General features: G+C 44.4%; 30 protein-coding genes and 1 long non-coding RNA gene across 66 annotated transcripts; 20 read left to right on the forward strand and 11 right to left on the reverse strand.

Moving 5' to 3' along the window:
• The first annotated feature begins 4,190 nt into the window (after positions 1–4,190).
• Positions 4,191–6,310, forward strand: LOC143375968 (uncharacterized). Its single transcript, XR_013087007.1, has 3 exons — positions 4,191–4,305; positions 4,423–5,939; positions 6,177–6,310. It is a non-coding gene; the product is annotated as an uncharacterized LOC143375968 (long non-coding RNA).
• Positions 6,311–7,580: 1,270 nt separating this feature from the next.
• Positions 7,581–15,669, reverse strand: LOC143375942 (osmotic avoidance abnormal protein 3). Its single transcript, XM_076825632.1, has 6 exons — positions 15,557–15,669; positions 13,076–13,147; positions 9,762–10,537; positions 8,995–9,684; positions 8,055–8,554; positions 7,581–7,927 (listed from the first exon to the last, which is right to left on the reverse strand). The coding sequence occupies exons 2-6, from the start codon at positions 13,145–13,147 to the stop codon at positions 7,581–7,583; spliced, it is 2,385 nt and encodes a 794-aa protein (XP_076681747.1). The 5' UTR covers positions 15,557–15,669.
• Positions 15,670–15,822: 153 nt separating this feature from the next.
• On the forward strand, positions 15,823–16,925 carry Coa7 (Cytochrome c oxidase assembly factor 7). Its single transcript, XM_076825683.1, has 3 exons — positions 15,823–15,997; positions 16,061–16,195; positions 16,395–16,925. Exons 1-3 carry the CDS (start codon positions 15,895–15,897, stop codon positions 16,856–16,858), a joined length of 702 nt encoding a protein of 233 aa, XP_076681798.1. The 5' UTR covers positions 15,823–15,894; the 3' UTR covers positions 16,859–16,925.
• A 570-nt stretch (positions 16,926–17,495) lies between these two features.
• Positions 17,496–18,515, forward strand: Thoc7 (THO complex subunit 7). Its single transcript, XM_076825692.1, has 3 exons — positions 17,496–17,637; positions 17,769–18,193; positions 18,269–18,515. The coding sequence occupies exons 1-3, from the start codon at positions 17,628–17,630 to the stop codon at positions 18,443–18,445; spliced, it is 612 nt and encodes a 203-aa protein (XP_076681807.1). The 5' UTR covers positions 17,496–17,627; the 3' UTR covers positions 18,446–18,515.
• Positions 18,461–19,927, reverse strand: LOC143375963 (putative RNA/DNA demethylase ALKBH6). Its single transcript, XM_076825689.1, has 5 exons — positions 19,776–19,927; positions 19,523–19,699; positions 19,320–19,427; positions 19,161–19,259; positions 18,461–18,843 (listed from the first exon to the last, which is right to left on the reverse strand). The coding sequence occupies exons 1-5, from the start codon at positions 19,818–19,820 to the stop codon at positions 18,586–18,588; spliced, it is 687 nt and encodes a 228-aa protein (XP_076681804.1). The 5' UTR covers positions 19,821–19,927; the 3' UTR covers positions 18,461–18,585.
• Positions 19,928–21,041: 1,114 nt separating this feature from the next.
• Positions 21,042–30,483, forward strand: LOC143375938 (lisH domain-containing protein ARMC9). Of its 6 annotated transcripts, none has more exons than XM_076825607.1 (17): positions 21,042–21,335; positions 21,420–21,593; positions 21,664–21,793; positions 21,865–21,932; positions 22,319–22,552; positions 22,646–22,872; positions 23,468–23,978; positions 24,041–24,289; positions 24,349–24,660; positions 24,731–24,943; positions 25,520–25,782; positions 25,844–26,089; positions 26,174–26,241; positions 26,603–26,633; positions 26,753–28,575; positions 28,938–30,009; positions 30,050–30,483. In XM_076825607.1, the coding sequence occupies exons 1-15, from the start codon at positions 21,258–21,260 to the stop codon at positions 26,862–26,864; spliced, it is 2,916 nt and encodes a 971-aa protein (XP_076681722.1). In that variant the 5' UTR covers positions 21,042–21,257; the 3' UTR covers positions 26,865–28,575; positions 28,938–30,009; positions 30,050–30,483. The 6 variants fall into 6 exon arrangements, with proteins under 6 accessions (XP_076681722.1, XP_076681725.1, XP_076681726.1 ...); XM_076825610.1 differs by having other exon boundaries at positions 28,938–29,239; positions 29,838–30,483; XM_076825611.1 differs by having other exon boundaries at positions 28,938–29,239; positions 30,217–30,483.
• On the reverse strand, positions 27,326–29,236 carry LOC143375948 (uncharacterized). Its single transcript, XM_076825651.1, has 3 exons — positions 29,099–29,236; positions 28,808–28,862; positions 27,326–28,569 (listed from the first exon to the last, which is right to left on the reverse strand). The coding sequence occupies exons 1-3, from the start codon at positions 29,117–29,119 to the stop codon at positions 27,326–27,328; spliced, it is 1,320 nt and encodes a 439-aa protein (XP_076681766.1). The 5' UTR covers positions 29,120–29,236.
• A 1,695-nt stretch (positions 30,484–32,178) lies between the features above and the next one.
• On the forward strand, positions 32,179–34,479 carry LOC143375958 (C3 and PZP-like alpha-2-macroglobulin domain-containing protein 8). Its single transcript, XM_076825680.1, has 5 exons — positions 32,179–32,337; positions 32,630–32,769; positions 32,848–32,972; positions 33,574–33,713; positions 33,778–34,479. Exons 1-5 carry the CDS (start codon positions 32,328–32,330, stop codon positions 34,266–34,268), a joined length of 906 nt encoding a protein of 301 aa, XP_076681795.1. The 5' UTR covers positions 32,179–32,327; the 3' UTR covers positions 34,269–34,479.
• Positions 34,480–35,574: 1,095 nt separating this feature from the next.
• On the forward strand, positions 35,575–37,847 carry Tub (interleukin 1 receptor associated kinase 4 tube). 2 transcript variants are annotated; one of them, XM_076825670.1, is made up of 4 exons: positions 35,575–35,920; positions 36,035–36,354; positions 36,419–36,588; positions 36,677–37,847. In XM_076825670.1, exons 2-4 carry the CDS (start codon positions 36,185–36,187, stop codon positions 37,465–37,467), a joined length of 1,131 nt encoding a protein of 376 aa, XP_076681785.1. In that variant the 5' UTR covers positions 35,575–35,920; positions 36,035–36,184; the 3' UTR covers positions 37,468–37,847. The 2 variants fall into 2 exon arrangements, with proteins under 2 accessions (XP_076681785.1, XP_076681786.1); XM_076825671.1 differs by lacking the exon at positions 35,575–35,920 and having other exon boundaries at positions 36,025–36,354.
• Positions 37,830–41,057, reverse strand: Rbsn-5 (Rabenosyn-5). Its single transcript, XM_076825645.1, has 7 exons — positions 40,794–41,057; positions 40,553–40,675; positions 40,346–40,486; positions 39,448–39,609; positions 39,034–39,385; positions 38,581–38,968; positions 37,830–38,162 (listed from the first exon to the last, which is right to left on the reverse strand). The coding sequence occupies exons 1-7, from the start codon at positions 40,927–40,929 to the stop codon at positions 37,935–37,937; spliced, it is 1,530 nt and encodes a 509-aa protein (XP_076681760.1). The 5' UTR covers positions 40,930–41,057; the 3' UTR covers positions 37,830–37,934.
• A 63-nt stretch (positions 41,058–41,120) lies between these two features.
• LOC143375956 (ADP-ribosylhydrolase ARH3) lies at positions 41,121–43,587 on the reverse strand. 4 transcript variants are annotated; one of them, XM_076825675.1, is made up of 6 exons: positions 43,454–43,587; positions 42,886–43,094; positions 42,426–42,802; positions 42,225–42,337; positions 41,925–42,153; positions 41,121–41,831 (listed from the first exon to the last, which is right to left on the reverse strand). In XM_076825675.1, the coding sequence occupies exons 2-6, from the start codon at positions 43,055–43,057 to the stop codon at positions 41,664–41,666; spliced, it is 1,059 nt and encodes a 352-aa protein (XP_076681790.1). In that variant the 5' UTR covers positions 43,058–43,094; positions 43,454–43,587; the 3' UTR covers positions 41,121–41,663. The 4 variants fall into 4 exon arrangements, with proteins under 4 accessions (XP_076681790.1, XP_076681789.1, XP_076681788.1 ...); XM_076825674.1 differs by having other exon boundaries at positions 43,430–43,560; XM_076825673.1 differs by lacking the exon at positions 43,454–43,587 and having other exon boundaries at positions 42,886–43,206.
• On the forward strand, positions 43,532–67,566 carry LOC143375957 (A-type potassium channel modulatory protein KCNIP1). 3 transcript variants are annotated; one of them, XM_076825678.1, is made up of 7 exons: positions 43,532–43,660; positions 51,130–51,492; positions 61,273–61,342; positions 61,417–61,487; positions 61,567–61,845; positions 61,946–62,254; positions 62,689–67,566. In XM_076825678.1, the coding sequence occupies exons 2-7, from the start codon at positions 51,328–51,330 to the stop codon at positions 62,734–62,736; spliced, it is 942 nt and encodes a 313-aa protein (XP_076681793.1). In that variant the 5' UTR covers positions 43,532–43,660; positions 51,130–51,327; the 3' UTR covers positions 62,737–67,566. The 3 variants fall into 3 exon arrangements, with proteins under 3 accessions (XP_076681793.1, XP_076681792.1, XP_076681794.1); XM_076825677.1 differs by lacking the exon at positions 43,532–43,660 and adding an exon at positions 46,190–46,428; XM_076825679.1 differs by lacking the exons at positions 43,532–43,660; positions 62,689–67,566 and adding an exon at positions 46,208–46,428 and having other exon boundaries at positions 61,962–62,149.
• LOC143375947 (dynein regulatory complex subunit 5) lies at positions 57,029–91,897 on the reverse strand. 5 transcript variants are annotated; one of them, XM_076825647.1, is made up of 10 exons: positions 74,110–74,738; positions 60,721–60,936; positions 60,180–60,452; positions 59,644–59,835; positions 59,411–59,578; positions 59,205–59,343; positions 58,409–58,646; positions 58,133–58,288; positions 57,824–57,938; positions 57,029–57,762 (listed from the first exon to the last, which is right to left on the reverse strand). In XM_076825647.1, the coding sequence occupies exons 2-10, from the start codon at positions 60,765–60,767 to the stop codon at positions 57,678–57,680; spliced, it is 1,413 nt and encodes a 470-aa protein (XP_076681762.1). In that variant the 5' UTR covers positions 60,768–60,936; positions 74,110–74,738; the 3' UTR covers positions 57,029–57,677. The 5 variants fall into 5 exon arrangements, with proteins under 5 accessions (XP_076681762.1, XP_076681761.1, XP_076681764.1 ...); XM_076825646.1 differs by lacking the exon at positions 74,110–74,738 and having other exon boundaries at positions 60,721–61,328; XM_076825649.1 differs by lacking the exons at positions 58,409–58,646; positions 59,205–59,343; positions 59,411–59,578; ... (2 more) ...; positions 60,721–60,936; positions 74,110–74,738 and adding exons at positions 90,427–90,727; positions 91,633–91,897 and having other exon boundaries at positions 57,495–57,762.
• Positions 70,518–84,075, forward strand: LOC143375961 (odorant receptor Or2-like). 4 transcript variants are annotated; one of them, XM_076825685.1, is made up of 7 exons: positions 70,518–70,639; positions 70,847–71,870; positions 72,559–72,675; positions 72,746–72,836; positions 78,287–78,432; positions 83,274–83,406; positions 83,474–84,075. In XM_076825685.1, exons 2-7 carry the CDS (start codon positions 71,707–71,709, stop codon positions 83,522–83,524), a joined length of 702 nt encoding a protein of 233 aa, XP_076681800.1. In that variant the 5' UTR covers positions 70,518–70,639; positions 70,847–71,706; the 3' UTR covers positions 83,525–84,075. The 4 variants fall into 4 exon arrangements, with proteins under 4 accessions (XP_076681800.1, XP_076681802.1, XP_076681801.1 ...); XM_076825687.1 differs by lacking the exons at positions 78,287–78,432; positions 83,274–83,406; positions 83,474–84,075 and adding exons at positions 73,324–73,469; positions 78,638–78,770; positions 78,843–79,127; XM_076825686.1 differs by lacking the exons at positions 78,287–78,432; positions 83,274–83,406; positions 83,474–84,075 and adding exons at positions 73,324–73,469; positions 73,681–73,813; positions 73,881–74,076.
• LOC143375967 (uncharacterized) lies at positions 79,518–82,428 on the forward strand. Its single transcript, XM_076825694.1, has 5 exons — positions 79,518–80,014; positions 80,168–80,324; positions 81,084–81,201; positions 81,576–81,834; positions 82,404–82,428. The coding sequence occupies exons 2-5, from the start codon at positions 80,265–80,267 to the stop codon at positions 82,426–82,428; spliced, it is 462 nt and encodes a 153-aa protein (XP_076681809.1). The 5' UTR covers positions 79,518–80,014; positions 80,168–80,264.
• LOC143375959 (odorant receptor Or2-like) lies at positions 86,354–88,730 on the forward strand. The gene is made up of 6 exons (XM_076825681.1): positions 86,354–86,563; positions 87,137–87,253; positions 87,327–87,417; positions 87,579–87,724; positions 88,385–88,517; positions 88,585–88,730. Exons 1-6 carry the CDS (start codon positions 86,391–86,393, stop codon positions 88,633–88,635), a joined length of 711 nt encoding a protein of 236 aa, XP_076681796.1. The 5' UTR covers positions 86,354–86,390; the 3' UTR covers positions 88,636–88,730.
• A 313-nt stretch (positions 91,898–92,210) lies between the features above and the next one.
• On the forward strand, positions 92,211–92,948 carry LOC143376117 (mitotic-spindle organizing protein 1). Its single transcript, XM_076826035.1, has 2 exons — positions 92,211–92,386; positions 92,484–92,948. The coding sequence occupies exon 2, from the start codon at positions 92,506–92,508 to the stop codon at positions 92,758–92,760; it is 255 nt and encodes an 84-aa protein (XP_076682150.1). The 5' UTR covers positions 92,211–92,386; positions 92,484–92,505; the 3' UTR covers positions 92,761–92,948.
• Positions 92,949–93,275: 327 nt separating this feature from the next.
• Boca (LDLR chaperone boca) lies at positions 93,276–94,608 on the reverse strand. The gene is made up of 5 exons (XM_076825935.1): positions 94,292–94,608; positions 94,142–94,216; positions 93,912–94,072; positions 93,706–93,850; positions 93,276–93,639 (listed from the first exon to the last, which is right to left on the reverse strand). Exons 1-5 carry the CDS (start codon positions 94,439–94,441, stop codon positions 93,559–93,561), a joined length of 612 nt encoding a protein of 203 aa, XP_076682050.1. The 5' UTR covers positions 94,442–94,608; the 3' UTR covers positions 93,276–93,558.
• An 11,953-nt stretch (positions 94,609–106,561) lies between these two features.
• LOC143375635 (serine/threonine-protein kinase 11-interacting protein) lies at positions 106,562–115,152 on the forward strand. Of its 7 annotated transcripts, none has more exons than XR_013086944.1 (19): positions 106,562–106,710; positions 107,128–107,659; positions 107,724–108,020; positions 108,087–108,280; positions 108,479–108,806; positions 108,883–109,281; positions 109,343–109,421; positions 109,493–109,667; positions 109,733–109,865; positions 109,936–110,118; positions 110,395–110,472; positions 111,019–111,157; positions 111,310–111,434; positions 111,520–111,660; positions 111,732–111,922; positions 111,990–112,087; positions 112,158–112,363; positions 112,528–112,728; positions 112,790–112,930. XR_013086944.1 is itself a non-coding variant. In XM_076824953.1 (19 exons), exons 2-19 carry the CDS (start codon positions 107,206–107,208, stop codon positions 112,982–112,984), a joined length of 3,714 nt encoding a protein of 1,237 aa, XP_076681068.1. In that variant the 5' UTR covers positions 106,562–106,710; positions 107,128–107,205; the 3' UTR covers positions 112,985–115,152. The 7 variants fall into 7 exon arrangements, 6 of the variants coding, with proteins under 6 accessions (XP_076681068.1, XP_076681069.1, XP_076681072.1 ...); XM_076824953.1 differs by having other exon boundaries at positions 112,430–112,728; positions 112,790–115,152; XM_076824954.1 differs by having other exon boundaries at positions 111,022–111,157; positions 112,430–112,728; positions 112,790–115,152.
• A 154-nt stretch (positions 115,153–115,306) lies between these two features.
• Positions 115,307–117,077, forward strand: LOC143375637 (carbonic anhydrase 2). Its single transcript, XM_076824959.1, has 7 exons — positions 115,307–115,561; positions 115,633–115,671; positions 115,738–115,905; positions 115,965–116,121; positions 116,194–116,299; positions 116,364–116,591; positions 116,669–117,077. Exons 1-7 carry the CDS (start codon positions 115,522–115,524, stop codon positions 116,840–116,842), a joined length of 912 nt encoding a protein of 303 aa, XP_076681074.1. The 5' UTR covers positions 115,307–115,521; the 3' UTR covers positions 116,843–117,077.
• A 1,302-nt stretch (positions 117,078–118,379) lies between these two features.
• On the forward strand, positions 118,380–132,186 carry Galene (potassium two pore domain channel subfamily K member galene). Of its 4 annotated transcripts, XM_076825877.1 has the most exons (12): positions 118,380–119,139; positions 119,673–119,792; positions 119,880–120,006; positions 126,509–126,635; positions 127,129–127,230; positions 127,301–127,423; positions 127,645–127,790; positions 127,863–128,018; positions 128,122–128,355; positions 128,432–128,710; positions 129,234–131,128; positions 132,050–132,186. In XM_076825877.1, exons 1-11 carry the CDS (start codon positions 118,942–118,944, stop codon positions 129,551–129,553), a joined length of 1,932 nt encoding a protein of 643 aa, XP_076681992.1. In that variant the 5' UTR covers positions 118,380–118,941; the 3' UTR covers positions 129,554–131,128; positions 132,050–132,186. The 4 variants fall into 4 exon arrangements, with proteins under 4 accessions (XP_076681992.1, XP_076681990.1, XP_076681988.1 ...); XM_076825875.1 differs by lacking the exons at positions 118,380–119,139; positions 119,673–119,792 and having other exon boundaries at positions 119,884–120,006; positions 129,234–131,015; positions 131,084–131,128; XM_076825873.1 differs by lacking the exons at positions 118,380–119,139; positions 119,673–119,792 and having other exon boundaries at positions 119,884–120,006; positions 129,234–130,612; positions 130,961–131,128.
• LOC143376056 (uncharacterized protein CG13380) lies at positions 120,262–169,670 on the reverse strand. Of its 4 annotated transcripts, none has more exons than XM_076825881.1 (6): positions 169,373–169,434; positions 122,378–122,485; positions 121,474–121,653; positions 121,167–121,311; positions 120,827–120,928; positions 120,262–120,700 (listed from the first exon to the last, which is right to left on the reverse strand). In XM_076825881.1, exons 2-6 carry the CDS (start codon positions 122,479–122,481, stop codon positions 120,443–120,445), a joined length of 789 nt encoding a protein of 262 aa, XP_076681996.1. In that variant the 5' UTR covers positions 122,482–122,485; positions 169,373–169,434; the 3' UTR covers positions 120,262–120,442. The 4 variants fall into 4 exon arrangements, with proteins under 4 accessions (XP_076681996.1, XP_076681997.1, XP_076681999.1 ...); XM_076825882.1 differs by having other exon boundaries at positions 122,378–122,578; positions 169,373–169,431; XM_076825884.1 differs by lacking the exons at positions 120,262–120,700; positions 120,827–120,928; positions 121,167–121,311; positions 121,474–121,653; positions 122,378–122,485 and adding exons at positions 168,408–168,618; positions 168,726–168,926 and having other exon boundaries at positions 169,373–169,670.
• LOC143376009 (TWiK family of potassium channels protein 7) lies at positions 132,183–143,258 on the forward strand. Its single transcript, XM_076825790.1, has 5 exons — positions 132,183–132,485; positions 133,866–134,037; positions 142,394–142,550; positions 142,641–142,719; positions 143,079–143,258. The coding sequence occupies exons 1-5, from the start codon at positions 132,183–132,185 to the stop codon at positions 143,256–143,258; spliced, it is 891 nt and encodes a 296-aa protein (XP_076681905.1).
• LOC143376053 (potassium channel subfamily K member 18) lies at positions 143,115–163,635 on the forward strand. 2 transcript variants are annotated; one of them, XM_076825871.1, is made up of 7 exons: positions 143,115–143,254; positions 143,420–143,604; positions 145,552–145,702; positions 160,964–161,324; positions 161,586–161,977; positions 162,262–162,709; positions 163,500–163,635. In XM_076825871.1, the coding sequence occupies exons 2-7, from the start codon at positions 143,453–143,455 to the stop codon at positions 163,610–163,612; spliced, it is 1,617 nt and encodes a 538-aa protein (XP_076681986.1). In that variant the 5' UTR covers positions 143,115–143,254; positions 143,420–143,452; the 3' UTR covers positions 163,613–163,635. The 2 variants fall into 2 exon arrangements, with proteins under 2 accessions (XP_076681986.1, XP_076681987.1); XM_076825872.1 differs by lacking the exons at positions 143,115–143,254; positions 143,420–143,604 and adding an exon at positions 160,153–160,592 and having other exon boundaries at positions 145,659–147,618.
• LOC143376010 (uncharacterized) lies at positions 163,613–165,608 on the forward strand (the record flags this gene model as incomplete). The annotated part of the gene is made up of 1 exon (XM_076825791.1): positions 163,613–165,608. A coding segment is annotated over one exon (534 nt), but the record flags the coding sequence as incomplete, so codon positions are not given.
• Positions 165,470–167,483, reverse strand: LOC143376059 (uncharacterized). The gene is made up of 2 exons (XM_076825886.1): positions 166,653–167,483; positions 165,470–166,299 (listed from the first exon to the last, which is right to left on the reverse strand). The coding sequence occupies exons 1-2, from the start codon at positions 166,885–166,887 to the stop codon at positions 166,178–166,180; spliced, it is 357 nt and encodes a 118-aa protein (XP_076682001.1). The 5' UTR covers positions 166,888–167,483; the 3' UTR covers positions 165,470–166,177.
• Positions 167,627–168,429, forward strand: Mrpl23 (mitochondrial ribosomal protein L23). Its single transcript, XM_076825885.1, has 3 exons — positions 167,627–167,763; positions 167,881–168,160; positions 168,230–168,429. Exons 1-3 carry the CDS (start codon positions 167,750–167,752, stop codon positions 168,377–168,379), a joined length of 444 nt encoding a protein of 147 aa, XP_076682000.1. The 5' UTR covers positions 167,627–167,749; the 3' UTR covers positions 168,380–168,429.
• On the forward strand, positions 169,658–175,715 carry Ttll1b (Tubulin tyrosine ligase-like 1B). Of its 3 annotated transcripts, none has more exons than XM_076825878.1 (9): positions 169,658–169,900; positions 171,396–171,527; positions 171,590–171,655; positions 171,857–172,032; positions 173,234–173,420; positions 173,484–173,685; positions 174,562–174,792; positions 175,385–175,494; positions 175,576–175,715. In XM_076825878.1, exons 1-9 carry the CDS (start codon positions 169,860–169,862, stop codon positions 175,706–175,708), a joined length of 1,278 nt encoding a protein of 425 aa, XP_076681993.1. In that variant the 5' UTR covers positions 169,658–169,859; the 3' UTR covers positions 175,709–175,715. The 3 variants fall into 3 exon arrangements, with proteins under 3 accessions (XP_076681993.1, XP_076681994.1, XP_076681995.1); XM_076825879.1 differs by having other exon boundaries at positions 175,385–175,498; positions 175,576–175,676; XM_076825880.1 differs by lacking the exons at positions 171,396–171,527; positions 171,590–171,655.
• A 508-nt stretch (positions 175,716–176,223) lies between these two features.
• LOC143376011 (atrial natriuretic peptide receptor 1) lies at positions 176,224–187,446 on the forward strand. Its single transcript, XM_076825792.1, is given in 19 exon segments — positions 176,224–176,323; positions 176,729–176,897; positions 180,230–180,395; positions 180,969–181,043; positions 181,299–181,578; positions 182,540–182,649; positions 182,725–182,913; positions 182,973–183,193; positions 183,610–183,849; positions 183,910–184,030; positions 184,112–184,320; positions 184,390–184,540; positions 184,679–184,838; positions 185,328–185,524; positions 185,604–185,770; positions 185,889–186,035; positions 186,096–186,288; positions 186,597–186,870; positions 187,083–187,446. Coding segments are annotated over 19 exon segments (3,456 nt in total). The 3' UTR covers positions 187,370–187,446.
• An 11-nt stretch (positions 187,447–187,457) lies between these two features.
• On the reverse strand, positions 187,458–192,289 carry LOC143375695 (zinc finger TRAF-type-containing protein 1 homolog). Of its 2 annotated transcripts, none has more exons than XR_013086954.1 (6): positions 191,887–192,289; positions 189,173–189,411; positions 188,883–189,094; positions 188,454–188,614; positions 188,167–188,311; positions 187,458–188,083 (listed from the first exon to the last, which is right to left on the reverse strand). XR_013086954.1 is itself a non-coding variant. In XM_076825071.1 (6 exons), the coding sequence occupies exons 1-6, from the start codon at positions 192,118–192,120 to the stop codon at positions 188,056–188,058; spliced, it is 1,077 nt and encodes a 358-aa protein (XP_076681186.1). In that variant the 5' UTR covers positions 192,121–192,286; the 3' UTR covers positions 187,458–188,055. The 2 variants fall into 2 exon arrangements, 1 of the variants encoding a protein (XP_076681186.1); XM_076825071.1 differs by having other exon boundaries at positions 188,167–188,369; positions 191,887–192,286.
• Positions 192,290–193,479: 1,190 nt separating this feature from the next.
• Positions 193,480–204,196, reverse strand: LOC143375691 (EF-hand calcium-binding domain-containing protein 14). 2 transcript variants are annotated; one of them, XM_076825065.1, is made up of 8 exons: positions 203,803–204,196; positions 203,545–203,732; positions 196,581–196,717; positions 196,285–196,506; positions 196,022–196,204; positions 195,831–195,947; positions 195,552–195,753; positions 193,480–195,029 (listed from the first exon to the last, which is right to left on the reverse strand). In XM_076825065.1, exons 1-8 carry the CDS (start codon positions 203,910–203,912, stop codon positions 194,962–194,964), a joined length of 1,227 nt encoding a protein of 408 aa, XP_076681180.1. In that variant the 5' UTR covers positions 203,913–204,196; the 3' UTR covers positions 193,480–194,961. The 2 variants fall into 2 exon arrangements, with proteins under 2 accessions (XP_076681180.1, XP_076681179.1); XM_076825064.1 differs by lacking the exons at positions 203,545–203,732; positions 203,803–204,196 and adding exons at positions 197,362–197,584; positions 197,944–198,079.
• Between the last annotated feature and the right edge of the window lie 1,647 nt (positions 204,197–205,843).

The following is a 205,843-nucleotide window of genomic DNA, read 5'->3' on the forward strand; positions in this document are numbered from 1 at the left end:
CATCTGAGTCACTGGGAGCGCGGTGCTCAGGCTTTCATTGGGTTAACAAGCAATGGCAGAAGAGAATATTAGAAGATCGCGGAGGTGCCCTATCTTAGGCGCACTTCCATATCTTCGATTCCAAGAAAATCAGATGTAAACACGTGCCAGCTTCGGAATTCAATGAAAAAACATTGGGCTACACCACGATATTACTAATCAAGGCGCCCATCTGACTCACCGTCATAAATTTAACGGTTCCCGGTAACGCACCCCCCACTGGCACCGCAGAGGAAGGGTTAAAGTCCCCACGTTTAAATTCCTCAGTTGACCGCTGAGCTTCGGGCCGACTGATAGCCGCTATCGGTGTCGCGATCGGCAAGCCCGCTTAAGACTTGACCACGTGGTACATTTGTGGATCAAAGTGCCGCTACTTAACTGTATCCGCGACCTTCCTTGTCTCTCTACGGAGATAAGATTACACATGCATGGAGATCGGCCGTATCGTCACGTGCCCCTCGGACTTGCACATGCAACGCCACGATTCAACACAACTCCGTCCCTTCTTTCTCATCTCCAGGCAACTCCACTACTCGGAGCTTTTCCCTACCCGCGACGTGACTCATTGCATTCGGCTAATTCTTATTTTAGGCCGCGTTGCGCGGGTCTAGGCCCCTTCCACACTGGTTGCCCCGAGTAAGGGGCGCCCCTTGTCGCGGCTACACGTGGGTCTAGCGCGCTTAAAGGGGCGCGTAGTGTGTAGTAAGCGGCTCGTAACGGTAACCGCCGGTCGTTTATCGTGCCTCGCGTAGAAAATAAGTCCTGCACCTCGCCAGAGATCCTGGGAGGAATGCTTTCCCTCCTGGTGTACATGGACGCTCGATGACTCTAGCGGACAGTGACCCCAGAGTTACATGGAGCGTCTTTGTCTCTCGAGGAGCTAGTCTTGCGACACTGATCAGAATCTACTGGTTATGCAGTGAGACCTTTAATACATCTTCGTAGATATTAGCCAATGTATGTCTACTTAGAAAAATCGGGATACATCAGAACCTCCGCGTTTGCAATTACCATTTCAATTTTCTTCGTGGTCACTTTCTCGTCCCAATCTTCTTCGTAGTCGGTGGAGCCAGAAGATTGTGCTAATTGTAAGCTGGATGAGTTGCCAGCTGGTTCAGTTTCACATACCACCACCCTGACACCCCCAAAGCAGGGGCTTTAGAAAAATAAAGGAAAACTGGATTTTATTCTTTAAAGAAACTTTTACGCAAAATCAGAGACCTAGATTTTGCAATTAGTGTCGATAATTGCCACGTCAATCTCTGCTGGAAAGAAAGTGTCTAAAACTACACGAAGAGCTGCCTACTTCGCCTCGTGCAGCCTCCGACATTGAGAGGCACCGGCACACGTTCTCGACTATACCGATATTTTTAGTTGCCACGGCGAAATAACGCGGAGCCGCCGCAGCTGACGGAAAAAATGGCTCTTTGTGACCGCTCCGGTGGCAGTGATTTCAATTTTAAACGGCTTTCCCTCGGGGGAAATGTGCCGTAGCAACCGTCCTGCGGAGCACGAAGAGCGGCAAGGTCAGTGCTCCGCTCTGATTCGCGTTACGTGGCGCGATGCTCTTCCTGCTCTCGGAGCCGTAGTTTTCTGTAATCCCGCGTTTTAACTTGCCGGTTAAAGAGCTGCCAAGAGAATCCGTTCGCTCACTCGTTATCGCGAGTTCAAGTTGACACGTATTTAGGGTGACGTAATCCCGACGTGATGTAGATAACCAGCTAACTCTGTGCGCGTTACTTCATTTTATCGTTGCCGATCTGCATTAGTGCAATATGTACCAGGCGCTGTAAAAAAATGTGATTCATCGTTAAATTATAATTTTGTAGAGTTACATACGCGGTCGGTTTTAAACGCGTTGTAGGAATATTTATCGCGCTTCGTATAAACATTGCGGGCTACCAATGTGATCACGTTGAGATGCATGCTTGTGTTTGAATAATCTTGGAGAATTACTTTATCGCTGAAAGTGACCTCGAAATCCTTTACTGCGATAATATAATCGAGGGAAGTGTGGAAACAAAACGGAGATGATACAGCAGCTTCTTATTGAAATAAATATTCCATACAGTAAACAAATTATCGAGCGACATTTACGAAAGGCTCGCAAGAAACGTCGCATCGTAAATTGCTATTGTAATGCCATCGGGGCATAGTTGAATTAATAAACTACGGTGCGGAGATTATTAAGTAGACCCGAGGCTCCGCTGCGTGAGTTTAGGACGAGATAGAGGTCCACGCAATCTCCATGTGAAGGAAACGTTCTAATCGCGCGTTTCACAATCAGCAGTTACCCGTAAAAAAAAAGTAATCATTTATTTCCTCGGGGTACAAAAAACACGCGTTGGGAATACACTTACAGTTGCGACGGTACTTTGGCTGTCCGTTTTGCAATGCTCAGTTGAAGCATCCGAGGCAACTTAAAGGCAACCGAGGTTGGAAAGTGTTCCCATATTCGCTGGAATATTAGAGCTATAATATTTTGATGGCGAAACTTTGGAACCCTAAGCGAACTTAAGGGTACCCCAAATCACCCCAGAAATAGGCAACTAACTTTTATGATTTTATTTTAGAAACAGTAAACGTCACAGGGCCAAAAAATATTTTGGGTGGCATTTGTACATCTTTGAAGATAATTTTTTTTTTTTAATTTTATCTAATATTACTGACTGGTGGTGGCTGTGACGAAACTGCCATAACCTCGAAACTGTTGAAACGTTTTGTTCGATTTTTAATTTCCTTATGTACTTCCCGAAATAATCTTATATAGGACTTAAACATTTTTAGTTTTTTGTTCTAGGCCAAAAATTGAAGGAGAAATCTTTCCGGCCGCGGAACACTGTTTTTCAGAAGAAGCTACTTTTGTTGAGCTGTGGCGCCGCCATTTTGCATTAAAAAAATTTTAAAAAAATTGTGATCATACTCCAAGGTATGTACAAAAAAGGCCTTCAAACAGATTTTGTATTCCATTCACTGTACTCGCATAAAAAAATCTCAAAATCAGGCTGCCTTTCCGGGCTCTGCAATGGCATTACCCCTTAAGAAAACGTGTTTTGAGAAAAGAAAATCACACAAAAATATCGACGAGGAAAATTTTAATGGAAGGGTGTCCTTCATCGCAGTATTATCTTCCTAAAACGCAAATCCAGAATCACAGCCATACAGTTCTGGGAATATTTATTGCATCACTCGAATCAACACGTTATCACTTATACCTCTCTTATTATTTCCACCAGGCAAATATTATTGCAAAAATGTGCACCGCGTGAATTTTGAGAGTGATGCAATAAATATTCCCCAGTAGGCTGTATCTTATCGAAAAGTGCCGTTACTTTAATTTTAGTAGTAATTTTCCCAAGCTGCCTTGAAGTAAAAGCTGAGGAGTCTGGATAAGTTGAGCACCGAGTGTGTGCTTAAGTGACGAAATCGAGAAACAGAAAAAGCGGCGTCGATCGGTTCAGCTTCTAAGAGGCGTATATGTTGATACGAAAGGGAAGACATGTGGCTCTGCTCGGTGGCAGGCGACGTCGAAAGTGTCGGCGTAGCCGTGACCACACGAATGACAAAGGATTTTTGAGAGCGGCGAGATCAGGCCCCAGGACGACGGGGAAAGTGGACCCCTTTCGGCTTTTACCGCCCGGCGAGATGCTGCCTCGCGTTTCGCGCTGAACAGAGAAAGTAAAAGTGAGACATCGGCAGGCCGGTTTCTTCCGTCGTTTTACTTTCATTCTCTCCTCGACGGAGAACTTAAAACGACGGGATGCTTCGCCTACCTTTTGCGCTCTAACATTCGCAACATTTCAAGATCGATTTCTCGATCGAAAGTGAGATGTTACAAATTCTTCGTGGGCACTAGTTCCTTTTCACGAACCTGTGATTGCTTCTATTCGAACTCTTCGAACAAGATTTTGAATTTCAGGGATTTCAAGGGCCCCGAATTTCAGAGTTTAAAAGTCTCTTGACCGTCAGATATTTGTTATTAATATTAATGACACTTAGAAGGCTGTTAAATTATGTACTTAGGAAGTTGTTAGAATGTAGACGTATTCGTGCAATTTTATTTTACTTCGTGATTATAATTTTTTACGATTACTTTTTTTGTGATTGGTTAAATTAATGATAGTACGACTATGAGGAGTGATAAAAAATGTTACTCAGTGATATTTTGAAAGTAATTTATTTCAAATCATTGAGCACTTAATTTTTTCAAGCCCACTATTGAAGCAGCAAGAAATAGCGAATTGGGTTAATTAGACTTTTTTGCAGGTAATTAGTGTTAAACGTTGCCATATTATTTTTAATCTCCTTACACCGATCTGTGCCTTTATATTATACACTTTTTTATTATCTCGACCATTAACGACAAGTTAATCATCACTTCAGAGCAGCTATTCCCCTTTTTCGTGTCAACACTGGTGACGAATAGTGTTGCACAACGTTACCGAGGAACAATTATTCTGCCCACAGGAAGGATGGTAAATTTATTATCAATATACATAGTAGTATATTATAAAAGGCGTATGAAAGGTGTGTATCGGGCCAGGCTTCTTTTTTGTTGCTACTTTATTGCATTCGTATCTTACACCCAGCTGACAACCAATTTACGTTCACTGATTGCATAGCTGTTTGCGTTCACTGCTCGCAAAAAACGGCGCGATATTTTATTGTGCAATTGATGCATAGTCACGCAAGTAAATAAACGAAGGATTGATAAATAAATAAACTCTGTTTTGCAGCTGCTAAGGTTGATACGAAGCCGGATATCGAGTGACTGCAACGAGTCTTCTTTATTTTTTTAAATGAATAACATCGACCTCTTTCTAATTGCATTAATAATTTAATTAACAATAAGTGCTTCACAGGGAACTGAAGGTTTCAGGTTTGCTTTATTAACATCGTCACTATTTTGGTAGCAACTGCCTCCTCAGTTCTCACGTGTCTTCGAGTTCAAAAGTGGTCCAAGAGCACAATTATTTATCAGTTATTACTTTTTAGAAACTGCTCGGACTATTCTGACGCAAAGATATCGCGAATATCGCAAGAAATGATGGCGAGCCTGTGCCTGGTTATAAAGTACCCAATTCTACTGCGCGATAGTACGCGAGCAGGAGGTCCAATTAGGAGTATTGCTTAAAAAGATTACGACAGTTACATAGGTTCCATAATTCCAGGAAGACCTATTCGTCAACTTTTGAAAAAGTCTCTTGCTGCATGAATTATTCAGTCGATTATTCTTCCGTGATTCATCTGTCGTTGCTTATTATAGCTTGTCATTGCCTTTCTTGAAGGCAGACCGAAATCCAATATGGCCGCCAATCAATTACTGGAACTACACCTCAGAAACTTCGATAGGTTTCAATTCAGTAGCGTGGAATTTTCTCATGAATGAGGGTGATAATTATGTACGTTTTTATGGCACGAAAAGGTACAGCCCAGTGGGAAAGGTACACAGAACGAAAGGAAAAGTGATAATAGAAATGGAAAAAGCACGAAGGAAGGGATAAGTAGTCGATGTTTTTCTTTCAGAGATCTTTATTGAGCCTGCTGCGTTTCTCCTTCTGTATAACTGCAGAGCAGGCTATGTAGCTGCTGGAAAATTGACGGATGACTCACCTCCAGCATTGAGCATGAACGCAAAAGTACCATAACCGTGTAGTGTTATTATTATCAGGGCGAATGGTTTTGATTTGCGCAGTTTCTTCTCGGCTCACGGTGTCCCCTGTTTCCGCGGAAATCTGTGGAAAGTCAGCGCGTAATTTTAAGAGAGAGCCTCTCCGCTGTTCCATGAAATCGCGCGTCCAATTTCTCCGAGTACACCTCTGCCCGAGAGTAAATGCTACTTGACCACTTCTGCACCCATATTCGATGAGCTAGATAACTCAAGTATTCCCCAGCATAAGGTATTATTACAAACAATATATTATCTTATTTAGCTTTAAGCTCTCCCCCCACCCTCCGCGTTATTTTATGAAGAAAGCAATTTAAATAATAAATAAACCTATTTTTTAATATTTCACTGAAAAGTCAACGGTATCAGAAATTATCACAAGTACAAAATAAAATAATTCATACTCGCATCGTGAGTATGAATCATTCCTGTTCATCTAAAAATACCGTTCAAATATTAAAAAAAAAAGTTTCAGTCAAACACGACAATATACGACTCGAATAAACACTCGTACGAAGCTTGGCGGAAATAGTGCCCGAGTCTGTTCCCTCCGACGTGCAGCGAGTCGTCGAACGCAATTCACCGTGACGAGACCGTCTTAAATCATCCAACGAATAAAGAACAGTATGTGAAGAACGTATACAGTCCTCGTTAATGGTCAGCCTGCGCTACGTTTCCCCAGGAAAGGAGGAAAACAACGCGCTCCTACCGACGATGGAGGAACTACACCGCTCTGGATCAACCTTCTTTTTATTCCACTGTATGTACACGGTAATCAAACAGCGCTTATGTACAGGAGTTACGTTACAGCTAGTATGTACAGAAACGCTAGCCGCGGACACGACGTTCACGACTACGGTCCTTTCTCTGGCACTTTTTTTGTTTTTCAGCGAAGCACGCGCGGATAGTGGATACCTTAAACCTCCTCGTGCGGGGGTTTCGCAACGACCTTTGATAGATCGGAACGTCGATGCCGATCTAACGCGCCCTGAAATATTCGGGGCAGCGATACGGTTTTTCAACATCCACCAGCTTTCCCAGCCGCGGTTTCTCTTTTGCAAAACCATGCGGATCGCATCACCGCTGTTTTAAGCGATTTAGAAATTTTTCACGGGCCGCCACTGGCTCACTTTTTCCGCTCGCAAATATTCAGGAGTCTCTTTGTTGCTATCGTGGAAATTGGACGCTTCAGTGGTGCTCCAGGTTGGTCGCGTAAGATATGGAATTGGAAATTGTTAGATTGCTTGGGAAATGGAATTCGCTGGGGATTGGAAGGTGGGGAACATCGGTAAATCGTTTTCAAGCGTTCGAGTTGATTCGAAGTGAAATTGTTGATGATTGTAAGATTGGATCACTGTTCAGCGGCGCAAGAAGCTGAAACAGGAATGCCCCATGGTCAGTAGATGTAATCTTCTCGGGCTGAAGAACGTCGCCATGTTGTGGACGTCGTTAACCAAATTGGGGAATGTTGCAGCATCCACCGTACCCTGTAGCTCTTACAGAAGATCTCGTTTCAGGCGCTGCTTGCTGCAAGAACCACGACTAGGATTCATGTCTTGCCGGCATTATAATCGGAGTTGAAGGTCGGGGGAAAAAATTAATTAACATATTACGCTTCAAGCCAGTATCGTAAAAACGTATCACGAGGCAGATCGGAATGAGTATTATGAACTCCAGGTGAAATTTCTGAGAATCTATACAGGTAGGTTGTGTCATAAAAAGCGGTCCTGCGTTAACCCAGCAACGTGATTGGGAAACTATTGTTTAAAGTGCACTCGAAGTTTTAAGATGTACCTTATAGGCATTCCAAAAGTTAACATCTTCCTGCTACAGTCTTCCCAATTCCCATCACTATTTAGTCGCGTCTTCAACGTCAGCACGTGGGCGAACGCGCAGGCTCGACAGGCATTTTGTCGGATATCCTGTTCGCAAACTTGATGCCTCCGTTTGTGCCCTGTGGATAAGAGGGCAGCGCTTCCAGGATTCTAGGAGGGTTCCTTTTCGCTGCATTTAATAAAGAACCCTTGCTGTTCTCCTCTGACAGCCAACTAGGTTGACCAAAGCGTCCTGGCTGCATACGCTGGGTAGGCTTATAGCTGTCCACTTCGCCTATCACTGGCGCGCTGCTCTGCAGATTCAGAGCGTTCAGCTGAAGGTAGTTGCCACCGATGGGGATCAAGTCCTCCGAGCCAACCGACTTGCTCAGCCGATTGCTGGCTTCTGTAACAGAATTATGATATAAGTGCGCCATTTTTGGTGTGCCTGTAAAATAGTTCTTAATGGAATCGAATATCTCAGAATTTTGCAGCGGTGGTCAAAAGGTTTGAAACTTGTGTATAGTGTTTACCAAAAGTTTTCGCCTCTCTGACATGGGCGAGGAGTTTGTCGATCCTCCTGCGCCGGAAGTACGTGTCAGCGATGTCCAGCTTCTTGGTCTCCTCCTGTTCGCTGCTCTCCTCGTTGTCAGCGTCGTTGTCCACCTCGTTCTCGGTGTCTTTCGCGTTGCTATTGTTGTTGAGGTCGGGTTTGGAAGGCACTATGGAGCACTCTGTGATTTCTTTAGGCACCAAGGACGCTGGAGGAAGAGGGATGTGTGTGGACACGTCGGGAAGCCTCCAGCGAGCCAGCTCGTCGCACCAGGTCGCTGCGGACCTGACCGCGGCGACATCGCGTAAAGGGCAGCCTGGTCGAAGGTGAGGGACCATGGCGTCTGATATTTGGGAGGTGAGCAGCTCCCTGCGCAGTAGATCGCGGCGCTCTGCGTCCCAGGATGCTTGGAGGTCGCCTGCCTCCGCCTCCAGCTGCTTCACTCGCTTCAACATCCTCTTCAAAGCGTCTTCCGTGGACCTACGATTTAGAATTAAGATGTGAAGCAATGCCCAGGATCTGTCCAAGTACAACAGTGGCTCCGGAAACGGAACTCCAAGTGCTACACATAATGCAACTTCACCACCCTGATTTATGAAAAAATGAATTTTTATCATTCCGGTTTTTGTCGCAATGAAAGTATCTTTAACGGATCGGCGAAACTTTGCCGATTAAAATGAGTACAAACACGGCATGAATCGGACCATTTTCTGGTTTATTATTTAAATATTAATTATTTTTAAAAAAATTCCAAAGTATGCCGTGTTTGTACTCGTTTTAATTGGAAGAATCTCGGCAATTCATTGACAACATTTACACCGCTGTAAAATAATAATTATATAAATCTCATTCGAGAGTGAAAATCCAAATCCATTCGCGCCTCGAGAGACACTGCTGTACCACGGCGTTTCATGACCAACCTAAGCTGACCGTAGACTTGGAAGACGCTCCCGTTGCCCTCCTGGGCGCTGGATTCCAGCGCCGAGGCCAGGGCTTCCAGTTTCTTGCGCCTTTTCTCTCTGCGCCTCCTCAATTCTGTGTTCCCCTGCTCTTCGCCCCCGATGGTCAGCTTCCCCAGCCGCTTCAGCACTTCCTGCATGGCTGCTTCCCGTTTCTTCTTTCGCCTCTCCTCCCGTTCCAGGTCCTGCTCGTCCATGGGCTGCTGAGCGACTGGTTTGAAGCTCGCGATCACGCCTACTTCGTGACGAGACTTCAGGGCCTCCAGTTCCTCTCGAAGCTTCTGAGCGGACAGGTTCGAGTGCTCACATTCCTTCTTCAGCCTCTCCACTTCGTCCACGAATTCCCTCTGTCTGACGCCATCCTCGTCATCGTCACCCCCTTCATTCACAATCTGTTTCACGATCGACTGATCGCCTGATTCTAACACTTTACGCAGACGCTGCAGTTCCAATTGGTACTGCCTGAGCAAGGCATCCTTCGGGTCCTCGTTGACCACAGGTTTATTCTTGATGCATCGAGCCCTCGCTGCGTAACGCAGCGTGCTCAGGGTCTCGTCAGCGTCAACATCGCTGGGACTTACGCAGGCTATCATCAAAGTTCTTGCGTTGCCACCTAGACTGTCCCTTAAGAGCCTCGTCAGCTTGCTGTCTCTGCAAGAAGATTTAAGAGAAGCTTTTCAGTACATAATCCGCGATCCATCCACTTCAAGACAACCAGTCCAAGCTACCTGTAAGGCACATGTCGCCCATGTCCGGCAGCCAATGCGCTGATCACGTTCCCCAGCGCGGAAAGGCTCAGATTGATGTTAGCCGCCTCCTTCAACCGATCCCCCGTTGCCCCAGTCCTCGTCTGCCTCTCGGAACCAGCCAGGTCCACCAAATGTAGCCTCCCCCTTTTCACAGTGTTCTCTGTTTTACTGTCGTCATTAATCGCCAGCGTTTCCAGGGATATCGTCAGCACAGCATGGCTCCTGGAGCTGGCAGCGTTCATCTTGGTGGCCGCCAGGGCCCTCCTTCTATCCCCCTGTGCCACCAAACGGGTGCACTCGGTGGCGTCCTTGACAGTAACCTCCCTCAACCCTCCAGCCACGTAGGTCCCTCGGTTTGGGTCCTCCTTCAGGGTCAGTTGATCGTTGGTGTCGTCTTGCAGCAGGTCCCGTAACCGTTCGTTGTAAATCTCCAGGTAGCTTAGCAACGCCAGGTACCTCATCTCCGAGCTGGCCGTCGACGTGGCCTCGAAGATGTGGTCCAAGGTGCGCTCGATGAAGGCGCGCATGGTGTACGACTTGCCGCAGCCAGTTTGCCCGTAGGCGAACACGGTGCCGTTGTAACCGTCCAGGACAGCCTCGACGATCACCGAGCCCACGTTCTCGTACACCGACTCTGTGGTGGCCTCGGCGCCGAACGCTGCGTCGAACTGGTACACTTTCCCGTTTCCAGGCCCAGCAGCCGCTGGACACTCCAGGGTGCAGCATTTCGTGAGGCTGTCGATGGTCACCACGTTCTGTGGAGGGTGATGTTATACAGTTGATGTAGTTTCGTGGACTTTCAGGGGTGATTTTTTGGGTGTTGGGGCGGTTTGGAGGAAGGTTAAGATGGATGAGTTGATAAGGGTACGACGCAGGGGTAGTTCTAAGTTGTTTAATACAATATTGCCTTTCAGAAGTTTTGGGAAACTGAAGTTAATCTTATCATGAGTTTGCTGAGGCCAGAAAGAAGTTATACACGGTATTCGGCAGTAGATAGTAGAACATAAAGGAGCTGATTCTACGTAAAGAAATAAGATGAAAATCAAGAATAGTAAAATTGCGGTGGAAGCATCGTTTCATAGTTATAATAATTAGTGTTTGAAAATTCGGGAATGGGGCGCCTGGAGGATGGCAATTCGGCGACCAATGGCGCGCGTGGAGCAATAGCGCTGCGCAGTAGACCCATGCGCACCGTTGACCGCCGAGTTGCCGTGCTTCAGGCGCCCCACACCCGAATCTTTAAACACTAATAATTACGAAACGTAGAAGGACTCATTTCATTTTCTACTATCTCCTGCCAAGCATACTGCATTCTGCAGTTCTATCGTTTGAATATTGAAACAAGAATATGTTTTCATAATTCATCGAGAATTACCGTCCGCAGATAGCATTCTAATTTTAATATCGAAGTACGAGTGGAGATACACGCAAATGTCTCCTATTTCTGGGAACATTAACTTTTCATCCTTCCCTCCGCTCGCATAAATACCGGGGAAACATAAAAGTCACGGTAAATGAAGGGGTGTCGTAGAATAATTCATAGGAACGATAAAAATATGCCTGCTTCTGGCACACTAGTCTACCGGTCTACGAAACTAGCCAATCGATCGGTTTCTGAGAAGCTTGGGCAACATTGCATCAACGCATTAGCGGAACATGCCCATTATCCGTGACAACACCGGTTTAACGATAGTTCTGGCATGTATCGATTCAGTTTCGCGGAAATAGCAACAAATTCGATGAAAATATTGGTTCCTTAAACCAAAAAACTATGTCGAAGTTTGCAGTCGCTGGTGCAAAGCTGTGTTCTGAAAGACGTTAAAGACACCGCTATACACTTGGGGGATTACGAGAGCTAAGATCGTGAGCATAGTGACGAAAATCTGCAATAATGATCGTAGATGATCTTTCTCGAACTGTTTCAGCTTGGAGCACATGGCGGAGGGGCGCGCTGCCATCAAACGTCCGTCAGCGTTTCACGCGGCTACGTATCACGGGGCGTCGTGTGCCGGGTAGTCGTCATTAAATTTACCATTCCATAATATATTCAACGGGCTAGGAGGAACGCTAGACACGCCAGCGAATCAGTGATCGGTGCATGCACCGGTGCATAGATAGCAGCCGCACACATCTACCGTACGTGCACGTGCTTATTGATGCCACGAAATATATGCCAAATCGATAGAAGCACAGTCGCACTGTCACCTTTCCCTACGTTCACGCGTGACGACACACGTGGTTGACACAGTGGCACGCCAGCACACGTGTACAACCCCCCTCACGTAGATTTCACCGTGTCACTATCTAAGAGAGTAATATGTGTACCAGGCAACAGTGAGGTTTGCAGAAGAGGTTAATGGGAGCCGGTCAGAAACAGTAGAGGATCGATATGAGGTGTTCGATAGGTTAGAATTGGAACTGTAGATCGCGGAAAGGAAGATGCTCTCGCATCTTCGGTTTACGCATGCGCACTGCAGATGGCACTACTGCTTGGCGTGCGTGTAGAAGTTTAGAGATTCTTTAGGGAAGTCTGTAGCTTGAAACTAGTGGAAAGTTACAGTCTAAACCCAATGAAAAATTCAGTCCCCCTGACGAGCTCTGATAATGTTGTGATTCGTTGGGATTTCAAGGGGGAACGTGGAAAAGTGAAGCTTCTTTTACCAACCACTTCTGTTCAAGTGCAGTAGGCTATACACTGGAAGTATCAGCCTGGTCTGATAAACTAGTGTTCTATGTCGACACCACCTTAGTAGGTACTCTATTACTCCATGGTAATCCCTTGGTTCATACCCTCTACTATTAACCCAGTAATCCTTTAGTACAGTTTACTATGCCCTAGTAATCCCTTGGTACTCTCAACTACTTCGTAGTAATTTCTTAGTATTCTCTACTATTAACTAGTAATGCTCCAATAATCCCTCAGTACCCTCTCCCATACGCTAGTTATCCCTTAGTACTGTTTACAATTCCCCAGTAACCCCCAATATCCCCTGCACCAGCCAATTCCCCCCACACCAGAAATTCAGCCAGAAAAATGCGGAGGGATTTGTAGGTGCAGAGGGCCCGGTGGAAAATCGTCCGCGGGAAAATTGCAGCGGCCGGTGAATGCAAGCCCGCGTGTTTTGCTATGCCAGTCGCTAGGCTACAACGCGCTCGATATTAACGATGACCAGTTTTCCGCGTACTTAACCGGATAAACAAAACGGGAAAGAAGAGGGGGGCGCGTTTCCCCTCTAATCAGGGTGCACGCGGCGAGCTACCGAGCGCATCACGTTCTTTCCTCCCTGACGTACCCTGCATCCCTGTTGCAGTTCCCTGGCGTTCATCGGCCGGCATCTCACGGCCACCTTCACGGACTCGCTCATCTGAAAGCAAAGGAGGGTGGTTAGACTCCGTGGGCCCCTGCAAGGGAAGGCGGCCGGGTGGTCACCTAGGATTTTTTTTCATTCTTTGAGATGTTGTAGCGTAGGTACGCTACATTTGTAGATAATTTTTGTCGTCAACGTTTAAAGTTTAATTTAATTTAAATGTTTAAATAAAATTAGAATATTACCGAACGGAATTAGAGGATTAAATGAAATACAGAAATAAACTTTCTCTAGTTCTTTAGCAAGAAAAAAAAATATTAAATATATCGGGAATCGAACCCGCGACTTTTTGTGCGGTAAACTTTTTCCTTTTTCCGGCGGTATTAGTTTTCTCCGGTGCGACAAACTTTAAACGAATATTATACACAAACGGCTGAGCGTCGGAGCTTAATTAAAAGTAGTTTACACTGCAAAATCCCAAAATACGAAATTAATTCGAGGGGGTCGCTTGACCGCGTTCCCTTTTAGAATTCAAATGGACGTGCCACCCTACTCCCCAACAGGTGGATCGACCTTGAAAAAGAGAATCGGGTGGGCAGATTTCAAGTGTTTCAAGTACTCCATGAGAAACAATTGAGAAGAATAAAAATGGAAATAGTCAAGACAATTATTGCGCTTGCCCCTTTTACCACTTTCCCCATAAAATTATACGTTACCACGTATTTCTAAAAACTCAACTGAAGCAAGTAAAATAGAGTAGACCGAGGGGAAACGAAGTCAAAACACGTGTCATCTGATTATGATGGTATCGATAAATCAATGGCCGCCGCGGCGCAAAGTTTCCACGATTCCCATCGCGTACTGAGTGAACCGAGTCTTTCGTATCGCCCTTAGTTGGCGAAGCTGCTGATTACCACGCTTTCCAAGAACACGTTCTTCCTTCCCGCCCGTCAAGTATTCCATTCGTGCGACTGGGCAATGCGTGGGACTCCCTCGAAATCTTTTACGGGTTCGTCAAATATGCCTCGACCGCAGAGAACTATAGTCAGCCCCAAAAAAGTTGGGTGCACTAGTAGAAGTGGCACTACAAGTAACGTCGACAATCATTTTTATACCGCTTGTAGGTGCACTAGGAAGACTCCAAGGATTTATTGCAACGTTCTCGTGCAATTTATTTTTTAAATTTACGGATATTAAAGTCTGTATGAATGGAGGGGTCGTTACGCCCGCGTGTGGAAAATTTGTGGAAACCCACGCACGCCGAAATGTCCGGGCAGCCAGTCGCGTCGTGCAGAAATAGGTCAAGTGTAAGTACAAGGTTCGCACGAGTGTAATAATCGTGCAGACGTCGGTAATATCCGCTCGCGACAGAAGTCACGCGTCACAGAGAAGTTAAGAGCAATTTGCATTCCTGTGTAACAAGAATAGCCGCCTCAGGTATAAGCGAAGGGGGTGGAACGGGTGCAGCATTCACCCCTACATTCTTTACATCGCGTTAACGCCTGATAGGCAGACGAATTATGATCACGAAGGGTAGATAAGGAGACGGCACCCTAACCGAGTAAACTCCGCTGTTTGACCTTGTAGATGAAACATTTATGTCGACTGAACTTGTGTTCGTAACTGTCAATCGAGCTCCACTATTAAAAATTTTGAAAATATCGAAAAGAAAAAGGAAAAAGGAGATTAATGTAACCACGACTGAAATAATTCAAGAGCTTTGTAAAAAGAAAAGAAAATTGGATTTTTTTCTTTAAATAAATTTTTAAAATCGCCTAATGAATTTTCTTGAATTTGCAGTAAGAGTATTCTTATCCCTTCAACTCGGCTCCCCCAAGATTAAATCCTGTGTGCGCTACTGATTTAACATGAAGCGCGAATAATACTTTTAAGGATAGAGTTCATTTATTTTTGTATATTTTATTCTGCACTAACTTTATACTTCCGTTAACATAATAATAATAAAATCATTTGAATATTCTCTTTATCTAGATTCAAGGAAGCACTGCAAACTTTTGGCGGGAAATTTACGCGCCCCGTTTTCAAATAATAAGCTTGGCGATGCGACACGTATTCCTTTCCAATCTCCATATATATTCGCCACGATCGTTCAGTTTCCCTGTCGAAGCTTAAAATTGCCACATTGCCGAGCAATATTCAACCAGGCGCTGTGAATAGAACAGCTGTTGGGCAACTCAGGAAACCGTTTGCGATCGTTCAATTTCTCGGGAAAAATCGATTCCTCTCTGCTTCGACAAGGCGAGGGCTCCAGAACAATTTAACGCTGCTTCCAAAATGCAGTTCCTTAAGAGCAGTGAGTCGAAAAAATTGCCAGCGAACTAAATGAATCCAGGGAAAGTTACTTTGCAGAATGAATAAATAAGGGGATTTCAATTGCGTATGATTAATAATTAGGTGATCGAACAGAGCTATTACACGAGCGTAGTTGTCACTTCCGTTACTTACTTCAACGAATTTTCTTTTTCACAGACATACGAGTTGCTCTCGCGATCGCAGGGATACGTATTCGCATGTGTTGCAAGGGAATTATCTTCGGAGTGCACTGAGCTATAAGCACGCTAGTACTGGCATGCAAGCTCCAGGTTTAGCGTGAATTATCGCGCACCTTGACTTGCGCTCGTTCGAAAAATTACAGGCTTGCGCGCGCACGCGCCTCCGCCATTCGATTAGTCGCTTCTGATTTGTGATCGAAAGCACGTGCTCTCGGGCCTGCCCCTCTCGCACCCTCTTGCCCGGATTTGATGCACGAATCGTAATAAATATTTGCCAATTGGCTGCCTGACATGGCGGGGTATGATCTGAAAAGCCCCGAAGAGGTGAAGGAGTACCTGAAAAACCTTCACATCGAATACAAATTCGGCTGTTACAGCGAGAAAAAGCCTGAAGGTGAGCTTGAGCGTCGATGACGATCCTAACCTCTTAGCTGAAGCGTTTCCTGTTTCTCGACAGTCTGCCATCTGCTGGGCGACTATGCGGAGAGCGTGAAGTCAGATTACAAGGAGGCGACAGACATATATAAAAAGAACTGCGATGAAAGGAATTATAATAAAAGCTGCACCAAATATGGAGATTACAGCTTGATCGGTATGTAGGGTTTCTGCGGTTCTTGTCTGAACTAGCGCGAGCCCAGAGGGCGCATACGTCGCGGCGCTAAATTTGAAATGGATTAACCTCACTTTCTGTGTGTCTTTTAATTTCTTTTAGTTTATGCTTTCGGTAGTGGTATAGGTTGGCTTCCGAGAAGCTTCTATGCTTATTTAAAGTGTAATGTATGTTCGTGCAGGAAGGGGATGCGAGAAGAACTTTATGGAGGCATACAAGTACATGAAAAGGGGCTGCGATCTTAATGACGAGAGGGGTTGCCATCACGCAGGTGCGTTCGCAGTGAGCAAAGAGAAACTCGAAGCAGACAGAGCTACCCAGGTCGCAGATGGGATCAGAATGTTGAAGAAGGCTTGCGACGCCAACGTGGAGAAGGCTTGCTTCCATTTATCAGGTGTCTACTTGAGCGGAATAGAGGGACACATGGAGAAGAATTTGAGGGAGGCGTACAAGTTCTCTTTGAAGTGTTGCGAGATGGGAAATCCGTACGCCTGCGCCAATGTGTCTTTGATGCATAAACAGGGCGACGGTGTGCAGAAGAATCCGGAAATAGCGAACGCCTTTAAGAAACGAGCGGACCTATTGCTGCATGAAATCAAGACTCAAAAGAAGCAATTGAAATTTCACGAAGGCATTAGTCCGTGATCGCGTTGACCGCTGAAACTATTGTGTATAGTAAATAAATGTTGTTATCCTTTGTTGCCATTTTAAATTCGTCTCGTCTTCGTTCGGCGGCAAAATGAAATACCGCGTTCAATGTTTATGCAGGAATATGTAAGTTTCTTTATTTATTGTGTTTATTTATAATCCGATGTTCCGGGCTTCTTAAATAGGCTCTGTATTATTTATTAAATTTGTTTAGCTTGTGGAACGAGGATCTGGGCTCGGGGAGGAACGTAAGAAAAAGTAGTCTGTACTGTATAACAGTAAAATATATTCGGAAAAAATGTTGACAATCATTCAGTAACAAAATATTTGCATACTTTTTTTTATATCGTGCTCTATTTTTGAGAAAATTGACTTTCAAATCACGGGCGATTTGGGCGTAAGTGGAATTCGCCCTATTCAATATTTTTTGTAAACCGTACCAAAGAAAAACTAAACCTAACCTAGCCCAATTCAGGCGCCAACCATCAATTTCAATATTTGAGCGCCAGTTGGTTTTGAAAAGTAGCCAAAATGGCGGAATTTCGCCCGATCTGGCAACCCTGCAAGAGCGTAAAACACGAACGCTAGCGTCACATAACGGTTAAAGCGTGAAACTAAATGGATGTTTAAAATTAAAACCAGAGCCGGGCCAGTGTCCATCAGTATCCGTGGTGAACGTCTGTCAGTTATTGATTTTTACTGTAGCAAAATAAAAGATATTACATTACTTGTGTGATTCAACTCAGATTTCATTAGAGGTGGCAAAATGTCTGACGGTATGTAGTTTATACTGCAAAGAGATAACCTGCTGTAGTATTTAAGTTTTTCAAACATACGCACAAAGTTTCTACCAAAATTCAATCAAGTCTCAACACTATATCCTACCTTCCCCTTCATCTGTTTTTAGAAGAAGTAATACGCAGGAGACTGCTCATAGACGGAGATGGAACTGGAGACGATCGCAGGATAACCATACTTCTGAAATCATTTATAAAATGGGTTAATAGCTCAGACGTGGACAACACACTCCACGAGAGAATGCTGTCGCAGCTAGCTCAATGCGAATTCGCCCAGCGAAAGTCCAGACTCGTCTCGAATATGAGCCAAGAGGAATTGAAGAGCTACGAGCAATTGTCCAAGGAGATCGAAATTCAAATAGAAGAGGCAAAGAGAGACATAGAGAAGACAAAGGCAGAGCTGCAGGACGCTAAGCGTGTGAGGAAGAATAGAATCGAGTATGACGTGCTGGCGAAAGTTATAAACGAGCAACCAGATAGAGTAGAAACTAATCTGAAACTCGCTACCTTGCGCGAAGAACTGGGAAGACTAAAGGTACTAGTCCTCTACATGGTTGTACAGCTATTATAGAAAGTAAAAGACTTAATATATAAATATTCTTATGTACAGGAGAAGTCTGAGCAGCTGGAGCACAAATTGGAAATGAGAAGGAAACAGTTCCACGTTCTGATATCTTCCATACATTCTTTACAAGGAATGTTAGACGAGGGAGATGAAGAAATGATGGACGTGAGTTTAGAAAACTATGAAGACACTGCCGCGCCTGTTAAAACCGATGCGTCTTGAATTATCGGTAGTGTGTAAATAAGCATTTGTATATTTTATAATTTAATACAGAATAGAACGATCACCCACATTCATCAAATGTTGCCCTGGAATTACTTACATTACAACAAAGAAGGAATAACATGTATATAAAGAAGGCACTATCCAATTTTGATCTTTAATTTACTAGTTTTGGGAACGTGCCTGATCGTCAAAGACAATCGGACATCCCGCTTTAATATTTCCCCTTCTGAAAACTCTACTCCGCATATAGCTAAGTTTTTTATCGTAGAACTCGAGATTACATCCGTATCTCTCTCCGCAATTGAATGCAAATAATTATGGTACAAGTCTCCCTGGAGAATTAGTAGGCTCCGAGGTTCTAATAGGAAACTAAACTCCAGCTTAAGTTCTTGGGGCTGAAAAAGAAATTTGCGTTAGAAACACTCGGAGGATGTTCAAGCTAGGGCTGGGACTATTTGTCGAATTTTTCGGTATCCGAATATTCGAATACTTCAGTTGCTCAATTATTTGGCGAATATAATTTGAATATCCAAGTATCCAAATACTATTCGAATATTTAAGTACTCGAATACTATTCAAATACTGAAATTACACAATAACATTCGAATATTCAAATATTCAAAGTTTATTCGTAGCATTTGAATACTTGTAAAATATTTGAATAGTCGCAGCCCTAGTTCAAGCTACTTTAACACGGTACAGTTATTCCAACCTGTGATTTATCCAGTCGCTTATAAAAGTCTAGAAGCGTATGCGACCCACAATTAATAGTCGTTACGATAGGGTGGAAAAGAGGGCCGTCTGTGTGTGCCTGGTAAATGTATATATTAAAAGGCGGGATAAGAAAATTGTACATAAATTTGCTGCCTACCATTATCCCCTGGCCAGGTAAATATTCATTAATCAGAACATGATTGGGTAGCTTTCCCTCCTGGAATACATGGAGAGATGATATTTTGTCAACGTACTTCTGGAGCCACTGTAAACTGAGCGTTAGTAAATACTTTAATGGTCCACTGTGTAAATCGCGAAGAATGATTTAAAACAGAAGTAAACGTATTCCGAGATACTTACTCTCGGCATCGCTTCTCCTATCATACCCTTAGGGTGAGGAATACCGCCCCAATTCTGCAATCTACGATAGCTCAATTGCGTCCACTTTGGTAGCGGAGCGTTGTTCACGTGTTTCGTAATCTCCGACTCCTCTTCTTCTGTAATAAAATTTGGTATATAGGTGGCCAAGTGAGGCACCTGCGGCAAATCATTCAGAATCCTCTTTATACCACGGAAATATAACATAACCTTTCGGTTAAAAAAAATTATATACCTCTGGAATCATGTTTTCTATACAAATAGAATTATATTCCTCCATTCTGTGGTGGAAGTAGAAAAGGGCAGTGGAGAAATGTTCTGTTAAGCTTCCATTTATGGAAGAGCAGAGATCTCAATTTTATTTGCAACAATAAACATACATCGGGGTACATACATCCATTATGGTGCTCCGTCCCTACTACGGTGCCTTTATATTTAAAGAATCCGTACAAAACAACTCGCTTAAATAAATAAGGAAAGAAATTTGTTTAATTAAGTTAAACTATTAATGTATGTGTTACAAACGAGAAGGTTGCACTTTTAAACAATTAAAACATAGTAAAAAAAAAATGTATATGATGATTTCGATGGATTTACCTAAATCCTTACCGGAAACGGTAAGGAACACGTACTTTACAGAAGTGAATAAATTGATAATTATCATGATTTGCACTTGTGTCAAGTGTTTATTACGTCATAAACGGTTCAAATTTTATGAAAAAATAGAAAAATAAGCAGTTTTGAAACGTTTTCGTATTTTTAAAGTGAATTCGGTAATAGGGACAAGAATTTAACATTTGTCCCTATTATCGTGCCCCTCGGTGCCCACTGGCTCCCTCTGTAACTGCTAAACCTAACCTTACTTTCGTTTCTTAGAATAAGTGAACAGAAATTTATATTTGCATATTTTGCTTTTGTAATGAAAAGGTCATATTAAAATTACATGGAAACACCTCTCGGAGAGCAAAACAATGTTTTGAACGGTTCAAAGTTGAAAGACATAACGTAACCGCGGGAATAGGGACCCCGCATTTGTCAGGGCACGTAATGGGGACAAAAACATGTATTTTTATTTCGATTAAAAAAATATGAAAAATTAGCATTTTCAACCAGAAAAAAATGCCTTGATAAAGAGAAAAGTTCAAAACACCAATATAAATTTTCACCAGGCAAAATTAAAGTAAGAGAAGTCAGTAATTAATTCCTTCATGAGCAAGTCGGCGTGAAAGCACGGTAATCAGGACATCTACCTCTACAGGGTGTTTCAAAGCTGAAAGCTTTTTGAATAACTTGAATCGACTCGATTGAATCGAGTATCCTGAAGATCTCTCGAATTTTGTAACTTTTTCACACCATCTGTAATGAACGAACAATTTTTACTATATAGTAATGCTGTCAATTCTACTAAAATTTCTCAAAGTCAATATTTATCTAAATCCTTATCATCTTATCTCGTGGTATTTCGAGAACTGACAACTCGATCTTCCGGTTGAATTAACGCGCTTCAATTTAATCTAATTCAACGCGGCTAAATGCGCCCTGGACGCGGTAATGAAGTCGCTAGGAATCAGCAATGCGTTTGCGTAAAATCAATTTTATGGAAGGGGACATCCTTCGCGGCGCGAGACGCAAGTTCTTACGTAGACGATCGTAATATTCGCTGCAATTTGCTATGTTAAATTTATGTAATATTTCATGAATATATTGACAACAACAAATGGGCAAAATGGAGAGGAATTCAAAGCCGACCACGATAGACCAAATGGACAACAAGGACCTGCAATTTGTTCATCAGGTATACCCTGTAGATCTATTCTACAAAAGCAGTTTTAAGTTTTACGAAAACATTGTTCTTCTCGTTCATATAAATCTTTTTCAGTTCCTCGTGGAACACAATTTTGCGAATACTGCTGGAACATTGATAGCAGAGGCTGTGGGAAAGGGCTTCCAGAGTCTTCACAATGATTCGGAAGCAGCTAGCAAAGCATACGCGAGTTCCTACGAGCGCGTGATGTCTAGCTACAAGTCCGGAGATTGGAGGCAATTCTTTACAGTACGGTAAAAGTATCTTATTCGGTTGATCGAACGATATGGTTTTGAAGGAAAGGACTATTTATTTCCAGCTGTGGAATTTATTGCTACCCGACGACGCTAAACAAACAAGAGCCTGTAAGATCCTTACGTTAAATTTACACGTGTATTTTACAATGTTACCCAAGCGGATGTTGCTTTTACACTGGTGCAAAGACGGAGGTGAAAATAATGCGAAATTACTGGTGACTTCGTCCTCTCTATTCTACTAACTCTTCTTTGCAATTGCTTAGATAAAGCGCAGGCAGATTCGGTTAATTCTACAGCGTCTTTAAATCAACAAGACTCCGAGTACGAAGAGGTAATTTCAATCGCTCTTAGCGCAGGGTGTTTTATAGATATGTTACTATGTTATTAAATTTTTTTTGTTAAAGGAACTTCGAGTACGATGATATAAAAAGTTACTTTATGCGAATTCATTTTTTTTATTTCACTTGTTACGTAAATGTATGTATTTCTTTGAGGCTCTAATAGCGAATTGGGTATCTCGCACTGACTCTGAGCTGATGCTAAAAAATGACTTGGATTGCTTGATTCTTATAGAGCTATCTTAGTCTCTATCAGAAACAACTAATCCAACTCATTCTCTGGCATCAGCACAGGGTCAGTGCGAGATACCGAATTCGCTATAAGATTAACGACACGCGAGAGCGATGAACTTTTAATAACTTATTTAACACCGCACAGAGCTTTACGATCGAAGTGGAGAAGAATATGAACGACAGCATGGAACAGCTGCGCGAATTTCTAAACACGACTGGTAAAGAGTTGGAGAATGATCCAGAACTGCGACCGTTCTTCGCGCTACCTTTTATGGAAGATCCGTACGCAGAGCCGTTCCTGTCTAAAGTGTTTGAAAGAAGCTGGATAGACAAGCTGACGGAGAGCTTGCATATGTTTCTTGAGAAATATAAGGAAGAAGTAAGCGAAGTATAAGTTGAAAGGGAGATGATAGTTAATAAGTAAAGCTTCTGCCATTGTAAAATATTTCATAAAGGTTTATCGAATTTTAAGGTATCCTGCAATATGAAGCAGAGCGATGCGGAATCGAATAAGATTTCTGTGAATCAAGGATCTCTATCAGAGGACTCGAAGAGTGATTCTACTGCTAAGAAAAAGGCTAGAAATGATAATGTTCCAATCATACCAAATGAGAGGAACGTTCCGATGCTTTTGGAAGACGACGAAGACGGGGAGCACTTGAGTTTATACGATGACGCGAAATACAGCCAGAGGTCCATGTAAGAAATGCCTTGAATTTCTGTTTAGTACTCGTTAAGGGTATAGTTAAGGGCAGGGATCGAAAATTATCTGGAAATCTTATTTTCAAAAAAATTCTGTTAGAACTTATATGTTGCCCGGGTGAAACTTCGATTATCGCGGGGTGTCAAGAGGGTGAAATAAGGGAGAAGGGATGTCTTCATTATACTAGATTTCATGGTAGCCTATATTTTCCGCAGAGTTCTAGAGAGTATAATTATGCAAAATTTGGCCCAGAGCGGGTAAAAAAATCAGGATAAAAAGTATCCTATATAATATTCCTGGTCCTAGAGTACGTATATACAAAATTTCAGAAAGATCCGTTGCGTAGTTGCGACGTGATTGAGTAACAGACATCCAAACACACTTTCGCATTTATTATTCTAGTAGGATAAGTTCCATTCCAACTAGAACGTTTATTTTCAAGAATTTTTACTTTATCAGTTCTCCCGGGAACTTATAATGTGAGAACAATTTTTAAAAAAAGTTCCACGGTCTATGTTTCAAATAGAACCTATTGAAAAGTTCCAGAACTCTTTCGAACCCTGGTTACGGGCCTGCGTGTTTTTTTTACAGAAATATACAAACCACATTGCCGAATCCCACAGAAGAAACAGATTCATTGCATCTCGCCAGAAGCAGCAAAAGATTAGCGCAGTACACTCAGGAACTAGCAGCAACGAAATCTCATTTGTACAGCGTTCATTCTAATTACGAGAAGTTGAAAGTGAGATTCCACAAATTGCACGCGGACTATCACAAACTAATGAGCATCGCAAGGGTGCTAACCACCGCTTTAGAAAACTCGGTGAAAGGTCAGGCCGTCGATTTCCAAACTATGCTGGAGACCTGCATCAAAATATTTCCGGATTTGTTCAATCAAAACATAAGAGACAGTTCGCATATAAGCAACAGCATTTCGGAGCTGCAATTAGACAAATTCCATTGCGACATGAAAGTCGTTAAACCCTCCGCGCCGTACGTTACTTCTGTCCCTCCGAAGTTACTGGACTTCAAGAAGATCAAGCTGCACTTCATAAATGGAAGCATCAAAATGAAATTGTTCCTCTTGCAAGCGCTGCGAAGGGTAAGATGAAAATTGTCTGTGGATTTAATGCTTCCTGCAACTTAACCACTGTCACGCTTCAGAAAGTAACGTTCGGTCAACCTGGGGAAAGGGACGAAGCAGTGCACGAGTACATAAGCAGAGATCTGCTGGGGCTCCATGGGCAAATCGCTAGTTACAAAGGCAAATCTATCCTGCCGTATTTATTAACTCCGGAGAACATTGTCATGCCACATCCTTTGCAACAGTCAACCGCGAGGTTGCTAAACGCTTTGGCGTCGTTCAGATGTGGGCGAGACTACTTGTCGTTTGATTCCACTGTCGTTGACATGGTACGTGGAACGTATTACGTACATTGTAAGATTATGCAGCTAACGGAAGAAATTTTTAGGTATACAAGTGCCTGAATTGTACCGCTGACAATGATGTAGACACGTTCACTTGCAACATGATGATCGCGATGCTGCAGAAATTATCGCTACGCAAACAGCAGAGGATATACATGATAGAAAATGGTTTAGTGGAGTGGTTGATCCGGCATCTGCACGACCAGTCTCGCATCATGGACTCTTATCGACTGGAATATGCTACTGCCCTTTTAATGAACCTGTCGTTGCATCAAATAGCTCAAAGGAGAGCATCTACGATGGCTACGCTGCTTATTTCGACTCTGATCACTTTGCTTTTGATGGACCATGCATCTGTAAGTGGATAATGCTTGATTGTTTACTGTATAATTCAGTGGAATATAGATTTTACTGTATATTCGCCAGGCATTGCCGTACGTTAATGGGGCACTGAATAATTTCTTGACCAATCCTGCGATCAACGAGGAAGCGAAGAAGATGAAATTCGCGTGCATAGTGGAGCAGTATAGTAAGCATAAATCTGGGGAAATGAGGAAGCACATGGACCATATTCTGCAAATACATCGAGGCGAGATTACGATTAAAACAGAAACCGAGGAAACGGCGGATAATGATGACGTGAGTAATAGGGTTTGTCGGTTTTTAAAATCCAGTATCTTTTATAAATTTGTAAAATTCGAAAAGCGGTTTTTAAATTTGAAACAATTAATATGTAAAAATGAATTAATCATTTAATTAAAAACGTTAACATTTTTACTTGAAATCGCCTCGGACGCAAGCATATTGTCGTCGGTAACAGTTTACTGTAAAACTAATCTTCATGAGTTCATATTTTCGGAAGAAAAATACTAAATGATATAAAGATTTATAATTTATATTTTGTACGGATTTTAGTTATTTTAGTTTTTTTTTTTATTTGGTTTTGTATGCAGTGTATTTTATTGTGTTACATTTTTGTACTTCTATAAATATTAAAAAATTGAAAATTTTTAAAATAAATACATACATTTATTTCCTATTTTAATTATATTTTTTGTGATAATTCGAAAACTGGTTTAACCGTTTTTTGGGGAGGAATAGTGGAATTCGAAAGCCGGTTTTTTTTTCAAAAGTCGCGTTTTGTATAAACCCTAGTGAGTAGTGATTTATTAATTAGTTTATTCGGTACCTCTTAACACCAACTCTTCCCTACAGGAAGAATTCGACGTGCTAGAGCACCAGTTGGAAGAAAACGATCCAGTGAAAAATAGTTACGGAGAATTATGCGGAGAATCGTTACTTGAATCGTGTTACACTATTTTGCCGAAGGCTTCTCGGGAGAAAGAAATGATTTTGGATCACGAGTCATCGTCTAAACAATTTAAAATGGATATGATGGAAGCTGCTGTGTATGATAATCAAGAACAAGCTAAAGATTCGCGTCATGAATCAGTATCGCATTTGAAAATTATACCGAGGTATAGTTCTATTAGCATTAAAGAGTTTTTCAATCGTGTAATGAAATTTCGTTTCGAGAAGACTAGAAAATAAGAGCCGCGCTGTGAAAGATAAAAATAATACCAAGGCACAGCAGGATTCTATGAAAGAAATTAATTCAAACTTCCATTCGAAAACTTCCAAAAATCATTACGAAAATGTAGTACCCAATGCTCAAACAAAATTGCAGCAGCTTAATATAAACTCACTGAACAATAGGAGTAAATATAAGAGATCAGAGGTCTACAACGAAAGTGCTGTGTATTTGTACGAGAATCAACCTTCCAAGTAAGTTGCGATATTAAAAAAGAGCATAAAGCTACACGATTGCGTATTGTGAATTTTATGAAATTAATGAAAACCTTTTCGCAGTAATAGTAGCAAAACCACTGTAACTTCCTCGATGATCCTGGGACTCGGCAGCGAAGCTGAATCAACGCGTGAGTATCTCAATTTTTATTACAAACTTCTCTTTCATAATTATAAAAAATACATAACAATTAATCGCCCGGTTGAAAAAAATTCCAAGCGTCCGGGATTCTCGCCACGTTTGTCGCGTCGCTCGTAAAAGTCGTTTGTAAGATCAGTCGCAAGCAGCGTGCAGTGAAAGCTCTGCAACTTTCTCTGTACATGCACTTGGCCGTGATCTTCGGAGAACTGGAGCACAGAATGAAAGTGACGTTGCCTCGAACGACACATATTTGTGTAATTTTCTTCTCGGCGAGAACGTACTCGCGTCATCACTTTCTTAATTTTTAAATAGTGTCGCTAATAACGCTCTCGAATTTGTTGCTTTTTCAGTAATGGAGAAGCTCAGCAGCATAGCGTCGCTGTGAGTGAAGATTTTAAAATCGGCACATTCGCACCGTGTGATTTGAAAGTTCATGCACGTTGTTGCACCGTTGTTACAGGCTTTAAACTAAATTTCAGAACTAGAGTGTCTTTTTTTAGGGACATCGATAATAAAGCAACAAGTGATAACACTGCGTCGCCGCAAGAGGCAGAGCTTGATCTGGAGGAGGCATTTCTGGCCAGACCGAAGCTTCCGCGAACTCCACCATAATTTCTAATTACTGTAACAATTTACGAGGATTAAATTATGATTAGGTATAGGTATCCAAACACTACATTTTTTTTCGTACTACTACACTTGACCCGTTTTTACTAAATTATCTCTTCATTTTCAAGAAAATTGGGCCCCTGCTTAGAGGACCCCCTAGGGCCCCATTTTTTTTTTAAAGAAATTATGACTTTAACGAAACACTATACTTTTTTGTGTTCTACTACATTTAGCTCGCTTTTAGTAAACTACCTCTTCATTTTGCCTCAAAATGGGCCCCGCAGAACGTTTGCCACCTGGGCCTTTTTTCTTAAATCCGCCACTGCGAAGAGACACGACTTTGACGCGGCTTTCTTAATAATTTCATTTTATACAACACGTAAACGATAACGCCTTTAATTAACATTAAATATTCATACAATAAATATGTACAAAATATAACATGTCCAGTCGCGCAAAGGGTGTTAGTAATAACCGGAATACATACTGCTATGACTAGGAATGTATCCACTACTGCTTCGATACCTTCTAAGCATAGGGCCATCTGCGTAGCTGTTACCGCTGTAACTGTTACCACTGTAACTGCTATGTAAACTGGACATCGGAGGGTAACCCATCGCAGAGCTGCTTGGGTAGCTGACGTAGCTTGGTTTGCTCTTGTGGCTCGCGGACATTTTATTCAGATACGATGGCCCACCGAGGTAAGTTTGGTAAGCTTGGCTACCGTAGCTGCTACTTGGCCTGCTGTCTTTAAGCGCCACAACCTTCCCACCCTTCCCATAGTTGCCCAGCGCATAATCCACATCCTGGTCCTTCGAAACATAATTCAAGCCCCCGTTGGAGGTATAATCGCCCAAATACTTGTTATATTTACTAAATTTCCCAGAAGCGTATGGCCCAGAACCTCCTCGAATGCTGCTAAGGTGGCTGCTGGCGGAGCTTGGCAGATACACGGGAGACGCGTAATCGCGCCCCAAGTTCCCATGGTTCCCTCTCACGTAACGCGTGTCCGGGTGAACCGAATACACGTCAGGCGTGTATTTGTTGCTGCCACCTGCAGCAAAGGCGGCCTCCTTGTGTTTCCTGTATGGGTAGTCGCTGCCAGGGCTGTTGAACAAGCTGGAGGGTTCTCTGCTGAAAGCCTGGTCCCCTTCCATGTAAGCGTCCGACACGTGGCCCTTGAAAATGTCTCCAGAAAATTCTCTGAAAGAGCCTTCAGGAGCTAGGTCGGAGAAGCTCCCTGCGCTGGAGGCTCCTGGCAAATTGTCTGCGTATCTCATGTACCCGGAGCTCTTGGGCTTGCTGTTGGAGAACTGACTGAACTCGGAGCCTGCTTGATCGGCCCCGTGAGCGAATCCCTCGAAACCGGAGTCCCCGTTGCTGTTGCTGCTGGTGAAACCCTCGAAGGAGGACTGCGCAGCATCGTTCATGAAGTATGGACTCGCAGCAAGGCTCTCACGTGTGCTACCGGCGTACGCCTGGAAGCCACCGTTGTGGGAGCTTGGAGAAAATCCACTGTACGAACTGGACCTCAGGCTCTCCTCCAAGTTCCCTTGACTCCTGCCAGAAGCCAAGGAATGCCCGCTATTCCCCGCGGCGTAGAAGTCTGTGCTCTCTCTGTGACCCTCTTTGCCTGCCATGTAGGCCCCGTTGATGACGTTGCTGTTGAACTCGTAGCCATTGTTGTCCCCAGTGATCGAGTACGCTGCTTCAGGTAAAATGAAACTGTTACACCACGGATATACCGAGAAGCTTTTACTTGAAACCTCGTTCATAGAATCTCTGCCGAAAGAGATTTAAAAGCTGGTGCGAAATTTTTGTAAAGCGCGCGCAAAATGTGGCGGCATTTTTGCCGGTGATTTTGAGTCGGGATAAATAATTTCCATGGAATTGAATTTCACTTCGCGAGCAGTTTCAAGTAAAATAGCGGTAATAATAATACGTACTCGTGACAGGTGGATCTCCGCGCGCTAGCGAGATGCAGCCGAGAATAACTGCGCTCTGAAAGTAGAACAGTTTCACCATTAATTAGTAACCGCGTTCCAATAAGCAATGATATCAAATTACTCTTTTCAGGTAGATAAAACAGTTCTCAAGAAATTGCTGCGGAGGGACACTAAGATTGCAATAACAAAAGGGAAGAAAATAAGGGATACTGTTATCTGTTACTTCAGACGAAATCCCAATCTCGTTAATTAAACTTGGAACGGAATTTTGGAAGCGGATGTGCTACTCACCAGCGAAACGATCTTCGCCATGGCGAGGAATGAGATTGCGCACTTGGTCTAGGAACCGTGGATCTCCGTCGTTCCTCCACTAAATTCGAACTACACACATACTGGCATGGAAATCTGCTCCTTACGGTTTTATACTCCTAGGTAATCCCTCCTCGCTGACAAAAAGGTAAAAGCGATCTTGATGCGCACATACTGATAGGACATTGGTTGGTACCCGACCATACAGAGCAGGGAGAAAGAGTCAACCTGATTTAACTCTTCACTTTTACGGGGAAAGCAATGGGTCACTTGCGCGGCTGGCTGCTATTCAGTGAACTACGAGGAGCATGACCTACCTAGCGTAATTAGACTTTTTAATAGACATGGAAAAGTGTCCCTTTCACGGAATTCTACAGGCCGCGGCAGAATCTGACCATGCGACTTATCGTTGCGCTTTATAGTAGCCAGTGGCCCTCCCTACGAGGGCAATCAGCAATTTCGTGCTAACATTTTCGTAACCAGGCACCGTTAATAAAATGGCCCATTTCGTGCGCACTTTCGAATATTCCGTTTTCAATTATCTCGATCGAGAGATCCTAGCGCATCGAGAGCTTTCGTTAAAATGCTGACCCGATTTCTATGCATCACTGTTGCCAGGGTTAACAGATGTTTGTCACGGCGGGTGGGTAACTTTCCTTCGCCGGGAAGGGAGGGCGAATTTAATTACGTTGTAATTGGTGGTAACTCAATTAAATTGTAGATTCTAGGGATGGGTTTCTCGAAGTGGTCGATACCTTGAAACCCGAGAAAGTTTCGAGAGTTCCGAAGCCTTACAAAGTTTCGGGTTCGAATTTTGAGAATTTAAAAATCAGCCACGGACCCACCCTTAGTAAATACAGTATAACTTTAGCAATGCTTTGGTTTATAATACAGTCTTCGGAGTATAAGATGGAGCATTCGAAGAAGAAGAAGAGAATCGAGAAGAGAACTTATATTATATCTTATAACTCCTTAAAATAATTTTCCAACGTGGCTGCATATAAACTGTATTACCAAGATAAATAACAGAAAGCCACGAAGCATGCATAAATTCGTGTAAACTGTTAACTAATCCTCATTACTCAACTCCATTGTTACAGCGACCTTGGAGCGTCTATCATCTCGTCTTTCGCTCGCTAGGAACGCCGCATTTTTAAGGCCAGCCTACATAAAACCCGACGTGCCTCTGGTTCGAAGTGCCCCGATAGAAAATGCTCGAGAAGATCTCTCTTATAGCTCGAAATTCGTGAACACAGGGAAAGAGTACAGTTTGCTCGGTTTACATCCCGCATAAAATGCGCGAGTTTCTTGAATACCAATCGCCTTTCGTCCGAATGAAAGTTTCTTCAGGATTCCCTCAAAAGCGAGGGCAAAAAAAATCGCGGGATTTCGGTGTGACCCGAATCTCGATGTAGCGGGGTCGATCGTCTTCCCGTGTCACGAGGATTCCTGTACAGAAGAAGAAGAAACGGCGGTTAACTACGGAACACTGGAGCCACAATGACGACTGTGCACGTCTGCACGCACCCTTGTCATTATCTTTCGCAATGCTTTCTACTTTCCGCGCACGCACATTCAGTACAGCTGTATTCATTAAAAGGTACATCGACCGTGCCTCGGTTGGCTGAATTTAAATGCGTTAATGACAATGACCTAGGGCACTAGCTGCCCATCCTGATAGCGCGTGTTTATCGAGTCAGCGGGCCGCCCGCTATTTTCCCCTTTCACGTATAGGTATTCAATATTTATAATCGTTCGCGGAGAAGTGACTTTATTACTTAGTCTGTAACATTTTTTGTATTTTTGTATGGTTGCTTATTTTACGATAGGTTTTGGGACCGCTTAACTTGCCTCCGCGTTTGATCTTTCCCCGCGTCTGTGTATTTGTCCGCGAGAGCTCTTTTTTAAAATCGATTTTATGAGATTGGGAAATGTTGCGAGTGTGTAACGACGCGAGGAAAGTAAAATGAAAATGGAAAGTGGACTCTAAACTAATTCCAAACGGACGTTTCTTTGATGTCGCGTCGCTGCATATCAATCATGACGTCTCCTTCGTGCACGGTGGCAGAGATTCGTGCCGTGCATACGATTTCCGCTTTTCAGATACTTTGCCCAGTAACTGGAATGGAATCGCTCGGGTTTACAATGAGCATGGGCCGGCATGGGCCTCAGGAAGTCGAACGGCGAACTCGGGCTTCCGAGGAATCAGAAACTCCTATTCTAGGGCATTCTCTCTGTTTCAATCCCTGTACTTTACTGGACTTCGATTATTGTAGTTTTAACTTGCTGGATGGACAAGTGTTTTCTCTTTATACTTGTCCTGCGGCATTGGCTTGCTAGGATACTCTCAAGACAGGAATGGAAGTTATTTAAGAGGTAAAATTAGTTGCCACAAACTTATATCCTATACCAACAATTGCCCACAATTACATTACTGTAATGTAACAATCCCAGTTCAATTTTGGGATTATCGAATAGGAATTAATCAGGTGGGAACTCTCAAGTAAGAATTAATCAAGTGGAAATTCTCGAATAAAAATTAATTAAGTGGGAATTCTCAAATAAGAATTATTAATTAAATAGGAATTCTCAAATAAGAATTATAAATCAAATAGGAATTTTCAAATAAAAATTAATCAAATTATACGAATTTTCGAATAAGAATTAATCAAATAGGAGTTCTCAAATAAGAAGTACATTACAAATACCGAAACTCAAGCTAGAAACAGAATCTAATAAAGGGATAGTAGGCCGCACTTTCAGACCCCCAGATTTCTACCACAAGAATATAATACCATTCGCGGTTTTCCACGATCCAGCTACTCCTCCAAAACTACCAATAAATATCTCTGAAATCATAATTACTCGCACCGCGAGCTCAATCTCAACAGAAAAGAAGCTCTCAACACAAAGAAAGAGGTTAGGTTTCCCACTTTCCCGCCACCGAGTTTGAACCGACACGCGGAAACCGCATCCACGCCACGGCGAATGCGCGCGATTATTCCGCGAAAGCGCCAATTAAAGGTTCGATTCTGGTCCTAGAACGCGGAATAAGGCGAATCGGCTTTCCGCGATGCGATCGCCACGGTTGACGCAACCGCCGCCCTAAATCGAGAAACCAAACATTCAGCCGAATGTTTTAACCCTGTCGCTCTCAATCACGACCGCTTCGTGATCCCATACACGAAGCTGTCCAGCCGATTGAACGACAATGAACTCCCGTGAGTATATTTATGAACTGACAGCGCGTCAACTTTACACGACCTGTCCTTTAATCACGACAGCTCGGCCCATGGCAGGCCACAGCATCCAGCGTTTTCCTACGGAGCTCTGTCTCCTACAGATTCACCTCGATTAGCCTCTCCAATGCGTACGCTTAATTAAGGCAGTTTTCATGAAGTGGCCTAGTTGTACGGAACAGATTAGCCTTAGAATCTAACAGCGTTGGCATTGCATTCGCATTTTGAACGTTTATGTTGTTCGAGAGGAGGGTAACGGGATCTGCTTTTGTAGTTAGAATCATCACGCGAGGCTGCTTGGAGTATCGCTACTTCCCAACCACAAAGTCACGCCTGAATTTGAGCGTGCAGGCCCCTCACGATGCAAGGATTTCGCTGCGTAGCCACTTGGGAGGAGATTCTAATGTGTACGAGGTACAGCTCGGTTCTTAAGATCTATTAAGGTTCTATAGAGCTCGCCTGGTTTCTGTGTACTGTATCTTGTTTCTGCAGATTATTATCGGAGGCTGGGGAAACACGATGTCGGTGATAAAGAGGAACAACGAGGAGCCTGACGTTGCGGTAGCAGAGACTAGAGACATATTGCACAGGCATCATATGTGCCACCTTTGGATACAGTACGACACCATAGCTTGCAAGGGGAGGTCACCATGTGGTAGACACCGATTTTGACGAGCCTTGGATCTATGTAGAAAATAAGTAAATAGGTGTCCGAGCGTTTCAGCCAATAGGCCTTAATAATAGAGATATTTACATGTAAATTATTAAAAATTTAGGGTTCTAGTGGGTAAAAATCCCACGCTACCCTGGCGCCCGTGGGAGATTCCCTTCCGGAGGCGTCGGGGTGCCTTTTGAAGATGTCTCCACGTTAAAAAAAAAACTATAAATTTTTTTTTGTAAATTATTTTTTTTAACTTGGGGAAATCTTTAAAAGGCACCCCAACTCCTTCAGAGGGGAATCCCACGGGGCGCCAGGGTAGTGTGGGATTTTTACCCATTAAAACCCCACGGCCACTATGAAATTTTTAATAATTTCCGTGTAAATATCTCTATTATTAAGGCCCATTGGCAGAAACGCCCAGACACCAATTTACTTATTTCCGACATAGATCCATCGTGCAAAGGCTCATCAAAATCGGTGCCTACCACATGGTGTCCTCCCCTTGTTAGTTCAGATATCGATTCGCAGGAGAAATTAATTCGCTGCGATGCTTGCAGGTGGTCGTGCGACGGATTGCTGAGCGTCGGCCTCGTGAATGGCGATTGTATAATGTCCTACAAAGACAGAAGCCCGTTCGTTATAAACTACATTGGACTGAGCACGGATCGGGGTGCCATTGGCAAGTTTTCGATACAAGGCAAGTCGCGGAGAAGCAACGTAGGTAGACTGCGACTACAATCGTTGATTTCTGCTGGTTCTAGAATCCCAGTGCACGTCTGCGGTTATTAGACAGCAATTGGTGGACACTTGCCACTTCTGGGTGGACTATAACGAGTCGTTCGGTCTTCCAGAAAATGCCATACTGGCGTCGGACGATGGCTTGTACGTAGGCCGTACGCGTTACAAGAATTCGGTCACGCCTGGGGGTATTAGGAACAATGTGTGCAAGATCGCCTGGGGCGGAGCTTCCCACGATCGAAAAGAATTTCAAGTACTCTGCGGCAAGAGCGTCAGCTGGACGGAGTCGTCGGACGGCAGCGTCCCGCTGAACGCGCTTCCGGCCGGCGAAACGGAAGATGGGTACGCGCTTTTCGTGGGCAGAGTTCTGCGCGAAGGTGTCTATTACATAGGGAAAATACAACCGAATCATCAAGTGTGCTACATACCTGTTAACGGCGAGGAGAAATCTTACATGGACTACGAGGCGTTGGTTATCTGCGACTACCACGTGGCGGACCACGTTGGAAGATAGTATCAGTCTTCTGTGGAAAGATATTTATTTTTATTACGAAATATGATGTATTTTTTTATGATGTACATGTGTATATGAGGCCGAAAGTAATTTAATAGAAACGATGCAAAGTATTGTTATTGTAAGATAACTGTTCCTAATTTTACTTTATTTTTACACTGATTGTTTATTAGGGTCTGTAATTTATTGAATAAAATGAGCGTTTACTAAAGACCGCGATGGATTTGACCTGTTAGCAATTAATTAAATATAACGAAGGTGGGAGGAGGTTTGTGTTTTAAGGTACAACTGCAAAATTATGCAAATTAATTCATTTCCTGCGGTAGTTCGATTCGCTGAAAGAAAGGTTATGTTTTCGAACACGCAAAAGGTTGGTACATTTATTTATTTACGATCTGAGGGCGTGGGCATCTTTTGGGAGCTTTATAGATTATTATGCAATTAATTTGCAAAATAAAATTGTTTATTTATTGCTTGGAAAAGCTGTTTGAAAATTTAACAGTAGGGTAAAACAGAACACCCAATCCGAGAAAATAGCGCTGCGCGCCATCTATCGGAACGTGACCAAAAGTGGCGCCCCCAATTGAAAAAAAATCTAATTTCTTCCCATGTAATAAAAAGCAACTTTGCCAGGCTGTATCTCTGTTCCAAGTGCAGATAGAACAAAATCGTAGAGGAAAATTTTGCACTGTTTAATAAACTCTATCATCCTGCGCAGTTACTTTTTTCGTAGGTGCGGCGGTACACTTGAAAACTGCATTTGAACTCATTTTTTAAATGGAACCATACAATTTTGTTTACATGAATTTATTCCTTGCGTTATTCTGCGTATAAAAAGTATAAGGTAAGATAGTCGAAAACTCAATAGCTTACGAGATATTTAATTTTATTACGAAATATGCCCAAAGTGGCGCCCCCAAACGATGAAACTTCGTACTAATATTTTTTCCTATATAAAATTAAATATCTCGTAAGCTATTGAGTTTTCGACTATCTTACCTTATACTTTTTATACGCAGAATAACGCAAGGAATAAATTCATGTAAACAAAATTGTATGGTTCCATTTAAAAAATGAGTTCAAATGCAGTTTTCAAGTGTACCGCCGCACCTACGAAAAAAGTAACTGCGCAGGATGATAGAGTTTATTAAACAGTGCAAAATTTTCCTCTACGATTTTGTTCTATCTGCACTTGGAACAGAGATACAGCCTGGCAAAGTTGCTTTTTATTTTTTTTCAATTGGGGGCGCCACTTTTGGTCACGTTCCGATAGATGGCGCGCAGCGTCAAATTTCTATGATAGGTATCCTGTTTTACCCCGCTGTCAAATTTTCAAAAAGCTTCTTCGAGCAATAAATAAACAATTTTCTTATCAGTATTGATTGCCAAAAAATTTCTAGTGTTCACAGAAGAATCCTATGGTCTCTGATTGCAAATAAATGAATAAATAAAGGTTTAGCGTGTTCGTGAAAATAACCTCTTTCCCAGCGAATTTAACTTCTAAAGGCCCTTCCACGCAAGAAACAAACACTTTTATTATTGGAAATGATTGCATAATGATCTACAGAACCTCTAGAAGAGACCTGTTCCGTCAGACTGCAAATAAATAAAAAAAAAAAAAAATTTTATACTCCGATTATATGACTGTTCCAGTAAGTTAACCTATTATGTTTATAAAATTATTTTACCTAAATACTTTTAGTGGTGCAATTTAAAGTACGGACACCTGGTTACCTCCTACAAGCACCGCAAAATTTTCTTTTCAGATCGAATTATTATTAACGATTTTTGGAGCCGACAAAAAGAAAATGACAATATTCCGTGATTAACGGAACTATTCATTACCGAATAATGTGAATTCTGTAGACTTCAAGTTATCGTTGCAGTTTGTACATAAACCTTTCTGACAACGCATAATGTCGCAAAGCACCGTTTGCTTGGACACAGAATTACGAAAGTTGAGGCCCGCAGAGTTGTACATGCTGGGGCAAATTCTAAACATATCAGACTCGTGGAAGAAGTTAATGGCAATCGTGCCGAAAGACAGATGCCCCGATCTTCCTAAATTCAACGCCGAGCATTTCAGGTAACAGAACGTTGCATCTAATATCCAACCAACTAACAAACGAATCTTCATAAATTCCGAACAGCATGATCGAGCAAGCTGCCCAACAGCAGAGGCGGAGCGCGGCCGAAATATTTTTAGCCGAATGGGGAACAATGGGCAAACACCGGCCGACGTTACGCACCCTGCTAAACCTTTTAGTGAAAGCAGAATTATTTAGGGCAGCTGATTACGTCGCAGGCGATATATTAAAAGGTCCGACGGACTTGAAATTACGAACCAATTCCTTCTCCCCTTACCTTCTCGTTATTTGCAAATCAATATTTTCGGCTCTCTTTAACAGAGGAACTTCCGAAACGGCCGAAGTGTGGGCCGGCGGCTCCTGTAGATATTTCGGACGAAGTGATACGGCAATTGTTGGAAGAGAACATGGAAGACATCAGCTTCAAGGAGTCTCTGATATTTGGGTTACCTTCCGAGTCGAATGATAATCAGGCAACGAGTCCCACGGAAAGAGGAATCAGGAGTTCTTTGGAGAGGAACATGCAGTCGACGAAGCTGGTGTCCGTTCAGGAAGGAGGCGAGAGGTATTTAGGAAACGTTCAGAATGTTAATATCCAATGGAAGCGCGTGGAAGCGACGAATGCGGTGGTGTCCGATTTGATGAAGTTCAGCAGCGAGCGCAGCGTAGAAGAATGCAGAACGCAGGGTAATCCACGCGGCGCGCGTATACCTAGCTCGATAGGTAATCAGTTACGTGCGTGCGCCTTTGGAAAGCATGAAATGTCATCCAAGGAACTGCCCACAGTTTTACACGAATTTGGGCAGACTGCGGAGCAAAGGAAGCAGGAAGTGCCGTCGGATTATCTGCCAGTATTCTTTCACGATAGCGTGGTCGAGTCGAGTAACGCTAGCATTAAAACTCCTACGAGTGATTCGTTGAACATATCTAATCTGAATATCAATCAGAGCGAAATGACTTCTTTCGAACTACCACTGTGCGTCGCCGAGCTCAATGGGAAATCTGCGACTGATCAGAATAACATTGTTATTACGAGAATCGAAGAGAACGTAATGCAGAATGCATTGTGCTCGCAAGAATTACCAATTACGGTAGCGGAATACAACAAGTAAGATATTTTACAGCTGCGATTAATAATTGTACATTTTGTATCTCCCACGATTAACTTATCCAGACGTGAATCACTGCTTCTGGATAAATAGTTTGATGAAAGCACAGTTATGCTTTCTACGCTCGTCGAAGTAACTTCACGCTTATGTAAATTTACTGAGAATGCTAATTAATGTTATAATTGTATATAAATAAGGATTGTAAAGATTTATTTCGTAATACATACGTGATTTAAATATAAATCTTCTATCAAAATATGATATATTTTCTTTAGCGTCGTAGTGTACAAGAGTAGATATATTTTTATTCGATATAGAGGAACCCTTGAAATGTATCACATTGTGCACTAATAAAGCGGATGTAGTGGATGTGTGAAACTTTAGACACGATTGAAAGATTTATTAAGTCTTATTAAATTTCATAGGAAATACAATTTTACCTAGTAAAAAATGCAACCGCCACTGCGCCTCTAGCCATCGCTGTTGCTGCTCTGTTTCATAGTGAAGTAGAGGCTTTGGAGCTCTTTCAGATTGCTCTCCAAGGTGGCCACTTCGTCGTACCTGCAATCATCTCGAGCTTGTTTAATGTAAGCGCGAAGATTACTCATTTGCTCGATTATGGGATCCATCGATGAAGGCATTTTAGGAGTAACATTGGAAGGTCCCCAGCCGTGCGATTGGTTCAGTATCACCACAGTCTGTACAAAAGATGCTGATTAATTAAGCTGAGGTTCTCCTTAAGGGGTCATGCCTAATTGGCAGGCGAAAAAGAACGTGATTTTCGGGAATTTTTTGTGAAAAATGTGATGTATGTTTCTTACAATTATGTACTTATTTTAGAAGTACACATATTCAGCAACTCTCAGTTACAAAAAATATACATTAGATTTTCCACAAAAAATTCCCGAAAATCACGTTCTTTTTCGCCTGCCCCCTGAAGGGGGGATTCTCGTGTAACAGCCCCCGAAATTTGATTTTTTTTAAAAAGCTATCGTTAATATTGCATTAAACTCTTTTGGGATATAAGGAGGCATCTTTAAACTTGCGGAAAATATTTTTTTTATGTCGATCCTTATTGTTTATTAATTATTGTGGAATCTTATTAACGAGTCTTACCTGATTTTCTTTTACCGCAGATCTAGCCTCAGCGTTCCACGTTTCTCTCTTACGTTGCTCTTTCGATCTGTCCCTCTGCTCTTCCTCCAGCTGCCTCTCGTACGCTATCCTGGCTTCCAATCGTCTCTGACGCTCTGCCTGCAACTCCGCGTATCCCTCCGCGGAAGGCAAAGGCTGAACGCTCAACAGTTCCTCCTTCAGGAATATCATTGCGGATACCCTGACCATGTGGTGCAGTCGAAGCTCTTGCTCTTGCGGAGGGTTCTCTACGCACCTCGTTCCCAATACAGAAATCCTTTTACTAATTAGATCTATATTCTCACCCAACTTCGCGATCTTCACCCTCAACGCCTGCGCATCCTCCAAATTGTACGTGGACTCTCCCTCGCTGAGAAATAGATTACTCGTAACTTGGTAGAAACAAACCCGCAGGCGATACGAACTCGGGCGTACCTTAGAGACTCCCACATTTTGTTATACATCTTCACGTGCTGCGAAGCCTCCTCCATGTACGCTCTCATCTTCTCATAAAACTGACACACGATTGGCTTGTCGAAGTGCTTCGCTTTCTGTTTCTCCCTCGCGTCCAGCAGACTCGCACAGTGCGTACAGATTCGGAAGTGTTGCTCGCTACCTGCTGGGTCGTTAACCAATGCTAGAACACTGTTCAAACTACCGCTAGAAGGTGACCTCGCCAATTTTGTCAGACCGATACCAGCACGTACTATACGTTCTGCAATTGGTCGTTCGGAAGTCGGAGATATCGCTGAGTCATCTTGAACGGACACGGGGCTCGTCATTTTCCCTATAAAGTTAGAGATCGTTATTTCAACGAAAATGCTGTCTCCGACTGCTCTTTATACTTACGAGCTTCTTGTAACGACAGAAACACTGTGCAAGTGTGACACATAACAGCTCCGCAGAGTCTGCAGTGATGTTTCCTCCTCGCGACGTGGAAGCTCTTCGCACAGGTGGGGCACAACTTCACATCCTTCTCGTCTATCCACGGGACAATGGCCCTCTCGTGAACTGTTTCAGCAGGACAAGAATATCAATCCACTGCTCCTTAAGGGCTTGTACCTAGTCAGGAGGCCGAAAAGGGGCGAATTTTTTTTTCAAAAAGCGGAAGCATATATTTCTGCAAAACTTTTTTGCAGTTAAAAGAGCAACATTTAAAGAACATATCGTAATTTTTTGGAGAAAAATATTTACGTTTATAATAAAAATACAACGATATCCAAGAAGCCTTTTTAAAAACCGTGAGCAAGATATCTCGAAAACTACTGCACCAATCTTTCTGAAATTTTGCGGGCTTATTTTTTATATAAAAATCTACTGAATGACGTAGAAGGATTTTTTTTCTCAATGCATAGTTTTGATTGTATCAACGAAAAATGGCTTCATGGATATCACTAATGGCCGTTTTTCGTTGATAAAATCGAAACAATGGAGAAAAAAAAACCCCTCTGTCACGTTCAGTAGATTTTTATATAAAAAATAAGCCCGCAAAATTTCGGAAAAATTGGTGCAGTAGTTTTTGAGATATCTTGCTCACCGTTTTATTTTTATTATAAACGTAAATATTCTTTGCGAAAAAATTACCAAGTGTTCTTTAAATGTTGCTCTTTTAAGTGCAAAAAGTTCTGTAAAAATATATGCTTCCGTTTTATCAGAAAAAATTCACAAACGTTTGCCTCTTTTCGGCCTCCTGACTAGGTACAACCCCTTAAAAACGCCGCTAAAACTTTCTCCAATTTTTCCCTACCTTTTCTATCAACCGGATCCGATGGTAAATTATTCAGTAACTTGTCTAATCTTATGAGCAGTTTATTCGTTTCCGTAGAATACCTTTCCAGCCTTGCGTTTCTTACCTCTTTAAAGTACGCCGTATGCGATTTCATCGCACCTGAAGTAATTCCCGATAACTTAATTCTTAAGGCAAAACTTTCACGGTTACGCTCAATATCGTTACCTATTTCTTGGGGTCCCCAATTGAGCTCCGGACTAGGTTGCTTGGCGCTTGGCAAAGCTCTCGTAAATGCCTCCGAGATTTCATCTTGCTTCAGAATCTTCTTCTTGGCTTTGCCAAAGAGATCTAGAAACGCGAGACGCTTTGGGTTAGTTCGCTCGAATCAGCGCACGCGACTCTAAGGTCGGCGTACAAACGAGATCCTCCGACATCAGGTTTCGATCGTTAAATGCAAAGCTGGCACCTTTAAGAGACCTTAAGATCTCCGGATCGTCGTTATGAAAATCCTCGAAATGCTTAGTTAATTGATTGGGTGCTTTGAACTCTGTCATGCATATCGGACAGATGAAGCCCTCCAACACCTTCTCGCTGTCAGCCATCGTGGAACGAGGTGCACAAGAAAGCTTCCCGGTATTTTATTCTACGATTCCTTTCTACCTCCGGTGCGGCCTCAATCATTTGTAGGCGTCTCTTCGGCGACGGGCAGGCAACGTGTTTTGGCCGGCGGCCATGTTGGATCGCATCAGCTGATAGAAACGTCAAACTTTCCCAAAGATAAGAATATTCGGGATTATGTATAAACATCGTTTATTCGACAAATGTACAAATCCCTGCTAAAAACGTAAAAAACAATGCATTCCTTTCGGGGCGCCTAATAATACGCAAATGCAATTATTCAATTTGCAGTTTTCACTGGAATTACATTTCCATGAAAGTCTGTTACAAGATAAAATTGCGATCGATTATTATTGTTACAGTTGATAGTGTCTTTCCTTCGCGTAATGAGCGAATTTCACTTACGCCTAAATCGCCCGTGAGTTTCATTAAGCTACGTTTTCCTGTACGCGACGGGACGCATCGTCAAGAATTTCAAAGTCGACTTTCTCGAAAATGAAGCGCGATATCAAAAAAAGTTACTCTTTCTTTTCGACTTATAATAAGTAAATGAGCTGAGGAAAAGGAATAAAAAAATTTCGATATTGCGCTTCGTTTTCGAGAAAATCAACTTTGAAATTCTTGACGATGCGTCCCATCGCGTGCAGGAAAACCTAGCTTAATGAAAATTGCGGGCTATTTGGGCGTAAGTGGAATTCGCCCTGAGAGATCGAAGTTCCTATTGTACCGCCACTGCGTCGAACAATTGGTTCGCTAAAGTTGCAAATTCTTCCGAGGCCTCGCAGTGTTGCAGAAGATTCGAATTAATCTTTTCCTCGCCGTAAAATGCGCCCGCGATTGCGCCTGTCATGCTGCCAATAGTATCTGTATCGCCACCTAAGCTAATCTGGAAATAAAGGAACATTTAAAGACCAATATCTATTGGCTTCTATTTTTTCCATTAGCCCAGCTAATTATTACTGCAGTAGACAGAACTCACTGCGTATTGAATTGCCCTTCTAAAGGGATTGTCAGTTTCAATGCCAGTAATTGGCTTCTGAGCCCTCAAGAAACAAAATATTGCAGTAGGTACTGAATACAGAGCTGTGATGCTGTTCCCTAATTCCTGCACAATCTTTTCAGCGTGTGGCCCTTCCCCATCCTCCGAGATCAAACTCTTTATCTTGCTTAACTGTATTTTATAGGGCTGTGGCTCTGAAATACCCAAACTGCAAAAGAGTAAGAGTCGTCACAGAGAAATTAACTATTCCAGCAATTTTAATGTACGCTCCGACCATACCCATCTTCGTCTTTCTCTACTTTGTCCATCTTATCGATTAAATCATCAATAAAATTCGTTACAATCAGCTTCTCTTTGGGATTCAACAGAAGACTCTGATGGACCGCTACTGCCTGGGAACAAGCGCGCGAGAACCCTAGATAAGAAGCACGTTCCCCCTCGAATATTCTAATGTATTAACACCCCCCGAAGTTCCATTACTTGCAAAATAGCCCCGTCCATCCCAACTTTGTGGGTGTGCGTGATTTGAGTCGCCTTGCGAACCGTCTCCAGCAGTTTATCGTAGTTCTGATAGCAAAATAACGCGGCGGGGGCGATCCTCATCGCCCCGCCGTTCCCCAGCGAGCCTTGACCGTTGAACTGCTCCTTCGCGGGGCCTACGACGTCCGCGAACCTGTTGCCGCGCAACTTCTCGAACACGGTCACGACGCCGGGGCCGTAGCCGCGATTGGGCTCCAGGTAGTAACTCTTAACGAATCTCTTCGCCAAGTCGATCACGTCCAAGTCCTTCGCCTTGACCAGCGACTCGGCCAACGAGTAAGTCATAGCGGAGTCATCTGTAAACTGCATGACAGGTGCTATATACAGTTAAAAAAATACTCTGTCAAAACCAGCGAGAGGGAAAGGGTATTGCTCGTACAGCTTCGTGCTCCAGCGGTACCTTTGTACATAGGGCCCTCCAATTTGTCCAGGGACCGTTGCAAGATTATCTTCATGCCAGTTGTCAGCAGTTCCTCGTTCTCGTAGGGACTGCCCAGGCAATCGCCTATTAGAACGCCGAGCATCGAGCCGCGGAATTTGCTTCGGAGCAGTGACAAATCCATCTTCGCCATAACCTTCCCTGGTCCGCGAATTGTCGCTGGGCTTTTACTATATAAATAGATCGAGAAAGTTCGTGATTAGAAGGTTTCTAAATTGGTGTTAACAGTGCATAAACAAGCGGCGCAGCATATGAAGCAGAGGCTAGTGATCCTCTAGGGAGCGATTGGTACAACCGCAGCCATTTTGGAGCGAAACCGGAAATAACATAACCTAAACCATATCTATCTCTTTCTATCAGTACTTCTCTGTCTCTTTCTGTCAGTATTTCTGTCTCTTTTTTTTGTACAGTCTCTTTCTCCGTCTACTTCCGCTTTTGCTCCAAATCGCGGCAGCCAATCAGCGACGATACACGTTGCTCCGATCGCTGCCTAGCAGAGGCGTACAGCTGCGAATGAATATATAAATACCGCGCGAGTCATAAATGCTTGATTATAGCTAGAATTATTTGCCGATTCGTTTAGATGTCTCTGCGGTAAATTCGCAATGAAGATTCGAAAATAAAGCTCGATCAATGCGAGTAGAATGGTTTAACTGGACGAGTCCACCACCTGGCTTATCGATCGCCGATTTTTTTTTGCAGTAATTTCGGCGCAGCTGGAGAAACGAGAGCTTACGTAAGTAGATTTTCGAAGCTGTGTACACGTGACTAGCCTTTTTTAATTGCGACGAAAGTGCTGTAATTCGGGATGCAGAGATTGGTCGTTGTTTTTGCTTGACAGAGCGAACAATATTAGTGGCGCTTTGAGGGATTGGGTAGAATTGTTGTTTTTGAATTAAGCAAACCGGAAGCTATAGATTCCCACGCAATTTCGTAAGAGATATTCATAGCACTGGAGGCGCCATTGGCAACGAATTCGAACTGCTTCCAGTGTAATTCCGTTTTAAGCAATCTTCTGCTATTATCCGAGAGATTATTTTAACAATATAATACTATTTACTACCGCGGAAAGAAAAATTAGAGTTTGATAACGCGTGGCGTTGGAATTCTTCTCTTATTTAATTTGTAATTAATCGATTTGAATTTCCAGTTCCAAAACCGGAAGGGCGACTTTCAAATAGAATTCTACTTTACCGTAGTGGCGAAAGTCGTTGGGTTTCCGGGTTTTTCGCGCTCATTTCGAATTTGTATCTCGACTAGAATTCCCTTGCATGTGAATTTTCCATCTATTTTAATTCGTAATTGGCCAATTTCAGTTCCCATTTCGAAAATCAAAATTCTAACCCTGGAATCGATTTCTATTCGATTGTAGTGGCGAATTTCGATGGGTTGGCGGATTTTTCTCGCGCTTATTTCAAATTTACGTCCACGATAGATGTCGGCAGGAGAAAGTTATCGAGTTTAATGAGCGCGTTATTAATCGGAGGGGTTTAAAAATCGTGCCGCGAGGAATTCCGGTCAAGTTCCAGTATTTAATGGGACGTAGCGGGTGACGGGAAGGGAATCACTTTCCGATATCTGTTTAATTTATTAATCGAGGAGTCGGCCCCACTCGTGCGTGCGCTGCATGCTCCACTTGCATCGAGGTGGAACGTTTTTCGAGGTCGCCCGTAAATAAGCAACGCGACGCTGTGGAAAATTATTAGGTTACTCGCGGGATTTTCAGCATGAAAAATCTTTCTCGCGCCGCTGCTTTATGAGCAAACATTTACTCCAATAAAATAATTACTCTCATAATCGTCATTAATTTCGACGTGGTCCCATTTTGAAATCAAGCGAGCCCATCAGCGTATTTAAAACAACAGCAATAAATTGCCATTGTTTAAATAATGCCGTCGCCCCTTCGTCGCTTTAAATATCGACGAGGACGCGGTGGCTCGGGTTCCTCGAAATGTTTCGAATTTACATTGGTCATTTTGATTGCGTGCCAATCGGAACCCTTGATGTATAGTTACGTACGAGATACGTCATTGTTATTTTTGAAGTAGTCGCTCGGTAGAAAAAAAACCGCAACCGTGTTCACAGAAAATAGGAATAAGCCGGAGCTAAGTTAGATTTGACCGAAGCTCAAGCTTTGCTGTAAATGAAATTAGTGACCCATCTGCGCACGATAAGGGAAATTATCAACAAAACGATATTCCCCCTCGATGGGTGCTTTGAAAATAATTCCTCGGCCCGAGAGGGGAAGCAGAGTTCACCAATTGTTTCTGCTCAAAAATAGAACCTTACGAAACTTTTCTAAGAGGTCTATACTAAAGAGATCTTTACTAAATTCCAACCACATGCCCCTGAAAGTAAGCGAAACCTGTGATCCCACGTATTTCCCCACCCTTACAAGCTTTAACCCTTCAACAACTACCCGAGCCCCTTAAGGGGGTGTTCTGCTCTGACGAGGCGTTTTCGTTACTTCGGAATTTTTTTACAAAGAACCCATGAATTTTATTATTATTCAGTTTATTGCTAAATGCTTATTCATATTTAAACTATCTTCACAAATTTTGTGAATAGAGAAAAATGAAAATCAAGCGCAGTTGACTGGTTTAAAGTAATCGTGACAAAACATGGTAGCGATAAACTGAATAACGATAAAATTAATGGGTTCTTCGTAAAAAAAATCCGAAATAACGCGACGAAAATGGCTCGTCAGACCAGAATAGGGTAAAGGACCCAATTACTCACACCTTAATCTATTTTACTTAAAATAACGAATAAATAAACGCTGTAAAGTGACGCACAAAAATAATTATGCAATTCAACCTATAATCCATACTATAGATTATACACTACAGTTTAATTATTCGTTATTTTAAGTAAACTAGCTTAAGGTGTCAGTAATTGGGTCCTTTACCCTGCCCCCTTAATCAAGCAACAAATACAACCAATTGCTCCCGAAATCAAAGGCATCGTTCCCTCCCAAAGGAACCCCCAAAGCTGCATCACTTTTCCTTCAACCAAGAACGGATTAATTCCACCCTCTACCCCACCCGACCATAGCGTAATTACCAATCTACCCTTCCCCCAAACAAAAACCCTCCCCAGGTCACAAAAATCCCCCCAGAAAAAAGCACCCTCCGATTTGAAAGCGCGAAAGGACCTCCCCGTTCGCGGGCTTCTCGAAGGAAGCCGAGGAGCGGCGGCCCCGGTGCGCCCCCGTTTAAGGGTGGTTTTCGCCGGAAGGATCGAGGAGGCGAAGCGGCGCTAGGGTGGCCGGCGATTGGTCGGCGCCAGAGGATGCGTGCTCCGCTCGACCCGGGCATGTTCCAGTCTGCCGCCGACTGCGTAGTTGCGCGGGTCCGTCCTCTGCCCTTTCGCTTCCGGTAACCGCGGCGACCGATGCCAGGGGAACGTCGCCGTCGCGCGTACGCCACCGACATGACATAAACGCCTCGGTGCTCCCCCGGTCTCGTGAGGAAGCGTCGCCAGGACGGAGAGCCGGATCGCACGGTACGCCAGCCGACAGCTTCACCTCTACCCAGCATCCTCGCTCTTTGATCCCCTGTGTAACGTGGACGGTGCGCGGCCGCCCCTGCCCTCCCCCTAGACCACTGTCACCCGCTCGACAGAGACGCATCCAGGGTCATCCACCCTGCGTCCGAGCCGCTCTTGCCCCTAGAACGCGCAACCGGACGGCGCTCCGTTGCTCTGGATTCCGCACGCAACCTTGTCCTCCGCTATCGAATTTCCACGGCGAGCAGGTTCGAGGGCCTTCCCCCGGAACGTGGGGGACCCTCCTCGGTGGGCTGGCTGGGAGGGATGCTCCGCTCCTTCGCTGGAGAATAATTAATCAACAACCCGGGGTGGTACTCTCGGAGAGGGTGCAACGTGTTGGTGGACAGTGCTGGTGAACGATGTGCTCTGGCAGGATCCGGGGAGCTCCGCTTTCCTTTGCCGGACAAGCTCCCCAGCCTCGCTGCCTCTAGTGCCGACGCTCCTGGAGGTAATAAAGATCGCTAGGCAGGCAGAGAAACAAACAATGTTTCTCTCTAGCTCTCCGCACATGGTCCAGTTACAATCACCCCCGGTGTTGATATTATCTTTAGCAATTAAAGCAGCACCGTCGCTCCGAGCCTCTCGGCAGCGTGGTCCCGTCGACTCGTCCTCGTCTATTTGCCAGGAGCCCCGGCGTTCTTCAACCGAAGCTCGCGCACCCTTTGTTTTTAATCCGCGGGCAGAAATTCGACGGGAAGGGGGACGTTTATCGAGGTTCATCCTAGCGACGAGTGAAGCTCTTTCGTTTCACGTTTCTACTGACAAAGGAAACAAAGCGGGTTTAACGTCTGTTGTGGAATATATTTTTTCCCTCCAAGTCTCGCGGGGCAGGTGCCAGCGCGAGGTGTTACGTAATGCCCCGTCGTGTATCATTTCCCGGCAAATTACCCCCGTTCGTTATCCCCGGCGCCGAGATAATGTCCCATAATCGCTGGGGTTGCTGCTGCTCGAGTAACGAGTAATTAACTTCCGCACGACTTCTCGATATCGCCGTTCAATATCTCAAGAATCGCGGGGCAGAGTAAATAAGTCCATCGGGAAGCGCGAGGGCTAAAAATACGCCGCTCGGAGAATGGGACCACCCCGCGTCATTTCACGCGTCCAAGTATTAATTAGTCTAGGAAATTTTAATTCGAGAAAGGAATTAGACAATTCTCGTTCGCGTGAAATATTCTTGTCAGCGTTAGGGGAAAAAAAAAATAGGGGACGCGCTTCGTTTTGTTGCGAGAATCGTCGGCGTTGAATCATCGCGGGGCGAGCGGTTCGATGGAAGATTTAAGGCGTTGTGCCTAATTCTTGCGCGGGTGGTATTCGGTTTACTCCGCGATCTATTTTCGATGGCACCTAGAGCCGATCCTCGCGTTTACTCCTGACAATGAATGCACGCTCTATCGCGGACCAGTGGGCCGTTACTTCGGCCCGGCGATTAATAAACATCGCCCGGCGGCTTTAATAAAAATTCCTCAGCGTCCACGACTTTCCATCGGCATTTACCCCCTTCATTTATTTATCCTCGGCCAGCCGTCGCAGGCGGCTCGAATGCAATCGATACTGTAGAATCTCTTCGGGGTCCACCCTCAAACATTTACTGGCAACCGGTGGCGGCGACATTTCTTCGAAATCCTCCCCTATTTGCGGAAACTCGGGGCAACGAATCTGTTGCAGCGGCGCTTCTATTATTCCGCCGATCCACCGTCGGCGACGATCGATGCTACGCGTTCCTTCGGACGTGCTTCCTCGGTAAATGCTCCGTTGCCCCCCCCCCCATTGCGAAACAGCGCGGGCCCGTTCTCTTACCTTAATTAATTCGTTTTCACCAGCAGAAAGTACCCGTACACACGTTTACCAGCACTCGGCGTACTCGCGTAACGAGCCGAGTCGTCTGGAAGTAGGTAACGAGAACCGCAATTAGCGATTTGCGTAATTCATATTTATAAGAATCCCCCGAGGGAACGTAACGGACAAAGTTTCGCCTTAAAATTCCATCCCTCTTGCCGCTCCTTCGGCCATGGAGCTCCGCGATTACGGAATAATCGTCTCCGGATGGCAGTGTCCGATTTAAAATTTTCGCGTGAATTTTGAAATAGGGACGTTGCGTATTTTCAAAGGGGTTGTTGGTTTTTTAATTTCGTGATCTTTGCGGACATCTTGTTTACTGGGAATGGAAATTTTATGTAGTTCCAGGGAGACGGTGGCTTCTTTCAGAGTCAAAGGTGAATTGGTTTGGAGGAAAGTTCCTTGGGAATAGGTACTTCGGGGGAATTGTTTTTTATTTTTGAAGTATGAGAGCTTGAAAGAAATCAGCGATGCCCGACGAGTTTATTATTTTTCTTTGTGTGTAGGTGGTGGGTGGCAGTGTATTTGTTTCAATAGGCGTTAACCGAGTGACCCGGATCTTCCCCAACCGATCCTTACGTAATTTCCCACGTGAAAATAATTTGAAGCTCGCTGGCTCGCTAGGTCCTACTTATGCTGGATATTTACTCGCTTATCGCAGCAGTGGTCAATCAATCGAGGTCGAAAGCCACGTAATTCTGAGCTGAGCGCCACGTGGATCTTTGGTCGGCGGCTCGCTCGAAGTTTCTAATTTTCTTTTTTAGAAATTTACGAAGTAGAGTTTTTAGAAGAAATCTGCAATTGGGGATTTTGCAGTGGGAAACTCTGGAATAGAAAATTTGCAGTAGGAAACTGTCGAATAGAAATTTTGCAGTGGGAAACTATGGAATAGAAATTTTGGAATGAGAAACTCTTGAATAGAAATTTTGCAATGAGAAACTCTCGAATAGAAATTTTGCAGTGGGAAGCTTTCGAATAAAAATTTTGCAGTGGGAAACCTTCGAATGGAAATTTTGCAATGGGAAACTCCCGAATAGAAATTTTGCAATGAGGAAACTCCAGAATTGAAATTTTGCAATGAGGAAACTCTCGAATAGAAATTTTGCAATGAGGAAACTCTCGAATAGACATTTTGCAATGGGAAGCTTTCGAATAGAAATTTTGCCATGGGAATCTCTGAAATATAAATTTTGCAATGGAAAACTCTCGAATAGAGTTTTTTTTCGTGGGAAACTTTGAAATGGAAATTTTGCAATGAGAAACTCTCGAATAGAAATTTTGCAATAAGAAACTCTCAAATAGAAATTTTGTAATGGGAAACTCTCGAATAGAAATTTTGCAGTGGGAAGCTTTCGAATAAAAATTTTGCAATGGGAAGCTTTCGAATAGAAATTTTGCCGTGGGAAACTCCCGAATAGAAATGTTGCAATGAGGAAACTCCCGAATAGAAATTTTGCAATGGGAAACTCTCAAATATAAATTTTGCAGTGGGAAACTTTGAAATATAAATTTTGCAATGAGAAACTCTCGAATAGAGTTTTTTTTCGTGGGAAACATTCAAACAGAAATTTTGCAATGAGGAAACTCTCGAATAGAAATTTGGCAGTGGGAAACATTGAAATATAAATTTTCCAGTGTTACATCTTCGAAATAGAAATTTTGTAGTGGGAAACTTTCGAATAGAAACTTTCAAACATAAATGTTGCAATAAGATATGTTCAAATAGAAATTTTCCACTTGCGTGAACCCCAAATGTACCATTATTAAGATGTAGGGGTTGTTCTTTCCCATGTTAGATCAAAAGTGTAGCTGCAACACGTGGTTTTGCGAAAATTCGATTGGTCAAAAGGTCGATCCACCGTGATCTGGCCATGCCCGGGCTTTCGTTGTAGATTCGCTGGAATACACACTCGTAGCACAAATATTTGATCGGCCGCCCGGCACGCCGTTCCATCGCGCTTACGTGTACAAAGCCAGGCACGTACAGGCTTTAAATCCGTCATTTCACGAGCGGTTCGCGCCAGTTTTACTTATCATCGGACCGCGGATGTTTATACAGGCCCACGGTCTAGCCAAATATGCAAAATGCACGCCAAAAATGTGTCTCGTATACTCCAGAACCTATACATATCCACAAAAAAAGAAGAATCACCACAATTTCAACATTATTTTCATAATAATCGTCGTTCCTATAAATTCTAACAAAATTTAAGAAAAATACACATATTTATAAAGCTTGCAATATGGAAGCATGTAAATGCAATATGTGGAATAAATTACGTAGAAAAATCCCTTGTTAAAAACCGAATCGAAAAGTCCTTTACCACTTTTCGATTCGATGGCTCGTTCCCGAGGCAGAAGTGGTTAAAGTTGAGAACAGGTGGGGTGGCTCCCCTCGACATGAAATTATTTATATCTCGAAAACGGGGCGTCGGATTGAAAAACCGATAAGGACCTTCAGGCTCGTTTTTTCACGAGGAATTTACACGCTCTTACTCGTTATTCCTCCACCAGCTTGAGGAACGATAACGTCCACGGCCTCGGCTGACTAGTGACGCACCGTATCTACTTAAAACGACAGCTTCAATCTTATTTCACGCAAGACACTTGGGCAATCCATTTCCATCAAACTCAGAAGACCTAGAAATTCCTCTTTATCACATCTGCAGACCGCAGGCCTGGCCGTAAATCTAATCACCTCCACTTAGTCAGTTTCCCCATCCGCAAAAAAAAAATACTTAAAAAGCTTCGTTGCACCCTCAGTGAATAATAAAAGAATCAGAGAAAAAATTGCTAAACGAATCTCATTTTTCTTTGCAGCCACCAGCCAACCATTGCCTTCCCCCTCTACCCAAGAGAAAGCGGAGGAACGTGGAGGCTTCGAGGGTCAGGTGAGGATGAAACTGAGGGATGAATTAGTCGCGGCGTGGCTGTGAAAGTGTCGCGGAAGAGCGAGGGGAAGGTGGACCTCCGTCGTCCAAAGGGATTGCAGTCCTCTGAGGAAAGGGCAGACCAGGAATGGCGACACCGCCGGACTCGCCGGGACCGGAAGATGCACTTTTCGACTTCGAGAGCACGCGGACCAGGCAACAGACTGCTAGGCCAGTCGCCCTCGAGGAGCTCCTCAGGCAGACCAAGTTCTCCAGGCAGGAAATCCGGGTTATGTACCGCGGCTTCAAACAGGTAAGCGACCCGTGCGATATGCAATTTAAAATCTCCGCGATATTTGAAGCGGTCAGAAAGGGGGTGGTCCCTGCGGAATAGGGGAGCGATACAAAGAAGCTCGGAAAGCAGAGTCTGTAGAGTGTAGACCAAAATGGCTCCCACTGCGCTGAATACAATATAAATATTTGAGAAATAATACTGGGGGGTTGTGGCGACCCTTGGGAAGCTTCTACAAAAAAAGGAAAAGACACATTTGCATAGGGAATAAGCCTCTCCTCTCTTAAGACCCAAGTCTAGGTCCGCCTGGAACTTAACTTAGCCTTCGGCTAACCTCGGCTCGTCACATTGCAGGGAGCTACCTTTCTCTATAACGCGTTGCCACGTTAGCCAGGCTAGGTCTCAGCCTTCGAATTAAACTCTGGAAAGCGTTGAACGCCCGTTGTATTGACCTGGACACCTCCGACCTTTCGCGCGGAACGGGACCCGAGCGTGCATGCAACCTTGAGGCAACCCCCGTTGGTTCGTGGGCGAGCGCAACCACCGCCGCCCTCGAAACGCTTCGTAAATATTTCACGAGTGGCGGGGCAGTTAGCCTACGTAGCTCCACTCGTTCTTCTAGGGCTCTACAATTCATTCGCGTCCGGAAAATGACGCGGGCGGCACCGGAGACCGAGCCGACCCCTCCGCAAGGACAAGTTCGTCGCGGAAATCTTGGCCGTTCCTGATTGCTCCCCTGGGTGCATGCACAGGGTGGCCAGCTCGAAACGGGGCCGAGCACCTTCCCCTGGGTAGACGTCTGCGGTTAGAATGCCAGGAATGTTGCCAAATGCGCGGGGTTTAATGATTTTAAAGTTGGGGTGGGTTTCTGGCCCGAGTTGTTTCCTCTTCGTGAAATCTTCTTGGGCTGGAAAATGAACTTCATGTCGTGATTGGTTGGAAGCCACAGGGGGTTTTGGTGTTCTTCGCTGTTTTTGAAAATAATTTAGGAGAAACCACCTCATTGGGTAAATGTCTCAGTTACTGCCAGTGTCCCTATTACTACCGCTTTATTTATTTTGCCTAATAAAAACGTTATGTATAAAGAATAGTGTACAATAATAATAATAAGAACAGTCTGAATTTAATAATAAATTGTTTGTACATTATTCTTTGTACTTTCCATTTTTATTGAGTAGAATAAATAGGGTGGTAGTATCTACCCTTTTTAGAGTAGGTATTTGTCTCGGATAAAATAGTAGAAGCTCTTAACAGGGCCATTCTGTTTCAAACACTTCATTCAGAGGAAAATAAAAGTTCAATTGATTAGTAACTAAATAATTCAGAGGAGAATTATTTGTTCCTTCGAATAACGTAGCTAATGTCCACTTGAAATTAACTATTAGTTTACTAAGGTAGTATGGGATCAGGGGCCGCATAAAAGGGAGTCCAGAATACAGAGATATCGGGGACCGGTTTTGGCGGAGTTGGTTAGGCGTCTGGCCAGTAGCGCGGAGGACCCTAGGATCGCGGGTTCGAGTCCCGTCACCCCGAGGTTTTTTTTCGCGGCTCCCGAAAAACGTAGGAATTAAAAAACCTATTTCTACAATAAAACATTAGATATCTATTACTTAAATAATAATTCTAAAATAATACCCAAGTGTAAAAGTAAATAAATCCTCTCTTCTTTCCCATTTCCTTCTACAACAAAGAATTCTACTAATCCCTCTTCTCGAAACCCTCCACTTTCCTCCTCCCCCATCAGTCTTCAGCAACAAACTCGAAGAAACCTCCCCCGGAACAGATTCACCGAAACTTATCCCACCCCCAGCCCCAAAAGTCGCAACGTTTCGACAGGCACCGCGAGTTTAATTGACAGCGGACGACAAACAGAAGTCATTGACGGTGCAAAACGACTGGATGGGGGGATGGTTATCGATAAAGATCGCTGACAGAAACGGGACAGTGAAACGCGATGGCCCGTCACCCTGCGCAGTCGATATCAACCGCCCGACATATAGTAGCAGCTTGCGCGAGGACAGTCGCGGCGATAAAGCCACGCGAGGCCCACCCACCCTCTGTTTGCGTCACGGATCGTGCAAAAGCGTTTGTAACGAGATTGTAAATCAATAAGCACGAGCGATCGGACGGCAACCGTTTGTTCACGGCCCGCCGGCGGGTGGACATCAGGATCCTGGATCGCCGCGGCGCAAGCCTTTCCCGCTGTTTTTACGCAGCTAGGCATACCCGTTAGATATCGATCCGCCGTTTATGCTCTCGCCAGCCTAAATCTGTGTCACGCCAATCGCCGTTTTGCAAATCCTCGCCGCAGAAAGCTTGCGAAAGCTTCGCGGGGGTTCGAGGGTTCTCTCCGCGACAGATGCACCGGGGAGACAAAGAGTTTACTCGCTAGGACATCGTCGAATCTCTTTCTTATGCTTCTACTTCGAAGCACCCGGATCACCTTCTTCAGCTTCATTAAGCTCCCGAGTGTAGTTTCTCCGAATAATTCCTTGCGAATATAATTCCACGTTGTTAGAAGCAGTTCTACTGAGCTGTTCCCACAGATTTGGTATAATATTCGAGCCGAAGGTCGCGGCAATTGAAATCTGCTACGTGTCCAATCTCCAAGTAGATTCCGCGTGTCCTTCTGCTTTCCTTTTATTACCTCGTGCCAACTAAAGCGCTTCTACATTAAATGACAGAATTTCCTCTACGCTATTCTGGTCTTCCTCCGACCATTTTACTCGCGCTTGTTGTCCGAGATCGCGGGATAGTCCCATTTACACTCGAGCTACTCGCGCCGGGATCTAAAAGCTGACGCTAGGACGACTCCCAGACATTTTAAAGAGTTCCTCAGGTGTTTTAATTGCGCTGTTTCGCCGGCTCTACACTCGCCCACTCCGTGCCTGGCAATTGTGTCAAGAGCGTGCGTTTATGCTCGTCGGGAATGGACTTACAGCCGCGCGACGCATTTCGCTAGCTGGGTCAGGCGCGACGGAAAAACCATCCCTTAACTGAGAACGTATTGAGAAACATAACGATCCCCGCTGTGTCCTTGTACACGCTATCCATCTCCCTGCTGCTCGCCTGCGTAGATGCTCCTCCTGGATGCAACCAGTTCCACTGAAATGCATGAACGTACTTGCATCTTCATCCACGGTCTTTCTTATTAATAATAATGCAGGCTTTATTGACACACAGAGTGAATTACAATATGTAAAGGATAAAATAAAGGAAAGAAGAATAGAGATCGTGGTACCCCAGTTCACCCTTCGTGGTCACATCGTCTTATAATCAGAAATTGATTACTTTTGAGTTACCATTTTCGTATTTTTGAATTTCTCAACTTCTAAGTGATAATTGTACATTCCTGGTACTCGTATAATCATGGTTCAATAGTCTTCTTCTAGAAATATAAATGTTGATTTTTTCGCAACATAAGTCCCCTTTGGAATTCGTAAAGGCGCGACATTTGAACCCAAAAATTGCTCTTGCGGTGCGATACAGTGCCGCCTTAACCTGGACGCGAAAGAGGCAGCCGCCTCAGGGCCCCGGAGCCCAGGGGCCCCCCGGAAAAATTGGAAAATTTAAAAAAAGGGCTGTAAAAGCTGGAAAGAAATTGGAAATGGGCCCTTCAACTGTGATGGAAAGAAAACGGCGAATACACAAAAATTTAGATTTTAAAATGAGGCCCCTTTTCGCTGAACGGACCCCACGTTTAATCTTATTTATTTAATTGTTTTGATACATATTCCATTCGCGTGTTGGCGAGGTATTTTTGATTTTATTTCATTCAGCATAATTTAGAGGGCCTTATATGGGTCCCCGGAAACGATAAGGTGGCACTGGAGCGATGCACCCCGTGTGACCACGAAGGGTTAACCTCTTATTTTCCCCAAAAAAGAATCCAAGAATAAGCCACTGCATTCGCTCTTCTAACCAAGAGCAAGAAAAAAAAGCGGCTCGGTGTCCTGCATTCTCTTAAAGATGGACTCCACCCCCATTGTCTCCCTTCATCCCTTTCACGCAGTACCTCGGCCGTCCTCCAGCTTCTAAAAGTCTCTTTCCCCTACCGAAAGCGCGGAAAGTTGGACAGGGGTTCGCCCTATCGAACTCGATTCTATTTAAGGGCGCGGGGAGCGTATCCGGCGAAGATCGAAGAAGGCCGGGGACCTTGACGTTTAGGAGCGATCCGGGGAACCCCCTGGCCAGCTCCAGGGTGATTAGTTCGCGGATAGCCGAGCGGAAAGGTCGACGGGGTAAATAAGTCGCGGACTCCGCCCCTGCGAGCCCCCTGTCGCCGCGAGTGGACCTTCGAACTTTCACGCACCGCGGGTTGCCGTTCGTCAGGGGCCTTTATAAGCATAAAGCGTTCCGGGCTATAAGCGGTCCGATTGTTTAGTATCCGGAGCCTCTTCGACGCTTCTGCGAATCATTACGCTCGTCTCGGAGAAATTCAATGAATTCTCTTCGCGTTTAAAGTCAAAATGGCAACTTCGAATCGCAGAATGCGATACATGCAGGACGAATTTTGCGAGCACAACGCGCTCCGGGGTAAATCTCGAGCGGAATCGCTCTCCCGCGACTAAACGATGGGACGCGAACGCGTTCCAGATAGAGAGGATAAAATGTAACATCCCTGGGAGGCGATAAAATTTTACGGTCCTCAGACACCGCGATCGATTGCAGGAAACTCGAAACCAATCCCCCCCCACGGCGCTATTTTACCGAAACATTAAATTTCGTTCGTCGATTATTGGCCGCTTTAAAGCTTCAGCTGTGAACGATAAAGAAAAGTTCGGCAATAATTGTTAACGCTTCCACTTTTCATTGAATAGTACCAGGCCTCTGTTTCCGCAAACTCCGATCTGGCGGAAATAACGCTGTCCAAAAAATTGAACTTTTCTTCTGTTCTGTGGCATTCAATAGCCGTTTCTTATAGATTCCTGTGCGCTGGAAACGAATCCGCAAGCCGCTTGTCGCCGACACCCTCAGGTTTCGAGAAATTCGATTTTTAATGAAAATGTAAATTTTCGAATTTGAACATCTTTTGTGTTGAAACAGTAATAGTTATTCGGTTGCTTGTTCCGTCAAATTATTCTATAAACCCTCGCGAGCACAACGATATCAGATATTATCGAGTTATAAACATTTAAATATGTTTAAACAACGACCAAATGGAAAAGGACACCCGAAATGCACCAATTTTTCCAGATATCTTTCTATATATATCAAAAACTAAGGGTCTAGGAGAAAATCTAACTGCTTCGCGCGATGCAGCAGACATTTCCCCTCCAGAAACCATCAGCAGAGGTAAAACACCTCTAGTTTACAATACAGAAACTAAAGTACTACTCGGAATCGAATCTCTCGAAAACTGAGGGTGATAGGGAAATCCTGCTTACGGATTCGTGTTCAGGGCGGAAAGCTCTACAGGAATCACCCGGCGGATATTGCGGACGAAAAATCGTGTTGGACAGTGTAATTATACCGACTCGGGTGGAGCGATATTTTTAGAAATTTCGATTGTGGGAACGATGGCAGTTGGATGGAATCTTTTTACAACGACCGTAGGAATGATGTGGAGTGGTGCTTCCGAGATTGCGCGAAACCTAACGTTGTTTTTCCTCCGCCTTCGTTCCTCCGTATTAATAATGGAAAAAGTCTTACCTCTGGCCTACTTCCGCCGGCATTTACCGTCCCCTCACGGATCTCGCATAAGTTTCTTCAAGTAGCTGCACCCTAGTTGCGCGGTTCTTTTGTTGCCAGGTCCTTTCATTAGTCCTTCTCCATTACTGATGGCCATTTCCCGCTGCTCCTCCCGCGATCCTCGCGACAGAAACGCCGTCGCCGACGATTACGCGAAAATATTAATCACCCCGCTCGCCTCTGGCGGTATTTAATTAGCCGCTGGCGAGCATTGCTCTTTATTTAACGCCGCTGAGCGGAGTTTAAAGGAGAAGGAGTTTCCGGGCGCGATAAATTATACGAAACGGTCAAATTCGCCTGAACACTATTCGACCTCGATTATTACTAGAGCTTGAAAATGGACCCGGGGCTTCCGTGGGAATGTTTAAAAGGAAGCGGAGACACTTTGGGCTGGATCTGGGTTTCACGCTAGATACAGTTCTCTGTACTCCCGTTAGTATTATTCTTCGCAGTGCTCTCCGCTTACAACCCAAGACGACGCTCCTGCGCCATTAAATTTATAACCAGACGCGTCGTTACGAGATCGCAAACAATTTCTGCATGCTGTATATTCGATCCAGCAGCCTCCCCGCCACCTCCTTCTTCCTTCTCTCTTTGTTCCTGCGAACAACAGGACACGTACATGCGTTATTCCTGGAGGCGGCGCAGCCTCTCCCTTTACCTGAGCGTGCTCTCGTGAATGGAGTATTCCGATTGTCCAGAGAAATTGCACATTCGAGCGTCGAAATCGACGATGAACGGAGCGGACTTCAGCGCGGCCTCGAACGCCTCGCCCACTGAAACAGTATTGTTTATCATTAACAGCTGTCCTACTATTCGTCAGCAATATCGATCGGCCACGTATGTACGGGAGAGGCGATAGGGAATTTTCGAACCGTCTAAATGCTCCCTGGAACATTAATTCTGAAAGGGTTGGGCCCGAGGGTTGCGTGATTTGGTTTAAAGAAAATTAATCGCGATTTAATCTCACCTGCTTCCCCAAAATCGTTATTGGAGACGTCCAGGACCAGGGTCTCGAACTCGACGCAGCCGGACTTTAACACCTCGACGAGCGCTGCACCCCCTTCGGACGTTATGCCGCAACCACTTATGTTAAGTACTTCCAAGCTGTCGGTCCGAACCAAGTCTAGAAGAAATATCGACAGGTTTTTCGATATTAATTTAACGTGGCTGCGTTTCACGGGAGGGGGTTGTGTCTGGTCAGTGGATTTTAGGGCGGCGTTGCGGAAACACTCTGTAGACTTACAAGCGCATACGTGAGCAGCTCCGGCGTCCAGTAAGGGGTTCAATCTTAGATCTAGTCGCTTTAGGATTGATTGCTCCCTTTTTAGCAATCCGTATATTACGCCTGCCACCCCGACGGGGCCGATGTCGTTGTTCGTTAAATGTAAGGTCGTCAAGGCCTTGTGCGCGGAGAGGAACTCGCCGACGGCGTGGGCGCCCTTGTCGCCCAATTTGCAGTGGGAGAAGTCTACCTCCTCCAGCTGGGTTTGCGCACGGCATTTTGGTAGTTAATTTTTTTTATGGAAATGTTTTTAAATAGTAGATAGTCGGGGTGATTGAAAATTGTGAGGTTTGAGTTCGAGGGGGTGGGTATTTTTGGAGACGAGGATTTGTGGTGATTGAAATTTCGGGGGGTTGAAGATTGTGATATTGAAATTTGAGGGGGTGGAAATTTTCAGCGATTGGGATTTGTGGTGATTGAATGTTGTGACGTTTAAATTTGAGAGGGTGAACATTTTTGGAGATTGGGATTTGCGGTGGAAATTTCTGGCGTTGGGAATTTGTGGCAATTGAAGATTGCGATATTGAAATTTGAGGTGTAGAAATTTCTGGCGATGAGGATTCGTATCGATGGAAGATTGTGATATTTAAATTTTCCTCAGAACTCCGGGAATTTCTGACGACGGGACTCGGTGGCGATAGAAATTTAGGGTTGTGGAAATTGTTAGCGATGGGAGTTTCAAGTTTCATGCCCTGTCGTAACAGAAACTTCACATTTTCAATCCCCGAATCCCTCCCGAAACGAATCTACCACCGACACTGTGATTATCCACCATCCCCTGAAGAAGAGCAGCAGCACGTGGTTGGTCGAGATTACTCCTAGACAGCACAAATCTCTTCAGCATCTTGCAACCCTTAATCCCCTTTCCAAGGCCCATGCAATCCTCCACGGAGAACCTTTTTCAAAGCAGACCTCAAGAACAACGAGAGACCACCCTCCCGAACCCCCAGCTACGAAACTCACTCAAAGTCCCGCCACTGGAACCCATCGTCCATATAAATAAGCCCAAAAGTGATACGAATCTCCAGCAAATTGGGAAACTGTGGCAGAATAACTTCCAATGGGATATGATGTACGACGTCGTCCTCGGCGGCGCACGGATCATCCTCCTCCAACGGCTTCTGCTGTTTCCTACAAAATGCCAGAGAACCTTTAAGCTGCCTCGACTAATGCCGCATTCTCAAGCAGTTCCTCACTTGGTGGGCAGAAGGGAACGAAGCCTTATCGCCTGGACGTAATTGCGCACCAGCTCTATCATCGTCTCGCACTCCTCCATCTGAGACTCCATGTAGCTTGGCTCCAAGCTTTCCAAATACTCGGCAATTCGACCCTCGCAGTACCTCTGTCGCCAGGAATCCCCGTGATCGGCTGGATCGTTGTTCGTCCACCTACGTCGCCCATAATTTCCACGAATTTAAAGTTCGAGGCCACCCATCGCGACTAACGACTCAGAGGGGAGGGGAGGGGCTGTTTCATGGAAATTCGATAGCCCGTCCACGCGGGGTATGTTTCTTGAAAGGTGGCCAAGAATGGCTCCCCTTCTACCAAGGAATTAATAAGACACGTGGTAAATAACAGCCGAATAGTTTGAAATGGCTGCTGAGCTATTCAATTGGGAGATTGCAATGTTTATTCCTCAAGGATTCTTGCTCGAGGTTTTGAAACCACCCCTTTGGTCGGTCGGAAGTAATTCTGTTTCAAAATAAATGAATGGCTGGTGTGCTGTATTTGCCTGTCCTTGGAGCAACGCTTCCAGTAATGTTCATCCTCGATGACCTTTATAGTCAGCTCGAAGGGCAGATCGGTGGGTAGGATCTCGATTAATTCGAATCTGTCCTCGCAGGTGGACAGTTCGTCGAGTATAGGGTTGTCCTTCCACGCAGCAGCTATCGCGCGAAGGGCGAGGGTCCTCAGGCTTGGAAGCCTCCCCTCGTCCCAAAAAGCATCCTCCGATCGAATACTCCTGTCGCGCTCGAGCGACAGCCGCGTGGTCTCGTAGGAGCATCTGACCAAGCAAATATAATTTTCAATTATCTCTCGCCTGCTCGGGTGCCTTTTGTGTATTTTTATAAAGAAGCTTCGTTGATATAGGTTATCAGCGATCAATCGCAGCAAATATTTGTTACCAGAGTGAACAAGAAAGCTAAGGGGCTCGTAGTTTCCGCCTCGCGATTATTCCTTTTCAAAAGAACGAGTCCCTTATTTTTCCTGGGACCGTGGCACGCGCCACAGCGCAATCGAAAAGGAGCCGCAGAAGCGTGAAAGGGCATTACCTGTAAGCCTCAAAGACGTTCCTCGGCACGGTGTGCGGAATCCTCATTTTCGGGTATTCCTTTGCTCATCACGTTCGCAAACACGCAAACACGAGCGTTTCTTCTATCTCCTCTCCGCGTTCCTCGAATTTTCTACCATTTTACGACCCACTTCAGGCTGTGCTCTTCCGACGCTGCACGGAAGCCACAAGCTTCTATCTTCAGCGAATTAACGTGCTGTAGGAAATTACGTCCTCGGAATTTTCTGTGCCACTAATTCTTGGCCTACTACTATATTTCAATATTATTATTATTTATATTCAGTAGCGAGTGAAGTCAGCAGCAGGACACATAGCGTGGGTCGAAATTGACCCAGTAGCCTCCACGCGTAGATCACACGAGAATAATTGTTTAAGGGAACTCGGTCGGTAACTCGTCGGTAACCAGTCGTTCGAGTGGCGCGGAGCCTTTTAAATGCCCCCAAAATATTTATTCAATCATCCTCAGTCCCGTTAAACTATTCCAAACGCTTTCCAATCTCTTTCAACCCTCCCGGATGCTCTGTGGTTTCAGGAGTGCCCGGAGGGCGTAGTGCACGAGGACTCGTTCAAGGACATCTACGCGAAATTCTTCCCCCATGGCAGTGAGTTGCACTTAGATAAGAGACCCGCGATTTCCCTCCGTAGATTAGATAACGGCCACCCGTACGAATTCCAGACTCCAGCCTCTACGCCCATTACGTGTTCAAGGCGTTCGACGTCAACTGCAACGGCGCCATCAGCTTCAGGGTAATGGCCTATTTTCTTATCGCGCCGTCAAAGGCGCGCCCGTAAACGTTACGCGTCACGTGATATACGATCGCCGCAGGATCTCCTTGTCACCCTATCGACGTTGCTGCGTGGCAGCATCTACGAGAAGCTACGATGGACGTTCAAGCTCTACGACATCAACGGCGACGGTTGCATCACCAGGGGCGAGCTAGGGGAAGTGGTGACGGCCGTGCACGAGCTGATGGGCAGGCGGCACGGGCACCACGCTGAAGAGGAGAGGAAAGCGAGGGAGCAGCTGGACAGGGTGTTCAAGAAGCTCGACCTGAACCAGGATGGCGTGATAACCATCGAGGAGTTCATCGAGAGCTGTCTAAAGGTAGGACGTATGGTATGCGCAGTAGTCGGAGGAAGTAGAGCGAGGCATGCTTCGTAGAAAAAGGCATGCGTCGACGGATAATTATTAACAAGAATTTAAGAAGATCGATTTTCCAGGACGACGTGATCACACGGTCACTGACGATGTTCGATTGCGCGCTCTGATCTCCGGCGAAGGAGGAGCCCGCGGTAGTGACCACCACGCCGCCTACGCCGCTCTCCACAACGACGACATTCTCGCAGTCCCAGTCGCCGTCGCCGCCGCCGCCGTCCTACTCTCTGCTGCCACCGATTCCACCGCCTTTGCCTTCACAACCGCCTCCGGGGTACACCGTTCAGGACCAGGAGCTCTACATGCTTCTCGCGGCCCACTGGTGGAATCAACCGGAGGCTCCGCTCTTTTGCTAAGGGTACATACAGCTCCACCACTAGATTCCCTCGTAAAAATTGTCTCGGAGGGCCTCGGAATCGAGAAAAATTGATTTTGAGGAGGATGGTATAGCGGTGGTAAATTAGTCGACTTCTTTACCGACAGTAGGTTATTCTCCCTGGGATTTTGGTGTCTGGGTCTCTTCTGACCCACGCCATCAATGGTCCTGTCAATCTCGAGCTCATCAAACTATCTCTAAACTTTGAAATATCAATAGAATCACGATTCTAAGTGATGGAGAGAGGCAGAAAGGTGCGTACGGGTCAAAAGTGACCCAGAGACCGTCTGCTCTGTGACTACTCCGAGTGTTGGTTCTCCAAGTGCCCTTAGTCAAGATAAATCATCCTATTACCTTTAAATTCTTTCAAATTCTTCTGGAATGAGTTAATCAGAAGACCTCTGCCTCTTTTCTAGGATGCCAAGAAACGCGAGCCCCGACGAGCTCCAATGTGGAGCTTCTGAAGAAAGGGGAAACGCAAGCGAGTTCAAGAATTTTGCCACGAATGTGCTCGACGCGTGGAGCTGGAGGCGTTCCCTCCAGAGAACTCTGCTTACGTAGCGCGCGTGAACCAAACTAAGTGTCCAGGACTAACCAAGTGCTCCTGGGGAAGGGTAACGATTTTGTCAATTGAGGGACCGACTGGTTCGCGTCGTTCAGAGACGTTAGGAGCCGACTTATCACAGAGGAAAGACTATAGAAGATAGGGACGTACCAGTAAGAATTAGGAAGAAAGTAAATCGAGTGGAGCTCGGGGAGAGCAACTTTCCTTATCCACGAGTCCCATGGGCCCGTTTCGAGGTTAGGAACGTCGACGATTTAAGGTGTTTGACGCTCTATCGGCGCTCCATGACGTCGCCGAAGAGAACGTCGCGGATTGAGCATGATCCGAGGGGATTCGATGCGAACGAGATACTCGATCTTAGTTGACTTCCGTGCCAAACTCCTGTAAAGATTATGGTACTTGCCTCACGTGAGCGACGATAGGTCGCCAGGAGGAACTTCGTTTAAGAGGATTAAGTATGGGGAACGTCAGAGAGTACTGAGTACTGGGCTGAAGCGATAGATAATAGTACAGGACGTCTCTAAAGACATGGCGCAATCGGGGGTGGTTCTTCTGGGGAAATATGAATTGAATAAAATTTCCTTTTATTGCACAGAAACTCGAGTAACGGAGTCGAAGTTAATTTCCATTCAACTGTTTCGAAACGAATTACCAAGTTTCCGGTTGAGTCACGAATTTAGAGACAACCTGTAGCGAATCAGAAACGGATTGACTTCGTACACTTGATTTCAAGAGAAGGAACGCTTTCTTTTGTCCCATAAAAAAAAACGAGCAGATTCGCTTTACTTTCCGAGACAATCGCGTGTTACCGCCAGTTTCCTTAAATAAGAAGTGTCTTTGTTCATCGACAGAACATTCCACGAGGGTATACGAAAACGAGCGCACCTAGTTTAGCTCCGAGCCTGACGAATCCAAAGATCTTTCGAGTCAGCCGTTTTTTCGAGATCGTTTGTAGAAATATCGTAGAATTTTAAGGGGAACCGCGAATCAATTTTCTAAGAAAAAAATGGGGGGAAAAGACAGCCGATCGTCGAAGGTATCATATAATAAAGTAGACGCTAAGGGAATCGTTCGACCTAGTCGAGAATTAGTCTCGTTTTACCATTAAACGCTCGCCCGGCGACAATGAAACACCAAAACTGCAATAATTAACCTAAACTTAAGCAAAAGAAAAGAGCGCGGGACAGTTTTTCCATTGAATTTTCTAGGTTATGAGACACGATCGACCCTGGACCGCCATAGGCGTAGGCAGCTTGTCGATCATAGGAGCTTTAGGAACTACATAACGGCGTTACAAACGTTCGTACGTGCACTTGAGATCTCGTGACTTAAAAAGATGCCGAATAGAAGGAGTTTTAGAACCAATAGGGTCTCGCGGTCCTTTTGGTACCAAGGAGAATGTCGAGTAAAAGGAATCTTGAAACCCCTAGATGGCGCTTTCGTTGTTTTTCTATTATTTAGTTTGCGGCAGTCGGTTATTAGCATCCCTCTGATTTCAGTTGAGCAAGTACCGAGGTTCCCTGCTTAAACACGAGCGATAGTTACCTTCGGAAATGTTGCAGATTGTTAAACAATCGACGCTTTTCGTGTCTGTCCCCAGGTCCTACGGAAATAGCGAATGAAACGAATTAGGATCGTCGATCTAGGATGATAAGGATTTGTTAACCGTTGTTGTCTCTTTGTAGCACTGTCACTGGTCGATATACCCACCGTGTTTTAATAGGGATCGAAGACGCGGAATAGGTTGCTAGGCGCGTCTCTATAACGACTGGTAGTACATAACCACACTCGCTGAATCACCCATTTAAATTCACTTCTATAATATACAAGACCACAAAAAGGGAAGACTTTCCTTCCATTTCTTTCACACATCAGTGTCTCCTCCTCCATCACTTATTGTCAACACTTTACACAGTGGACGATGGGATTGATACTCGACCCGAGTTTTGATAACGATCAGAATTGAATGACTCATTTTTTATTTATTCAAAGTGATTGGCAATGGGTATTTGAAAATGGAGTAGGTGATTCTACGTGACAAAAGAAGACGAAAATTAAGAGTAAAGAAATTGTGGTGGAGGCTTCGTTTCTTAGTTATTGAAGTTTAAAGATTTGGGTCCGGGGCGCCTGGAGCAGGACAACTCGACGATCAGCCGCGCGCGTTGGACAATAGGGCCCTTGACGGCGGCTACGCGCGGCCCAACGCGCTGCGCTGACCCCCGAGTTGCCGTGTCCAGGCGCCCCGGACCCAAACCTTTAAAGAGTAATAACTAAACAACGAAGCCTCCAACGCAATTTCCTTACTCTTCATTTTCGTCTTATCTTCTCACCCGCTTCCTTTTCCACTACCCGAGAACCTTGTATATTTCACTCCCATCGCCCTTTGCGATCCTAATACCACCGGCAAGATTGAATGTATGCTACAATGGAGAACCGTTGTTCCTAAAACGTGTGAAAGCGTAAATGTAAATGGGCGAGTACATAACGAGTACTGAAACACAACCAATTCCTGCGTTCGGTCAGTGAGTCGGTTGGAACGATGAATCGCACATGGATATAAGAAAACCTGTAAACGGTCACATAAAAAATGATGAATTTCTCGTGTACCTTCTGGCACATTCTGAAAACGGAAGCATCCCCCGTCGTTGAAAGGGAGACCGATCCAGAAGCGTTGAACGCTTTCCGAACACCCTGTATTCGATCTAATGGTAAACGATTTTTATATGTTTTCTAAGAAACGAACAAAAAGCTGACTCTGCGAGGAGAAACAACGAACGTTACTGTTAAAACTTTTCTACGATGATCGAACGAGGACAGCTGGAAGCGAAAAAATAGAGAAACAGATTACCGACTGGAGGAAAGGTGGAGTTCGTTGTAATTTACGGCGTTAATGAAGATTTAGGGTTTCTGCGTAAGAGTTTCGTCGGTGCTTCGACTAGCCCCTTCGATTCGATCGGAGACACTTCGGAAGGGCGAGGACTTATATTTTCGTAGGCAGACCATGCGCGGTTTGTTCCTCGTAATTTAGAATACATATCGTGCTTGTTGGTCGCTCGATGTCGAGGGCGGCCATTGGTGTCCGGAAACTTTTAAGTTTAAGGTGTCCATGTTCCCGGTGTCTGAGAATCAAACGCGCTCGGTTAGGAGGAGCGCGCGGGTTGCATTCTGCGCAGGGGCTACTAGCTGCTCCAAGTTACCAGGCCCCCTTTAAAGAAGCTCCAAGCTTTTGAACAGTCAGTACATTCTGATTCAGAGTTTAATGCAAAACAATGGCGATCGTAGAAGAGGAACCTAGTCAATTGATGAACGTTAGACGTAACATACATGTAGATCGTAATTAACTCGCTGGACGATAGGTCCGAGTCGTTGAGCTCTTGTAAACCAAAAGTCTCTGACTAGGTGCATTTATTTCTTTAACCCTTCGCAGAGGATGAACCTATACATGATACGTATATCGTGCGGAAAACGCCCGAGGAGCGTTCAGTGAGCACGGCGTACGAATGAGACCGGACGATTCCCGCACGCGACAAAGGGTTAAAGGATATTCTTGTCAACTTGTTTTCAACTGATTATGCCTTTTGCTACTTCTTTAAATTTCCATCAGAAGCACGCGATATGTTTGTTGGTGCATTTAGATACTCTTGGTGTAATTAAGTCAACGATGAATTAATTCATAGGCACTTAGTTGGTTCGATTTGCCTCTCTATTCGATGCTGCTTAGCGCAATCTGGTTTAGCTGCGGATATTCGAAGGAACTCCGCCGGAACGCCACAACGCGTCAGGATATCAAAATGATTTAGATTACGTAACACTTAGATCGTAAATGTCTCGTCGAAGAGCACAGGCGGCGAATCAAAATTTGTTACGATAGTTGAGTAGCGATTGGAGGTATTCGGTTAGTACGTAGCTGGTGCGATACAATTGTTAAGCTTAAAGGCACTTTTTTATGACGGAACTAATAACTAGATGTAAAACTCGCCATTGATGCAATCGCTAGAACGTACAATGTGTCGCGAAAGTATTTTTCAACCATTGCAGACAAAACGCTTTTTACGAACGTCAACGACACTCTTCCTTCAGTACTAACAATTAACAAACGGACCCTCGGGGATTTTGCAGATTAATCAGGGTAGTTTAATATTTCAAAGAGTACTAACAATTGCTATTTAAAATTTCAAACTGCCACATTCTAAAATGATTAATTGTGGAAGAAAAATGATTTTGCTCTTTTCCATCAGGATTTTCTTAATTCTCGATATTTTTTATTCATAATTTCTTCACAGATAGTACTGTGTGGTATTTGTCTGCAGAGGTGCGGAGATTTTTCTGACCCATCATGTTTAGCACGTTAAATTCCGTATAGTACGTTAACTAATTCTCGTACTGCCAACTTCTCTGCGAAATCGAGCAGCAATCGGTCCAACGTAGGCATTCTGCACGCGAAAACGTCGATCGGTACAGTATTCTCGCGGGGTTTAAGAAGAACGCGGAACAAGCATCGGTTCGTAGATCACCGAGTCGTCCTTTCTCCAGGCCTTCTCTCTATTACTATTAAATAGTGGCATCCATTACTCGCGACCCTTGCCCTTTAGATCCAAGGGAGGAGCTTGTAACGGCGAGAATTGTAATTTATCTTTAGGTCGGAATTGATCCTCGCCGCACGACTTGTATCTCGCGACAATTGAATTGTAAATTCTCGACGAATAAAGGAGGAACGTCGTTATTGTTATCCGCCGGTTTCATTCATCTTTCCTTGAGCGAGGGGGTTGAACCGTGAGACTCGAGGGAATTATGATGATCCATTACGCATTCGATAACTCGAATACAGTGGTAAAAAAAGTCTAATTTGTAACAAGTATAATTGTAATTACATGACAATGTAAAAAGTATAATCTAAACACTTTTGGAATTTGAAGAAAAAAATGGTAACACAAGTATAAGCGTCGCAAAAAATTTTGTAGAATTCTTATAACGAATTTCTATTTCAAAACCTGTGAAAATATCTTTTTCAAGATACTTTCTTTTTTAAATACTAGTTTCACCTTGAATTACTAAATACACATTAGAATGTAATTAGAATACACTCAGGAGGTCATCATCGAACTCGATCTTTCACCCATCCCATACTGATCCACTTTACCCCTTTGAAGACATCGGCAATTGTTCACAACTCTAATTTCACTCATCCAAAACTAAGCGGACCTCCTTCTCCCACCACCCTTCAACATCCACATCCCCATTTGATGCTTGGTACCCCCTACCTCCATTTATATTCCAGTCAATTCTCCGGAAGCAAAATAATACCAAATAGCGTTTGGGTCTTCGCCAAAATCGCTTAAAGAGCCAGAGGACTAAGTGGTTCGACGTCCAAAGCGACAGTGGGGTGGCTGGGGTCACAGAAATCGATCCGCAGCAACAAGTATCGTTCTCGCAACGTAAAAAAGAGAAAAAAAAGGGGGGAAAATGGGAAAACTAGGGCCGAAAAATTTGATCGATTCCCCCGGAACCAGTAAAATAAAATATGCCTCTAAAACGACACTTTTCCCAACTCTACTGTGGAAACAAAGTGTTCGAAATGCAGGGGATGAAAAATGAAAAATAATACATCCATTAGAAAACATTCATTTGGTCCAACAAATCCCACGTTATTACTCGCTAATATTTCTTCAATTTCGATTCACAAACACCGAAGAATTTTTCAACAGCTCTATCGTTAAATGAAAATCACTGAACTTGTTCAGATAACTACTCATAACGATTAACATCTGCAAGCAGCATTCTTCTGGCCAAGTTAAGTTAACTACTCAGCAACAACACATGATCGAAGCTATAATAATCATAATTATCATTTTACACAGCAACACAATTCCCACTGGTACTTATATTGCAATCGGGCACATGCAAATATTTCACAAGACACACATTACCAATTTTAAACAACATACTCACTCGCAGTTAGAAAATGCGCTACAAATGCGGAGAGAAGTTAAAACACGTCCGTTCACCATGGAAGTCGGCGCAACAATGCAACGTATTCCCAACAATCGATCGGTTGTCGGCTCCTCTACGCGTGCGTAAAATCCCCCTCGGGTAAAATCTCCCATAAAAGCCACGATAATCGAGCACCGTCACGCGTGTCGCGCGAATTTCCGTGACACTCCACCCCCCGCACCGGCAACCCCTACGCGCCGCGTGCCTTCAAACAACAGGTGATGTTCACCCCTTTTTTCCTTTCGGCGAGGAAAATTACCCGCGACGTTGCGAACTGCCTCCGACGTAGAATTTCTCGCCGGCTTGAGTGACAATCGTAAAACGGAAATACAGGGAATGTGGAATAATATGAAAAACCCCGAGGGGAAGTTTGATGGAAATAATTCACCTCCACGCAGTCGTGTCTCGGACGGGGAAAGATGAACTTCGAGGGCGGTCGTCATTGTAAAATCATACGATCGATGGGTGTGCCACTGGGTCTCTGGCCTTATCGGCGCACAATTTTTAGCAAACTTAACGGCGCTGTCGTTGTAGCAATTATCGTTCTTTGCATACTAGCGCAGGTATCAAGCTTTTATTTCTTTCTTTGGCTCGTTCGAGCTGGAATGCTAACAGCTGTACTCCGGCCACCTTACTTGAGATATTGGATTCGAATTAGTGTTGTATAAAGCTCGAGTCTTCAAAGTTTTAAGTCTTAACCTTAAGGGGAGGTTCCGGTCTACAACCCCAAAAATAGGTGATATTTAGGAATTAATTAAAGGAAAACTACTGCATATATTTTAATGGGAGTTTTTGCATTGTATTAAGGGTGTCTTAAATTATAGAAATATATTTTTTGTTTTATAATTAATCATTCCAGACGGCCCTGGGTAGCCGTTAAAGTCAAGGCGTCAAAAAATTGATCCAAATCGGTGGGCGCTGTGTCTCCAAAAGTTATTATCCGATTCGACTGAAACCCTTTTTATTTTGAAGATTATTCTTCTGTCTAGGGGGGGGGGGCTAGAAAACAATTATAAAAAATGACATTTTTTAGAAAATAACGATACTTCAATTTTGAAATCACTTTCCCCTGTATTTTTCGTCCTTTCAACGCCTTTGAAAATTATAAATTTTTAATTTTTTGTAATTGTTTCTAGTCTCCCCCCTAGCCAGAAGTATATTCTTCAAAATAAAAAAGGTTTCAGTCGAATCGGATAGTAATTTTGGGAGATACAGCGCCCACCGTTTTGAGAACACTGTTTCGAGAAAAACGCGTTTAAAGTTTTACGCGAGTGCCGAGTGGCCGGGTGTTACCCATGCATTTGCCGCTACTCAAATGCCTATAACTTCGGGAATTTTACGAATTTCAACAAATCCTTTTAAACACGTATTCCTAAAAGATTGAACGTTCGAAAAATGAAATAAAAAAAAATCGACATTAAAACCAGAACCTCCCCTTAAAGGTTCGAGCCTTTAGAGTTTGAACCGCGACTCGAGCTCTTGAAGCTCGCGGCTCGAAGCTCATTTTAACAACACTAATTCGAATTGAGTCACCATATCATTGAGATTCTGAATTGGGATCCTTGCTTGATGGATCTTACTCTTCACTTATTTATCTTCTTTTTTAAAAAATTCAATTGCTAGCACTCCACTTGCACAGCGATTTATCAGGAACGGTTAAGGGAGCGTTTACTAGCGGGGGGTAATTGCAGCTAGCAGTGTTTATCACGCACGAGTTCAGTATGGATCTGTTTCTTAAGATCATGAACGGTATCGTACCGCTAACGGTGTACATAGTGAAGTATTCCATTTTCACGTGGAAAGTGGCCGAGGTAGGCATTTCTACATTATCTACCGAAATCATTACACGTGGATGCTTAAAAATGAAGGAATACTGGCACGAGGTGTAAATACAAATTCATTTTATTGAATCGTAATCAATATAATTAAGTTACATTTACCCCAGCACAGTGTTTCGTAAGTTTCTCTATTCTTAAGCGAATAGACACAGTTTAATTACTTTACACGCGATTATCCAGTTAAGGTACATCTTCGAGTGGATCCAAAGCGACTATGATTCACTGACTAACGAGAGGGAGCTTCGATTGATAGAAAAGTTTGCCGACCGAGGAGTATCCTTCAGCAAGTTCTTCTTGTGTGAGTACCGAAATTATTTACTGCCTAGCTCATTAAGCGAAAACATCGAGGGCCATTTCTGGCACAGGAACTACGAAATTCAGCATTTTCTTTAAAGATAGAATTTACACGCGGGTGGGTCAGAAAAGACTCGGAGATCGTAGCAGAAGCAACTGTTTTAGACTCTATGCATTGAGAGCAACGCCGGACTAAAGCACATTTTTTTTTAAATTAACTTAGTAGCATTAATGCATTCCAATAGGCTCTACTAATCATATAAAATAGGAAAAAGTAATTTTTTTCAATACAGGTTAGTCCGTTGTTGCTCTCAATGCCTGATATCGTTTGTACATACCTAACTAGAACGAAATAATTGTGTAAAACCAGCGGCCGTAGCCGTGATGGAAACACCGGTTCTCGTTAGATCACCGAAGTTAAACATCACGGGGCGGTGTACTGGGGAAAGATGGGTGACCACCTTTCTCCCGGTGCGCTGCTGCTGCTGGGACCCGAAGGAGAGAGGAGGGAAAAATTAATGACTAATGTTCGTTGGGCAATATAAGCAAAAATGTGTGTAAAAACACAAAAAAAACAAAAATACAAATAAAAATAATTGAGTAAATCTATTAGACACACTTCACTCGTTAAATATATCTCCATTGTTTCAGATGGTTTCCCAATTGCATTGATATTTATCATATTTTCGTTCCTGCCAGAAGTCATCAACATAGGTGTACCATTTAATGATTCCCGTTCGCTGAAAATGCCCATCATGATCGAATACTTCGTTGATCAAGATCGATACTTCTACTGGATTGTATTGCACATCGACTTTACCGTGGTCTTTGGTATTGCCATCCTGATTGTCACAGAGTCTATATTCATATATTTCATCACCCACGCGTGCGCATTATTTGAAATTATCGGGTAATGAATTTTAATCGCAAATTCTCAGAAATCTTACAAACCGCCGATAGTTATATTTTTAAAAGTGATTACTATAGTTATAACGAAACCAAGTGACCAGCAAGATCGCTGGGCTCTATTACTTCTAGTACAGTATGACCCGTTGAAATATGCAGGGCATTCGGCAAGAGATAAAGGAGCTGATTCTACGTGAGAGAATTGGACGAAAATGAAGAGTGACGAATTTGCGGAAGAAGCTTGGCTTTTTAGTTATTAACATTTTAAGTATTCCAGCGAGGTGCCCCTGAAGCAGGGCAACTCGGGGGTCAGGAGTGCGCGACGGGCTACAGTCACCACAAAAGGCTATCCTGCTCTACGCGCACAGCTGACCGCTGAGTTGCCATCTCCAGGCGTCCCAGATCTGAATCTTTAAATATAAATAACAGAAAAATCAGATTTTCGTGTTATTTTGCCACGTAGAATCACTTCTTTCCTCTTTCACTACCTGTTGCCCAACACCCTCTATATATATATATGCATTATTCTAAAAATATAAATTTTGTAATATTTCCTTCAATTTCTCGAGAATTCTCGGGAATTCTCAAGAAGTATGACCCGATTTCTGATTTCTCGAGGAACAAAAAATATCGAGAAATCAGGAACACGATATGTACGCATGTACAGAGGGTAATTAATCGTACATTTATAGAGATCGCGTGGAACGGGTGTTGGAAAGTAGTATTCTAAACGTTCTTCGTGGTAAAACGTATTTGTCGATACATGGTCAATTAGTAGCCATCATTCAACTGCATCAACGAGTACTCAAGTGGGTATAAAATGCTAGAAATTTGAAAACCGTGTTATGGAGCGATTCGATAAAAATCTTATTGTTAAAGGTTCATTGAAAACTTGAATACCTCCATGCTTACACATTATTGCATACTGATTGCTATTGGGGTGGTTTCGTTAAGTATGAACCTCTACATCGTGAGTAATATATTTATGCAAATCATTCTCATGAGCACTAGGTTGTCGAGGAGATTCTCTTGGTTTGATTTCTTCTTCAATGTGAAGTAATATAAAAAGGCGTTCTTGTCATGGGCGTCCGAAGGTTTTTGAAAAAATAGTCGCTTATTTTTAAAAATATGAATGTGAATATTTCTAAATTTTGGATTTAAATTTTGAATTTCATTGGCACTACAAAATGACCGAAAAAATGCAAGCGGGCTACTCGTTTTTCCATTACTATATTTTTTTTCACCGTCACTCCAAAGTCACCCCTCCCGGAAAGAAGTCTATGGACGCCCATGGTTCTCGTTTTCCCTCAACTAGCATTTGCCTTCCGAAAAATGGAACCCCTTCGATATACGTGCCACGGAGAATTCCTACAGCAATCTACCCCGAGCGCACTACGTTTACTTTGTGCAAACAACTGTGTCTGAAGTAACTCTTGTTCGTTATTCACCGTCGCTAGCTGGCCAGAGAATTGTTGCTGATGAAAGTCACTCCCGAAATGTTAACTGTAATAATAGTGACCGTAGCCCATTTCTTCTACATGGGTTGTGGTAATTACGTTAGCCAAATTCTGTTGGACAAGGGCGACGAACTGTTCACGAAAACGTGAGTAGTTATTCATCCCCTTTATCAGTTGGTGGTATTCGATGCGACTATTTGTTATTAAATTCTTGAAAATTGCCTTTCCTTTGGCCGATGAAAATCAGTAATAATGAAAACAGGTGGTCCTTGAAATGTTCATTACTGGAAACGCTTGAAAAACAATAGTCGAAACTGTTTATACCGAAAAATGTACGGAACCGTTTGCAATCTACAGGTACTATACAAGGTGGCACGAAGCACCCTTGCCGGTGCAAAAAATATTCTTTTACATTCGACAAAGATGCATGCAACCTACGGGACTCGTGTTCGGTGGCCTTTACACTGGTTCACTCGAATTCTTATCCAAGGTAAACGTTTCACAAGCAACAGTAGCTTAGGAAAGAGGAAGAACAAGACTCGATCTTTTACTTTCAGCTAGTGAACACATCGATGTCGTATTTCATGGTACTCTACTCTACGGCTTAAAAATTCAATTGGAAAGCAGCGTGGCCTTATTAAGCCACTGTACCGACTGATTCAGATATACAACGCTGACTGACTTCAGCTTTCTAATAACTTATATTTACCATTGTCATTTATTATCTAAGCCACGTTACTCCGCTTCAGCAGTTTACACAGTAACACAATTCCCACTAGTACTTACATTGTAATCGAACACATGTAAATAGTTCACAAGATACACGTTATCAATTTTAACTAACACACTACTCGCGGTTAGACGTTCATTTATAAAGCGCGCAACAAATGCGGAGAGAAGCTACAACACGTCCGTTCACCATGGAAGTCGGCGCAACAGTGCAACGTATTCGCAGTAAACGATCGATTCTAGGCTCCTCTACGCGTGCGTAAAATCCCCCCGGGTAATATTCCCCATAAAAGTCAGAATAATGGAGAGCCTACTCGACCCCTCGCACCTGCGACCCCTACGCACTGTGCACCTTCAAACAACAGGTGATATTCTCCCCTTCTTTCTTTCGGCGAGGGCAATTACCCCCGATGTTGCAAACTTTGCCTCCGCCGTCGAATTTCTCGCCAGCTTGAGTGACAATCGTAAAACGAAAATACAGGGAATGTAGAATAATATGAAAAACCCCCAGGGGAAGTTTGATGGAAATAATGCACCTCCACGCAGTCGTGTCTCGGACGGGGAAAGATGAACTTCGAGGGCGGTCGTCAATGTAAAATCATACGATCCATGGGTGTGCCACTGGGTCTCTGGCCTTATCGGCGCACAATTTTTAGCAAACTTAACGGTGCTGTCGTTGTAACAATTATTTTTCTTTGCATACTCGCGCAGGTACCAAGCTTTCATTTCTTTCTTTGGTTCGTTCGACCTGGAATGCTAACAGCTGTAGGGGAGACCGGGGCTGGTTGATACAGGGGGCAAGTTGATACAGACGAATTATCTCGACACCGTATATATGTAGCTTCATTTCAGCGAGACATGCGAAGATTGTTGTTCAATTCTTTCCTACGATCCAGCGTACGTCTGTGCACATTGACTTTAACAATCGTTTTTGTTAACTGTTTTCGTTTACATAGAGAAAAAGTAAATAGTTTTGATACATCCAAATTGATCGTCCAAATAACATTTTTTTCATTCAGTTTGTATGCATTTTCTCTGGGTTTCGATTACTATATATTAAAGAGGAAGGACCAAAGTGTATTTTGGAATATTTGTTGTTAAGTAATTAATTCAAATAAATAATGAAAAAAATTGAAAACAGAATAACGTATCAACTAGCCCCGAAGTGAGGTAAATTGGTACATTTTAGTTTCGTCCAAATATTTTTCCATTCACTTTGTATGTGTTTTCTCAACTTTTCATTTATAATATATTAAAGAGGAAGGACCAAAGTATATTTTAGCATATTTGTTATCAAGTAATTAATTCAAACAAAAATGAAAAAAAAACATTGAACTAGCCCCGGTCTCCCCAACTCCGGCCACCTTACTTGAGACATTGGATTCGAATTGAGTCAAGATATCGTTGAGATTCTGAATTGGGATCCTTGCTTGATGTGTCTTACTCTTCACTTATTTATTTTCTATTTAAAACATTCGATTGCTAGCACTCCACTTGCACGACGATTTATCAGGAACGGTTAAAGGAGTGTTTACTAGCGGGGGATAATTGCAGCTAGCAGTGTTTATCACGCACGAGTTCAGTACGGATCTGTTTTTTAAGATCGTGACTGGTATCGTACCGCTAACGGTGTACTTAGTGAAGTATTCCATTTTCACGTGGAAAGTGGCCGAGGTAGGCATTTCTACATTATCTAACGAAATCATTACACGTGGATGCTTAAAATTGAAGGAATACTGGCACGAGGTGTAAAAACAAATTCATTTTATTGAATCGTATTGAATATAATTAAGTTGCATTTACCCCAGCACAGTGTTTCATAAGTTTCTCTATTTTTAAGCGAATAGACACAGTTTAATTACTTTACACGCAATCATCCAGGTAAGGTATATCTTCGAGTGGATTCAAAGCGACTATGATTCATTGACGAACGAGAGGGAGCTTCGATTGATAGAAAAGTTTGCCGACCGAGGAGTATCCTTCAACAAGTTCTTCTTGTGTGAGTACCGAAATTATTTACTGCCTAGCTAACTAAGGGAAAACATTGAGGGCCATTTCTGGCACAGGGACTACGAAATTAAACATTTTCTTTAAAGATAGAATTTACACGCGGGTGCAAAAGCACATTTTTTTTAAAATTAACTTACAAGGAGAGCATTTCAGGTGTCCGCCTCCGATCATTTTGATTTTTGGATATGTTATAGAGGACCGAAAAATAAGAAATACGTGTTTTTTTTATTTTTCCCCGTTTACATATTTGAGGGTGAAAACTGCGTTCAAAGTTAGGGTTGAAAAATCATTTTTGTGGAATATCTCGAGAACTATTAGAGGTAGGGGAATAGTGTCAATGGACGAATTTTGTGTCTTTGAATGCGAAATATGACTGACTCACCAGATTTTCAAAAATCCACAACAATGATTTTTCCACCCCAACTTTGAACGCAGTTTTCACCATCCAAATATGAAAACGGGGAAAAAGAAAAAAACACGTATTTCTTATTTTTCGGTCCTCTATAACATATCCAAAATTCAAAATGATCGGAGACGGACACCTAAAATACTCTCCTTGTTAGTAGCATTAATGCATTCCAATAGGCTCTACTAATCATATAAAATAGGAAAAAGTAATTTTTTTCAATACAGGTTAGTCCGTTGTTGCTCTCAATGCCTGATATCGTTTGTACATACCTAACTAGAACGAAATAATTGTGTGAAACCAGCGGCCGTAGCCGTGATGGAAACACCGGTTCTCGTTAGATCACCGAAGTTAAACATCACGGGGCGGTGTACTGGGGAAAGATGGGTGACCACCTTTCTCCCGGTGCGCTGCTGCTGCTGGGACCCGAAGGAGAGAGGAGGGAAAAATTAATGACTAATGTTCGTTGGGCAATATAAGCAAAAATGCTTGAAACGCCATCCTGTGTAAAAACACAGGAAAAACAAAAAAACAAATACAAATAATTGAGTAAATCTATTAGACACACTTCACTCGTCAAATATATCTCCATTGTTTCAGATGGTTCGGCAATTGCATTGATATTTATAATATATTCGTTCCTGCCAGAAGTCATCAACATAGGTGTACCATTTAATGATTCCCGTTCGCTGAAAATGCCCATCATGATCGAATACTTCGTTGATCAAGATCGATACTTCTACTGGATTATATTGCACATCGACGTTAGCGTGATCCTGGGTTTTACCATCCTGATTGTCACAGAGTCCACATTCGTACATTTCACCACCCACGCGTGCGGATTACTCGAAATTGTCGGGTAATGAATTTTAATCGCAAATTCTCAGAAATGTTACAAACCACTGATAGTTATATTTTTACAAATGATTACTATAGTTGCAACGAAACTAAGTGACCAGCAAGAGGTTCTATTACTTCTAGCGCAACATGATCCGTTGAAATATGTAGAGTATTCGGCAGCAGATAAAAAACGATTTTAAAATAAAAAAGTAATGTTTCGCTTTGCACAAATTTTGTATTAAATAAATAAATATATGAATTATATTTAATATCTGTTGATTCATTTATACAAGGTTTGTGCAAATTAGACAGGAATGAACAATTAGTTAAAGGTTTCTTGTGCTTTGATAAATATTATCAACATTATTCCAAAAATATAAATTTTGTAATATTTTTTTCAATTCCTCGAGAATTCTCGGGAATTCTCAAGGAGTATGATCCGATTTCTGATTTCTCGGGAAGCGAAAAATATCGAGAAATCAGGAACACCATATGTATGCATATCCAGAGGGGAAATAATCGTACATTTATAGCGGGCGCGTGGAACGCGTGCTGGAAAGTAGTATTCTAAATGTTCTTCGTGGTGAAACGTATTTGTCGATACACGGTCAATTAGTAGCCACCATTCAGCTGCATCAACGAGTACTCATGTGAGTATAACTTGATTCAAATTTGAAAATCTCATTTCGGAGCGATTTGATAAAAATCTTGAATTTGTTAAAGGTTCATTGCAAACATGAATACCTCTTTCATCCCCCATTACTGGATACTAATTGCTATCGGCGTGGTTTCGTTGAGCATAAACCTCTACATCGTGAGTAATATATTTATGCAAATCATTCTCCTGAAAACTAGAATGCTAAAGAGATTCTCTCGATTTGATTTCTTGTTGAATGTGAAGTAAAATAAAAAGGATACCACTTCGTCCAAGCAAAGGTGCCTCGGAGTAACACTTCTTCTTATTTTCACTGTCGCTAGCTGGCCAAAGAAATGTTGCTGATGAAAGTCACTGCCGAATTGTTAACTGCGCTGTTACTGGTCATTGCTCATTTCTCTTACATGGGCTACAGTAATTACATTAGCCAAATTCTGTTAGACAAGGGCGATGAACTGTTCACAAAAACGTGAGTACTAGTATCCATCCCCCTTATCAATACTCGGTGTGACTATTTATTACTAAATTTAAAAAAATTGTAATTCCTTTTATATTGGATATCAATAATATTGCAAAGTAGTTCTTCTTAAAGTGTTTAATACCAGAAACTATTGTAACTAGTACTCGAAATTGTTCACACTGGAAAACGTAGGAAAACAGTTTGCAATCTACAGATACTGCTCAAGATGGCACGAGTCACCCTTGCCAGTACAAAAGATGTTGCTGTACATTCGACAAAGAAGCTTGCAACCTACTGGCCTCGATCTTGGTGGCCTTTACAGTGGTTCATTGGAGTTCTATTCCAAGGTAAACGTTTTAAAAGCTGCGAGTGCACAGACGAGAGAAGAGAAATAACAAGAAGCGATCTCTAACTTTCAGCTACTGAACACATCGATGTCGTATTTCGCGGTACTCTACTCTACGGCTTAAAAATTCAATTAGAAGGAAGCGTTGTCACTTACGATACTTATGATAACACATTAAACCACTGTACTGACTGTAATTGACTTAGGTATAAAATGCTGACTGACTTCTATTCTCTTATAACTCATATTTATCATTTTCACTTATATAAGCCCCGATAATCCTATTTATCATTTAACACAGCAAGTCAATTACCGCTTACATTGTAATCAAGCACAGGTAAATACCTCACAAGATACACATTATCCATGTTAACTAATATACTCACTCTCAACTAGACGATTAATTTAAAAAAACGCCACAAATGCGGAGAGAAGCTAAAACACGTCCGTTCGCCATGGAAGTCGGCGCAACAGTGCAACGTGTTCCCCACGATCGATCGGTTGTCGGCTCCTCTGCGCGCGCGTAAAGTCCCCCTCGGGTAAAATCTCCCATAAAAGCCACGATAATCGAGCACCGTCACGCGTGTCGCGCGAATCTCCGTAACACTCCACCCCCCGCACCTGCAACCCCTACGCACTGTCTATCTTCAAACCGCAGGTGTTCTCCCCTCGGTGTATTCACCCCTTTTCTCCTTCGACGAATAAAATTACCTCAGAAGTTGCAAACTTTGCCTCCGTCCTCGAAATTTCTTGCCAGCTTGAGTGACAATCGTAAAACGAAAATGCAGGGAATATAGAATAATATGAAAACCCGAGGGAAAGCTCGACGGAAATAATATACCTGCAGGCAGTCGTGACTCGAACGGGGAAAAATGAACTTCGAGGGCGGTCGTCATTGCAAAATCATTCGGTCGATAGGTGTGCCGCTGGGTCTGTGGCCTTATCGCTGCACGATTCTTGGCAAAATCAACGGTGCTTTCGCTGTAATAATTATCGTTCTCTGCATAGTCGCGCAGGTACCAATTTCTCATTCTTTTTTTTTTTGGTTCTTTCGAGTTAAATCCGCATTACTTGCTCGTTGCTTCAGATATTCAATCGAGATGACACTGACATTATTCGGATCGTTGAATTTCAGATATTGAGTTCAGAATACTTGCTTGCTGTATCCTAAGTTTCATTTGTCTTCTCTTTTTATTAAAATTCAATTGCTAGCATTCCCCAGTTGCGCAACGATTTATCAGGTACGTTTAAAGGCTCCCCTAAAGCTGCGCGAATATCCGCGCCGCGGATCAGATAAGGCAGCAGTTTTCTTTTTTATACGTGGTGGCTTGTGGGTAGTGTTCTCTGGTCCGCGGCGGATCCGCTCCGCGCGGCGAAATTCGCGTCGGTTTGGGGGAGCCTTAAAGGAGTGTTCAATAGCGGAGGATATTTGCAGCTGGCAGTGTTTACCACGCACGAGTTCAGTGGGGATCTGTTTTTTAAGTGCGTCACTGGTATGGTACCGTGTATAGTCTACATATTGAAGTACTTCATTTTTATGTGGAATATGGACCAGGTATGCTTTTCTAGATCCTCTAAGTAAACGACTGCATTGGGATGCTTAAATTAAAATTAGAAGAATACCGGCATGTGGTATGAAAAGAAATTCATTCCACAAGATCGGTTCGAATCTAATTAACACGTGAACACCGGTAACTCGAAAATTCGATTTTTTTTTTATTAAGTTCCGCAGGCTTGCAGGGAATCGCAATAGAAGTGCGGGGCAAATTTTATTTTCAGCTACTTGTTTATTCTTCGGGGTGGAAACACTTCTCAAAGGTTAATATGCACCTTACTATTATCCTGTATATCTTGGAATTTATAAGAGATAAAAAAAAATTTAATATGAGAATTTAAAGGTTTTTTATGGTATATGAAACTGTGCAATGAAATTGTTTGATATTTGTAGTTGAAAAAAGGAAACGTTCCCCGCCGCAAACAATTAAATTTTAAGAATTAAAACAGTTGCATTTTAATTTCAACAACTTTTTTTATATCTACTGTGCTTTTGGAGACATACAGGAAAATAGTAGTGCGCACATTAACCTTTAAGCGGATTTTCAACCGCAAAAACCAAAAAGTAGCGGAAAGTAAAAATTGTCTGACATTTCTATTGAATCTCCCTACGAACCTGCAATGTCGGAGGGAAAAAATCAGAATTTTTGGCTTATCCAAGTTCCGTTGTAAGTTGCATTTGTCCCAGCACAGTGTTTGATAATTATCCCTTTTTTGGGCAAATAGAGACACTTGAATTAATTTACACAGAATCATCCAGGTAAAGTACGCTTTCGAGTGGATCCAATGCGACTATGATTCATTGACGAACGAGAGGGAGCTTCGATTCGTAGAAAAGTTTGCTGACCAAGCAACAACCATAGTCAAGTCCATCTTGTGTGAGTATCGACATTATTTGCTGCCTAGCTAACTACCGCAAGGGTAAACATTGAGAGCCATTTCTGGTAGAGAAATTACGAATAAAGTAGTTTCCTTAACCCTTTCACGACGGCGATGCTAGCTGCCTACATGCATATTGCATATATATATTTATATTTTGGAATCGTTTCATGGACGTCGAATATATCCGACGCTAGGCGGGAAAGGGTTAAAGTTAGACGAGTCCTCAAAGAAATGAAAACCCGTGCGGTTAAAAAAAGACCCGGGGTCGTAATAGAGGCAGCAGTTTCAGACTCTAGAGCAATAACCACAACCATATTGTGTTTACCTCTCAAGTACAGTTTATTTGTCAAATATGAGTCTATTGTTCCAGATTGTTTGACGTTTATATTCTTACCTCTCGGCTTCCCGTTCCTGGCGGTACTCTTCAATATAGAGACGCCTGTTAATCAGTCTCGCTCGGTGCTAATTCCCTTCAAAGTCGAGCACTTCGTCGATCAAGATCGATACTTCTACTGGATCATGTTTCACATCGACGCTACCACGGTCCTGGGTGTTTTCATCCTGTTAGTCACAGAGTCTACATTCGTACATTTCACCACGCACGCGTGCGGATTACTCGAAATTGTCGGGTAATGAATTTTAATCACAAATTCTTAGAAATGTTGCAAACGACCGGTAGTTATATTTTCGCAAGGAATTGCCGTTGTTGTAACGAAACCAAGTGGTCAGCGAGACCACTAGGTTCTATTACTTCCATTGCAACTTAATCCGTTGCAATATTTAGGGTGCACGGCAGCTGGTTGTAGAAAAAGAAATTGATGATTCTACGTAACAACATATGACGAAAATGAAGAGTAAGTTTTTTAGTTATTAACGTTTTAAGAGTTAGTTTGGGGCGCCTGGGACAGGGCCACTCGGCAGTCAGGGCTGCGCGTAGTTGCCAAAGGCCCCGCTGCGACATGCGCGCCACTAGCCGCCGAGTTGCCAAAGGCCCCGCTGCGACATGCGCGCCACTCGCCGCCGAGTTGCCACCCTCCAGGCGCCCCAGTGCTGCATCTTTAAACATTAATAACAGCAAACCGAGGCCCCCACCGCAATTTCACTACTCTTCATTTTCGTCTTATATTGTCGCGTAGAATCGCTCACTTCATTTCCTTCTACCTGTTACCAGTCACCTTGTATATTTATGCATATTCAGGGTGAAAATAATCGCATATTTATAGAGATCGCATGGAACGGGTGTTCGAAAGTAGTGCTCCATCTGCTCTTTGTGGTAAGACGTATTTGTCGATGAATGGTCAACTAGTAGCCGCGATTAAACTGCATCAACGCGTACTCGAGTGGGTATAGCTTGCTTTAAAATCGAAAAGAAGTGTTTTGAAGCAATTTGACAAAAATCTTAATATTTGTTAAAGGTTCATTGAATACTTGAATTCCACCTTCTTGACACATTACTGCGTACTAATTCTTATCGGTCTGGTTACATTCGCCGTGAACCTGTATACCGTGAGTAATATATTTATGCAAACGATTCTCGTGAACACTAGGTTGCCGAGGAGATTCTCTGCGAAGTAATATAAAAAGGAATTTTGATTTTCTTCCTAGTAGCTTTTGTCCCACGAAAAATTGAACACCTTCGACGTGTTTGTCGCGAAGAAACGATAGAATTTACAGCAACCTAGTGTGTACGGCATGCGCACAGCGTTCATTTTGTTAAAGGAAAAATATGTCGAGTAACTCTTGTTCATTATTCCCCGTCGCTAGCTGGCCAGAGCAATGTTGCTGAAGAAAATCACTGCCGAAATGTTAACTGCTTTGTCAGTGGTCACGATTCAATTCTTTTACTTGGGCTGTGGCAATTACGTTAGCCAGATTCTCTTAGACAAGGGGAATGAACTATTCATGAACACGTGAGTACTAGTATTAATCCCCCTTCTCAATACTCGCTGTGACTATTTATTACTAAATTTTTAAAAATTGTATTTCCTCTTATATTGGAAATCAGTAATGTTGAAGTAGTAGTTGTTAGACAGTTTGGTACTAGAAAGTCTTATAAATAATACCATAGATACTACGCAAAATGGCACGAAGCACCTGTGCCGGTACAAAAGATGTTGCTGTACATTCGACAAAGAAGCATGGATCCTGCTGGCCTGGAGTTTGGTGGCCTTTACACTGGTTCACTCGAATTCTTATCCAAGGTAAACGTTTTACAAGCAACAGTAGTTTAGGAAAGAGGAAGAACAAGGCTCGATCTTTTACTTTCAGCTAGTGAACGCATCGATGTCGTATTTCACGGTACTCTACTCTATGACTTAACATTGCGATTGGAAGGAAGCTCCGTCACTTTTAGTTGACACTTAATATATTTATGATATATTATTAAACCACTACTGTATTGACTGTAATTGATTCAGGTAGGCAATGCAGACTGACTGCTCCTTTCTTACGGTTTATATTTACCATTGTCACTATAGATATAAAGTTTTCTTAAGCCCCTTCCTTTCAAATTCTCAACGAAAATGTTGAGCTTGTATATTTAATAGAAATGATAAACGAAAATTTCATTCAGAGTCATAATATTGTCCACGCAAAAAGCACTAGCTCTGAAACGCTGCAATTAACTAGCTCGCCTGGTTGCACTTGTCGCAGTACCTGAAACAGAAGAAATTTGAATTTAAATTAATTGTCCCAAACTAAACACAATCGTATTATAATTGCAACAACTCAATTGACACAGGTATCCGAAGATAGCAAATGATTGGTAAAAAACCGAATAAGTGTAACAATATGATTGTTAGAACATTAGAACTTATATTGCAATCACACACGTGTAATTATTTTTACAAGATACGCATATTATCAATTTTAACTAACATACTACTCGCACTTGGACGTTCATTTACAAAGCGGACTACAAATGCGGAGAGAAGCTAAAACGCGTCCGTTCACCATGAAAGTCGGCGCAACAATGCAACGTATTCTCAACCATCGATCGGTTGTTGGCTCCTCTACGCGTGCGTAAAAACCCCCTCGGGTAAAACTTCCCATAAAAGCCACGATAATCGAGCACCGTCACGCGTATCGCGCGAATTTCCGTAATACTCGACCCCTACGCACTGTCTATCTTTAAACCACAGGTGATATTCTCCCCTTTTCTCTTTGGGCAAACGAAAATTACCTCCGATGTTGCGAACTTTGCCTCCGACGTTGAATTTCTCGCCAGCTTGAGTGACAATCGTAAACCGAAAATACAGGAAATATAGAATAATATGAAAACCCGAGGGAAAGCTCGGTAGAAATAATGTACCTCCGCGCAGTCTTGTATCGCACGGGGAAAGATGAACTTCGAGGGCGGTCGTCATTGTAAAATCATTCGATCGATGGGTGTGCTACTCGGTCTCTGGCCTTATGGATGCACAATTCTTCACAAAATTAACGGTGCTATCGCTGCAACAATCATTCTTCTCTACATGGTCGTGCAGGTAGTCTCCAAATTTTCGTTGCGGGTTTCTTTTATTCGTTCGACCTGGAATGCCAGCAGCTGCTTTCAGCCCGACTTACCCGTTGCTTTAGATATCGAATTCGAATTGTAATCGAGATGTCACTGATATCATTGAGATCGTTGAATTTAAGATATTGAATTCGGAATCCTTAGTTGCTGTATCGTACTTTTCACTTCTGTCCTCTCATTTTATAAAATTTAATCGCGTTTAAAAAAATGGTGAATAACAGGGGATACTTGCAGCTAACAGTGTTTATCACGCATGAGTTTAGTGTGGATCTGTTTCTTATGGCCGCGATTGGTATTGGTCCGCCTATGGTCGTCCTTGTGAAGTATCTCTTTTTCATGTGCAATATGGAGCAGGTATGGTTTTCTAGATTCACTTAACGACGTGACTGCACCGCGATACATAGAATTGAAACAGCACTGGCATGTGGTATAAAAGAAAATCATTTCATAGGGTCGAATTGAATTTAATTAACACGGGGATTTCGGTGACTCGAAAGTTCGATTTATTTTTAATCTGTGCATACTTGGTAAGGAATCTAAATAGAAGTGTGAGGCAATTTTTATTTTCTGCTGCTTGTTGATTCTTCAGGTCGGAAACACTTTTTAAAGGTTAATGTGTACTTTCCTATTTTCTTGTATACCCTGCAAACTATAGTAGATATAAAATATTGGTAATACGATTATTTAATGGTTTTTTATGCTGTGCGAAACGTAGCAAAGAAATTCTTTGAATCTTGACTTTAAATAAGGAACAGTTCCCCACCACAAACAATTGAATAACTTGGAGGGTCGGTTTTATAAAGCAAAGAGAATTATTACCTAAATTTCAATTTCAATATTTTTTTATATCTAGAATGATTTTCAAGCAGAGACCATAACTGTTGTAACCTAAATTTTAAAAGTCATGAAATAAGAGTTGATATCTTTCTTTAAATGGTTTTGGTTTGAATAACCGTTATTGTCGACGGAAATATTTTTTGGTCACTAATAATCACTATCGATGACCAGAATTTTTGTCTCGGTTACGAATAACCATTATCGATGATATTTTTATTGGTTACCTGCATTGTTAGGAAAGAATTTGGGAAAAAGAAGAGTTAGGGTTATCAAAGTTCCTTTGTAAGTTGCATTATCCCTAGCACAGTGTTTTAAAAGTATCCCCATTTTACGCAAATAGAGACACTTTAATACATTTACGCAGAATCATCCAGGTAAAGTACATCTTCGAGTGGGTCCAAAGCGACTATGATTCATTGTCGAACGAGAGGGAGCTTCGATTGATAGAAAAGTTTGCTGACAGAGGACTAATCATAAGCAAGTCCATCTTGTGTGAGTATCGAAAGTATTTACCGCTTAACTAACTGTCGTAAGGGTAAATGCTGCGTGCTATTTCTTGCAGAGAAGTTACGAAATTAAGTATTTCCTTTAAGTTCGAAAAGTCCACAAAGAGGTGAAAACGCGGGCAGGTAAAAAAGACACGGGGGTGTAGTAGAGATAACAGTTTCGGACTGTACATCATATAACCAGATTATAATTTAGTTTATCTCTTAACTGCACTTTATTAGTCACATTTCCATTGTTGCAGATTGTTCGCTGCTTGTAATCATATTAATTGGATCACCGGTCCTGTCGGAATTCTTCAAGACAGAGGCACCCTTTAATCAGTCTCGTATGGTGCTATTGCCCGTCAACGTTGAGTACTTCGTTGATCAAGACCGATACATATACTGGATCGCATTGCACTGCGACACGGCCATGCTCCTGGGTGCTATCATCGTGTTTGTCACAGAGTCTACATTCGTACATTTCACCACGCACGCGTGCGGATTACTCGAGATTGTCGGGTAATGAATTTTAATCACAATATTCTTAGAAATGTTGCAAACCGCCGATAGTTATATTTTCGCAAGGAATTGCCGTCGTTGTAACGAAACCAAGTGGTCAGCGAGACCACTAGGTTCTATCACTTCTATTGCCACTTGATCCGGTAAGACATGTAGGGTGGACAGCAACAGGTAGTAGAAAAGGAAACGCATGATTCCACGTGACAAAATCTGCCGAAAATCAAGATAAGGAAATTACCCTGGAGGCTTCGATTTTTAGTTATTAATGTTTAAAGATTTGGTTAGCGGTGCCTGGAGCATGGCACCCCGGCGGTCAGGGTTGCGTACAGTCCCTGTCGAATGCCTCATGGCCCCACGCGCGCCGCTGATCGCCGAGTTGCCATACTTCAGGTGCCCCAGTCCGAAGTATTTAAACATTAATAACTAAAAAACGGAGCCTTCGCTGCAATACGGTTACTCTGCATTTTCGTCTTTATTTGTCACGTGGAATCGTCCACTCCATTTTGACTACCTCTTGGCGACCACCCTACGTATGTACGTATATCCAGAGGGAATATATTCGCACATTTATAGCGATCGAGTGGAACGGGTGTTGGAAAATAGTATTTTAAATGTTCTTCATGATAAAGCGTATTTGGCGATACATGGTCAACTAGTAACAACCATTACACTGCATCAACGAATACTCAAGTGGGTATAGCATGCTTCAAAAGCAAAAACCGTGTTCTGGAGCGATTTGACAAAAATCTTAAATTAATTAAAGGTTCATTGAATGCTTGAATACCTCCATGCTCACACATTATTGCATACTGATTGCTATCGGGGTGGTTTCGTTAAGTATGAACCTCTACATCGTGAGTATTATATTCATGCAAATGATTCTCGTGAACACTAGGTTGCTAAAGAGATTCTCTCGATTTGATTTCTTGTTGAATGCGAAGTAAAATAAAAAGGATACGCTTCGTCCATGCAAAGGTGCCTGGGAGTAACGCTTGATCTTATTCACTGTCGCTAGCTGGCCAAAGCAATGCTGCTGATGAAAGTCATTGTCGAAATGACAATTGCAGTAACATGGATCGTAATTTACTTCTTTTACATGGGCTGTGGTAACTACATTGCCCAGATGCTGTTAGACAAGGGCAATGATCTGTTCGTGAAAACGTGAGTGCTACTAGTATTCACCCTCGTTATCAGTAGACGGTGTGGCTATTCGGTATTAATTTTTTGAAAATTGTTTTTTTTTTATATATTGGAAATCAGTGATATTGAAAAGCGGCAGTTTTTAGAGTTTACTGCTCGAAAGTTTTATAAATAATGGGGTAAACCAACCAGTGATTGACCGCATACCAGTGAATGATCATTAGGCAAAGAAATGTCAATTATAAATTGAAACATTATTATAGGTTTATGAATGGCGTGTAGTTGCACCTTTAATATCCTATATTTTTAGTTACGCGTATTAAACAAACATTGATAAGTACAAATCTTTATTAAAAGTATGCAGTCATTTACTGGGCTTCTACACGTTTTGCATTTTATAATTTTTTTTTTTAATTACGATAAGAATAAGTAATTATTTGTATAGAAATTTCAAGAAAAATAAATTTAAATGCAATTTCCACAGTTTTTGTTGTTATGTATAAATATATTCAAGTGTTAATATTAGAATTACAAGTGTTAATATTAATATAATATTATAGCGTCATTATTCAAGTGTCTCTAAGGTCCATAGATTCAACAATTCGGTTATTCACTGGTTGGTTTACCCTACTCGAATCTGTTCATACCGAAAAATGTAGGGATACTGTTTGCAATCTGCAGATACAACGCAAGATGGCACGACGCACCCCTGCCAGTACAAAAGATGTTGCAGTTCATTCGGCAGAGAAGCATGCTACCTACTGCCCTCGTGTTTGGTGGCCTTTACATTGGTTCATTCGAATTCTTTTCTAAGGTAAACGGTTTACAAGCTACAGCAGATCAGGGACGAGAAAGAACAAAACGCGACCTTTTACTTTCAGCTAGTGAACGTATCGATGTCGTATTTCACGGTACTCTACTCTACGGCTTAACATTTCTATCGACAGGAAGATTTGTCACGTTTGGTTGGCACGTAGATACAAGATATTTAATATGAGTTGTAAAATGATTGTCTTAACTGTAACTGATTCAGCTAAAGAATGCATACAGACTTTTACTTTCTTATAATTGTGGAGTGGAAGTAAGTGGGGCTTTCTGTGGCAATTTGAAGAAAATTGCGATTGTAATTGGTTACTGCTCTAACAAGAGACACTAACACTATTCCTACCGACACTTCACGTAGACTTATCCCTACCGCGACCGGTCAAATGACCGGTGTTTAGCACAACTTATATTTTTTAATATAGAATGAAGATACAGTATTTCCTCGTTAACGGCTCGCTCGTCGAGACCGGCGTTGAGCCCTTATCGTGAGCAGAGCCCTAATTCCGAGTGTTCGTTTCTCGCTTCTTTCTGGCCGAAGGGGGGAGCGAGATGGAACACTGCGTGCGCGGCAAGCGTGCGCGATGGTCGCAAGCGCTTAACGTGAGCACGAAACCGCTTCGCAAAATCTTGACGCAGGCCCGGTTCACGGTAAGCGCTTGCGAGCATCGCGCACGCCCGTCGCGCACGCAAAGGACAGAGTGTCAGGCGTCCGAAAGACGGAGCGAGACAAAACATCAACGCGTCGTCTTTCTCGTACCGTCCTCGCTCGCTTTCAGTGCCTCTCACTCGCTCTCGTTTCATCTCGTTCTCGCCTTCGCCGGACAAGAGGGAGACAGAAGTGGTGGGGATAGCGAAAAGTCCGTATCGTGTACACCAAACCGAGCCCGTAACGAGGAAATACTGTAATAGAGAATTTGACAGTATAAAAATATAGTTTCTTTTATTCAGAAGTGTATCATGTACATACGTATATTTGAGGAGAAGTCGTGAAGTTTAAAGGCGATTCAATTACGTTGTATACAGGAAATTCTAATCGAAATTTTAAAAACAGTTATTTGACCGGACGTGGTAGGAGTAGTGTTAAAATACACATCATTTTCTAATTTCAATTTTGCACCTACCCTAACGGTGTCCGATATATTGCGCAAAATACATTTTCCACCCTCAATTTTGAGGGCTATTTTCACTCCCCACATGCGGACAATAGTTGATAAAAAATATGCGTCGAATATTTTTTACTATTCTACGAATTTGCAAAGTTTTATCAAACTCGGCGCGTGGCATTTAAGTGATGTCCCCTGTTATCGCGTTTCATAAACTTAGACCTTGTAACACGTTCTTCAATTAAATTGTTTAATGTTATTTTATTTTTTCATAAAAAACACTTTTTACAAGAGTGTAGAAACACGATTAAAATATCAAATTCATCACTGATACAGTTAACTGTAAATTCATTTACATATTTTTATTTCAAAATATATGTTTTGGCACATAGAGCCCTAATTACTTTCAGCCTACAATTTGTATTTATCATTGTCTCTATATAAAACTTTTTATGGAAGATATATAATATGATTTTAATATTAAGATTTTAACTTTTAACAAATCTCTACTTTCTTTCTATACATATGTGGGATCGGGAACCCCCAGAATAAAAGGGAGTCAGGACTAAAAGAACAGTGAGAGTCGGCGTAGCCGTGGTGGCAAACGCGACTGATCAGCACGCGGGCGGCTCGGGTTCGATCCCCGAGCAAAAAAACAACAAACTCTCTTTCTCCGTGGTTCCCGAAAGCGTAGAAATTACTACACCTATTTATTACCTACACATAAACATTCCCTTCCCCATTCTTGATAAAAATATTCAACATGTATATTTAATAATTGAAATTTAAACTTACCTATGCTGCAGCCTTCAAACGCCAGTCGATTCTTCCTCAGCATATTCCACTGATTCTAATTACGAAACTAATTTTTCACTACCAACAATTAAAAAAGTAGTAAAACAAAAGAATATTAAAACCGACCGAAGATATTATTCTCGAATAAACAGGACTGACTCTAATCTCGCGATTTAAAAATTACTAATTTAGAGTCACGATATCTTGCACGCATAAAGCAAAAAGCCACTGACTCTAAAAACCGCATTGCGCGCGGTCACAATTAATTAACTATCACCTCCGGTTACATTGGTCGCAGCACCTGCGACAGAAGATATTCGAATCTGAAATAATTGTCCCAAACAAAATACAATCGTATTATAATTGAGACAGCTCACTCGAAACATGTATCCAAAATATATAAAAAAAAATTATGATAAACGATTTTACTAGAAATGCACTAAAAACTAAAAAATTATTCTTTTCTTGTACCTACTACAATTTCGAGGGTGATATGTGACTTGAAATAAAATCATACAAACTGTGATTATCCTTTTTCCTTACAATTGATTTGAACAATTCTACTGGATAATCCCAGAGTTTGTATGATGTTATTTAAAGTCACATATCACCATCAAAATTGTAGTACTAGAAAAGAATTATTTTTTAGTTTGCAGTGCATTATTAGTAAAATCGTTTGACATACATTTTTATATATATATATTTTTTCTATTTTATAGTGTTTGAGGATTTTTTGTATATTTTTTTCTAGTTTTTAGTGTTTGTGGATTTTTATACATTTCTTTTCATATTTTTTTATTTTTTACTTTTTTTAAAAATAATGAATTGTCATCCAACCTACGCACGCCTGCAAAGTTTCAAAACAATTGGATTGGTTGAAGTGGGTGAAAATTGAGTTGCCAATTTTGAACTATACACCAAATAAACAAACAAACATATACCAAACATACAGAGGATCGAAGCTAAATAAAATAATTTTAAAAAATAGCAAATAATTGGTAAAAAACCGAATAATTGTAAGTCTATTAACACTAACTGGAGAATAGAAATGTGTCGCGCAAAGCGGTTAAATGTTTACCGCGATAATCTATAAATTTGCAGTCAGAAGTGGAGAAATATTACAATGAAGCCATGATAGTGTATAAACGAGAGTAATTATTGCAATGTAAATAGAATGTTTGGATAATGGTAGGTAAGCCTACGTACCTGAATTCGTGCGAGCAACAAACAAACACGTCCTACCTCTTCAGCCGCTGGAATGCAAATGGCGACCGTCGCGCCAAATTCGCGCCGCGAATTCTCTCGATCGTTAAGCGAGATCGCCCCTCTTCAGGCCACACTCCTTTCCCGCGCAGCGTATCTCTCGGCGTTATATTTCGATTAATGTTTTTAAACAGACAACAAGAACTTGTTTATTACATCACAATACTAGAATATTCTTAGGTTATCAAACGCTACATTGAAAATACAGTAATACCATATATATCACTGTGAAGTCCATCATCTCCAATTAATCATGCCAAAGTAATCGACTATCGATTCTCGTTTCGTCCGTGAAATTTCAAACCGACCAACATCGATTCTCGTTTGGCCCACGAAATTTCAAACTAACCAAACTCCACTACTTCAAACCAATTTTAAACGATCAATATCAATTTATATACACCCCCCCCCCCCCCCCGCCCCAACAAATTTTTATTTCTGTAGGTCCGAGTGCGTTCGATTGTTGAAAAATAAAGTGTGCCTTTTATTAAAAATTGTTTACTATTATAATTGTCACAGCGTACATAACCTTGACCTCCTAGCGGTTGTTATGAAAACTGTTTCACTGAATTGGCGGTTAAGTTCTGTCCGAGTGTGTCAAGAAATGAGAATTCAGTAGAATTACTTTAGCGACCTACGGGTCCTGTTATTTCGAAATTGTTTAATACATCTCAGCAAAACTGTCTCACCCAGGGGAGTACGTATATTCGCGTAATCTTGCGCGCAACCTAACCTCTTTCGCTGTCAGAAACATAAAGCAGTGGCATTACTTCATCTTTACTTCGGATTTCTAGAAAGGAACGTAATCGAGCCAGCATGCCAGAGTCAGAGGCTGTGCATCATCAGATAAACGCTGCTCGTAAAACGTTCCAGACGCTCTACCAAATATCCAAATTGCTCAACACCGATTTGGACCCGGCCACTTTAAGCATATGCATTAGGTTATGCGAGAACGGGGTAAACCCGTACGCTCTCGCAACTGTGGTGAAGGAGTTGCAGAGGGAGGTGAGAGCTATGAACGCTACCAACCAGTTAGAATCGCCTACGAGTAAATCGAGCTTAAATAAATAGGCTTCGCGTTATATTCGGTAAATAATGCGGGTTCCTCGACACGCGATCCTCGATATACTCTCCACTTGGAAATGATCGAGAGTAAGCTTGTATTTTGTTAAGGATAATTGTTAGTACTAATCGTTACTTCCTTCGTCAGTATGTTGCTCTGTTAATAATGTAATTTGTGAATTAAAGCTTTCAATTTACGTATTGTGTTACGAAAAGAATTACCTGACCCTTATCATTTTTAACAGACTTTAAAAAGAAAGAGGTTCTACGTTTGATGTGTATGTATATATTATATTTGTCCGCGAATTTCTCCGTACCTACATTTTGACGAAAAGTATACCGGAAACGGATTTGCGAATTTTATTGAAAAAAAATTTGTTTACCCTTCAATATTTACATATTAACTATACTAAGCATTACATTGATCTACTTGCGTTGTTTGATTGAAAAAAAATCCCAAAACCATCCTTACTTTTCAAACCATTACAGTGATCTCCCTCCTTACAAACGATATAGTTACACGGGGTGAACCATGTTTATTGGAAGCATATTTTACACTTTCCTCCATACTTATGCCTCGATGAATATGAGAAATTATACAATAAATATAAACGCACATAATTTAACTTATAAATTCCCTTTCTGTAAATGCAGAAACCACTTGTATAAGAATGGTTTCGTAAAGATTTGCTTATTGCATAAGTATATACAATTTATAAAAATATACAATTCACAGATATATACAAAAGAAAGTACATCTTAGTTTGCTTTGAAGTTAACTTCAAAGAATGCGCATGCCGTGGAAACTTACAATTCCATTTTCCTCTGTTTCTCATCCGCTGTATTTTGAGTATTCGAACTCTCCTGCATTCTCATTGTATGCGCGCTCTGCAAGGAACCATTCATAAAACACGCAATTCTAAGAACTTATTCCCCGGAGGCATTAAAATTTACCTGCTTCTGCTGATCTCTGTAATAAATCTGCCCTTCGAGGGTAACGTGGGACAATTCCGGCTGCTGGAGTAAGAAATTCTTTGCGTCTACAGCCTGCGAGCCCTCGCGGAATAGGAACACAGATCTTTTCGGGTCGATCGGATATCTACGAACATTCGACGATTCGATACAATTCCTAACAGCTGATACCACAGTGAAGAGAGTACCTTTCAGCGATAATGTGGTTATTCTGAAGGCTGGTTTGCCAGATCTTCATTATCACGTCGGCCTGCTCCACTGAAACATCCTCCTCGGTATCGACGAACATCATCACGCCTTTGCCCTTCTTCGTCATTTTGAGTATATTATCAGGATTGGATACATCGAGCTGTGTAAACGAACGAAATATACAATTCACGCAAACTATATGTTGAGCGAGAGGCTTCAACCGATTTACCTTGGATATATCAACTTTGGGACAGGGTCTAAGGTGTTCGGGTAACTCATCCGGCTCTAAAGGCTCCTCATTTTCCTAAAAGAAGAAAAACCGCCTTTCTGTACACGATCTCCCGTCTACCTGCGAACGAAACAGGGAGACGCAGCATACCTCCCACTGATCTAACAAATGGTCTAGATCGGCATCAGTCATGTCCCGTATATCTTTATCCCTCCACGATTTCTTTTTGCCAGATTTCGCGTCGATACTCGCCTCGACGTAAATCAACACCAACATCACACAAATGACTTCCCTTTTCATTTCTGAAACCTACGACGGCCAATTTCCCAACAGAAAATTCAAAATTCCCCGATTACCCGAAAATCAGCAGGCTTCTTTTTCAACGAAACTCGAAATTTGGAGTACAGTATGTTTTTAAACGGTGACACGACACCGCGAACGTGTATCAAGTATGGACCTAAGAATTAAATGGACGGAGCACAAAGGCTCAACATGGACGAGGGGGTCGAGCCAGTCGATCGGGAGGTGGTATCAAGCTCTTATTTTAGAGGTTATGCGGCGATGCGGTGTTGCCAGGGTTGCCAGATAGTTTTAATGTCGAGCCGCCAGATCGCGTGGTCAAATTTTTTGATATTGCGCTTCATTTTCGAGAAAATCGGCTTTGAAATTCTTGACGATGCGACCAGTCGCGTATAAGGAAACCTAGTGATGATCTAGGCAGTGATCGGAACAACGTTTATCGTCGCTGATTGGTTGCCGCGATTTGGGGCAAAAGCGGAAGTAGACAGAGAAAGAAACTGTAACAAAGAAAGAGACAGAAAGAAAGAGAGAAGTACTGATAGAAAGAGATAGATAACCGTTTAGGTTATGTTTATTTCCGGTTTTGCCCCAAATGGCTGCGGTTATGTCGATCACTCCCTGGAGGATCACTAAGGAAACCTACCCTAATGAAATTCACGGGCGATTTGGGCGTAAGTGGAATTCGCCCATTGTAGCCCAATCAGGGGGGCCAAGCTTCCCTCTTACGAAAGTTGAAGCAGAGTTTGTAGCGCCTCCTACCAATGAGGTGCGTACTAAACTGTGAATGTGTGAATTGGTGTGAATCGGGACGTATGTGTATGTGTATACGTGTAATGTACCGTTTACTTTAAAACCTGTCCACGGATCGTCGCGCCAGCGACACGTATGCAGCAGATAGAAGGATAAACATTGAAATTGAATATTTCTTCTTTTCTTAGGAAAAGAAAATATATTCAATGGCTTTGTATATCCTTCTATCTGCTGCATACGTGTCGCTGGCGCGACGATCCGTGGACAGGTTTTAAAGTAAACGGTACATTACACGTATACACATACACATACGTCCCGATTCACACTAATTCACACATTCACAGTTTAGTACGCACCTCATTGGTAGGAGGCGCTACAAACTCTGCTTCAACTTTCGTAAGAGGGAAGCTTGGCCCCCCTGGTGCCACCTCTGAAGTAACAACTTCGTGAAAGAACTGTGACTTGTGTTGCGCACTGTATGTTTAAAAACGGTAACTCTGAGAACCATATTCCACCGATTCATACAGGTCGGTAAAGTTAATAGACATGAAAAATAACTGCCCCTGCTAAGAAAAATGAAAACACTGCAAATGAAGAATTGCATACTAAATTACTTTTCAATTACTAAATAAACGAAATCGATCCAAATACGATCGCATTCTTTATCCTTATCACCGACCCACGGTAAAAAGTATCTCTTACCTCGCCATAATTGGTTTCAACACAGACGAGGTACAGCATAGACCTATCACCTTATAGATGTTCGTGTCGCCACCCAAACTGTATTACCGACCCATAATTTGAGGTCTGAATGTAGTGGCATCTGCTCATGAACAGCGTTCAACTCAGCAACTACTCTGACATGTGTTGAAAGGCTGAAAGGTGTTTGCGTACTTGTATACGTGTGACTCGTTTAGAGAGAGAGTTTGGCACAGGTAGGCTTTTGCTACGCTATGCTTTGGCTCGGTTTGTCAACGACTCACGCGGATTTTTCTCCGAAAATCCATTTCAGGGATCAAGACACTATGAAGCACAAAAATGGTATTTCTTCAAAGCCCATGCAAGCTATAAGTTGCAAGATGACATTGTTTATTAGTACTTTGCGTGTAGTAGAACCTTTTCACGTATCGTACGCCGAAAAGTATTAAAAATTCACGCTGTTACTGACATTCCCGCAAGATTCTAATGCACTTTTGAAGTAATAATAATTGGATATTACTGGCTACGAGTATTAGTTTATGGCCAACACTAAAATTTACAGTAAAATCTAATTCTTAAAAGACTCGCAGAAGGTTGCATGATGCACGAGTGTCGTGGTGTGCATGGATGCAACTGCAAGTCGAGTTACTTTTGAAACCCGCATTGGGAAATAAAATTTTGTCTAGCGCTGAGAAATTCATCGGTTCAGTGAAGTGTGTGCACGTCATAGTTCATATTGTCTCGTGATTTCTCAATTCGCGCATAAATTTCATCGATTACTGGACCATGTGGGAGGCCTTTTAACAGGATTCCATTTAGATATACCCGTTACCTAGAAGACTTTTTCAGAAACTGAAGGACGTTTAAAAACAGGAAGTGCTTCTGTAATCGTGTGCAATGCGATTGTAGAGTCAGTGCCTGTGCCTGCCAAAAAGTGTTTCATAGAGTACCGTGGTTCTATCGTATACTTCGTCGATCTTAGTAACTAAGGGGGAGAAACAAGTATGTCACTCATATTTCTCCAAATATTCCTGCAACTATTCATTTACACCAAGTTCCACTAAAATGTATTTATTCATTATAAATAATACTAGATGATATGTATAAGCATTAACATTAATGTATCGAACAATTAAACATTGAGAATAAAAGAGAATTCATTCGGCGTAGAAAATCATTTGCAAATTCAAGATCAAATGTTACTAATTGCTTGATATCTCAAGTTCTATCGATCAAAGTTAATAATAATTTCTACTGGGCGGTTAGGGTAAATGTTGTTAACATTATTTGTCATAGCAATAGCCAATGGAACGTATATTTTAGCAGAAAATCCATTTTTGCCGAAGAATTCGTTGGATTTCGCAATTGTAATTAACCGTCGACCTTGTTTTGATCGGGAGACATCGTTCCTCGAAGTCTAGATAAGGAGCTCACAGAGCTTCATGTACTCAGTCGTCGTCGGTCTTCCGGGCCTGGAGGACCTCCGGGGACCCTGCAGTTGCCGAGCTACCTGGACCTACTGGACTTCCTGGACTTGCTGAGGACCTGGTCAGGGTTTCAACTCGGGTCCATCCCCCTCCCCCCGATGCAGCCGAGCCACCTGGAGAGGCGGATTCAGGAGCCTTTCTTGGAGGGGGCGAAATATGTAAAAGTACATAAGTACATTTTTTAACCCTCTTTCACAAGATTTAAAATTTGCTTGTAACTTATGTTTTAATATCTCAATCTGATACTGTAACCTAAATAATTAAATTCACATTAATTATAATTCTGTATAAATAATTAAATTCACATTAATTATTTATACAGAATTATACACAATGTCATAATATTTTCTATTTTATTACTCTTGGGGGGGGGGGGGCGATCTGCAGAGATAGCAGTGCAACTTTTCAACTCGTTCAATCTTTCTACATGCTACCGAATAAAACGATTATATATATATATATGTATTAAATTCTAGATAAAAGTTTTAGTATCGCGTTTTAAACATTCTAAACAATTTTTCTTTAATTTCACAATCATTCGAGATGCTTAATGTTTTGCATGCAAGTTACGCTTCTCAAGTTTAAATATTTCATATGAGTTTTATGAATCTTCTCTTATTAATAGTTATTACATTCGAGTCATTAGATTTTCTGAATAAAACATAAATAGGCAGTCTCTCTACGGGCCTCGAAACGCTGCGACCTCCTCGTAGCGAGACCTGGTAATTGGTGAGAACAGAGCCGATGCGATTGCTGCGATTGTCAAATATCCTAAATAAGTAGTTAGATACAAGAATTTCTTTAAATAGTAATACTTTGATATAATGTAAAAATAAATGTAACTCGAAATGTTTGAATAAATCATTCCTTCCCTTCCTTCCACATGTATAAATATATAAAATAAAGTAATGTGGAATTCTCAAGATATGTGAAATAATGGAGTTCAATAACGACGTTCACCAAAGTCGGAGGACGGATCGGACGGATGAACATTTAAAATGCCATGGTATACCTATCTTAATGTATTATTTCCATCGATTACTGGAATATGTGGGAGGTCGATCGTCCAGATTCTACTGCAATACACTAAAAATAAGTATCTGGAAGACTTTTTTGAAAACACTGTACTCGAGTCCGATCACATCTCCTCAACTTTGAAAGACATATATGTATACATAGAAAGAGCAGGGTGCATGGCTGCAGCTGCGAAAAGTACATATTTCGCAATGGACATTGCGATATAGAATTATTTCCGGCCTTTGTGAAATTTCAACTTCCATGGGAAACAGTTGAGGTCGACAGCAACCTCTACCAATGTGACAACATTCACGAAAGGTGTAAGCTGACAGTTCGACTTCAACCGCGGCAGCGATCGGATCAGTGAATGTACCTGCATATTATTTCGTGATTTCTCGATTCGTGCATCAATTTCATCGATTACTGGACTATGTATGAGGCCGTTTAACAAGATTCTGCTGCATTACACTCAATACCAAGATGCCTTTATGGAAACATTTTACGCGAGCCCGAACACTACTTCCCACTGCTGAGAGATGTTTAGAAATGTGATGTGCTTTTGTGACCGCGTGCAATGCGATTTTAGAGTCAGTACATATTTCGCGATAAAGTATTTCATAGAGCACTGTGTGGACGCGAGTGCAGAGTCAATGTTTTGCGCATACAGAACTATTTAAGTGAAAGCACCGGTGCTCTAAGTGATTTTTCATCGTGGAATTACTGTGTCTACATAAAATTATTTCTGGCCTTGACGAATTTCCAGTTAGCTGGGAGTCGGTCGAGCGCCATAACACCGCCAACAACCCCTACGTCACAACATTGCCAAGCGGTGTCACCTCTGTCAGTTCGACTTTACTCGCGACGGTGATCGCATCAGTGAGTGCGTGCACATATTATTTCGTGATTTCTCGATTCCTGCATAAATTTCATCGATAACTGGACTATGTGGGAGATCGTTCAACGAGATTCCACTACATTACACTCAGTACCTAGAGGACTATTTTGGAAACGCTTTACTCGAGTCCGAACACATCTTTCCACTGTTGAGATATGTTTAAAAACATGAACTGCTTTTGTAATCGTGTGCAATGCGATTGTAGAATCAGTGCTTATTTCGCGATAAAGTATTCGATAGTGCACAGTGGCCCTGCGTATTAGTAATGTGAACGCGAACGTAAAGTCAGTGTTTTAACGCATCTAGAATTAATTCAGAGCACCAGTGCTCCTATTGCTTTTTCATCGCGAAAGTAATGTGACATATTTGGAAGTGTGACACATTCTATGGGGTACTGACCCTGCAACTGCTGGACATTCGCCTGCAGATCGAATAGCTACTGCTAAAAGGGGATGCTTGTCAGTGAGACTATTTTCAACGAACGGTGAGTGATACTTTTTCATTCTTTGAATTTTTCTGTATGCTATCGAACATAATGATTACTGTAGCGAGCATAGTGACCACGAATACGTACTTAGTACTCGCGAATAGTAAAATTTAATGCGTGTACTTCCAAATGTTTAATACACGTAGAAAAATACAATGAATAAATTTTAAATTCGCGATAGGAGTTTTAATATCGCGTTTCAAACATTCTAAACTTCTTTTCTTTAATTTCACAATCATTCCGGATGCTTAATGTATCGAATACGAGTTACATTTCTGAAGTTGAACTCTTTCGTGTGAGTTCTTTCAAATCTTCTCTCTTAACAGTAATTACATTCGAGTCATTAGATTCTCTTAATAAACAATGACAGTAATTTTTGGTACTACTTGGTTATTATGCTCGCTAGTTTTGCTTGCCCGTTGCATGTGCTAAATATTAAGACACACTGGTAGTAATATTACGAGAAATCAAAAATTGCCACTCTTACCACCTGATATCTCGACCTCAAATGGTCCCTTTATAAAATAACAGTATAATAATAAATGACTGCCGCCAAAGTGGCTGCTATATGAACTTAAATTTCTTTCTCCCTTGCATAAAAATAACTTTAAGCCACTAAACCTACAAATTTTATACATCGCGGAAGAACTTGCACATGTGCTTAGTTTTAACTAGCCATAGTCCTAGAGTCCATTAAGTTTTAATTTAAGAACTTTAGTCGTAAGAATTTTTCCAAATTTTCAAAAATGCATTGGTCGAATATGGACCAGAAATATTTCGTAGAAATGGGTCACTTTCGTAGGTACCTCCGCGTTGGTGTGCCTGGACTTGGTAACGTTTTCCAATGCATTGCGTCTTGCAAAACGTTGTCAAGCTGAAGCCTACGATCTAGTTTAAGGGTCCAGATCGAGCCAAACTTACATTCGGTGAGTTTGGTTCGGTCTGGACATCTATTCAGAAATGCACTTGCGTACTTCGAGCGATAAGCTTTTGTTCCGCCTCGTTCTTCTTAAATATAAGAGTGCCAAACACACCCTTCTAGAAATACAATTCGCCTTCGATCACTGATTTCTATTTCGCGCATGGTGTTCTCGCCCTTCATAGGCCGGCTGTGCTGGGTACAACTTATTACGGCTTTACACAGAGGACCATTGTTAGACGAAGATGTGCGACAGTTCTCGTTCTCGGTCACGCTCGCCATGGCTGTGTAAAGTCGTGATATGGAGCATGCCATGTAGAAACAAAATTTCGGTGGATCGAGGGTGAATGTTCGCGTCGCGCCGCGCCTTTCGGTCCTTTAGTCGTTTAGTCTCTTTTGCAATCTCAATCGGGAGATTCTTAGCTTTCGCATATCCCTCGAAAGTTACGCAAGTGCATATTTGCAATAGATTATGCCACTAGGGCTCATTGTAAAGAGTGCGATAGGCTAGATTTAAGGGTAGAGGTACGCTTGCTTGTTGAGAGTGACGCCTTTTACCTTTGCTTTTGCTTACAATTAGCTTCACCGTGCACCGTGTCGTTTCGCATTTAGTATACTTTTACAGACTTGTCATAGTGTATTTTCTATTTCCTACTTTCAATTCTCTTTTCTTTTTTTCCGGTAATATAATTCGCTCTCGGGAGAGATCTTGAATTAGCACAAGATGCTCGGGCACGATACACTCGCCTGTGCAAATTGTCGGCTTTGTGATGGGAGCGCGTATTGCAGCTGCATGTGATTTAATTGTGAGGCGGGCTGCTGTGAGTCTGACCCCTCAGGCGCGGCCCCTAGTGGGGAACTCCCGTTAATGGGGGGCTGGATGAATGGTGGTCGCGTATTAGCGTTTTGTCTGTGCAACTGCAATGCGTGAGTGTATCGAGCAGCTCGAGATCTCTCACGACGGCGAATCCGTGTCCGTTTTTCAATTCTTTTTCTATCTCTGCAATGAGATACTTAGCGTCTATTTGTCACTTGAAACCAGTGCAAGTGTGCCTCTAAAATATGCGAAAGAAATTGTAATGGCATATGTGTAGAAAGATCGACGAGAACCTCTCGTCTATCTTTCTTACGCGCGCATGCTAACCCTTTGGACTTTAAAGTAAAGTCTTTGGAAATAATTTTAGTAGTTTTTTACCTTATACCGCAATCACAGTCCAAAGGGTTAGTATAACGAAGTATAGTGTATATGTGTGCTGCGAAACTTAGAAAATTTAGCCAGGCAAGTCCAGTTTTAAGCGCATCATCGAAACATTCGCCGAGGGATTCGCCGAGGTTTTCTCTGGTGAATTCTTTAATAAAGAATTCACTAAGAGATTCGTTGCTAGTTTCAGGGAAGAATTAGATCTGGGTTAGGGTTTACTAACACTTTAGAGTAGAATTGGAATTTTTCTGGCATTCCATGCCATTAGCGCCTGATGAGGCTGCTTCTATTTCCTTTTACAATTCGGAATTATCATGCGCCTAAACAGGCTGCTGTATTTTTTAATTAACATTAAAAAGGATGAGACCTGATGATGGTACATTAGAATTAAAAAGCATTAGGCGCCCAAAAAGGCTACTCCTTCCATACATTAAGATTGAAAAACCTTAAACGCCCGAAGAGGCCACTCCTTTTTTCTATCAGACAGAATCAGAATTCATTGAGCGCCCAATGTGGCTGCTGGAAATTTTTCTCAAAGTCTGAATTGCGTGACACCTTGCAATTTAAAGGAAATTTTTTCGAACTTGTTTAAATACAAATTGTCTGTTTCAGTTATAGTGTTTGTGATCGCCCGTAATGCGATCGTAGAGTCAGTGTTTTTGCGCAAGTAAAGCTAGTCGAGAGCACCGGTGCTCTAATAACTTTTTCACCGCGAAAGTAGAGTCATGCACGAGTCCAACTGCAGCTGCAACGTTGAGAGCTAAGCTGGGGCTGAGTTGAAGGGTGCTCGTCTGAGAGCTGCTGGTCAGAGGGATGCTGGTCAGATGGGTGATGATCAGAGGGGAGCTGGTCTCAGGGATGCTGGTCAGAGGGTTACGAGTTTGCAGAGATGCAGTACCGATGATGACAGCGAACGGTGAGTCATTTTATCATTCTTTGAATGGGGGTGCATGTAGTACAGCTACTTAGCTCTTTCGATTCTGGCCGTTCCAACACAAATGCACGACATGCAGAGGCCCTTTTCACATGGTCGGTATTCGTTTGGGGAACTCTTATGCAATATTTCGCGAATATGGTCTAGGGCGTCTAGGCAGTAGCCTTATGGCGTGGTCCTTTTCTAAACCATATTCACGAAATATCGTAGAAATGTTCCCGAAACTAATGCCAATTATATAAGATGCGCCACTAAACGTTATGCATGTGTGTTCGAAAGAGCAGCATCGATTGAGCTGACCATACAAGGTACTCGTAGATAGTGACATGCATGTGTCTGTCTCAAAATAAAAAATAAAATAAATCAATACAATTGTTGCTCGCGATTCTTATAATTTTATATCGATTAATAATAATTCGTAAAATAATCGGATCGATCGAGTCAAGTAGAGTCACCGCGAAATTTTTTGAAATGGGTCTCAATGAAACTAGTCTTCCTAACAATCTTGCATTCTAGCAAGATCTTTTATGGTCGCCGGTAATGCGATCGTAGAGTCCACGCTTTTTTCGCGTCCATATATTTTCAAGAGCGCCGCGGCTCTTGTGTAGAGTTCTATTACCGCGAATTTACAGTCAAATTTTTGCGGATCTATGATTTATACAGAGCACGGGAGCTCGTGTTGATTTTTCGTCGCGAAAGTAAAGTCAACCTTTTGCGTATCGGAAATTTGTCCAGAGCACCGGTGCTCTAATTGCTTTTTCATCGCGAAAGTAAAGTAAAATTTTCGATTAGCTTCAATTTTCAGCTGCTTGGTATTTTAGGTCCTAGAAAGGACCTAGCTTGTGGGCCCTAGAGAGGGCCCAGAACAGGGGCCCTAGAGAGGGCCTTCGGCATAGGCCCTAGAGAGGGTCCTAGTCATGGGCCCTAGAGAGGGCCTAGCTCGTGGGCCCTAGAGAGGGTCCTAATCATGGGCCCTAGAGAGGGTCCTAGTCATGGGCCCTAGAGAGGGCCTTCGGCATAGGCCCTAGAGAGGGTCCTAGTCATGGGCCCTAGAGAGGGCCTAGCTCGTGGGCCCTAGAGAGGGCCTAGAATTATGCTAGCTTGGTAGCTAGCTAAGATGTTCTTGCATGCATGCTGTAGAATGTAGAATACGAGTACCTTGTATAAGTGCAGAGAGATCGACGATAATCGTCAGTCTATCTCTCTTTCGATTTCGCTTTCGCGTTCGCGGTTGTCACTAATAGTAGAGTCAAATCATCGTTTCCCTCATTGCAAGCAATGACGGACGCGATGAGTTTATTGAAATGGAGGGTGGATGGGATCGGTGTTTGTTTCGGGATGGGTCACTTTCGTAGGTACCTCCGCGTTGGTGTGCCCGGTTCCTTGGTAACGTTTCTCAAGCATTGCGACTTGCAAAACGATATCAAGCTAAAGCCTACGATCTAGTTTAAGGGTCCAGATCGAGCGAAACTTACATTCAGTGAGTTTGGTTCGGTCTAGACATCTAATCAGAATTTTATTCTCTTTCAGGTAGGTATTTCTTCGATGGTTTTACATGATTTATTCTATTTCATGCATTTCTTCGATGGTTTTGCGTGATTTATTTCATTTCGTCGATTTCTTCGATGATTTTGAACTCATGAACACATGTCTTCCACAAATAATGTTGTTGTTTATATAAATTTTTATGTTAAATAAATTTGTTTGGCGTTAAATAAACCTGAATAGAATAGCAAGGTTAAAAGGCGTATGTGTTCTTGTTTTGTTGCGATCCTTCTTTCTCGGTCGTTGCACGGAATACGTTTATAAAACGATCTTTAAATTGTTACTCTAACAGAATCATTTGTAAATCGCGGGTTTCGACTGACTTCTTGAATTCTAATTCCTACCACACGTAGCGTTACAATCTGTTTCGAGGCTTCATCGGTAACGTTGCATGCGACACAAAAATGGTAAGGTGGTTCTAGGACTCCCCCAAACCGGTGACAGAAAAATGCATTGGTTGATAGGTCTATCCTATACCTCGTCTGTGCTCCCGTAAACGATTCTGTATCGATAAAGTTGAATGCGACCACGGACGAGGTATTCTCGGTTAAATTTATTAAATTTTTTTATTTCACACCTGCACAATCCTTATACATAATTACTTTATAACAAGTATAATTGGAATTATCGACATCAGTACAAGATGTTGAATACATCAACTTCCTTCTCAACATTATTTTATTCTTTTCACATTTCCTTGCATTATTTTAAGGAACTTTTGTTTATTGTATCTTCTTTCCTATTTCTTTAAACGTAATAATAAAATAAACGATTCGAATCTTAATACTCGTTTTCACAACGTCGAAACGATAAGCGATGTGACAGGTAAAAGTGGTGTGCTAGACTGCTTTTAAATACACAGCTTGTCAATTCGATATGTTAGTGGTGATTCTTCATGAGCAAATTTGTTGGTTCGGTTTGTGGTTATCAAAAATTGGGAAAATGGACAGTCTGACTACCGCGTCACGTTCATACCGGCCCTAGAGGTGTTATGCGTCATTCTTACAGTCTTTCCGTAGCAGGGGACCAAATTCTTCTTTTACCAAAAAGAAGATATAGATTTAGACAAAGCGTAGGTAAGATAGGCCTACATTTTAAGGAAGGTTCTGTGCCACCCAGGGGGACCAAGCCGTCTTTGTTTGGCTGAAGTTTTCCCGTTTAGTTAGCACCGTATTGGTAGGAGGCGCTAGGTACATCACACACACATACCTACGTGTATCAGTGAGCACGACACACAACCTTTCGACGTTGGTGAAATGTTACCATGACGACCGTCGTCATTTAGAAATGTTTGGCGCAGACACCAGGAAGTGTCCTCACTTTCCCTGGTTTACCCTTTCTAAGGCCGTCTGACCATGGATTGTCGCGTCAGTGACGCGTATGCAGCAGATAGAAGGATATACAAAGCAATTGAATATATTTTCTTTTCCTAAGAAAAGAAGAAATATTCAATTTCAATGTTTATCCTTCTATCTGCTGCATACGTGTCGCTGGCGCGACGATCCGTGGACAGGTTTTAAAGTAAACGGTACATTACACGTATACACATACACATACGTCCCGATTCACACCAATTCACACATTCATAGTTTAGTACGCACCTCATTGGTAGGAGGCGCTACAAACTCTGCTTCAACTTTCGTAAGAGGGAAGCTTGGCCCCCCTGAGCCCAATTCAGGCGCCAACCAACAATTTCAATTTTTGAGCGCCAGCTGGTTTCGAAAAGTAGCCGAAATGGCGGAATTCCGCCCAATCTGGCAACTCCGATTTAAAGGTGCAATTTCATGCTGACACTCGACGCTCGTTTTGACCAGAGTTAGGGCGGTATTCTCAGTCGCTACTTATTCTTAAGCATGCGGCATCCTCTACTAACCTAGTAGCTAATAAAGGATGCCGAATGCTTAAGCATTTGCTTAAGAATAATGAAGAATAAGTAGCGACTGAGAATACCGTCCTTAGGAGCGATGGGGCCGCAGTGAATGGAGGGGGAAACACCTACAGGAGCGGTGGTAATGTGTGCATGAACTGCGCCTGCGTCAGTCACGCACACATTACCACCGCTCCTGTAGGTGTTTCCCCCTCCATTCACTGCGGCCCCATCGCTCCTAACTCTGGTTTTGAGCGTCAGCATGAAATTGCACCTTGATCTAAACATTTTACAGGTTATGTGGCGATGTGGTGTTGCCACCTAGCGTGACCCAACGTCTAACAATAAAGACAACAATATTTTTGCTATCGCGTGATGATGTAAATCGCTGACAGTATGTCATTTGTTCCATTGTTCCACCCTTTCGAAAATCTCCGTGTTATTATTCGTTGAGGATTCTGCTGCAAGGTACGACTCGCTCGTGACGCATTACTACGACGCAGAATATTCAGCTGATATTATAGCTCGCCTCTATGTAGCCCAGAAACATTTTCATATTTCCACCCGTGCCTTTAGAAGCATTCCTCGACGACCGTTTAAAGTACTACGCACAAACGTTCGTTTTATATCGACCGTAATCAGTTTCGTACGAAACGCTCGCATTGATCGTAATAAACGATATGCTTGAGCTGTTGCCTACGCGAAGGTGCTGCAAAAGTAATAACGTGGAATAAGGTTATCGGATTGCATAATGATACAGGAAATTTCTTGGTAGCATAATGGTAGACTGTACCTTATCCGTCGCTTCTTTCTGCGTTGTAAATTCTAAATCTTTCGGACGGCATTCGGCTCGTACTGCTCTTAGAAACGCTTGTCTTCTTTCAGGTGGCATGAGATCGCATGGAAATAGATCATAAGTATCGTCGAGGTTTTGTAGCTTTGGTAAATTTCAAGATATAGAAGATGAATAGCGGTCAAGGTGCAGCCGATGTGCAGGAAATCGTGAAGCTCGCGAAGCTGTTGCATCAGAACGGAGATAAAGTGCTGAGCGCGTCTGGCAAGCTCTCTTTATCGACCACGTTACTTTATAATCTGAACGTGGCTTTCTCTCTGATCGTGGACGAACCCGAAGACCTAGAATCTTCGTTTCAAGTATGCAACAGCTCGAAGTTCGACATATTCCGAGACCTGAAGTTCCTGCACGATTTCGTGCAGAAGACAGTTGGGTTGAAGGTGACCTACTGTGCGAACAATCCCAGGATCCCCGTAGATATCACAAAGTTCAGGTGCTTGAAGAATCTCGAGCTGAAGAAGATTAATATCGAGCTGATAAAAGGGCTCCAAGGAGTCAGAGGTCAGCTCGAGAGTGTAATCTTGGCTGGTAGAAAAGGAATTTGTACAGTCAGCCAGCTGTTAGGTAATTATAAACACGAAACGTTTAGGATTGATAGTTCTACGATGTAAGAAATTGTCTTATGCAGCTAGCTGCGGTAGAGACGCCGGCATCGGGTTCGTTTGGGGTTCGTTGAAGCATTTGGCGTTGCCTTACAACGCTCTGGAACAATTGGATACATCTCTGGAACTGGCGCCGTGGTTGCAGATAATAGACTTGAGCCACAACTTGCTAACGTCCGCGGATGAACTGTCCTGTTTACCTAACTTGAAGTACGTGAACCTGGGATACAACAAGCTGGAGGCAGTACCTACGTTCAATAAGGCTGCCTCGCACTCTCTGCGCGTGTTAGTTCTGAAGAACAATTACATGGAGACTCTGAGTGGTAATATGCCGTTGCGTTCGAGCTTGTAAATCTTCTTTAAAACCCTGAAGGTTTTCTCTGCAACAGGTTTGCAGAATCTGGAATGCTTAACGGAGTTGGATTTATCTTACAATTGCTTAACGGAGCATTCGACTTTGCGGGCTTTGAAAAGAATGTCGACTTTGTTATGGGTGTCTCTGGAAGGAAATCCCTTTTATTATCGCCCGAGACACAGACGGCTGTCCATAGAATATCTGCATCCGTGTTTAATTTACACCAAGGTGACTCGGCTACGGCAGGCTTGGGAATTAAGCGAACTTGGCCGCTGATTTTCAGAGGCAACGCCTCCTTTCTCCCGCTGCGCGTCCCGGAGGCGTTGCCTCTGAAAATCGGCCGCCAAGTTCACTCGATTCCCAAGCCTGTTCTATGGAATACAATCGAGCGTTATAATGTAGAAATGCGAATGAAATATGATTCAGTTTGTTTTAGACCATACACCGCTGTCGAGATCAGAGAAGCAATGCATCGCGGAGAACCGACATATTCTAATCGGACCCGACCAGGCTGCGTCGAATGACTTCCTTGCCTCCGTGTCGAATTCGTTGAACCCTAGTAGCCTGACCGCATCAATTAGCTCTTCTACTTACAATGAGTTCGTGGTAGGAATGCCGACAGAATTACCAAGTAACACGGAGAAGGGTTTACCGAAGAGCAAGAGAAGATCGAATGTGAGAGAAGCTGTTATCGCGGACGAACAAGACGAGAAAGAATTGGATATGACGTCCAGCATTTGCAGCTCTTATTTAGGTAATTATTTATCGTCGAAGAGGCACAGGCAAGCGTGGGAATATGGTCGCGTTCACTTTAGCCATTTCTTTCGCAGAACCTGCGAAGGATTATTTGGAGATCAAGGAACAGATTTCGGCGTTGCGAGAGAAGTATGGGGAAGATAACTGGCTGAGCAGCCACGCTGGAACCTTTGTTCAGGATATCATGGGTTTGCAATCTTCGTCGTATTCTATAGTAATACCAGACTCTACGCCGACAAGTCTGGAGGAAGCGAATAGCGGCCATGATTCTGCGATCGATTTAATAAAGAGGACCGAGGCGGAAGATTCTGAATACCCGGTGAAGGGAAATAGGGAGATCGATAAAGAGAAGAAAGGGCAGACTGAGGTATCGAACGAGGAAGAGAGTGTTTCTGAAACTCTTTGTTCTGAAACTAGTGACGCCGCAAGCGCTCTCGTAAATATAGCTGAGCCACCCTACGACCCAATAGAAGGTAAGATACACATACGCGTGAAAGGTACATATATTAATTCCCGCTCTTTGTAAACACGCAGAAGCAGGAGATTTGTATCTAGTTCAGAAGAAGAACGAGGACAACGAGCTAGAAGAATTGTTCTTGATAATAACGTTAGAGTAAGTGTTCTTTACTCTATCGATCCATACATTTCCTCTTATTTAATTGCTAACTGATGGTACGATCGCAGTGATATCAAAGAAAGAGATTCGATGACTGGGAAAATGAAGTGCTCGTGGTCCACGAGCTCTGTGCTGTCTTGCGTACTGGGAAGAAGCGAGCCAGTTACGGTGGATATAATTTTTGACACGACACGCGAAGCCCGACAAAATAGGAAGTATTTCGTGGAATCGGACGACGCGAAGGTAAAAAGATTAGAGACAGTTTTAGAAACAGATGGCAGTTAATGTGTTGTCTAATTACATCGCAGAAAATAGTAACGACGATTGGCGAGAGAATTAAGAAGCGGCCAATATCGTTGAAAGTGTTCAAGTGCATGAAATGTTCGACTCACTTCTCTCAAGACACGGAATATGTCACCGTAATAAGTTCATCCACGTCAGGTATACCATTGATAGCGGCACGAGCCGCGAGCGAACGTAAGATTGTGGTATTAAATTGTATCGTTTTCAGCCGGAAAGCAGCTGAAATGCCCCACTTGCAAGAGTACCCTAGTCATCGAAACGGACGAGCTATCGAACCTAGACAAAGAAAGCGAAGCTACCGAAGAGTCTTCGAACTATTCGACTAAAGATGAATACTCTGAAAATACAGTAAAAACTACTATGCAACATTCTGAGTCCTCCTCCAGTATCGGTAAGATCGATTTTAACTCTTGCAACCTACTTTGCAACCCAGCCTTTTTTTATGTAATTTTGGTGTTCCTTTTACGATCCAGTAAGTATGGGAACAGTTAACAGTGTTCTTGTTGTATTTACGATGCTGAATTTTTATAACACTGGTGTCTTTCAGTTCTTAGTAAAAAATAATACATATTCATTAATTTCTTGAATGTGTATGCACTAATCGTATCGCTGCGTATCCATGCGTTTCACTATCGACTGGGACTATAACATACTAATCCCGGTGCAGGTGGAACGGAGGGTGGAGATAGATCCGCCACCACTTCTCTGGTGCACTCCGACTCTCATACTCAAGCTCAAGCCTGCTGTAAGCTTCAGCCACGATAATTTACTACAGCACTTTCTGTTTCTCTCAGGCTTCCCTCACGTTTCAAAGGCGATAGGCTACTATCTTAGCTGCTTGAATATTTAGCTTCCTTTACGATTAATCACTGTCAATACCTTAGGCCCACATTTTTGTTTCTGCGCTTGAAGTAGATTTTTACACTTTTCGTCGGCGCCTCTACTCAACAACAGCATAAAGGCCGAAGCGCGGCGACTGAAGCAAAATTTTCGTTGAAAATATTTTCCCGAAGCGAAGTTTTCGTTGAGAATATTTTGGCGAAGCGCGGCGACACGAAGCGAAAAGTTTATAAAAAATTAATGACCGAAGCGCAGCGACAATTAATTATTAATTTCTTTGATTCGCTTCGCCGCGCTTCGCCAAAATGCGCGACGGCCTTAACGCTGTGAGAAGCAAAAAGAAAAGTATAAGGGCCAACTACAGCAGACGCATTACACTAATATATCTCCTGTTAAGCGTCGAGTAATCATTAAATTATATAGAAGTGAAGATATATCACTTTATCGTCAGCAGGTTCAGCGACAAGTTTGGAAGAATCAAGAGAATCCACCCCATCCACGAATACTTTGAACAAGAAATACGACAGCGACATAGAGATACTTAGCAACCCAAGTCAAAGTAGCATCGAAGTTCTGGACGAAGCTTCGAGGTAGGCCAATTTCTTTTGTACCTCCGCTTTCGCATTGCGTTCTTACACGTGGAATCAATAGACGCGCTTATTTACACCTAAAAGTGGTTACACGTTCAGTTACTGACTAATCGATTAACTCTCGCTTGATATTATTTCCATGATCACCGTAGAACTCATCTGACACCTCATAGAAAGCGCTCTTCAGAGGAAAGGCGCACTGCCGCTGCTCCAGCCCTCTTAACAACACCAGACGCATTGCCAATTATGACTGGCTTGACTGAGAGTAACTCTTCAGGTTTGCTATTTCAAAATTTCCAGCGTCTATTTCATTGCACGCATAATTGTAAGTTAATAGTTACTAGCAGATGTTATATTTGCAGGCTCTTTGACAGATAGTATTTGTACAGTGTACGAGAATAAGGTAATCAGGCAGGTTAATGCCGACGAAAAGTCCCTTAGCAGTAGTAATGATAAAGAGACCAAACATGCTCCCGTAACTAATTTAACTTCCATGCTGGGTGGTAGGTGAAACTACGTCTATATACTCGAATCCGTGGCGCACCGTAACTCTGTCTAACGTTAAGATTTGTAGGTTTACTTCAAAGTATAAAGCTCGGCAGCAATAAGCCGCTGGTGTTGAAAGAGGAAGAGGAACCGAATCTCTTGGGCAGTAATATCCAGTACTCGTACACAGATTTCAGCAGCATAGATCACAGAATAAAGTTGCATATCATCTTGAACGTATTTGAGCAGGAAAACGAAGAGCTCGTCCTCCTTCTTAGGGTAATACATAGAAACCTACGGTCCCGCCACTGTTTACTGTCCCAAGCAAACATTCCTCAACTTCTAGGCGGACTTTCTCATGCCTAACGCAAACTCCACGTTCCCTGGTTGCTTGGTCCTATCGACGTCGAAAGTATACGTTCTCAAAATCGACGGATTAGAAGGGTAAAAGTGACTTGTCGCGACTCGATATCCATGAAACCTTGTGCCTTGTTTAAAGCCATTTATATTATAGAGAGGATCCACAGCGTTGGCTGCACAAGGAGATTAGTTGGACGATGGACAGATTGCGATCATTCGCGCCGTTGCCGTTCAAGCAAGGTGTGCTGATCGAATTAGAGCAGCCTAACAAATTGAACGACGAGCTGCAGTCCAGTATTACGTTCCTCTGTATCCTACAAGACTTTCAAAGAACCTCTAACTTCCTATTCTATATCACCGGTGAGCAAAGAAGAAAGTGTTCGCTCACCCGCGCATACTTTTAAGTACATAGACTTTCAATCGCAGACCTGTCGCTGCCACCCAGCTGCGAAGTTGAATTCACTGTGCCGGAGCATTGCACCGCTTTGATGCATCGCTTGCTAAAAAAGTGCGTAAATTACCAGGACGGAGATCCCGTGAGGCTGCTCGCTTTATTTTCTTCCGCTTCGTTGAAACACGAGCTGCTTGTCTATCAACACGAGATGTCCAACTTGATCGTAACTGCGTCTGTGCTGGCGATATGTAACATGCAGTGGCTTTTGCCAGGGAGTAAAGAAGAGCCGCAAGTAGTGAGGGAGCAAGCTATGAGCAATCTGATCGGAGTGGTAAGAATTATTCTAAATTCGCACGAGGCAGAGATGTGAAACTATTCTTTTATGTTCGCAGGATCATTACAGCTCGTCGTTGACCTTGAACTTTTTAGACGAGGTGGCAGGTCAGGAGGACTCGTGGGTGTTAAACTTTGTGTCTGTGAGCGCCGCGGAAACAGTCATCCATTCTGTGCAAACGCCGTGGGAAGAGCTGTTCTCGATCCCTTTGCAGATTACTACTTGCAAAGCGCAGGACGCTGAGCGCGTATGAAATGATTTTTATTATCGTAGAAGGATACTCTAGTCGAAGGACACGCGCCAGGTGACCGTCAAACGAATACAATGCATAAAAATAAATCAATACTGCTTGTATTTTGCACGTACTGTACGGTTAGTTTCTTTTTTTTATAAAGTCTGTATAATTCAATAACTGGACAGACGATAATAAATGCTCTTAATAGTAGTCACATTCGGCCAGTGGAGATGTACTTAGTATGAGCCGTTGTAAAAAGTGTAGGAAACATCGACTAATGCAATATAAACATTTCCTTCTGATATGTCTATCTTATAAGGGATGCTTGGATACCCGAACACTCCGATTTTTTTAAACTGTGCGGGTTTGTAGAGGACCTCAATAGAAGCATCAGGCAATTTTTCGTTTGTGCCCGTTTTCGGTTCTTCGGGATGAAAACACCCCTTAAAGGTTGATGTGTGATTTTCTATTTTTAACCGACTTCAAAAAAGGAGGAGGTTATAGATTCAATCCGTATGCATTTTTATTTTTATCTTTTCTTATGTTTGTCCCCGTATAACTCCTCAGCATGTGGATCGATTTTGATGATCTTTGTTTTATTCGAAAGATATTGGCCCAATCTTTTGCCAGTTCTGGTTAATAATAAGGACCGTTGTCACCTAATTATTAGTTTATGTACGCACGCGCTTATCTCCCCAGCATGTTGTGTCAATATATATAGAATTTAAAAGTTAAGACTAAATTTTTTTTTAAAAAGAATTAAAACCGACTCCAAAAAAATTAAAATGCACTAAAAAGTAAAAAATAACTTTTTCCCTTATTTAATTTATGACTCTCATATTTTTTAAGTCGTAGATTAAATAAGAGAAAAAATATTTTTTAGTGCATTTTAATTTATTTTTTTAAAGTCGATTTTAATTTTTTTTCCTGTATATCTTGAAAACTGTATTAGATATAAAAAAAAATATTCGAATGAAAACTTAACGACTTTTTATGGTCTATAAAACTGTGTACTCAAACTGTTTAAAATTTGTAATTTAAACAGGAAAATATTCCCTGCTACAAATTTTAAACAATTCGATTACATAGCTTTATACGGTATAAAAAATTGTTAAATTTTCTTTATAACAATTTTTTTTATATCTACTATAGGTTTCAAGATATACTGAAAAATATGAAACCACACCTTATCCGTTAAGGGGCGTCTTCACCGCGAAGAATCGAAAATGGTCCGATACAAACCTGCACAGTTTGAAAAAAGTGACCCTTGTTAGTCATTGGAACAAATTGAATTTGTAACGGTGCTATTAATACTAACAATAAGTAACAGGAGATACGAGAAGTAACCTTTTATATATTGTCCACTTTAAGTAGTCGAACAGTTAACGACGCTGTAAATCTTTATTCATATCTCTGATATCGAAAGTAACGTAATGATTATTTGCTAACATATTTCACGGATAGTTTTTTTTATGACTCACACGTGCGTGGGCACAGTCTTTGTATACTACCGTTTGTATAACAATGTTTGTAAAGGAAGAATCGCAACGATGAATAATACTTGAATAACACTGTCAGTCTGTGATATATATATTTTTTAATTTGTATCGTACGTGGTTGTGTGTGTAATGTACCTTCTAAAACTGTATATTTCTATTTATAACAAAGCGAAAGAAACTAGTGAGAGACAGTTTCGCATTAGCTTCATCAAAGCCGGTCACACTTCGTTTCGCATTCTATACTTCGATGTGAATTAAGCCATTGGTTGCATTCAGCCGACAAATGCCCGATTTCTTCACCTCCGATTAAAGTCCCGGTTAGTAAACGACGAATTGGATGCTATCATGTGGCAGTTATGTGGTACATAACTCTAACTGGAAGATTACTGAAGGTGAAGAAATCGGCCGAAAACCGGTGAGTGATTTCACTAGATTTTACTTGCTTCGACCAATAAACGTGCAAGTTCAGAGTAAAATCTAGTGAGATCACTCACCGGTTGCTCACCGGTTGTTTCGGCTGATCGCACCGTTTTCGCATATTCCATTGATTACTAGCAAAAGTTTGCGCTATTCAATAAGTATCGCAATGATGTGAAAAGTTACCTGTATATATGTAAATAAATTGTTATCGTGTCTATTACACGTCTCTACATTACAAGAATGGAAATTATATGCTTTTCTACGAAATGCTGCGTTGGCTTGTTACACCTTCCATAAATTTCTTACAAACCGTCCCGAAGGTTAACATGTGTTCGTAAGAATAGGTGTTGCGTACAGAGCGAATATCTGAATTTCGTGTTACTATGGTCCTAATTGAGATGAGACACACGGAGATGTGCGTATTGAAGGCAAGGTGTATTGATGGTAATAGAGAATGTAATATGTAAATTAAACAGTCGCTAGATGCTGGAAATAACTCAGTAAGTTTCTGGGAGCTGTACGTGAAACGTATTCCAAGTTCGCATAAGTAGTCTGTGGAATTCGCTTGTAATAGGCTCTCTTAAAAGTATATTTCAGAGTAGGAGTGGTAGCGTAAGAAGATATATTTAAATAAACATGAGCGGGATTGTAAGAATAATATATTTGCTGGCAATTAGTAAGTTACTCGCACTAGCACTAGCACGTTCAATATTAATTTGAATAATTTTATATTAATTATCCTTTTAGTTTCGCTCGGCCTGGGACATTTCGGATACAGTAATCGTGGTGGGTAATATTCTCTAACGATACACTTTCGCTTAGTGTTTATATCTGACTGCGATTATGTTTCAGATCAACATGTATGGGTGAAGAAATTCAAATCGTGCGGTGGGAAGTTACAATCCCCTATATCCATTTCGTCGTCCCGATCACTCGCTCTCCCTTTACCTGCGCTCGAGGTAATCGGTTACCACAACTTCCTTCCACGTCCGCTGAGTTTGAAGAACACTGGCCATTCAGGTAAAGCGAGTCAAAGGCTTTAGCGCGTTCAGTCTCGATTTGACTTTACGTTCTTCCAGTTGAAGTGGACATAGACAACGTTCAGAGAAGTACACACCTGCCCTATATATATGGAGCTGCGCTAAAAGCGAATGTGGAGTACGTAGTAGATCATCTACATTTCCATTGGGGTGCGAAAAATAATAGAGGCTCCGAGCACGTTTTAAATGGAGTCAGGTAGAAGATATACGAGCATAGGTCGTTCGGATGTTTTCTTATTTTTCTAAGTTCTTTGGGTCCATTCTGTAGGTATCCAATGGAAATGCACATAGTTCATAGGAACAAAGCGTACTCGAACTTTTCTCACGCATTGAACTACGAAGATGGTCTCGTGGTTTTAGGAATCTTCTTTCAAGTAACTTTATGTCCGTGTAATCCGTAATTGGAAGCTTGAAAGAACCTAATTGCTGCGTGTTTAGTTGCAGGAGGAGGACAACAAGCTACTGTCTCCCATTTTGAATGATCTGATAAACGTGAAGTGGCTGCATAAAGAAACGACATTGGATAGACCCGTAACACTAGCTTCGCTGTTACCCCGGAACACGGATGTGTTTTATACCTATAAAGGTTCGTTAACTACGCCCCCGTGTAGCGAAGTGGTAACGTGGATAATCTTCTCGACTCCAACACCGATATCTTTTACTCAGGTACTCGGAATGTTTCAGTTAACATTTCTCGATATAGAAGCGTTTCTCGAATCTAGTTTTGTACCATCTACTTCCAGATAAACAAGTTTCGACCGCTTTCCAACGGGGAAGCTAAGATGGCAGACAATTTCAGGATACTACAACATGTAGGGCTTAGAAAAGTGTACGTTAGGAGACTGAATTCATTGCTAATTGCGAAGTACAATGGAACGACTTTCAATAGCACAAATTTAGAGTGGTTCTGGCGTTGAATCTGAAATTGTGACACGAAAAGCCCTGTGTTCGTTGGATGGAAATAAGTTTCAACGGTACGCTTTGGTAAAATCATAGAATGTAATGTATTCGATTATTGTAAAATGGAAATAAGTAGTTCAGTGTCACGATATGAAATTGAACGCATCGAAGATACTGCTTGCGGTTACGGACTATGCCCGCTTCGAACAAGATATGTAAACTTAGAATTGACATAAACTATTGAAGTTTAAATATTGTTCTAATATTTATCTGGTCATTATTTCATGAATCTTGGCTCATAGTTACCATTCATCACGATAGTGCACTGCAGGGTTGCCAGATCAGGCCTGATCTTTTGCCGGTGATTTCAATTTCGTGGAGGATTGGAGTGGGGTGGGGTGGGGGAATTGAGAGAAAAAAGGGCCAATAAAAAAACAGACATCTAAAATTCATTACTTCTTATTAAGGAGTAATAATAATAATAATAAAAGTATTATGAATATTTATTAGAATTTGTTACAGATTTCAATAGTTTTCTTTTTTTTTTTATGGTATGCGGCAACATACTCTCTATTCTGCCGGAGATTTATATTTTGCCTGCCCGAGGTCGGGGATAACGGTTTAAAATCTGAGACTTTGGCTAAATGCCGAGTATCTGGCAACCTTGGACTGCACTGTAACTAATTAATTAACAACAAAATAATTGCAAATATTACGCACGAAGGTAGTCAGGCGTCTATACTTCGAGGTGCAACTCCAAAATTCTATAAATCAATTGCGGAAAATCGATAATTAAATAATACACGTTCCCAGATACTTCGATTCACTGAAAGGGAGATTGTGTGCGAACACGTAAAATGTTTATATATTTATTTGTAATCCGAGGACATAGGCCTCTTCTATGGGTACTAGTCAATATCATGCAATCAATTTTGATAACAAAATTATTTATTTATTGTTAGAAAGAAACTAATTATTACCCGAATTACCCATTCGTGATCGAAAGGTGCCAACCTAGGGGTCGTTAACTTTACTATGTATCCAAACGCTGTTTAAAACCTCGTTGGTAACAAAGGCAGCGAGTATTTTCTGCAGTTAAAGAAGGCATTACCGACAGGGGTCAAGAGCATCGACCGTCGGTAACACAGGTATCATGAGATAAAATTATCGACCGTCGGTAACACAGGTATCATGAGATAAAATTATCGGCCGTCGATAACACAGGTACCGGTCGGCAAATATCTAGCAACTATTCAAACCTATTACAACCAGTTAACAACAATTAAGCAGAAACTTAGAAACTCAAAGTTCTCCGAAAGCACTCAAAATTTCTCAGTACAAATAAAATTAATTTTAGCGGCAGTTCAGCCGCACACTTCGACTATCCACGCGCACCTTGTCCAACTAAAAATGAACTGGAATACAAAAGCAGACCACCCACCCTCGTCTAGAGCTACGAGCAAACAGCCCATGTAGCCCCCAAGAATAATCAAAGACGAGGAAGCAGTACTCAGGTCAGGTTAATATCAGCAGAGTGTTCACCATACTCCCTATTTTCCTTACATTCTCCTTTTCTTCTCTACCACATCACATTCCAGTTCCCTATGCCTGCCATAGAGCCCTAATCACTATCATGCCACACACACACCCTGCGGCAGTAGGTGTACCAAGAACGCGCCGCCTCGAAACGAGATTTCCACGATGGCAGAGATGGGATAAATTTGGAACAGCCATCATACCGTCGTTTCACGTACATATCCGCGCCAGTTTCGCGTCGGGGATCGTCTCTTGAACGTCGCCATAGCGGTGGAGGGCTCTAAAAGCATCCTAGACTAGCTCCGGCACTAATTAAACCAACTCCTCCACTGGGATACCACAGAAAAGCAGTTACAAAACACTACCAATGGAGGAACCACACCCTGTGCCTCATGAAGCCGATTAAATCAAGCCCGAGAAGCTGCACGTGTCTTCCCCGTTCGAATGAAAACAAGTGCCTCTTGGGTGGTCAGAGGCGCAGCCACACGAAGGACACCAAGAGATTCAGGCAAGGAAGGTGTGGCTATGGGGGTGTGAATAAAGCCGGTTGAAGGGGCAGCGCAGAATTCAGGAAACCACCATGCCCCGCTCGCGACAGGAGGTATTCGATCTGATGGTGGAGGCTAAGAGGCCGTCCAAGTGCATCCAGTTCCTCCGTTTGCTGTGGAAGATCTTCAGATGTGTCTTCTCCCACGTGTCGCTGATCTCCCTGGTGGTGCTCTACTGCTTGATCGGCGCGTACGCATTCGAGGCTCTCGAGGCCAGCCACGAGAAGGAGGTACCCTTTTTGCGCGCACAGGATGTTTTAAAATTGCCCATACGTATTCCAAATCGGAGGTCGGATCAACACTTTGACTGGCGTCGGCGCGCTTTCACCCCGAGGGAAGGGTTTGAACGCAGTTTCGACGTCTTTGCATGTGGAAGAAGCACTTGAAGGGCCATTTCTAAGAAGCCTGACGCCACTCAAAGAGTTATTGGAGACTTTTTACAGATAAATCGCAGTGTTCTTTACATACCACCCTGTTTTGCGACTAGGTAACAGAGGGCGAACGAAATAGCACATGGTTTAATCAGTGGGTCCATTTTATTCGTTGACTTACAATTGTGGGATCAGTAACCCCCATAGAATAAGAGGGGGTCCGGACTAAGAGACCTCGGGGAGTCGGCGTCAGCCGTGGTGGCAAACGCTGCTGATCAGCACGCGGGCGGCTCGGGTTCGATTCCCGGCACCGTGGCTCTCTTTTCCCGTAGCTCCCGAACACATAGGGGAATTGCTACACCTATTCCTACACAATTCTCTGTGGGTCGTAGGTGAAGAAGAGTATCAAGGATATAAGAGGCAACGTGGCGGAGCAGCTCTGGAGGATCACCAAGGAAGTGGAGGTCCTGATTCGCGAGAACTGGACGGACAAAGCGCTTCGAGAGTTAAAGGCACGTCTGATATAATTAATATCCAACTTGATCTGTTGTCTGTAACTTCTCATTGTTATACAACGTACTCGATGATCATTTCTCCAGGGCTTCGAGAGCCGTCTCGTGTGGATGATGGAGAAAGAAGGTTGGGACGGGAGAGAGGGGGAGGACGACATCCAGTGGACGTTCGCTGGGGCCCTGTTCTACTCCATCGTGGTCATCACGACGATTGGTAAGTCCTGTAGGGAATAAGAGATGTGTGTGAAGGTAAGACGGGGAAGGAAGGAAAAGGAAGTTGCGTTTCGTCCCGAGCCTGCTTTAGACGCTGGGATGTTGGAAGTAGGACGAATATATATACACACACACGAAGGAGTGGATGAGGGAGAACTTGCGAGAGAGCGGAACGGTCGAGTGGCCCTCTGGTGGCGGTGGCGGAAGTATCGCTGCAGTTTCTTCTTTAGGAGCTCGCCTTCTAAGAACAAGAGACTTCGTGGATCGCTCCTCTTTATTGACCATGATTTTTACACAAGTTTCGGCTGCTAACTGCACTAGTCTTTGGTATCTGCATCAGTCAAGGCAGAGTCTCTTCGAGAATGTACACAGAAATTCATAATATAAGCCTGATACTACTTTCTAATGCTACCCGTAAAAAATAAAACTGACGATGTTTAAGCTTTCTCGTTGGTCTCCGCCTCGGTTTGATTCTTCTTCAACGATCGACTGAAAAGGTCGAAGTCATCGTAGTCGTAGTTGGAGCCGTAGAGATTGCCCTGAGGCCTTGGATAGGGGTTTCCGTTCTGTCCTGGGTTGGGGTAATTCCCTGGGGGATATCTGTTGCCGGGATAGAAGCTCCCTGGTGGCCTCCGATTGCCATAATAGTTGGGCGTTTGGGCGAACGACGCTGGGCCGTACTTATTCGGGTATCCCTGAAACAATCAGGGATCTCATATTTGTTGTAATTAAACCTACATATTAGAATCCTAAACGGTTCACAATATTTAGCTACATTCGGTTAAAGAATCAAATTAAATCCTTAATATCTTCCAACATACCGAGTTGGAGGGATAGGACCCTCCGCCATATTGGCCAGAAGCTAGGGCAGGATATTTCCTGCTACTGAAGCAGCAATACTGCTTCTCCGCTGAGCAGCTTCCCTGTGGACGTAACATCATCGAAAGTGTCATCTAATAATCATTTAACCCTTTGCGAACGAAGGTTGATACGCGTGACGTCCACCGCGTGCGGAAGCCCTGTGGCCACATTTGCTCAGCGTACTCCCTCGACGCCCACCGGCGTTCCCCGCACAGGTTACTCTGACTGAACGAATATACCGGCTCCTCGTCCAGCAAAGGGTTAAAACACACCCGGGGCGGTTTGTACGCCGATACTCACGAATTTCAATCCCGTGGAGGGGCAGTTGAAGCTGTACCTGCATCTGCAGACGTCGTACTCTCGATATCGCGGGTCGTCCCTGACCCAGGATGGCACCAACCCGGAATTCAACGGGCCGTCATCGATACCGCCATTGTACGGGGGCCTGGCACGCGAGAAACACCATGGAGGAATGTATTTTACCGCGATTAAACCTCTGATATCGCAAGAAAGTTGGCACAGCTCCCACCGGCGGGGCTTGTATCGTGTAATATCGGACGTGGTGGAAGAAAGTCATCTTGTTGCATGATGAAAAGACGCGGGATACCTTTTTATAACGCCCGTTGGCCCACCAGGTCCGACCAGCACTGGCGGAGTGCCTTTGTTGCCAGGATATGACGCGGGCACAATGGGCCTGCTGTTAGGACCGTATGGTCCGACATTTTGTGGCCTGTATCCCGGCAAAGGCCTCTCGTCGAAGTCCTCTAGGTTCTCGTTTACGAAGTACCTAGGATTTCGACAGGTGAATGGGACATTATTCGTCACACATACACTAGGAATGGATTTTCTCGCTACTAGGCAATGTTTCGTCCAGGCAATTAACTCATCATCCAGGCCCGGCTGGTCCTTAAGACAAAATTAGGCAGCTACCTAGGGCGCAGAGTTGAAAATGGTCTTTTCATTGTTGGCATTTCTTAAAATCAACTTCCAAATGAAATATTACAAGTTGGACTGTAATTGTTTTAAGCTAAGATTAAAAGTTCGGAGTAAGGTCATTAAAAAAAGCTCAAATAAATGTATTATAACCACGCACTTTTTGCGAAATTAAGTTAGCAGCAATAATGTATACCAATGGGCTCCACTAATCATATAAAATAGGAGAAATTAATTAGTCGAAATTAGTTAGTCAGTTTTTGCTCTCAATGCCGCACAAAAAGGCTGGAGCCGGGTCTGTCATCATCCCTCATGAAAATCAGACAAGGGGTAAGAACTTTTGGTCCAGCAACTCTTCGTAGTTGTTCATTGAAGCTTATCGATGGTTTTTAAAATTTTTAAAGCTACGTCATGGGGTTCCAGTGAGAATTAGCGAGAGTCACTATAACTTTCTGATGGTGTAGCACAATTTCCTCCCCAGTTTATGCAATCTGTTGCGGTGCAAATGAGCCAGCAGAGGCCAAGAAACATTGCTCTGTAGGATTCGAAATGAGATGGATACTAAAATCGAAGCACACCTTTTATCAGCTCCACTCTTCTGCTCGTTGTCTTTCCAGACCCATTCATCCTTCTCAGAGTGCACCGTGGCGACTAGGCAGCAGACTAGGACCAATGACTTCATGTCCCTAGCGGAGTAATTAGTTTTGCGCGATAATAGGCAGGATTGTTAAGAGGAATCGCTGGTCAGCTTCACGCCGCCGAATATCACTGGCACGCGACTAAACGTGAGTGAAAGTGAATCGCGTCTTTATATATGCACCGTTGGAAGGTGAACGCACCGCGTGGCTGGCTTCGAGGTCCCTTCGATAGCGATCTCGGATCAACAGCTTTCGTCTGGGGGTGAATCACCCTTTGAAACGGGGCTGCTGGGGAATTTCGGTCAGCAGAGCCAGGGGCGAGGGGGGAAATCGAGTGTTTGCCAAATATGGTGAATCCTAGGAGACTGGCACCCCCGATATGAGGTCGTTCTGATGCACTAGGTGTTTTAGTGGGGAGGGATTTTATGGCGAGATCGAACCCATCGCTAGAATTCCAGGCACGTAAAATGTTAGTAAAGTTGCAGGTGGGAACTTAATATCGAACCCATCGCTAAAACGTCCAACTTCAACCTTACCGAAGTTGTCACTGGGAACTGTAACATCGATCCCATCGCTAAGAAGTCCAAGTCCACCCTTAACAAACTAGTAACCAAGAAGTATGACATCGAACCCATCACTAGCCTCCCAACTCCAACCTCTGTAAACCCACACCTAAACAAGAACGAAGAAAACTGCGATCGCCTACCGAAATCACGAGCACAAGCAGCAGAGTGGCCATGTCCACACCTGCAGGTGAACGACCTGGGAAGGAGAGGCTAAAAATGGCCTCCAAAAAGAAAACGATCCACTCACTGACCTTGGAGTCTAACTCCTAAGCCACTAATAACTTCCTCTAGACCTTCCGCAGCCAAAGTTGGACATCCAGCTCCACCGAGGTGGGACGTTATACAACCATGGCCCCTAAGATGCGACCTTGGTACTCCTAAAACCTCAAGGCCAGCGCCTGAACGATGACATCCTGCGCGACGCAGCAGCGCCGCCGACACGAGTTACATTTCTTGCTCGGATATGTAAATGAGTGAATGCAACCAGTTGGACAGCACAGGTGGGTGGGTTACACGGGAACGATTCTTTCTCGAACACGTCCTTCGACCTGGGAAAACCCAGCAACCTGGAAGGGGCCCCATTACGCTTGCTTCTCCCTCTGACGTCTTTTACTTAAACAAAATCAAGCCAAATGACGTAACCCGCGGCTACCCCAAGGACGCCCGCTGGCTCTTTGCACGGCGACGACTCTTCTCCGTGAAATGGACAGACATCAACGGTCATGCAAACTCGGTTGCATCATTTGCGCAACACCGGAGACGTTAATGGCACCGAGCCATCCTTCCACTTGTGATTCGTCATTTCCTCAGCGAGGGGGCACGCTCCACGATCTGCGGGGCACCAACAAGCTCGTGGAACTCGATTTTATAACCAGAAAATCCAAATCCAAATCTCTCTAAAGGGTGGAAGAGAAGCTGAAGCTTGCGTCGCAGTGGTGTAAGGAAATTGGCAATCATATAGGTTTTGAATGTTTTTTTTTATCGATAGTGTTAAGTTTATTGGGTCTAGAAAGAAATTACATGATCACTACGCTACTGTATTTTAGCTACACCTACTTTTACCATAGAAATGGCAGCAGGTCATAGATAGCCGAGGGAAGTACTTTGATTAAAATTACTTGTAATTTATTTTTATTTTCAACAGGGACTGCGATTTAATAAATCGAACGAACCTTCGCAGCGACGTAGTAATAACACTGATCTGTATTGCACGCGAAACTCAGGAATAATACTAAAGAGCATTAGAATTAAGGAAGAGGAAATGGACAGAAACGTAAACAAGTTACAATGCCCACTACAGCAGTTGGAATGCTAGAGGAAATCGTGTCAGAGGTCGGGTGCTAGATGGAGTCTTTGATCGGAAGAAGGAAATGGCCACTCGCAGCGTCCCCGTACTCGGTATAATTCCATTCCAGCCAAGAGGCACGATCAAACGGTCCTTTCGAAAGAAAATTCAATGATCAAGGTCATTTTCCCCAGCCACGGAGGAAATTCACTTTTCCCGCCGGGCGAGGAAGCCACTACCCTCCAGTAATTCGTTTTCCCTGATTTTTATGCTCTTCGCGTCGCTGGCTGGCCACCTCGTCGATTAAGCTGCTAAAAATTGCGAGTTCTTAGGAACGCTGGTTCTATTTTTTAACGCTTTCAACACGTTCACGTTCCCCCGCAAAAATACGTATCTATTCTCAAAAGGAAACTGCGAAGTTTCTAAAAGGTCACCGAGACTTCGGTTCGATAAAGCGAACTTTTGCCCGGACCTAGCAGAAGGCCCGCTTAAAATTTCGCGGAGCGGTCTTATCGCGGCCGCAAGAAGAATCGGTGCAGCAGAGTGTACACGCAAAACGCGTGACCGAGTTGCATTCCGAAATCGGACTAGCCGCCCGAACATCCGCTCCCTTTTGTGCTCGATCGATCGAACCTCGTCCACATCCGGCGGAAGCGGTCTATCTCTTGCCTCTGCTTTCGAGTTTTTCGAGTCGCCCAACTACTTTCCCCGGATTCGGATGGAAGGGACTTGACCGCGAGCTCATGTACCAAGGGAGATGCTCCTCGATTAGGAGTCGTCGATAATAGGCGGACGTAAGAATATGTAAATAGTAAGAGCTGCTCGATAGTGGAGACGTCGACGACCTTGACCCAGACTCGTGGATCAATCTCTGAGACGAACGATTTTTAGAGGCTATTGCGAAATCGCTGTTGGCTCGCGTCAACCTTGACGATTCTTCCGAATATTGACCTTCTTCCGATGTCTTTACGCGCAGAAGGTTCTATTTGTATGGTAATCGATGCTGGAGGCTGACTATTTACCACCTCAGCCTCAGTATTTCGCTTTCGAATTTATTTAAACGACAGATGTTATCTGAGGTGGTGATTTCCGAGGGGAGTAATGGCGTTCGGGGTATGGAAAATCTTGAGGTTTAAATTATTTCGGTTTTGAGAATAATTCTTGGTTAAATGTGGGCTTTAAGTATAACTTCTTTGGGATTAAGGTGTTCCTTGGATCAGGAGTTCTTAAGGATTTAAGGGTCCTTAAAGATTTAGGTGTGCTTTGGATCAGGTGTTCTTTGGATCAGGTGTGCTTTGGATTAGTTGTAATTTGGATCAGGTGTTCTTTGGTTCAGGTATGCTTGGGATCACGTATTCTTTGGATCAGGTGTGCTTGAGATCACGTATTCTTTGGATCAGGTGTGCTTGGGATCACGTATTCTTTGGATCAGGTGTGCTTAGGATCACGTATTCTTTGGATCAGATGTGCTTAGCTTCAGGTGTGTTTTGGATCAGGTGTACTTCAAATCAGGTATTCTTTGGATCGGGTGTGCTTGGGATCACGTATTCTTTGGATCAGGTGTGCTTCAGATCACGTATTCTTTGGATCAGGTGTGCTTGGGATCACGTGTTCCTTGGATCAGGTGTACTATAAATCAGGTTTCGTTTGGATCAGGTGTGCTTTGGATCAGGTGTACTGTAAATCAGGTATTCTTTGGATCGGGTGTGCTTGGGATCACGTATTCTTTGGATCAGGTGTGCTTCTAATCACGTATTCTTTGGATCAGGTGTGCTTGGGATCACGTGTCCTTTGGATCAGGTGTGCTTTGGATCAGGTGTGCTTGGGATCAGGTGTGCTTTGGATCAGGTGTACTGTAAATCAGGTTTCCTTTGGATCAGGAGTGCTTGGGATCAGGTGTGCTTTGGATCCAGTATTCTTAAATATTTCAGTGTTCCTTGAACCAACTGCTGCCTTAATTTTGCAAAGTCAGCTGTCAAGCCCTCACCTCGGCGTCTTTCGAATCCCCCTTCAAAGTAGTAGTAATTTTACATGCTTTCCTAGTTCTAACTTTGAGTTAGAACTGGAAAGGAAGCATTGTACAGACAATCCTTGTTCCAAAAAGAAAACTAACGAATGGGTCACTGACTTGACGTAGACAATTCAATGGTATAACGAATTAAGCGTGTTTTACGCAACTGGGAAATTACGTAAAGCTAATCGAGCGTCTCTGTTCGCCAGGCTACGGCCACATAGCCCCGAAGACCAAGAACGGGAAAGTCGTGACCATATTCTACGCAATCGTCGGAATTCCCCTGATGTTGCTCTGCTTGTCGAACATCGGCGATATAATGGCGTCGAGTTTCAGGTAATCCAGATTCCCAAATCACATTTTCCCACACGACGCAGAAAATATTGACCCTTTGAGATCCCTTCCTCAACTTGCGAATCAAGTAGCGACGAATATAATCCGACTAACGTATCATTAATTGCTGGTAACACTGAGCGACCAATATTTTCTGCACGAGTGTATTGGAGCTCCACTGGTGGTCAAAAGAAAGTGTAACACCTGAACGATGAAGGAAAAACCACAGTTTCGCAAGAAGCTGCCGCATTCCTCGAACTTAAGAGCACTGATGTGAAAATAATTTGCAAAATCTGTTATTAAACTTTTTAGACTTCCCTTTGACCGCTACTATAATTACACAGTAGCTCCGGGAAATATTTATTGCACTCGAATATTAAATACCTTATCACTTTATTATTGCACAAATATTACTAAGAAAATTGTGCGTGCTGAATTTGAGAGTGACGCAAAAGATATTTCTAATACTGTAGTCCCACCACTTCCCTCACTTCAGGTTTCTCTACTGGAGGGTCTGCTGCTACGTGTGCACGAAGCCACCGAAGAAGAGGCGACCAAGGGTTCCTCTGGGCAGATCGTACTCCATGAGACAACCAGGGTGACTATTTCTATTTTCCTGCGCAAAGATAGCCCTGTACCTAATGTAACAAATGTGAAATTCTTTGAAGGCGATACGGGGGTAACAGAGCTAGCTTTCGAAGGTCCATCAGGGTGAGCCAGAGGTCCGCGGACTCAGCCTTGGGGCTCTCAGAGAGCATGACGAGGTCCTCCTTCTCCGACGTGGACTGCAAGTATGGCGTCTTCAAGACTTTAATTATTTAAAAGCGATTTACTGTGATCAAAGTCTAGCTAAGTATAGAGGGCATCTAACCAAACGCTTAAATAATTTACCTGCTATACAAAGAAGTGGATAAAGAGGGATTATGCTCGTACCAAATAACTTTATGTGGGTATATAACTCTGAAGCTATACACCCCTAGACGACATTATAATTAACTTTCATTTCCCGGAGGTACAATCCTCGGAGATACGACGACGCGGAGCAGAAGAGGCCGAGTCCCTCCTACCAGTCTCCAGGCAACCCGCATTTAGGCTTCAAATCGGCGACAGTTTGCAGATACTCGGACCTGCCATCGGAAGCTTCAAAACCTACAAGAGGTACTTAGATCCGTCGGAAGCTCCAGACAGTTACACCGAGCTCAGAGTATTCTAACGAACGATTATATCCAGCTAGCCCCAAGTTGACGACGCAATCGTTAGACAGAAGGTTGTTGATGAATCGTTCTCCACATGACACGGACCGTTCGCCAGTCCTGTGCAACAGATACGCCCTGGACGACCTGGACAACGAGCTGCTGCGGTGGCAGGCTCCCACTGGGAACAGACGTAAGCACATACCCTACCGAAGTCATCAACAGATCCTCTTCTCCAAGTTACATATCCAAGAAACTTATATTCACATGGTCAATATGCTTTGACTGACTCGCAGTGGGTATTTCGAGGAAAGCAGAGGACACAGGGGCGGCAGAGAATGGCGAAAAAGCCACCCCTTACACCACAAGGTCGTTGCCCAGGCGGTGTCTGTCGGTGGAAGGCGCCACCGCGAGTTACAGAACTAACGTGCCGGCAGCGTTGCGAGCACCCTCGGTCTACTTGGAGATGGATACCTCTAGGAGACCCCAGTCGGCACGGGCCAGGCGCTACAGGAGCAACTACGCCGTTGGTACGTGTGCGTACCGCGGGAAGCAGTCGCGCAGGGGCCTGTCTAACTTGGCATAGTCACGTGACGGTGTTTTCAGCTCGATCCTATAGACGGGAGACGCTGCCGCCGGACATTATGCCGCAAACTGGGCTCCCCGTTCACAAGCAGGCTTATGGGGACGAGTTCGACTCCGACTACGAGTACTACACTACAGTGGAGGACCAGGACAGGCAGCCCATCAAGCCGGTGCCCATTTGGCTTTGCGTGTTCCTGGTGGTCAGCTATATATTTGGGGGCGCGTTCCTCTTCAGTGCCTGGGAAAATTGGCCGTTCCTCGATTCTGCCTACTTTTGCTTCATCACTCTTACCACCATTGGTGAGCGAAATCAATTTTTACCTTGTCTTTGGATAGTGCTATAGGCGGGATAAAAATAGGTGGTCATGGGGGTTGGTTAAAGTGAGGGACCTGTTGCTTTGGATCTGTGTAGGTTAATATTGTGGTGGGAGTAGATTTGTGAGTAACATCCATTTCTCCTTATCTTTGGATACTATTACAGTAGGAACAAAATCAGGTGGCCACTTGAGGCTACTTGTAACTACTACCCCGACAGTTTGTCTCTGTGTGGTCCAGCACTATGGTGGGGATTAGCCTCCCTGTAGCCTTGATCACGCATTCGATTCTGCTGTGACTGTAGCTAAGCTTTAAGCCTCCTTACAATTTCAAGGCACAATCTAGAATGATCTTAGAATCCTACAAACTACAAGGCTCTTAAAATTATTCCTTCTAACTATTCCACAATTAATTAGTAGCGAGCAATTCGCAATTTTAACACACATGACTGCTGGCTACGCCGATGAGAGGTCGTGAGAAAGCCCGCTGGGGGTTCACCGTGTTTCAGGGTTCGGGGATTTCGTGCCTGCGTACAAGCTCGACGCGCACAAAGGGATCGCGGTTTGCTCGTTGTACTTGTTATTTGGAATTGCTTTGCTGGCGATGAGCTTTAATCTGGTGCAAGAGGAGGTCATCAGCAATGTGAAGAACGTCGCGAAGAGGCTCGGGATCATCAAAGAGAGCGAGGACGAGGAAGATGCCGACGACTACGACGCGTACGACGTTGAATACAACGACGAGGTCGACGACGAGCTCGAGGGCTACGCCCTCGATAACCCTCGATCTCACTCGATGACAAGGAACGCTCGAGGAATATCTGTCGCGTAGCCCCCTGCACGATGCCGGCCCCACCCTTCTGTTTCAGACCGCGCCACTCATTCTCAGCCGTTCGCACGAGAAACAGAAGCCCCGCAATTCTATTTAATAAACGAACAAAGCAATTAACTTCGAGCGTCCCACGATCGAACTGTAACCCTGCAGGCAGCCGACCCGCCGCGCACAGCGGTCACACCGGTTGCGTACGAAGGCGCGCCGCGCCCCTTAAACTCGTCTTCCATCCGTGCACAGTGCACGTGGTTCTCGTCGCTGCGAGCGGTGGACCTGAAACTGTCGGTACTTTGCCACCGAGGCTATATCCCGGCTCGATTTATACGGTAAACCAGGGGGAAACCTTGCGCCAGACCGAGGTCCCTCTCTCTCCAGAGTTCGGATTGCTCGAAAATAGCAACGTACCGCGGGGGAAGCCTCGTATATAATTCCTGGTCCGCGCGAGGTGCGGACGCCTGGAGTAATACACCAAGAGGCCTCTTGTTTGGCGGACGATAAATTCCGAGGCCCTCTTCCTGGACGGCTACCGGGTGTCCAGGAAGTGGGAATACGGTCAGGGCCGGGCAGCTTGAACCCGTGTATTTTTAGCGGCGTGCTATTTTCACTTGGTGTGTCGAACGAAGTGGCACGGAACCAGTGCACGAGGGAACATCGCGGGAGCGACTCGTCTCACGCGATCCTCCGCGTATCGACACCGAAAAAGGGACTCGAAACCGCTCGGAACGTCCCGCGTGTCTAACGTAACCTCCCAAACCAGTGCCGTGACACCCCCCGGAACGTCTCTTCCCTCAAACTCCTAGCAACGAACACTAGGAGAACAATACACCAGCGGCGGGGGAGGTGGAATTCGCGGCGACGAGTTTTAACGAGTGTCGCAGATGAAAGGGGGAAGATGATCTACAAGAAGAAACGTGGATACTGGCGGACGGAGAGCTCAGCGCGTGCCAACACGTGGCGAGTTGTCGCGGTAGAGCGTCCGACACTGACGAAGACATAGACGCGTCTATGTTTAGACCCGGGGAGGGGAGAGCCACCAGGGAAATCTTGCGATGAAGTTCGGTAAGGAGGGACGAACGAACGGTGGCCTCTACCGAAAAAAAATTGACGCGCCCGCCTAGCTCGGCGATAAAGACCGTCACGGTTTTCATCCTCGTGGAGGCCGACCCCTCCACCCTTCGCGGCAAAACGGTTGCACAATAGGTATCGTTAAGCCGTTTCGAAGAAGCGCGTTTTCGATTCTCCGCGGAGCCGTGACGAAGTCGATACCAGACCCACCGAACGATATATAATTCAGGGAAGCAGAAAGGGGCCGCGATACGACGTTTCCTATTAAACGCGGCCTACTGTAATTTTCTGTCCCGTCGGGTCAGCGGTCGCGTATAATCCGTCGCTCCTCCCCCGTTTTAGCATTCTACCTTGTCCCCCTCCGACCGGTTTGCGGGGGTGGATAGCGGAGGCTGAGGTTCGTGGAGGAAGCAGCTGTTGGGTCGATCTTGGTAGAGGAGCGTATTAATCGATGTCCTTAAATAGGGAGGAAGAGTGGTCGCGGATTCTATCGTCGGGGGAGGTTCTTCGGTGAGTAGACCTTTTGGTGGTTGGTACCTTTTGCGACACTGCTGCGGATACTTTGGAAAGACTTCGTGCTGAGTGTTGCAGCTTTTGCCCATCTCTGCTTTTATGGGGCACGTATAGGGAATTCAATCCCGGGATCCCGGCTGTTTTTTGGATTCTAAAACTCCCGGGATTTGATATATCAAGTTATAACTTATCCCGAGAATTTTCAAAAACATAAATTACTTTATGAGCAACTGAAAAATATAAAAATGGAATTTCAAAAACAGCCGGGATCCCGGGATTGAATTCCCTAGGCAAGTACAGTTTTGTTTCGTTATAAGATCGACGGGAGCCAGGGCGAATCTCTAACGAAGCCTTTGCTTCCACTACGAAAGATGTAGTGGGGGTAGAAATAAATTTTATTCAAATAGAAATTCGAATAACGAATGAAAGTTAAAAAAATTATTCGTCATGTGTCGAATAAAGTTAACGCGGGTTAACTTTGATGGTTAAAGGTGGAGTTGAAAAATTTATTTTACGTTGAAGTTGAAACTATCGACGCATAAGAAAATTTACTTTATTCGTCAAATAATCTAAAGTTAAAGTGACTTTTATTTGATCCGTTATTTCAATAATTCGTTATTTAGTTAATGCCTAACTCTGGTAGAAATGTACTTCTAACGAAACAAAGGATACGTACTTATAACGAGGCAAAAGTGTAAAAAGCGTGCTTTGTGGCTCTCCGAGTTTTCGGTCGCAGCGATTAACCCTCGGGTCACTTTTGACCCGTGACGGAGTTTTTATCGCGCGTGCTTCTTAGTTTTTGGATACTAAATATTAGCTAACAGTGCTCGTGGCAGAAAAAAGAAGAATTATCTTATATGGGTCAAAAGTGACCCCCCGGGGGCGAGGGTTAAAGAAGAGCTTTCTTGGTGATTTTAGATCAGGGAAACTGCGCTACTCATGGGTTCCTTTACCGAGGTGAGCTTCTGAATACCAAGATGGAGGGGGGAAGTGGGCGGAGGACGTGAAGAAATCGCGCGATATCTCGGAGACATCGGATGCTGGATGAGAGATGGAAGGGGATCGTTCAGGGGGTTCGGCCAGGAATTGCCAGCGTGGAAGTTATCGCGGTCGTAGCGGTAGGAGAAGAAAACGGAGGCGGAAGCCATGGGGTGAGAGGATAGCGGACTGGACCAGGGCCCTGATAGCCTTCCTCTTCAGCAACGTTGGTATAGTGTGCCTGGTGGTCGGTTATACCATAGCTGGAGCCTTCCTCTTCACTCACATCGAGGGTAGAAACAGCCGGGACGTTGCCGGGGATGTGATCAGGCTGAGGAACGAGACAGCTGACACCCTCTGGGAGCTCACTTCCAAGGTGACACGATGTTTCTTCCCGTTCCCTGGACCCTTTCCTTTCCCGCTCATCAAACTCACCATATCGAGGCCCATGAAAGCTAATGCTAAGTACACTCCCGTCCAGAAGTCACTGGACACCTGCTCCGCACGTGGAAAGCGTAATGTCTGCGATACGTGATACTTGACCCAGATTACATACTTTTCACCACTTTCATCACCTTATTTAGGTATAAATATACAGTCAGAGCCGGCCTTCTCTATACAGGGGCCCGGGTGCAAGAAATATTTTGGGACCCCAAAGAATTTCTCAACGGTAAAAAAGTATATCATAAATCACGGGAAAAAGAATAATAAAAACAATTATAAAATTTTTTTAAAAAAATTAACATATTTTAAATATATGACTTTTTTATTGCCATACCATTAATAATATTTTATTATTATATTAGAAATGACGTTCTAATTTATTTTTTGCTTAATTTCAATAGAAAAAATTTCCTTCTCATTTTTTCTTTTTTATTTTCTCTTTTTGTCATTTTTCCTTTTTCTGAGGCCCGAGTAACTTGCACCCGCTTCACCCCCCTGTGGCCGGCCCCGTGTACAATATTGGAAGTATTTATTGCATCACTCGAATAAACACGTTATCACTTATATCTGTCTTATTATTATTACCTACTAGTAAAATATTATATGCAAGATTTATTCATTTTAAAAACGAGTGGCTCAGAAGAGAGATGCAATGAATATTCCCAGCACCTACTGTATACTAATTGTAAGCTTCAACCGTTCGTTACAGTGGCAGGTATTACTAATTTCGTAATGACTCATCAGCTTTACTTCTAGCGACTCGTGGACAATAGCAAGGCGACGAAACGCTTTCCACCAGCACCGTACACAATCTCTACCACAAAATCCCAAGCAACGTTTCGTTAACAGAGTCTAATGCATGCATTCATTTTGTCTGCTACCGCGTGACACCGCATTACGCGCGCAGAGAGAAACGTCCACAGTGAAAGGGTTAATAAATCTTCCCTTTTTCTGCCGCTTTCTCCATTCTTCACCGTCGCTGTTAGTTTCGAAAAACGCATGGCACCCTGATCCTGAGCGCCACTCAGCAAAACATAGCCTACTAACAAAGGAATAATCCCCAACCCGCAAATCCAAAAAAAATGGCTAATCTCTGGGGTGAAATTTCGTTTGCCTATCAAATTCACTGTAAGAGGGTGAAATTGCCGCGTGACAATTCGGCTATTTTAACTCGCGAACTGTAAAATACAGTAGGTACCTGCTTTACGGTCAAACGTGATGAGAAATATGGTACACAAGTGGTATATTACAGTACGGTTGGCATCCCTAATAGTAGCGCCAGCTTTCACGTCGCTCCCATTCCTTGCCCCAGGAGAACATCTTCTCCGAGCGGATCTGGAAGGCGAAGGTGCGAGCGATCCTCGACACCTATCAGAGCGAGCTGGTAAGCGCCATAAAGAGTGGCTACGATGGGTCAGAGGAGAACAAGAGGTGGAGCTTCGCCGGTGCCTTCCTCTACTCTCTCACAGTGATCACAACTATCGGTGAGTGTGCGACCTTTTTTATCAAGCAGCCCCGTCTCTGCTGTTGCGCAAGGGGTCCTCGAAAAAATTGGGGGTATTAACGTAGACAACGAAGACCCCGCTGCCGGGGATATACTAGGGAGATTTGCCTGCGCGCAGGGTAGCCCTAGTAGTTCCCCCGGGACAAAGCACCGCGCTCAACGAGCCTCGACTAACCGGATCGCCGAAAAATGCTCCGGGGGTTGGGAAAAGTAACGCGGGCGAGGGGCGTAGCGTTTCGAGATCTTCTGGCGAGCCGGTGACCGGCTCGTCCCCGTAACTGGGTCTCGCTGGATGAAGAACGTCGGCGGGAAGGATCCTGGAAACGATACCGATCCCTCTTTCTCCGCCCGAGGTCCGTTTCAACGCTGATGGAAGGGAGATCTAAAAATTTAATCACGACTGGCCGACAGTTTCGTATTACACCGATATCGAGTCGCAGCGAGATTGTGTGTACATGTCGCCAGGCTGGAAAATTACTTAGGGGAGGGGCGAACGGGCGACAAGCTGCGAATCATACGCGAGGGAGTTCGTTAGGCCGGAAATTAATTAACGGCCGAGCCGAGACGGCGATCGGCCGACCTCCTGAGATTAACGAAGCTACTCGAGGGTACGTTGATCTTGATCGATCTTCCGATTGACACTGTGCTTCCTCGCCGATTAATTAATCCGTCCGTGCCCCTTATCAGAGATCGAAACAGCGTCGATTCGCTGTGCATATTTATAGGCTCTTTTTGATACACAGGGTGTCTCGTTTAAATATCTTCCCAGGTTGGGATGATGCAACAATATTTTACGCGTGATTTGTGAGTGGTATTAAAAATGGCATTCCTTGCAGCGTAGGGGAGGTAAGGTAGGCTTGGAAAAGTTTAACGTAGAATAAAATTCTTTCTTTTCAATAAAAATGAGTGCGGGTAAATTTAGAATATAATTGAAACGTTATTATTGACAAATAGGATTCATTTATCCAAAAAGGTAATATAAAAGAGAAAACACTCGGAGGTACCGAAAGTTTAATTTTCAATTTTTTAAACGAATTTATATTATTTAGATATATAAAAGAAGAAGTCTTGACTGACTCAACAACGCCCAGCTTAAACTATTTAACTTAGGAACGTGAAATTTGGAAGCTACATTGTTTTCATAACGATGGAACTCAGTAAGGAAGGATTTTTGGAAATTCCCTCCCCAAAAGGGGTGAAATGTATTTTCTCGGATTCCTTAATATGTCTTAGGTCCGATTAGATATCAACTTGGTTCTTACTCACAAATGCACTAATCAACCCCTAAGAGGGTGAAATGCACTTGCCTGGATTCCTCAAAACCTTTTAGGCCTGATTAGATATCAACTTGGTTTTTTCACTTCGAAAGGTTACCCACATAAATGCCTAAAAATCAATTTCAGGATTTTGCCCAAATCAACCCCTAAGGGGGTGGTGAAAAGGGGTGAAATCTGTTTTCATGGAGTTCCTAATATTTCTTATGCCATAATATCTCTAATGCCTATATTATATATTACTATATAATTTTATTTTTATATTTGTAAATACCTATATTCCATTTTCAAATAAATAATAAGGAACGCTCGCTTTACCATTCGAACTGCATATGAAATATTTCTTGTATCGTCGTAACTGAAGAAGCTCTTTAGCGGGGACTTAAATATAATTCTCTTTAAGGGCTGTTTTCTATTTGACCTTTTCACCAGCGGCGCCGTGCTTTCACAGCCGATTTTAGCAGCGATGGAACGAGCTTCCCGTTGCCATTCGGGTAAACGTTTGATTTGCGCGCCCGGCACGGTCGCCGCTCGCGATCTTGGAATATTTTTACCGTCAACACCCCTCCGGTCGTCGGGGCGTTTGGTTAGGATAATAGTTGGACGAAACTTTGCCGGCTTAACGGCGGAGCCTGTGTACCCAAATGATCGAACGATGCGCAATTTGTATAACGAGTAACAAACTCGCGAGCAAACTCCGGGAAAATCTGCCGCGTAAACCGGCCCCTGCGTCGTTATCGATCTCGCCCTTCAAATATAACCGACAACGATTCAAGTCCACCCGCTTTTCCGAATAATTAACGCGCTGCCGGCCAACGGGGCTGGATTAATTCTCTTTCTTGCACACCGGCGTGCTGTTAGGAACGCCCCAGAACCTCCATACAATCGCAAATGCAATCCTAAACTGTAGAACGTGTGACAATCAACGCGCAAGTTACCCTAAATTCCAAAACTTTCGGATTTACCGTGCCATATTTGAGAAGGGACTTTTCAAAGGGGCTTAACTCCATTTTGGACCTTGAAGCAAATTTTGATGGCATCGCCTGGCACAAAACGCTACAAAATAGGGCTTATTTCCATTTTTTTTTAAAAATATCTATTAAAACAATGTCGTCAAATTTAAAACATTACCGCTATCAGGTGGAAAAATAAAATATACATGTACTTATAGAAATATATTTTTTTTAATAAATGTAGGTACCACAGTGATTTGTGGTTATTAAAATTATTTCTATGTGGAAATGTGCCTTTTTGAAAAATCACTCCTCATTTGACGATACCTTATAGCGTTTATACAAAACTCGACTTTTGAAAAAAACGGTTTTCGAATTCCACTATTTCCAAAAAAGAGGTTAAACCGGTTTTCGAATTTTCACCAAAAATATAATTAAAATAGAAAATAAATATATGTACTTATTTTGAAATTGTTCAGTTTTTTAAATATTTATGGAATTGGCAAAAATATAACAAAATAAAATATACTCTATCTATACAAAATCAAATAAATAAAAAAAAACATTTTTGAGTTAATTTAATATTTATGGATTTACAAAAATATAACACAATAAAATGCACTGCATACAAATCCAAATAAAAAAATACTAAAATAAATAAACTCTGTACAAAATATAGATTATAAATATTTATTTCTAAATAGTACTTTTCTTTGGAAAATATGAACTCATGAAGATTTGTTTTCCAGTAAACTGTTACCTACTACAATATACTTGTATGCGAGGCGATTTCAAGTGAAAATATTAACGCTTTTAATTAAATAATAAATTCATTTCTCAACCGATTTTCTTAAATTTAAAAACCGGTTTTAAAAATCCGACAAACCCTAATACCTCATCAACCCTAAATTCTGACGCTTGAAGGACTTCCTTCTTCCACAATACTGTTAGATAAGTATTATATGATTCCTCCTCTGTGTGGAATAGTAGTGAAAAATGTTGCCAATTTATTGAAGAACTCGAACCAATTTTACTTTACATATATTTGCTATTTTAAATTAAAACCAATGGAAATTATTCAATCTACCTCAATCTCACATTTCCTCCAAATACACCAGGTGTCCTAATAATTTTTAAACACCAGGGTTTTATACCCCCCATAGTCAACCCCTAAAAAATCACTTAAGCTCCAATCCAAGATCCCATCGAACCCCTAATCTTTAGGGAGATCTGTCCGGGCTCACCCTCCCTTCGTCCAAACCCCCCAGTGTCCCCAATCATCGCTGTTTCATAAAGAGGGATGCAATCAAGCCAGCATTTCCCGGGTTCTCGTTTCCTAGAAGCTTCGAGCGGTCTAAATATTCAATTAACCGTCGATTCTGTGTAAACGATTACCTTTATCCAATTCCACCCCGTCGAGGACAGCCGCCAACTGGAGGCCACGTTAGAAGCAGCCACCGCCGGTGGACCGCGGGGTGGTCGGGGCGCTTTCATCCCAGCCGAATCCTCGTTCTCGCCGCGCATAAAAATTCCATTGTACCTTTTCCCCCTCTGACCGTCGCGTCGCTCGATATTTCTTTTTTAGACAAAGGCCCGCGAGGCGGCGATGGGAGATAGAGGGAATTAACGACGCGAACTTTCGGCACGTTAGAGGGTGCGCGCGGTAGCGACCGTTTAATTAATTCCAGGAGGTGGGGAGGCGGGGGAGAGCACCCCTCTCCGTCGGCTCGTCTGGTCGCTCTTCTCGCTCGAGACGAGACCCAGCTACCCACTTTATCTCGACCGTGATTACAGGCCAGCAGCATCAGCCTAAAAGGGTCGGCTAGTCGACAGGCCAGATCGATTCGCGGGGCCGACCCTTGCGACTCCACCGCGATAACCGCTTCGAGCGCATTGAAATTCGGGCCCAAGAGGATTCGAGGATCGAAAGATTTCGTGGAGGTCACTGGATACGTGTTATTACTTGAGGAACTCGAGGGAAGAGTTCTTGGGACCCTGTGGCGTGGGTCAACAGTGACCCAGAGTCGCTTCTTTAAGTAGGATAATATATAGCATGGTAGCATGCTAGAGTGGACTTGGTGTAGATAAAGGAATGTCTTAAACACTTTGTCAGGCGTCAGCGTGCTTCCACGCCCGAGGAGTTTGCACTCTGCACCACGGCTTTAGCATTTTCTGACGCGTTCAGAGTTTCCCGAATTGGTCGTAAAGGTGAGACCGATTTGACGGTGGCGTTTCCCAGAAGCTCGCGCTTAAGCGCTAAGAAATCTCGCCTCGCCGTCCTTCCATCCGTCGAAGGTAAGCCGCGAATCGAGAGAGCGTGCGAGTCACTTGGAGAAGTTTCCCAGAACTTACGCCGGGGGTGGCATAAATCATCGGCGATCTTCGCGGGCTGGTAATCACTGTCGCGCGACGCCCGTTGACGGATGGAGGACATTAGCGAACGGAGTGACGCGGTAGCCAAGGAATTATTGGCGATTAACCAAAAGTACGGCAACCGATATCCCCTTGGCAGGCGGAGGGTGCGAGGCGGGATGCACCCGCTCGTTATACTCCCCGGCTGGCAATTTCGCCGTGGACCAATCAATTATCAAGATTAATCGCGGGAGCGCCCGATGATTCGCGGTTGAACCGCTTTATTTGCCTGTAATTTATTAATAATCCTGGGATACCCGTGTAATCGAATCCTGCATCGGGGTCTTCGCGATCCGATGCCCGTTAATAATCAAACGATCCACGCATTTCGCGTTGCTGCCAGACAGTACAGCTTCTTTGGGTATCACTCGGACTCCCTTAAGCCGCGATCCTACGTGGTGAACGTGGGCTTCGGGAAATGACCCCAGAGAATAATGAGATTGCAACGGGGAACCTGCTAAATAAACTCAATTCAAGAGGAAAAATTATTCAATCACCTAAATCCGCGTTCCCACGTGACAATATTCAAACCCACGTGGTTCCGAACCTAAAGCCACGATCCTACATGGCGAAACGTAAGCTTCGAAAAGTGATCCACAAAGAATAGTGAAATTGCAACGTTCAACCTACTAATTAAACTCAACTCAAGAGCAAAAATCACTTAGTCACCTAAAGCCACTATCCTACGTGGCGAAACGTGGGTATCGAGAAGTGACCTCCAAGAATAGTGAAATTGCAACGTTCAACCTACTAATTAAACTCAACTCAAGAGCAAAAATCACTTAGTCACCTAAAGCCACTATCCTACGTGGCGAAACGTGGGTATCGAGAAGTGACCTCGAAGAATAGTGAAATTGCAACGTTCAACCTACTAATTAAACTCAACTCAAGAGCAAAAATCACTTAGTCACCTAAAGCCACTATCCTACGTGGCGGAACGTGGGTATCGAGAAGTGACCTCCAAGAATAGTGAAATTGCAACGTTCAACCTACTAATTAAACTCAACTCAAGAGCAAAAATCACTTAGTCACCTAAAGCCACTATCCTACGTGGCGGAACGTGGGTATCGAGAAGTGACCTCCAAGAATAGTGAAATTGCAACGTGCAACCTACTAATTAAACTCAATTCAAGAGCAAAAATCACTTAGTCACCTAAAGCCACTATCCTACGTGGCGGAACGTGGGTATCGAGAAGTGACCTCCAAGAATAGTGAAATTGCAACGTTCAACCTACTAATTAAACTCAACTCAAGAGCAAAAATCACTTAGTCACCTAAAGCCACTATCCTACATGGCGAAACGTAAGCTTCGAAAAGTGACCCACAAAGAATAGTGAAATTTCAACGTTCAACCTACTAATTAAACTCAATTCAAGAGCAAAATCACTTAGTCACCTAAAGCCACTATCCTACGTGGCGAAACGTGGGTATCGAGAAGTGACCTCCAAGAATAGTGAAATTGCAACGTTCAACCTACTAATTAAACCCACTTCAAGAGCAAAACTCACTTAGTCACCTAAAGCCGCGTTCCCACGTGCGAAACGTGGGCTTCAAGAAGAGCCTTAAAAAAATAACTCAATAATCCTCAGACCCCAAGCATTTTCAAGATAAAACAGTTCCTACACCCATTTCGCTCGGTGAATCGACTGAAAGACAGCACTCGGCAGAGTTGCACTGGTTGTACGCTTGACTGCCTTTTTCGGGCACCAAGTGTACCCCGAAATTTCGATCATCGGGGGGAGGGGGGTATAAAAACGATGTTAAATAAATCATCGTCCCGTGAAGTCGATAAATTATAATACGTCGGGTTGAAAATAATCCAAGCGTGGGGGTTTTATTGCTGCACACGTGCCCGATTCGCCTGGCGTTTCCCTGCTCCCACCGCGCGATATCGATGCTTTCGTTCACCGGAACACACGCGCTGCGTCGGTTTTCTGACGCACGAATAGTCAACGAGAACTTGGCGGAAAAATCAGCCGAATGGGAAACGAAGCCGCGGTTCCCCCCGCTGGTTTATTAATTGCGACCACGCCAGCCGCGAATATTTAAAAATAACAGGCCTCGAGGTGAAGAATGAATCTGCCGGCCGGGCGCAACGTTTATTCAACCGACGGGCAGGGATTTTCAATAGGTGTACGACGAATTTCGTGGGTCCCGCACCTGTGCTCGCTATTTTTTCGAAAATCGTCGGGAGTACGCTAATCCTTAGTTCGATCATACAAATTTTAATCTGTCATTCTACTTTCACCGTTTTAATTTACGAGGTTATGCATAGTTGGTAATTTTTGGCAAAATAAAAATCACAAAATTATGGGACTCACACTTCGTTTAACGAACTTCGTGTCACTTTGGGGGGTAATAGCTTTCTGCATAACTAGGCCAATTGCCCTTTTGCGAGTGAACAAAGGTGCCACGCCATAACAATAAAAAGAAACTAGACTGCGACGCGCGAAAAATAATAAACTAGACAATTTGGAAAATCATATTAACCGTAACAAACCATATGTACTCACTTTGGGGTTTTTCCCTGTTAAAAACGATGTCCAGAGTGACCCTAATTTATGGAGCGCCCATTTGCTTCCATACCTGAAGAGTATCCTTAAATTGGAGTACGTTGACTTGATAAGGTTCAGCAAGAGCCTGTTGAAGTATTCCAAGACGCCTGTATGGAGCCGGGGGAAACCGATTATCTTCGTTTCGCCTTAGTTCCATCGAGAAGGAGGCTCTCTTGGGGGTGGAACGGCATACCTAACTAATGGAAGCGGCAATCTGGACGGGAGCCGCTTAAAGCGGGAACTCGCGTGGGGTGTAAACAATTTTTAACAGCCGCCCGTCGATATTCACGATCCATTCCCGCCCGTAATCCAGCGACTAGAATCCGTAAATCGGGGGAGTACGGTACCCGAAGGGCGGCGACCTCGTAAAAACCCCTCCGCCCTCTCGCAAGAAAATCATCTCCCGCGGTATCGGAGAAACTTTTGAATCCCCGATCTTTACGATCGTACCGAGACGTCGAACGTCGAGGGATCGATCGTGCGGTGACCGTCGACGAACTCATGGCTGATTGGGTAATTAACGCTGCGCACGGCCACGCTCCATCGGGAACCGCTGTTCCGTGGCGTGAACGGTGTGGTGATTTTTAGCATGGGGCACGATTAAAACGATGGCAATATCCCGAGTAAACAGCAGCGTTTTGGTACAAGTGGTGGTCACAGCCTCCCCAGTTTCACGGGATTGAAAAATGTACAGAGTCAAATTTAATTTGTTCGGCAAGAGATGGTGGAAAATAGAGTGGAAGATTCTGCGCGACAAAATAAGGCGAAAATGAAGAGTAAAGAAATTGCGGTGGATGCTTCGTTTTCTAGTTATTAGTGTTTAAAGATTTGGGTCCGAAGCGCCTGGGCGGACGGCAACCCGGCGCGCGTGGGTCAGTAGGGCCGCGCGCGGTCGCCATTACAGAACTACGGCGCATGCGCAGTAGGTTAGTGGAGTAGCGGTCGACAGAAACTCTTAATTTTGTCAGCTTTTAATGTTTAAACTTTCTTTTGACCATTATTTTGCTTCCAATGATACTACTCTAGGCACATCAAAGGCAATTTTTTTAAGGAGAGAGGGGGCGAGTTTATTTTCACTTTCAATGATGTTTGATGAAACAGTGAAGCGTGCAAAGGAGGTTTCAAAATGATTGGGTTCGCAGGTTACGGGAACATTTGCCCCAAAACGAAATGGGGCAAAGTGGTGACGATAGTGTACGCCATAATAGGCATGCCACTTTTCCTGCTCTACCTCAGTAACATCGGCGACATCCTCGCGAAGAGCTTCAAATGGACCTACGCCCGCTGCTGCCTCTGCAGGTTGGTGACTTTCTCTTCTTTCATCGGTCTCGAGGGGCGGTACCCTAACCGAGGGTGTTGAAATCGAAGTAAAAATGTTCCTTTGTCAAGGTGCCGGAGGAGACCGCGGGAATTGGCGAGGAGGGACAGCCAGTACGATGGCGTGGATATTAGAAGAAATCACTGGCAAGTGAGTTGCCGAGTGCTCTTAGTCCTTCCAGTGCTGGCAATTTGAACGTACACGGTGCGCCACGTGCGTGACTCCTTCAGCCGTATCTTTTGGCCATAGGCGTAGAACGCGTATGGGCGTTTCCCGCACAACGCATGCACTGTATGCGCCTAAGCACCTGAAGGATTAAGATCGTGTTTAAGATTATACAGTAGTGGTTTAAACTTTCTTTTGAGGTTAATAGCAGTAGACAGCTATATCTCTCCTTAAGCACCATAACGTTTATTTTCTTTTTTTTCTATATTAATATTGTAGAAATTATTTAAAAGGACGAGACAGTGTTTGCTTTTGTTGCTTTCTTATAAAATGTCCCTCGACAGTTGGTGAACATGCAAGGATGGGAGATCGAAGTGTCCAGCCTGGACAAGGAATCGTTGGAAAGTGGCGAGGGGATGAAGGAGAGCGACGAAAACGACGAGGACGACGACGAGAGTAGCACCTACGATCCACAACGTGTCACAGTGCCTCTGACCCTCTGCGTCGCGATAATGGTCGGGTGAGTCCCCTAGCACTCGATAAACTTGATCGAATCGAGATGTTTGCGAAGCAACTGGTCCTCTTCTGCATCCTCTCATTCCTATGGCCATTATTGCACGAATGAAACCTCTGCCATTTTGGCGAGCTCGATTCTCAAAAAGCTTCGTTTCCAACGATCCTTCAGGTACATCTGGGGCGGAGCGATTCTGTTCTCCGAATGGGAGGAGTGGAACATGCTGGATGGGTCCTACTTCTGCTTTGTCTCCTTGTCGACCATAGGGTTCGGCGATATCGTCCCAGGGGACAAGATCTACGCGGCCCAGGGCCTCGACTTATCCTTCATCTTCTGCTCCATGTACCTGATGCTTGGTGAGTTGAAATCCTCGGGGGTAATTAAAATACTTCCATTTGAACCTAACCCAAGGCTTCCACTTCACAAGTTAAAATCCAGCCATGTCCCAACCACCCCTAATTGTAAATTCCACTACTAAAAGAAGACCTCCGTCACGATTTATCCACCTACAACTATGAAATAGAAGTACACTAAGATAACAAACAATATCTGATACAACCTCCCACCTTCATCCAATCAAATGGCCCTCCAAAAACCCCGCTTCCAAAGAACCAAGTAGTTGTCCAACTTTCGCCCCAAAGTGTACGAAACTGGTGGTAGCTGCTAAAAAGCAATCGATCTCGGTAACCCCTTGACACGCTTCGCGACACTTTTGCCCCCCCCGGGGGGGGGGGGGGTTATTAAGTGGGACGCGAAACTGCGCCCTCCCCCCCGAAACTTTTCGTACGGACCAAGAAGCTGGCGGAGACTCGCAGCTCCGTCGATCCCACGCTCGATACTCCAGAACAGGGGTGTCTGAAGAAGCTGTTGGAGCGATTGGTAAGGAAAAAGGTCGAGTTTGTCAGCTGGGACATTCCATGCGAACTCGGACAGATTTCGGAGTAAGTTTTCGCAGATTGCTGAAATTTGATATTTAAACGTACCTCAAAGGATTTTTTATAATTTTGAAAAATGACTATTTTACAGCTGTTTAAAGTGAAGTGCTAACTTTTTTTCAATACATTATAGCTATGGAAGTAGTAAACGGATGGAGATGAGCTTTCAGGTGCTTATAGAGAAGACATTGAAGTTTTAAGAAAAAATTATTTCTGTCCGAGTTCGCATGGAATGTCCCAGCTACTGGACGCTACCAGAGAACTCGACATCACGCCGTGTCTATTCGAAGTGGACCTGGGGACTCGTTCGACGAATCGAAGCTGTTGAGCTCTTTTAAAACGATTAAGCCCGCCCACTTTGCGCTACCACCCCCTGGAAATCCACGGCAATCCGATTGTCGCTCTGGCAAAGGAACAATTACGAGCCCAGCATTTGCACGTGCAACACCTGCGCGGCACCGCACCGCTTCATCGATAGTTTTTGAATCCGCGAGGGTGCCATCGATATCGATTGTCCCCTGGACGCGCGGAACGGGGTGGTTTCTGCCGGCTTTAAGGGGGTCGTTTCACTGGACTCGCGCTGCTAGGGAGCCTCCTCTATTCCTACTATTTTTCACGGGCATTGTCAATTTATTTTCATCGCAACGCTGGCTAGATTGTTCCATATTCTGAGGAATATTATCCTCCCAGGTGTAATTGGGATGGTGGGTAATTAGAGTGTCTAGTTTCCCGTCGACCCAGACTGAACCTGTGGTCCACGACTAGCTGGAGCTCTCCCTAGGGATAGCAGCCGTAACTTATGACCTTCCGACCCTTCGTTTGCGACGTCTCTGGCTCGAAGCGGCTGGAACCCTTCTATCCATGCCACCGTAACGGAATCGCGAGCTGAGCTCCCACACGCGCGTTAATAATTCTATTTAGATCGGCCCCGAGCGTGTGGGTGGCGAGGTAGCCAGCTCGCCAGCGGACAAAACCACTCTGCACTGTTCCCGTCGATCCGTTTTATTGAACGACTGCGTAACGCGATCCTGGGCTTCGTGCAGCCGGGCGGACTGTCCCATTTCAGTCTCCAAATAGACGCGCTGCTACTGAGAATCACAAATCACAGGGTCACGCTGTAGTCCTCAGAGACGTCCAGTGACTTAAAAATACAATCAACAATTGTCCGCAGTAGCTGTGTGCAAAATTTCGCGGTTATCGCACCCTCCCCGGTTATAGTGCGCCACGTGGCTCGCTCGGACGCGCAATAAACGAGGACATCGTCTAATCAAGTTTCTTTATTAACTTTTTTTGTACAACTGCTTGTAATAGAGGCATTCAACGTCGGAAGAACATCTTATGATTAACATTTTGAGAGTTATGTTGCAGGTATGGCGTTGATCGCGATGTGCTTCAACCTGATGCAGGAGGAGGTGATCGCGAAGGTGCGCGCGTTCGTGCGCACGGTCAGATATATATTCCGGTGCGACAGGTGACCGAGCCCGATCTCCGCGGTGCTCTGCGATCTCGCCGACGTACGGTGAGTCTGAGGCTGTTGCGTTTTATTCATGGAATATCTCAGGAGCGCGATGGCGCGAGGTCTGAGCGTTGATAGGAAGCGATGTGGAGGCGACGAAATACGAGGGCCGAGCCTCGATTTATGCGACCGGATCGCGAGAAGTGTCCTCCGCGACGGTGAAAGAGGACGACGCGCTGCAACTCCTGCATATTTCACGCGGCAACCCTGTTAAAGGGTGAGGTTCGTGGATGAATGTCGAAATATCGCTCGAAGTAAAGTCATCGCGGCTTCTCCCAACCGCGGCAGTTAAAATGATCCAGGCGTTTTACGAGAGTTCCTCCAAGATTCCGCAGTAAAATCTTCTTAGCTCGCTCGTTCGTTAGCCAGATTATCTTCCCCGAGAAACTTCGAACGGCGCGGAGTCGACCGAGGATATCGGCTCGGCAAGGAGTTCCGCAACGTGAATTATTAACGACTCCATCGGCGCTGTTGACGGAGACCTCTGTTACGCAAACAGCAACAGGGAGGTTTCTTACAACACTCGTTCGTCGCCCAGGGAAATTCCACTAGGGAGGGAAATGGAAGAGGCTAGAATCGCGGAAGCCTTTGACAAGTTCCAAAGGCGACAATAAAGAAGCTGTACTCTCCATCATCCTCTGCTACCAGTACCCGTTACCCGCAATAGGGACAGCAACTATCAATCGAGCTCGTTAAAAGGTACCTATACCCAATACACCTGCGTCCGCAACAAGGCGATTCCCCAACTAGCCTAACGACCCGAATCATCGAGCAACAGCGATATCTCGTGGTGGAGATCGCGAGATCGCGTGGCCTCGGCCTTCGACGTCTCCGCGCTCGGCCAGGGCAGTCGGAGGGGGCAGAAGATCGGTGGGTAGCGTCGCTGGAGGAGGGACGGGAGCGCAGCGGGTGGGGACGGTGCTGCGGCGTTCCTTCATGCGGCGGTCGGACCGCACGAGGCGACGCCTGCGCGCAGGCAACCCGACCACCGCTCCTGCGCGCTGCTCGCACCGTCTACGGGGTGCGTCCGTGCCGGCGACGCTCTTTATGGACGGCACACAGTTCCCACGGCACTCGACGGACGCCGTTTCACCTCCAGCCTCGCCTCCACTCGTCGGAACGCGTCGATACCGCCGGCGCGACCTAACCCTCGTCGACCAGATGTCCTGATCGACGTCCATCCGGGGGTGCACGGCCGCGTACAGACGGAGCAGGCTCGTCGCCGCCACGCGCCACCACGCCGAGGATGCTGGGACGGCGCAGCTCGAGAAAACGTGACCAGCACGACGGAGCTTCTCGGTTAGGTCTGGCTTGAGGCTGGACCTCCTCCACTCGAGCATCGTCCATGCCGCTCCAATAGGGGCGGACTGTCACAGCGGACAGTCGCTTTCCGTTAACTGTTCCTAACAGACGAAGGAAGACACTGGTCACTCCATGGAAGCTGGTGGTTCCTACTGCCTCCTCGAGGAGATCGTGTTAATAAGTAGCAAATGACAGGGACGTGCTCGGGGATCAATGTAGAGGCTGGCTCTCAGGCGTCCTCCAGGGAAGGCAGGAAACGGAAGGTGGAACTGGAGGAAACGGGGCTGTTCGCCACTGTTTGCCTGTGCGGGGCGAGCGTCCGCAGGAAGAGGTGCTCGCACTGCGCGTTAAAAGACTGCGTACTCTTCGGGAACCTCTTCGAGAACCCGTTGTTCGTTCCGTCGAGTAGTGCTCCGAGTTAGCCCGCGGAGGAGGTCACCCTGAGTGGTTCCCTTGGAGGAGGGATCGCTGGAGGCGCCAGCTCGATAAGGACGATCTTCTGCGAGAGGTTTCAAAGCGAATCGGAGAAGAAGTGGAGAAAAGTTGCTCGAGGACTGAAATGCATCGCGAGGCCGCTGTGGGAAGTTGAAGGCTGCCGCGACACCACCACTGCTCAGGTAAGTGGCAAGTTGCGAGGGAGTTTCAAAGAAAGTTCTTTCCAACCGCTACGAATCGATGCACCGGTCATGTGCGCTGGTCCCTGACACACACCACTCTGCTGCACACTACTCTGAATCTGCACGTAGTCAGAACAAAGGAATGCTTAACAGTTTGAATGGCAGGTTCAAAGAAATGTCCCTTCTTCCTTGAGCAAACATTCCGCGGCACTAGGACAACAAAAAGAGCCTGGGCGTGAAAACGCGCCGACGCCAACCACAGTGTTTAAAGGTGTCACTGCTAGAAACAAGGTAGACAGATGTGGGTAAAGGGTTTAGAGGACTACGAGGCTTCGCGGTTAGCTCACCTAGCCTGTATTTATGAAATCGGGAGACAGAGGACGAAATTAGCGAGGGAAAGGGATAATTGGATCTCGTGCCGCTTGTTCCTCGTTCTTTCTTTGCGTAATTTAGGGACGAACGTGTTATTAACCGCGACGGGTCGAGACGAATGCAGAAATTGGACGAAAGTGGACGCGCGGGATTAGGATGATTGGAGCTTTCGGTGGAACGGGTCTCTAAAAGTCACTCGATAAAAGCTGGGCGAGAGGGAGTTTCGCTGACGAATCGACGGGCATAAAACGAGCCGGAACAGCCAACAAAGACGGGGACATTTATCGGAAGCTGTTAACACGGCGAGCGGGACGTTCACGAAATTACTTCGACCGGCGAGGCTTCCCCGAACCGTGAAAAGTTAAACGTCGATCCGCTCCGAATCCAATTCACGATAAATACCTATTCCTTGGCCTCGTCGAGCTCTGGAGCGAACGGGGCTTGATAAACGACCACGTTTCGGTTATCTACTCGGGAGTTAATCAGGGAAGCCTTCTACCGGGTGAAACGTGGATATTCCATGGGTCTCGCTGAAAATAATAGGATCCAACAAAAACCTCTAATCGGCGCAAGTGTGGGAGTCAATATTGACAAAGGTACAGTACCTGGGAAGAATATATCCAGGTCGTAAAAGCCACTCGACCTTTGAGGTTTCGAAACAAGAGGTTTGGAATTTTTGGGGCCGTAAGCTTTCGAGACTTCTTCTTGCAAAACCTCAAGGGAGTAAGGGTTTAGAGGACTATGAGGCTTCGGGACTTCCACAGCTTAGACCTCGCCACCTCCATCCCAGGTACTAAAGTTTAGGAGACCCAAAGTTTACACCTTTGAGGTTTCGAAACAAGAGGTTTGGAGTTTTTTTGGGGAGGTAAGCTTCCCAGAGTTCTTGCTCCAAAACCTCAAAGCTGTCAGCTCTGGGACTCCCACAGCTTTTACCTCGCTATATCCCTTCTATGCACTGCACTGTAACTACTACTACCAAGTTGAGGTGTATAAGGATCTCAAACCCTCTGTTAGAAACGTCCCCAATTAAGTGGTGCACATGATCCATTAAGGAACCTGATCCCAAGCACCCGGTTCCTATCAAGGTTGACTCAACGCTATACGCTTACGCGAGAGCAACGCCAGCGCGCCCCTGAGGCCTGCAACCCGCGTAGGAGATCTCCCAGCGCCACGTGAAAGGGACATTTCTGCTTGGTGGTCGTTCGATCCACGGCAGCGTGCCGCGTTTGTCGATTCGTCAGTGAAATTCGCTTTTACTCGGTGTAAAAGCGCAGGCGTCACTCCCACATAGATAATTCATAATGACGAAGCTCCGACTATGGTTGTCGCCTCCCCTCGCAGCCCCTCCTTTCCATCGACCCTTTCGCCTTATTTTCTCTATCCCTGCACCCTTTTCGGCCCCTGACTTCCACCCTCCTCCACCCCCGGAGGAGCTCGCAGCCAGCCTCTAACGGCGTCTTTTAGCGTAATTGGTTCCCAGCACGTTCCGCGTGCAAGATGCAAGAACGACTCCGTCTGTTCCCTCGGCGCGGTACTCGGCTGGAAAGCATTCGGGGCTGGTGGTTTTTGATGGATGTATGACGGCTGGAGGTTGTTAGGATGGTAGTTCTAGAGGGTGGTCCGCGGGAACGTGTCCAATTGGTCCCTTGAGTTGCTCGGATATTCCTGTGCGCCCTGCAATGGCGTCCTTGTTGCTGTAAGGGGTTCAAAAGGGACTCCGAGTACAAAGGGTGGTGCAGGTAAATGTATTATGATATTCCTGGGGAATAGAGGTGATGGTAGCAGTGGATGTTCTGTAATTCCTGGCGAACACCGTGTTACACCCTCGAACTTGAAGAACCCCGAGGAACATCCACCTCCAATCACGTTTCCATCGTTTCCAAGACTCTCAAGAGCCAGCAGGGCGTTTCGAGAGACCTTCAGCCAGGTCCATCGAGTCCACGAAGATCGTGGAATCCCTTCGAGATTTCCCCCATCGAGCGCCTCGTGGCCGAGGGTAAACAGCTTCCCCCGCGTTAGAGGCGTTTAAGTGAAAATTCCTTCGATGGGTTCCTCGAATCCGGTATCGTCTCCCGTTATTTGTCTACTCCACTCGATTACAGTCCCTTCTTCGTCCTCCTGCCACGGGGACCCCACCAGTCGCGACAAGTTCGCCGGAAAACGGCGCGAACGAGAGCTGATTTGAATTTCTCCACGGTCAGCGAGCCGTCCAATTTCCTACGCCTTTTTTTTCTCCTCTCGTCGTCGTAAAAAACAGCGTCGACAGGGTTGACTGCTTTCGAGAGCTTGTAATCCTAAGTGTCCCACGGTAAACGGGGTTTTTCCTTTCCCTCTCTCGCGCCACCTCTTCCTTGCCAGTCCAGCTGGAAGAAGAGGGATTAAGGGTGGACTTACGCGAGTATCCTTGCCGGTTTCTTGGTCCTTTGAGGCCTTTATTAGCGACGTTTATGTACTACGACGGCTCGAGAAACTCTCCTCGTGGAAAGTTATCGCCACGGGCATTTCAAATAACACCCGCAGCGTGGCCCCCTTACGAGTATCGCGGGCGCGCGCGCGCTCGGTGTTCCTAACCTCCTATGAGTGGCCGTCGAGCGCAGCAGGTTAATTAAGCTTTCGTGCGTCGACGTGTCTCTTGTGCTTCGTGCCGTGAGCTCGCAGTCGAAATTAATGAAAGAAACGCAACGTTTCGGGGCTACCCGAGGCCTCGATCAAAGATTCTCATTATCAACCGAACAATTCGAGAATCTAACAGGTTTAGAGGTTAATTCGGAGTGGGTTGCCTAATTATAAGTTCCATGCCGGAATAACTTGCGAGGAGTTTTGACGATGTCGAAAGAATACCGAATTTTGCATAAAATTGTATTAACACTTGTTGGTCCTGACTGTAATAGTTGACGAGACACTTTGCTTCGCTTATGAAAAATTTGAAGGAAAATATCTTGTTAAATATGAAGAGTAGCTTGACACGAAATTAAGCACAATGCCTCATTCGTGTATAAAAATTCTTCAACCGACATTTAATTTGGGAATGATTGTCGTGTCCGAGAAAGGAACGTGCGAATACCTACGCAGCAGTTCGGAAAAGGAACCGTGTACGGGCGTAGATGTGTCGCAAAGTAGGTTAGGCAAAAGCGAAATGTGTGTCGAACGGCGGGTTGCCGCGCGGAGGGGTTGGCCGACGAGGTTATCGGTCGGAGGGCGGTTCGTCTGAAGTTTCCAGCTTTACGGCCGGCTAAAATCGAGAGGGAACATTCAATTAGGTCTTATCGGTTCACGAGCCGAGTTTTTATCGCGTTTGATCGCCCTTTATTCGCGTATATACGGCCCCGGCCGTGGCCTGGCCCGCGGCTTTTCCAACCCCCGTTATCTCGACGCTCGTGCCTCATTTGCGAACGAGAAGCTCCTCCACCAGTACCCGGCCCTCCGAGGATAAAAAGGCTGCCTCTGCTCTCTCCTTAAACCCTCCTGCAAACCACCCCCTCTTCCTTATCTCGTGTCCCCTCGCCGCCCCTAGAGCTGCGACTATAAATACACCTGGCCCGTTTAGCAGACCTTACAACGCCACGATTTATTTACTACTTTCAGTCGGACCCCTGAAATTCACCCCGCTGGAATCGTTGTTGTCCCGTGACACGATTAATCGAGGTTGTTTCTCTTTTCGTGGATATTTTTGGGGTTTGGAGCTTGATGACGGGGCTTCTAGTAAGGGTTTCAGGGGTTTTGGTGGGCTTGAGGGTTACCGGTGTTGGTGTCTCTGATTTGGAGGAATCCTATGTTGAGGATTTTTAATTGGATGATTTCTAAGTTCAGAATTCCTAAGTTGGGGATCCCTAAATTGAAAATTCCTGAGTTAAGGATCCATAAGTTGAGAATTCCTAAGTTAAGGACCCCTAAGTTGAGAATTTCTAAGTTATGGATCCATAAGTTCAGAATTCCTAAGTTAAGGATCCTTACGTTGCTAATTCTTAAGCTAAGAATCCCTAAGTTGAGAATTCCTAAGTTGAGAATTCCTAAGTTAAGGAACCATAAGTTAAGAATTCCTAAGTGGGGAATCCCTAAGTTGAGGATTCCTAAGTTAAGAATTCCTAAGTTAAGAGTTCCTAAGTTGAGAATTCCTAAGTTAAGAATTCCTAAGTTGAGAATTCCTAAGTTGGGGATTCCTAAGTTGCTAATTCCTAAGTTAAGAATTCCTAAGTTGAGAATTCCTAAGTTAAGAATTCCTAAGTTGGGGATTCCTAAGTTGGGGATTCCTAAGTTGCTAATTCCTAAGTTAAGAATCCCTAAGTTGAGAATTCCTAAGTTAAGGATCCATAAGTTAAGAATTCCTAAGTTGGGAATCCCTAAGTTGAGAATTCCTAAGTTAAGAATTCCTAAGTTAAGAATCCCTAAGTTGAGAATTCCTAAGTTGGGAATCCCTAAGTTGAGAATTCCTAAGTTAAGAATTCCTAAGTTGGGGATTCCTAAGTTAAGAATCCCTAAGTTGAGAATTCCTAAGTTAAGGATCCATAAGTTATGGATTCCTAAGTTGAAAATTCTCAAGTTGAGGATTCCTAAGGATCCATAACAACTACGTCCTCCCAATATGCAAAGCTTCAAAAATTATATCGCATTATCGTCGACCAGAAGCAAAAGTAGATACTATAATTCTTCAACCTTTCCTCAAATATTGCCATCACCAGCATCCATAGCGGCCAAGGCACACGTGCCTCGTCTAAAAATGCCCCAAACCAACGGGATTTAGGAACAGCAATTTTCGCGATATAAAGTGCCCCTTAACTTCTCCACCCTAACAGTCCACCCCGTAAATCCCATCGCGACGAACGCTTTTCAAGGCGAGGGCATTCGAACGGGAATGAATGGTAGAAACTCGATAACCCCGACGAGAAAATATATTTTCCAAACGGCACACGGTTTTCGTCTCGCCACCCTCCACCGTAAGTTTCCTCATTTCCTCCGTAACCGGAAAGGGATCGAGCTCGCCACCTCCAGACGGGAAAACACCTCAAATACCGAGGTGAAATAACCTTCGATTACCCAATCTCCTCCTCCGAATTATCACTGTAACGTCTCTATCGCACGAAACTGCAGGAAATGGTACAGAAAACAAGTTCCTCGTGGCAAAAGTAATCGAAACCCGAGGCACAGCAAGTGGCTGTTACTAAACCTATCCAACTAATTTGTAAAAGAGAATTCGAAAAAGGCCACTTCATCCCAGTTACAAAATAATTGGCGCAAATTCTCTCCCACAGTGTTCGTCACTCAACAGCAGCACTAGTTTCCAAACAGAATCGCACTGATCGAATTCGGAAACCGTACCCGGAGAGCGACAGTCCCTCCAGTTTCCGAGGGTTTTCGGAGCGAGGGCTGGGGTGATATTACAGAGCAAACTTCGAAAGATTGTCTTCCCCCATGTGATTCAAGCTAGAGAGGCTAGAATGACGCGAGCCTCGCGACGCAGGGGGTGTTTGCTTGGTAAGCAGATACTCTAGCAGACAGTGGGGCCTGGTATTTTAATACTACCAGAGTTATGGCGCTGTCGTCGCCCCTTTGCTTTCGCTCGCCACCCCTGCCCTCGCCCGTTCCAGGATTCTGACATTTCTAAACTGCATCCTCCCACCATCCTGCGCATCACCGTCGAGGAATTCTCCGGGGTTACCCCCGCAGAACTTAATCAGCGCGATGACGCTGGTCCAACTGGCTCTCTCGTTAGATCCCCGAGGAAAAGAAAGCTTCACCAGTCGTCGAGGAAGTCGAGCACAATGGTGGCGAAATAAAGGGGAGGTGATAAAGGCGGGAAGAAACCGAGCCGTGGCAACGAAAGCCGATATTTAGCGCGGCAAAAAGGGCCAGGCGGGGGAGAAAGTTTCCAATTTAGCTGGGGGAATTAAAGCGTGGACGGGGACGAGGGATTGAAGCGCGAACGAGGGAGCCGAGGGGCGCAGAGGCGTCCACGAGAGCAGGCATTTCTGCTCCATCTTTTAATCCCCGGTAACGAAAATTTCCGAAACGCAACTTTCCACCTGCCGCTGTTCGACGGTTTTCCGACCATGGGAAAAAGTCTCGCGGATCCTCTGCAGAAGACTCCGTCGCTCGAAACATTCCCATCCACCAGGAAACGAAATTCCGCGCCCCTAATAAATACCACTAAACTACAATCACGATGTTCCTAAGTAGCTCTGAATTAAAGGTACTTCGTGTCTCTCAGACATGTTGGTCCCACAAACCCACCCCCTAGAAGATCCCCTAACATCCCCACCCCCGTAAATTTTCCCCTAAAATTTAAAAAATTCCGTCGCATTAAATTACAGCCAATTTGCTAATTCAAGCCCACACACGGTGGGGAAATTTTGCGATCTTATGGCCAAAACTACAGAAATGAAATTTTTGAATATATTGCAGGATATTATGGGATTGATAACTATTTTATGTATTGAAAATTGATTCTTACATGAAAAGGTTATTTCTAAAACACTGCTTTAAAAATTGTATAAATCACGTATTAAAAACCGAAACACAATTATTTTGAGGATAAAAAGATATCTTATGCACCACCAGGAAGTGAATCCATGCGTTCAAATTATTTTCAGATCTTTGGATAACAGAATTATAAGTGTTTGAAGCAACCTGAAAATCTGGATTAATTCTTTGCGATCGGTCTAACCTCACACGAACATAAACATTTGCGAGTGTATACGAGCTTTGTATTAAAACATTTAACAGTTAAATTGGTGGCATTTGATACTGATATTAGTTCTTCAATTGACATTTGCATTGACTTTGTCGAAATCAAAAATTTATTTTTGTGGTTTTGGCCATAAATTCGCGAAGTTTCCCCAATGTGCCACAGTCCCAGCTACGTGCGTCGAGGAGAAACAAGGAGCAGGCTGAGGGGGTGGTAAGCCACGGTGCGTTGGCGGTATAATCGTGAGCAGGGTAACACGGAGGTAACGAGTTAGCACAACGAACCGGAGCCAGGGGTCTTCGTGGCCCTGGCAGCTCGCAATCGATAGCCAGAGCAGCTGGAGGCGTGGGAGTCTGCAGCCTCGGGGGCAGACAGGCTGAGGGGAGGGGGGTCACAAAGAGACGTTGGACCGAATTTCCCAGAGCAAGGCGACCAACTTGCGGAGTGAAACTGGAAGAAGCAGAAAGGCTGAGGGACATCCTCCACGCTGGCTAAAAAGATGGACACCGAGCTCCCTCTGGCGTCCCTCGTCCGAAGCTGAGGAGGAGGTAGAATTTCGCGCCTGGGGGATCGTCAATTAGCGAGAGGACACCTCAAAGCTCCCCTCGGCGCACAATAGGGACGAATCGAACGGGAGGGGGGTGGAAATCGCGTGGAAGCCTTTAAGGAAATAGGTCGAGAGCCAATAAGTCGTTTAAAGGACTCTTTAGCAGAGGGCGATCTTTTAATCGAACACCCTACTGTGGCGAGCTTTCTGTTTGATGTCTTCCAATGACGGAGGCTTTCGAAAGAGTGCAATGATTTACACCTCACCTGAGGTGTTTGGGTGCTCGGGTTTTGATGGACCACCCTGTACACTCTTCAGGAGTTGCAGAAGAGTTGGAGTGGTGCAGCTATATTTTTCAGTACAGTGTCAGGGTTGGTGTGAAGTATCAGGGCACCTGGTGTATTTGCAGGAAATGTGGTACTTGACAGAGCTTTTCATTTAAAATAAAGTCACGTTTGTTTGAATTTGTGTTTCTTCGATTTTCCAACGTTTCTCACAATTATTCTTTCCGTTTATTGTTTACCTTCATCGTGTAGTAAATTACTCTGTTTACTATCCTGTATTATTTTGCTGTAATTACACTAGAGGGTTCGTCCCATGCACGAACGAATAAATAGTCCAGTAAACAGCGCCTCGTAGGCCTATTTTCAGCATCCCGTTTTCCGCTGCCCGATTTTTGGATATTCTAAGCTGCTGTCGAGGGAAACGAAGAAGCCGGGGGTGGCTGACGGGCACCATGACTGCGTAAATGACGCTAAGCGATGCGCGCCGAGGTTAAAGATTACACAGAGTGGACGCTTCGCTGTTAGTCGTCCACGGGGATTTGGTGGACGCGACGCGAGCTCGTTATCTCGCGCGGACAGACGTTTCTGGAACGGACATTTTTAGCAACGTCTCCGTGAAACAGAACTGCGCCAAAGAGTCTTCAACTCCAAGGTGCATGTTTCGAAGCAAGGACATAGGTACTTTATGCGATCGAGAGAGTAAAGAATTCTATCATTTCTGAAGGCGAAGAATCAGTTATAAACATTGTATGTGCACAGTCGATCCTTAACTGGTGAAGTGGAGCCTGACATACCCCAATATTTAACCCCATTCGCACAGTAAATTTCGACTTTTTCTTCACAATAAAGCATTCGGGTAAGCACCGTTAAGTGGGGTAACTTTAATCACAATACTGGATTTTAAAACAAATTCCTCCAGCATCTATTGTAGCACAGGTATTATTCTCAAAGTGCTTTGGATAGCTTTAATTGTCTACCAAAGAGTATAACTCAGAAAGCACCGCGCAATGTTTACTAAAACCCACTTACCACTCAAACGTACTAAAAACCCAGAAAAAAAGAGGAACCCAAAAACATCCCCCAAAGAATTCTACCCTTAATGTCCCCTACATTAGTCCACAGTACTCTCGATTTCACAGCCCCATACGCCCCCCCAAGTGCGAGGGATCGATCGTCAGCGGATAAGTCGTTGCTCTTCGAGCTGCCCCTATCCTCATTGTGCCTCGACCTCCCGATGCCCACGTGGGGTCTATTGTTCCTCCTCCCTCGAATTACCTTTGTCCTTCCTTAATCAGTTAAACGTGTTGCCCTTGCATCCACCGTGGCACGAATTCCGAACGGAGTATCAGCGACCCCTGAAAGATCGACGTACCTTAGAGCCTCCACCCCCTTGCGCCCCGAAGCCACCCCTCGGGGGGGGGGAGGGCGCAAAAAGTGCTCGTATTCAGCCTGTTACCCGGCACGATTCGCCTCGATTCGACGAACACGATGAATCGTGGGTTCATCCACGGCGGGCGTATAACGCTCGGGAGCATCCCCCTCGGCGCACATCCGTGACGTCGCCGTCGTAGGACGCCACGCGGCGACCCACATTCCGTCGAATTTAATTTCATGCCTTATCTCTGGTAACCACGGTACAATGCCTCAACTGGGGCGGCTGCGAATCCTTCTATCTTTCCCTTGTACGCCCCACATACATCGCGGGGGCTGCGCGCGGAGGGCCCCACCCCTAAAGAATAGTTTGCGGGCACGACTCGGCTGTCTATGTCCAAATATTCCATTTCGCATTTCACGGAAAGTGGAAGTGCTTGGGTTAAACGCCTTTGAGCATCTTGGGATTCCTGGGGTTAAGTATGTTCTTCGAGCAGAGGGGGTTGTATTTATTTCTATTATGTTCTTATCGACGTGCGTTACGAAAACTGGCACGTTTCATTCTTTTCTTACGGACAACTGCATGTAGAAAAAATGAAACGCGCTACTTTTCGTAACGCGCGTCGGTTTCATAGATTGCCTAGGATCCTACTGCAAAAATAAAAAGATGAAGGTTTTTTAATGGAATGAAAAACATCTTTATTTAAATAAATTAAACTTTATTGAGTTAAAATATCATTATAAAGTTGAATGTATTCTTTCGGTATAAGACCTTTAGACAGCATTGCCGACAAATCTTCCTTTTTTTCAATGATAATTGAATTTTCGTATCATATGCATGTTGTAGTGTATATTCCTTAATATCCTGTTTTGAATCATATCGTTTCAAAAATTTTATTTTGAAGCTGTTTTCACTTAAATTATATTTTCGCTGCAGCGTTTGAAATGCGCTACTGCTCGTGGTGGAATGTAAATCGTGCTTGTTCTCGTGGTGTATTCGAAACGTGCTTCTTCTCGTGATAGATTGAAATGTGCTGCTCTTTGTAAGACACATGTAATGTGCTACTTTTCGTAACGCACGTCGTTATATATTTTTTTTTCTTCCGGAAGGTAGTGTGTGTAATAAAGCACTTGTTGTTATTAGTTAACTGTGCTGTGGTTCTGTGTTTCTGGAAGGGTGTAATAATGGGGTGAGATAGGGGAAGGTAGGGACGAGAGATTTTTCTAAAGTATCATAAATCGAGCAGGCTGGTGGTGCGAGGGAATTTCGCCTTGCTCGGGGGATCCCTGGCGAAACGACGTCGTTAGAATTTTTCAGGGGTAAGGGAAAGTAAAATCCTCCTCGAGTGGGGTCGTAGAAAGCTGAATAGCGAGAATCTTGGGCGCCCTAATGAGAACTCGTGCCGAATCGTCGTGGCTGCGATAAATGTTGGAGTACTACCGCCACCGATCCCAGAAAATCAATTTCTGATCCTCGACATTAATTACCCTAACCTAAAAACCTATATACACGATCAACCGGCGCGGGTAACGCCGATGGGCGTTCAGTGGCTATTACGAACTAATGGGAGTGGAAGATTCTCGCACGTGGTCTACTGCAAAGCGTTTCGATCTCCATATTCGAAGAATCAAGCATATCATTTATATTTTTTAGAATAATTCAACACAAGGAATAGAAAAACTAACCCGGTACAAGTGTTTTCGTGCTTCGACACCCGCAGTAAATGGGAATCGCGGAAAAACAGTAAACCCCCCATTTCCCTAGAGCGCGACGAAAAGAATCGGATTCCAACCGGTCCGATGTGTCCCAGTATTTTTCAATTTCCTGGTAGCTGAGCGTGTCCCATTACGAGGTGGGTGGCAACCGGGGAGGGGGCGCGGGCAAGTTAATAATCGGACGGCTCGATTTCCCGAAATAAATGTCCCTGTTCTCGCGCTTTTAACCAGCTTTGAAACGGCCGCGGAGGAGAGCAGCGGCTGATAAAGCGATCGTCCTCCCATCGCGTGTACACGCGCCCAGAAATAGCGACAATCGACCACCCACCCTCCGCGGCGCCTACCCGTCGCTGCACCAGCCCCCCGTCACTTTATAACAGATGCGTACCTGTGCACAACTCGCCGCGCTTCTCTGCTATCGCGGCTGGACTACATCGTAAACTGACGTAAACTCTCCCCTTCGACTCGTGTCCACGCTCCCGTTTCAACGCGACGCCCTTTGCATCCCTTGTGCCCTCGAAACCACCTGACCACCGTGTACACAACGAGATTCTTTAGTATCGTGACCCGCCCCACAGTGGGGAAATTTTGCGATTTCATGGCAAAAACCACAAAAATCAAAATTTTGAATTTGACAAAATTAATGCAAATGTCAATTGAAGAACTATATCCATTTTCGTGGTTGAAACCTCAAAACTTATTTTTAATATATAAAATTCGGCACTTTTACGTTCTGATATACGAGGAAATAAATTATCCGAAAAACAGCACTTACAAAAATTACGAACGATAAAGATTTTTTTAATATTTACGTTTATACACTTAAGCCTATGGAATTATTTGCCCTTAAAGCTAGTATCCCCAGTCGGAATCGCTTTTTTCTTTGCCAGAGAATGACTCTGCTACAGTGCAGCAGGGCATAGAAGAAGGGTTATCGCTTCTGGTGACAAGCTTATCAATTTCTTATCGGGAAGTTTTCTTAAATTAGTAATTAGTGGATCTGACGATAATAGAAGCCAATTGAAAACAGTCAAATTATTTTCGGAACTGTGGATAATACAATATAAATGTTTGAAGTAATGTTTGAAAATCTAGATTAATTTTCTTTGCGATCGATCTAACCTCACATGAACATGAATATTTGAGAGTCTACACGAGCTTTGTATTAAAACATTTAACAGTAAAATTGGAGGCATTAGATGCCCATATTAGTTCTTCAATTGACATTTGCATTTATTTTGTCGAATTCAAAAATTTATTCTTGTGGTTTGGGCCATAAAACCGCAAAAATTCCCCACTGTGCGCCCGGTGCAGCATGAAACCACCCTTTAACACTCTCCCACAATCCCAACAGCGAAAATTGCTCGCGCGCCATCCAAGGAGCATTCATCACCTCCCTCTAGCCAGCGCGATCCCCTAGACTCGTCGCAAACACCCCCAGACAGGATATCAGCGATATCCAGGACGCGTTGAGCCGAGTGTCTTGCGGAGGGGCTAATTGCCGAGTAAGGAGCAATTAGTACTGACGTCTAATACGGGGACGGTGGTAATCTCTGCGACAGGCTTGCCAACGCGCCAGATGGACGAGGCTCTAGGGAGGATAGCAGAACGATAGGAGGCGCACGGTTGCGGCTGCAGCTGCGGCGTCGGTCGCTGCACCTGCAGCTGCAGCTCCGTGGACCGCGGCCACGCTGCTGTCGGTAGCAGCGGGACAGGGAGGACAGGTCCGGGGACGGCCTGAACGATGCAGGGGAGCGGCGATTACTATCAGAGGGCGCCGAGATGCTGTCCAGCGAGGAACGCCAACCCAAGCGCAGAGGCGCTGAGAATAAGCGCGTCCGTGAGGGGCGCGGAGCTGCTCTGCTGCTGCTGTAGCTGCAGCACCGCCACCTCTGCTAAAACGCCGGGCCTGCTGGCCAGCCTGGGGGTCTGCGTCCTCGTGCTCGGATACACGCTGCTCGGGGCATTCGCGTTCATGGCCCTGGAGGGTGGCCTCAAGTCGGTGAGTACTTGTAAAGACTGTCGCAATACCGGGAGGATGATGCGCGGGGTCGAAGCGGTGGGAAAAACGCCAGCATTTGACGGGAAGAACGCGGAGATAGGAGATTCCACAGGATAGATAGATGGTGCTATGAAGATGGTAGCACACTGGGGTGCTGGAGATCGAGAACCCAAGAAGGATTCCTGTGGAGATCCTTACTCGGTGGCTACTGCTCCTATTTTTCTTTTCATCGAATGGGAAGAGGGTTTCTAGTGTCTGTTTCTGTTTGGAGATGGGTCGTAGGGGAATGGGTTGCTTTGGTCTTTTGCTGGCACTTTGGTTCAGTTTCTAGGTAGTTGTAGATGATTCGGGGATGCTCATCTTTGCTGCAGGATTCTGCGAACGACCTGGTAGTTCCTGGGGGCTCAAAGGCCGAAGGAGGATCTTACGTGGTGCCGAGCCTCGACGATGATTCCGCGGCCATGGAGCTCAGGGCGCGCACCGTAGAAAGGCTCTGGAGCATCACGGAGGATTTAAACGTGCTGTACAAGGAAAATTGGACGCGGCTGGCTGCGAGGGAGGTGTTCGAGTTCCAAGAGAACCTAGCGCGGGGGCTGAGAAGGACCTCCTCGCAATACGAGTCTGTTGGACCGTCGTCCCGATCCAGGGATCATCCTATGGAAAGGAGGTCTCACCGACGGTGGACCTTCAGTGGTAGTCTCCTGTACTCTCTCACTCTGATCACCACGATCGGTAAGATTATGCAAATTCAGCTCACTTTCGTACACCTTATGCTTCTCCATTACATCTATTCTCCATTGGAGACAGAATGGAGTGGAAGCTTCGCAGTATTAACAGTAAACTGGAGGTACATTGCTTGGGACACCCTTCCAGTTTACGGATTCTTGCTCTATCCCTCCCAACAGCGAGTTCCAAGACAATAGCTGAGAAGCACCCGCTGTCCCAAGCCAGAATGAATGACCACGCTGTAAATTGCTCGATCAATGGTTCCAGGGTACGGCAGCGTGGCGCCACGCACAGTCTGGGGTCGTCTGATCACAATAGTGTACGCCCTGGCCGGAATCCCCTTAATGCTTGTCTATTTGAGCACCGTGGGCGACGTCCTAGCGAGGAGCTTCCGTCGTTTGTACGGTCGGCTCTGCAGGCCTCGAAACTGCACCAGGAAGCAGCAACCGCCTCCACCACCGCCGCCCGTCGGCGGTATCATGAGCAAGACGTACAGGTATGATAACCACGTCGACTCCAAGTCCAGCAATTATTACTCGGCCAGCAGAGAAAGCTCCTGCGACGATTTAGGAACGCGCGGTACCAGCAGCGCCATCTTGCTCGACTGCGGAAGCGAGGGACTCCTGCACGCCACCACCAGCTCCACAGCCGCGCTTCAGGTACGGCAACTCCTTTCCCACGTAGCCCGTGTCACACGCGAAAATTTTACTCAAGTATTGGAGAGCTATGTGAGACTTCTAAGGACTATTCTGGATATCTTTGATGGTCTCATTGTTGCGCGAAGTTGAGGCTAATTCAGGATCCTCACTTTTTACCTCCACTAGGAACATCAATTTTATTCAGAATTTTCTATAATAGACTGTTGACTACTCAACATCCTGAAAATCCTGAAAATCCTCTCCCAAATTGTTCACTAGTGTTTCACTGTTCCACCTAACGCCAGGACGTGTCATCGGGCAACGGTAAACGCCACTTCCACCCGTGCTCGCTGTCCCTGTCGACGAGCTCGTCGCCCGGCTACGTGGTGGAGACGAACCCGGTCAGGATACCGATAAGCCTCTGCCTGGTGATCATGCTGGTCTACATTTGCGGCGGAGCGGTGATGTTCAACCGTCTGGAGGGCTGGAGTCTGCTCGAGGGCGGTTACTTCTGCTTCACCAGCCTCGGGACCATAGGTTTCGGCGACCTGATGCCCGTCGGTAGAAACGCCGGATCCGCCACCCTGGAGGAGCTCAGCCTGTGCGCCTGCTCCCTCTACATACTCGCCGGGATGGGCCTGATCGCCATGTGCTTCAACCTCGTCCAGGAGGAGGTGGTACGCGTGGTCAGGGTCTTCGGTAGAACCTGCGGCATGTCGTCGGGGGTGGTGGTCGGACCTATCGGTGGTACAGGTATCCCTGATGCAGGCATTCGACGGGGAACCGCATAGAATCGTTAATGGGCGAGAAAGACAGCTTCCTGGTTACACTTTAGACGGTCCACTTCGCGTGCCTTTCACTGTTATCCGGGGGCAGAGCTTCGTGCACTCGTACGATCGATGGAGCAGATACAGCTACGTATTTCGGATACAAGTGGTACTCCTAGAGGTAATCGTCAGATGTGCTTCTTGTTATTTATTAAAGGAAGCGTTACCTGGGGTCTTCATATTTTCACCAAGTGTTTTGTTCTTGGAGTTGAAATACTGATGTATCTGTCCCAACCACAGTGGGTGACCATCACAAGACCTTTCCCTCAATGTTAATTAAAATGTAGTGTATGGTTGCTTGATATGCGTCACTATGTGTACCTTATATGGATTTGGGAAAATTCTGTGAAGAGCAATGTAGCTAGGGGAAGGTGCAGTTGGTGGACAAAACAGGGACTTCGAAAAGAGGTTGAAAGCCAACATAAACTCACTAATTTTACCCACCACAGCTACTACTTCAATTCTTCCCAACGACCAATTTCAACCTCCACCTCGAATTCTCTCAACCAAGCTCTGCCCCCCATAGCCACTTAAATTACCCCTCAACCGAGTACCCACGAGTCACCGAAGAAGAGCGGTTCTGATCAGATCGCGTCGGGGATTTCGATCGAGCATCTTGACCACTCTGCATAACCCCTTCGTGATAAACGCGTTCTCGCGGCCCGAGCGCACCTGCGCACGTGTCGCCATCGAAATAACCTCTCTATTCTGCGCAGGCACCGGCGCTGGGCTCAAAGGGGACCTCGACGACGCAGGAGGCACTAGCGACTCGCGGCTGTCCGAGCAGGAAGAGGAAGCAATCGCCATGTCCATGGTGCCAGCCTCCTGACAGCATCAGGCCAGGAGTCCCGGGGACGGGAAGCTCCTGGCCCACTCGTCCAACACTGCCCTAAAACCCTCGCCAGGCCATCATTCCCTGCCGCGCAAGAAAACGCCCTCCGAAGCAAGGAACTCGTCCACCCAGCAATTCCAACGCGCCCAGTCCTTAAGACGCAGCTGCCTATCGCCCACCCAGTACCACCACCAGCACCACCAGCACCGCCAGCAAGAGAGCTCCCTGCACTTCGAGTACTTCGTGCCGCGCAGCGTCAGCGAGTTCAACTTGGCAGCGGCCGCCGTTACCGACATGGCGGTCCCTCCACCGCCGCCATCTTCCGTTCCGCGACCCACAGCCGTCGTTACGCCACCTGTCGTGGTTACACCGAACCCTGGCACCCCGAATCAGTCCCGTTTGTCGGAGTGCACGAGCACTGCCACCAGGAGTCGCGAGAAGATGGTCACATTCGAGGACGAAGGTGCCAACTGCGCCACCTCTACGCCCACTAGGAAGAACGTCTCCAGCCTCGACACTGTTTTCATGTGACGCTGCAATCATGGCTGAAAGAGGACCTCGGGTGGAGCGGACTTAGGAGAGCTGGGGCCTTCGGGAGCTTGGATACTTTGGAATTGGGCAGCTTGGAGGATTCCTCTGAGAGTTTCGTGGCAAGATGCATCAAGGATGCTGCGGGATTGGTGGAGAGGCGCGGGGGTCATTTGCTCAAAGATTAATGAAACTAGAAGAGGATGGAGGAAGGAAGCTGTAAGAAGAGGCAGGGGTGATCGATTGTGTAGAATAGGTTTCTTCACCATGTAGAAGGTACCTGTTAATAGTAGGCAGGATGCAAGACGGGCTGCCTAGGGAGAGGAGCCGCTAGAGGAGAGTACGAAGAGCACAGTGACACGTTTGTGGAGCCCCCTGAGGATCTCGTTTGTGGAAAAGACTGCTTGTGCACAGATTTCAAGGTACTAAAGGGGTCGGGAGATGATGCAGGTACCAGGGGATTCTCGAAGGACACTAGATTTCTACCGTTTAAATTATAACAACCGTTACCGTAACACTAATTAATACTCTTATCGCTGCTGATACTCTTCTTCTTACCATTATCGTTGATAGGTTACACGACTGACCGCAATTTCGCTGGCGAACTTACTTTGTACGACGAACTATCGAAATACGGCGATTACACTGCCTCTTCCCTCCCTCTTCCCTTCAGCTTCCACAAACACCATCAAGGCGGAGTACAATTCTCGTTACAATCGAAGGGGAAGGAGTTTCTCCAGTGAAAGTAAAAGTTGTTCATATAAGCTCCCACTCAATTGTACCCCGAATTACACTCTATCATAAAAGACAAATACTCCGAACGTAAGGTCCATAAAAAGATCCCTAGATCTACCTATTATCGTAATAAAAGACTTCCCCGCGTGCGTTTGCGAAAGAGGGGAAAATATAATAGAAAACCCTCTGGTTTCCCGCGTTCCCTACATCCCCCGAGCGTGCCGACGTGGAAAGGGGCAGTGTAAGAGGGAAAAAAGGAAGACACAGCCTTAAAACGCGCCCCACAAGCGGTTCGGTGAATTATTGTTACAAAAGACAGATAAATATAAAGCATAGACGAATACGAAGGCGTGCACGGCTACGAAACGGTCTGTCCTAGCGTAAATCTTAAGGAAACCCGTTTAACCGACACCGTTGCGAACTTAATTCTAATGCGAGCAGAGGGGTTGCCGACAGGCAGGCGCACGTGTAAGAAGTGCTGCATGGTAAGGGGCCAGGAGTGACTGGAACAGTGGAATCGTCGAAATTGTGGGACATAAATCGAAGGTTTGGGCGTCGCAGCGATCCAAGTACCGTCGACGCGATCTCATAGATCGTCCGATCGACAGGCTGGATCCAGGCTCGAATCGAGTGTTCAAATACATACGCTGTTTATATACCATACGTGTCTCTTTCTCGATAAGAATGGATTTTCATTAAAACAGACGAAGTAAAAACGGAACGATCGCAACGGGGACTTGATTATTCTTGACTTTCAACCCTTAGATCTTATAGGCGACAGATCGATCGCCTTTTGGGAGCATTGAAGTGGATATAGTCGAAATAAAATCAACTTTCCTTAAGTTAAAAATAATAAGGGCTTACAATGTGTTATAGAAAAAAGATGAGAAAAATAGAAATTATTAACTCGAGATTTGAGAATAGAGGGAAAGTTGTAAATGGTGATAAGTAGTGTAATTTGTAGTGGGTAAAGTATTTTTTATTTTATTTCGACTGTAGAGGTTCCCCTAAGTTAAAAGAGATTTATAAAAAGGGGTGTTTCCTTTTCGTTTTGCATCCCAAGAAATTTTCATTTTCTGCCTCTTACTTTTCATTTCATTCGTTCCACTCGATTTTTATTATAGTTAAGTGAGGAATAGGAAAACTGAATCGAGATTCCACGCCCTTCTGCAAGGTTTAAGGTAAGATATCTCGCGATTCTCTGGAACTTTGCTTACAACTAGGTTCATCACATTATTCTCCACTGCTGCATCGTTTATTGAGTTCATTGCGACACCATATTAAAATCAGCTCGCATTTTCACTCATCGTCCTCCTCGCAGTAATCCCACTCCTCTTCTCGAGAATTCGGCCTGACTGGCGGCGGCACGTTGTCCTCGTTTTTCGAAACCGCATTGCCACACACCAAATTATTTATTACCCCTACAAAATAGCGAACATAGTCTTATTCAGTCCCCTCGAGTTCATCCAAACGCGAGAAAATTCCCGCCAACGTTCTTGCCCCCTTGGGTGGTGATAATTCGCGCACCACGTGCGGGACTCCTCTACCCGCATCTCTTAACCACACTCGCTGAACGCCCAAGAGCGTTCTCCGCACGGGCTGCGTTCACGCGCCTTCATATGCGCCCGTGTCACCCAAAGGGTTGCAAGAAATTTTCATTCCATACCAAATGGATTTTCTGCATTTCTCCCTCCCATAAATTTACTATACTTAATAGTACATTAAAAACATTTCGCGTTGAAGAACTTTGTCCGATGACAAAATTCGAGCTGACCTTTAATTTTACCGAACAACCCTTCGCCCTGCTCCGTCCCACACACACATCCATCCTCCTCTTCGCCCGACTTCGGCTTTATATTCTGATAGAACGTATAGCCGATGCCCAGGGCGTGATTAACTACGAACTGAACGGTACAGAGGACGATAATCAGCAGTATGGGTAGGCACAAGGTGGTCTCCACGTCGTCCAGGAAGAGATTCAACCATTCCGGTAGCAGGTCGCAGCTCATCTTCGATTTGAAACAATTTGAGCCGCCTCGATTCCCTGGGAAACGCGATCAGCCCTAACCCTCGGCACTTTCGTTGTTCCTAGCAAAATTCAGGGCCTCTTGCGTCTCTTTGTCAGAGGGGAACCGTCTCCCAGGCAATTTCGTGAAACATACTCTTGTTAATTTAGCAGAGAAATGTGGCCATTGCCGAAACGCACTTGGACGAATTTCTGTAGCGTTGTTGTTAATTCCAAAAGCTGAATGTTCCGTGAAATCGATCTATCGATTCAATCAGCGACGAAGTAATCGGAAAGAAATAGTTGCGGACGGCGGAAAACGAACGAAATTCGATGGATCTCGCGAATATGTTCAAGCGATCAGAAATAAACAATATTTACTCCAGCTCTGATCGACGTAGAATATTTATTACACAAACTAGTCTTAAAACGATATTTATATTCGTAAAATGTATTTCAGACTGTGTAATGCTGACTGGGTTCAGCTTTAATTCTATTAATTAACCCTTTTCGGTGCATACGTCTATCCCATCGCTCAGTCTGTGCGGGGAACGCCCATAGGTGTTCGCCAAGCATGCTTAAGGGATATGACAACAGAGAGTCCGCACACCAAATACGTTCAGTGGTCAAATTCCGAAACTCAAAGGGTTATGTAATACTAAATACACCACGCGCCCTCTACGGGTGAAATCAGTAAGCAACACCATAGACCGTGCTTGTCACGGCATCTGGCGCAAATATTACCGCAACTACGTAAACAGAAGAGGTTACGATGTAACCTCCGTTGCATTTATAAAGAGTAAAGAAACGATTTTCTCTGTAAATATAATAATCAAAGTATCTGATATTAGTTTAAAGAAAGTAAAATGTCCACACGCTGGTAAGTACCGACACTGGCGACGATTTAACATTGATCATCACCGAAGTATTTCAAAGAAAGTGCACATTGAAGCCGATCTCTCTACTTGTTGCTCTAATTTCGTGGCTGATATTTCAGGTATCCCCTGTATCAAAAAGGCAACCCACAGCTCAGGATTTTCCTCCCGAACTTCTGGCTAAAAATTATACAACCCGTGCACAAACAGCCCCAGAATGTAGTGCAGCTCCACTGCTCCATGGAAATGACAAGGTTCGACGTGCGCAATTACTTAGAGAAGATCTACAATGTCAGCCCCGTTCACGTGAGGATAAGGATCGGCCTCGGCAAAACTAGGAGATGCCCGAAGCAGAACTGCGTGATTAAAGACGACGACAAGAAAATAGCTTACGTCGTCTTGGTGAGTGCTTCCGAACTAATCGACCCTAACGAAGCATCCTTAACGTCACACTATTCTCTGGGATTACAGCCCGCGGACCAGGCATTCGTGTATCCCAACTTATTCCCGGAAAAGGTGGAGAAGTCCACGGAGGATAGGTTCGAGGAGTACAAGGCCGAGTACAAGCAGTTCGTTAAGTCGAACACGATGCCGGGTTTACCCACGTGGTTTAGAGTGTAATAAAGTCGCTTGTACGCCGCAGGAAGGAGAATAAAAATTATAAATCTATATTTCCTCTTTCTCGCACTTCTTACATTGGTTACAAATAACGTAATAAACTCTCTCTCTCGGGCATTCCATCGAGCAAACATAAAAGAAATAAACAAGTGGACGATACTTAAGGCATAAGTAAACAAGAGAATGCGTCGAGCCTAGTCAAGCTCGGTCATCATGAAGCCGTAAGCTTTGCATTGCGGGCACTGAGGAATGTCAAACAAAAAGATAGTCTGCAAGAACGGAGAACATAAACCAGAAACAGTGTCGGCCAGGCGAGCTACAAGCACGAATAGCAAAGGGCGATACGAACCTGTGGATGAATGGGGCAGAAGTAACGCACCCTGCCCGTTGTCCAGTATCCGCAGACATTGCAGAGCACAATGCGGTGCGGCCTGATGCACAGACACTTGTCGGGCGGCAAATTACACACACCTATCCCCCTTCCTCTACCCATTCTCATGGACTTCGTCCTCCCGTCCATCGCGTTCAGACCCATTCCGACCCCGTGGCCCTAATCAAATTATTCGGTGCTCATTAATCACCAAGGCGCAACGCTAACAAGTGCACGTGCACAGTTGCTTCTGTACAACAGTCTGACGAACAGCTTTTCGCGGAAAACCCACCAGCAGTGGGGATGCACGGGGAACTTTCTAAAAACCGAATCCCGCGAATGGTATCGTTAAGAACCGATGCATTTCGAATCATAAATTCATGACACAAATTCCTACGCGCCAGCGTGATTCACTCCGCTACGTTCTCGTATGCATTTGGGGCTCCCCGGCGATCGGACATCCGGCGTCGCGAAATTAACGCTTCTGATTTCTTTCGCTCGTAATTCCAGCGTCTCTCCGATGAGAACGACAGCCACTAACGCGGAACAAACGCCTGGCCGGTTATATATAATAGATCGTGCGCTACGGTTAATTCGAAATTGAAAGGGCAGTTGCAGCGAAATACCTGTGAAACGCAGTGTCCTTATTCGGTTTGAATTCAGGGGCGCCTCGACCAGCTTCCGCTCTTTTTCCCTATGTTCTGTGCACGTTGCTCCTGCAACGGCAGGAATCAGGTGCTGGATCGTCTGTGGGAAGGAGTTTCCGACGTAACGCACACGCGTGGCGAGAGAACGCGACGTTTAACGAGATGTAGCGGGGAATTAAATGAGTGACAGTTTCTGGAGCACGTGTAATTGCGACGAAATAGCCGCGCTATAGGGTACGTCCTAACTGTCGCGTGAGTAACGCGCGTTTGGCACGCGGTGAAGCCCGCGAAAGACGAACAAGGACGCGGAGAAAAAAAACAAGAGCGAGGCGTGTAAACAAACGCGGTGGGTATCGAGCTATGTTCAATCGCTTTGTCGAACGAAGAGTGGGACCTGGCAGGATCGAAGCGTAGGTTCTTTGTGGCTGTTGCTGCAGGTGCTTATTATTGCCTCGGGAGAGAAATAATGAGGAGACAAATACCGCGGGAATTGGCCATGGCTAGGAGGTAAAATAAATGGCGGGATATTTGTCGTTTTTTGAATCTTGCTTTGTATACGGTTAAGTGTTTAAGTTTGTTGATATCGTAGTGTATGTATATATTAGGAGTCTTTCTTAAATTACGTTAGGCTTTTTTTAAGGGGGGGGAGTCAGGTAGCGTCTTACGTAATATTTTTTAATCTAATTTTCAATAAATACAAATTTCCCGAAACCGAGTTAAATGATTTATATAAACCTTGTAAAAAAATACGTAAAATATGTAAAAAAAAAGGCGTAAGGATGGGGTTGGAATATCAAAACTTACGAATTCTTATGCAGGGGGAGAGAGAGGGTAAGAAATCGCCAAAATTACCCTTACGTAATTTAAGGACAGCTCCTTATATGCAGTATAGTAACTTGATTTTGTTACTGTACTGGATAAATTTGAACTTTTCTTTTTTAAATACTTCGATTTCAAGGGTGGACCCCCCCCCCCCCCCGCCAGGGGTAATAAAATAGGAAAATATTATAACATCGTGTATTATTCTGTATAAACAATTAATGTGTATTTAATTATGTAAGCGATAGTATCAGATAGAGATATTAAAATATAAATTACAAGCAAATTTTAAATCTTGTAAAAGAAATGTAAAAAGTTTACTTATGTACTTTTACATATTTCGCCCCCTCCAAGAAAGGCTCCTGAACCCGCCTCTGTTCAATTTAGGAGGGCATACTGTATTTTCGGCTGCAGTATGTTTTCATTCAAAATTTTAGAGTTATCTTCAGTGTTTTGAATGGAATTCTATAATTCCTTTTGCATCTTTTAGAGGACAGAGAAACAATTCGGCAAGCTCCTAACTCCGTACTTTTTTTTTGTCATTATAACTGAAAATATGGTGGAAAAATGTTTGTTTTACAGTAATCGAGTAAGCGAGTGTGGAGTGTAGTAATTATTTACGTAACTGTATTGAATAAAAATGTAATGATTACTTTATTCGAAATTAAGGTACAGGCGAGGTATACATAATAAAATATAGTACAGTAGAAAGAACGAACACCCAACTATCCAATCTCAATCCAATTCCTTTACTATCCATTCCGGTTGATCTGTCCCGCAAAAAATAAATACTTTCTACAGTATTTCTTTCCGCGAATCATAATAAACTCTTAAGACTTGTGTTACCACGGCGAATCGATCCAACTTGCGGTAACAATAGCAATGGCGTTCGGCACGGTTGCAGACGGCAAACGCGCTACAAGTTTTAATTTATCCACCAACTACGGCAGGTAAATGAAAATTAGCTCAATAAAAATTTGCGATCAGAAATCAGACAATAGAAAAATTTGAGGTGCAGGGCGACGCAGTGCACTTCTCAATCATATTTAACAGATTAATTGTATTCTTTAACAAGCTCCGTAACACGATACTATCAAAACTGAAACTTAAAATTAGAACACCGAAAGTTTACCTTAACTATTTGTTACTTTTCTGCAATCGACAGAATTTTTAATATTCACAGGGTATTAGCGAGTGGAGCGGACAGAACCAAAGTGACGTTTTGCACGGACGTGGACAAGTCCGTGATAGTGCACAATTTCGAGAAACGGGGGTGGGTGCAGGTCGGTCCCGAGGATGACTGGAATTTCTACTGGTAAAAAAAGGGACCTAAATTAAAATTGCACAATTGAAAAACTTTCACTCTCGTTGTTACAGGGCAGCCACCCAATCCTGTCGAAATATATTCAGCGTGGAAACTGGATACAGGATGGACGACAAACAGTCAGACATTACAACTTTCAGACAAAACTCCTTTTATTGCGTCACTCTGAAATTCACGTAGCGCGTCCAATTTATTTTGGCCATTATAGCGAGCCACGCATTTTTGCAATAATATTTTCCTAGCGATAATAATAAACGATAACGTGTTTGCTCGAGTGATGCAATAAATACTTCCAGTATCGCAAACCTGTCGCTTTGCAGGATGATCAATCACTTCCCGAACCACTACGAGCTGACGCGGAAGGACCTCTTGGTGAAGAACATCAAGCGATACCGGAAGGAGCTGGAACGCGACGGGAACCCACTGGCAGTGAGAGGGGACGGAGGGAGGTACCTCTACCTGGACTTCATCCCCGTCACGTTTGTTTTACCAGCAGGCAAAGTACAATCTAGGCATTGGGAGCAAAAACGGACTGACAAGGGATGATCCCGAGCCCGGAAATTCAAAGAATTCTGAAACTTGGGGGGGGGTTGAAATCGGTTTCTCGAAACGGTTATAAGAACCGAATTAATCTTAAAACAGCTACGAGTGAAAAAAATTTCTGGCTAGGGTCGCCACCTTCTTTACAGGAAAATAACGCAAACTTGCCTTCTTTTTTTATAAAGAAAGTACCCCCGAAAAAACTAAAAGTATATCTTAATCTTACAAGGGAAGATCTCGAGCTCGGAAATTCAAAGAATTCTGAAACTTTGTGAATATGTAGGGGATTTCATCCTGATTACAACGCAATTTTTTTTTGCAGCTAAAATTCACTCGAAGGGGGTGAAATTATTAATCCCCGAAAATTCAGCTATTTTCCGATTTTGTGTTATAACTCGGGAACTGTAAGAGATAGAAAAAAAGTTTCAAAACAAAAGTTACTTCTTTTAATTAGATCTAGTATTTTGAAAAATAATTATTTTACAGTTCACGAGTTATAACGGAAAATCGGAAAATAACCGGATTTTTCAGGGGTCAATTACACCCCCTTAGAGTGAATTTGGGCAGCAAACAAAAATTCCGTTGTAATCAGGAGGAAATTCTCTACGTATTCACAAAGTTTCAGAATTTTTTGAATTTTCGGGTTCGGGATCTTCCCTTGTGAGCCACATTGAAAAAAAATTAATTTTTTCTACTTTATATGATTAGGAAAGCCTATTGGGATCAGAGTTGGGCAGAATGTAATCTAATTACAGATTACAAATTACGAGTAAAATGTAAATGTAATTGACAAAATTGTGGTCAACTACCTAAATTAACGATTACAGAAAGCAATGTGTAATCAATTACACAATTACATTTTAATCGTAATTTGTAATTTGTATCAGAGATGGACAAAAAATTATTTGAAATAAAAATTTGTGTACGAAATTTTTATTTCAAATAATTTCTGCCCATCTCTGATTTGTAATTAGATTACATTTTGTCCAACTCTGATTGGGATACGCAAAAAGATGTGAGTTAGTGCATTTTTGCTCTCAATGCCTGAATTATCGGAAGACCTTAATTAGCATTTTGGGTGGCTTGGGTTTTGGAAAATTGTGGAAGCACCCCGACGCCAGTGAAAGTGCATGCTCGACGTTTAAACTGGTCCGCAGATTACAACATGTTCGTGGAGGAGTACCGGAAGTCGCCGCAGAGCACGTGGATCATGAAGCCCTGCGGGAAATCGCAGGGTGCCGGGATATTCCTCATCAACAAGCTGAGCAAACTGAAGAAATGGTCCCGCGAGGCGAAGAACCCGTTCAACCCGACTTTGACGAAGGAGTCTTACGTGATATCCAGGTGAGCATTGGTTCTGTGTGATATTGTCAACCCTCTGCTGTTGTGACGGGGGTAAATACACAGGTACATCGATAATCCACTGCTGATCGGGGGTAAGAAGTTTGACCTTCGACTGTACGCGCTGATCACATCCTTCCGACCGCTGAAAGCCTACTTGTTCAAGCTGGGATTCTGTCGCTTCTGCACGGTGAAGTACGACACCAGCATCCAAGAACTGGACAACATGTACGTGCACCTGACGAACGTGTCCGTGCAAAAGCATGGCGTAAGTGGAATTTTCGGGTGGCTACGGTTGCGGAGGTAGAGAAAGCCTGAAGCAATTTCGGGGGGATTAGGACGCTGAGAATATTTATTGCATCACGCGATGACAATTAAATTCTAATCCTCCAACTAAAGTTTAAATAAGATTCAATCGAAATTAGATTAAATTTAATTAAAATTATTACGTACACCGCAATATCAATATTTGTAAAATTACTTATAAAATTTATAAAATATTTATAACATTACTTATAAAATTTGTAAAATATTTATAAAATTACTTATAAAATTTATAAAATTACTTATAAAATTTATAAAATATTTATAACATTACTTATAAAATTTGTAAAATATTTATAAAATTACTTATAAAATTTATAAAATTACTTATAAAATTTATCAAATATTTATAATATTACTTATAAAATTTGTAAAATATTTATAAAATTACTTATAAAATTTATAAAATTACTTATAAAATTTATAAAATATTTATAAAATTATTTATAAAATTTATAAAATATTTATAAAATTACTTATAAAGTTTATAAAATATTTATAAAATTACTTATAAAATTTATAAAATATTTATAAAATTTATAAAATATTTATAAAATTATTTATAAAATTTATAAAATATTTATAAAATTACTTATAAAATTTATAAAATATTTTAAAAATTACTACAGAAGAACTAGTTAAATGCTAATACTGAATGAGGCGAAAGCGAAGGCACGTTAAACATTGGAGTGCTGCAATAAATATTCCCAGAATTTCTAGAGCGTTCAGCGCCAAACCAATGCACACCTTTACACCTCGTTTACTTATCAGAATCTGCACCCGGGAACTTGTGTATTAAAGGGAAACACCCCCGTTGCAGGAGGAGTACAACAGCAAGCACGGTGGCAAGCTGAGCGTGCACAATCTGAGACTATACCTGGAGAGCACGCGCGGCAAAGCAGTGACGGAGAAGCTATTCGCGAATATCACCTGGTGCATCGTGCACTCCCTGAAATCCGTCGCCCCGGTGATGGCGAACGATCGGCACTGCTTCGAGTGCTACGGCTACGACATCATCATCGACAACGAGCTGAAACCGTGGCTCATAGAGGTTCGATGCTCGATCTACTAAATCAGTGGCGGATTTAAGAAACGAAACAGCCAGGTCGCAAACTAAGGTAGGCTCTCACTACGCCTCGCCTCTCTTCCCCAAAATATTCTCGACGCAGGATCCGCGGCTCGGAGTCGCGCGGCACAGTGTGAGTATACCGTATGTGTCAAATGGTCAAACTACGTAAGAAAAGCACAGGAAGAATAAACTGAGCCGAGACGAGGGGTAGCGAGAGCCTGCCTTTGCAAATAAATTCACGAAAATTATGGGAAGCAAAATAAAAATATATCGTTTAGATAAAATCATAATTTCTTTCTGGAAAATGGAGCCCAGGGTCACCTTCTGTGCAGGGGCCATTTGAATCCGCCACTGTACTAAATCATCCCTTAAAAACACCCACGTCCCCGGAACCCAGCTATTCCAGTTTCAAGTTACGTCGGAGGGCGTCCTCTGTGTGAAAACGAGTGTGCATGCCGCGAACAGCCACTCGAGAGCAAACACTCGAAGATCGACCTGGTTCCCCGACCAATTTCTGGGGATCAGGTTTCGACCCCTATCGCTGTCCCAATTCATTTCTTATTTATATTTCCAGGTGAACGCGTCGCCGTCGCTGACCTCCACCACGGTCAACGATCGGATCTTGAAATACAAACTGATCGACAATATAATGTCGATCGTGGTACCCCCGGACGGTGTGCCAGAGTAGGTACCCCAGACCTTTACCGAATCACCCTACCCATTGGTATTCAATTATGCCGAGCTCGCCTTTACGATCCTGTTTAGCGTAAAATGGAACAAATGCCCACAACCGGAGGCACTGGGCAACTTCGAGCTCCTCCTCGACGAGGACCTCTGCGCCCAGGACGACAAAGAGTGCTGCTCCGGCAAATATCGAGCCTCCTCCAAATGGAAATAAATGCTCAGCCGCTACTTTTCTGTATTAATAAACCACTGTCCCGCCGATTCGAACGGTTCCACGGACGATCGACCTATCCGGAGGGGGGTCCCCGGGCTCCGCGCGTGCGCGGACGCAGCGCGGCGTACAGGTTGCCGTCCGCAGGCGCATGCACCGAAACTTCCAAACGCACGTTCCTCTGGCCAGTTTATTTTGCTCGTCGGCTTCGTCTATCGCGAAACCGTGATTGCACGCGGGCAAAGGAGGTGTAAATCTGTCGCGCCGTGCCTGAGGAATCCAGCGGACGATAGGAACCAGGGCCGGGGGGAGAGGGGTTGAAAGCGCGCGATGGCGATCCGTATATAAGGGTGAATCTTCCTCGAGGAAGCTCTAGATGTGTTCGAACCGGCGGCCCGTCACGTGATCCACTTCGAAAACCTCGCGAGCGCAAGGTCTCCTTGAAAAGAAGGGAATTAAAAAATCTAGTCGCCCTCATGGAACCGTACGCTCGTTCTTAATACAATAGCGAATAAGGGATGGAGGGTGCTCCGCACAGACGCGCGCTATCCGTCGCCACGGACCTCCTGGTAATTGCGATGGTTTCTCAAACCTTCTGCTCCGTCAACGTTCCGCCAGGTGAGATGCACCCCTATTTGATTCTTAAGCACAACCCCCTGAAACAGCGCGAAGTGGCGCGTTCCCGTGGGAATCGAGCGGAAGCTGCCCGGCTCAGTGATTTCAGACTGCTTCGCGCGACGATGTAAATCGCGACGCGGCGTCCAGGGTCCCTTCCGTCGACCCTTTTTCGGTGTCGCGGGGCAGTCGCGCGTGCGAATGAAATAATCGTAGCTTCTGCGCGATTTCACCCGCCGGGGCTAACAGAACGATCATTTCTACCGGGCTTCGGACGCCAGCAGCGCGGCGACGTGTCTAAAACGCGGGCGCTCCACTTCTTTCGTAACCACCCCCGTGGATTTCTCCCCCCCCCCCCCCATAAAATCGCGCGAGGCTCCTCGTTACTGTTTCGCTGTCGTGATGTAGCGTACCGCGATAGCTACCCGAGGATCTACAACGTCGGCGTCCTCATGGCGTCCCACCTCAACAGCCCGTTCGATCTCGAGAGGTGCGGGCCGGCGGTGGACCTAGCCTTGGCGGAAGTCAACGACTTTTTGAACGTCCACGACGTGCAATTGCGCAAGGTCCAAGGAAGGTACGGCAAAGAGATGCTCTTTGTATACTCTGTCCTTGGTTTTTTTTTTTTTTTTTAATGCTGCTGTACGGGGAAGTTTGAGTTTTATGGCTGGAGGGATTGTTGAATGGACAGGTTTGGGGAACGGAAAGGGCGACGGCGGCTGTCCTAGATACGCGGATGGGACGACCCTGCGTCAGCTGAGTCTGTCTCTGACCACCGCGCTCCCATTGCTTCCATGCCGTTACATTAATTCAATTGGACAGACGTTTGCATGAGAGCAAAATATGGGCATTCGATACACGCACGGGGTTTGAAGGGTATTCCTATTCTAATGCTGAAGAAATGAAGCTGGTTTAATATGTTGTTTTGAGGCGAATACTCACACTGGGATGCGCTGGAATACCTGACAAGGGAACATCCCTAACCCGGAAATTCAAAAAATTGTGAAACTTCGTGAATATGTAGGGAATTTCCCCCTGATTACAACGGAATTTTTGTTTGCTGCCCAAATTCACCCTAAGGGGGTGTAAATGACCTCTGAAAATCTGGTTATTTTCCGATTTTCTGTTATAACTCGTGAACTGTAAAATAATTTTTTTGCCTAATGATAGATCTAATTAAAAGAAGTAACTTTTGTCTGGAAAGTTTTTTTCTATCTCTTATATTTCGCGAGTTATAACACAAAATCGGAAAATAACCGAATTTTCAGGGGTTAATTTCACCCCCTTCGAGTGAATTTGGGCAGCAAACAAAAGGTGCGTTGTAATCAGGAAGAAATCCCCTATATATTCATAAAGTTTCAGAATTTTTTGAATTTTCGGGTTCGGGATCATCCCTTGTGAGTTAGAGAGGAGTGAAATGGGTGACGTGAATTTTCTTAAATGGCCCACGTGAAGTCTACCAAAAAATTAGGACACGATAAAGGTGTTTGAAATTGAGGGGCTCAGTGGAAAACAGGCACCTACCACATATGCATAAATTTTCGTTTCTTAAGGGGGTACAGGACAATTGAAATTTCGAAAAATCGATTTTTTTATTACTATTAATTCTGAAAGTGTCATCCTTTGTGAACATTTACAAGATAGTTTCACGAGGTAATTCGAATAATTACGGAAATTATACTCTGAAGCTGTTTATCTCGAAACTACGTTTTTAAACACCGTACATCACCGTGTACATCATAACTTTTCAACGAATGAATATTTTCACTTGAAATTTTAACTGAAGGTGTAGAATTCCTTTCTCTATAGCGTGGAATTTCCGCATCGACATTGGATGTTTGTAAAATATTTTATAAACGATTAAACACGATTTTCTTCCGTACAAATGTGGGAAAAAATTGATTCGTCTGTAACTTTCACAATTTTTGTTTAAATTCGCTAATCAAGTTCCATGCTGTAGATTTTGGTGTAGAAATTAATCACCGCAAAGCATTTGGCTTTCAGATGATTGGTTCACCTGATACTGTACACCGACTACAGCTACGCACTACGCAGGACCATCTTCAGCGCTTAATAATTTCAACAAATTTGCACATTCCGACAATTTTTTTTTTGGCAATTACCCGGAAACGCGTCCACGATAAACTGTGAATAGTACGGGTATAATGATTACTTGGTACCTAAGCAATCCGACACAAAAGAAACCATCAATTTTACGTGTCCAATGGTCCTCTACCCCCTTAAGGATCCATAATTTTCTCCAAGAAGAATTACACATATTTTTGAGAACTTTTTATTTTATAGAAATCCATGAACTTTAAACAATACACTGTGATATTTTGAATAATACATGAAAACAACAAATACGAAATTTTTTAAAAAAAAAATCATGAAACGTGGCATGTGCCTGTTTTCCACTGGGTCCCTTACTGCTTGAATTTTTTTACGAACCACAAAGTATGTTGTGAAAAACGTAGTGTCAATCTTTAAAATGTCATTATATTCTCAAAATTCAAAGTTGTATAAGTCTGATGATTAACTTATTCATTAACTATTGGTAGCAAAACCATTCTTGAATCTTAATATACAAAGCAGAAAGTGTTTGCGTGTTTGCCAGCCGCCTAAAAACTTTCGAACGCTAAACAATGTTAAATGTGACAATTTAAACAAAAAAAAAATGTATAAAATCCGAATCTAAATTTCGGGCGCAGCCGAGTGGTAAAGCTAGTACAGAATAAACCTAAACAAGTATATATACAAAGTTTCAAACTGCTACGCGTTATGATTTCTTAAAAATAAAAAAAGGCCTGAAAATCGCCTTAATAGCCGAATACCCCCATGGAACGACGATGGCGCCGTGTCCGCGGCAGCAGAGCTTTATAAATATCTCTATTAACCGATCGGCAGTAGTAACGACGTGTTCATTAAACTGACCTTGCACTGGGGTGTCGCCGAAGCAGGGTCGATAATGGTCAATTTCGTGAGTGAATCCCCGTGGAAATAAATCACCCGCGATTTGCGATGCCGGCCACTCGGGCAGTTCGCTGCTTAATTTTATCCCGGCTGCCCCGTCGGGCGGGGGTGGAAGTGTCGCCACAGTGTCAGATTTATGAAATCGTACCCCAGCACGCGATTCGGCAGAGAGGGCTGGCAAGGGCAAGGGATGATCCACAGGTCCCCAGATACATTTCCTTTAAACGCGATCGCGCGGACAGGGGTGAATACATTACGGCCCGATAACGAAGGGCGAGGAATCGTCTTCGGGGGTAATTCCCCGCGCGCTGGTCAGCGTCCAATCATTGCCCATTCACCGGCCGCGATTAATCTATCATTACGCCAAATTGTTATTTACAGTCGAAACGCACCCTGCACCCCTGGCAATTATCGATCGCGGGGTGTTGCAGGGGCTACGTCGCGATCGACTCCGAGTATCCGCAGATTCTCTTAGGACATCGTAACGCTGGTATCACGCCCCCGATCCCCGTGGCCCGGTAATTCGATCGCAGCGCTGTGTTTGCCATCGCGGGGAACGCGATCCATCCATCAAATCGTTTGCTCCCGTTCCTCCGCCGGTATCGGTCGGCTGCCGATGGCCCATTGTCCGTGGCCTCCTTGCTTCAATCCCGTCGCCCAAAACAAGGGGGATCGATTCCTGCCTACCACTCCTACGCGGAACACGTGGTGCTTGTAAAAGATTGCGCGCCCCGGACGAGGAAGTGGTTTGCGGCAAATATTGATAAAGGGGGTCGCGCGTCCGAGGAAATTCTTTCCTCGTGTCATATTTTACGTCTCCCTTTACGGCCGAAATCACACCGAGGTTTCTGTTGTCTCGCTGGCTTTGTCAACCGGGTTACGCGCTCGCGAGTCTCTCCTTGGGCTATTTGACATGGTTGTTACCCATTTCGGTAGTTACCCATCGTGCAGCGGGGCTACAGCACCGGGCCTGGCGGCTGACATGCACTTCCGGGACAACGTGATCGCGTTCGTGGGACCAGCCTGCGCCTTCGCCCTCGAGCCTGTCGCGAGACTCGCGGCTTATTGGAACACACCCATTATCACGGGGATGGGTGACCAAGTAGGAATCACAGAGGCTATTGCGGCGACTATCCGCGCCGTGATTCAGGCGAGCTTAATCCGGAGAATTTCACAGGAGAAGAATTATTGGGTTCTGATTGAAAAACTGAGGGTGACCTTGAGGACTTTGAGAAAAATAATTTGAATAATTAAGGTGGTCAAGTTACATAACCCACCCTGTATGAGAAGGTTACCTGGAGCACACGTTTTACACGAAGTGTTTTTATTGTTATTACGTCCCTTGGCTGCTACTTAAATGGGTCCCAAGTGTTAAGCCGGGAGTCCACCTAGAAGCTAAGCTATGCGATGCTACGTTTTAAAAAAATTAGCTTCGATACAAAAACACAGAAGCTAAGCAAAACGTAGCAAAGCATAGCATAGCTTAGCTTCCAGGTGGATTCCCGGCTTTACCATACGCGCCGCATAGGTGTCGGGGGGTAAGGTTTAAAAGACGCGGCTCTGAAGTTAAGAAACTAGTGACGAACTCCGCCCTGCAGTTCCACACTCGCTGTAATCACGGGGCCGATAGTCGCTAGGTGACTCCGCGCAATTTTAACACTTTTCGCCGATCAAGCCACCCTCGGAAGGCGAGCTGTCCGTCACGTCGGGCATCCTGGGGAGGATCAACAAATGGAAGAACGAAAGCTCGGTAAGAAGACACCACGCAGCTACCAATTAGTTCCCTCCGTCGTTAGCGTGGCACCTAGCCGCGCTAATCGACGTATTTCCGTAATTACCTTGGCGCACGTACGATTCCCTTGGAGGAAAGAACACGAGAAGCTTCGCCTCGTTCCTCCCCTGTATTTATGGCTCCATTAGCGCTGTTAATTAGCCGCGGCCTTGTTAAGAACACCGCGTGGCGAGGGGTTTTCACCACAGGCCCCTTAATCTCTGTTAAAAAAAGGGCATCTTCAAAGACAAGACCAAGTACCCGACCCTCACGAGGATGTCCTACTGCCAGTGTCGGCTGCGGCTGGTCTTCTCCAGCATCTTCAAGGAGTTCGGCTGGTCCCACGTCGCACTGATACTGGACAGGTCGGACTTGTTCTCGTGGACGGTGGGCAAGAACCTGGAGTACGGGCTGCGCAAAAAGGGGCTGCTGAAGTTCGTGAAGGAGCTCGACGGAAACTCGGAGGACGAGCCTTATCACTTTTATTTGCGCGACGCTAGTATGTACGCCAGAGGTAAGGGGTACTTCGAGCTGAGAAATGAAATTGGGCGAGGAAATAAGAAGAAAATGCGGTAGAAGCTTCGCTTCTTAGTTATCAGTGTTTAAGTATCCTGAGGCGCCTGAAGCACGGCCACTCGGTGAACAGCGGTGCGCAGTAACGCTTCCCGTGGCGACTGTGCGCAACTCAAGCGCCGGGTTGCCGTGCGCCAGGCGCTCCAGAATACTTAAACACTCAGGGGTTGAAACGATTCCCAGAATAACTGTTTCAAACTATTATATATCGCTTCTGACTGAAACAGTTATGAAGAACCGATATTCTAAATAACTGTTATAAGGAACCGAAATTTCTGGCTATATAGTTTTCGGTTCTGTAAGTATTTTAAAACGTAGGATGACAGAATGAAAATGCGATGTATAGTTGGAAGTTGCTCTGCAACAATTTCGGTATGTATACACAATTTGTACTTTCTTTAAATTTTTAGACACTTAAGGGGGCACCCCACATTAATAAGGGTTTAACTTAAACGTAACTTAAAAAAAAAATTATTTCAAACTACTTTTGAGAATCAATTTATTCTTCACAGATTTATTACATAATCATAATTTAAAAGGCGCTTACGTATGGTTGAGGCGAGCTCAGCCCATAGCGAGAGTTTACTGTATAACCGATATATAACCGTTACGGAACCGATATAATATCGGTTCTGTAGAACCGGAATCGAAACCGATATAGGCCAGAACAGTTTTCACTCGTAACTGTTTCAAGATTATTTCGGTTCTCATAACTGTTTCGAGAACCGAAACCGATATCATAACTGTTTTCAACCCCTGTTAAGCACTGATAACTAAGAGACGAAGCTTCTACTGCAATTTCTTTGCTCTCGATTATCTCCTTATGTCTTGTTAATGCAAAAGACAGTTACGAAGAAATTCTGAAGGTAGACAAAGTGTTTATATCCCGCCATTTTGGACAGTGCTGATTCTCAGCGTCCGCGGTACTCTGGTGAGAAGATTCATGCTGGCTGCTCATGACTTGGGGATGACTAGGGGGGATTGGGCGTTCCTCGACGTGGAAATCTTCCAGGTGAGCTTCCCTTTTCCTCTATACAGGCACTGTCCGAAGTTCTTCCATTTCTTGGAACCGTGTTCGAACGACTAGGGGTCCTACTGGGGTGACCACGATTGGGAGGTGGGCGACGAAGACGACGCGGTGGCTAGGAAGGCTTACGAGTCTCTGCTCAGAGTGTCCCTTTTGCAGCCGACCAGCCCGAGGTTCCAGGACTTCGCCGAGTCCGTTCGTCAGAGAGCGCAAACCAATTACAGTTACTCGTTCTCGGAAGGGGAAGAGGTGCGTGTAACTTAATTCGTAATCCTGAAGGCGAAGTGGGCTCCGTTCGAAACTTCCAGGTGAACTTCTTCATCGGCGCTTTTTACGACGGCGTCTACTTGCTCGGGATAGCGCTGAACGAGACCCTGTCCGAAGGGGGCGACATCCGTGACGGCATGTCCATAACCAGGAGGATGTGGGACAGAGACTTTGATGGGATTACGGGGCACGTCAGGATAGACGACAATGGCGATCGTGACGCTGACTACAGTATCCTGGATTTGGACCCCATCACTGGAAGGTCAGCGGCAATTAAGCTCCTTCCACTCCGCTGCCATGCTAATCAAGCCCCATTCTCCGCGAAGACGCGGCGGGAATTTTAGTTAGCCAGCCCCTGGGTGGCACCAATGTACACTCGGTCCGTTGAAACGCGAGCAATTAGCGTTCAGCAGTGAAATTACAACTGCGATCTGATTAAGGTGGTATTCCCACTCGCACGGAGATCGATCTTTTCTATCACATTCACTTAAAATTCATAGTTTTAAAAATGGCCCCGCTGAGGTACCAGGGATCTCTTAAAATATTTGAGCTAGGGAGCACCAAAGTGAGCGTTGCGCAATGGGATGGAAATCCCCAGGGAGTTGATAGTGTCCACGTTTCCACCTCGTGAAAATATTCCCGATTGGGGGTATCCTTTTGACGACTTGGAATCGTTAGGTTCGAAGTGGTGGCGCACTATCTGGGCCTGAACCGGGAGTACAGCCCAGTGGCTGGTAAGAAGATCCACTGGCCCGGAGGCAGAGAAGGTCCTCCGGCTGACGTTCCGGAGTGCGGCTTCCTTGGGAATGACCCGTCCTGCACTTCTAGAACCGAGGCGTACACTTTCGTGGCCTACACGAGCCTAGCTCTGGCTGCCTTCTTGCTCGCGGCTGTCGCTGCCGCCTGTGTGCTGTACAGGTGGGTAGCTGCTCTGTCTGTGCGTAGACCTCTGCTTATAGAGGCGCGATTCTGACGCAGGCACTTGAGGCTAGCCGCCGATCTGAACAACATGTCCTGGAGGATCAGGCCCGAGGAGCTGCTCCTTGAGATAGGCAAGCCGTTCTCGTCCAAGATCAATCTTCACCAGGCGATATCCGAGGTGAACGTAAGTTCCGCGTGAGCAAAGCCCGAGGTGGGTGGCTGGGGTACGATTAGTGGGATTCTTGTCCTGTTGTGGCAGAATTTCGGACTGGAGCAGCGAATCCGCCGGGGGTCTCAGCTGAGCTGCGAGTCCCTGCCGCCCACCACTGTGTTCACCACGGTCGGTATTTACAAAGGGGAGAGGGTGGCTATTAAGAAGATCACTAAGAAGAAGGTGGTGGATATCACGAAGAAGCTGCTGTGGGAGATCAAGCAAGTGAGGGATGTCACTTCCGAGAACACCGTCAGGTATGTGCTGTACAGGTGTTCCGAGTGGATTCACTTGCGATTGGAGGGATGAATTAAGATCGGTCGTAGATTCATCGGTGCCTGCCTCTGCTCCCCTTCGCCCACGGTTCTGATACTTACGGAGTACTGTCCCCGAGGGTCCTTGAAGGACGTGCTCGAGAACGAAGCTATCAAGCTGGACTGGAACTTTCGGATGTCCCTGATCCACGACATCGTCAAGGTAGAGCAGGTGCAGAGTTGATGCGTTCGTTTTAAGGACGAATTCATTCTTGTATATCTTCGGTGAATGGTGCTGCTGCGGTACGATGATTCTGCTAAGAATTCGCAAACGCAATTGGATGCTTTTGGGATTCCACAGGGGATGTCTTATCTACACACCAGCGAGGTCTCGGCACACGGGAAGCTTCGATCGTGCAATTGCCTGATCGACGGACGCTTCGTTCTGAAAATCTCGGATTTCGGACTGAAGACGCTCACGACACCCTCTGACTTGATCATGGACGATGTTTACTATACCAGTATGCGGGAAATCAATCCAGCTTCTTATTTCTATTGTTCTTATTTTTTTACTTCTATTCCTTCTTATTTCTGTTCGCCTTATCTTCTTATTTTTTATTTATGATCTTATCTTCTCACTTCCACTTTTTATTTTCTTATTTCTATTCTTCTTATCTTTTTATTTCACTTCTTCTTATCTTATTTCTATTCTTCTTATCTTCTTATTTCTATTTTCCTTGCCTTCTTATTTTAATTCTTCTTACCTTCTTATTTTAATTCTTCTTACCTTCTTATTTTAATTCTTCTTACCTTCTTGTTTTAATTCTTCTTACCTTCTTATTTCTATTCTTCTTACCTCTCAATTTATATTCTTCTTAGCATCCCATTTCTTATTTTCTTATCCCCCCATTTGTGTTCCCGCTTCACCCAAATTTAAGGTTAACCGATCCCCACTGTTTCAAGTATTTCTCATTCCATTTCAATGAATACTCAACACGCCCCACACTAAGAACCTTAACCCAACCCTTTCAATGATCATTTACCAGAGTTGCTTTGGATCGCCCCTGAACTCCTGCCGCTGACAGTAACGCCAGGAAGCGCGGCGACCCAGAAGGGCGACGTCTACAGTTTCGCCATCATCTTGGAGGAAATCGTGGTCCGCGGTGGGCCGTACGAGACGGTCAAATCGTTCGTCACCCCCCAAGAGGTACTTCTCTGCGTTCACTCATACGATGATCCATTCGTCCACTCACTTGTACCATTCACAAATCTTCATTCCCACTAAGATCGTCAGCCGCGTCGCGGCCACCGAGTCGCCGCCGTTCAGGCCGGAAGTCACGCCGAAGGACTGCCCGCCGGACATCCTCTCCTTGATGGAGAGGTGCTGGAACGAGGTGCCCGAGGAACGGCCAACTTTCCACGCGATTCGCGGAACCATACGTGGCATTATGAAGTAAGGACTCTCTCCTCAAAAAAACACCAATCAAATATGGAAGAAAAGAACCGCTAGAGAATGTTTTTAAAAGGCTCGCTGAGCAAGCAGCCGAGATATTGATCCATGGATCTTCCAGGGGGTACTGCGAGAACCTGATGGACGATTTACTGAGGCGTATGGAGCAGTACGCGAATAATCTGGAGATGCTGGTGGAGGAGAAGACGGAGCAGCTCAGCCTGGAGAAACGACGAAGCGAGGAGCTCCTCTACCAAGTGCTCCCGAGGTAACAGGGCGATGATAGAATTAGCGTTGCTTTAAGGTGAAAGTTTGATGGACCTCGCAGGCAAGTGGCGTGCCAACTAATGGCTGGGGAACTGGTGCAGCCGGAGCAGTTCGAGTGCGTGACGATTTACTTCAGCGACATTGTGGGCTTCACGGCACTTTGCGCGCAGAGCACCCCCATGGAGGTGGTGGACTTCCTCAACGATCTCTACAGCACCTTCGACCGTATCATCGAGTTCTACGACGTCTACAAGGTAAGACGGAAAGCAGAAGACAGTAATGGCTAGTAAATAGCCTTGGACCGGGGTGGCTGAAGATTAATTAGGGGGATAAAGCGATGACCTAATGAAGATCTAAGAATCATCCTTATCCATCACAAGGGGGGCACCGGGTCTATTTTGACCCGTCCTCAACATTAAATCACAAGTGTGACTGGTTCTCGGAGAGGATAAGAATTTTAGATGAGCTTGGATCAAACTGCACCTGGTGGCCTTTCAATTATACTCTCGGAAAGCTTCCCTACTGTCGCAGTACTGATTAACGAGCTTCGATTACTGTATAGGTGGAAACAATCGGGGATGCGTATATGGTGGTGTCGGGCCTGCCGGAAAGGAACGGTGACGAGCACGCGAGGGAGATCGCTCTGATGACCCTAGCGATCTTGGACTCGGTGAAGTCCTTCACCATCATGCACAAGCAGAACGCCCAGCTGAGCGTGAGGATTGGCGTGCACAGCGGGCCCGTTTGCGCTGGCGTCGTGGGCCAGAAGATGCCACACTACTGTCTCTTCGGCGACACGGTGAACACTGCGTCCAGAATGGAGTCTTCTGGCTTGCGTGAGTATTTCAAGATAGTCTGAGCTTCTAGTGATTGGGATAGCGAAGACTTTATCGCGTTTCCTACGTGAAAGAATGGAACATGAAGTGAGAAGCTAGTAGTTTGTGTATTCTGTATTGGCCTGTACTTACTGGCCACTGAGTGTCTTGTCTCGGAAAGTTCTTAGAATTGAAGAAGCATTAGAATATTTACTTGTATTTCTATGGCGCAGCACTACGCATCCACGTGTCAGAAGCTACGAAGTGCATCCTGGACAAGTTCGGAACGTTCGACCTCGAGCTGAGGGGCGAAGTGGAGCTGAAGGGGAAAGGAAGAGTGACTTCTTACTGGTTGAGGGGGTGCTCGGAGCCAGATCCCAGATTGCCGTCACCAAAGTATCGCAGACACAGCGTCAGCTCTCCGGAGAACAACCTGAACCCGTTGATTTTCCCTCCGAACAACAGCAACGGGCCAAAGACTAACAACAATACCTTTATCAACTTGTCGGAGCTACAATAGAGCGTGTGGGTGTGATTGGTTCTCGATGGGTCCAGCTGGCGGACGTCATCGGAACTTATAACGCGGCTTGGACTGCAACACTACGGAGTCATAATTATAATAAATTTATTTATATTTCTTCTATTACAATGTGTCGATTCAGGATCTTACATTAATGACATGTAATTTATATATTTATATAAATAGAAGAATCTGTAATAGGCTTTTGTCGGCAGACACGTGTATCAACTTGGCGTCTGATTGACAGAGCACGGACTATTGGGAGAAACGTAATCTTCGTTCGCGCAGACAGGCACAATTTAATACACTTGCCTAGCAACAATAAATCTACGTAAAGCTTGATCGTTTTAGTTGAAAATGGTTCAGCGACGTTACCGAAAGAAACCTCAATGAAACTAGATGTTACTGTCTGTCTGTATATTATTCGCTATAACTTCTGCGCCGTACTGTTTCGTATCAGCACACAGTATACATTTTCTCCGAGTGTATGTGTGTGAGTGCGCGTGTGTGTCGTGTGTGTGTATAGACTACAGCAGAATTAGCATCTTCGTTATCGTTACAAGTTATCGCTACTATAATTGATTATAAACCTCTGTGATCTATGCACTTATCACTGTTAAATCTAAAAAGTTGTGTCAATAACTCATCTGTCGTAAAACATTGACAACAGTAATTGCCGTGTCACACTACTTGGATGCCAGGAACATTATTAGTCTGAAACAGAAAGATGGCATGTACAAGTCGAAGGCACGCTAATAAAGTTCTGTCGCGCGAATCTGCACGCTTTGCCTCCTCACCTGAAACTAATAGCTCTCGCAGCAAGAAGTCTATTGCACTCTGCCGTATCAGGTAAAGGTAAAGGTAAGTAAGGGCTTTCGTTCTCTTGGTCGGTGAATTCGAACTTGTGAATTCTTGGTTGTACTTTCATATCTCCGAAGGGTCCTTTTAATATCAAATAATAAAGCGGTAATGGGTATGTTGTTTTTGTTTTTAAGATCAGCTAGAAAAACGTTGCCATTGATTAATCGTCCCCTCGAGGCACCCGCGACCACGCAGCCTCGACTGTAAACACATAGCTACGTACTTGGTAAGTCATGTCCCTCTCTGAACTCTGGGTAGGATCGCGCTGGCTGTTGTTGATCCTCGCTTTCACAACCCACTGATTATTAAACGCCGAGAAGCGGGAGGTTTCGTAAAAGAGCTTGTGCACAAACTCGTCGGTGCGATACGGCTTCATCTGTAAATCTATAAACGACGAAATTCTACAGATAGATTACACCCATCGCTGTCGAATGCATCTGTTACAGAGAATGACAACGAAAAGGGTTGAATATAACAATCAACGATTCAGTGTTCCAAATACTTCAGTAACACGGGAATCTAAGCAAGTGAAGCTATTTAGTGAAATTGTCTGGTGAAAGGGAACTGTTCCTGCCGCCGCTAGACGAAGCAGAAAGCAAAACGTTAAACGAGATCTCGAGTACACCTTAATACAGAAGAAACTGATACAGACCGTTGAATGTGATTTTCTCGTAGGACAAAAGATCAAAGACATTGTCATACAGCCTACGTTCTTCCAGGGTACGGGCATCAATTTCGCGCAGGGCCTCCATCACGTCCGAACCTGAACGATGAGGATGCACGCAATGCTCTTCGTGCTCTGGACGTTCATGGTTCGGCCCGCGCCAGGGGCAGCCGATTCTACTGTATTTGCAGCTGGATATTCTATCGCACAGACAAAAGGTACCGCATCAGTAACGCCACTTCGCCCCATCCGCCTCCCTTCTTCCAGCCTTACTTTACCTTTCTTCGCACATTGTCTCTTCGTGGCGCTCCAAAGAGTTTCGTGGAAACTCCTTGGCACAGTACTGACATTCTGCTGGCAACTCGGACACCGCCTTCTCAACTGCCAAATTTCGAGACGGTGACGTTCTGCTGATTTCGATTCTGCAGTTGGGACACGTTGCCATTTCATCTCTCAGCCTGGCATCTGCGAGGACATGAGTGAAGCAACCGGCACACATCAAGTGTCCATTTGTACACTGTGAACATTGTTGCAGCATGTATTACTAGCATTCTCAGCTCGGGGGCAACGCTAAAAGATAATCCTAACACCGTTGATAATTAACCTCGGGAGACATTGATTCTTTATCAATACAGACTGTTCAGTAGGAACAAGAACGCTTGTTCTTGGTTAACGAGTATCGCAAGCTCTCACACTATGCTCCTTCCGTATTAACAAACATATACAACCCTTCCAACGACATTCACCAAACTAGAATACCAAAACTAATTCATCGTCACGTGTATTACCATGATTTTGATGTTTTTTTTTTTTCTAAACCTGAAACACAAAATCGTAGTAGCGCTATTAATAATTCAAGTAATTCATTTCCAAGAGCGGCCGGCTCAAAAACAATACGGATATCGTCGTTAATGCTGCCAATATCGATAATAGAAAGGAGGAGAGAAGGACAGTGATGCGTGGGATAAGTGAAAAGGGGTGTCGAATGCGAAATAACTAACTAATAACCTTTAACAGTATTTATTTTGTTTAATGCTTCTCAACTATACATGTTACACAGATTATCCGGAAGTACGCTTTCTCTCTCTCACTCTCACTCTCTCTCTCTCTCTCTCTCGCTATTAATAATAATTGATAGACATCAATTTCGCATGGGTCTACAATAACTTTTCCTAGTAACTAGTTTCCTGGGCATCTCCTCCGTCACCTCTTATAATAAACACAATGCTTTGGAAGGATATTGTTATATTATGTGCTATGTAGATTAACTCTTCACCTTTCTAATCAACTATATCCAGATACCAGCGAGAACGTGAAGTTAAAGTTACTTGTGCTTATAAAGCCCAAATGCTTTACGTAGGGTCTACGAGCTCACAAATGCACGGACACAGCTCGTGTACCGCCAGGAAATAAAGAATGGCACATAGCGCACTGGACCGGTGCGCCGAACAACTTACATGTACGCGCCTCTACTGTGACTGGGGGGGGGGAGAGCTAAGTGGATTAAACGCAACATTCTTCCCATCGTTTATACAGTTAATAAAACCACTGTATTACATATATTCCTGTTAATAAAATTCAGAAACGAATGGCTAAGAACGAAATATAATAGTACAGGTGGACTGGAATGCTACAAATTTAATAATAGGGGGGGAGGGGCTTCCGTAAATAAACATTGCTAATGAATGGGGCCACTGCTTCAGCATGCGTACATACAATAAATCTCTTTGGCGTGTCAACTGTATTCGTTCCTCGCGCATTGCCTAGTGCTCACACGGACGTACATCACAGCGAGGATTACTTTACATGCGTGCGCGAACATAGTCGATCGCAAAGCCAAAATTCCGTCTGAAAGAGTCCTGCTGCGACGCATATTAAGTACGGCAATGCGTCTTTATTATAAGTCAGAATTCTCCGGGTCTCGTTGATACATGTAAGGGAAGCGTTTCTTATTAAGATCCATGTGGCCACCTACCTGCGCTCGTTTCGTTCCCTTAAAGAAAGCGGCGTTGGCGATTTCTTTAGACTTTAGCGACAAAGGTTCACTTAAATACTTATACAACTTAAACCAAGGCTAGGTATAGTACAACTATCCATCTTCTTGCAATGTCAGAGGGGGGGGGGGGGGGGGTGATGGGGCACAAGCTATTCGCGATCGGCGAGAGAAAAGGAAGGCAAGACAAACGGGCAGAGTGAGAGAGAAAGAAGTTTAACAACACAGAAACGGAGTATTATTAACGGTCATTGTTAACTGATCGAAAGTTCGACTTAATCAGAGACAAGATTAAACCCAGCATACCCAGCAGCGACATATAATAAACCATCGTGTACACCAATTATCCATCGACACAATGTCGTGTGTCTTTCTACGATCGGAAACATCGGGCGCACCCCGCCCGTGCGGAAGTCCGATAGTCACCTATGTTAACCATTCGGGCCGAACGCCGATGGGCGTTCACCGCACGGCACTGGGCGCCCAGCGGCGACCATGGCAAATAGTTAACGGAACATATGAATTTAAAAGAAAAGAACAAAGGGACAACGATGCACATTCCTGAAGGAACACCGACCGGGGCTGTGCTGTACGGTAGCTTAAGCTACGTATGAAACCGTGTCCCAAATACGCTCCACGTAGGGGAATTCGTCATTGGCCAAGGAATACCCGAAAACGACTGAAAACCGAGTTCGCGCGATCGTCCGTAAACTGTGACGGTGCGCGGTACACGATCCAGATAAATTTTATCTAATATCGCTCATACTTATGTAGCTGTGTGTATGTGTACATACGGTATATACGTGTTGCAGCGGGGAAGTCACCCATCGACCTCGGGTGAAAATGTCGGATGGGAACGACCATCGAGCGTATCAACGACCGACGATGTTTATGTCGTGGGCGACGCTTGTCGGGACAGCGTAATATAGCTGGCACGCGATAGGAATCGCGCGTAATGCGGGAATAGATCGGAGGGGCGAGATGTAAGTCGGGACTTACCTGATAGACGGCCGCCTTGGGCAGATCGAGGCAAACTGCGCAGCAGAGGATGCCGCCCAGGCGGTGCTCCAACTTCTGCTCGGCTTTCCCATCGCTGCGCGACACTTTGCGACGCTTCTTGTCCGGCTCCAGGAAGTCCTCGATTTTCTCGAGGTCGTCGCGGATCGGGGTGGCCGACGGGGCCTGCTCCGAAACGCTACTCGACGATGCAGCTTCGTTACTCGGGTCCGCCATATTGATTGTTTTGATTTTTCCTCCGCCACGAGCCGCGAGAAATAATGCGCAGATGTCAAACGCGGACCCACCACGCAATAGCCGCCTAGATAGGGGCGACCGCCGATTCGATACCCGGACACCCGTGATTCTATCGAACCGGTCGATGCATTCGCTCCTGGATTACCAGCGGGTGTAATGGTTAGAAAAACCGGGAGGGGACTGAGAAGTCGAGCGGCATTCGTGCGCTTACATAGCAAAATTGTATCGCGCTTGGAGAGGGAATTTGAAAATTCGGAAGTGTTAGCGAGAAGTTTCTGGTTTCTCGTTACTTTTGCAATTGAATCTGAGATTTATCTATTTGCTGTGGGTGACCTGGAAATCATGTTGCGTTAAGTGTTTGAAACTTGCAAATACTCCCGCCAATTTCAATGCTGGTTATGTTTTCTTCGTTTTTCTGAATAACCTAAGAATCCTAGCTCGAAAATTATGGGTGAGTTGCCAATTACCTTGTAATGCGAGGTAAACGTAGTCTGTTTTATCTTTCAATCGTTATATCGCTGTTTTAATATCGTTATTTGCAAATACCTTAAGCGAGCGTGCACGCTCGATTTGAAAATCCACGTATTGCGCGCGCTTTCAACGGACCTCTGTCAGTCGTACGCAGATTCTTGAAGGGGTGAGGTCGCGCTCCTCTCGTGCGCTTCGATTTATTCGTTCTGTGCATTCGTTTGTGAGAAATAATAACCGAGGTACGCAAAACTCGTCTTTTATTACATTATTCTCCTTCGGTACGTATTATTTACAGAAATGTACACGTATCTTCGAAATAACTCGGGCGCTGTTCGGTCACACCTCAGCATCGTAAATTCATCTAAACTTTCAGCCTTCCGTTAGGCGGTTTAACAAACAATAGCATACAAATGCAGTAGATTACAATCATATCATAGATATTCTCATAAAATGTAAAAATCGTATTCCCTAATGGGCACAACGGTCAGCCACGAAACTTTAACGGCTTTTGCCTCTTCGCAAGATGGCGTCCATTGCGAAACTTTCAAACTTCGAATAGCCCGCGAAAATTGATGGAGATTTTATTTCGTCACAGCGTTCGCCATAAGTAGCCGATTTATTGGGAAATTACAAACTGGTCGCTGGTAGCTGCCACTTTGGAGACCATAATTGAGACCTCGACTTCGTACAATGTGAGTTCGAATTTGATTACTGTTACCTCGTAGCGACAATGCGGCGCTCGATTATGCAGTTACAATACGAAAGATTTTTCTAATTACAATTGTGACGACAGTAACGATGGTTCGTCTACGGTGAAATAATATCCAAATAATAAACGGGAAATAGAAGAACAGTGGAACAGTTAGATTCGAATAATCAATTCTTTATTCACACGTCGACGCGTCACCTCGTTCGTTTTGCACTTCGTGTTCCACATTATAAATTTTCTTATATATTCCCCTTGTATAATCCGTTATCAATAATTGTTGTAAACGATTCGTTTCTGGCTTGAATGGACGAACTCTCGTTTCAAGTATATTTGTATATTATATATGCGCAAACACTACGATCCATTGGATGGCTACACGCAACAACATTACGTAACATAATCCATGTAGAAGACACAGAGAACTCAAAGTGCATCTTTTCGCTGCACCAAAGATAATGACGTTAATTATAGGGCGTAGCATGTTTAAATCAACTTACGCAAGGTGCTTGATTTTAAACTATGAAGATATTATCCCGCTCAAAAATCTAAACCAGATAATTTTCATAATAGCCCAAGCGCTTAATTCCTTCAATTCGAAGCACTGAGGCGTGTCCATTCATAGATTAAAATGAACCACCCTGCACGTTAGACAAGCAAAGGCTCGCTTATCGTCTGCCTAATCGCAAGAATATAAAGCCAAATCAATCGGTACACTGTACCCTCTTTTACGCTTCGCTTGATCCCAGTAAAAAATAATTCACAAATCTTCTGGTTCTCAATTTCGCTTACGCATCGTTTCACTCTTAAATGCACTTTCTGCGGTACGAGCAATGCATTCGCCGTAGCTCCCACTCTCTTGTACGCGCTGTACATTACATGTTATTAATGTAATCGATACTCTACGAACGAAAGACAACACGGGGTTCTAAGGTTTGGAATTCCAGCTCCCCTCTATTGTTTCCAAACGTTTGGCAAATTCGTGGACACTATACTGCGCTATAAACAGTAGAAGAGTAGAAAAGTTTATTGCGATTATACATGTGGACGTTGGGGAGGGTTCGGACAACTCTAAACCTTTGTTTGCAACGCGGGGACTATTGTAAACGCTCTTTGTACTTTTCGATGGTACGGTATTCTCTTCCTATGGGCTAGCTTGCTTCCCCTCGCGCTATGGGCGCCTGGAAATCCCCTCAGTTACACGCTAAGCACTCGCCGCGAGCCCATAGCGAGAGGATGCTGTATATCTGAAATACTCGGGTAGTCATCTACAGTTTGGCATCCCATCGTGCTCAAAACGCACCTCAAATATGCGCCAATCAATTCTCGACAACGCTAGGTTAACGTGTACGTTATTGCTCGTTATAAATAGCTTCCCCCAGGACATGGTTCGGTCACAGACATGTCTTAGCAAAAATAGTGGACTCGTGTGATCCTTGCTGGTTATTCTGTGCACGACACTGACACGATCCAGGGCATAAATATTCACCTTTTCTATATACATGGAATTTCAACATGCTTAATTTATTGGTATTTACAAATACACATGCTCCGTCGCGCCTCTTCCCTGGGAACAAGAGTTTCTTTATCGTACAAGGCGAGACTTCGCCCAAGTATCACCGCAATATATCGCCTCAAATACATTACGGGGTTAACCTCGAGCGTTTCGGTCTATCCGTCGAAGGTTTCTTTAAAGGTACCTCGTCCGGTACTGTAAAATAAGAAAAGAAGAGTTTGGTGCTCGTTCATTCCTGTTGAATATTAATACCACATAATGCAGGGACGATCATACACCGCCAACGTAAAGTGGGAAAAAATCTATACGTAACGCGCTTCGTAAAGGGAGAATCCAAAAGAAACATATAAGCAGGAAGATGCATAATGGAGTGGCACAAAAGAAATGGCAAGAAAACATACAGATCGATGAATTTACATAGCAAAGTTCCCAACGAAAGAAACTGATTACACAATTATATATCAAGCGAGGATAAAAAAGCTCGAGCAAACAAAATGCTGTAGGAACTTATGCAGAATGAACTTGCAAAACATGCTGTAATCGTATTAGTCTCATGAAAAGACCCAATAAACAGAACAAACAGTCTCGTCCCCACACTATGATTAGCAGTCTATATCCACCACTTAAGAGGAAACTTAAATATTTGTGATTCTGTCTGTCCGAAGAAACGTTTTCCTTTGAAATCAGCGAACCAGGTAATACAGCGAGTCAACTTACCCAACGCACTGTGATTCTGCTCCGTCGTTGCATCTCCCCCAACAGATTCTTCCAAGCTCTTCGCTCTGCTCACTTTCTGAGCCTGAACATCTGGCGCAGCAGCGAGCATTACATTCGTAGAGTTCCTTAAAGTACCGTACGACTGCTCCAGCTGCTTCATCTTCTCATTCAGCTGCTCGTTTGCTGCATGAACCTCGCTCACCTAAAAGATTCGCAGTGGATCAGTGAATACTTCCTGCTCGAAGGAGCCTCTCACATTAGCTAGCACAACACTCTTACTTGGTCGCTTAGCTGTTTAACAGAAGCAAGTACAGTGGTCTTGACGCACTCCCTCTCCAGCGATATCACCTTCATGCTAACATTCTGCGTTGTCTCCTGGAGCAACACCAGAGTCTCCTGGAAAAGTGTCGCACGGTTAGCAATCACCCAACGCCCACCACACCGAAGACTTATATTCCCTCCATATTTACATGGTCCTTCTTCTGGTCTTCGGCAACCCATTGCACTGCTCTGGACAGCGTCTCGTTGATGCGCGTCAAGTTGTTGGTCAGATGTAGTATCCCAGCGTCCAGCTTATCAGTCTTTATCTTCGTCTCGGTCGTGGTCAGCGTCTGTGGCCTCTGTGTCACATTCGCCAGTTCCACCACCGTATTCTGTAACCCAGCAACAGGGAAGGTCAGCCTCCTGCGCATCTAATAAGAATCACTGTTAGGTAAATGTTCCTTGGATCAACCTTGATGCTGGTGATGTTCTGCTGCATGGTGCCTTGGGCGTCCTGCACCCTGGCGTTGGACTCCTTCAGGGTCTTCACCGTGGCGCTCAGGTCCTGTATTTGGCTACCGAACGACACCACGCTGCTCGACAGCGCTTTCAGGTCCGTCGGCACGTTGGCTAGTTGAGGATCAGCTTTGAACCACTCCTCCACTCGATGCAGATCCCGTTGGATCACGGATAACTGGAAATTCAATCGTTGCCCTTATAGTAGGCCACCTGGACACGCTGGGCTTCTCGCGGTCGCGCGAGCTTTACCTGTGTCGTGAAGTTGTTTATTTGAAGCTTGAGATCAGACAAGTGGGTGAAAATGATAGTCTGGTTGTTCTGGAGGTCTCTGGACAGAGAGTGGCATTTCTGCAGGGCGTCGGGCACACCCTCGTTGCCAGCGATCACTGTAACGAACAGAAATGTTCCCTTGTAATGGTGACGCAACATCCGCGACGCGGCAATCCTAACTAAGTTTATCCTCGGTATGATCTATCGCTCTCATTGGTGGCTAAGCGTATCGACGATGCAAGCGTCGGATTCTAATTCTACGCGAAAAACTGAGTGAAAAAGGAAGAATAATTTTTTCCCGTACCTCGCTCCGTTTTCAAGGAAATCGACTTTGAGTTTCAATCAGATATGCGCGCGCCGAAGCGCAACCGGGGGGCCTCACGAGGGGCCCGACGCTGCACTGCGGCGCACGCGCGGTCGACCGAAACTTCGAACTCGATTTTCTCGGAAACTAGGCGAGCTACGACGAAACTTCTTTCTGCAACTTCGGTTCAGTTTTCCACGCGGAATCGCCACCCTTAATCTTAAGTTAATATACCGAGCTCACGACCTTATTCGGTAAGCGCATTAGAATCCCTAGATCAGCGAGCTTGGCAATGCCTGATAAATCTGGCGCGTTGGAAGCAGCCCGCAGTGCTACAAAGCACTTCTGAACCGCCTCGTAGACGCGAAACGACGCGCGTTTCTATTCTGGAACTTATAACGAGCGACTCGACGAGCTCGACTCTTATCGAGAGCCGCGTCTGGATGGGCGATATACCTTGGTCCAGCTCGGTCCGCAGCGCGGTGAGTTGCTGACGAACGTCGATGAACAGCCAAATCAAACTAGCGGTTGCTAATACAGAGGCGCAAGCCAGAAAGGCACTACAAGCTTTAAAAAATCCGGGGCAAGCTCGACCTCGTCTGCCTCTGCATTTGCGTCCATTTCTAGTCGATATATTCCAATACTCCGATCGTTCGTCGCTGCTATCTGATAGTAACTCCTAGAAATGTAGGCAAAGTCAGTGTCGGAGTACCAACCACCCTCATGGGAACCTTCTCAAACATCGTCCAACTGTAACGCACGGAACGACGAAGACAAAATACTCCAGATAAATGAACAACAATCGTTTCCACGTTCCGCGACGCGTGCACTTCGATCTGACAATCGGCGCAAGAAGCTGCCCCGCGTAAGAACTCTCCAGCGGTGTCGATACGTGCGTTACAGCTCGGGACGGAGACACGACGGTGACAAAGGGGGGAAAAAACTGTTCCATATGAAGCATGGCGATGCAAGGTAAACACGATCGTCGTGACGGGGGCAGACCTCGATGGGCCCAATTGGGTGGGATTGCATACGTACTTGGGAGCTACGTTTCCCAGAACTCTGGCGGGACACGGTGTGAAGAGGCGCCAGGGCGTCCAGCTCCTTCCGCTTCTTCATCTTCTTCGTCGGCTGACGAAGCGGCACCGTCACCGCCACCGAGTCCATTTCAAGCAACACCGAACCGACTATCTTCGCGAGCCTCCACGCACCGTTTTAGCGGCCCTCCCCGTCGCGGCGGGAACACCAGGATATCGCTCCCCCTAGCACGGCGCGCCGACTGTTCGTCGCCCGTTCGCCAGGCTCATTTCTGCGGTCGAGAATCGGCCGCCCAGCCGCGCCCGTTTCATTTACGTGGACGATGGGACTCGCGGCACCGCGGGGCTCGTTAACTATTCTCGCGGCTACACTCCGGTATCGTCTGATCACATTTTCCCGCCTGCGTGGGCCTCGCCTGGAATCAGTTCTCGGGGTGAGGATGCGAGGGAGTGCATCGACGCGGGGCACGGAACTAGCGTTGTCGAGAGAGATGAATTGAATTCTTAGGTGGCTACCGAATGGTATTGCCTAGAGGATTCTAGACTAAGTCCAGCGGCGGATTTAAGAAAAAGGGTGGCAAACGTTCTGAGATGCCCACTTTGCGGAAAAATGAAGAGATACTTTAGTAAAAACTGGCTAAGTGTAGTAGTACAGTAAAAAATGGTGTTTGGATTAAATCAATTTTTTTTTTTACTAGGTACCACCGATATCCACATTCATAGAGATTAAGGATCTCTTCTCCTTTTTATGTTTCGCATAACCCTTACAGTGCTTTTCGTCAACGCCAGGACAGCCTGCTAAACTTCAAATTAATTTGTTGAACCATTTTTGTAAAAAAAAAATCACAAAGAATTACCTATTTTTCGGCCCAACAAGGCGCAATCCCCCTTAAGGGGCAGCCTTATTTAGGACGCTGGGAATAAGGTGACTCTTGGGATTTTTTTTCTAAGAAACTTTTAAGCAGATCTTTTCCAAATGTTCAGGGTATTGTATTTCACATTCAAACAATAAAAATTAATTTTTTCATCGCAAATTTCTGTGTACTACTTGTGCCCCATGTGTGTTGAGAGGCATGGTCCCCCGCAAACTATTTCAGTGTACATGTGAAAGTGCGCGTCAGTGTCCTCCGAATCTTCGTACTACCGAACCGAATGTATCAACTGCCCACCCGAGTCCCGCACACGGCAATCGTTGGGCTGTCGGAAGCTGCTACCGATCGATCTTCCACTGAAGTATCCCAAGCGTTTCTGCCAGCGTTATCACCGCCGCTGTTATTTCCACACATCTACCTCGACGATAACAACACCTACGCGCACGTACTCTGATAAAAAAAATTTCACCGGTGACTGTGCTGGCAGCGAAAGAGGTCACAGGGAACAAAAGCCTGGAGGAGCGAGCGCGGCGCAATCGGAACGTCGCTTCGTTCAAGATGGAACGACCGAGAAAGACACTGGGTTTGAGGAGAGAAGAAAAAAAGGAAAACCGAAATGGGAACGAGGAACGATAACCAGACCACTATGACTGCACCTATTTTAAGCGTATCTGCCGTAGCCACTCAAGGCAAAGCCGTTCAGATAAGGGAGGTCGAACGAATCAGTCGAGCAAGCCTCGCCTCGCCCAACTCGAAGCTAACACTGCGAATAGACAACTCGATCGAACACGCCGCAAACATGATCAAACACCGTCAAACACCGCAGAAACACGGTACCACCAACGGTGGAAGTGAAACCGTCGAGGACTTACTCTACTTCGATCCCAGTTCGAAAGAAACGTTTAATCGTTCGCGTGGCATCGAGCGCGGACCTTATTGCGTCCCAGGGATCGCGAAACACGAGGAAGACGAGGCGAACGGAAGCAAATCGGTTGCGATCGAAACGCACCGCGTCGCGAACACGTCTGCACTGCCGACTCTTATCGCTGCCTCCTCGACACCTGACAACGTTCACAAGAAACACACAGAGTGTGAGACTGTTTGCACTGTCGCACGTACGAGCAAAAGGCTCCTCCGTGCGTACACGATTCAGCGACATTAAATTGAAGGCGCGTGAGCTGGCAGAGTGTGGGTGTACCTGAGGCGGAAGTTTTTGGGAAATTGCTGCCCAGGTCATGATGGAAATTTGAGATTATATACTGTCTATTAAATGCAAGTGGAAATTGTAGGCTTTGAAAGAGGATGGAGAATTTAGGAATTAAGATGTTCATTGTTAAATGACTCGTGGGAGGCTCGGTGAAGCGAAGTAGAATTTCGACTGAAGATGCGCCAATGCGCAGGACTTAAGTCCCAGCCAAGCTGTCCTACTGGGCGAGATTCTCCTTAATTTCTACGCAAACTTCACCTAAGAGTCACTAATGACCTAATGAACTAATGAACCACTCAAAGGATTGCTTAATCGATTGATTATTTGCGGCACAATGCACCAGCTACCTTCTGGAATGAAGCAGGCGAGAGGGAGATAATAAGATGTCAGTTGAACGCACTCATAACGATTGCATCTAATTGCAACTACAGTGGTGGTCAAAAGAAAGTAATTACAAAGATGTTTTGCACCTGTAACTCTCTGCTACAGTGTTTCCCAACCTTTTTTGAGGCGCGAGTCAATTAATGCGACCGCCGCCTTCCATATAAAGTAAAGAAAACACATTAAAATAGGTATTTCAGAACATAATTCTAACTTAATAATATTTTTTTAAAAAACCAAAACCGTGGTGACCCCACGGAAAACAGGTGACCCACAGGCTGGGAACCACTGCTCTACTATATTAATAAGAATATAGTTCGTCCTTGCTAATCCTTCTTCTAAACTTTCTTTCAACCACTACTGTAGGTAATTAATTCCACTGGCATTCAGCTAAATCCACCTACACTACCCCAGAACACCCCATTGTTTTCAACCGAACGGGCAGTACCGATAAAGAATCGAGTAAAAACAGAGTTGCACGCGTTTAGAGCCACACGGCGCCATGCCTGATAAGATATCAAGGCTTGAAAACAACAATGGAACGCCCGCGTTTTGAACGCATTATCGATTCCGCGAACGTTCGGATTCCATTGAACGCAGAAAATATGCCTGCCTGGCAAATTGTCGGCAATCTACTGGCCGATAATGCACCGGTAATCCCGAGCACGGGAAAGATATCGCGCCATTTACATACGTACGTGAAATCGAGCAACGTTGCCCGATAACGTGTTTCCTTTTTCGATTATCAAACCGAACAAGGGAGGCGATATTCCGTTCCTGGCCCTACGCCGACGTTGTGTATTTACATACGTCGAGCAACGTTCTCTTCCTCGTAATCGCAACGTAATCCCGCGACGGAAATGTTGGAAGGATTACCCACTTGTTTCGTCGTTAATCACAGCTTTCAGAATGACAATATATATCATCTAGTCTGCTGCTGTTTGCTTTTTGCCGTTCGCGGGTCTGCTCGATGCATTTGGCTCGTGCAGAATCACGGAATGGTATATGACAAATCGAAACAGTTCATCGATCGTAGAGTTCTATGGAGCTCTTCAAAGATTCATTAGAGTTCAAGAGAGTTATTTACTTTCTCCTCGAATTCTTTACTCGATCGAAGAATGCGATAGTATTGCTTTCCCGTTGCTCGGGAATTTTATGACGGTTCTGCTGTTTATCTCTATTAAGTGGTTCGGTTGAAATACTCGATGGAAGAGTTTAATGGCGGCGCGGGATGATTGTGTGAGCACTGTGTAGAGAAATACAATTAGAGGTAGACGCGGCTAAACAGCAATTATATCTGTTCACCGCGCGCCAAGGATGAAGACGTTGCTCTTGGAATTATCGCTGCTAATCCATGTTTAAACTTTGCACGACATTCGCGGCTCGGTTCCACGTAGTCGGTTTTACGCGGCTTTTTCTACAACGCGTTATTAATTTTAATAAGCGCTTGCCTGCAATCCACGCAAATGGAATCGTTAAGCGAACAAGCTGAAATGTTTTGCTCCAGTTTAATCACGTATTCTTATTGAACACAGTGGTGGTAAAAAGAGTTTAGAACTAATCAATCTTAAGATACAATCCCGTCCGACAGAATTACCTTAGTTTCCTCACCATTCACAGTTCAAACTTTAAACCCTCTTCCGATCACTCCTGGAACCACGTTACACCACAGAGTCTCGTGTAAAGTTGTAGAATTTAAGAAACACAAGTTCCCTGCTCCCCAAGCAGCGCAAAGCTACTTATACACCTGACGAATAGTCTAACGTAAACTGCGCCATTTGGAAAAGGAAGTTCCAGAGCGACAATTCACACCTACGGTAGAATCCCCTCCACCTCCTCACGCGTACAACCGAACTCGACTAATTACTCGCGAGAAGGTGCGTGCGTGGTGCCCCACAGGACGCGTATGCCGTCGAGAGCCACTAGCCACGTAGAGCCCCTTCGTATCCGCAACCCCTGTCTGCACGCGTAGCCAGACCTCTTCCGTGCGTCACTCCGTCACACTCCGTCGTGGACACTTGTACGTGCTCGCTGGCAGGCTTCAACGCGATTGGGAATCGATGGGAGAGACAGGAGACCGTGCACACCTGTCGAGGGCCCACTCGTCGGCGAGTTCGTGCACGCGGAACTTGACCTACGTGGACAGTGTGAATTATAGAACGCTTCTGATCGATCCTATACCGCCCGCGAAGCCACCACAGGCCTATCCCTCTTCGATCTTGCCACCGGACGCGATCGGCTTCACTCGGGCTGGTTTAAATCACACAGTCGCGACGTCGGCAGGGTGACTTTCCGAATCGCGAACGAGGGGCACGGCGAAGTTACACGGGCACCGCCTCCACTCGCGGCGTGCGCCAGATATCGACTGAACGCGAGGGTTGGTACGCAGCCTGCGGGCAGTATCTTCTAGGGGTTCCGGCGATAACGACTCCCCGCGCATAGGGACTTTCGAACTGATACGGATAGGTTAGGGGGGCGCGAGCGGGGGAAATATCTGCCGATGATAACGTCGTCGATCACTAATGAGGTTTCATTCTTGTCGCACTGGAGCGCGTATTTGCGGCTCGACGCGACGATCTAAATTTACATTCGAGATTCAAGGATGTGCGCCGCGCCGGGTTTGAAATTTTCCTTAAGAATCTGCTGCCTTCTGTGGCTTTCAATGGGTATTGTTTTCCTGTTAAACAGGATGGCGATTCAAAGCCTATCGCTTTATATTGCCCAACGAACTATAGAAGTCCTTTTTTTTTTAACTTTTTCCTTCCTCTCTCTCTTTCGGGTCCCAGCAGCAGCGGCGCACCGGGAGAAAAACGGTGGTTTTTTGGTGGTCACCCATCTTTCCCCAGTACCCGCCCCGTGATGCTTAACTTCGGTGATCTAACGAGAACCGGTGTCTCCATCACGGCTACGGCCGCTGGTTTTCAATGGATATAATCATCAGATATAGGAATGCGTCTGATATGTATGAAGCAGAGTGAGAACAAGAGGGATTGTTACTACACAACTGTTGTCATCCTCACTCGTTATTAGTTCCAGAATAAAAGCGGCTCAAAACATTCGTAACAGCGAATGTTATCAGACTTATCAACACTTGTTATCACGAACGAAGAGGATGTGCATAAATGGGGAATGATCTGTTTACCTGACTTTATGGAGACGTCCATCTTTTTAATCTCCCCGTACAAAATGACTGCCAGCCAGGACAGAGCTATTAGCCAGAACGTAATCAAAACGGCGACCAGCCAGAGGGATATAATTCTCATGTCGGACTTGCCGCATCCGCAGGGCTCGCTCTGCTTCATCTTGACTGCGTTGCCTCTTCTGTGTTTCCTGTAATGAAACGCTCGTGGAATACAGATGCAGTAACTGCGTCACCGAGAATGGCTACACCCGTCCTTACCTTTTCACCTTCTTCTTCTTCGGCGTGAGCACCAAGTCTGATACATCAGTGTCGCTGTCCGAGAGCAGGTCCAGCAAGTTTATGGTTTCCTTGTTGCTCGAGTTGTTCATTTTTCATCGAGATAGCATAGCACGGGTCACGGGGCCGACAGACGGACGGGGAATCGCGCCGACCGACCAGTTCAATAACATAACCTCTTCAGCTGACCCATCGGTCATCGACAGACACTATTTCGCCGGTTAACTGTCTAATATACGGTCTGATTACATCAACTACATATTACGTAACATTGACTAAACGTTTCGCGTGATTCTCACGTATTATTGCTTTGGTACGGTCGCAATCGGCTCACCTCCCCTTCGCATCCTACGCGACATAACCTATACTCGGGCATTCTTACGCAGCACGCTTTCTTTCGACGACTGCTGCCATCTGGCGGCGAAACGGTTATGAATTGTGGCGAATTAAAAAAAGAGAGTCCATTACGATTACTGTATTTACCACGAGTGCCGTTGTAATCGAACGCGTTCTAAAGCAATTGTTTCGGGAACGATTTATCTACGTCCACCGTAGCGAAACGAGGTTAGGTTATGTCACGAGTCTACGAAGAATAAGGCGAATTATTTCGATGAATATCCACGCAGTTAAACTGAACTCGAAAATAACTTTGGAAAGCACAGAGTGGCGGAATTATATTTCATAGCTAAAAATGCAAACTTTATTTCTTAGTATGTGTTGTGTCCCCCGTATAAGATTCTTTCGATGCAGATCCCATATTAGTTCGACGATAAGTGTACACTGAAATCAAAACGATTATGCTGTATCTTTGAGAAAGAACTCTCAAAAGCGATCCTCCCGGTAATGAAAGCTTCGTTCGTTTCTCGGGAATGTATCACTGTGGTTGAAAAGAATAGTCCTCCTAATGTATTAATTAACGTGCGTGGCACGTTACGACGCTTTCCATTGGAGACGGTGTCGCATCCGGTTGAAGTTCGGTCAAAAACGATTTACGTGTGCCGCATATGATTCGCTGGGAATTTATGAAAATCCCTCCCGTTGGTGTTCCTTTCGGCTGTACGTATCCACACACGCTGGTTACGATTAAACAATCTTCTTTCAATTCTTCGTTTCAAATGGGACCTAAACTAAATCGAGATAGATCGAATTAAAAAGAAACCGAAGGTGCATCCACTACCTGATATTGTTTCAGGCTTTCATCGCATCTTCGATCTTTAATAAGTAACTGATCTGTTAAAAGAAGTTGCCTCTTATCGTCGCTTCTCTTTCCACTGTGTTACTTTTAGGCAGCCATTGTACTTCCAGATAATTAGTAGATACAGATAGATATCCAAACACCGTGCCTCTGCGGACCAGGAACTTACGCTGACGTCTGGACGTTCGGCTGGCTGGATGTGACACAGCCGAATTTTGGAACACATCAGCTATGCCGACATCTTGCCTTCGAGGCGCCCAGTTAAGCACAAACCCCACGTTCCTTTACTATAATAAATTACTCGTCAATTTATTTCCCTCTTCGAAAACGTCCTTTCCAGAATAATTTCAACTTCGTCTTCCTTCTAACTACAAATCTACACAACTACAAAACCAATTTCTCCCTTGATACTATAACCAAATTGCCCCTTAGTGACGCTCACCCCTCGTTCGATCTCCCACGATCGGTACAGTCACCTGAAGTCTTCGGATACTCCTCTGCCAGAACTGGATCAGCAATCGAAGGATCCCAGCGAAGAATAAATGTGAGGATCAAGTGGTAGTCCCGATAGAACTTGCCCTTTTCGACAGTTCCCTGAGAGAGAGCGAGGAAAGATCGGCGGGTGATTGGAAAGGCACCTGCACGAGCCAGGAGCCCCGCCAAATAACTAACTGATAGCGTGGGCGTCGCGGCACCTCGAAGACACCGACGTCGCCGGATGTGGAGAAGAGCAAACGGTTCGAGAGGGGATGAAGCTCCCTTGTCCTTCTTGTTCCATTGGCCGATGGGAACCGATTCTTCTTCGCCTTCTTCTTCCTTCGCCTCTAG

The sequence above is a fragment of the Andrena cerasifolii genome, chromosome 13, assembly GCF_050908995.1.
Source record: "Andrena cerasifolii isolate SP2316 chromosome 13, iyAndCera1_principal, whole genome shotgun sequence".
In the NCBI taxonomy this organism is placed as follows: domain Eukaryota; kingdom Metazoa; phylum Arthropoda; class Insecta; order Hymenoptera; family Andrenidae; genus Andrena; species Andrena cerasifolii.

Bases quoted from the DNA above. Each gene is read 5' to 3' on its own strand.
- LOC143375637 (XM_076824959.1), top strand. From the start codon at position 115,522: ATGAGCGGGATTGTAAGAATAATATATTTGCTGGCAATTA. The intron at 115,672-115,737 runs GTGGGTAATATT...ATTATGTTTCAG, and splicing joins TTTCGGATACAGTAATCGTG to ATCAACATGTATGGGTGAAG. The intron at 116,300-116,363 runs GTAACTTTATGT...CTGCGTGTTTAG, and splicing joins TTTTAGGAATCTTCTTTCAA to TTGCAGGAGGAGGACAACAA.
- LOC143375959 (XM_076825681.1), top strand. From the start codon at position 86,391: ATGGTGCTATTGCCCGTCAACGTTGAGTACTTCGTTGATCAAGACCGA. The intron at 87,725-88,384 runs GTGAGTGCTACT...TGCAATCTGCAG, and splicing joins AATGATCTGTTCGTGAAAAC to ATACAACGCAAGATGGCACG. The intron at 88,518-88,584 runs GTAAACGGTTTA...TTTTACTTTCAG, and splicing joins CATTCGAATTCTTTTCTAAG to CTAGTGAACGTATCGATGTC.
- LOC143375963 (XM_076825689.1), bottom strand. From the start codon at position 19,820: ATGGAGGAATATAATTCTATTTGTATAGAAAACATGATTCCAGAG. The intron at 19,260-19,319 runs GTAGGCAGCAAA...TACATTTACCAG, and splicing joins TACCTGGCCAGGGGATAATG to GCACACACAGACGGCCCTCT. The intron at 18,844-19,160 runs GTTGGAATAACT...TTTCTTTTTCAG, and splicing joins AGCGACTGGATAAATCACAG to CCCCAAGAACTTAAGCTGGA.
- Rbsn-5 (XM_076825645.1), bottom strand. From the start codon at position 40,929: ATGGCTGACAGCGAGAAGGTGTTGGAGGGCTTCATCTGTCCGATATGC. The intron at 39,386-39,447 runs GTAAGTATAAAG...CTAACTTTATAG, and splicing joins TCTGTCGTTACAAGAAGCTC to GGAAAATGACGAGCCCCGTG. The intron at 38,163-38,580 runs GTAAGACTCGTT...TCTTTTGTACAG, and splicing joins CTGCGGTAAAAGAAAATCAG to ACTGTGGTGATACTGAACCA.
- LOC143375961 (XM_076825685.1), top strand. From the start codon at position 71,707: ATGCCCATCATGATCGAATACTTCGTTGATCAAGATCGATACTTCTAC. The intron at 72,837-78,286 runs GTGAGTAATATA...CACTGTCGCTAG, and splicing joins TAAGTATGAACCTCTACATC to CTGGCCAAAGAAATGTTGCT. The intron at 83,407-83,473 runs GTAAACGTTTTA...TTTTACTTTCAG, and splicing joins CACTCGAATTCTTATCCAAG to CTAGTGAACGCATCGATGTC.
- LOC143375967 (XM_076825694.1), top strand. From the start codon at position 80,265: ATGGTACCGTGTATAGTCTACATATTGAAGTACTTCATTTTTATGTGG. The intron at 81,202-81,575 runs GTGAGTATCGAC...CTATTGTTCCAG, and splicing joins CATAGTCAAGTCCATCTTGT to ATTGTTTGACGTTTATATTC. The intron at 81,835-82,403 runs GTAATGAATTTT...ATGCATATTCAG, and splicing joins GGATTACTCGAAATTGTCGG to GGTGAAAATAATCGCATATT.
- LOC143376053 (XM_076825871.1), top strand. From the start codon at position 143,453: ATGGGAGGAGTGGAACATGCTGGATGGGTCCTACTTCTGCTTTGTCTC. The intron at 145,703-160,963 runs GTGAGTCTGAGG...TCTTTGCTGCAG, and splicing joins TGCGATCTCGCCGACGTACG to GATTCTGCGAACGACCTGGT. The intron at 162,710-163,499 runs GTATCCCTGATG...TATTCTGCGCAG, and splicing joins CGGACCTATCGGTGGTACAG to GCACCGGCGCTGGGCTCAAA.
- Coa7 (XM_076825683.1), top strand. From the start codon at position 15,895: ATGGCGGGGTATGATCTGAAAAGCCCCGAAGAGGTGAAGGAGTACCTG. The intron at 15,998-16,060 runs GTGAGCTTGAGC...GTTTCTCGACAG, and splicing joins CAGCGAGAAAAAGCCTGAAG to TCTGCCATCTGCTGGGCGAC. The intron at 16,196-16,394 runs GTATGTAGGGTT...ATGTTCGTGCAG, and splicing joins TGGAGATTACAGCTTGATCG to GAAGGGGATGCGAGAAGAAC.
- LOC143375691 (XM_076825064.1), bottom strand. From the start codon at position 198,072: ATGGACTCGGTGGCGGTGACGGTGCCGCTTCGTCAGCCGACGAAGAAG. The intron at 195,948-196,021 runs GTAAATATGGAG...ACACTTTTCCAG, and splicing joins AAGACCAGAAGAAGGACCAT to GAGACTCTGGTGTTGCTCCA. The intron at 195,030-195,551 runs GTAAGTTGACTC...CTTATTTTACAG, and splicing joins GCAGAATCACAGTGCGTTGG to TACCGGACGAGGTACCTTTA.
- LOC143375695 (XM_076825071.1), bottom strand. From the start codon at position 192,120: ATGGCGGACCCGAGTAACGAAGCTGCATCGTCGAGTAGCGTTTCGGAG. The intron at 188,615-188,882 runs GTCTGTATCAGT...CGTCGTTTATAG, and splicing joins CGAGAAAATCACATTCAACG to ATTTACAGATGAAGCCGTAT. The intron at 188,370-188,453 runs GTACGTAGCTAT...ACGTTTTTCTAG, and splicing joins AGAGGGACATGACTTACCAA to CTGATCTTAAAAACAAAAAC.
- LOC143375948 (XM_076825651.1), bottom strand. From the start codon at position 29,119: ATGGCGAAGATCGTTTCGCTG. The intron at 28,863-29,098 runs GTGAGTAGCACA...TTCTACTTTCAG, and splicing joins TGGCGAAGATCGTTTCGCTG to AGCGCAGTTATTCTCGGCTG. The intron at 28,570-28,807 runs GTACGTATTATT...TTTTACCTGAAG, and splicing joins CGGAGATCCACCTGTCACGA to CAGCGTACTCGATCACTGGG.
- Mrpl23 (XM_076825885.1), top strand. The intron at 168,161-168,229 runs GTGAGTGCTTCC...CTGGGATTACAG, and splicing joins AAATAGCTTACGTCGTCTTG to CCCGCGGACCAGGCATTCGT.
- Galene (XM_076825877.1), top strand. From the start codon at position 118,942: ATGCCCCGCTCGCGACAGGAGGTATTCGATCTGATGGTGGAGGCTAAG. The intron at 119,140-119,672 runs GTACCCTTTTTG...TGTGGGTCGTAG, and splicing joins AGGCCAGCCACGAGAAGGAG to GTGAAGAAGAGTATCAAGGA. The intron at 128,711-129,233 runs GTGAGCGAAATC...ACCGTGTTTCAG, and splicing joins CATCACTCTTACCACCATTG to GGTTCGGGGATTTCGTGCCT.
- Boca (XM_076825935.1), bottom strand. From the start codon at position 94,441: ATGAAAAGGGAAGTCATTTGTGTGATGTTGGTGTTGATTTACGTCGAG. The intron at 94,217-94,291 runs GTATGCTGCGTC...TTCTTCTTTTAG, and splicing joins ATTTGTTAGATCAGTGGGAG to GAAAATGAGGAGCCTTTAGA. The intron at 93,851-93,911 runs GTACTCTCTTCA...GAATGTTCGTAG, and splicing joins AACCACATTATCGCTGAAAG to ATATCCGATCGACCCGAAAA.
- LOC143376009 (XM_076825790.1), top strand. From the start codon at position 132,183: ATGGAAGGGGATCGTTCAGGGGGTTCGGCCAGGAATTGCCAGCGTGGA. The intron at 132,486-133,865 runs GTGACACGATGT...TCCTTGCCCCAG, and splicing joins TCTGGGAGCTCACTTCCAAG to GAGAACATCTTCTCCGAGCG. The intron at 142,720-143,078 runs GTGAGTTGCCGA...GTCCCTCGACAG, and splicing joins TTAGAAGAAATCACTGGCAA to TTGGTGAACATGCAAGGATG.
- Ttll1b (XM_076825878.1), top strand. From the start codon at position 169,860: ATGAGGAGACAAATACCGCGGGAATTGGCCATGGCTAGGAG. The intron at 171,528-171,589 runs GTAAAAAAAGGG...TCGTTGTTACAG, and splicing joins GATGACTGGAATTTCTACTG to GGCAGCCACCCAATCCTGTC. The intron at 173,421-173,483 runs GTGAGCATTGGT...GTAAATACACAG, and splicing joins GAGTCTTACGTGATATCCAG to GTACATCGATAATCCACTGC.
- LOC143375956 (XM_076825675.1), bottom strand. From the start codon at position 43,057: ATGGCGAAGATGGATTTGTCACTGCTCCGAAGCAAATTCCGCGGCTCG. The intron at 42,803-42,885 runs GTACCGCTGGAG...AACTGTATATAG, and splicing joins GGAGGGCCCTATGTACAAAG to CACCTGTCATGCAGTTTACA. The intron at 41,832-41,924 runs GTGAGTTCTGTC...CTTTATTTCCAG, and splicing joins GAAGGGCAATTCAATACGCA to ATTAGCTTAGGTGGCGATAC.
- LOC143375958 (XM_076825680.1), top strand. The intron at 32,770-32,847 runs GTACAGCTCGGT...TTGTTTCTGCAG, and splicing joins GAGATTCTAATGTGTACGAG to ATTATTATCGGAGGCTGGGG. The intron at 32,973-33,573 runs GTACGACACCAT...CGATGCTTGCAG, and splicing joins ATGTGCCACCTTTGGATACA to GTGGTCGTGCGACGGATTGC.
- LOC143375942 (XM_076825632.1), bottom strand. From the start codon at position 13,147: ATGAGCGAGTCCGTGAAGGTGGCCGTGAGATGCCGGCCGATGAACGCC. The intron at 9,685-9,761 runs GTAGCTTGGACT...ATCTTCTTGCAG, and splicing joins GGGCGACATGTGCCTTACAG to AGACAGCAAGCTGACGAGGC. The intron at 8,555-8,994 runs GTTGGTCATGAA...TCTAAATCGTAG, and splicing joins CAAGTCTACGGTCAGCTTAG to GTCCACGGAAGACGCTTTGA.
- LOC143376059 (XM_076825886.1), bottom strand. From the start codon at position 166,887: ATGAGCTGCGACCTGCTACCGGAATGGTTGAATCTCTTCCTGGACGAC. The intron at 166,300-166,652 runs GTCAGCTCGAAT...GCTATTTTGTAG, and splicing joins GTTGTTCGGTAAAATTAAAG to GGGTAATAAATAATTTGGTG.
- Tub (XM_076825670.1), top strand. From the start codon at position 36,185: ATGTCGCAAAGCACCGTTTGCTTGGACACAGAATTACGAAAGTTGAGG. The intron at 36,355-36,418 runs GTAACAGAACGT...AATTCCGAACAG, and splicing joins TTCAACGCCGAGCATTTCAG to CATGATCGAGCAAGCTGCCC. The intron at 36,589-36,676 runs GTCCGACGGACT...TCTCTTTAACAG, and splicing joins CGCAGGCGATATATTAAAAG to AGGAACTTCCGAAACGGCCG.
- Thoc7 (XM_076825692.1), top strand. The intron at 18,194-18,268 runs GTACTAGTCCTC...TCTTATGTACAG, and splicing joins AAGAACTGGGAAGACTAAAG to GAGAAGTCTGAGCAGCTGGA.
- LOC143376117 (XM_076826035.1), top strand. From the start codon at position 92,506: ATGCCAGAGTCAGAGGCTGTGCATCATCAGATAAACGCTGCTCGTAAA.
- LOC143375938 (XM_076825606.1), top strand. From the start codon at position 21,258: ATGGGCAAAATGGAGAGGAATTCAAAGCCGACCACGATAGACCAAATG. The intron at 25,783-25,843 runs GTATAGTTCTAT...CGTTTCGAGAAG, and splicing joins CATTTGAAAATTATACCGAG to ACTAGAAAATAAGAGCCGCG. The intron at 26,090-26,173 runs GTAAGTTGCGAT...ACCTTTTCGCAG, and splicing joins TACGAGAATCAACCTTCCAA to TAATAGTAGCAAAACCACTG.
- LOC143375957 (XM_076825678.1), top strand. From the start codon at position 51,328: ATGGCGACACCGCCGGACTCGCCGGGACCGGAAGATGCACTTTTCGAC. The intron at 51,493-61,272 runs GTAAGCGACCCG...CTGTGGTTTCAG, and splicing joins TGTACCGCGGCTTCAAACAG to GAGTGCCCGGAGGGCGTAGT. The intron at 61,846-61,945 runs GTAGGACGTATG...CAAGAATTTAAG, and splicing joins TCATCGAGAGCTGTCTAAAG to AAGATCGATTTTCCAGGACG.
- LOC143376056 (XM_076825881.1), bottom strand. From the start codon at position 122,481: ATGAAGTCATTGGTCCTAGTCTGCTGCCTAGTCGCCACGGTGCACTCT. The intron at 121,654-122,377 runs GTGTGCTTCGAT...TCGAAATCCTAG, and splicing joins AAGAGTGGAGCTGATAAAAG to GTACTTCGTAAACGAGAACC. The intron at 120,929-121,166 runs GTGAGTATCGGC...TTACGTCCACAG, and splicing joins CCTCCACGGGATTGAAATTC to GGAAGCTGCTCAGCGGAGAA.
- LOC143375947 (XM_076825647.1), bottom strand. From the start codon at position 60,767: ATGAGGATTCCGCACACCGTGCCGAGGAACGTCTTTGAGGCTTACAG. The intron at 59,579-59,643 runs GTGAGGAACTGC...GGCATTTTGTAG, and splicing joins CGTTCCCTTCTGCCCACCAA to GAAACAGCAGAAGCCGTTGG. The intron at 59,344-59,410 runs GTGAGTTTCGTA...GCTTTGAAAAAG, and splicing joins TTCCAGTGGCGGGACTTTGA to GTTCTCCGTGGAGGATTGCA.
- LOC143375635 (XM_076824953.1), top strand. From the start codon at position 107,206: ATGAATAGCGGTCAAGGTGCAGCCGATGTGCAGGAAATCGTGAAGCTC. The intron at 109,422-109,492 runs GTAAGTGTTCTT...GTACGATCGCAG, and splicing joins TTCTTGATAATAACGTTAGA to TGATATCAAAGAAAGAGATT. The intron at 112,364-112,429 runs GTGAGCAAAGAA...TTTCAATCGCAG, and splicing joins CTTCCTATTCTATATCACCG to ACCTGTCGCTGCCACCCAGC.